The following is a 288,358-nucleotide window of genomic DNA, read 5'->3' on the forward strand; positions in this document are numbered from 1 at the left end:
TAGGGCATTATTAAAAAGGTAAAACTGAAAAGATCAATGTACAAGAAAATTCCAAAAACAGCATAATGATTTTGTCTTACCAGACACTACAGCAAGAGATAAAAAAAAAAAAAACATTCAGAAGAACAGAAGAGAACCCAAACAAAAAACAATTGCTAGTGAAGCCAAAACAAACAGCAAACAATTTTTTGAGTACTACTCTAGTAGAAAAATTATACCAAAGCATTGAAGAACCCATTGAGACACAAAGGGAGGGCCTATTGAAAATGAGAAGGAAATAGCAATTGAACAGAACAAATATTTCACCCAAAAATTTGTAAAAGAAGAAAGAAAAGGAATGCCCATGCAGAAGAAAAAAATCAAGCCTTGAATTTTTAAATTTTATAATGAAAGAAAGAATAATAAAATTACCAATTATATTGAAAAAATGGAGAACATCACCTATAAACCCTAATTAGGCATATTTGAGCAGTTACTTGATAAAGGAGAAGTACCCAAAGATGGGATAGTTGTTAATGAAGGTGCTTGGTAAATGAGACAGGAGCGACTTTGTGTGTTTGTTAGAGTATGTCCTGTGAGAAATGTCATCCTGAATTGGTTCCTGCATTGATGGAGTAGTTTCAGGTGTATCCAACTAGAGTTGCCATCACCCAGGAAATGCAGCTCTTTTAGATATAGTGCTAGAGTCAAATGTTACAGTCTCCCCTCCATCTGATTAAATTTAAAAAAGCCTATGGAGAGATATTTGTAAACTCTTCAATATACCAAAAGGAAACTCACCATGATGCCTTTCTTTGTCTGTTGACAGACTTCCTGAATGTATGCATTATTATTGACGTCTTTTGACTCATGTATCCCAGACCAAGCCAAATGGCAAATGACAACTAACATGAATACATTTTTCCTATTCGAAAAAGTATCCAGCTTCTCTTCTCATTTAAAGTGCCGCAGCTTTTTAGTAAATTTACTATATGTTTAATGACTATGTTCACAGACCAGAACAACACCTGAAAATTGTAACAGCTTCCATAAAATAGCTATTTTACACAGAAGAGCAATTTACTAAACATTGATTGCTACATTTGCGGTTATAATATCGGAATAACTAAAATATATTTGAATTTCTCACTTAAGTGTTTTGTGAGTGCAACAGAATGATTGGATAATGTACAAACTGTAATGAATCTTATATTTTAGAGTTAAAAACATAAATCAAAGCATAAGAACTACAAAGGTTGTAGATCAGGTACCTCCAAGTATCACCAAGTAAATATGAAAGATAATGTTTCAGACTGCAGTTGATTACTTCATGGACTTTACCTACAAGGGTCTTCAGCTATTTTTTATTCTACCAGGTTTTTAAAAGCCCCCTTTGCACTCTCTAACACTACCAGAAATAATCCTGCACCATATGGACATGAGGAGAACTGGCACCCTGCACAAATACACCATAAAGCAATAAATCAGAGAGCATTATAAAAACTAATCCTGTAATCACATCAAGCCAGCTTTTAATAAAACGATGTACAAAAATTAGCTTAGCAAACCAATTAACTAAACCATTAGGTAATTAAAGTAAATTGCTGTAAGCAATTAGTCAGTATTAAGAAGGCCACTAAGCAAAAACAATTTAGCTCTAAACCATAATAATTAAACCCTTTTAAGTTTCGATGCCAACCATTTCACAAACTGAAATGTGTCTACTTCTTGATTCTCCTGGGAAGGCAAGCAATGACACAAGTTCACAGTTAAGGAAAAGGTCTCATATTTATTATTAGAACCTTACTGCATATGTGTAGATACACACAGTAAGAAGATTAGGAACACTGTAGTGATAGTGGGGATGACCTCCTTTAAGTCTCAAAACAGTCTTGAATTATTTGTAGCATGGATTCCACAAGATGTTCGAAACATTCCATTGAGATTCTGGTCTATCTTGACATGATTGCATTACATAGTTTGTGCAGATTTGTCAGCTTCACTTTCATGCTGAGAATCTCCTGTTCTGCCTCATCCCAAAGGTGTCCTGTTGGATTCAGATCTGGTGACTGTGAAGGCCACAGAAGAACACTGCACTTATGGTCATTTTCATGAAACCAGTTTGAGACGTCTTTTGCTTTGTGACTTGGTTCACTATCAGGCTGGAAGTAGCTATTAGGAGACTGGTATGTTGTGGCCATGAAAATATACAAATGGTCAGCAGCAATACTCAAATAGACAACAGGATTCAAATGATGAGTGACTGATTGGTATTAACAAGCCCAAAGTGTATTAAGAAAACATTCCCCAGACCATTACACCACGACCACCAACCTGGACTGTTGACACAAGGCAGGTTGGCAGTATGGATTCCTGTTATTTGTGTCAATTTCTAATCCTGCTATCTGTGTGCCTCAGAAGAAAAAGTGCATCATAAAACCAGGCTACATTTTTCCAGTCTTCAGCTGTCCAGTTTTGGTGAGCCTCTGCCCACTCCAGCCTCAGTTTCTGTTCTTGGCTGACAGGAGTGGAACCCCATATGGTTTTCTGCTGTTGCAATCCATCTGCCTCAAGGTTTGATATTTTGCACATTCTGAGATACTTGTCTGCTCACCGCAGTTGTACAAAGTAGTTATCTGAGTTACCATAGCCTTTCTGTTGCTTGAACCAGTCCTCTCTGAGCAGTCATCAACAAGGCATTTCCTTCCACAGAACTGCTTCTTACTGGAGGTTTTGTTGTGTTTCACACGATTTTTAGTAAACTCTAGAGGCTGCTGTGTACGAAATCCCCAGGAGATCAGCAGTTACAGAAACACCCAAACCATCCAGATCACTAGGACTTCTGGTGCTTGATGTGAACATTGACTGAAGCACCTGACCTGTATCTGCATGATTTAATGCAATGCACTTTTGCCACATGATAATCTTATTAGATAATTCTATAGAGAAGCAGTTTTACAGGTGTTCCTAATAATCCCAATAATTACTAATATATTATATGTACACACTGATCAGCCATAACATTAAAACCACCACCTTATATTGTGTAGATCCTCCTTGTGTTGCTAAAACAACTCTGACTCATCAAAGCATGGCTTCCACAAGACCTCATGGTCCAGTTCTGATACTCACTATTGCAGGCACTTTCGGTGGTGGACAAGGGTCAGCATGGGCACTCTGACTAGTCTGCGGCTACACAGTCGCATTTGCAGCAATCCATTATGCATTCTGTGTTCTGCAAACTGTCTCTCATGGTCAGCTTTAAGTTTTTAAGCAATTTGTGCTAAAGTGGCTCTTCTGTGTGATTGGATGAGACAGGCTATTCCTTTCTCAACATGCACATCAGTAGGTCTTGGGTGCCCATGACCTTGTCACCAGTTTACCGTTTGTCCTTCCTTGGACCAATTTTGGTAGGTAGTAACCACTGAATACAGTGAACACCCCACAATACCTGCTGCCTTATAGATGTCACTTGTCCAGTCATCACAAACATGTGCCCTCTTTTCCTGCTTCCAACACATCACCTTCAAGAACTGACTGTTCACATATCCCACCCCCTGACAGATGCCATTGTAATGAGATAATCAATGGTATTTACTTTATTTGTCAGTGGTTTTAATGTTGTAGCTGACTGGTGTATATACAGTAAGCTGTTAATAGGTTTCACTTTATGGGCCTGATGCATGTTTGTATTTAAGTCGAAACCAGCTTGTCTGGATGTCAGTGTCTGCATAGCTCAAAATTCAAATAAAATTAGAATGATAGCTCCGTTAAAAAAGTGTATTGTAAGTGTGAGAGCTTTTAGACAGTAGAGAATATTAACCAGACTAATATCTGACATTAGGTATTGAGAACCACCAACACCCAACTCCATTTATTCATACAGCATATCAGGGCACTGGATCAGATGGGTGAAGGCTACCTTCACACTTATTCCTTGGACACAGGCATCTATTTGTCTTAATTTCTCCTACACTCTCAAAGTGTATTAAAGTCTTCCTGGGAAGAATATGAGTCTAGTAAATAAGGGTTATTACTAAATATTTGTCATCATAGTGTGCAGTAGGCTGCGATCACAGACTAGTGAATGCTCATCAAAAATGTGCAATACGTGTACTCTACAAACCAGGAGATGTATATATGAGAATATAATTTAATGATGGACAAGAGTGTGCATACATAAACAGAATAAATTAGATCAAATTGGGCTAGGTTAAATGAGGTAGGCATTGTGGTGTAATGATTAGCTATACTAATTCAAATCTCCAGGGAACTGGAAATGAACCCAGGGCTGATCACTGACTCTTCTACATGGATCATCCACTGACTAACAAATTTATCTCCCATCCATAAGAGGTATAACTGGCAAATCTAACTTTACCATATTCATTCAACAGGCATGTCTTTTTGGAATAGATGGAGTCCCTAGAGAAAAATGAAAAAAGATATGTGGAGAGCAATGAGTGACCTTAGCATCACTGGGTCTGTCCTCAGGTGGTTTGAGTCTTACCTCTTGAGCAGGTGTCCTGGTGTAGAGAGATATCAAAGGTGCACTGGGCAAGCACAAGGATGCTGGGCACTCTCCTCTTCTCCCTATAAACCTCCACACTAGTCCATCTTATCCAGTTTCTCTTAACAGTGCTATGCTGATGATATGCAGTTGTTCCTTACAGAGGATCACATGGTATCAGCTAGAATCTCTGCATGTTTCATTGATACTCTGATCTGGATGAAGAAACATAAACTCCATCTCATCCTGGGAAAGACAGACCATATTGTTATTCTAGCTCATCTATTCAGCACCCCATCACTGCTCAGCCTGGTTCATTATCACTAACATTCACCAAGTTGGTATGCAACTTTGGGGTGGTGATTGGCGACCAGTTCTCCTTTAGGAACCATGTTGCTATGGTCTCTCAGTCTTGCAGGTTTACACTGTACAATATCCAAAAGACCAGGCTATACAGTATATAACAGAGTAATGCTACAACTCCTGGTCCAAACTTTGGTCTTGTCACGTCTGAAGCACTACAGCTCTCTACTGGCATGTGTCACCAAGCCACTGCAGATGATTCACAGTGCAGCAACATGTCTAGTATTCAACCAGCCGAGGTGGGCACATGTCACTCCTCTTTTCAGATAACTACTTTAGCTTCCACTAGAGGCACATATTAAGTTCAAATCCTTGATACCTAACTACAGAGTACTCAATGGATCAGCACCTAAATATACTAAGACACTTGTGAGGTCCAATGATTCTTGCCGACCACTCTAGTCAGCTGATGAATAGTGTCTGGTGATGCGTGGTATCAAATCTCAGCCCAGACTCTTTTTTAATGTGTAGTTCCTAGCTGGGGAACAAGCTGCTCACCTCCGTTCACAATTCTGACTCCCTCAATGTGTTTTTAAAAGCATTTGGAGACTCCCTTGTTTGGTGAATTTCTGTCTAACAGTTTAGGCTTTTGGAACCTAGGAACTGTAACTTGCTTTTATTTTGTGCTGAACTCATCACTTGTGATGATCAATTCTGTAAGCTTGTCCTGTAACACTTGTCCTCAAACTGCCTGCCCAGACTGATGTTTAATCGATTATGTTGATCTGTTTTGTAAATTACTTTGAACAATAGATTTTGTTAAGCAAATAGATGTAAATGTATAACTACACAGCTTGAATTCAAACTGAGGACAGTGCTAACCACTGTGGTATCAATCTGCAGATAAAGCATGTAGAATTTCCTTTTCCTTTTTTATTGTTATAATTAATATTTGATAAATGTTGAAAGAAAATTTCTCTGAGACATTAATACTGTACATTCAGAAAGGAACAATAGAATTGTTAGGCTACTTCAAGGGATCGGTTTTAGTGTCACTGACATTTTGAGACACCCACTAAAGCCTGCCATTCTTTTCTTATGTGCATTGTGCTAGTTTTGTATTTCTTGTACCATAAAAATTCCCACCCATTTTATTTAATGATCCTGAAGTTGCAATTGCTGAGAATAATACATTTATCAACACTTGGATGAAAAACATTATGTGTACTGTACACAGTGGGGGGCTAATTTCAAGATAATAGGAGGAATTTTTTAACAATATACATAAATATGTTTTAGATCATTTTCCTAAAAAAATTTTAAAAGCCTCTTTTCTGCTGTTCATGTTTTAAAGATCTCCTGGGTGATGGAGAAAAAAATGCAGAAAACTACCCACTAATGAGAGTATGTGTGCTTTTCAGGCAATCAAATGAAGCTGCATTGCTGGCAACAAGTACTTTTTCTCTTGTATCCCAATTAGCAGATGCCAGCTTCTTCTTGCAGAATGTGTGCCAGCTGTATCATCCAGAATGAAGCTTTCTAAAAAGAACAACTGAATCCAGCTTGAAATGAAACAGCTGTATCAAACTGCAGATGAGCACGAACAGCTGGGCCTAATTTCTGCTAAATACAGGTGTTTTTGGCAGATGTATTTGCTTCTGTCAGAAGCAAAGCAAAATGTTTACATCTGCAATGCAAAAGTTTATTTTTTATCCAATTCAACATCAGGCCTGTTACTAAATGCTTAATGAAAATTGAACTTGTAAAATTTTTTCGTTGTAGGCAACAGAACAAATTTCCCTATCTCTTATAAAACCTTGCTAATGTATTTCATGCAAACTATAAGCCCATCTATCATTGAGTCTGCTTAAACTAAATAGTCATTTGACTTCTTAGAGGTTGACATCATTTTCTCACACAATAGTCAATATGTGGATCCCCAAGCAGGCCCAGGCCCAAAGGCTAATATTCCCTTAGGAAAATTAAACCAACTGACTCTTGACAGCTAAACCCAGTTGCAGTGGTGTTTTGTCTTGGTAGAGTAATATATTACTCTACTTTCCCCTTTTGTATTATTAATATGTAGCCTTTGTCAGAATGCCTCAAATCTCACAGACTTACCACTGTTTATAAGGTATTGTACCATATAACCTCTCCCCACCTGGCCTTCTACATTTATAACCTCAGGCAATTAGGTGTAGTAAAAGACAAGTAGGAGTTAAGTTACACTTTAAACAATGCATTATTGATAATATTCATAAATAATAACAATATGTAAAGTACATTTGAATATTGGCAACCATACAACCTGATAAATGGTGATGTGTAGTTTCAGATGGCACAAAGACTTGTAAGTTACGGTACTTACAATGTCTCTAGTTAAGTCCTCATTTTTGGTCAGCTTTCTTCAGAACAGGCCGCATATGGCCACCAACTTGTGCTCTTCATTGTGTTGTCCTTTTCAGTTCATGGTGTGACAGAGAGATGCTTCTTCATTGATATTTGTTAGAGTGACAGAGAGAGAGAGGGGTAAAGCAAGGACATTTAGATTTTCTGTCCAACCCTTACAGCCTATAGGGTGTCATGGTACTTAAAGGTTTCTGATACAAGCCAGTTCCAAACAGCCACACTTCAGACCAATGGGGGAATAGAACATCGTCACACCTGCCCCCAAAACCATTTGTTAAGATGAAGCTTGCCAGCTAGGCAGTCGGACTTTCCTGTGGGCGTTTTTCTGAGAGAGCCTTGCAGGGAAACATTTGCCAAACGTGCTTGAGACACTTCCCCCAACCCTGTCGTAAAATTCACTGTCCTGACTTAGTCCTAGCGGTTAAACATGAATGCTTCTCACTAATGTTACACTAATATTACATTGCTTTGCCTAAGTTACAAATAAAGACATACAAAATATTTATTAACTTGTATGCAAAATTTCACACCACAACAAGTGGTAAGAATTTTGGTCCACCTGAAATGTCAGTTTTTTGGTTATATGGATGTAATCTCCTATAATGTAATATTTTTTCTTTACTTGTGTTTCCTATTGAATTTAAACTTGGTGATAGTTGATGCCTTAAATTGGTAGGTTGAATTAGGATATACATTTACATCCATTTATATATATTTGCTTAGCAGACACTCTTATCCAAAATGACATATAAAAGAGTGAACATACTGTAATTGAGTAAACTTCAGTCTAGGGGACTATTTTGGAATAAATATTACAGGACAAGTTTACAGAATTGTTCATCACAAATGAAGACCTCAGAACAAAGTACATGCTAGTTACCCTTTCCTTAGTAACGATAAGTTAGGGCGGAGTGGTGGCTCTGAGGCTAAGGATCTGTGCTGGTATCCCAAAGGTTGCTGGTTCGAATCCCTGTCACTGTCAAAAGAGATCCTACTGTGCTGGGCCCTTGAGCAAGAGCCTTAACCTGTAATTGTTCCAGGGGTGCTGTACAATGGCTGACCCTGCTCTCTGAACCCAAGGGGTATGAGAAAACTAACAAATTCCTAATACAAGAAATTGTATATGAAAAAAAAACAAACAAAAACAAATAACCATATTAGACAGAAATGTCTTCAAATGCCTCTTAAAACATTATGAGTCAACAGTTCAAATGGAGGTGGGCAGTTCTTTCTACTAGTTAGGAGCTATGCATAAAAGAGTCTGAATTGGGATTAGATACACATAGAGATGGTATCACCAAACGCTGTTGATCGGCAGACCTGAGAGGACGAGAAGGCGCATAGAACAGCACATGTGTCTCCATATATATTGGTGCTGACTAAATGACTCTACTATACTATAAGGAGTCAATGTACTGATCTGAAAAGAGCAGTGACATGTGCCCCCCTCAGCAGATTGAACACCAGACACGGTCAGTGAAAGACAGCTGCTCATTGGTCACCACCCCAAGGTTGTGCACTGACTTGGCGATAGTTAGCTGAGCTGAACTGAGATGGGGAGATGAATAGATGGACAAGCTGTGATTACAAGGTGGACCGTCTTTTCCAGGTTGAGCTGAAGATCGTGCTCATTCATCCAGGTTACAATATTAGTTAGACATGCAGAAATTCTAGCTGATGCTGCGTGGTTCCCCGGAGGGAATGACTGGTACATCTGTGTATCATTGACATGGCAATGATATGATAAACCATGGAACTGGATAATGAGGCCCAGTGAGGAGGAGTATAGTGAGAAGATGAGACAACCCAGCACCAATCCTTAGGACACCTCTATGCTTACCTGGTGCACCTTTGACATCTCTTCTCGCCAAGGATCTGCAGAAGAAGTAGGACTCAAAACCACTTGAAGACAGTTACATTAATGCCAAGGTCAGAGATGGTAAGAAGGAGAATCTGATGGTTGACTGTTTCAAAGGCACACCAAATACCTAGATGGACGAAGAAAGATGACATAGTAGCTGTAGCCAGCCAATAATGTGTTGGCAGCCATCACAGTGGAATGGCCTCTCTTGAAGTCTGAGTTATTAGGATCAAGAAGTCCATTCTATAGAAGGAGGGCAGAGACCTGTTTAGAAAAAGCAAGTCCAAATGTTTTGGATAGGACAGGAGAGAGACTGGTCTGCAATTACCAACTTGAGATGGGCCAAGTGTGGACTTTTTGTGAAGAGGAGAGATAATGTTGATGCCTATAACGTTATTTTTTGTAGCTCCACAAAATACCAACTGGATGTTTAGCCTGTGAGCATCAACAGCCGAAGTGCTGTATGTTGTGCATAAATAAAGACCAACACCTTGCCTTTCTTCGGCTTTAGTGAGGGCAGTCTCAATTTGAATTAATTAGTGACTGTGATTTTCACGATTGCTTTTTGGAGAAATGACAAAGATGATGATCACAATATTTTCCAGTTTGAGTCGTGTTCTTTATTGAATACAAGGACTTGACCAATTTGCTGTTGGATATTATGTTTTTGCCCACTTGCCAGATGTTCATGCAAATTAACTAATGCAAAAGCAAATTAAATAAATGCAATAAATGCAAATAAACACTGGCATTTGCTTGAATAAAGTGCTTTTTATTTGACATGTCGGTAGGTTGTTCTGGTTAGCAACAGAAGCTAAGTGGGGGTGGGGTGGGTCAAATTTATTGTCAGACCCAGGATCTATCATTGCAGTGACCTTCTGTAATGCACTGCAAACTGGTATGAACTCACTGGGCCTAGGAGGGTAAGTCTTGCTCCAGTTCTACAACGATGGGTGGGCCATAGATTTCTTTGGAGGCGCTAGAGATTGAGTTTTAATGGTTAAATCATATTTTGACATTGACATTACCATAGTAAACTAAAGACATGATGTCAATGAATTTAAATGAATAAGCCCTCAAGTTTCAGTTGGCCTAGCATGGCTTTACGAAAATGTAAGAATATTTTCAAAAGGTCTTTAATGTTGCCACCCAGTAAGAATTAAGCAGAAAACACAAATCTGCACAATATTAACTGTCTGCTTTTTCAGAAAATTCATTGACAACATAATCCACTTCCTATGTGTAAGGTAAAATGACAAGATTCTTTTTTTTCATGCAACATAGATCATTGCAAAGTGTTCTTTATTTTGGTAGTAAGTAGAGGAGGGCTCATGTTACTTTCAAATTCTGATTTTAAATCCTGGTCTCCATCTATAATAAAATCCTGTGTAAAATACTCAACATGTGTTGCCTATGAACCTCATTTGTTGTGAGATGTTCAGATCCTTCTTGCCACAGGTTGACAAAATTATTGAGCTGGCAATAACAACCATTTGGTGTTTTGAAGAAGGTTCATCCGTTGATGTGTCAGCTCACTCATTGAGCAAGTCATTGTCACCCTCTCTTACGTTTTACAGTGCGTGAAAAGGTACATGTACTATGTCAGTTGCACTGGACTAATCAATATCCCTAAACTGAAGTATGACATTTGCTGGCTTCAAAATGCTCAGAAGACAGATCAGAAATCAGTCAACTTAAAAAGAATGTCATATAAATGTTGTATAACAATAGAATTGGATGTTTTCACATTTAATTGTTATACAACCTTAAATCACAGTGGATGAATTTTGGTCTTTTTGACAATAATCAACAGAAACAGAACTCTTTAATGTCAAAGTGAAAACAGATCTCTGCAAGGTAGTCTAAGTTAATTACAAATATATAATACAAAATAATTGATCACATAATATGATACACATTGGTCATCACTGGAGCATCCAATTGATTGTAGAAATCACAAAATTAGTTTAATGGAGCTCACCTCTCTGGGGTTTTAATTGATTGTAGTATAAAGGCCCCATATCTAGAAGGTGTCAATGTTGTGGTTTAACCTACATAATGAAGACAAAAGAACACTCCAAGCAAGCACAAGTCAGAAGAGACAAATATACAAATTACTGAATTTCCCTTGGATAAATCAATCATTGGTAAATTACTGATAAATCAATCATTAAGAAATGGAGAGTGTAAACACTAGAGGGCACTGTCACTCCTCTAACCCGACAGACAGAAACTGACAACATGAGTTAAAAGCACCAAGAAATTATTTCTTTCTTTCTTATTCTTCACATTGCTCTCCAGTCACCACAGCCACAGGTAAACAGGCAATAAAGCATCACAAACCATACAATTATTTCTTTTTCTCTCTCCTCTACTCCTCCCAGAAAGCTCTGTCCTCTGCCTCCCGACTTCAGCTCCTTCACTGGGTGCAAGGCCGTCCTTTTTATATTGGCAAACCCAGAAGTACTTCTGGGCTTCAGCTCACGTGTCCTGTCAGCACTTCCGGGTTGGGAGGGAATCTTGTCTCCCATTGTCCTTCCATAGCATCCCATGGCGGCACCCATGGCACCCAATAGGGCTAAGGTACCGAACTCCAAGTCCCATGGTGCCCTGTGGGAATCTGGGGCACCACTGCACTCCAGGGAAGCTGCCATCTAGAGTCTCGGGTAAAGGCAATGCCTTAAAGAAGCTGCCTTCCCCCATCCTTCCATATTTTGGGCATCCCGGCCAGGTTGGGTTGCCAGCTGTCTCTTACAAGAGTAAATTTGTCTAGAGCAGGCCATCCACAAAAACTGGGCGATTATGCAAGAAGAAGACTAATGAAGGAGGCCAACAAGAGGCCTATTTTTTTATAGGCACTGTAGTTTGCATCCTGGCACGCTAATTTCACGTTCTTCTGGCTCATCATTACATATAAAGCAGATAAACAGATTTTTAATGTTGTATTTATTTCAGTTGAATCAGCAGTGCCATATTTTTGTTTCATATCTCTTGGACCCACATAGGATAAAGTTTTAATAATTTTATTTGGATGTATTTTGCAATTTGACTGGGTATATGAAAAACTGTCAACAAGGTACTCTCCTTTATCTATCGTGTGTTTAAACAACTTAAAAAGCTCAGCAGCTAGACATCCCTCCTCAGGCTCACTGTTTACTGTTTTCTGATCACCGTGAACAGGAAGCCAATTAACTGCTAAAAATATGCCAATATCATCCAAAATGGTACTGTATTCTTTTGGATCTGTTCAGAGCTAGGCAGAGAAACCATGGTAAATTTCACCCCATGCAGTGGGAGCTTGCAAATGACATTGACTACAAATATACATCTGAAGTCCCAAAGCCACATACTAGAGCTGCTTTCCAGTTTCTAAGATCAGTAGAAATAAATTAGTGCTTTTCTGAGAAAGCACCATGCATCTTTCAGGGAAAACAAAAACATACATCTCAGCCAACAGAAACTGGTGCCAGGCGTTACTAAAGCTGTACCACTCATAAGTGCTCTAAAGATATGTTTTCAAAATCATCAGCTGAGGATTATCTTTATTTAAATCATATGGAACTCATGACATAGTCCTTCATTCATGTACATTTGACACTTTTGCTTGCCACAGATGAGGACGCTTGTGCGTTTTCATCATCCTCCTTCCTACAAGACATAGTGGATAGACTTCCGGTGGCAACAGCATGGCTGCTAGCAAGAATCTAATGAACACTACTGAATACTGCTGTCTTATTGCACCCTCCATTCCAGTCTTTGTCCTATACGCAACCCTCACTGGGTCCAGGTGGTCATCCAAAAAAGGATTCATATAGTCCAGCATCAGCCTCTGAAAGGTCTTCATAATGTAAAACACAAGTGCCACTGGTGTGTACTGATTAGTTGAACAGGAAAATGCAGGATGTTTTCTACTGCAGTGGACAGTCTAAACAGGTGACAGAGGAAGTCGATCAGCACAGGCCTGAAGAACTGAAAGACTGTCTCCATCTGGTCCTGTGGCTTTTCTTGTGTGCGGCCTCCTCACTTGGTCTTCAGTTATGGACAGCCCATACTGATGGTCAGAGGTGGACTCATTTACCTTTGGATTGATTTATTTGGCTGACACCTTTATCCAAGGTGACTCAAAAAATTTATGATGCAACTGGTTACATTTCTTTTGGTTTTCCAATTGGAGCACAGGCAGTTCAAGTGACTTGCTCATGATCACACAGTGTTAGTAGTGGGATTAGAACCCAAGGTTTGAAATACAAAAGCTTTAACTACTACATAGGCTCCTCACTGGCCATTCCAGCTGACATGGAAGGAGTTGCTGATGTAGTAGGCATGATGTGGTTGGATTAGTCTTTGGAAGAAGGTGGCAATGAGAAGGAAAATCTATTAAAAAACTTGTTCAGCATGTTAGCTTTATCTAGTCTCCTGCTAGCACCTGAGACCTGGATTTCTTGAGTCTACTAATTATGCTGAATCCATTCCAGACATCTTTCATAAAACTGTCCTCTTTTCTTCATTACTTTTTACTGCCTATTTTGTGTACAATTCTGGTTTGTACATTGGTACATCAGCCCTATCACCTGGAAAAAGAATATTACAGAAATAAATAACCGTCATTCATTTTATAATTTATGGGTAGATTATTTCAGTCATGATATCACATGGAGCCTATCATAAGCCGTTGAAAGTTGAGGAAATCTCATAGGATTGTGAACTGCACACTAACACATTAAATGCAGCAAACCGCCTTGTAAAAATATTGCTTAAATAATATAACCTAAAACTAGCTGGCCATTTCAACTTCCTGAATTTGTTGTTGACATTGTACATTACCACTTAAAATAAATCTGTAGGGAATTATAATGAAAATTAAACTGCTAATTAGCTACCAGGCACTGTTTGTGTTGGATGACAGCGTTTACCTTTCTGAAAATGTGTGAGTAGTTTAGCTTTGATTCTAGCAAATACAAATCCACATTAGACTTGCTGAATTGCTGTCAGATGAAGATTATTTTTGAGATTGTTTTTTTATTGCATATTGAAGAAAAAGGTTTTTAAAGCTCAGCTTTTACTAATTACCCATGTGTTTCCCAAATAAAGAACTTAAGACAGCATTGCTGACTGTGTTATATTTTTACCACTACAGGGAAATACATTGCACTAGTTTTAGAAGGGAAAACCAGGTGTCATCACTTTTTTCTATATTTCATATACTTTAATACATTTGGGATTCATTATCAGTGAGTTAAAATTACATTTTATTATATTAATTTAAAACAATTGTTATAGGTTAACTGGAAAAATAACATAAAAGTCGCAATTTATCATCACATCTTCTTGGATGGGGGTTGAATTGAATTTAGTTTTGTTAAGTTTGACTTGTTTGTATGGAATGTTACTTGCTTTTAATAAATTCAATAAAGAAAAAAAATCAGATCTTTGTGGTTACTCATTAACTGCATTTATCAGTCATATTAACAGCAACATAACTTGTTATTTACAAATTCTGGTATATTTCTAATTCTAATAATTTGGCATTAATTGGAAAAATTTACATCTGGAATTCTATTGTAAAGGAACCCCAGCAAAGACTGCAATTGCAACAATAGTACCAAAGAACAGGAAAGAAATTAGGTTGGAAGATGCCCAGGTGCTGCCAGGTACAACTGCAACACTATCAATACCAGGGGGGCAATATTGTATATGAAACCTCAAAGCGAGTGACACCAGAGGCAGTAATGTACATAAGTTCAGTACATTGGGGGGATGATGGAAAGCATGCATGGGGTCCCTCATGTTATTGGGACTCAATGTCATTTTTTAAATATATTTTGCTCTGCTCCTCAGTATGTTGGTCAAGTGTCCTGACTGACCTTTTACCAGAAGATGGAAATCCACAAGTGCAGAAACATTACAACACAACACTATGGTGGATTTCTGTCGGAATTAACTCCAGGAGTTCCCTAGTCCATTCCTTAGCTTGGAAGTCATAAATGGGCTTCCTTACTGCCCTGGAAAAACAAAATCTCAATTTTGTGACTGCAGTTATTTTACTTGGAAGTTCATGGTATATCACATTTTCTTGCTTCAAGTTTTTCTAAGACTATGGTTGCCAGATTAGAAAATTAGAAATACAGGACACTCTTAAAATCTTGCTCTATATTACTATATATATAAATGTATACATGCCCCCTACACACCCAGACCAATATGCATAAGTTAAAAACATAAAGCAAGGATTTTAATAGGTTATGAGGAAAACAAAAGTAAAATCATTTGAAAATTATTTACTGAGTGCAATTACATACAACACAATTTGCTTCAAAACAGCTTCTGCCTTGTTTGATAAATGTCCATTCACTGGAATATTCATCATGAAATTTACTCTTATGTTTTGGCATCTTGGGATGGTTGGATGGATTAGTTTTTAAGTTAGGAAAAAAGTAGGCCATGGCAAGTAGTAACAACACACTTTGTTGACCCTGTATGTTGCAATGCTGATACAGAACTGCACAGCAGCGTGGCTGGAGAGCAAAATGGTAACATTGTTGCTGTCCTCAGCCAACCATAACAGCTGAACAAGCTGCAAACAGGCAGCAAACACTAGTTTCCTCATTACATTTGGGTTATTTTCATCAAGAGAATCTGAGGAAAGAAAGTATAATTACTTATAAAATTACAACTAAGTACTGTAAGAAGGTAGTAAAAATATATTTTTATTATGAAATTTGAAAATGAACTAAATACAGGGACATTTGGGTGTCCCTGAAAAGTCAGTACGGGACAAGGGACAAAATTATCAAATATGGGACATGTCCTGTATATAAGAGATGTCTGGCAACACTAGGTAAGATGAACTGTAATTGAATTGGAATTTTACTCACAGATGTCCCATATGGAGATGCTCTGTGAGACCCTGTAAGCATTATAATGAGACTTTATGTTTTGAAACTTCTTTGTATCTGTCTAAGTCTAAATACATTTTCTTTTAGTTTCTCTCAGTGAAAAACACACATGATGGGTTTAGGTTCGAACGATCAGTCATTTTATGACTGAAAACACCAGGTGGAACATATCTATCCCAAAGGAACTGGACACAGCATAGGTAAACAATGCTGACAAGATAAGGTGCCTGCACATATTTTTATGATTAAAGATTTTGAGACATACTGTCCATCATCAGAGTAGTTTTCTAATAATGTGTAATATCAGAATGTCTAGAAGTTCACATGGTGTTTTTGTCATAAAGGACAGACCTCCTGAGGTTGAGAGAAAGAGAGAGAGACATCTACCTGGATACTGAAGATGCTGTCCATGCATCATCCTGAATTCTGAGTCAAGGTAAGCTTCCTGAAAGACAAGCTCCCTCTCTGTTCTTTTCTTGCTGCTTTGTCTGGGTATTTGTTTTTGAAGCTGTTCTTGAGCTTCTATATCTTTATCAAAAGTATTGTTAAAGCCTTTTGACTTTGAAACATGGGAGTATCTAGGGCTTTATATCCAGACTTTATTGTTAGTCATTACCCTTTGTTATAACATTTAATAGTAGTATTTATTTTTACTCCTGCTACTGTATTTTTTATTTGCTTTAAATCCTGAATAAATGTTGATTGAACTAGAGAGGCCAGAGATAAAAAGAAAAGGTAAGAGGTGTCATGTATAGAATTGAAGGTAGGTGTAGTTTATGTTTTAATATTGTTTTTGTTTATTTTGAGTTAATATTTTTAATGTCTTTATGTTATTTTTATTGGTTTAATATATGGTTACGTATTGGTGTACTGTCATTTTAAATGTGAGCATGTGTCATGTACTTTGTAGGTGGAGCCCCCAAGAGGCACAGCCACCTGTCAATCTCTGTTTGGGAACTGCCCCCAGCCCTATAAAGACAATGGAAAAAGGCAGTTCAAGTGGGAACCATTTCTATTGTTAAGCCTGTTCTGAATTGTGGGTATACTACTTATAATTATTATAAGTTTTTTTGATTATTTTGCTCAGTCTAAAGATTCTGTTTCTTGAATTGTGTTTTCGGGGATTGTTTGTAATGGATTGTCATTTTAGGCAAATCCTTTACACCTTTATTTGCTCTGTGGAACCTTTGGCTATATTTTGTTGGGAATTTTTCAAAAACATCTTTGAATTGGCCCATCTCTGCACAAACTGAGGTTTACGGTAACCCTCCTTTTGTGGGGCTTTAGGAATATTCAAGACAATAGAGGATATTTTGGGAATCACATCCTTTTTAGGCCTGAAAAACAGGAGGCAGGCCATTTATAGTAGGGATTGGCTCAGCAGGGTGAGGTTTATTCCAAGAAGGTAGTGGAGGACTGGCCTGGCCAGTGAAGCCTTTATAGAGCACTTATGAAGCCTCTTGCCCTTTTTGCCTTCATGGAGGCTTCAGTTCATAACAGGAGGAGTGAGCCATATGATCATTTAGACCTTTGTTTAGTTATGCCAAGAAGGCTGTAAAGTTATTATATTGTCCATGCTACAGTAGTTTAGTATAATTAACCCTTACACTCTGTATCATTCTGTTTACCATATTCTTCTTATAATAGGTCCTTTTAAATATACATATATTTGGCATCTTTAGCTTTAATTTGGATTGGCACACTTCATGTGCCACACCACTGATCCATTTTCTAAGTTTTTTGAATGATAGCTCTGGTACCATTCTCAAAGGCCTACTTGTATATTCGATATGTTAGTAATGCCCTTTAGTTGACTGAAGGCATAATGTACCTCGAAAACAGTCCACTTGACCAGGAAAATGGAAGGGACCAGTCTTATTCAGTAATTTTTACTGTTTAAATTCCACTGGTGTTCATTAAAATAAAAAAGCACTACAAACAAAAGTAGCACAGCTGTGTGCCACTGAACTCAAACTCACATTTGAACTTGATGAGACTGTACTGTACTGTACTGTGAACTGTACTGTACAATGTTACACATGCACCCACATTGAAAAATACACGATAACTACTTTTAATACTTTATACCCTGTGTTCTTTTGGTTAAAATGTTAAATGGGTCAATCTGTAAAACATTTTTCCAACTCTGAAGCCTTCAGGTGGACGACGAGTTTAACCTCCTTAGCTGCTGAATACAGTAAGTAACGCGTTAGCTACATTGTCTTTACATTCATCTAGAAAGTATGAATGCCACTTTCTCCTCTCTCAGGATAGTTACAACCATTCATTTCTGTAGTGTAATTATCAGTTGAGTATTGTGCAGCTATGTTTATCTCATTTTCTGCTCTTCTGTTTGAAGGTCAAACTGAGGGAGGACACATTTGATGCTTGTTTTGCCGAAGAATCTCTTTCTCTGCACTAATCAGAAATGATCTAGGAGTACAGTTTTCTTGAATGACGTATTCTGTTTTTCTCCATTGATATCATTTTTTTTTCAACTGACAATATTTTGGCAGACTTTTTGCAAACATGCTTTTTCCTGTATGCAGTGGAAACCTACAGATTATGAGTGTCAGTCCTCTCTGCATAGTGACATTTTAGATTTAGTAGTCATATAGAAGTACTGTGCAATCTTTTAATAGGGTTAGGCTTATGGTTAGGGTTAGTCCAAAGAGGAAAGTAGTGCAAGCATGACAAGTGGGGGAGCTGCAACCTTGTAAAAGAAATGCCAAAACTAAGTACAACTCCCCAACAATCTGATTTACCTTGACATGACATCTTACAGTGAGAGTTGACTATTCATAATTACTATTTTGATTTTTCAAAGAAGATACGATGCCCACCCTCGGAAAATGGAACAGAAATGAATTATATTGGAATTGGATGAGAAATCTTCTATTCAAAAACACTACTTCATGGACATTATCCCTGCAGACCAGTTTTACCATCATAAAAGCTAAGTTGGTCGCCATTAAAGAGAAGTGGGCCCAATATCTCACACCAATATCAATCCCAGAGGCCATACTGGTTAATCTAGATGAAGATCATTTCAACAATATATAAAAATGTTTCAAAGAATTTACTCTTCGAAGATCTTAGGAAATGGAACCTTTCAAGTCTGAACTTCATGAACTTTCACCATGCATAGAATACACTCAAGTTCTATATGCACCAAGCATTAAACAGTTCAAAGGTCTTTTCATTGATCACATTTATCTTGTTTAAAACTGTCCAAAATGTATTTAGGGCAAGACTCAGCCTGTGAATCCTGGAACGCAGCTCCAGCATCACTAGGCCATATGTTTTGGGAAGGAACTAAATGAGTATTACTTTGGAACAAAAAATTTTACATACTTCTCAGACATCTCTATTTAATTAAGAGTGCACTTATCATATCAAGGATCATAGGAATCTGAAACAAAGAAAAAAAAAATAGAACTTGTTTTAAAAAATTGAAAGCGCCTGTTATGATACGCATAGATTTGTTGAGCTGAGTATCCATCAGTTTGCAGTGAGGTTCCATACTGGAGTTGCTTCCAGTAGGACGATGTCTCCCATTTTGTATTTCATGCTCTTTTTGCCCACATGTAACACTTTGTTCTTTTCTGTATTAAAACTGCATTTTCCAACCTCATTTCTGAAGCTTGTCCAGATCTCTTTCAATTGCTTTTGCTGCTTCCTCAGTGTCTGCCATTCCTCCAATTATAGAATTATCTGCCAATGTTAGACGTTTACTAACTTGATAAAGTAATAGAGGAATACAAATTGCCATTTCTGTGCTAGGGCTCTTTATTTACAACAGCCATGATTCCTTACAATTTCATTTGTCTTTATAAAAAGGCATATATTTTGAAGATATTGTCACACATGCGCATCTGAGAATCACCCTCCAGGTTTCTCTAACGTATGCAATATCATCCCAGGGTGCTGTTGCTAATCATGACCTCTCCTACTCCCTCCACAGCACTGAGTAAATGCCCAGTGAGGACACCCGACTCTGCCCCGGAAGGAGGTTTCACTCTGTGAGCAGAGAACAGCACAGGGCGGAGCTCCTGCGTAACTGACCTCCATGAGTGGACCAAACCTCGAAGCCCGCATTTGGCTACCTTTTATTTTCTGTTTCTTTTCTCTGCCTCCACTTTATTGGATTTTTACTTTGAAGTAAACGGGGACAAAAGGGTCGGCACCCCAAAATTTATTGAACAGACTTGTGTTTTCTTGCTCGACCACAATATCCAAAGTTTATTTGGCTGCAGAAATCTCACACATCCCTGAGTACATTCTGTGGCGAAGTTCAGGGGGTTCTGACCTAATGCATCCGTCTGAAAATTCTCATCTCTACCTTATTACAATGAAATAATTAGATAGACTAAGCTTTTGCAGCTTTCACAAGTGCTGAACATTTTCAATGATGTTATTTTAATTTCTAACAGATTATTTGACTTCTTTATAAGGTGTTCCTACTTATTCAGGTATTATACAATGAACCAAAATATAACTGACTTTTTGATCTAAATGAACACTTACAGAATAGTAGTTATAGTAATCAGACTAGAGTTTACTGGGTTTTAGAAAGATTTCACAGTGTGTATGTCATAATAATGACCCTATAAACCTTATTAGAAAATGGTTTTCAGGAGCTCTGAGGATGTACAGAGGATATTTAATTTATGGAAAAACTGTGAAATCAGAGATAACCTTTGAGTAGACAGACAGTCATTAAAAATAAACTATGGCACTGACACACTCAACATAAGGAACTACCACCCCAAGCAAATAATATGAAATCAGCTACAGCATCAACTTAAATAAAAATTAGTACAAAAAAAATCTCATTTTACATTTAAAATACAAAGTGTAAATTAGATAAATCGCATAATAAAATTTGTAAATGCAAGATGTGGAATTAGAAGCTGCAGTTGAGGTCTGGGTGCTAGATGTGAGTTGTCAGAGTTTAATGACTTTCCTTTTTTCTTATTTCAAATTCTTATATTTTCTTTTTCACAGCCAAGAGAAGATTTAAAATTAGTCTTTTGAATGTTATTTCCAGAAGGCACAAAACTTCATTTTAAATCTGCATTGATACCATCTGCTGATCTCTGAGAGGTTATCATTTTTTTCAGCAGGATGTAATATAAAGAATACAAATGTGAATATACTCTGCTAAATTATAAAGATAAGATGTTCTTTTTCTATCTGAATAACAGTAACAGGGAGGTAGATAAAATCTTTTCCACAGGAGGCAGCTAAATAGAATGATAATAACTGCAAAAATAATGTGCATAAGTGTCTTTTTAAAGTCACACAAGGTTATTCATTTATATGTATATAAGGGAAAATAAAATAAAATTTCTACACGACTCATCCAAATGTGCTTTCCTTTTTTTTCTTTTTTGCAAACAGCTTCTTTTAATATAACAACAAAATGAACATTTATTAGCAATTCAGAAACACATTTGCCACTTTTATTTTTCTCTAATGTCTGATGGAAAATTAAGTCAATTTGTATCTTTATTTTCTTTATTAATCAGTATTTATGTATGGCAATCCTTCAGTGATAAAATACCAAAGAATCTGGTGAAGTAAGGGGGATTTGCTTCTACAGAGCACCCTGAAATGATGCAGTGGCCCCAAAAAATTATATTTTCCCTAAGCTATAAAAATATTTTTACACTTCTTTATATGCTCTAAACTTGTTTTATGTAGAATACTATTCAATTACTCTTCATTGAACTGAAAGGAATTAGACTAATACAATAATACAGAAAGAAAACAAAATTTGTCATGCAAACTCTTATTTACGATACAAATCCATGCAGAAAGTATGATTCTTCTTATTAATGGTTTACCATGTCTCAGTATTTTGTTTGCTTAAATCATTATTTAAAATTAAATAATACAGTACTGTATATAAAATTATGAGTGAACAAAGAATTTTTTTTTTTGTTTTGCACAGTAAACCATCATGTGTTCCAGTAGCCTTACAGTGTCTTGGGCCCAGGAAAATGGAATACTCAGAGAATTTGGCATGTGAAGTGGTCAGCGACTTGCCTCAAGGACATCAAGGACCCAGTTTCCCATCTTTAAATTGTGCAGCCAGTTGTTAAGCAATGAATGAATCTGAATGATTTGTTTTTTTTTAAATGACTCTTTTCTGTGAATCGTCATAACTGATTCATGAGCATAAATCGATTGATTCCTTGTAGATCTTAAGCAACATGCTAAAAACACATCTATGAGGCCGTCAGGCTCTTTTGTTTAGTTGTTTAAAGTATATGTGGAAGTACTGCACATCTGATTCAAGATTCTCATTAACTACACTTATTTATATTAGTTAGAACTTCATCGGTGAATGGGAATTCTGTCATTGGTCATGCTCTCATTTATCATATGAGTACAATACAATAACAACATATTTATATTACAATATTCAAACTGTTTGCTTTGTACCTTATACTAGAATGTTTTAAATGTTTGTTTTGCACAATTCAGAATTGAATTGCTTTGAACAGAGTACATAAACGTAATATTAAACTAAAACATTGCCACTGTGTAGAGCCAATAAATTAGTACTACTAAACTAAACCTTGTAAAAATATTCTAAATTCTAAGAATTGCTTTGTTTTGAACTTTACTTTAGTATATGCTTTTTACAGCTCATTGAATGCATTAAGCATGTATCATTTACAAATTTAAGTTTAAACTGAATCATTACCAGTGAATGAGTCACAAGTTTCTTGTTTATTTGATTTGCATATGAATCACACTATTCTCATTGATTTAATTCATGAAATGAATCCCTACATGAGAATCATTACCCAAGAATGAGTTACATGATTCTTGTTCATTTGATTTTCGAACTAAATGATTACTTGAGAACGAGTCACATGATTCTCATTCATTTGATTTGTGAATTGCTGAATCATTACCCAAGAGTGAGTTGCACAATTTTTGTTCACCTATGATTCTGTAATTTAGTGTTACTGTAATTATACATTTTTTCAATACTGTTATGCTTTGCGATTTCTAAGATGTTAATTTAATACGATATGAATTACCAGCATGTTTAATATAAAGTTTAATAAATACAAATTATACATTATAATTAAATAAAAAATAATTAGCAATTTATTCAAGGGGAGCCTTTTCCCCAAAAGACATAATCATCCTTAATTGGTTTGTTTGAAATGATCAAATCAGTTTAGTGAATCGAAATGTCAGTCACTACAGCTGTTGTCTGGGTAGACTTGCACATTTTCATTTTCTATCCAATGTTGTTTCTCACTGTGTATCAATTGTTGTTGGGATAGGATCTGGGCCCCCATGACCCTCAATTGGATAAAGTGGCCATGAGAATGTTTATAGTAATTATGCAGGAAATAACTAAAATAGATTCCCCCAAAGATATATCACCATCTGTGTTCCTCAGTTTAGATTAACATAAGTTCCTATACCAGAACATATGGGTATAAATGGAAAATTCATATATAATATTTAGAGTTTTTTATTTTAGACAACCAATATTTTGTCAGATGTGATTTCCCCCATGTGGAGAAAGTCATCAGAAGTGACTTTTATGTTGAGAGGCCTTTTAAGGGCTGAGTAAAAAGAGATGTCAGGAGTAACCCAAGGGGATATTAATTTTAGCTTTCAAGTTAAGACTCACCTCTTCACCTTTGCATTCTAATATAGACATTGAACAAACAATCATTTTATGAAATACTTTCACTTTTAGCAAAACCATATTATAATGAAGGAATAAAATAACATACTTTTTGTCAAAACTTATTATAGTGATGTTCTTTCTTAGCTTACATTTAACTGCTGAAAGTTAAGAGCAAAATGCTTATACCAAAGTTCAGTCATCCTCACAAACTGAAAAATTTGAATTCTTTTTAAGATGATCTGTTCAAAATTTCTTGAAAAATTTGTAAGAACTTAATACATTGCTAAAATAAGCATGTCAGTTTTTATCATATGTAAAGGGCTATTTTGGATGGGTTGCTCTTTTCGTTTTGATCGTAGTATTCACACTGGGGTGTGAATGCTCCATTCTTTTTTTTTAATTCATTTTTTAAAGTATAGTTTCCATGTATTTATCTTATTTGCCGTATTTTTCATTCCTTAAGACGCACCTGACCATAAGACACACATAGGTTTAGAGGAGGAAAACATGAAAAAAAATATTCTGAGCCAAATGATGTACTAATATATATGTGTTGGTAGTCGGATTCTAAAAGACTGCTGTTTTTCTATTATCCTTGATAGTTTAGCAAGGGCCTTCAGATCCCCCAATCCCAGCAAAACAGTAAGCTGCTAAAAGTGTACACCAACGTGCTCCACAGAATTTAGAGCCAGAAAAGAGGAATAAATATTTCATTGATGATTGAAAGAATAACTAAGACTGAGATGGTAGAGTTGGGATTTAATCAGTTCAGTAAAAAGTCGAAATTTTCTACTTGAGGATAAACCTGTGTCGATAGATCGTGGGTAGAGATCTGGGACCTCATGCATAACGGTGTGCATAGAATTCACACTAAAACATGGCATATGGACAAAAGCAGAAAGGTGCGTACATACAAAAAATACAGATGGATAAATCTGTGCAAACGCCAACTTCCACGTTCTTCCGCTCCATAAATGGCGGTCAGCGTAAAAAGTAACGCATGTGCACGTGCCTGCTGTTTTGCCTCGTCTCCTCCTAGAATTACACCTCTTTGAATATGCAAATCTATATAAATAGCCCTTAAGCTCAGTGTTCTGTGAAGATACAATGACAAAAGCACGGGAGAAAATAGAAGTATTTCAGTGAATACCCAGTGGGGGCAAGGAAAAACTTACTATTTGTTGTTTTAAACAGTGGTATAAACAACAAAAGTAAGTTGATCGAGTGACATAGAGTGTTGGAGAAACTCGAAAGCTGAAGTTCACAAAGTCACACAGTGACCGAAATAAAAAAGTTGTCAGATATCAAAGTCGCCATGAAAAGGTGACTTGCAGCCCACCGTCTGAGTGTCATATGAAAGCTTATTAGGGTACAGAGAAAAGAAAAAAATAGGGACACAGTGGGAAAAAAGCTTGAAATGTCAACTTTAATCTCGAAATTTCCACTTTAATCACGTAGTTTTTGTCATTAAAGTAGAACATTATAAATGTCATCTTTAAATCGTTTAATTTACTATTTTCTCAAATACCGTTGTAATTAAAGTAGCATGTTAAATGCTTTGTTTTGTATGTGTTCTTCTATGTGCTCTATGTGTGTGAATCACTACAGGCCTTCTCTTCCTCCAACAGGACACAGAATCCATTACATTTGTGATATTACAGCTCTCTGAATAATTAAAATACTGAGATTGTTCCTGCCTCCCGCAAGATGCTTGCTGCTCCATACATGACATCCGATGAAATAATTTATTGCTGCAGTACTGTCTCTTTCAAACGTACTAACCTCCAATTCATGTCCTTCCTTTTCTTTCTCCAAGTAATCGATTGCCACACAATCAGCTCTGTAATAGATGTTAAGCCATCTGTAAGCTTAGAACGCCGATTCTTCAAAATTTTTAAGGGACATTGAAATATCTTTGTAGTATTCAAAATTTTTAAGGGACATTGAAATATCTTTGTAGAAAATGTTTAATTATTTTATCCATCTATCCATCCAGTGCTGCGCCAGCCCCAGCAAGAGTACAGCGCGAGGCAGGAACAATCCATGAACTAGCTAGTGCTGCGACACTGTGTCCTCACATGTTTAATTATTAACAATATAGATTATTTAAATGATGTTAAAATTTTATCTGTATAATGTAATAAACATATTTTGCTGCATTTCATCTTAAAAATTATATCATCATCATATGTAAATACACGCTTTATAAAGTGGCTCAGGTTGTGCAATATTATAACTATCGTAAGTTTACAGTGAGGTAGTTGTACTAATAAGTTCAAACAGTTCTACATAGAGCACTTGTAGTGCGTTTATAGTTCTTGGGGTCCGTACAGGAAAGGCTTTGAAGCGTTTGTCAAATGAGAGCAATTCAAATAGCGAATAGCCGAAGCAGCGTGTGCTTGATGCTGTATACCGATAATTCTCTTTCCAATCAGCTGCTGTAGAGCTGTGATTCCACACTCAGATACAGTGGGATAAATACTCTGAGTGGTGCATTGAGAGGAACAACTCTAAAGCAGCTATGGTATTTTGAATAGTTTGGCCATTTCGTGGACCATTTTATTGTTACGGGTTAATTACAATCAGATGCCTTAAACTAATAAACAATATACGGTTAATTTCAGTGTATTTGATAAAGCCACGTCAGGGATGTGGATCTAAAAAAGAAAGGGAAACTACACTGGGCCAAAAGCACTGCTTTGATGCTGGGTGCCGTCAGTTTGCAAAACCGATCGGAGAACTTGTGTACGCCAAGCATTTTGCTGACATGAAAATGTGCATGGCTTTATGTCAAGTTTAGGTTTTATACTTCGTGATTTGAGCATGGAAGTGTGAGTTTCCAACATTTTTGTGCGTACGCACCATTTATACATGACACCCTTGGATGTTAGTAAGGACTCGGAAAAAAGCTATTTTAAGTTTAATAATTTGGGGATTTTTCTTTTTATCTGCAATATCAGTGGTGCACTTAAAAATTATAGCATCAATATGCACTAGATGATGATGGGATGTATAGAATGATTTTCTTCCATTGTTGAGATACAAATACCTCAGAAATAATTTGAAGAAACTGTACAAAACACCCTTAACAATGACCACTTTTGCCACTATTTCATTACCATTAGATTTGACTAATTCCCAGTATAAACATCATTAATATTACTCATAATTTTATTGAAATCAAATGTTAAAAAACAATAAGCGCATTAAAAAAATGAAAATTAATTTTTACTAAGTATGCCACTGAGACCATAACTTTGTTTCTTGCAATAACAGGAAGACTTCTGCAGGAAACAGAATGAGGGTCAAAAATTCCTAATTTATCTGATCACTGCCCTACAAAAGCTAAATGGCAGAACTCTGTGGAGCCCACAAGGACTTGCTGACACTGCCTAACTAGCAGCAAAATGAGCACTAACACCTCCCGCTGTGAATTTCAGCAGGTTTCACTACCTCTACGCAAACAAATCTCAATACGGTATGTTGTTCAAGAATGGTGCAATCCCACAGTAGAGAGTCCATGTTCATTTGATCTTGGCTTCAACTAGACTAACAGCAGAGCGGTGTGAGGTCTCACAAGCACAAAATACAGATTCTTCCTTGCCCTTAAATAGAGCAGGTCTTCAAGTTATGTGACACCACCAAATAAATGGTATAAAAATGTTCATTCAAAGTCCTTTGCAAACCGTGGATTCAGAAAGCATTCAGACCTGTTCACTTTTTTCACATTTTTATACATATGTTGCAGCTTTGTATTATAATCATTTAAATGAATTTTCCCTCACATCAAGCAACACTCCATAACCCAGATTGAAAAAATAGGATTCTAGAAATTTGTATATATTTATTATAAATAAAAAAAATGAAATGTCCCATTGACACAAGTATTCAGACCTATTACTCAGTACTTAGTTGAAGGACTTTTAGCGTCAATTCAAGCCTGGAGTCTTCTTAGATATGATGCAACCAGCTGCACACATCTGGATTTATGATTTTCTGCCATTCTTCTCTGCAGATCCTCTCAAGCTGTGTCAAGTTGGATGGAGACATTGCTAGAGAGCTTTTTTCAGATCTCTCCTGAAAAAATCAATTGAACACTTGTTGGAACCTTGAGCACATTCAGAGTTGTCCCTAAGCCACTCCTGTGTTATGTTTGCTTTGTGCCTCAGCACAGTCCTGTCTCAGTTCCTTTACTCACATGGCTTGTTTTTTGTTCTGAAATGGATTGTCAGCTGTGGGACCTTACATGGACAGGTGTGTGCCTTTCCTAACCAAGTCCAGTCAATCTAATTGACCACAGGTGGACTCCAAACACAGGGACTCTAAGGTTATTCTGATCATTACAACCACTCAAACAGATACTGAGTGTTACAGTCCAGAAACATCTCAGTGGTGATCAAGAGAGTAGGGTGCATCTGTGTTTCATAGTAAAGGGTCTGAAATCTTGTGTCAATGTGATATCTCACTTTTTATCTTTTAATTATTTAATACATATACAAAATATTTACAAACCTGTTTTTCACTTTGCCATTTTGGTGTATTGATTGTTGAATTTCAATGATTTTAGCACAAGGCTACAACATAGCAAAATGTGAAAAAAGTGAAGAGATCTATATACTTTCTGAATCCACTGTATATATATGTGTATGTATATTAGTGGAGCTTCAGCTTTTATATCATGTATAATTAACAGAAGTATTACTGAAGAAATAAAATCCATTGTCCCTCCTGGAGGCCTGGCTGGAGAAGTTCAGTCCATGGATGTACTTTACTACCCTTTTTTCATATTACTGAAACATGATAGGCACACTGAGGTACCTTTTTAGGTAGAATGCCCAGAGGGGACTGGGCGGTCTCATGGTCTGGAATCCCTACAGATTTTATTTTTTTCTCCAGCCGTCTGGAGTTTTGTTTTGTTTTTTCTGTCCCCCCTGGCCATTGGACCTTACTCTTATTCGATGTTAATTAATGTTGATTTATTTTGTTTTCTTATTGTGTCTTTTATTTTTCTATTCTTCATTATTTAAAGCACTTTGAGCTACTGTTTGTATGAAAATGTGCTATATAAATAAATGTTGTTGTTTTTACATTTTTGCAGGGTAAAAAAATGATGTATTGTGTGTATTAAATTTGTGTTTAAAAATAATATATAAGGAACAGAAATACTAAATCCATCCATTTTCCAACCCGCTGAATCCGAACACAGCGTCACGGGGGTCTGCTGGAGCCAATCTCAGCCAACACAGGGCACAAGGCACGAACCAATCCCGGGCAGGGTGCCAACCCACCGCAGAGAAATAGTAAATCTCATGCTTATTTTCATTTTACCTTTCAGATGTGTGCAGATCAGTTTATACTATTATATTAGTCATGTGAGTCACCAGGTTTAATGCTCTGTGCCTCTTTTTGCTTTTCATCATCTCTTTTCTTTGTTTTTCCCAGCTTATTGAAGAGTGTCACATACATGCACATTGAAGGCAGCTAAAAGGCTTGAAAGAAGGTAATTCCTGGTTGGACCAGGGGGTGGCAGAGTGCACTGACCCTTTCTCTTTTTTCCTGCAGACCAAATGTGGGAAATTCCACCTGGGCCCTTTAAGGTCATTTTCAGTTCCACCCCTGAAGACATCACTTCCTCCTTATGTCTTTAAAACCCACCGTGTTTGTACCACACCTCAGTTCTGTTTTGGACACTTGTCTGTAAAGACCACTATTTTGCAACCTTGTTCTTCAATTTTGCAGCCATTTCCAATTATACAGGAGGCTGCCCCAAAACACTTTTTGTGTCAAGGATTGTCACCTCAGAGTGGTGCACTCATTGGTCACATGGGCTTAAACCAAAGTTCCACCTCTGTAAAAGCTACCCTGAGCTTGTTCTTTTTGACAGTTCATTTTAATAAACTTATTGCCAACTTTTTGATATTTTTACCCATTCTTTCTTGAATGAAGCAAATTAGCAAATATGCAGCCTAATACCTGGGATCTCAGCTTTGCTTTAATTAATAAAAACACTATGAACTTAACTGAGAGCTACAACACATTAACTGAAAGTACTGTTTTATTAACAAATTAAATAGTGATTTACAAAAATAAGAGAATTAACACAACAAAAAACACAATTAACCTAATTAGTCAATGAAGGATCCCTAGGCTGGAACACTTTTTCTCATTAGTCAATTAAAATGGGGAATGGTGGAAATTAAGGAAAAAATGAGGATTTAACAGGAAAAATAAAACATTTACATTTTTTCAGAAATCCTAAATAAATGCTTGATAAAACCTAATTAAAAAATCAAACTTTAGGATCTGCACTGAGTAAAACAGGAAGAAGACCGAAACCCAAAACAGCACTTAAATAGCCTAGTGAAGTATAAACTACTTAAAGACATAAAGCACAAACAAAAAAAGTTACTACAGGAACAAGAAACTACTGTATAGGCACACAAGAGCAAATGCTTGGGCGGTGATGTTTTATCATGTTATCAGATTACCTGTGACATGCACCTAACGTGATACTGTATATACCAACTAACCTGTTAGATTCTTGTGTCAATGGGGGATAGGAAGAAATGTCAAAACAAGCTAAACAACTTTTCCTATAACCTCTTACCTATCTTGATGTTTGTATTGTATCCTATGTTTTCACCCAGAGGGACCTCTATGACTGCTTGTTGACTTACACTGTCTTTTATTTTAAATCCTTTATTTCAAACCAGTGTACCACCTATTGAGGACTTCACAAGATAATTTTGTGTGCCTAATGCTGCTAGACAAGGAATGGGTAATCTTTCTTCCTGGATATGCTGTAGCAATCAGACAGAGACACTTGGCTTTAAGCTTCATTTAAAAATAATGTTCATTTATTAGTAGCAAATATAAGCAATGCAAAGAATCATACAACTTGTGTGGGTCAAGCCTTCATTCAATCCTAGATGACTATTCCCAGGTGGCTTCTTTTCTTAGTTGCATATTATATGTACAGTATATTCTTAATTGAAAAAAGGAGAGAAAAGATTTTTTCCTGGAGATATATTCCTATTCCATGTGTCCAGCAGTGAAGACAAAGAGGTCCATTTAAGTGCTCATTTCAGTTTTCCAGCACACAGAGAGAGAAAGGCTCCATGCAAGTGTCCATTTCCACAACCGAGCTAAGCTCTAACGGTGTCAGAGAAAATGCAGCAACTGAAAACTCTTTTTGAAAAAATGGCAGCTTCTTTTCTACTCTTTTTTTGTGCACATAAAAACACTTGGCTTACTTGCTTTCATCTCCATCAGCAGAGTACAATGACATTTTTCAGTTACTCAAAACACAGAAAATGTTATTGTATTCTTACCACAACCTTAAGGCTATTTTCCCATGGAAGTCAAAAACTGCATTTCTAACTATGCAGCATACTCCGAATCCTGCTTTCCCATTAACTTTCCCAGAATACACTGGATTTTTTTTTCCAACTTGACAAGACTTTTAGGCTTAAGGTCTGTTACCTGCGATGTGTTAGCTAAAAAGTATCCGCTATACAAAATGGTACACCCTGCCTCCTAAGTAACTGACCTGTAATTACCCACCTGAGAAAAGCACAGATCAGGATCAGATTAAGAACCATTAAGCAACTTAACCTGAATCAGCCCAGTTATCAAAGAAGATAAAGCAATAATTGAATAGTAAAGATAAGGCAACAAAAAAAAGGACAAAGAATAAAAGATATGACTGCTATCAAACACATGCACATGGGAGGCAGTCTGTGGGCTTAACTAAAGGTAAAATGCCGGGTCAGGGGGTTGATGAAGTGCAGAACTCCAGAATATAAGACCAGCTAAAACCTAACCAGCTTCCACTTCCCTCTCTAGACCACACCCTCCTGCTGACCTCACTTCCGCCGGTGCCCTGTTGGACCCTCCTCTTCCTTCCCACTGCCTATAAAGCCAGTTACTTGCCTTCCCCAGTCAGTCCAATTCTGGACTGAGTCTTTTGAGACTACTCTATGGAGAGATCAACTAATATTAACAAAAATATATGGGGAAGAGCTCCAAGCCTTTTTCTTATCTCTGCGTTTTCTTTTAAACTGCAAATAATTTAATTACTTGTTTATATGCTCATGTCTTATACATTACTTCTTTATGCACAGAGTTGTGGGAATCTGGAACAAACTACCAAGACATGAAGTTGAAGCAGAAACCTTGATGACCTTTATGAAGTATCTGAATGAGATATTGGGGGAGCTTAGGTTTAAGCTAAACAAACAAGCCAGATGGACTGAATGGTCTCTTCTCTTTTATTATCCTATTTCTTATGTTCATTTTCTTTTTTCTCCTTAATTTGAGGCAGGTGCTTATGTCCGTTTATGTAATTTATTTAGTTAACCCTAATTTCTTCAAAAATAGTTCCATATTTTAGGATACTGTCAGGGCTTTTACATTACTTGTTAAGCTTTGTTCTATCCTGTACCATTGTTTAAACTTTGTGACTGAGCACCATGTTCTGTAGCAGTAATTATTTATTAATAAGTTGCATTAACCAAATCATGACAGTGCCATATTGCATTTCGTTAAGTTGAATGTGTCAGGTTTTTCAGCCGTTTCTCTTCATTTGTACTACTGATTGATGAATTTTTGTCACTTACTCTCTTTTACTTTTCCTATTGGTGATCCCCTTTTGTTTCCCAGAATTCAAAATGGACAGCATGTCATGGCGTTATAGGGGCATTGCCGCATTTTGCAGCAAGCATGTGGTGTATATGAGGCTCGCAGAGCATAATGACATAATCTTGGCAGCAATTTTGACAAACTGTACAAGTAGACATTGAAGCGTGATCTGAAGGTTTCATCCTTCCCAATCAGTGCCGGGCCATTTTCCTAACTCCCCCTTTAAATTTTGCTTTGGCAGCATATCTTTCACTCAAAAGAAAAAATTGTAGGTAGTATATTGGTCAGTTGGGAGAAATGCAATTCTGGAGCTAAAATCCAGCAGGCAGTATAACCAAACTTCACACTCACTCAGGTATCCACTGCTGGTCACCACTGCTGAGAAGACATTACAGATCACTGAAAACCACTTCTGCTACGTTTGGTAGTTTCTGACAAGCAGCGGCCACTCTGGTTTGGCCCCTCCATCCCATCAACCATGGTCTCCTTTATAAGGGCTGACGGCGCATGGAGCATATGTTAAATTATACAGGTTGTGATACTGGCTCATGTAATGTGGTTATAGTCGTGTGCTGCATTTTAGGTTACCATTGTTAAACGTAACGTAATAATTGTAAATGTTGCAGTTTTTATGCAAGTATTGTAACATGGCTGTAGCACACCTGCATAACAAATCATTTTTTATTTATTCATTAAATTAATTTAACTTCAATTTATTTTGACCATGGCACTTGAAGAGAGTATGCTGTAATGGTCTGTTCTGTGATCATTAAGATGAGACAAAGAAAATAAATTAGTCATGAAGTTAAAGTTGTTTTATATGCTGAGAAGGCAGAACATTAGCCTTGCTGATTTTTTTCCCAGACTAAAGAGAACAATGGGTACTTGTCTTATTGGCTGCTCCTTTAAAAAATGAACAAGATGGAGTTTTTATTGAGTAACCAGCTTATCTACCAAGTTATGCCTTTAATTGTGTGTGTGAATAAACCAGTTACTCGTGTATTAATAATGGCTGAACTGAAAGGGAAAAAAAAATACTACTGACACTCCAGATATTTAAAATTTTAATGGTAGATTACCAACTGTCGTACTATGCACAGAGTTTTAAGACAAACTCATTACTTCAAAGTTTTAATAAATAATTTTCAACAATAAACCTTATTTACACATCTGAGTACATGTGCTGCCTGTCTGTCACAAAAGATGTAGTATTTATGGCAGATATGGCAAACAACGAAGGACACATGCTCTTATCTTGAAATAAACAAATGGTCTGATTCCTTTGGAAGGTCAGTAAAACACATCAGTTAGCTTATGTTTTAATTTATAATATAGAAATGCATTAACAATACCAGTGCACTAACAGGCTTTCACATTACTTCTAGTCATATTTTTCCTGTGATGTCTTATTTGCAAAATAAATACCATCTACATCTACATGAATGCTGCATTTTGGAAACAGACTTCCAGGGTGTGTGTGATGAAATCTACAACCTGAATATTTCTTCTGCAAACTTTCTTCCATCAGGCTGTAAAGCACATCCTCTGCTTGCAGCTTTCCTTTTGGGCTGTATTAATTAGAGTAAGAAACACAATGCAAGTTTTGTACTCCAAGCAGAGACCCAATTTGAAGGCATCCAGTACACTGAGGAACCATTGTCTTCTTTCCTGTGGCAAGATAAAAGACACATTGAAGTTGAAGTCAGTTTTAGGAGTGCAATGCTGCCTGTTTATAATCAGCAAGGCTGACAGACACAAAGTTATGTCAATGTCCCATTTTTTTGTTATTTTTTTGCTGATTTTTCAGCTCATTAGCAAGGAAGAGGTTATGTTTCACTGAAAATTTCTTTCTACCCACTATCCATATTCTCTTTCATATAACCAGGGATTTAATACCATTTCCATAATGCAAATTCTTACTTGAAAAATAACCAGTTTATTTAAAATATCAGTCTGTACGGATCTTGCACAATGCCTTCAAATGTTTTACCATAACAAAAATAAAAAGCATAATTGAAACATGTTGTCTTTTTCCTGCTTGGAAAATTGGCTGAGAGCAGAAAGCCCAAAGGCTTCATTTGAAAGCGATGCTCATTCAGTGATGAAAATTGTAAACATTGTAAACCACCAGCTATTTAGCCTATGCAATATCTTTGCTATCAGTTTTGTTTATCTGAGAAAAACACGTTAATTTATGTACATTAATTATTGCTTTACTTCTCCAAATTCAACACATAATATAAACACTCCATGGTATTCCAGTAGTTAAGAATGAACACAACATGTGTGTCTATAGCATTAATTTGAGCACTAAAAAGGCTTCTTAACATGTGCTTAATTCAGACGTGGACATCTCCAAACCTCTGATTAGATGTCTCTAAATCATACTTTAAAGCAACACTCTACCCAAAAATGATATTTTTTTTGCTATGTTACTTGCTCCATGTAGTTTGTAGTGATGGCTGAGAAGAAATGTTAATCTAATGTTTTCATGAAGAACGTGACAAAAAGGTTTTATCATATAATAGAACCCAAAGGTGACCAATGCTGTACAATGGCAAACAATGGAAAAAAAGAAAAAAAAAAAACCCTGATGTTCTTTGTGTTGCATAATCCAGCTGTCAGTTCTCCAGTTGTATGCTCAAAATGTCCAAAACACATTTTTTTTTACTAAAATATTATTATTAGTTACTTCCAGAAAAATCGGGGAACATCAACAGGAAAGGTATCCCATAATACTTTGCTTTTGAATTGACAACAGGATTCTTGACCATTGAATGAGGGGGAAAGGCAGATCTTCAATTCAAGTAACATTTAAAAAAAATGTCGCTTTTGGGTGGAGTATTCCTTTAACAGTCTGCAGTAGGAATTGAATGCTTTTCCCAAGCATAAACCAACTCTAAAGACAATGGAATGCTCAAGAAATTGCACCCACAAATGTGACTGTGTGAATGTTACCATTTTTATATTGCCATTATTTATATTTATTTGAAATTATTTGCAAATTATCTTCATCTGCTTATAATGACAAATGATGTTTTCTGTTGTGCTGCTCTCCATAATCTATGAAGTGATGATACCAAATTGCATCCTAGGTAATGAATTTAACTTTTTATCTTGTGTGCCTTACTTGGGATAGATGAGACCTTGGAAGATCATAATGATTCTTGTATGTGACCATCAACAGCTCTTTTAAACGGTGGAGGAATGCATTGCCCAATTCCACCAATTTCTCCCTTCCTACATGTGAAGTAAACTGGCAGGTTGACTGTAGATATTGTGTTTTTAAGGTGAGAAGACTTTATTTGTTTTAGTTTGGTTTGACATTCTAACCAAACTTTAAGTAAGGTCATATTCAGCCATCTTATAGAATGAATAAAGATGAAAGACGCCTCACGCCTGGACAAACTTGTTAAGAAGGCAGGCTCCATTGTAGGATTAAGGTTGGACAGTTTAACATCTGTGGCAGAGCGACGGGCACTAAGCAAACTCCTGTCAATCATGAAGAATCCACTGCATCCACTTAACAGTGTCATCTCCAGACAGAGGAGTAGCTTCAGTGACAGACTTTTGTCACTGTCCTGTTCCACTGACAGACTAAAGAGATCGTTCCTCCCCCACACTATGCGACTCTTCAATTCCACCCTGGGGAGTAAATGCGAACATTAATTTTATTTTAATTATTTTCATTTTTATTACTATTTAATTTAATATTGTTTCTTTGTATCAGTATACTGCTGCTGGATTATGTGAATTTCCCCTTGGGATTAATAAAGTGTCTATCTATCAATCTATCTATCTAAAGAAAAAATAATATATAGTTGCCAGTTCATGACACTGTGGACATGGTTCAGATTGTCAGCTTTTCTTTTTCTTAAAAAAAAAAAGACTTTTTAATGTTCTTTTCTTTTACAGTTTATTTACTTTTGGATTTTTGTACATTTGGAACGTTTAATTTTCTCAGCATTGTTTTATTTAATTTGTGCTCCATAAGAACTAGTTGGTTTTGCAGGCACTGTATATGTAAAAGCAGGTAAACAAAGCAAACCTCTGTGGCTTGACCAAATCTTTAAAATGAATTATTTTCTCTTGGCTAGAAATATGGGCTGTTAAGGCTTTCATACCACCACATGGCATTTCTTTGTTTTGTCATCCTGTTACTCCCAAAATTCCTAAGTAACGCAACAGCAAATTTGTCTTTTCTGTTTTTTTTTATCTTGTGTACCATTTTAGTCTTCCAACAACAACTCTTGTTCTTATTTGCCTTTAGTTTTTGTTATTTCAAGGCCAGTCAATAAGATGTAATAATTCCATTTCTTATAAATAGTTTTGTACTTTCCTTTTTCCTGTGATACTACCATTCTGTTAGTATTTGGGGAATTCAGATTTTCACACTAAACACTGGCAAAGTTGTTCTTTCCAGACTGATTAAAAATATTCTTTCATGTAATGGATAGATGAAGAAATGCAAATGTAATCAATGCTTTTAAGATTGTCTATACTGCCATCTACAGTTGATTTTAAGATTAACATGAACAAATATTTCAAAATGAAAGTATATTATGTCAGTTATTTAACAGTACTGTACAGTTTGACTATTTTGCATAGGGAAAACATACAAAAATTATATTCTTTTATTAGCATGTTTTCATTCATGTTGATTTTATTAATCATTTTCTGAAAATTCACGGATGGGTGGATTAATTCCTACTCTGTTAGCTGAATGATGAATATTGAAAAGCAAGGTATTAGATATTCTGTGTTAAGTCTGTGTTTTTGGAAACACATCAAACACAGCATCTACAGATATCTATATCAGTATCTATTTCGAAACTGACTTAATTCAGTAAAGTGTATTTATGTTTTTTATTCTGTTCTTCAAAATAATATAATCTGTATGAAGTACATGAGAGAATTTAATAAATAGCAAATGAAATCAGGATTTTTTATATAACTGTGGACTGAAAGTTGAAGGTAACGAAAATCATTTGTTAACATTGTCCACTATAGTGCTGTACAAAAATGTTAAATGAAAACATAACAGACGAAAAATGAAGTATTTTATACATAACAAATTTTATTCTTTATTTTAATTTTAATGCTATTCCAAACATTGCTGAAAGTCAATTTGTTTTGTACTGCTGTTTTCAAAATAATAAATAAACTGCCAACAACCATTCAGGCTTCCAAGCTAATGTAACAATGTTCATGAAACATGACTATTAAAGACTTAATCCCAATAATCCACAAAAAATTATTGAACTCTGCCATTGCCTTTATATTAAAACCACACTCACTGCGCTGATTAAATTGAAGTGTTCTTTATCTGCAATGGTATCAGCCAGAAGATACTGGCAATCAACAATTCTAGTGATGGCTCTACTGGCTTATTTTTATCTTAAATGGTAACTAAAAGCAAGTACCTCACAACAAATATAACTATCACTACCGAGAGAGAAGTTCAAATATTTTTCTATAAGATTAAATCACCTCAAAACTGACTGCAAAAAGCTGGTAATATATAATGATGCATTTTACTGCATACAGTAACAAGTCCAATGCTTTTATATGGTAAAAGTGAACCCTTTGCATTGCCTTTTCATTTTTACATTATCTTTTGTGTTCTTTCTGTCTGCTTGTATGAAGTAAACAATGAGAGAAATAATCCTTCCTAGCATTTATACTACAAAACCAGCAATCCAGCTGGTACAAATTGTGATTTTTATAGGGTAATACTTTTACTAGGTATTAATTTTTAAAGAAAGTCAATTCAAAATAAGATGCTTTGTCAGTGCGGAGCAAATTTTAAATGTAATCAGGACTCTGTCTCAATCATATATGAGCACACGTTATGTTTTGGTATGAAAAAGTTCAGTTGCTTAACACAAGGAATACACACTGAAGAATTTTATCACCAATCCAGCCTGCTGCATTCCTCACATATGTGTGTTGATCTTCTTTCATTTAGAGTGCATATACAATTTCATTTAATTTAATTTCTTTAATGTTTTTTGGATATTCACTTTTAGGAGTTGACTATTTTACTATCTAAGTCCACAATTTGAGACTGGCCGTATCTATTCATTAATTACATACTGTTACGTAGTTACATACGTACGTACATTGATTTTTAAATCCAAGTCAGGGCTGCAGGAGGCTGGAGCCTATCCTAGCAAGATTGATCACAGAGTATGAACCGACCCTGGATAGAGAGCCAGTCCATCACAAGTGCCATCATTTAATTAATATGGGTTATGTAATATGGATTGTTAAAGCTTTTAATGTTGTTGCTTACTTTGAGCTTTAGACTCATAAGATGGAGTGTCTTTGGAACGATAAATGTACAGGTTAAGACTTGTGATTCACGGGTTTACGATTTGCGGATCTGCCTATTTGTGGGTGGGTACGTGAATTTTGTGACCTATTGCAGAAAACCACAGACAGTGTTCTACCCCATTACTTAAATGGGGTGCAAATCCCAGCAACCATAGGAGTATTGAAGTATTGGAGTCATTGGGCAGCTTTGGCAGTTGCCATGAGGGCAGCTAGATTAAAGATGAATGCGCTTAGTTTAAAGTAAGCCATGACAAGCTAGCAGGATCACAATTGGAGGTGTCGTTTTGTTTCAATTGGATTACAATTACACCCATCAGATTACAGATTTCTCTTAATTTATGTTCCTGTCCTGTGCCCACTTGTTGGTGTGATTTCACCTGGGTTATAAAATATCTTTGTCTGGGAGTTCTCCCAACTTCTCCAAATCTTCACACACATCAGCGTCATAGTAGGACAAAACTTTACATAACTTTCTGGAGACTTCACAGGGGAGTTTATTTCATAACTACGGCACCATCATCTGCATCTGCGAAACTGGACTGTGTTGTGATTGTACTTTCCTTAATTTAGTGAAGTTTCTAGTTGGCTATCAATTTATCCTTCTTATTACTAAGTTCCTACTTTGTAAGTATTGTAATGACATATTTCTTATTCATATACCATTTTGTGATTCCAATCGCTGTTATTAAAGATTTTTATTATATATCTAACAAATGGCTTTATGCAAGGCGACTTACAATATCTGAAAACATTACAACAGTTTTACAGATATTTTTATAATTTGTGTAACGGAAGTTACGTGATTTGGTCAGTGTCACACAATGAGACAGAGGGGAAAAATTAACAAGTATTTATTAAACTCTTATGATCTGATAAGAAACATTATTTTTTATATTTATATGGAAAATAGATTTAAAATCAAATAGTAAAAACAGCTAGAACAGTGTTTTAAAATTCCACTTTAGTCTTTGAACAAGCAAAAATGTAACTAAATCCTAAAAAGAACAAATCATTAAGGGGTAACAATCACATAAAGTGTAAGTCTTGAAGACAAAAGTTACAAATACACAGAGTCACTCTTTAATCAAACAGGCTTGGTTTATGGTCAGTGCATTTTAAATCACCTCAGTTGCCGCTGTCTGTTCAAATTGTTCTGATTTCAGCTGCGCTCACTTGCTATCCTGCCGTACCTTCGAACTGGTGGCCGCCTGTTGTTAAAAATCTTTGTTGTCCGCCTAGATAAACTTTTGTTTTCTGAAAGTCTCTGCAGCATTGAAACAAACAGAGCAGTTCATTTTCCTAATATTAGAGCCCACGGTTCTCTTACATTTGGAGAGCAACACATTTTGAAAGTGTTATATTGGTTTGTATTAATTTCACTGAACAATGTCCTCTTGGACAGATTTTATTTATTTATTCTTTTCCTCAACTTGCAGGTATGCAACATTAAGCAATACGGCCTGTTCCTGTACATTTCAGGATACATCTGGTTTCTTAATCATTGTTAACTGCATCCTACACATTGACTTTTTCCTGTTTCATAACTTAAAATAACAATTTTGTGAAGTAATGGTTTAGTTTCTGCTCTTGCTTTTTCAACTGTTTTTATTTTTTAACTGCAGACAGTGTGGTGTAGTGATTAAGGCTTTGGACCTCAAACCTTGAGGTTGTGGGTTCAAATCTCATTCCTGACACTGTGTGACCCTGATCAAGTCATTTAACCTGCCTGTGAGCCAATAGGAAAACCAAATTAAATCTAACCAAGTGTATCATAAATGTTGTAAGTCACCTTGGATAAAGGCATCAGTCAAATTCGTAAATGGAAACTCAAGACTTAGTGTGTATTTAACTTCATCACTTTTTCCATATTATTTCATAAAGCTTATAATGTTTTCTTTTACACTAAAGACTAAATTCTTAGTGTCTTTATTGTTGATTTAAATATTATTTGTCAGCACTTTGGCAATACATTTACTCTGTCTAGTCAAATACTTTTTGTGTTCTGTAGCACATTTTATCAAGCACACCATCATAAGCTGCCTTGCAAAAATCAAAATAATATGATTCAAAGTGAAGGAAAGAGAGAAAAATTTGATAATTCAAACAGAAGATGAATGCAAATATTAAAAAATGAATGTACACAGCAGTAGACTGACAGTTAAAGTTGATACAGAATATGGCATGGTAAGCGCCATTATGATGGACATATGATGAGGTTAGGAGCACAGACTGATACAGTGCATTGCCACACCCACCACATGACAAACCAACTCAGGATCCAGGTTCAGACCCGCGTGCAGCCATGCAACGGGTGATACCTCAGCACCACACTAGTTCAGATGGAATGGAACAGTGGGAGGTGTTTTATGGTGGCTGGAGTGCCAATTCTGCCACCAACCCCCAAGTTTTTCCCTGCAGGTTGGAGGGCCTACATGCAGGGCTGGATGCAGATTAACGTCATACCCAGGGTGAGCAATTGCAGGTGAAGAAGAGTCCGAAAATGTAATAAACACAGGAATGACAAGCAAAATGAAAGGTGGGCCTTCAGAAGTGATAACACAGACATGACCCGGTGAAGGAGTCCCAGAAATTGGAAACTGCAGAGCTAAATGTGTATTCACTACTATTTGATTGGCTACTGTTAAAAGATTTTAAATTGTTTCTATTTGGCTCATGACTTGTTTTTACAAAAAACATTTTGCATCCATTCTAATCTGTTAATTCTTTATGCTAGAAATCAAAATTGAAAACATAATTCAGAAAGAGAGGTGATGAAGTCTTGACAGAATATTTTACATCTGAGGGTTTGGTCAGAATCTTTAACTTTCTATTCGTGATTAAAATAAAAGAAATAAATAACTGAAGCTGAAATATGACATTCAAAACTCCAGATGCATTCACTCATACATTATGATAAACATATTTTGCTTTATAAAAGCATGGATGGGGATGGAAGATTTAATCAACCCAGGCCTCTACAACAAAGCGTTTTTATAACCTTTATATTAAAAAGAATGAATCAATTGAAACTTCTTAGTAAACTTTTTAAACAGCCTTTTATTATAAATCCATATTGCTTTGTGTAGGTTCCCCTAAAATATGCTGCATATATGTGTGTGTGTATATATATATATATATATATATATATATATATATATATATATATATATATATATATATATAGGTAGAAGAACAAAAGTGGGAGAAATATCTAAGAAAGTACAGGAAAGTATGTTAAAGTTGTACAAACATTTGTTGTGGAGAGATGATGGATATGTGGGCAAAAGTACAGGGAAAGAGAAAGCGAGGGAGGCCAGAGTGGAGGTGAATGAGTAAAGTAAAAGAAGATCTGCAGGAAAGGGCTTGACTAGCAAGGAGGTGCAGGACCAAGCTGTTTGGAGAAGGTTGATCAAGCTCATCAACTCCATATAGAAGTGGGAAAAGGTGAACAGGAAGAAGAACATATGTACAGTATATTGTAAGGTTTCTAAACTTGTTTGGGATTCTCCCCAGTGGGACAACACGCTGAAGAGCGTCCTGAAGCGTGATCGCCACGTCTGTGGAAGATAGTTTATCAGTTGCCGGGGCAACTGCAGGCTCCCAACACTGGAGTGGCTTGCAGCTAAAGCAGATCCGAGTCAATTGCGGATGCGCTATAAGCACTTGCCATCGATGGGTGATGCAAGGAACATTATAAACACAGGGAACAGGATTACTTGGCCACTAACCTGGCCACGACCCCGCCTGATTGCTGTGTCTGTGCATAGGAGAGTGGTAGATCCTGCAACATTAAATAACCGTGCTGTTCCAGTTTCAAGCTGAATAAAGTTGGTTTTGCTAAAATACTGAGACTCAGCCTCATGTTTTGGAGTGCAAGACAAGGACTAACACATGAATGTCTGTGAAGACAGTAACCATGCTAGAAGTGGACCTGCGTCCATAACACTGTAAAGCTGCAGGACACCGGCTGTGTGGAGTGGATTCACCTTGGAAAGTTGATGCCCATTTATTGACATTGATGTCCAGATGTGAACTGCTGTCTTAGTTAGTAGACAACTAGACCAGATGTTGAACAACATTGGTCCTAGAGGGCAAACGTGGTGTCAGGTTTTTGTATCAACCCAGTTGCATAATTATAAAACAATCTCTGCCAACAACCTATCTTTTTTAATTTAATGGTATGTTAGTGTTTTAACTCTGCAATGTGAAGTCATTCTTATATCGTAGATTTTTTTTCCTTTCTAAGGAAATCACCCAAATGATTTGAAGCCTAAAACAAATGAGTACTTTTCAGTCATTTTTTTTTTCTCTTCAGATTCCTTCTAAGTTTTTTTATTAAGCCAAATAGTTCACGATGAATACACCAAAGTGTAAATTGAAACAAGCTAGATGGAAATCTTCTGGTTTCTTTGTCATCTATGTCTTATTGCTAATAAGGAGCAATTAACAAGAGTGAATGCAGCTGTTTAAGACTAAGACATACAGTTAAGTTCAAAATCTTAACAAGCAGGACAAGTAAAGTGAAGCAGAAAAATGTCACTTGAGCCATAGGTGCTTTATCAGCAATAATTATTGTCTCATTAAGTAATCAAGTTGGAAAAAAACCTGCAGCCACTGCAGTCCCCCAAGGCTGACGTTGCTCAACGCTGAACTAGATAATAATAACTGAAAAAAGTCATATTTTTTCAGCTTTTTGTCTGTACTTTGCAAGCTTACTGCATACGGTTACTGGATTGTTAAAGCATGTGTTTGCCTTATTTTTAAAACAAAGCATCATTAAGAGATTCTTATTTTGATAATGCTCAATTTATTTTCAATTAGGACAACAGCCTATTTAAAGTGTAAGACACTTTAACATTAAAGAAAGAAACCCTGTGCAGCAAAGCAAACGTCATCACTGCCAAGAGAGTATTTCCAAAAGGACATAACACAGTTTCTCTGCCTTTATTGCATCACATCAATCATGTCTGATTTTTTTTGGACAGTACAAGCTTATTGTGACAGCAATTGAATAGAAAATGTGTGCGAAAGGGGACCTGTCTGTATGTTGTGCCTGTTCTGCTTCAGCGTTAAAGCAGTGTGTAGTATTTTGTTTTTTACTCTTACTGTAACCAAAAAAACCTGCATGAAGTGCACCGCCTGGCCTAAATCATATTGGTTAATCACACTACAACAGCACTGACTTTACTTCAAAGCACTTTAAGAATTTGTTTTTGCTTCTATCACAAAAGCAGATTTATTCTACTGTTAAGTCTGATAAGAGTATTCATGAATATGGATTAACTAGAAAGAGTAATATCCGGAGCTTTTTATTTATTTTTAATTGTGCTAGCAAAATGCATTGTTACTATCATTTCTTTTTAATGAAAACTGAATTTGCTCCATGTTTGCCTTTTGACCAAGTCTAAGAGATGCCAGTCCCATTGCTCAGTTTTGCATAGTGCTACTGGCATTGTGAGCCAAACCACAGTGTCGCAGATCCAAATCCACCCAAGGGCTGACTATGTGAGGTTGCTCTGTAATTATAAATACAGAATTATGAGTTTGAATACGCAGGCACAGAATGAAAGATGTGGGAAATATTTAAATCACATACAAGGTGTAGCTTGATGAATGTAAAATAAGTATTTGGGTTAAAAGACCTGTTTGGAAACAATGAAAAAAATAATATGCTATAACAACAATGGCCTTTACCTATGCATAACTATTATCAACATGTATCACAATACCTATCAAAGCAAGTGTTATGAATAGCACCTTGAATTAACTTTTTGGGATAAAATTTATTTTGGGTACCCAAGGAATTCAGAGGCTTCTCTGAAAAGTTTCTAGTTGCTTAGTTCATTTTGTTTTGGCATTGATGCCACCATTTATGGGATAGTATGCATAGTCATGATGCACCAGGGAAATATTTAGAATTATAAATGAGACAAAATTTAAAGCCATTTGTTAATTTACAGTTGGACAAGTTGTATGCAGGTCTCAACTGGAAAACACAATTAAAGCTCTTTTTATGTGTCATAGAACTCAATGAGCACCACATTCATTTATATGGAAAAAATTTAGAACCATCTGTCAAACTAGTACACATGTCTTTGTGATGTGAAAGGAAAACTGAACTGTGTCAGGAAAACCAATCCAGATATCGAGATAAACTTCATAAAGACCATTACCAAGCTGCAATTTAACTTAATCTCCTGAAATTGGGAATCAGAAGTTATAGTGCTGCCCACTACAGAAAAGTGCCATATATGTACTCTTCTATATAATAATACACTAACATCTGTATGTGATTTTCTGTCCATTCTGACTGAGCAGTCTCATTGGGCAAGAGACACACAAGAGAATACTAAGGAAAAGCATAGGAGGAACATTGAGAGTCTCCTTCAAACATGGATAGTATTTGTAATATAAATGATGTCTTATGTGGGTACTTGGGGCCCGTCTACCATTGGTGGTAGTCAAAAATGAGACAGGAGGTGAGCAGAACACTTTAAAATGACAGAGTCTTAGAAGCAGGCTTTACGGGAATGTGATTGAGGACGCGCTGGCCAAGGCAGGTTGAGACCCATGAAGATAACGTTGAAAGGCATAAGAAGAACATACAGTAGAGGGTACACATAAGGCAGAAGATATGAAATATTTCAAAATGTATTCTATTACCATTCTTTGAAACGCAATGTAGCTAGGACAAAATACAGGTTATGTTTTAAGTACATTTCTGTAGATTTGAGTAACTGACCCTTGTAAATTTTCTTAAGTTTATATTAGATTCACCAGGTAGGTAGAAGAATGAGAGATGGAATGGGCTGACTAGGGCATTTTTATTAATGCTGCCTTAGTATATACATGTCAAAACAAAAGGCTACTCTGTTCAATGAGGCTTAATTATTTTGGGTTTTATTGTCCGTGATTAACTAAATTCATTCAAACAAATTTGAGATCATATAACGTTTTGTCAGAGAAAAATAATAAATTGTTAAATTAGCTTGACATTTATTTTAGTAAAGTATTTAAAGTGCATTTTAAGTATGGTATGTCAGAAGTTATCATAGATCTGTCGTGAATAAGATGCAAGCTGCTTAACAGAAGGAAAATGCTTCAAAACTGGGAAAAAGCTGCCAAGTGAGTGGAAACCAAAATCAAGCTAAGTATGTTAACAACTGTTCAGTTCTGAGCCTCTGGAGATTCCTTTTGGAACGGAAACTAAATGTCTGTCTAACTAACACACATCTTACAGCTCATTACATTGAGTTTTTTTTTTTTTCTAATCTTTTTGTCGCAGTTATATTATTCTGGGTTTGCCTCATATTAGTACAAACTGAATTAGTTTTTGACATTCTTTATTAGTTCACTTATTAAAAGAAGAACAAGACACCTTTGGGTGACTTGCATGGACTTTATTCTTGTGAGACAGAAGAGGATAAAATAAAAATTGAACAAAGTATAATTATTTTACAAATGTAGTCCAGTACTTATGTTTCTGTTTCTGGCTGTCTAGCATCAAGTTTTCTAAATATACCTTCTATGAGTTACAGATCTGTGGAATTATGACATTAATCCTTTTTTTTATTAGAGTTTAAAGTTAGGAGAAAAGATAGCTGAGAACCCTTATTTTGTTGGAAAATTAGTCAAATTAAATTGTAACTGTATAAAAAGTATATTAATTCAATGATATGACTATAGATTGGAGGCAAACATAAATACAAATTGTGCAAAAATGTACAATTTAACATCACCAGAACTGCCATCATTAGAACCTAATTCAGTCTACTGGTTTTTATGCTTATAATCTTGTAGATTGGAACTTACACTTATATGTAAGGTAATGAACCAGAGGTTCATACCAATTCTGAAATATAAAATAATCACAAACAAATTAAGGGTCCAAAGCCCATGTCAACGACATCAAGCATAAAGCAGGAACAGGGTAACAGTCCAACACATGTACACGCCCGCAGTCACACTCAGAAATGAACCTAACATACACATCTTTGGGGATGTGTGAAGATAACCATGGAGAGAACATCCAAACTCCATTAAGAAAATGAGCAGGCACAACTGTATATGTGATTACTGTCAATTTAAGACCTTTTCAATTTAAGGTGCACCTCAACCTTTCGTTCATTGGACAGTAGCTCTCTCCTCAATTCATCACTTTGAATTCACTTGAATGACCTTGTCTTTCATGGACTACTTTCATTTTCTGGAAATATTTATTTAACAATATTATTGTGAAAATTCCATGTGTTTTTGGACATTGTTAGCATACGACTGGATAAGTGAAATGCACCACAAGTAATCTGAGATTTATTCATGGATGTTTTAACATTTTTGATTCTATTCAGCATTTGCCCATGATGGTTGCTGTAGAAGTCAATTGTATCACAAGGTTTGTTATCGCCATTCTCCATGAAAACATGAGGTTCAGTCTTTCTTCGTGGTAAATGATACAAACAACAGTAAGTAATAATAAAAAAAATAATTGTTGGGTAGAGTATTCCTGTAAGCAACAGGCTTTTTTGTCACACAGTCAGTTAAACACAGAAACTGAAGCAGCAACCTTGTGGTCTAAACCAAAATTTCCCAAATGCCAGTCCACTTACTGGTACTGGATTGTGGAATGTTGTTGCTGATCTATAAAAAAATCAGTTAATTCCCAGGCTAAGTGTTTTAACCAATGTGAAACCTTTTCAGACAACATTTCAAATAAAGAATTATGTTATGTTGTGTGTAGACACTCAAACTCCAAAGGGTAACACCACCCACCACTATCTTATCAAATCATCTGAACACATGAATTCCAAAGTGGAAAAAACCGTCCCCTCAATTTTCCAAACAAAAGTGAATAAATATTAATGTTCCAAACTCAAAGGAGGACCTGCGCCTCTGATCTAATGTTACAAGTCCAATGAGGTTATGCTTAAGCTTTATAATGCACTGGTGAGGCCCCATCTGGAGTACTGTGTGCAGTTTTGGTCATTGGGTTACAAAAAAGACATAAAAGTGACTAGGTTGGAACCAGAGTTACAGGGTCTGAATTATAAGGAAAGATTAAAAGAGTTGAGCATTTTCAGTTTTATCTAAAGACTAGCAAAATACCCGCGCTTCGCAGCGGAGAAGTAGTGTGTTAAAGAAGTTATGACAAAGAAAAGGAAACATTTTAAAAATAACATAACATGATTGTCAATGTAATTGTTTTGTCACTGTTATGAGTGCTGCTGACATCAAGGATTTGATTATCATTATTTCTTTCAATCAGGTTCATATTTGGAGGATGTGTTGTGTTCAAGTTATATTCCGTGTTTGTCAACCATTGTAAAGATAACAGGTTTCATTCATTGAAGTGTTCACTACCCAAATAGGTACTCGTGAATCTAAGATGTTTAACAGGCATTCCTGGTATTAAGTTGTGGATTTGCCTGTGAATATTTAGCGGTAGCGTGTCTATCAACTTAATTTAAACTTAAGCTTTACACCTTGCTTTCCTATTGGTATGTCTACAAAGGCTTGTTCAGATTCAGAGGGTTGTTCCTTTTTTACTGCATCAATAAACAGCTTGTCTTACTCTTTATCTTTATCACACACTGCATGCACGGGTTTACTTTTCCCAGTCAGTCTTTTTCCTGCAAAGTCAGTTCACGTGAGCTACTCGGAGTACATGCATCGAAGCTTCTCAGCTGTGCTTGTGCTATCTCGTGCGATCTCACGATGTCCACGGCTTTATTTAATGTTAGATCAGACCTGGCACTTAAAAGTGTCTCTCGCACTTTTGCTGAGTTTGTGCCAAACACTATTCTATCCCTGACTATCTCATCTTCGTTTGCATAAGCACAGTCCTTCACCAGCAATTTTAACTCCGTTACAAAGGGATGAAAAGTCTTGTTTATACCTTGCGTCCTCTCCTTAAACTTGTATCTCGCGAATATAGTATTCATCTTAGGCATGACAAACGCCAGCGGCAGCGTGTCTATGAACTTAATTTAAAGTTAAGCTTTACACCCTGCTTTCCTATTCGTTTGCATAAGCACAGTCCTTCACCAGCAATTTTAACTCCGTTACAGCAATTTTAACTCTGTTACAAAGTGATCAAAAGTCTCGTTTATACCCTGTGTCTTCTAATTAAACTTGTATCTCGTGAATATCATATTCGTCGTAGGCATGACAAACGCCAGCGGCAGCCTGTCTATAAACTTAATTCAAACTTTAGGTTTACACTGTGCTTTGTTTCTGCAGTAGCTGCACTTATGAATATGCTTGTATGCGTCACTCGCTTCATATTCTTTTGCTGCCTTCTCAATTGTGTAATGCGTTTTTTGAACAGGTTTCATTTATCGAAGTGATCACTACCCAAATCGGTACTTGTGAATCTAGGATGTTTAACAGGCATTCCCGGTATTAAGTTGTGGATTTGCCTGCGAATATTTAGCGGCAGCGTGTCTATGAACGTAATTTAAACTTAAGCTTTACACCTTGCTTTCCTATTGATATGTGTACAAAGGCTTGTTCAGCGTCAGAGGGTTGTTTGTTTCCTACTGCATCAATAAGCAGCTCATCTTCCTCTTTATCTGAGACATCACACACTGCATGCACAGGTTTACCTTTCCCAGGTCTGCAATGTCAGTTCAAGTGAGCCGCTCGGAGTACATGCACCGAAGGTTCTCAGCTGTGCTTGTGCTATGTCGTGTGATCTTGCGATGTACACGGCTTTATTTAATCTTAGCTAAGACCCGGCACTTAAAAGTTTCTCTTGCATTTTCGCAGAGTTTGTACCAAACACTAGTCTATCCCTGACCATCTCATCTTCGTTTGCATAAGCACAGTCCTTCACCTGTGAATATTTCGCGGCAGTGTGTCTATTGGATAGCTGCTGACAGATGGACTTATATGGGCAGGCACTCAATTACGTGGTAGGTGTGACGATGAGGGACGCAACTCCGGCTCACACGGCGACCGAGCTGCAGGCTATGTCCGTATATACAGTATGTACGTAAGTAGATTCCAGTTATGACCGTTATGCGTTGAATTTCGAAATGAAACCTGCCTAACTTTTGTAAGTAAGCTGTAAGGAATGAGCCTGCCAAATTTCAGCCTTCTACCTACACGGGAAGTTGGAGAATTAGTGATGAGTCAGTGAGTCAGTCAGTGAGGGCTTTGCCTTTTATTAGCATAGATTAAGAGGAGATATGATTGAAGTGTTTAAAATTATGAAGGGAAATAGTACAGTGGATCAAGGCTATTATTTTAAAAAGAGTTCCTCAAGAACATAGGGACACAGTTGGAAACCTGTTAAATTTTTCCCAAACATTAGAAAGTTTTTTCTTTACACAGAGAACCATAGACACTTGGAATAAGTTACCAAGTAGTGTGGAAGACAGTAAGACTTTAGGGACTTTCAAAACTAGACTGTTACTTTAGAACAGGGGTGCCTACACTTTTTCGGCTTGCGAGCTACTTTTAAAATGACCAGGTCAAAATGATCTACCTACATTAAAAATGATATACACACAGACACACACACACAAACACCACACACACACTTGAGTATCAGAGGTGGGTAGTAACGAGTTACATTTACTTTAGTAACTTTTAAAAAAAATTGTACTTCTAAGAGTAGTTTTACTGCACCAGACTTTTTACTTTTACTTGAGTACGTTTGTGAAGAAGAAACACTACTCTTACTCCGCTTCATTGGGCAACACTCAGATCATTACTTTTTTTCCATTAATTAAAGTTTGACAGACAATTTTCAATCTCCTCTGTGTAGCGTATGCTGTTGTGCACATGCCATCCATTGCGTCTATCGCTCTGACGCGAGGATTTGGATGTTCCCCAAATCAAGGCACTGCAGCTTTGAGGACAGATGTTGCATTTTTCGTTTGAAAGCATTAACTGAGCTAATCATATTGACCATGGTTTTCTTTTTTCCTTGCAGCAGTAAATTAAGCTCATTCAACATGTTGGTCAGATTGGAAAAAAAATGTCAAGTCTAGCAGCCATTGATCGTTGTTAAGTTGCTTGTATTCTGCATGTTTAATGACAAGGAGAAACTCCTTTTTCTCTGGCCAGGGGTCTTGAAATCTCAACAGGAATTTCTCCCTAGTTATCTGTCTCAACAAAGGCATCTTTTATCATCTCTTCATCTTGGAAGGACTTCTTAATTTTAATGATAAAGTGACTCACCCAGAACAATGCTTCGGTGTGTCTGCCTTTGCTTTTGAATTCAGCCAAGTGAAAAATGACAGCTGTCCGATTAACTGCGATTTTAGTTCCCTCTCCTTTCTCTTTCTCATTGCTTTTCGGAAGGAAGTCAGTTTCATAGTTTTTATGAACAGTTCGAAAGTGCCTTTCCACATTTTTCTTCTTTGGAATATCAATGATAGATTGACAGATCAGACAAACGCACTTCGATTGTGACATTGTGAGAAAAAAAAATCCTCTTCCAATTTCACATCCAGCCCATAACCAACAAATTCTTTTTAAATCCCTTTAGTCTGGCTGACTAGATCACTTAGATAGCTGGAGTTTTGCGGTAGCTCACGCGTTTGATCGTGCGTACGGGATGACCAGTGTGTTAGAAGAAAAGAGATCTCAGACTGGCCGTCCTGTCTGTCAATCAAGTGGCAAATGCCATAGGGAGGATATATGATAGACTAAAATTAAAAAAAAAAAACATTTTTGAATGCATCGTGATCTACCTGCACTACCTTTCCGATCTAATCGACATATTGGGCACTCCTGGTTTAGAGAAAAGTGGATAAGACTAGCAAGCTTTGATGGGCTAAATAGCCTATTCTTGTCTAGATTGTTTTAATTTTCTGATGTTCTAATGTTACAAATCTGGACAGCAAAATCCCCACATTGTTAAGAAATCAGACTTAACAAGAAAATACTGCCAATTATGAATGTCCACTTCTGGCACTTGATGGACAAAGTATGATAGAGAATAAATAAGTTTATTATATTTTACATCTACTCAGTCTGCCAATATTTTCTCAGTCTTCTGCTGGTCCACAAGTCAAAAGGGTTGAAAACTGCTGGTATAAAGTCTATTACCATAGCCACATCACAATTCTGACTGTTGTTTAGAGCAAATAAACAGCAAATAAACGGACTGACCGATTCACTAAACAGAAATGCGATTTCTAGCACCACATAGAAGAATAGTCAAATGTGATATAACCCTGGAAAAGTATATTTGTTGTATTTTGGGCTAGTATGAAACCTAAAGTCCAATTATTTATATGATGGGTAATATACAGTATATTGTATATTTAGATTGTAATAATAATGTTTTAAAACACAGGCCATTTTCTAGGTGCTGGGGTGGCATTTTTTTTTTAGTGGCTGCTATGACGATGGGCATCTGAAGATTTCCTCACGGGCTCATTCGAGGTATGTGATAACCCGCCAGAGCGGGAAGGAGCAATGTTGCTAACAGCTTCTTCTGTGTCTCTCCCCACAACAACGAGGAACCACCCAGTGAGGGCACTTAGCCCCACCCATTCTAATCTGCATAATATAAGAAGCCCGGCCACCCGGAAGGAGGCATCTTTTGCAAGCAGAGCAGACCGCCAGATGGAGCTCCCGTGATTGACCTTGACTTATGACGGCAAACAGTTATTTTGTTGTTCATTTTGCCCAAGCAAGCTGTTTATTGAAGACAAAAGGCATATTTTCTGTTGGACATCCTTATTAAATTGGACAACCCCTCATACCTGTACTCGGCCACACATTTTTTCTTCAATATTAAGGAGTTAAAACACAAAATTGTTATATAATTTTTTTTCATTTTCAAGTCTAAAGTCACACCAAGCTTATGCAATTGTTCCCAAAATATCAACCTCCTTTTTAATGCAGATAGAAATGGCTGATTTCATATGAGCTCAACACAGCTGTCAAATAGGTTAGAAAGTGGCAAGTTCTTGTAAATTGCAGTTAAATCGTTGGAGGGACCAGAGTGCCCTACTTTCTTGAGGAATTAATCACTAAAATATTATCCTTATGTTAATCTTCATTGAGGAAAGCACTTGGGGAAAATGAGGACTAAATTTATATTACATTTCAGAAATTAGAAAAGTTACCCTTCGCAATTTGCTCAAAGTAAAAAAGTAAGATATTAGCGTTTTATGATAATTAATCTACTCTTCATTGGAGATCAAAGTTTTGTAAAATAACTTTTCTAACTCATATCTGAGTCAAACTTTAACCTGATTGCCATTTTGCCTTTTTAGTCTTTATGCACCATTGTAGTGTATTCTGTCTTTTAACTATACTTTAAATGTGCATTTTAATTATTGGGTCACACAACTGTTTTGTCAGAAGTGCTGCTTTGCAGGTTTTAACTCCTGCCCTAGGCTTAGTTCACGTTTTACGCTGAAGTTCCAGTTAACATGGATTCCATTTGCTCATTTTGAACTAAACCATTGAATTATTAAGTGGATTTGACATGACTTTGGGGACATAGGATGACAGAGGAAATCACAGTAGCAGCTGTTCCAAAACAGGAATACACCTTGGATGAGATTCCAGCTCCCAAACTCAGTGAATTCAACACACCCATTGGATGCCTATCGGCTGCTGCTGCTAAAATTAAGTGCATGTAACAAATCTGGTACAAATTACCGAGATGGTGAAGCAGAAACCTTAAAAAACCTTTAAAAAGTATCTGGATGAGATATTGGGACAGCTTAATTATTAGCTAAACACACACACACCTGATGGACTGAATAGTCACCTCCCATTTGTCAAATTTCTTATGCTCTTATCTCTGCAATTACTGCCTGTGTCTGATTGTTTCCTTTTTTATAGAGACTCCAGTTTTTCTCCACGTCCCAAATACAGCAATGCAAGGTTAACTGGTGACTCAGTAGTGCCTCAGTATAGGACTGCTGAGTTTGCCCTAAGGTGCACGGACACTCCATGGCTGGCTTCTTCTTTGTACCCAGTGCTGCCTGGATAAGCTCTGATTCATGACATCCTGAAACTGATTAACACTCATGGGTGGTCCATCAGCTGACTCCTTCACCACTGACATCATAGCTCCAAAAAGCTGTGTCATACATCTGCTGTTCACCAAAGCAGGATGAGAAGCATGCTACTAAAATCACTATTAGACAGGTTAATGTCTCAGTAGGGGAAATGTCTAAATTGGCTATCAGCATAAAAAAATAAATGACAACCAAACCGAAACACAAAGAAGACCTTTTCACCATGTTCTTAATCTTTTTTTCTGTGGCTCAAATACAGTACATTGCCTTACATAGAAGATGGTATGTGAGACCTTTAAAATGTATCGTGTCATTACGATAGGGAATATGCGACACTTGAATATAAAAGAACCACAAATGCATTTGTATGTCGACATTTAGCTTCACTATATTGACCCATTCATCAAACATTGAAGCACGCACATTGATCCTGGAGGATCCTCGAAGAGTCTTTCTGTCACATGTAGACAGCAAACAGAGACTCTTACATCACATTCTGACTTTTATCGTGCTGTGCCCCCCGACTTTTTGCTGATACTACAATTCGAGCATGTGTCACGTTAATTTCTGAGGATGTGCTCAGTGGACATGTCAAATGAACTCTGGGAACGTGGAGTATAAACAAGGGATATTCCTAAGGCCAAGGTCATATACTTCTAACTTGTAGGTGAGATGATCCCAGAATGTATATACTGTACAGGGGTGAGCAACAGTAGGTTTACAGTTATTTGTGTGAGAGATGGCCAACAGCTTATCCTGGTCAATACATTCAGGCCGCTAGATGGAGTCCTTCCAGGCAGCATGGAGGTGCCCCGGATTCCTGCAGGGCATTATGGGAGATGGAGTGAGACTCCACAGCCCTGCTGGGTGCTGTGGGTGCCATCGGAGAACACTGCAGGGAGACACAGGAATTTCTATATTCCCTATAGCCCAGAAGTACTCCCAAGTCATGGTGACAGAAGGACAGAAGCACTTCTGGGTCGAGGACTATTTAAAGGACTGTGGAAAACCCAGCAAGCTGCGCCGGAGTTGGGAGGAAGGGTGAAGGAGCTGCTGGGTGGAGAGGAGGATTTATTGAATTGATTATTGTTATTATTGATTATTATTGTGTATTATGGAGGTGGAGATGCTTTGTGCACATTATAGAAGAAATTAAAATCATTTCTGATACTTTTACCTGGCGTCTGGACATGTTTTCTGCGGGTTTGGAGGAGAGACAGCACGCCCTACTGTCACATTGTATGGAAAAGGGCATGCAGGTTATAACTATTATAATAGCTATATTACCTCAATAGCTTTATTTACTTTATTAACTCAAAAGAATGTCACAATGGCACGGTGCACTTAACTACAATCTTATAAGTAATCAAATGGCCGGCCTTCATTATTTACACATTCTTGTAGTCTACTTGCTACACTCAAGCACACTTTGGCACAGAGTACATCAATAAAAAATACAAATAAATAATACAATAATTAATAAAAAACAAATACACAAATAAACTCTGTTTCACGTACTCACAACTGTAAACCTGCTTTGCATTGCATTTATTGTAAATTTTAAACGTGTGTAATTTTAAATTCTTATGTGATAGTCTGATTAGGTATTTAGATTTAGCATGAAAAATACTATATATATATTAATTCATATGACAAAAAAGTAACATTTTGTTGCCAAGTGTAATGTTTAACATCTTGGAACAAACGCATAGCTGCTTTTGTTTTTTTTTGTTTCATTTTTCCACATGAAATACCCTTACATTGCAAAAAAAAACAGTTTTGCACTGGCTTTTTAATTTGTGGTCATAAAAATATAATATAGTAAAGAATTTTTAATAATTTCTTTCTTCCTAAAGCCTCTGTGTTTATTGGCATTAAATGTAAAACAAGATTAAAAGAAATGAAAAGCATGTTTTTATTTTACATCCAAGAGAGATGTCATGCTGGGATTTTAATTCCAGTGCTAATGCTAACTATAAAAGTGCATGCAAGGTGATTAAAGCCAATGAGGTACATTTATCCAATTAATAGACGCTTTTAAATAAATGCCATATTCTGTGGAAACTTGTAAATAAAGCTCTTGCTCTTTTAGCTTCAGTGGCTGAATGAATTATTTTTAGCTGGAGGCAAATTGTTTTGATTGTGAAAAAATTTGTCATTGAGTTGAAAAGTGGAACCACTGCTGCTGTGGAATTTAGTGCTAATGTTAAAGTTTCACACCCAATTAGTAACAGTAATTAAAATGACATGTAATTTAGATTAGCTGGCATTTACTGCACTCTGTGAATTGTCTTCTATTTATAATTTGTTTTATTTAATTAGGTTTGTTTGACCAAAAACCTGAACTATATATCCAGGATATACTGTATACTACAAACATGGGTTAGCCGAAAAGTAAACAGCTCCTGTTCATTTGAGGTATTTATTAAATGGTATTCAAAGCACAATGCTGTCTTGTTCTTCAATTTTTGACACATTAGTCAAAGTCCCAGAGCACTGGCAGAAGCTGAAATATTAACAATATATTTAAAACGAGTTGTGAGTGATGTGTACAGTATTTCCATCCATCCATCCATCATCCAACCCGCTATATCCTAACTACAGGGTCAGAGGGGTTTGCTGGAGCAAAATCCTGCCAACACAGGGCACAAGTCAGGAAACAAACCTCAGGCAGGGCGCCAGCCCACCACAGGGCATGCACACACACACACTAGGGACAATTTAGGATTGCCATTGCACCTAACCTGCATATCTTTGGACTGTGGGAGGAAACCCCCAGGGAGAACATGCAAACTCCACTCAGGGAGGACCTGGGAAGCAAACCCGGGTCTCCTAACTGCGAGGCAGCAGCACTACCACTGCACCACCGTGCTGCCCTATACAGTATTTAAATAGATTCATTTTGAAACACACTCACTAGTTTACCCTGCAACCCTTGTGTGATTGCTGACGCCCCAGAGTTATGAACCACAAAATACTTTTATTCTTTTTAACTTGTTATAACTCTCTGAGCATTCTCAGTGGCAAATGGCAGTTGAGTGAGCACAAGTTCATACCGGCATTCTCTGTAGAGTTGGTTTGCTGTTCCATCATCTGTGGATTTTTCTATCCACTACAGTACAGGCCGGCCCTGATTCTGGTTACCACTGTTGTTTGTAATGCTGGCATGCAAGTGGTGGTAAGAGACTAGAAGAGCTGTCACAAATGCTTATCTGCCATGTTCAGGCCTTGCAGCTTGGCAAAAAGCAAATTAATAACTAGAGTGGGCAGTTCGCCATCTTGTCCCTTGTGTCATTTAGCATCTCCACCTCCTAATTCTGTTCTAAACCACCAAACTACCTGCCGTGAGCTATTCATTCTCTGCCACCAAACTCCAGCCTCTTGCATATTTTGTTAAGAAATATAAATTTGTAAGTTGCCCTAAAGAAAATTGACTATTTGATAATGTTGCTGTCAGAACGGTGGTGCAGTGGTAGTGCAGCTGCCTCGAAGTAAGGAGGCCAAAGGCATGGAAGTTACTTAATTCGGTGACGCTAAATTGGCCCTCGTGTTTTTGTGTGTGTATGTGTGTGTCTGTTAGCCCTGCAATGAACTGGCGCCCTGTCTAGGGTTTGTTCCTGTTCCTGCGCCCTATGCTCCCTGGGATAGGTTCCAGCCCACCCTGCGACACAGGTCTGGATTAAGCAGATTAGAAAAGTAAATTAAATAAAAAACAATATTGTTCCTTCTCGCTGACCACTCTCATGGGGTAAATCTACAATAAACTATTTTTATGTAGGAAATCATTCTGAATTTTAGAATTTAACATCTACAACCTATTTGGACTCACCGAGGGGAATATAACAATTGCTTGCTTTAAATTTGATGGGCTGATTTCCATTATTGTACGAAATTTCCTTGACTTAGTTACTGTAACTGTTTGCTCTTTTTCTCACAGCCCTCTCAGTCACATTTACATATTTTCTTTCTTCTCCACACTACATTATATTAATCTACACATGCACAAGTCTCCAACTAATGTTTTAAGTCTGTATTTTTAAAATTACTTGTATGTGATAGAGTACTGAATATTTAAACAGTGGCTGCTTTCCAGTTTTTTTCAGCAACTGGATATAAATTCTTCCTCTCTTGTGTGTCTTTTTAATCATCTTGTATCCTTTAGAACATTAGAATATTAGAATATTATTCTAATGTTCTAATTATGATGAGAACTTGCTTGTCCATCTAATTCACCTAGAGTGTCCTCTTTCACCTAGATTGTTCAAAATAACATCAAGTCAAGATTTAAAAGTCTATAAAGTCCCACTCTCCATCTCCATGGTTCTTTGCATTAAGAAAAACCTTCTAACATTTGTGCAAAATCTGCCTTTAGCAGGTGTCAATGAGTGAACGCTAGGGGTTCGCTGTTATCCCGTGAAACCTAATGGACAGATGCAGACACTGGTTTAAAAGCACCAAGAACTATTTTAATTTTTTCTTCAATATAGTGCCTCTAAAGCACCACATCCACCACAATACACAAATAATCAGTAATACAATTCAATCCGCTACAATAAATCAATCCTCCATTCCCAGCAGCTCCATCACACTCCCTCCCAACTCCGGCTCAGCTTGCTGGTCTGCACCAGTCCTTTAAATAGTCCTTGACCCGGAAGTGCTCCTGTCCTTCTGTCCATGTAATTCCATAGCACCTCCGGGTCAGATAAAGGCTTATATTTTTCTTCAGCCCGGAAGTACTTCTGTTTCTCCGTCCTTGTGACTTGGGAGTGCTTCCGGGCTACCGGGAAGATAAAAATCCCTGCGTCTCCCTGCAGCGTCCCACGATGGCACCCACAGCACCCAGCAGGGCTGTGAAGCTGAACTACATCTCCCATGGTGCCCTGCGGGAATCCGGGGCACCTCCATGCTGCAGGGAAGACGAGTCTAGTATGTGTCAGCTGGGATGAGCTGCCAGCCATCCATCACCCAGGTTTCTAACCATGTCCATGTGTTCTCGTTGAAAAATGTATGTTAAAGTAACAGCTAAGGAATTCTGTATAAATTCTGTTCCTAATTTTAAACACTTTGATTTTGTCACCTCTTAATCTCCATTTGCTAAAACTGAAAACATTCACCAAACTATTATCACACTTCATAACTCTTACTGTTGGAGTCAGTCTATTCGCTCTTCTCTGGACTGTTTCTAGCTCTGCTGTGTCTTTTTTGTAATTTGGAGACCACAAATATACAAAGTACTCCAGGTGAGACCTCACTAGTGCTCTATATAAATTAACCTCCTTTGATTTGTGCTCCACACATCGTGATATATAACCTAACATCCTGCAAGCAGACTTGATTGCTTCTGCAAAAAGTCAGGATGTAGATTGTGACCAATAGGTCTTCCTCATAAAGTGTACTTTCAAGTTTCAGACTGCCCTTGCCACAGTTAAGCACATAGAAATGTAGTCTGGTCTTAGTGTTAATGTTATCAAGAGTTGTATTAGTAGTTAAAAGAATAACAAATTTTATATTGTACTGGAAAAGCAATGTTGCTATTTTATTACTATTAAAGACTTTGATTAAAGAACGTTATTGACTGTTTGAAAGTGCAGAAAATCGTCTCTCTGGGCAGCAATATGAGGTTCCATGTGGTGTAAAACTTTGATAGGAACAGAGCTCAGCCTGTCTGTTGTGTTGTGAGGTCTACCTCCCATACGACCTCTAGGTTACAAATGAAAGGGTTCCTTGGTTTTGGTGCATTGCCCGCAAAACCAGTAGTCCCGGTTCACGTACAACTCGGTTCACGACCAAAAAGCTTGCCAAACTTTTGCCTTGGTTCACAACCACACACTCGGTATACGAACAAGCCAGTTTCCCTTGCCTGTCTGAGCTGAGCTGAGAGAGAAAGAGAGAGAGAGCAAGAGAGAGCAACAGCGAGCGAGCACGTGCCTGATGGGGGTTGGGGAGAGGAGATTGCTTCACGTGTTTGCTGAACAAGCCAGTTTCCCTTGCCTCCTGAGCTGAGAGAGAGAGAGCAAGAGTGAGCGAGCACGTGCCTGCTGGGGGAGGAGGATATTGCTGCACGTGTTTGCCTGCCTATCTGTAGGCTGTAGTGCAAGCGAATCACAAACCCCCACCACAGGCAGCCTGAGAGAGAAAGAGAGCTGCCATGCTTTTTCATTTAAGCAAAGCCGCTCCTTCTTCATTGTTTTCAATAAGACATGCACTCTCTTTGTGCTCTACAGTATTTTGTGTGCTTTTGCAGTTATCTATGGCTTCTAAGCAAGTGGAGAGTGGTCAGAAGTAAGTTTTGAAGAAAATTGAAATCGAAGTAAAGAAAGAAATTACAAGAGGTGGAAAAACTGTTTACCAGTTTACTCATTTACCAATCTGAGAACCCTCGTGCTTTCAAGCAGCATAATGTAAAGAAAGCCAGACTGCCAGTAATGTGGAGGGCAAACATGAAGGGTTGGGTCACAAGAACTTTCTTTTTGGAATGGCTGCATGAGGCTTTCACTCCCACCAGCTAAACAGCTAAAAGCACCAGAAACCCAAGAAATCACAAGAGAAAACACCTGAAAGAAAACACTTCATGCCAGAACTCGTTTCATGCAAGGTTAGTTTTCTTGGTGGTTTTTGTATTACCGATTTTTCAAAAGTTTGATTTTTTAGTTCATAATGCGATTTGTTGCAATGTTATTTTTCTCTTTTTTCAAATGTTCCCTTTTTTCCTTGTGCTTAAAACTCATGAAAGTGTTTACAGATGGAGATTTTCATAGCGCGATTAGGTGCGATATTAAATTTCTCTTTTTTCAAATGTTCGCTTTTTTCCTTGTGCTTAAAACTCATTAAAAAAATTGTTTACATGGAGGACTTCATCATGTGATTTGTTGCAACGTTACTTATTTGTTTGCTTGTGAGTTGGTTTTTGCAAGAGCTTCGGATTTGTTGTTCCTTTTTTTTTCCGCCTTGCTTAAAACTCATTTTAGAAACATTGTTTACAGCGATCAGGCTTTAGGTTTAATAGTGTGATCTCCTGCAATCTTACTTTTTTGTTTTCTTGTGAGTTGGTTTTTGCAAGCGCTTCGGATTTGTTGTTCCTTTTTTTTCTGCTGTGCTTAAAACTCATTTAAAAAAAAAATGCTGCGCGAGCAAGGGAGGTAGGGAGGGAGGGGCTTTGGTGGTGTGTGTGCTACAGAGAGAGAGAGAGAGCGCCAGCGAGCCAGCTCGTGTAGCTGATCAAGGAGCCTGGGTGTTTGGTGTCAGTGTTATTCAATGTTTTTACATTAGTTTACTATTGCACTGTGGATTCTATGGTGTAATTAACTATATTTGTGCTTAATCTTTACATATTTTTACATATTTACATACAGTTTGTACGGTCTGGAACGGATTAATTGTATTTACATACAATCCTATGGGGGAAACTGCTTCGGTTCACGACCAACTCGGTTTACGACCAAAGTTCTGGAACGAATTATGGTCGTGAACCGAGGTTCCACTGTATCTCATTTGTGAGTTTAAGCCATCACAATCGTTGCAGGCTGTTTTAATGAGTACAGTATGTCTTTTCTCCAGCAGGAGCAGGAGGAGGTTAGGAGCATGCACTGATATAATGAAAAGAAGAATTTGATGAAGATATGTTTTCTATTGTAACTTATGTCTGTTGATCTTGCCTCCATTCTTGCATCTTTTTGACAGTACCTTTACCCTCCTTTAGTTATTTATACTGAGTAGCATTTTGTTTTAGATGTATTTAAGGTCAATTCCATTGACAACTTTCATTTTTGGTGGTTCATATTTTTTTGGGACTCTAATATTTGTTCAATGTGTAGGTGGCACACAGGATGGATGGATGCATCCCGGCCAGAAACCAGAATGATTCCTTACCCAGAGGGTAGGTCCTAAGGAAACGTAAAGGCATCCCAACCAGAACCGATGGTTCCTTACCCATGTGGCAAGGCCCAAATAAATGGTCAGGCATCTGGACTGTAAATGGGCTTAATACCTTTTTCTGGCAATGTTAAAAGATGAGGACAGGGAAGGACTGTCTCTGGGTGATGTTTATTCCCCCCAGGCGCCTATTTGGGAGCCAGCAGGGAATGCCAGGAGTTGTAGTCAGGTAGCACAGCCCTGCTAGGGTCTGTGGGTGCCACAAGAAGGTGCTGCTGGGAGATGACCCAGTGGTATTGGCACCGGAAGTACTTCTGGGTCCTCACTAAAAGGTACCACATTCCCTTATCCAGGCAGGTCAGATCTGAGGGGAAGGAAGTCAACACTCAACTGGGTTTAGGGCAGTGCAGTGGTGAGAGGAGAGATGAGAGTATTGTGGAGAGAGAAAAGGAGAAAACCTGTGCTTTATGTTTTGTCAATTTTGGAGGTGTTGTGTAATAAAACCATCCATTATTTGAATCCTTGACTGTTTGTGTGATCGTGATTGGGGTTTAGGGCCCACTGACAGCCCAGTTCCATCACAAATGGAATAAAAATAATAACTTGTGCAGTGTTGCATAATACACTCATGTAGTTTTTTTTCAGGGTAGTGATCGCACACATTTACCCAGGCTACATTCTACAACATATAAACCCAATAAATCACTTCACCATACTCTTTGTACATATGTAACATCTTTTAAATTACTTTTGGAGATAGAGCTAAACAGCAGAAGGTTTTAAAAATGCTTTTCTTTGAATTGCTTCATCATTTTTATAATACCTTGCAAATGTTCACATTTGATGTTTTAAAGCATTTTGCTGTGAAAATGTTGTACATCTGCTGTAATAAAACACATTTGAAATGAAACACTTCCATTGGATGCACAGAAATGGCCTTTTAATGAAAAAGCCTGGCGTACTAGACAGCACACACCTTCACATTATTAGTTCTGGTGAAGGAGATGGAAATAATTATTGTGTCAGTCAGCCAAATCCCAAGCATGCCTCACATATTCGGTAATCCAGACCTGGTGGAAGATATTCTGCTGTGTATTAATACTACATCAAACAACACATCTTCTTTAAATCTATTATTATTAAGGGAAATAAAGAACTTAATCTGTAGGCAGTACTGTCTTTTTCTTGTCTTCCTCCCTCTACTATTAACACTATCCAGTGAATCAGACCCCATAATGGGTTATGAAAACAATAGAAATTGTGATGGTTGGAGTAGCCATGAACTAACTACAAGACCTTTGACATCCCCCTATCATCTTAATAACTTGGATATGTTTTTGTCGAGTGTTCAGTGGGTTTTGACACCATGTGTGACTGCTATATTTGTAGAAATCACTGATTGGTGAGCTCATTTTGATCTAGCTAGTTGTGTATACCTGCAATGTATTGTTCGTGGAAAATTTCTCATCCATGAGCTGAGAGTGTTTAGAAATCATTTCAGAATGACTGACCTCGGAAAAACTGGAGGTACTTTTATATATTCAGTATGAGATACCCTCGAGTAGGCAGTGTGTTGAACAATAATATCCAGCTTTCCTTAATTTCATTGTCTATTCCCATAAAATGCATTCAAACAATATTCAGATCCCTTCACTTATTTTACATTTTGTAATGTTGCAGTCTTGTATTAAAATCATTTAAATTATTTTTTCCTCCACATCAAGCAACATTCTGTACCCCAGAATGACAAAATGAAAATAGAAATTCAGGAATATTTACAAATTTATTAAAGCTTAAAAAACTGAAATATATTGTCACAAGTATTCAGACCCTTTGCTATGACACTTGACATTTGGCTTAGGTGAATTACATTCAATTGGTCATCATTGAGAAGTTTCAACACCTGCTGTGGAGTCCACCTGTGGGCAAATCAATGCATCAGTCATGATCAGGAAAGGCACACACCTGTCTATAGAAGGTTTCACAGCTGACAATGTCCATCAGAACAAAAACTAAGCCACAAGGCTGAAGAATTGCCTGTGCAGCTTAGAGACTGGATTGTGCTTGGGGCACAGATCTGAAGAAGGCTACAAAATAATTTCTGTAGTACTGAACGTTCCCAAGAGCACAGTGGTCTCTGTAATTTTGCATGGAAGAAGTTTAGAACAATCATGACTCTTCCTAGAGCTGGCCAAATCGAGCAATCATGGGGGAATGGCCTTGGCAAGAGAGGTGACCAAGAGCTCAATGGTCATTCTGGCTAAGCTCCAGAGAACCTGCATGGATATGAAATAAATTTCCAGAAGGGCAAGCATCACTGTAACACTCCACCGATCTGAGTTTTATGATAGGGTGGCCAGACAGAGGCCTCTCCTCAGTAAAAGACACACAAAACCCGCTAAAGGACTCTCAGACTGTGAGAAATGAGATTGCCTGGTCTAATGATACCAAAATTAGCATCATGTATGGAAGAAACCATGAACTACTCAGCACCTGTGCAATGCCATTCCTAACGTGAAGCATGGTGGTGGCAGCATAATGCTTTGGGGTTGTTATTCAGTTCCAGGAGCCAGGAGACTAGACAGAGTTGCAGGAAATATGAATGTGGAAAAGTACAGAGATATCTTTAATGAAAACCTGCTCCAACGAACTGTTGACCTCCGAGTGGGCTGAAGGTTTACTGCCAAACAGGATAATGACCGTAAGGAACAACTCTGTGAATGTCCGTGATTTGCCCAATCAAACATCTCTGGAAATACCTGAAAAGAGCCGTTGACTGACAGAGCTGGAGAGAATCTACCAGCAGAAGAATGGCAGAAAATCAAAACCATAAGAAACTTGCTGTATTGTACCCAGGAGGACGACAGGCTGGAATCTCTGCCAATAGTGTTTCACCTAAGTACTAAACAAAGGGTCTAAATACTTGCGTCAATTGGATATTTCAGTTTTTTAGTTTAAATAAATTGATAAAAATTTCTAAAATCCAGTTTTTGCCGTGTCATTCTTGGGTATTGTGTGTTACTTCATGAGGGAAAATTAAACGACTTTAGTACAACGCTGCAACATAGCAAGATGTGAAAAAAGTGAAGGGGACTGAATACTTTCTGAATCCACTGTAAATCAAAAGTTTAGTGACATCCATAGTGGCCACATTCTCACAGATGTGTATTTACGGTTTCATTAAAATGAAATAAAAACCAGGGCTATATAGAACAATTGCAAATGAAATTCATAAATGAGTGTGTGCAAGTGTGCCCCCAGATGAACTGGCCTCCCACTGTTCCCACTTCCTGCCAGTCTATATTGGAAATGAGTGGATGTATGAGAATATGCTTAACTGTTTTTTGTCTTAAAATTTGTGAAACTGACAAAAATGTATTTTTTTATAGTTTAGTTTTACTGTGTGCAGGTTTTAATTCAATTTAGGGAGGGAATCTTCAGTAATGTGTAATAAAAGATAAGTGTAAGATCCCACCTTATAATTTAAAATTGTAAACTTATTATCTTTCACACTTTGTTGTGGTAAAATTCTAAATGGCAGTACTTAAAATGGAAAAAGAATGGAAACACTCTTAAAGATGAATTATCTGGGCCCTTCACAGATATAATTTCTCACTTCAAATTATGTTTTCAGGTAGTAAACCACTTTATTTTTCTTTCTTCACTGTATATCCCTTTTTATTGTATATTTTGTAACTTTGACAGCTCAATTGTAATGATGATAAATAATTCATATTTTTTCAAGCTGTATGGCCCCCAGTCATAGCCGCATGCAACTTTCTTCTTTTTTATTTTCTCCCATGTGAGGTGCTGAACAAATTTCTACAGTAAAATTAAACCTTCAGTTTTATTGCAAGTGCTCAGTAATATTTCTGTTTACTAATGAGGAGCCACAAATGCTGAACAAGGGTCATATTTTTAGTTAAACAGTTTTCTTCTTGTTTAATTTTGTTAGTTTCATGCACTGTTTTTGTTGTGCCCTTCAACTTTCTCAGTTAATTTCAGTGAGTGGAAGTTTATAATGAGTGAAGAATGCTGGTCTTTGGAGTTTGTCATTGTTAAGTGTCAAATGTCTGAATCCTCGTGGCAAACAAAAGAAATTTATTTTTCAGTTATGTAGCACAGACAATATTCTTGTATGAAATGTACTTTATATTTTTCTCATTAAACTGGTTGTTTAATTTATTTTAAAATGAAAAACAATAGTCACATAAAATAAGTACTCTGTAATTTTCGTATTATTTTGCTAGATTCATTAAGCAGAAAATGAATACTTGCCCTCACAAATTCCTTTAAAGGTTACAGTAAATATCATTTCAAATTGTAATCTTAAATATCTAGAGGAAAAGGATGAAAGATGTCATTTCTTGATTTTTTTTCAAAGAAATTCCATTCATATTTTCAAAATATTTTTTTGGATTATGAAAAATATCATTATATTCCATCTTTATTAAAACATACCTTCCACTGTGAGATACTGTGGAATAAGTGAATGTGCTTCTTTGCTCGTGCTGGAAATCTTTTTGCTGATAAGAGCTCTGTATTAGAATGAACTGAACTGAAAAGTAAGGGGGGCAGTGGTGAAGAAATGATTTCACATCATATCGCGTGTGCTTCTTGATCACTGGCCAATGTCAGCTAATCTCTGTGCTTGTTGTTAAATAGTCAAAAATAGCAATCCTATTTTTTTTTCTGCAAAGCCCAGAAGGTCTACCTATTCTCTGCCCTCCAAAATAATTAAAAAAGATAAGTCAGCCTGTGAGATTACTGAGTGGCACAAGTCTATAGAAAATAAGCTGTATCAACTGAGCTGATAACTCTGTAAAAAAATAAGTTATTTGACACTATGGTCCAGTAAAAAACAGAAAAACTAACCAGATTGTTTAAAGGAAATAAAACTTAAATAGTCTGCCTTAGATATTAAAGTTCAAAAGTAAAACTACACATACCACAAATGTGTGTGTGTTGGGGGGGCTTTGGTGTTGACTTTTCAATATAACCAAACATAGAAGATGCTTATTTTTAAAATGATGTAGTTCATGGGTTGGTGCTTCATCTAGTTTAAAAATCTGGAGTGGGCTCCCTTAGACTTTCATGTAAATCAGATATGGGGATGGATATTTGAGGAGTAAACCACAAGGCAATTTTTATATTTTTATATTATGTACATTTATTATGTACAACAAATCAAATTAATAATATATTGAACTATTATTATAAAAGCATTGTTGAATAAATCAGACTCTGCAGCTGCATGAATAAAAGGTAAAGTACCAGTTCTGGTTAGCGGAAATAGCCCAAAAGTTGCTAGAAATCTATGTTTTGTATCTAATACTTGTATTCGAAACTTGGTTGACCTAAGTGAAAGCGTACTCAGGTTATCTTGTTTACATACACACACATAAACAAACAAAATGGTATTTTCAGACTAGGGAGGTCTAAAATGTTGAGATTCATCAAAATCTCGAAATGGAATTTTTGGAGGATTCCTATACTTTCCCTTATTAATAATAATAATACATTTTATTTATATAGTGCCTTTCCCATGCTGAAGGCACTTCACAGAGTCTTAGAAAAGAACAGCAGGGTATATGTAACATTGGATACAAATGTTTTTCTGATTAGAACAATGAAGCAGACTGCAAAGCATTAAATAGAGTAAAGGACAATAAACCAAAGTAAAATGCTAAATTCAATACTAAAAGAAAAACCTAACAAATAACCTAATTTGTGATATAACAGACACACAAATTATCCTCAGTACCTGGACAGAGAGGTAAACTGAAAGAAAGGACAGAATGTTAAGTGAAAAGCCTTCCTAAATAGATGAGTTTTAAGTTGTTTTTTAAAAGAATGAGTGGAGTCAGCAGATCTAATTAATTTCGGGATGTCATTCCAAAGTCTGGGTGCTATGGAGCTGAAGGCCCAGTCACCCATAGAGTGCAGGTTAGTGTGAGGCACAACAAGATTACCAGAATCAGAGGACATTAGTGGGTGAACAGGAGTATAGTGATTTAGAAGGTCACTGATGTAGTCCGGTGCAATGCCATTTAAAGCTTTGTAGGACATTAGCAGAATTTTATATTCGATTCTATAAGACACAGGGAGCCAGTGAAGGTGGAGCAGGATGGGTGTGATGTGCTCACTGTTGCTGGTTCGAGTAAGGACTCTTGCAGCCGAGTTTTGAATAAGCTGGAGCTGTGATATAAGATTAGAAGGGGCACCTGCCAGCAGTGAGTTACAATAATCGATGTGGGATGTGATAAAAGCACGGACAAGTTTCTCAGCATTGAAAAAGGAGAGGAAGGAACGAACACATGATATGTTACAGAGGTGAAAGTAAGAAAGTTTCTTAATGTGGTTTATGTGGGCGGAATAAGAAAGGGAGGAATCAAAAATGACACCAAGATTCCTTGCATCAGTAGAAGGTCTGATGAGATCAATGTCAACAGTGACTGAGAAGCTCATTTTCTTAAGTTGTGCTTTAGTCCAAATTTGCAGGAGTTCAGTTTTGTTGCAATTTAATTTTAAAGAGTTCTGCTCCATCCAGGTTTTAATTTCACTGAGGCAAGTTTACTCATTTACGAGAGAGTCAGGGAGGTCTAAAATATCAAGATTCATCAAAATCTCGACATTGAATCTTTTGACTTTACAATACTTTCCCTATACTTCATATACGAGAAAGTAATAAAGGACAGTGTATTTCTTCTTCCAACATTAAGTGATTTATAAAACCTAATTTGTTAGAAAATTCCTTGTGTTTTGTTTTCAACCATAAAGGACTCCCAGTAGTCATTTGAAGGATGAACTTAACATCTGACTTGGAATTTTCTTAGTTGGCACCTTTCTCTCTCAGTGGTTGCTTGATAGAAGAATGATGCTATTAAGATGAGACCTTGGAGTCCAACCCAAACCTTGACCTATGGACAATGGAGGCAGCAGATTCATTTTGGACATGGTTTTCACAAATCTGGCTTCTCTTCCTACTCCTTCCGCTCTGCTGCATTTTGTCTCAAAGTGAAGTGCTGCTTGATGAATCATGCATTTCTATAAGGATCATTCCTTGCCTAGGGTCTTTCAGCTGGTGATGTTGACCTGTTTTTAAAGGTAGATCATAAAAAATGTCCTTTAAACACTTCTTTTGACCAACTCAAATTTTCTGATCTTGGCTCATTTGATAGTCCAGGACTTCTCTGGAATGACAGGAGTGCTGTTTTACAGGGGCCTATCTAATGGAGTTGGTTCTGAAGCATCCAGACCACAATTCTGACATTCTTAGTCTTGGTAAGGGTGCTGGAACTGTTGTAAAGATAGTCCCAGTTTGCACGGTAAAGGCAGAACTAATGCAGTTTTTTTGGTGGGAATGATATGAGTTCCAGGTCAAACCTCTCTTCAGATGTGGCATGTAGTTAAAGGTTTTTAGGCCAACAAATTCTGCTTTTCATCGAACTCCTGGCAAAATGGCGAGTCTGAGGCTAGGGATCTGTGCTGGCAATCAGAAGGTTGCCGGTTTGATTCCCGTAAATGCTGAAACGATCCCACTCTGTTGTGCCCTTGAGCAAGGCCCTTAACTTGCAATTGCTTTGCCCAGGGTATGATGTTAACCTGAAAGCAGGTCCTCCAAGTTGCAGGGAAAACTTGGGGGTTGGTGGTATGACTGGCACTCCAGCCACTGTAAAAACCTCACGCTGTCCCACTCCATTCGAACTAGTGTGGTGTCACCTGTTACGCAGCTGCTCTCGAGTCCTAATTTGGGATGCTGAGGTGGTTCATCATGTGGGGAGTGCAGCAACATGCTGCATCAGTGCATGCTGCCAACCTCTCTCTTAATTAGGCAGTCTTCTTTTTTCCAGTATCTATGATTTAGTGTCAATCCAAAACTTCCAAAAAACGTGTTTGCTACATTTTAATTGGTCTTTAGCAATCATGCATATACAGTACAGTATGTTACATTGGACTAATTACCGTAAGTGTTTTATCCTGAATTTAAAGATTTTCAACATCATGGTTTCAGTTCCATGTTTCCGTGGATGTTTAAGCCGTTATTTATTACTGACATCACTGATGGGTCTGACACTGAAGTAACTTCAGCTTTTCTGCATTCACTGATGTTTACCCTGGTGTTTACTCCACTGAGTTTACTTCTTGTTAATTGCCATTACATTAAGGGAGCAAATCCACAGCAAAAACGTAAATTAGTAAAAAAACAACAAGAGAGTGTTAAGCAATTAAAGTGACAGCAAAAATATAAACATTTCTACAACGTAAATAAATGTAAATTTGACCCTACTGTGATTTTTTTAAATGTACAATAAGAAAAGAAGAAGAAAAGAAGACCAGCAAATGAAGCAATGAGATCAGTTACAATTAAAAGAGCTCACTGTCTGGAATAAAACCTGCAGCCACAGGGGGCCTCGGGACTTAACTTGAGAAGTACTGCTGTACAGAATTGTAGTGATACAAATGGCCCTTTGGTTTCCTTCATGAAGTTACTATTCTTAGTGCAGTTTCCTGAAGCAAAATCTGGCACCACTAATGAGATGTTGAACTTCCTGTTCATTGAATGCCTTTTGGGATACTTGGCGGCTGAGGTATGGGAAGTAGTGAACAGCATCCAGAATTTCTCCAGTGATGGTGATTTCCAGAGTAATACAATTTTACAGAATTTCACTGACTGCACATATTTCAGAAAAGTTTAAATAAAATAAACATTAAATGTAAATAACATTTCAATCCCCCAATCACATGGAAATTAAATCATATTATTACACATATTATATAAGGTTTTGTCAAGCATTTGTGTCAACCACTCTTTGGGGTCACCTGAGTTATGTACTACTGCTCTGGGTCAAGAGGGGGCGCTAATGCTAACACATTCCTCTCTGGTTCCCTTTGCAGCACCAAGATGACCCCCAGTGAGGGCAACTGATCCCATCCCTTCCAGTCCCTGACCTATAAATCCCACTGCTGCTGGAAGGAGGTGTTCAGTCATCCACAAAAACCTAACGTAGGATGCAGTTCCTTCCTCACAGTACTTCATTTAAGTAGCTTTACGACAATCTGAATTTTGGAACGTTTCCTTGCTATTGGCACACATAGTGGTCCTAATTTTTGTTGGAATTAAATGTGGATGACCTGGTTGGTGCCCCAACATTTTTTCAGCATTGACATGCAGATCCTTTTTCATCCTCAGTTTGCTATTTTTTTTTTATACTTGTTATCTTGCAAAATATTAATGCAAAGATAGAACAGTAATACTGCATGGGACAATTCAAAGTTGCTTGCCAGCTTCCTTCTAATTTTATTTTTTAAGTCAAATCAAAATAATTAGTGAAGTTATGAATTTTATCACATACTCTTTCACACAAGCTTCCTCAGAAGGTCACAAGCTGCTGTACATACCTGGACATTTCAGCATCTACTGAAAAGCTGCCCTAATGAGTCGGTCACTGAGTGGCTGGGTTGGTCTGAAGTTGTCACCTAACATCCCATCACTTCCTTCAGGCAGTTCAGCACCTTTTATGTGAGACCTGAGCCGTCGAAATTCTTCAATCTATAAAAAGAAGTGCAAAATAGCTGATGCCTATTACCTTTAACTTCAAAAGAACTCATGTGTAGTTGACAGTAGTGGTGCAGAACAAAGCAGAGATATTCTAACTACCAAACAAGAAGTGTATAACTATGTGAAAATACAATAAATAGATAATAATAACAGCAATAATCAAAAAACATAATGATGTATATCATCCGTGAAAACCAATTCAAATCTTAGTAGTCACAGCCCCAAGATGTAACACATGACAGGGAGTCTAGTACTACTTTTTCTTCTTTTGTATGAAAAGCTGCATATTTCACTGTCCAGCATTTATCGTTAAATTCTAAGCCCATATATGAACGTTCATGAAAAACTTCCAAATTTGACAATTTTCTTGTGTTTCATAAATATAATTGGCCCTTTATGGGCTGTGAGTAAATAACATCCATCCCCTTTTAACACCTCTGACCTGAATTAATTGGATGATCAAAATTAAACTGGCACTTTATTAATAGGTTTCTGCTTGGCCCCACAAAGGAGGTGCTTCTTGCCTTATACCCATAAGGCAACTGAATAATAACAATGCAGGGTATTTTTACTTCAATAAAGAAAGAATTGTGTTGAGTTACTTGTTACTTTAAGAAGTATTTGGACTATATAATGCACATTCATTTTAACGCGTTACTGCTTCAAAGATTGTGCTGCTGAGCTTAGCATTTTATGTTTAGCTCATCAATGTAGATTTTGTGAATTATGAAATACTGAGACAGATTATTTCAGGAATGAGAAGATATAATGCAATCAACTGAGTATTTACCTTTGTGGACACTTGCACTGTTTTCTACCTGTGGATGCTGGAAGCAAGTGCGATGCTAACAAATGAATAGTCTAAATAGACAGCAACAGACATGCGCAGACTATGAAATCCTTAACTTTAACCCGGTTAAGGGTTTACATGGCTACATTAGGGAGTTACTCATGCAGAAATCTACATCTCTTAATCTAGTTATTTCAGAGGCTAATAAACCAGCTTCTCTAACTGGAATAAGGGTTTATAGGGTTAGCATTTTAGAAACCAGGTTTCTATGAATAACTGGGATATTATAGCACATATAAATGCACTGGATAATATTCCTTTTCATGTATGCTGTAAAATTTGTCAGTTTCTTTCTGAGGTCTGCCACTACTGCTTTGTCTGTTTGCATTTATGTTTCCTGTCTGATTTTATCATACCTATTTACGTCTACATTTATGAAGGTGTCTGCTTTTAATATGGTTCTAAAAAGATTGATTGATTAGTTGATTAAGCAACATGCCTTTAAACATAAATAGTCAGTTTTAATGCAACCTCTTTGTAAATAGATTGATGCATGCAATGTTAAAAGCATCTGCAATTTACAGCAATTAGGGTAACCTTGAAAAACTTTATGAAATTAGCTCAATTCCTATAATAAGCACATTTAAGTAATGTTTTAAAATAAAAGGGAAAGTACCAGCAGTCAAATATACAGACAGATAGCTTTTGTGAATTCTCTCTCTATACCCCCACCACAGATCTTCACCTACTGAGCCAAGTATGATCATTATATGTCAGTTTCTTTAAGATTTATATTTAGCACTTATTATCTTATTTGCAATACAAAACTTTGTTTGGCTTGTTTAAGTTAACATATAGCAAACCTGCCAGCAGCTGGAAACAGTTATGCTTCTCATTAAATGTATCTCCTGATTCAGTATTGCAGTTCTTAATAATATATATTTCAAAGAGAATGATTTGATATTTTTGGCATAGCAGTCACTTGCATTTCAAGCAGATGGCTTAGCAGCTGTTAAAGAAGTAATAACTAGCAAGTAAGGTTAGCTGTTACAAAGAAAAAGAAACCATCTAGTGTTAAAATTCTTGATGTTGCTTATCTTTTGCTCCCTTGATGTTATCACACATGTCTACCTGTCACCATGTATTGCTATCATGTGATACTTGATTGGAATTTCAAATAATTCCTCCTTTAAGAAACAAATTTCCTTCCCTTTTTCATAGAATAGGAGGTTTAAATCTTTAAATGCAAAATGCAGTATGATTGAACTACATAATATACTATACTATACTATACTGTACAGTATATATACACTACCGGTCAAAGGTTTTAGAACACCGCAATTGTTGCAGTTTGGATGGAAATTCAAGCAGTTTAATGTCTTAGTGTTTCAAGAAATCGAGGCATAGAACAAATAAACAATAGCAAATAAAAAATAAGTCAAGGAATCATTAAGTTTACAAAATTTTATTGAAATTTTTGATTCATCAAAGTAGTCATCTTATGCTGATATAATAGCCAATCTGTGGTAACCCATTTAATTCGGAATGCCAGTCACTCTGTGCAAATGACCAACTCTAACTCCAGTAAAAGAACTCCAGGCCATCACACTTCCTCCTCCATGTTTGACAGTTGCTGTCACACACTGAGGAACCATCCTTTCACCAACTCAACGGCATATAAACACGATGTGTGATGAACTGAAAATTTCAAATTTTGATTCATCGGTCCATAAGACTTTCTCCCAGTCTGCTGTAGTCCACAACCAGCATTTCAAATTCCTATTTTGTTCTTTAAGGAATGGCTTTCTTACTCCTACTTGCCATGTCAAACCAGCAGCACAAAGTCTCCTCTTCACAATAGAAAGTGAGACTTGCTTTTCTCGACCACTGTTACACTGTGTCTGAAGCTGTCTTGCTGTGAGGCGCCTATTGTGCAGGCCGGTGACCCTCAAACGTGTCTTCTGATTGAGTTGAGACTTTGGGTCTGCCAGATCTTATCAGAGTTTCTTCATGTTTCCAATTGCCTTTGGATTGTGAAGGACAACTTTGATTTTTCTTATAATTTCTGTAAATGAAATGCCTATACATCTAAGGGTAATCATGTTCTGTCTCATTTTATTTGTTAATTGCTGTTTTCTTGTCATTATCACTGGAATATTGTCCAAGTAGTACTTCATGGGGTGCAGTAACACAGTTTGTTCCAACTCTGCTTTAAGACTGACAGAGGATTTTTAAGTAATTAACAGAAGTTGGGACACCAGTGCAAGTTGTTTGCTTCAATATACTTTAATTGTTGCAAAACATTATATATACAGTTAAGTATATAATATATTTAATATATACGTTTTTAGTTAGTATAGTACATAGTATTTATACAGTATATATGTATCTATACACTTGACATTCACACCTCCATGAGCTTGTTGGACATCCCATTCCAAAACCGATTCCATTAATATGGCTTTTCCACCTATCCACCTTGCAGTTGTAACAGCCTCCACTCTTCTGGGAAGACTTTCAACAAGATTTTGGAGTGTGTCTGTGGGTAATAGAACTCCTTCAACCAAAAGAGCATTTGTGAGGTCATGTACTGATGTTGGTTTGTAATTGGTGTTCTGTGTCTTCCCAAAGGTGTTCAGTAGAGTTGAGGTTATGGCTGTGAAGAGGTCACTCAAGTTCCTCCACACCAGACTCTTCAAATCATGTCTTTATGGACCTGGCTTTGGGTACAGGAGCACAATCGTGCTAGAACAAAAAAGGGCATTCCTAAAATTTTGGATACAAAGTTATAAATGCAAAATTGTCTAAAATGTGTTTGTATGCTGAAGCATTAACCGTACCGTTCGATAGAACCAAGGGGCCTGGCCCAAACTCTAAAGCAGCCCTCAAGTACATTAATTTAAGTAGTATGCATATGAGTGGTGTATCCTCTATGGTTTGTTCTTTCCTTCTGCTCAGGCCTACCAGGACAAACTGCAGCTCCAGTGCATTCTGTAGTAGACTAAGCTGGTTCATAAAAATAAAGGACAGATAGAGAGTATAAAGTTGAAGCTGCCTGGCAGTACAGTGGGTCACAATGCTGCCTCAGATATCAAGGACATGGATTTTATTTCCCAAACTATCAGTGTACATTGTTCAAGTATCCATGTAATTTTCATTGGGTAGTCTGTTTATCACACAAATGCACATAAACAACCTGTCAGAGTAATTGTTAGGCTCTGCACTGAACTGCCTCCATGCGGAGGACTAGTTTGTACCTTGTGCTCTCATCCAGAGACATGCAACTCTGCAGTGGAATAAGATAATGGATGAAAAGACAGTATGACATTAAAGGGTGCTTTCCTTTTATGAATAAAAAATTTCATGTTGGCTCCCTGTTATTTATTGAACTTATTATCCTTCCAAGAGCTGAAAAAGAATTTTGCACACAGTGAAGAAAACTAGTAATTGATATCCAGATTTAAGTGACTACTTTGTGTTCAATATTGTAAAAAGAGAATGATTTAACGTTGATGGCATATTAGAAGAGTATTCACTGCTGATTCTTTGCAGCTGTACAATGTTGAGTTTGTGATATATATATATATAATGAATGGACGGGCAACCTGACTGGAATGAAGAGTGGACACTTACTCAGCCAGGAGGCCATTATGGCAGAACAATCATGACCATGATGATACCTTTCCCCTTTCCCAGAATGGAGAAGATGTAATGTATGGACCGTGGAACACGGCTTACCAAGAACAGTTGTTTCCCTGGTATGGTAGGTGGCAGTGCTCCTCTGGTCTAGCTTCCAGTTTTGACACCTGCAGGGCAGCTTTGGACTTGTATTTTGGGAAGACAGCCCTGTTGGGTCCCTCAGGGTCTACCAAATAGGGCCGCCATGAGAACAGAAAAAAATTAAAGGAACACTTTGAAAACTCATCAGATCTCAATGGGAAAAAGAAATCCTGCTGGATATCTATACAGACATGGACTGGGTAATGTGTTAGGAATGAAAGGATGCCACATCATTTGATGGAAATGAAAATTATCAAGCTACAGAGCCCTGAATTCAAAGACGCCCCAAAAATCAGAGTGAAAAAATGATCTGACAGGCTAGTCCATTTTGCAGCAACTCAGCACCCTGTGCTTGTATGCATTCCTGATAACGTTGGGGCAAACTCCTAATGAGACGAAAGATGGTTTCCTGGGGGATCTCCTCCCAGATCTGGACCAGGGAATCAGTGAGCTCCTGGACAGTCTGAGGTGCAGCCTGGATGCGTTGGTTGGACCAAAACATAACATCCCAGAGGTGTTCTACTGAATTTATGTCAGGTGAGCGTGGGGGCCAATCAATGGTATCAATTCCTTCATCCTCCAGGAACTGCCTGCATACTCTCACCACGAGGGCGGGCATTATCATGTACTAGGAGTAGCCCAGGACCCACTGGACCGACATAGGGTCTGACAATGGATCCAAGGATTTCATCCCAATACCTAATGGCAGTCAAGGTGCTGTTGTCTAGCCTGTAGAGGTCTGTGCATCCCTCCATGGATATGCCTCACGAGACCATCACTGACCCACCATCAAACTGGTCATGCTGAACAGGCAGCATAATGTTCTCCATGGCTTCTCCAGACCCTTTCACGGGTGTTACATGTGCTCAGAGTGAACCTGCTCTCATCTGTGAAAAACGCAGGGTGCCAGTGGTGGACCTGCCAATTCTGGTATTCTATGGCAAATGCCAATGCAATTGGTGCCGGGCAGTGTGCTTAGGGCCCACTAGAGGATGTCGGGTGCTCAGGCCACCCTCATGAAGTCTGTTCCTGATTGTTTGGTCAGAGACTTTCACACCAGTGACCTGCCAGAGGTCATTCTGTAGGGCTCTGGCAGTGCTTACCCTGTTCCTCCTTGCCCAAAGGAGCAGATACCGGTCCTGCTGATGGGTTAAGGATCTTCTATGGCCCTGTCCAGCTCTCCTAGAGTAACTGCCTGTCACTTGGTATCTCCTCCATGCCCTTGAGACTGTGCTGGGAGACACAGCAAACCTTCTGGTAATGGCACATATTGATGTGCCATCCTGGAGAAGTTGGACTACCTGTGCAACCTCTGTAGGGTCCAGGTATCGCATCATGCTACCAGTAGTGACACTGACTGTAGCCAAATGCAAAACTAGTGAAGAAACAGTCAGAAAAGATGAGGAGGGAAAAATATCAGTGGTCTCCACCTGTTAAACCATTCCTGTTTTGGGGGTCATCTCATTGTTGCCCCTCTAGTGCACCTGTTTTTAATTTCATTAACACCAAAGCAGCTGAAACTGATTAACAACCCCCTCTGCTACTTAATTGACCAGATTCATAGTCCAGATGTTTCATTGACTCAATGCTATACTCTGATTCAAAAGTGTTCACTTAATTTTTTTTGAGCAGTATATTAAAGCAGCACAAGCTTCAAAGGCCTCCATGAGGAATCTTTTTCAAATGTGAGTGCATGCAAAGCAGACTGAATTATGCTAACATGACACGGCAGCACGCATGCTCTAACCTTTTATTATGTTGTAGATTGACTATAAGAGTGGAATTTGTACAGGGATGGGGGTTAATTTGTTTTGAATCTTTTTTGTAAAACTTGAGTTATTTGTATGGAATGTTATTTGATTTTAATAAAATCAATAAAATAAAATCATATCATACCTATAGCTGAAAGCTACAGAATTTAGATTTTTAAGACTTACTATGAGTAAAGATGCTATATGTACATTGTTTTAGCATTTCTAGAAAAGCAGGCCCTCTGTACTCACACATCCTGTTTGAAACAATATCCTGTTGGCAACAAAGACAATTTACAAATTTTTTAAACATTGCGACTTCCAGTGGTAAAGCCCTTCAGTAGTGTTTCCTGGCTTCAATAATGACTACATAAATCATTTATCCTGTTTCAAAGCACTCAGGTCACTGGGACTCATCGGTGTATTAGAATGACATGTTTTCTTTTCATTTTTTCCCTTTCATTTCTCATGTAGTTTCATTCCACTGCTAATCAAAGAGCAGTGACATTTGACCACCTCAGTAATAACAACGCACAATACTTCTGTGTAACGCTTTCTCTTTTTTATCTTTTTAAATTGAACATATCCCTTGGCTACTTAAATGATTGGTTTTAAAATATACATGCTACTAGATAGCTGTCACCCATTTCATCTCTGACCTATGTTCTTAAAAAAAAATTACAGTGTGGAAAAACTCAAAGGGTTATAACCTTTACTTAAAAGGAATTCACTTCTCTGAAGTATTTTAAAGGAATGTCTCATTAAACCAGAAATAGAACTGGGACATGCACCAAGCCTTGAATTACAAAGACAGAACGTGATAGACACCAGAAGAGGCTATGTGTTTACCTGCATCTGAGATATAGTCAAAGGATAGCGGTACAAAATCCATGTGGCATTTTCACTGCAAGGAGGCATGGTGAGGGAGCCTTCATACACCCAGTAATCCCGAAGGAGAGGATCTAAAATTAGAACAATACATAATGTAAAGGTTACACTCTACTCTATTATTGTCATGCTTATTTGAATTCTGTTTACTGCACCTTAGTACAGACATGAATATGAGCACGCAGCCATCAGAAATACAGTGAGGAGTTACAGGACATTCATTTGGGTAAACGAAACAAGTACAGCAAAATACCCTTCTTGATATCAGTGGGTTCTAGGTTCCCATGACCCTGTATTTAAAACCTTGAAGAATCATGGGCCTGGTGGGAGAGTGCATAACCTCCTAATACAGGGGTATCCAACTCCGGTCCTTTGTCATGTTTAGTTATTGAGTGTAGATTGATGGCCAAAGATAGCAAAAGTATTCATTTCAAATAAAATCAGCAACACAATAAAGTGTGCAGAAAGTGATGAGTCTGAATATTGTCTAAGTCTACTGTAATGTTAATATGAGTCTGATCACAGTAAGTCCTGAAACAACTGATGTAATGGGGTATCTGTCTCCAGAAACTCTTAACGCAAAAGACTTTAAAATCCATAAATAAAGCACAATAAAGCCATATAAAAATAAATAAAGGACATAGTAATCAATCAGCATTAAGCAGATTCAATAATATAGTCACAGAAACCTATGTCTGCCATATTTGTTATATTTAACAAAGAGAAATATTTGAATATTTTAAAGTGCATAATCCATGAAGAAGAATACCGTATATACTCATGTATAAGCTGGGTCTTGAAATCTGAAAAATCGATCATAAAATCAGACCCCAACTTATACGCCTATTCAAAAATACGACACTTAATTTTTTTTTATATCTTCCTGCCTCCTCCAATCTCGTATCAGTTTCGCAGACACATCGAATTTTGTTGCAGTAGCACAGCTACCAGTTTCTTTCGCCACTTCAACGACATTGAAATTAAAACCAACTTCATATTTTCTTCTGATCAAACGCTCCATCGTAGATAAAGGATGCTCTTATGATAAAGGTGTATGAGGGTGTGAGATACAAAAAACACAAATCATTGCAAACGTTGCTTCAGAATAGTTTGGGTATTAACGTATGGTCACATAGGCACAATAGAGAGAGAAAGAGGTTAGGGGGACATGCTGATACAGCGCATTGCCTCACCCACATAAAAAAGGCAGTGTGCTCAGTGGTTACTCTCTCTGGTGAGCATTTGCATATCATAATCCCTTGTATCAATAGTGTGAGTTTTCCACATTCGACTTATACGACCGACATTATTAAATACGAGAAATTATACTCTAAAATCAAGCCCCGACTTATCTGCGGGAGAACTTATCCGCGAGTATATACGGTTCATACAGCACAGGCTGTTTAAAATAAATGGGATTTTTTTTCACTAGATATATGTTCAGTTCCACCTGGGGGAGTATATGCTAACATTATTCAATGTTATTGTCTGTTTTTACATGCATTTTTATTACTCTTTAATTTAATATTGTTTTTGTATCAGTATACTGTTGCTGGATTATGTGAATTTCCCCTTGGGATTAATAAAGTATCTATCTATCTATGTATGTTTACAACAATTAAATAAAGGGGACTGGGCAGTCTAATGGTCTGGAATCGCTACAGATTTTATTTTTTTCTCCAGCCGTCTGGAGTTTTTTTTTTGTTTTTTCTGTCCACCCTGGCCATTGGACCTTACTCTTATTCTATTATTTTATTTTCTTATTGTGTCTTTTATTTTTCTATTCTTTATTATGTAAAGCACTTTGAGCTACTGTTTGTATGAAAATGTGCTATATAAATAAATGTTGTTGTCGTTGTAAATAAACTGTCAGACACAAAACTTATAATGCTTTATCTTGATTGGCCTTTCTAAAGGTGCCGTGGTACTGCAGCAATTTGCACTGCCATTTTACAGATCCATTACCCAGTTATGCCAGTAGAATTTTCACATCCTTCCCATGTCTGTATGAGTTTGTATTTCCTCTCAGTACATCCATCCATTTTCACACACCCAGAAGTCATTCGTATTAGATTAATTGGCAAATCTAAATCTGTCATGTGAGCATGGCACTGACCCAGCTGGGGTTGGTTCCTTCTTTTTGCCCAATGTCAGCAGAATAGGCTCTGTCTCCTTGCTACCAGGAATTGGATTAAGCAGGTTAGATAGTTATTATGATTAATTATTTTAGCCATGTTAATAAGAATGTATAACTGATTTTAATGCCCTCATGTACACTCAAAAAGATAGATCCAGATTGTTAATTATAATCTGCCTTAAAATTGCTAGCTTTCTGTAATATTTGTTTAACCTATTGTTTTACTGTTGTTGGTGTGTGACTCTGAGGTTAGGGATTAGCACTGGCAATTGGAAGGTTGTTGATACAAATCCCGTAAATGCCAGAAGTGACTCTACTTCGCTGGCCCCTTGAGCAAGGCCCTTAACCTGCAATTGCTTCATCCTGGGCATGACATTAATCTGCATTCAACCCTGTAAGCAGGTCCTGAAATTTGCAGGGAAACTTGGGGATTGGTGGCAGGATTGGCACTCCAGCCACCGCACATAAACTTCACACTGTTCCAGTGTGGTGCTGAAGTGTCACCCATTGCACGGCTGCACTCGGGTCCCAGTTTTTATATTCCTCCCCTGGCTGGCATTCAAATTCTTGTCTTATGTCTTTTTTTATTAATTTTTGAGAGTTTGATTTATGTTAATATTACTTTTGTTTATAATTTGCTGTATCCCCTGAGCCTGTGTTATGTTCTTTGTGTTTTGTGTAGGGTTCGCCAAGAGGCAGGGCCACCTGCTTATCAGAGCAAGGGACTGTTTTAAGCCTGTGGGGGCAACCCATAGATTTACATGTGATTGGGAGACTGGGTAATTTCTTAGTTTTATGATTTTTCTTGTGCTTTGTTATTAACTGGATTTTTGAATTCTGTATTTCAAGTATCCTTTGGATTTCATAGTGGCACTTTGTTCACCCTGTTTTGCATTTGTTGGCAATTCTTTTTTGCCTCTGTGTTCATCAAAGCAGAATTCTGTGCTACAGACCATGTCATATTAATAAATCTTTGAGTTTATAAAGAGTCTTTTTGTCACACTGTGTTTCTCTAGTGGGTATTTTTGGAACTGTTTCGAATTTTCATGTTTGGAAACTCTATAGTGCATAACAATAGGGACAAGTCCAGTATACACTAACTCCTAATTCTTTTCATAAAGGGTACTTTCAAGTTTCAGACCCCCAATGTGTACTCATATCTAACATTATTTCTTCCAATGTGTAGTATTTTACATGTACTTAATATAAAGTACAATCCAAGGTAAACAAGTCCTAACATGAAATCCACAAGCAAAATCCAATAACAAAAGCAAAAATCCAGACCAGTGACTTTCAAAAGAAAACAATACATCGAGAACTCTCAATGATGCACTGACTGGGTCTCTTCTTTAAGCCTCCAGATAAAGGCAGGAGGGAGGACCCAGCAGCAGTGACATCAGGGTGGCCCCGCCTCCTGGGGCTCCACCCACAAAGTGCATGGAATTGAGTCACATTTAAACACTCAGAGCACCTAAACATCAAATACAACATGATAAAAGAAGTTATATAAAAGGTATGTAAAAATACAAATTTTAAAACAATAAAACAGAACAAATATCCTGACTGTGATACAAAAGTGCCTATGAAAAACATTTTTTTTTTTTTCAATTTTTGTTTTTATCATTTATTAAATTTTTATTCTAATGTTCATTTTATATGTTTATCCTAAAATGTTATAGGTTAGATCCTGCCAGGTTTAAAAAATGTTTTGAACAGATCCTCAATTTTTCCAATTTCAAATAATGTATAACATCAGACTTAATGACTGCCTTCAGCATAAAATAAAACTTTAATGTAAATTCTCAATAATTTCAAACTCCTAAAAAGATACAAAAAAACCATGAAATAAATGGCAAATGAATTCTTGAAATATTAAGGAAACAACAGAAACAGTAACAGTTAATTACTTTACATATTTCTCCAGTGGTGGGTTAAGTGACAATGAGTAAGTATGAGTGGACTAATCTGGTACCCTTGTTTTGTGTCATATTGGGCCTTAGTGATGGTCTGATGCTTTCAAGCAAACATCTCTTTACATTTCTTACATAACTTTACAAACTCCATAGAAATAAAATCAAATTTCATTATAATGTTAGCAACAAGTCATTGTACTCACCAGGCAGCAGTGTGTTAGGATTAAAGCATGGAATGAGTTTGGTCTTCCCCTAGTAAAATGAAACAGAGACAACAGGTTAGCAATGGTATCTTGCCAAGTCCAAGCAGACATACATACATGTTTTGATATTGATATTACAAAAAACATATTTAGTGTCAAAAATCATATGTGATGCTTTAACAACTATATCAGAGTTAAAAAATTATTTAATGTAACAATAACAAATCTTTTCTGACTTACAATAATTGACCTAGTATGAGTGTGTGTGAGAGTGCATTATGTGCATGTGTATGTGACCTCTCATTGTAGACCAGCATTCCATTCAAGATTGGCTTTTACTTCCCACAGAGTGCTGCTGGGATAGACTTGAACACACTACAACCTTGTAATGAAATAAGTGGGCTCCAAATATGTGTCTTGTTTAAATGAAATGTTAAAAAGGGAAAAGAATATTAGTTAAATAAGACAAACTCCTTTTTGTTCTCCCATTGTCATGGACACCAAGCATAGGCTGGCTTTCTGGCCAGGATGGTTCAATGGTTCTTACCTGGAAGGGAGACAAGTATAATGGAAGGACAGGAAGAGAGCACCTGCATGGACTTTTTGCTCCCCCAGTACAATAGATGGCAGTCTTTCTGGGCTACGGTGCCTGCATGGACACCCGCAGAGCAGGCTGGGAAGTGTAATCCTGTGAGACAGCCCAGCTGGGTTCCATAGGTGCGCTTCAGAGACAGACCAACCTTATTTAAAGGAAAACCTGCCTGACCCAGAAGTGCTTCTAACATGTAGTGCTATAACATCAGAGGTACTCCTGGGTCTGGAATAAAATGGCTCTGATGCCTCACCTCAGGGATTCAGATTAGGGAGGCGGCAGACAAAGCTCATCTGGAGGAGCGTATGGAGAAGAATGTGTTGGTGTCGGTGTGTTTGAGGGTTTGAAACTCAGTGGCGCTCCTATAGGTCACTTAATGTAAAGACAAAATCATAGACACCATCTATGTCAGAAATATAAATTTCTCTCCCTTCCTTTTATAGAATACAGTATTGTACAATTTACTGTAAATTCACGTTACATGCATTATTATTTGGCTTTAGCCATTATCTAAGACAACGTACAACATTTGAGATATTATTGGTTCCAATTCTTTTGTTTTTCTAATTGGAGTACAGACATTAGAAGTGACTTGCTCATGGACACACAGTGTGAGTGGCAGGATTTGAACCCACAACTTCAGGGTCTGAAGTTCAAAGCCTTAACTAGTATGTCACACTGCATGCTAAAATTAATATTAAATGTCACACCCAATGTATTGCTATCCACACTAGGATACTGGTGAGCTAATCTTATTCTTCTAGTATACCCAGCACTTTTCATTCTCATCTGTTACATTTTCCACCCTTTTATTTATTTTTTTGTTTTTCAGCTTGCACATTTCAAAATATAATTTTTTAGAATACTCTTTTCAGGATATGACATTTTCAGTAATGCCCTTAATTAGATTGTTTTTTTTTTTCTAGTTCTCTGTGGTGCTCTGCATCTGATTGTCATGCAACATGTCCTTATTGAAAAATATACAAGTATTACCTTTGGAATTATCACTTGATGATCTATAATGGAAGTTAGACAACATTACTGAATGATTTTAGATGAAACATTTAAGTCAATTAATTTTACTCTATTAAATGGCCATGAGGATGTTTTGTTTCGTTTAAATCTTTTGTTTGTATTTTCTTAGTTTTTCTCTATATTTAACACAATGGGCAATTTATCAGCAGTTTGTAAATATTTGGGTGATTTTTTTGGTCCTAAACCGCTGGTCTGTGAATGATGAAACTTAATTATAATGAAGTTGCCTACAGATGAAATGTGGTCGCATACCCATGCATTGAAGAACTTCAAAACACAATGAGCCTTATGATTTACTGCTACATTACCTGCTTATTAATGATTTCTTGCTGTGTTCAGTTAACTTGTACAAAGATGAAATGAGATGATATTGTAACGTGTCTTGCCACTGCATGGGCTGTAGGGAGTGGAAGCAGTGTTGGGGTGAAGTCTTGGGGGAACACTTTTTTGTAAGGGCTTGGGGCACCTCCCGAGAGAGAGAGCTGAGTGACAGGGATCAGGGTTAATTAACGGTTCATGGAGAAAAGGGGAGGTGGTGGTCGGAAATGGTAGTTGTTGCTGGAGCGAAAGGAAGAGAGCATCAGGTTGAGAAGGGAGCGAACAGTTAAAGAGTAGGCAAGAGGTATATAGGACGAAAGCGGGTTATTTTTGTTATTTTGAAGGTGTCCCCATGACCCAGACAATGGGCGGCGGCAACGCACCATTTATATCGCGGCATATTCAGCAAAATGCCAGTCGCCATTTGGAAGACTCCCTCGGACAAGCGGCTCCTGAGTGTGTTTTATTTGACGGGATGTCACAATATCCCCTAAATATCCAATTTTTATAAATCTCTGCCTAAGAAATTGTGGTCAAGTATGGCTTGAGAGTTGCTGAAAAGAAAATACAGAAAAAACAAACAAATAGCATGCAAGATATAGAGATTTTTGAAATATATTTTGCCCTCCAAACTTAAGAAATGAACTTAAACAAATAACAAATTGGAAGACAGCCTGAACACGCAGCAGTGAATAACTTAATAGTTTGGTTTAGTAACTAATTTATCACGTCATAAGGGCTTGATTGTTGCTTATTTTTTAGACACTACTATTGGCTTATTGCTATGTCTAAGGTGACATAATACATTTGGCCAAGAAAACAAAAATGTTTTTGTCGTTAAATATTCACTTGTCATACTAAGAGCTGAAAAGTATTCTATTTATCCACTACCTTTTTATATTTAATATTCTGTATGTTATGTGAATGTGCTTTGATGACAATGAGTGCACTCTGTTACTCTGATGCTGTTTGTGATACAACTGTAAATATACTGATTAAAACATTTAATAAACCCTAAATGTATTTTATATTACCCCCATGACCTTGTGTTGGAATAAGGTTTCAACCCATCTTTTGTGTCAAGAAAGAAATGTGGCTGTAAAAATGAATGCTCAAGTACGCCAAGACTTGAGGCCAACCGGATAACCAAAGTAAACATAGAATATTGAATGTTGTAAAATATCAATTGCAAATCTGTTTTATAAAATGCTGAGTGCAAGGCAGGAGACACTCATTCACAGACACACCATTACTGATACCTGGCAAATTTAGAATCCCCAGTTCACCATTGGGGGTGTGGGAGGAAAATCAGGGCACACAGAGAGAAAACCCACTGAAAGATAGCGAGGAAACACAAACTCCATTTGTCTCCTAGTGTGCTACCACAGAGAAATATAAAATGTTGATAGATTGAATGAATTGCCTTTTGAAATGTTATATCAGAGACACAACACTTATTTAGTGTGCTTTTAAATAGGTTTTAGATAAATATTGTACCAGTTAATCAGCAAGAAACATTTACCTATGCCTAGAAAAACTAATTATGAACATCATTAAGATCCATCTTCAGGCAGATTGTACCTGAGTGTCAAATTTGCTGCACATGGTTGAGCGTACACATTCAGAGCTTTACATATTTCTGTGGGTGTATGCTGTGTGTCTTTGTTCATGGGTCATGTTCTGCATTATCTGGTAATGTACCTGACTGTGAAGTGATAAATGCAAATGTTTGCTAATAAACAGAGCATTAAATTAGCAGCGGTATGGAATACATTTTTCAAAAGAGGAATATACTTCATAATATACTGAAATGTACTGAGATTAGGCGCTTACTGTAAAGAGATGAACAGAAATGGTCCCCTGCCACAGTTCAAGTTCACATTATGAAGCAGTTGTTGGTATCTCTTTTTACACATTACATCGTGATACATTGTGAACCCGCTTTAGGATCTGCACATGGTGGTGGAAACTGGAGATCCCTGCTGCATAATTTGCAAGTATTATTTAATTAAATTGTACCGAAAAAGAATCCAGGTTTCAAGGCAAGTTCCACGTTTAGGTCATAACACTTGTAGATCATGGAGTAAGAGAGTGGAAAAATGTACAGTATGTCATTCAAGCTACAATTTCACAATACTCTGAACTGTTAAAACTGAAATATTTTTACATCTGAAAGGATTATGGGAGTTTAAATGAGGGGAACATATTGAAGCCAAATGCATGCACATCCCTTCTAAGCATGTCTTTCTAAGGAAGACTGAACTTTTGTTTATACAGTCATATGCCAAAAAACATCCATCCATCCATCCATTATCCAACCGCTATGTCCTAACTACAGGGTCACAGGGGTCTGCTGGAGCCAATCCCAGCCAACACAGGGCACAAGGCAGAAAACAAACCCCAGGCAGGGCGTCAGCCCACCGCAGGACACACACACACAACACACACAGACAGACAGACACCCACACACCAAGCACATACTAGGGACAATTTACAATCGCCAATGCACCTAACCTGCATGTCTTTGGTCTGTGGGAGGAAACTGGAGTACCCGGAGGAAACCCACACAGACACGGGGAGAACATGCAAACTCCATGCAGGGAGGACCCGGAAAGCGAACCCGGGCATCCTTACTGCGAGGCCTGCCAAAAAAAATATTTTAGCTAAAGAGCTCACTTTTTGTGTTTTTTATTGAATACATTAAAAACATGTAACATTCCATACAATTAAGTCAAAACTTAACAGAACTAAATTCATATCAACCCCCACCTGTGAGAAAGAGTGAAGGCCAACAGCCACAGTAAAATAATTGTGAATAGTAAAGAGAGAAAGGAGTCTATCATGTAGTGTACTGTTTATCAAAAACCCTGGGATTGCTTGTATGGAGACCTCAATTTTCCCTCATTGTCCAGAAGACATTCATGATATTTAGTTGAATAAATTACGTGGTTTGAGTGTCTGCACAATAATGAATACATAGCTTGACTAATTAATCAGTGCAGAAAAATGATTAGGAGATCTAGTTATCAAGTTAGTGGCTATGTTATTATCCAGTGCCCAAAACGAGATGTAGATATTAGATACATTTAAATAAAATATGGTTTTAAATTGACTTTACATGGTCTGCTAAAACACATAGAGTAGGTAATGAATGTTACCGTAAAAAAGTACGGTTGGCAATAGAAAGGTTCTAACAACTTAATTCGATAAAAATAGCCTTGTCAATACTGAGTTTTCATGGCATAAATTTCAAGAAGTGTTAAACGTAGAGTGAGGAATGGTTTTGGATTCTCATTATTGATTTTGTAGCTGCAGCAGTACTAGAAAATTTTGCTGTTAAATTTTCTGTGTGTGTGGAAACACTGATGTCGGTGTGAGTTTTAATACAAATGGATGTTCTTCTAACAATTTTTCCTGTGCTACTGTGTAACCAGAGCAGGATAAGGTGCAAAATTAGTATTCTCAGTGCTCAAAGGACACTGGAGAAACTCTAGCTGTTTCACTTGAAGTTTGCATATCTCTCTATTATAAAAGAAAATCCTGAGACAAGATTATTGCCAAGAGAATTTTTCAAGTCCCACCCTCCTCTCAACCATTTTTCAACCACGCCTGGTCCTCTCACCTCTCATTTGTGTGAATGCTTTTGTCAGACACAGTTCCTGCACTCTCAACTCTTATAATTTTTTATGTTTTCCCCACTTTAAGTTCCCAATAAAAGATAAAATTATGTCCAAATCTTACTGAAGAATTTCATCACGATGGGTTATCAACAGAAGAAATGAGTACACGGGCAATCCTAGCACCGAGAAATGATGCCAAAAATATCGCTCGGTTACATGGCAAATTGGTTAAATGTTTATCAATAGACTATGCTGAAACAGCTGTTGGTGATGGTGTGGAAGATGAAAATATCAACTTACAATATCCCGTAGAATATATACAACCGTTAACACCACCCAGTCTTCCACTGGCCGAATTACTGTAGAAAGAAGGATGTATCATAATGTTATTGCGTAATTTATGTCTGAGTGGTGGGCTATGCAATAGGTCAAGTTTAGTTGTATTTAAAATTGGTCGAAAAATTCTGACATGTAAAATTTTAACAGGCGACAAGAAAGGTAATGTAGTACATCTTCGGCGGATAACATGATACACCAAAGGAGATCTTGATATGCCATTCATATTAAAATGTTTACAGTTTCCCATTAGAATAGCTTTTGCTGTGGACAAACATTTACTAGAGAGAAAGAAATGATATTCACTCATGGGCAGTTATACGTTGCGTTGCGTTATATGATGTAAGTCCAAACACGGAATCAAAATTCAATGCGATATTGATGAAAGGTTAATTCAAAAAATTATTTTTACTTAAGTTTTACAGTAAAAGTTTAAGTTTAAAAAGTATTTGCATGTTAATTTCAAAGCCAAACAGAATGAAAATATATAATGCAACGAATACCTCTAACACAACATGAAACATAATTTTCTTTCAATTGTCGCAGTGGGGAGCAGTATCGCTCCCTTGAACCCTCAGGTACCACGCCAAACACCTGGTAAAAGTGCCACAATTATTCTTTTTATTATAATAATAACGTGGACCAAGCACCCTCCACTCCACACTATTCATAAATACACAATAAACACAATCAATAATCCAATCCTCCAGCTCCCAGACGCGTTGCCCTCCTACCACCCAGCTCGGCTCAACGCTCTTGTGTTTCATTGTCCTTTATATAATCCACAACCCGGAAGTGCTCCTTGACCTGCAGTCCATGTGACATCCTAGCACTTCCGGGTCAAACTAAAACTCTTTTTTCTTTGTCAGCCCGGAAGCACAAGTACTTCCGGGCTGTAGGAAAAGCCAATGTCTCTGTGTCTCCCTGCAGCATCCCCTGGCGGCCCCGACGTTATCCAGCAGGGCTGTGCACTAAAACTCCAAAGTCCATGATGCCCTGCTGGAATTCGGGGCATCTCCACATTGCAGGGATGGCTCCATCTGGCGGTTTGGGGGACTTGGCCAGGATAAACTACCGGGCATAGTCCACACAATTTATTATGTTCTACTAATTTTTACTATGGTTAATTACTCACTGTAATGTAAAATAGTTAGTTCTATTATGCATATGTAACAATTCCCATGAAAATAACAATCTGTTTAAATTGTACATCTGCTTTCCCATACGCAAGCGTCATATCTACAAAGAGGCTAGCACTTAGTGCAGGCACGGGGGTTGGTTAGCGAAGCAAGCAGGAGGCGGAGCCCCCTAGTTTATTAAAAAAATCAAAATCAGAAATCTCTTATTCATATAAGCAATCAAACCCGCTACTGTGGCACTCCAAATTGCTGTCAGGTCCATCCTGATTCCTTTAATTATCCCTGAGATGTGTGGAACTTGATTTGAGTTCACCTGTGGCAAACTGAATTGATTGGACTTCATTTAGAAAGGCACACACATGTGTTCGTAAAGTCCCACAACTCACACTGAATGTCAGAAAAAAAACCAAAGCCATTAAGTTCAGGGAACTCTCTGTAGAGTTCTGTGATCAAATGTTAGTGAACCATCTATCAGGCAAGAGCTTAAAACCATTACTAAAGCTTTGAGTGTTCGTAGGAAAACAGTGCCATCAATATTTGTGAACCGGAAGAAATTTGGGACCACCAGGACTCTTCCTAAACTGAGTAAATGGGCAAGAAGGACTGTGGTCATGGAGGTGACCAAGAACCCAATGGTCATTCTAACAGAGCATCATAATTCTTATGCTGACATGGGAGAACCTATCGGAAGGACAACCATCTCAGCAGCACTTCACCAATTAGGCATTTATGGTAGAGTTGCTAGACAGAAGTCACTCTTCAAAAAAAGGCATAATGACAGCATGCTTAGGGTTTTCCAAATGTCATTTAAAGGACACTAAGAACATAAGAAAAAAATTCTGATCTGGTCTGATGAGAAAAAAATTAACTCTTTGGGCAGAACTCCAAGCACCATGTCTGGCAAAGACCAAGCACTGCTCATCACCTGCCTAATACCATCCCTACAGTGAAGCATGGTGGTTGTCAGATAGATGGATGGGGTGCTTCTCAGTGGCAGGGACAGTGAAACTAGTCAGAATTTAGGGAAAGATGAATGCAGCCAAATACAGAGAGGTCCTTGAAGTAAACCTGTGTCTGAGTGCATGCTACCTCAGTTTAGGTGATTGTTCAGATTTTAACACGATAATGACCCAAAGCATACAACCAAGGCAAAGCTGATATTGCTTTGGGTCAAGTCTCTGAGTGTCCTTGAGTGACCCAGCCAAAGCCCAGAGTTAAACCCTATAGAACAAAAGAGGGCAATTTATGGATGTTTCTCATTCAATCTAACTGAGCTTGAGAGGATTTGTCAGGAAGAATATGAGAAACTGTCTACATCCAGGGTGCAAAGCTTGTAGAGACTTAACCAAGAAGATGTGAAGCTGTAATTGCCGCCAAAGAGGCTTTTACAAAATACTGAATTAAGGCGTTTGAATACTTACAGTATGTGAATGAAAAATTTCAGTCTTTGAGTTTTATTAAATTTGCAAACCTTTCTGAAAGCATGTTTTCAGTTTGTCATTATGTGTTATTTAGTGTAGGTTGATGGGCAAGAATGGCAAAGGTATCTATTTAAATCTACAACATATCGAAGTGTGCAGAAATTAAAGAGGTCTGAATACATTCTGGATCAACTGTATGTGGATTCCTGCCCTGTGCCCGAATATGTCTGCAATCCAGCAACCCTGACCTGAATTAGGGGGTTTTTAAGGATATTTTGCAGCCACATATTCATTTATTTCTTAGACCTGCTTGTTCTATTTCAGGAGCTAAGGAGTTTTAGTCTGTCTGAGCAGCACTGAGTGCGAGGCTGAAAACCACATACTGTGTTTTGCAGAGTGACAGTCTATGCAATATATGTGGCTAATGTTTTTATTTTTATTCTATTTCCCTCAGTTTTTCCATAAATAATTAAAAAATAATTCTATATTTTTAAAAGTCTGTCCAAAGACATGCCGGTTATGTGCATTGGCAATCCTAAATTCTCCCTAGTTTGTGCTTGGTATGTGGATGTACCCTGAAATGGACTGGCACCCTGCCTGGGATTTGTTTCCTGCCTTGCTCCCTGTGCTGGCTGGGATTGGCTCCAGCAGACCCCCGTGATGCTGTGTTAGGATATAGCAGGTTGGAAAATGGATGGATGGATGTTCTATTATTTGCTTTCAAAAAAGTTTGGCCATTGTCTATTGATAGTAATTTTGGTCTTCAAATATAATACATTCATTTTGTTAGAGTAGTTTGTCATTTTAGTAATGTAATTGTATTATTCTCAACTGATATAAATTGTGTAGCTTTATTTGGTAAAAAATATGTTTTAGTGTAGGTATTACCTCTAAGTAAATACTCATATTATGAACACAAAATGTGTTTTTTAATCATGGGGAATCTAAAGTAACCTTATGTTCAGTCTTGTTCAGTTAAAATGAAAAATAAAAGCTGCTTCCCTGAATATAATTGCATGCACCATAAAATTGTACCGTATCCGCGCCGATATCTGAATATGAATTAGGTTTCTATAATAGTGGCTTCAGACACAGAGCTGACTGGCTCAGGCTTAACTATCACAGCCGCACGATCAGACAGCTTCAGCAGTTTAAATCTGTCCCATTTACCTTTGAGAATGTGTGTAGTTTTATCCAAATGGATGATACTGGTAAGCTTAATTAAACATGGCATTGCTTTATGTGTTTGTTCATATTCTTTATTACTCTATCTTATCACTGTTCTGCTTGTCTTTGCATTATGTGCATTTCCTTACTCTGTCATCGAGCACAAACATCTGAAGTGGAGTAGCCATGGTTACCTGTGTTTTTTTAATCTAGGTTACAGCATTTCCATTTCAGATTTTATTTGCTTAAACTCAAAGGACAAAGCCAGAACAAAAGCTTACCTTATACTGGATATCCTGAAGGATTTCTGTTACTGCCTTTAGTCCCTGATGTTCTTTACCAATCTGCATTTCAAAAAACAGCAAATTAGGAGATGATGACAAATGGACAGTTAAGGGTCTGATTATAAATAAGTCAAGGGAGAAGGGACCCCAAATAATTTAGGCCTTTATAAAACTGCTGATCAATTGCATTCTTAAGGCTGTTAACACTACACCAACTTTACCACTGTCTTGTGGTCCCAAATCTGAAATGTCATTTCAATACCCAAAGACAATTATAGATCAAAATATGTCAGATTTACTGGAGCTTTTCTGTACTGGTAGACTGCAGTGAGCGGTGCTGCACTTTGCCTTTGTGTGAAATTTGATTAAAATACAGCGTTTGTTCCTAAATCTTTATTTAGGTTCACCACAAAGAGATCATGTAGATCTTTTATCCAGCTTTGTTCCCTTTAGAAGTGTTTTTGCTGTTTTTCTAACTAACCAGGGTCAAGACAAGTGCAAAAGTGTTTGAGGTGTTTGCGTCTCGGCAACACACACAGGCGACAAAGTGCAGTGTAATGTCACCTCTCTCACTTTGTCTCCCAACTGTCCAGCCTGAGCTGACCCTCTAATGTACTTGTTTCTAATCCCATTCATCCTCGTCATAGTAGAATAAATAATACATTATAAATTATTTGAATTAATGCTAGGAGCATTAAGAATAAAATAAATTAGATGGAATTATATGTAGCTGTACATCACTTTGATATAACAGAAATAAAAAAACTTGACTAATTAATGGATATGGTCAGGAGTGTAACATAGATAGGTACACAAGGAGACAGACATAACAGAATAGGCGGAGGAGTCGCATTTACAGTACGTAAAACATAATTTAAATACAGGGCTTCTTCATTTAGATGCTGATCAAGAGCATAGTGAGGATATTAGAGAGTAGTAGAGATCAGGTCCTCCTAATACAAACAATAGTTTAATTTTACTTTTTTATATTAAAAAGGCAAGTTTAGAGCGAGATATTCTAGTCATGTAGAATTTTAAATACACAAATGTTAAGTGAGCTAGCCTTTCAAATAGCGGAGCTCAAGAACGGGAGTTTTTAGACATACTGTAATAAAGGACTGTTTTTAACACTGTATATTGAAGCTCCAACGAGGGTGGAAGCCTATCTAGATTTATTATTCTGTAACAATCAGAATAGAAATGAAGGGGTAAAGGCAATGCCAATGCTAGGTTATTTTGTGCCCCAGTCCAAACTTATTAGTGCGCCAACAGACTGTTCGGCAGCAAATCCATGTGGCTAGAACCCCATTATGATCTGATTGGCAAATGCCTAATTTAACTTAATGGCGGTGCTGGCCCTGGGTAAAGGTGATTGAACTATTACGATCTAGTGACCATAATATAATACATTTCAAAGTATTTTGGCAAAGTGCATATTCTAAAACAAAAGCAGTTAAAATTTAATTTAATTGGACATACATTGAACAGATGCTGAAAGCTTAATTAAGAAAAAGTAGGATACGCTTTTAGTACAGAGACAGTTGTGGAGATTGGAGCACTGCAAGACAAATTATTTAAAAAATCTAGAAGCTGTAAGAATTACAAAAAACTCTGAGGTGGATATATAAGGAGCTAAAAAGGAAAAAAAACAGCTGCATATAAGACTAGAAACTGTAGTGCTAATCATATGACATATAAGAGTAATGCATTAAAATGGATATTAGGAAGGCTAAAAGACAGTTGGAGAGAAATATTCCAGAAAAGGCAAAAGATGCTCAAGTGAGAGTTTAAATAGTTTAATAGTAAATGAATAGTCAAATAGGAGGTAAAGAGTGTGAGGTTTGATTAGGTTGAGCTACGTTAAACAGACAATGAAATAGCAAATGCTTATTGACATGTTAAGAAGTCAATAACCTACCAAAAGTAACAGGGTCTACTAAGGAGATACTCAGTGACTTGAACATTGTGGGAAAACTGCTGCTTAGATTAAATAGGCTGAAATTTAATTTAAATCATTAGGACCCAATAACATTTATCCTCAAGTGCTTAAGGAAGTTAGTAAATACATATATAAACCTTGACTCTTTTTTTTTAATGACTAGAAGCTAAAAAATGGTATGTTGTTGTATAAAAAGGGTAATTTGGCTGATCCAAGTAAATATAAACCAGTAAACTTAACACATATCACAGGTAAATTAATTGGAAGAATTCTTAAGGAAAAGAAGAGTGTCAGCAAATACTCAGTATGTATTCAGATGAGGAAGGTTAGGTTTCACTAGTATGATGGAATTCTAAGAGGAACAGAAGCATACAATAAGAGGTGAACATGATATAATGTATCCTAATTTTCAGAAGACTTTTGGTAAGGTGCCCCGTGAAATGTTAGTAATCAAACTAAAAGAAGTGGGAATACAGGGTATGGTATGTAGAAGGGTACAAAATTGACTCAAACATAGGAAGCAAAGTGTTATGGTGAGGACAGCCTTTTCAGAGTTGATGGTAAAAGTGATGTACTTTGAGGATTGGTGTTGTGACTGCTACTGTGTTTAATGTATTTAGACAATCTGGACAAGAATATAATTAATAAGCTGGTTAAGTTTGCAGATGATGCCAAAAAAAGGTGCAAGAGCAGATTATATAGAATCCACTAGACTGTTAGAGGGATTTGGACAGTGTATATTAGTGGCAGATGAAATCTAATTAAATGCAAGGTATTACATGTAATAAGTAAAATGTTAGATGTGAATACACAATGGGAGATCTGAAACTTCAAAATACACTTTATGAGAAGATCCTGGGGGTTATAGTGGACTTGTCGGTATCTATATCTAGATGGTGTTCAGAAGCTATCAAGAAAGCTAATAGGATGTTAGGTTATATACAGGATCACAAGGTGCTAGAGAAAAGTCCAAGAGAAGAGCAACTAGGCTGATTCCAGGACCAAGAGGTATGAAGTACTGTATGAGGAGAGATTTAAGGAGCTGAACTTTTAAGTTAAAGCAAACAGACATTAAGAAGGGACAGGATAGAAGTGTTTAAATCTACAGTATGAAGGGAAGTAGTAGAGTAGATGTTAGTGGGAAACTTGTTAAGTGTGGGTTTCTTACAAATGTTAGAACGTTTGTCTTCTTGCAAAGAACGATTTACTGTACACATTGAATAAATTGCCAAGTAAGGTGGTAGACAGTAGGACTTTAGGGACCTTCAAATATGACTTAAAGTTATTTTAGAGAATCTCGGTGAATAGGATAGATGCACTTGTTGAGCTAAATAGCTGCTCTCGTAGCAATACTAATATTCTAATGTTCTAATGTAAAAGGAGATGCTTCCACTCAAAATCCCCCCACCCAATACAAATTTCCAACATTGACCTCTTCTTCTTTATGATCATAAGTCATGAAGGAATGTAAACATTAGCAGTGCATTAATTCTTCTGAAAAACAGTGATGTACAAAGAGAAGAGTGACATTCGTCCTTCTCAACAGAAGAGATGCTGCTGCTTTTTGAATCCTTTCCAGCAGCCTGGTAGCACGTGCAGGGACTCCTGACAGTAGATACTTACAGTAGTCAAGGGGTGACCCACTGATCAGTTTAATAAGGTAAGAAACTTAAAAATAAACCTGAACACAAAACTATACCTATGTTTTTTACAAGTTACTAATCAAATGAGCAAAGCTGAAAACAATTCCCACTCTCACAACAGGCGCCTAACTGGAAACTGACAACAGCCATTTAAATCCCCTTACTAGGTGCTGCTCATACAATTTAAAGTCCCCAATAAACATAACACATAAGGCTTTAGGATGTGGAAAGAAAGTCATGCAGATAAGAAGCTCAAACAGGTCAGGATTTGAACCCAGTATCCTGGAGCTGCACGGCAGGAATGCTGGCCACTGAGCTGCCCAAGAATAAGACATTTACATTTATTAACACAACCAATTTATGACAAGATATCCTGTAAATAAACAAACAGCTTGTACTTCATTTAGTGCCTTTTATATGGCGAACATATGCCAAATGCACTACTGCTATAAGAAAACAGTTTTTTAAAGCTTTGAAAAATGTTCATTAAGTGACTTTATCAGGGTCACATTGGGAACCAGACAGTAGCAATGTGGACTGCAGCCATTTAGTTTAAAATACTGTACAATGCTTTATTCACTAGGACACACTGCCACTGCTCAGAAGCTTTATGCAAGGGAAAAGAACTACACTGTCACTATGTCTACTTAGCAGACACACACAACAGGGGAATATGTAATTACTCCTTGGGCCTGGGGCTTTTGCTAGTTCTTATTTTACCAATTAATGTATGCAGAGTTCCTGCACTTTCGGGGCTTTAAGTTGACATCAGATAATATGCAATAACAATGGAGCAAAACTAGTAAAATATTGACAAGATTAAAGATGACATTGCTTTTGGGCAGCTTGAAGTGCAATCTCACTTTATCTTCTGCAGGATCTGACAGCATGCACAATCATATTGGGTTTTCATGATAAATGGCATGCCATATGTTTCTGTGTAGCGGCTCTAGAGATGAGACCTGTTGTAATCAGTCGTCGCGGAGATATTCTTTTAGATTTTAAAAGCTATGAGAAAATATGAATACTCCATATCACCCAAATAAGGTAAAGTGCTCTTTTGCTGGACCCTTTTGTTAACCTTCTAAATAGAAAGGCTCTCTGAGAAATTGCAGCACCAATTAGTTTATGATTCTGCTTTAGTTAGGCATTTTTACAAAGAGAGAGAAGTCTTCACTGTACGAAGATAGTGCTTTTTTATTACATAAAAGAATGCATCAGTAGCTAAAATAACATTTTCAAATCCATTTCGTCCCATTCATGGTCACAGGGGGCATCAATGTATTCTGGTAACCCAGGGCACAAGCAGGAAACAGCCCTGGACAGGGCTTAAAGTCATTACATAGTCCACTCACACCCGTATGGGTTAAGTGAGAAGTGCAGTCAACCTTACTAGTGCTTAGGGATGAGGGATGAATATCAGAGTAACCTTTGGAAAACCCACTCAAACACTGGGAGAATGTGCAAATTGCAGATGGATAATGGCTGGACATGGGAATTAAAATGAGGATTCGAGATACATGAAAGAGCAGCGCCAACCACTGCTCCACCATTCTGCCCTCTCGCAGAAAGTATCTACATTACTAATATGATACACAGTGTGTTCATAAAGTATGCAGACCCATTTATTTTCTGCACATTTTACTGTGTTGTAGATTTTATTTTTAAAAGGATCTGCCATTGTTGTCCACACTCAATAACCCATAATGACAAAGTGAAAACATATTTTCAGATAGGTTTGCAAATTTAAGAAAAATCAAAAACTGCTATCTCATGTAAGTATTTAGGCCCTTTGCTGTGGCATTCCATATTGTGGTCAGGTACACCCTGTTTGCTTTAGTTATCCTTAGCTTGTGTCTAGAACTTTATTGGAGACTACCTGTGGTAATTGATTGGACATTGTTTAGAAAGGCACACATGTACCTGTGTATATAAGGTCTGACACTTCACAAAGGACTAAAACAAAGCCATGAAGACCAATAAACTCTCTGTACACCTCTGTGATTAACTTGCCGTGTGGCATAGCTTAGGGAAAGGGGATATAAACATTTATAAAGCTTTGAGTGTTATCAGGAGCACATTGGCATCAACAATTGTGAAATGGAAGAAGTTTGGAACCCCCAGGACTTTTTTTAGAGTTGGTTGCCTGGTCAAACTAACTAACTGGGAAAGAAAGGTCTTGGTCATGGAAGTGGCCAAGAACCCAATGGTCACTCTAACAGCGCTTCAAAAGGCTGAATTGGGAGAACCTGTCAGAAGGGCAACCATCTTATCAGCACTCAATCAATCAGGTGTTTACGGTAGAGTGGCTAGAAGGAAGTGAAAGACATAATGACAACCTGCCCGGATTTTGTCAAACGGCATGGACTCTGAGAGCATAAGGAAAATGATTCTCTAGTCTGATGAGACACAAATTAAATTCCTTTGGCAGAACTTCAAGGACTATGTCAGGCAAAGACCACCTGCCTAATACAATCCCTACAGTGACGCATGGTGGTGACAGCATCCTGCTATGGGGGTGCTTCTCAGCAGTAGGGACAGGGAGACAGGTCAGAGTTAAGGGAAGAATGAATGCAGCCAAATATAGAGGTCCTTGAAGATAACCTGCTCCAGAGTGCATGTAACCTCAGACTGTGGTGACAGTTCACCTTCAGCGTGACAATGACCTGAAACATACAGCTAAGACAATGCTGGAGTGTCTACAGAACAAGTCTCTGAATGTTCTAGAAGATCAATGCCAAAATGCAGAAATAAATCCCACAGAACATCTGTGGAGAAACCTGAATATGGCAGTTTACAGACGCTTCCCATCCAATCTAATGTTGTGTGAGAGAATCTGCCAGGAAGAATGGGACAAACTGGCTAAATCCAGGTGTGCAAAGCTTGTAAAAACTTACCCAAGAAGACTCAAAGCTATTATTACTGCTAAAGGCGCTTCTACAAAATACAGAATTAAGGGTCTGAATACTTATATGAAAGACAGATGTAAGTTTTTGATTTTTCATAAATTTGCAGTCCTTTCACTGTGTCATTATGGGTTAGTGAGTGTAGACTGAGGGACAAAAATGACAGATTAAATCAACAACACAATAAACTGGGGAGAAAGTGAAGAGGTCTGAATAATTCCTGAGTCCACTGTATACATTGTTCATACCATTCCTAAAAAGCTTTCAAAATGTGGGTTTGTACTTCAACTTTAAAAACAAGATTTATAGAAAGAAATATAGTTACGCACACTCCTTATTTTAATTTCTTTAATGAGGCACACATCTGGCAAGTCTAGTTACACTTACCACACCGTGTAAAAATTGAAAGAGTTATTTCTGTGTTCGACTACTGCTTTAGTGTCGCAATCACTTGTTTCCTTTGAATTAGCAGAATAGTCAAAAGAGCAGCCAAAAACCATTGACTTGGTAAAGTCAAAGTCAAATTACACAAATTCTAGTTGAAGGGGATGTCAAACCTAACGACAGCAGCTGCTGATTTTGTTGCACGAGTTGCTGTCTTGCATCCCGAAACACGAGGCTGAGTCTCAGTACTTTAGCAAAACCAACTTTATTCAGCTTGAAACAGGAACAGCATGGTTATTTATTGTAATGGGATCTACCACTCTCCTATACACAGACACAGCAATCAGGCAGGGTCATGGTCATGTTAGTGGCCAAGTAATCCTGTTCCTTGCATTTACAATGTTCCTTGCATCACTCATCGACGGCAGGTGCTCATAGCGTGACTGCGATCTTTTCGGATTTGTTTTCACAGTGAACTGCTCCAGTCGTGGGAGCCCGCAGTTGCCCCGGTAACCAATAGGCTATCTTCCATAGGCGCGGCGATCGCACTTTGGGTCACTATTTGGCATGTTGTCCCATTGTGGGGAGTCCCAAAAGAGTTTAGAAACCTTACACAGTTTATACAACTAGAAATCGCTGGGAATGTCAAATTATGTGAATGTGTTATGACTTTCAAGCACAGTTCTTAATAAACACCACCTTAATAAAAAGATAAATGTCTGTGTGTCTCTCTGTGTGTCTGTCTGGTTGTAATGTCTTTATCATTCTAAAAGATGCTGTACCATAAACATTTGTAATAATAAAATGCATTTCATTTATCATTCAAATAGGTAGTGCATCACAAATATTAACATTGCTTTTACTAATCTCGTATCAATATGGATTGCCTGCTGCACTGCATATGTTAATGCTGAGGTCTGCATTGATCACTTATTATCTTAGTATTTCGGTGTGAGAATTATTTATTTATGTCTCAAACAACTTAAACTTTGTCCTGATCTTTTGTGTAACTGCTTGATGATGTCTTCTTTATATTGCTTTATATAAATAGATATTTTTACTGTTGCCTGTACTTCCTAGATACCTCTTGCTTTCTTGCTACAGTGTTGTAGGTTTTTGGCACATTATTGTTAGTCTTTTTATTATTAAATTTACTTTATTTGGATTTGTTTTGTTTTTTATATGCATTATTATCTATCTATCTATTAAAATTCACTGCTAATGAATTTATTAGGACAGTTTTGATGAGAACATCACCCTGCAAAACCTGTCAGTGCTGTTCACCACATTTCTTCAAAAAGTAACCAAATCAACATACTGCTGCCTACCACACTACTTTGTAAGTTATTCAATATGCCTGTTTTCTGTGTGAAGAAAACCTTGTGACGTGTGTGAAATATGGCCATCTATGGCCCTGCACTCTTGTTAAAGAACTCATTTTACTGTAGCACTTTGGATCCCCTGGACTTATTTCCTTTATAATTTTTAACTTGTTACTCATGTCCCCTCTTAATTTCTGTTTATTTAAACTGTAAAGATTCAATTCCTTCAATCTCTCCTCATAGCTCATAGCGCTTAGTCCTGAAATCAGCCTAGTTGCTCTTCTCTGGACTTTATCAGTAATGCTATGTCTTTTTTGTAATATGAAGACCAAAAGGTCATACAAATAAAAAAATATAATCCAACATTCTGTTAGCCTTCAATCACCTCTGTACACTCCCTGCATGTAGGAAGGGAAAATCCACTACAACTCATAAGTCCTTCTCTTATAGAGTACTTTTAAATTTCGAACCTCAAATTTTGTATTCAAATCTTACAATGCACAAGTTAATTTGTAATGATTCTAATTTATCTTATGTTCCACCTTCCAGACAGTGTTCAAAAGCCATTGAGAAGGCTAACAGAATGTTAGGTTATATAGCACCCTGATGTGTGAATTACAAGTCCAAGGAGGTTCTGCTCAACCTTTATGACACACTGGAGAGGCCTCATCTGGAGTTCTGTGTGCAGTTTTGGTCTCCAGAATACAAAAAGGACATAGCAGTGCTAGAAAAGGTCCAGAGAAGAGCAACTAGGCTGATTCCAGGGCTACAGGGGTTGAATTATGAGGAAAGATTTAAAAAGCTGAGCCTTTTCAGTTTGAGCAAAAGAAGATTACGAGGAGACATGACTGAAATGTTTAAAATTATGAAGAGAAATAGTACAGTAGAACGAGACTGTTATTATAAGATCAAGGGTACACAGTTGGAAACTCGTTAAGGGAAAATTTCACACAAACATTAGGACGTTTTTTCTTTACACAGAGAACCATAGACACTTGGAATAAGCTGTGAAGTATTGTGGTAGACAGTAGGACTTTAGGGACTTGATGTTTTTTAGAAGAATTAAATGGATAGGACTGGCGAGCTTTGTTGGGCTGCATGGCCTGTTCTCGTCTAGAGTATTCTAATGTTCTAATGTTCTAGTTTAGTATCATCTGCAGACTTAACCAGCTTGTAATTTTTATTCTTGTCAAGGTTATTTAGGTATATATGCTATATGTCTCAAAGTATGTGGTGACCTCTCTAAATTATTAAGTTTAGGTGATTCAGCCGTACCCTAACTGGTATACTGTATAAAATCAAGCCATGTAATCCCAATTCACAAACGTTGGCAGTAGTTGGGTCATAAGAAAAAACTTGGTGATTTTAACATTGGCAGCATCATAGTGTGCCACAAGGCAGCATATGCAATTTGTCCTCTGTTAGATCTGCTCCAGTCACTACTGAAATATGGAAGCGTCTAGAAGACAACAGCTCTGCCATGAAGTGGTACACTCACAGAGCAGGGTTGCCAATTGCTGAAGCACATAAATTATTGCCTATCCTTTGTTGAATCACTCACAATGGAGTTCCAAACTGCCTCAATATCAGCACAAAAACTGTGCATTGGGTGCTTCACTAAATGGGTTTCCATGGCTAAGCAGTTGCGTACAAGTCTAAGATTATTATTTTAGAGGATTGTGCACGTCCAACTTTGTGACCATAGTTTGGGGAAGACTCTTTTCTGTTCTGTTCACAAAGTCAGGTCCATAAAGACATGAAGAAGCTTGAGTGGCCTGCTTGTTGAAGGTTGAACACTTCTGGGATGAATTGAAAAGCCAGGTTTTGGCATGGCTCTACCTAATTTTCAATGTTATTACTGGGCAGCAAACAATCTATAAAACCTGGACATTGACACAAATACATGCACACAGACTAGCATGGTCTGCAATAGAAATGAAATCCTGCAGTGCCTCTTTATATTCCTTGCTTTGTACACAGGTAAATACAAGGTATCGTCAATACACTGACAACCCAGTTGTCCTTCATTCCCACAGAATATGGGACCAATGTAGGAAGCACTTCAAGTTAGAGAATATTTTATCTGTGGCTCCTCTACATGATAACCACCTTTGTCTACCCTCTCGAACTTACATAGTTTTTAATGTTTGGAAAACTAATGGAATTAAATAATTCAGAGATTTGTATATAAATAACGTCTTTGCATCCTGTGACCAAATACACTCCAAATTTAGTCTCCCATCAACACAATTTTTCCACTATCTCCAAATTAGGAACTTTGCTAAAACAAATCTGCCCAATTTTCCTCACCTCCCTCCTATTTCTATTTCAGAAGAGATATTGATCAGTCTTGGCGACTGAGACAGCATTTTTATAATATATATAAACATTTTAAAGTCCCTTCCTTTTAAGTACAGTGGGAAAAGGATCTCTTACTCAACATTTCAGAAACAGAGTGGAAGGTGGCCAAGCACAGAATTCATTCTAGCTCCAAATGTGTAAAACATTTAATTATTCAACTCAAAATCTTTTAGCGAGCACATCTATCTCACTTAAAACTGTCCAAAATATTTCTAGGGCAAGATCCAACCTGCAAACATTGCAATCTAGCTCAAGCTTAACTAGGCCACAGGTTTTGCCATATACCAAATTAACATCTTTCTGGAACAAAATATTTAAATACCTGTCAGACAGCCTTGGTGTCACAATCCCTCACAACCCATTAACACCTGTGCTTGGTGGACGTCCAGATGGGCTTGAAGCGGAGAAGGACAAACAAACTGTGATTGCCTTTACTACACTATTGGCACACAGACTTCTTATTCTTTCAGAATCTTAACTCTCCTCTTTTAAGGCAGTGGGTAATTGATGTTTTACACTATTTGAAATTGGAAAAAATCTAATTCTCACTTAGAGGATCTGTTCAAAACTTTTATAAAACCTGGCTGGTTCTAATCAATAACATTTTAGCATAAGCCTTTATATTGGGGGAAAAGACTTCTTTCTCTCTTTACTAATCTCAATTGTTTTACTATGGCTGTTGGCCTTCCTCTCTTTTTCATAGTTGATTTGAATTTAGTTTTGTTAAATTTTGATTTGATTGTATGAAATGTTATATGTTTTTAATAAATTCAATAGAAGATCAAAAAAAAATGAAAAGCCAGGTTTTCTCATGCATCATCAGTATCTGACCTCATAAATGTTCTTTTGGCTGCATGGGCCACAAATTCCCACAGACACATTCCAAAATTTTGGGGTAAGTCTTCCAAGACAACTGCAGCCCGTTTACACTTGCTAAAAAGGGTTCAACTCCAAATGAATGCCCTTGATTTTGTAATGGAATACCCAAAAACCTCATATAGGCATGATGGTCAGATGTCCACAAACTTTTGGTCAAGAAGTGTATTTGTAGCATTTTGTGAAAAATTTATAATAGATAAACTGTATTTTGCCAAAAAAAAGAAAATCTGAAAAATTACAACCCTGCTCAAGATAAAATGCGTTTAGAGAATGGATGGATATGTATGTTTGAAAAGTGAATGTTTCAAGATTAATTTAACAAACTTGTAAAACTTTATATCATCACTATTTTCTAGTTCACTTTATCGCAAGATAAAAGGTATTTTTTGTCATCTTAGCTGAAATAAAATGTCACTTTGTGAAGAAAATCTTCATTTAAGGTGTAATTAAGAACACAGGTCTCTGATTTTCAATTGTGGGCTGTATACTACACCAAATTTCATTTTCAGGTCAGGTAGGGAAGTCTGCAGGGACCTGTGGTCTCCAGGCTCATGATAAGGCTGTTCTTCTGGCCTTGCAAAAGCAATCTTTGCTTCCATTTGGGAGACAGCATCATTCCAACCGACTAGAAAACGGAACTTGTCATCCTTATCTGGAAAAGGGAGTGTGATTATCTGGATTGCGGCAACTACAGGGGGATAACACTGCTCTTGGTGCTGGATAAGGTCCTTGCTAAGGTCATCCTCAATTGGATCCACAACACGAATATCAGCAGAGTTTCTTTGAAGCTTATGTCAATTTTCGTAAAGCTTTCGAGTTGATTGAGCTGCCCTGTGGGACATCTTGAGACTTTGCAAGATCCCCCCGAAGTTGCTGGATCTCATGGCCGGCCTATACACTGGTACTGTGAGTGCCGTGTAGAGTGAAGGCAGACCCTCTGCATTTTTCCCAGTTGATTCTGGGGTTCATCAGGGGTGTGTTGTTGCTCCAGCCCTGTTCGATACTTGCATGCACTGGGAGATGGGCAGGGTCATGGGGTCCAGCAACTGTGGTGCATCTGTTGGTGAAGAAAGATTCACTGGTCTTCACTTTGCCAAAGATGCTTTTATCTTTGTGGAGTCAATGGAGGCTCTGATTGGAGTTCTTGAGAGACTGAGTAAGGAGTCTGAGTGTCTGGGCTTGTGAGGGCCCGGATAAAAACCAGGACTTTGTGTCAAACAAGCTGTTGCTCACAGAGTCTCGAATGGAGCACGTTATCTGCATTTTGAGGAAGTGTCAGTTACGGTGCTACAGCGATGTGACGCAATTCCCTAAGGATGATCCGGCTCATGAGATCCTCATTGTTGAGGACCTGGGCAGCTGGACCAGGCCAAGGGGACACCCACGTAACACCTGGCTGCATCAGATAGTTGGTTATTTCAGGAAGGTGGGACTGGAATGTTCATATACCTGGGGTGTTGCCAACCAGGATCCCAAGCTGCTTTGTCATGTGGTGGGTGCGGCAACATGCTGTAACAGAACATGCTTCTCAACCTGGCCTGACCTGACCTGACCTGTTTCATCTTTGGCCTTATAATAAAAATAAAAAAATAGGAAAACCTAGGCAAATTACAGTATTCTACATTACAAGTGTCTTTTAAAGAAAATGACCTATTATATTCTTATAATAGTTGTAATGTTTCTTTGTATCCTTTACTTCTAATCTTATGGAGCAATTTGCAGGCCTGTCTTAGCTGACAGTTTTTAGGTGTGTTGTGCTGTAGGTGTGAGCTATTAAGCCTGTAGAACTAGAAATACCTGCTTTAAAAATTCACAATGATGATGTAGTCTGCATTATTTCAGCATACAGATCTGAATCCATGGACTCTTTCTGTATGAAGGGCAATACATGAGACGAGTGGGCCACTTTCTGACAATATTCTCAATTTGCTTGCACATCCCAGGCTTAAAAATGTCACAAGCACTAAGAAGACTAGTTCTGGACCTGCCTCTGAAATAATTAAGTTTTTCATCCTTTTCAAAACTGAATCATGATGAACTTTCCAGTTGAACTTAATTGAATCATTTCGTAGCTGCGGCAAAGAAGCAATGTCCATGGGACAGAACTCCATAACCCATAATGATAAAGCAAAAGCATGTTTTTTTTTTTTTAAAGGTTTGCAAATTTATTAGAAATCAAAGACTGACATCTCTCATTCATCTAAATATTCCTACCCTTAATTCAGTACTGTGTAGATGCCCCTCATCATTCAAGTGCAGTAGACTCCTTAGCATTAGACACGAGTGTTACTTTGGCTGTGAAAACTATGCTAAAAGCGTTGTCCTGAGTGTCACTCGGGCAACTGTACAGATGTCTCTTGTATAAGCATTAGAACTAAGAATCACTTGGGCTGTAAAAATGCTGTCAGTGCTGCCATTCTTTGGAGAAATTATGTCTGGGTGTATGCTTTCACTAATTATGAAATATCTGCACTTTGCCAACAATGAAGACTTTGATGAGAATATCCATCCAGCACCCAAAATGAAAACAATTTGGGAGATATACCATGCGATTGTAGTAAAACCTTGGAGCGTTTACATTCTGGACCATTATTTCAGCATTATAAGGGCTTATAAGGGCAGACTGTCATGGATATAGTACATTGCTTCAAAAAGAGCAAGATTTGGCATAAAGCGTTGTGAACTTTGTGAATCTAAATCGGGATACATTTGGAATTCGTTTCTGTACACAGGGAAAGAGAATGTTTGATCCGAAATACAATCAGTACGGTGTTGCTATGTCATTGCTGCCAACTCTTATATATGCTCTGCTGGATCAAGGTTACTGTGTAACTATGGAAAATTTTTATACTTCACCAGAGCTATTTGACATCTTGCAGCAAAGACTGACGAATATGGAAAAGTGCGTCTCAACCGTCGTAGCATGCCTGAAGACTTTGGCAGAGTTAAATTACAGTGAGGTGCGCTAGTAGCTTGGCAAAAGAGTAAGTGCTTGTGCTGAAATGGATGGACAAGAAAGATGTTTGTCTTCTTAGCCCTGCACATAATGCAGCTACAGTCACTGTACTGTACAGGCAAATGGCAACAAGCAGGTTATTGTGCTGTGGTCGACTACAATAGCATGATGGGCAGCGTAAATTGTGTGGATCAAGAATTGACTTTCTATCCCTTAATGTGGAGGCAACAAAAGAAATACTGCAAAAAGATATTTCATCATCTGGAGGAACAGTGCATTTGGAATGCATTCATCTTGTACAAACAAAATGCTGGTGAAACCGTATCTCATGCAAACCTTACATGACAGCTTATAGAACAAATCATTGCTGTACATCCACACTCCAAACTACCGCTAAAGTAGCGACCCAGCACATCGCAGATCAATCCTAAGCGTCTTATTAGTAGACATTTAATTGATTATATACCTCCAACAGTAAAAAACTCATACCTGTGCAGTGTGCTGTTCAAAAACTTGAAAGAAAACTTGAAAAGAAACATTATATTATTGTCCCAACTGTGACGCTGGATTGTGTCTTTCACCGATCTTTAAGATTTACCGCACAAAGGACTCATTTTGAGAATATATACTGTTTTGGCATCAGTAGTAGTATTATTATTACTGTTATTATTTTTATTCATCATTATGCTTGTTATTTGTATTATTATTATACTTCTGAGATTTAATAAATATGTCATTTATCATGCCAAAAAAATGCAACATTTTTTACATTTTCTTTTAAATAAAATACAACACTAAGGAGGTTAAACAGATAGGACTCCTCTCATAGTTTGTACTATATATACAGTATATATATATATACACAGTGTACAAGAGGAGGCAAAGGTTAAAGTTTGCATATTTGTAGCTGGAAATCGACAAAGGGAGCAAATGATTCACGTATCTTAAAATAGTTTTTTATTCTTAAGCTTTCGATTACAACCAGGAATCATCATCAGAGGAACTTACAGGAACAAAGGCAATATATATCAAATAAAGAGGGCAGGAAAGGTGGATTTAGTATATAAAATTATATAGTGACATATTTTTGTGTTCAGCTTTTTATGTAATTAAACGCTGCTTTTTTATTATTATATTTGTAAGAATTTTGTGTTTGTAATTTGAACTGACAATGAACATATCAAAATCTAGCAGCTATGGGCTGACATGATATGGTGAAAAAAAGATAAAGGGCAGCAAGCCATCCATCCATCCATCCATCCATTCTCTTCCGCTTATCCGAGGTCGGGTCGCGGGGCAGCAGCTAGCAGAGGCCCAGACTTCCCTCTCCCGGCCACTTCTTCCAGCTCTTCGGGAGAATCCCAAAGGCGTTCCCAGGCCAGCCGGAGACATAGTCCCTCCAGCGTGTCCTGGGTCTTCCCGGGGCCTCCTCTCGTTTAGAGAATGGATGGATATGTATGTTTGAAAAGTGAATGTTTCAAGATTAATTTAACAAACTTGTAAAACTTTATATCATCACTATTTTCTAGTTCACTTTATCGCAAGATAAAAGGTATTTTTTGTCATCTTAGCTGAAATAAAATGTCACTTTGTGAAGAAAATCTTCATTTAAGGTGTAATTAAGAACACAGGTCTCTGATTTTCAATTGTGGGCTGTATACTACACCAAATTTCATTTTCAGGTCAGGTAGGGAAGTCTGCAGGGACCTGTGGTCTCCAGGCTCATGATAAGGCTGTTCTTCTGGCCTTGCAAAAGCAATCTTTGCTTCCATTTGGGAGACAGCATCATTCCAACCGACTAGAAAACAGAACTTGTCATCCTTATCTGGAAAAGGGAGTGTGATTATCTGGATTGTGGCAACTACAGGGGATAACACTGCTCTTGGTGCTGGTAAGGTCCTTGCTAAGGTCATCCTCCATTGGATCCATAACACGAATATCAGCAGAGTTTCTTTGAAGCTTATGTCAATTTTAAGTAAAGCTTTCGAGTTGATTGAGCTGCCCTGTGGGACATCTTGAGACTTTGCAAGATCCCCCCGAAGTTGCTGGATCTCATGGCCGGCCTATACACTGGTACTGTGAGTGCCGTGTAGAGTGAAGGCAGACCCTCTGCATTTTTCCCAGTTGATTCTGGGGTTCATCAGGGGTGTGTTGTTGCTCCAGCCCTGTTCGATACTTGCATGCACTGGGAGATGGGCAGGGTCATGGGGTCCAGCAACTGTGGGGCATCTGTTGGTGAAGAAAGATTCACTGGTCTTCACTTTGCCGAAGATGCTGTGATCTTTGTGGAGTCAATGGAGGCTCTGATTGGAGTTCTTGAGAGACTGAGTAAGGAGTCTGAGTGTCTGGGCTTGTGAGGGCCCGGATAAAAACCAGGACTTTGTGTCAAACAAGCTGTTGCTCACAGAGTCTCGAATGGAGCACATTATCTGCATTTTGAGGAAGTGTCAGTTACGGTGCTACAGCGATGTGACGCAATTAATTCCCTAAGGATGATCCGCTCATGAGATCCTCATTGTTGAGGACCTGGGCAGCTGGACCAGGCCGAGGGGACACCCATGTAATACCTGGCTGCATCAGATAGATGGTTATTTCAGGAAGGTGGGACTGGAATGTTCATATACCTGGGGTGTTGCCAACCAGGATCCCAAGCTGCTTTGTCATGTGGTGGGTGCGGCAACATGCTGTACCAGAACATGCTTCTCAACCTGGCCTGACCTGACCTGACCTGTTTCATCTTTGGCCTTATAATAAAAATAAAAAAATAGGAAAACCTAGGCAAATTACAGTATTCTACATTACAAGTGTCTTTTAAAGAAAATGACCTATTATATTCTTATAATAGTTGTAATGTTTCTTTGTATCCTTTACTTCTAATCTTATGGAGCAATTTGCAGGCCTGTCTTAGCTGACAGTTTTTAGGTGTGTTGTGCTGTAGGTGTGAGCTATTAAGCCTGTAGAACTAGAAATACCTGCTTTAAAAATTCACAATGATGATGTAGTCTGCATTATTTCAGCATACAGATCTGAATCCATGGACTCTTTCTGTATGAAGGGCAATACATGAGACGAGTGGGCCACTTTCTGACAATATTCTCAATTTGCTTGCACATCCCAGGCTTAAAAATGTCACAAGCACTAAGAAGACTAGTTCTGGACCTGCCTCTGAAATAATTAAGTTTTTCATCCTTTTCAAAACTGAATCATGATGAACTTTCCAGTTGAACTTAATTGAATCATTTCGTAGCTGCGGCAAAGAAGCAATGTCCATGGGACAGAACTCCATAACCCATAATGATAAAGCAAAAGCATGTTTTTTTTTTTAAAGGTTTGCAAATTTATTAGAAATCAAAGACTGACATCTCTCATTCATCTAAATATTCCTACCCTTAATTCAGTACTGTGTAGATGCCCCTCATCATTCAAGTGCAGTAGACTCCTTAGCATTAGACACGAGTGTTACTTTGGCTGTGAAAACTATGCTAAAAGCGTTGTCCTGAGTGTCACTCGGGCAACTGTACAGATGTCTCTTGTATAAGCATTAGAACTAAGAATCACTTGGGCTGTAAAAATGCTGTCAGTGCTGCCATTCTTTGGAGAAATTATGTCTGGGTGTATGCTTTCACTAATTATGAAATATCTGCACTTTGCCAACAATGAAGACTTTGATGAGAATATCCATCCAGCACCCAAAATGAAAACAATTTGGGAGATATACCATGCGATTGTAGTAAAACCTTGGAGCGTTTACATTCTGGACCATTATTTCAGCATTATAAGGGCTTATAAGGGCAGACTGTCATGGATATAGTACATTGCTTCAAAAGAGCAAGATTTGGCATAAAGCGTTGTGAACTTTGTGAATCTAAATCGGGATACATTTGGAATTCGTTTCTGTACACAGGGAAAGAGAATGTTTGATCCGAAATACAATCAGTACGGTGTTGCTATGTCATTGCTGCCAACTCTTATATATGCTCTGCTGGATCAAGGTTACTGTGTAACTATGGAAAATTTTTATACTTCACCAGAGCTATTTGACATCTTGCAGCAAAGACTGACGAATATGGAAAAGTGCGTCTCAACCGTCGTAGCATGCCTGAAGACTTTGGCAGAGTTAAATTACAGTGAGGTGCGCTAGTAGCTTGGCAAAAGAGTAAGTGCTTGTGCTGAAATGGATGGACAAAGAAAGATGTTTGTCTTCTTAGCCCTGCACATAATGCAGCTACAGTCACTGTACTGTACAGGCAAATGGCAACAAGCAGGTTATTGTGCTGTGGTCGACTACAATAGCATGATGGGCAGCGTAAATTGTGTGGATCAAAATTGACTTTCTATCCCTTAATGTGGAGGCAACAAAAGAAATACTGCAAAAAGATATTTCATCATCTGGAGGAACAGTGCATTTGGAATGCATTCATCTTGTACAAACAAAATGCTGGTGAAACCGTATCTCATGCAAACCTTACATGACAGCTTATAGAACAAATCATTGCTGTACATCCACACTCCAAACTACCGCTAAAGTAGCGACCCAGCACATCGCAGATCAATCCTGAGCGTCTTATTAGTAGACATTTAATTGATTATATACCTCCAACAGTAAAAAACTCATACCTGTGCAGTGTGCTGTTCAAAAACTTGAAAGAAAACTTGAAAAGAAACATTATATTATTGTCCCAACTGTGACGCTGGATTGTGTCTTTCACCGATCTTTAAGATTTACCGCACAAAGGACTCATTTTGAGAATATATACTGTTTTGGCATCAGTAGTAGTATTATTATTACTGTTATTATTTTTATTCATCATTATGCTTGTTATTTGTATTATTATTATACTTCTGAGATTTAATAAATATGTCATTTATCATGCCAAAAAAATGCAACATTTTTTACATTTTCTTTTAAATAAAATACAACACTAAGGAGGTTAAACAGATAGGACTCCTCTCATAGTTTGTACTATATATACAGTATATATATATATACACAGTGTACAAGGGGAGGCAAAGGTTAAAGTTTGCATATTTGTAGCTGGAAATCGACAAAGGGAGCAAATGATTCACGTATCTTAAAATAGTTTTTTATTCTTAAGCTTTCGATTACAACCAGGAATCATCATCAGAGGAACTTACAGGAACAAAGGCAATATATATCAAATAAAGAGGGCAGGAAAGGTGGATTTAGTATATAAAATTATATAGTGACATATTTTTGTGTTCAGCTTTTTATGTAATTAAACGCTGCTTTTTTATTATTATATTTGTAAGAATTTTGTGTTTGTAATTTGAACTGACAATGAATATATCAAAATCTAGCAGCTATGGGCTGACATGATATGGTGAAAAAAATATAAAGGGCAGCAAGCCAAACTTGCAAAAAACAATTTCAAAGGTGTGGGCTAAAATGTATTAAAAATTCAAGCATGTAGGTCAAAGACTCAATTAAGGAAATTCAGGCAAATTCAAAAGGCAGTTAAATGGGGCAAGTATTAAATATACACAGTATACTGTAACACAAAGCTTCATGTCCAATACTACGCACTACCAGGATGGGTTCTGGTTCCTTGTGAAACGCTCTGCCTGTGGCACCACTGCACTGTAGCTCCAATACTAGGAACTTCCATTGGCAATGAACAAGGCATGTAGCTTAAGGATTACGTAATGGCAACAAAAAATATTCATGCTGCAGGCTGCCATATCACACACTTGGAAAACACCCGTGTTTGCATCATGCCACTGTTCTTTATCATTGATAACTAATAGCACTTATTCAGCTGTCACTTCTGGCTTGCTTATCTTTATTGGGCCTCCTTATTTCAGCAGACCCTTAGCACTCACTTACTGCTAATTTATTGAGCTCTTTATACTTCTGTCTATCCATGTTCCAAAGACTCCTTTATCCAAGGTGACTTACAACATCTAAGATAAATTTGGTTGCTTTTCTTTTGTTTTTCCAATTGGAATACCTGCAGGTAACATGTCTTGCTCATGGTCACACATGTCAATAGCAGGATTTGAACCCTCAACCTGAGTTTGAAATCCATAGTCTTAACCATTAAGCCACACTGAATTTACTTATATTACGGTATATACATCTGGGAGTCTGGCATCATACCTATGCAATCCATAGGGTGATTAAAGTTAAAGGGCACCTGCAGTGCTTTGAAAAGTATTTGGTCTTCCCTATTTTTCACTCATATTGCAAAGATTTGATACTAAATATTATGTTTTCAAACAAAATCTAGTATTAAAGAACATGTGAGTGAAGAAATTACACAGTTTTCATTTATCATCTACTAGTTGTGCTACCTGTCTAAAACAGGTTGAAATCTAAGTAATCAACATAGACCTCAGGATTAATGTTTGCAGTGCAGTGTCCATCCTGTCACCGTGTCTCTGTTACATTCCATTTGGCACAGAATTACTCATAAAAGCATTGCTAATGTTTATGTTTGTGATGTGGCCATCTGTTGGATAGCAAAGACTTAGAAACGGGATGAACACACAGACAGACACCCAAACAGTTGTCCTTTTAGTAAGGTGGATTCTATGAACACCTGCCCCCAAACATTTAATGTTTGCTCCATGTTTTATTCTGCTACAGGATGGAAATGACAGGCCACATGTGTGATCAGTGAACCAAGTGAGGGTCAATACTAAAAAGTCTGATGAACCGTTGAATAAGCCAAAAAATACAACCAAAAACTCAAAGTCAGGAGGAGTACATTTTTTATATCTACACCCATCGTAATTTCCAGGAATTGTCATCCTAGCAATAAATGATCGCATCCTAGTAAGAAAACTAAAAAATATCGGCACCCACGTAAAATAATATGGTGTTGTGGAACAACAAAAAGTATAACATTAAATAAAAATGAAATTACTAAAAGAAAATGTAAACCACCAAATAAGGTAATAGTAATGTCTTTAAAGCTTCAGTGAATTTAAAAAAAATAACTTGAAGGAAAAGAATTATTCATACACAAAGAAAAAAAATGCAAAGCAAGCTAGAAATCATAGCTGCAGTGACTGCAACCAAATGCTTCCAATAATTCACTAAGCGTCTTCACACTTTTTACCCAGTCTTCAATGCAAAACTATTGTATTTCAAGCATGAACTTATTGTTTCAGGTAGGAAGGTTCTCTAGGAAGTCTGGAGATTCATTAGAACAGTACAAAACTTTCATTTTGATATCTTTCAGTTATAACAATGTGGAACTAGTGTTTTGCTTACCATCATGGTGTTGCTGAAAGACCCAACTATACTTAAGTTTCTGCTCACAAACAGCCGAGTGGATATCCTCCTTGAGAATTATCTGATACAGAGAAGAATTGATGGTTTCTTCCATTAATGATGTGTGGGTTGCCTTGGCATTTCCTTATACGTGGGCCATCGATATTTACGGCAGTGTTTCCCAAATTCGGTCCAGTGGACCCCCTGTGGCTGCAGGTTTTTGTTCCAACCAGCTTCTGTTTTTAATTGGACTCCTGGGCTATTTAAGTGATGTGTTATTTCCCAGGTTCTGTGTTTTGGGAACAATATAGAAATTAGAAAGCTAAGTTTGGTAAAAAAAAATATATATATATTTTTTTTTTATATATATGGGAATAATGTATTTTTTTCTTTTTAACAATATTTTCATCTTGATTTTCATTCTACTTTTTTAGGTGTTCTAATTGTTTAATTAATCCATTATTTACTAATTACTGGGTTTTACGCTAAAGTAGTTACAGCCTTTGATTATTCAGTGTTGTTTGCCAGCGTGTCTGCTCTGCTCATTTTTAATTGTCACTAGGCTGACCCGCCTTTTAAGGCGACCGACTTTTAAGTTGACCTCTTCTTAAGGCAATTCAATATGTAGATCAATTTGATATTTTATACAAGCTCACTAATTTGGTTATATTGCATTTGAGCGGTATTACTTTAATACTCGTAGTTTCTGTTATTTTTTTGATGAAATTTAAACTTTTTTTTCTATATTGAGGTGCCCTTTTGAACCCCCCTGATATTTACTACGCGGTGAGGCATTTGTACTCCATCAACATTAATTATTTCCAGAGACATAATTTTGTCTATTTTTCCAGCGCATCGCACAAAACAAGGGAATGATGGGAGCACCAGAACTCTGCTCACATCATGTAAACCGTACCTCAAGCTGCAAGTAGTAAGTCTGTGATAAGCGGAATACCGCTTCGCTTTCCACTCAGGACGGAAGGACAATCCCGACCGCTTTTATATAGTAAGAAAGAAGAAGAAGATATCGCACAGTCTGGAGTAGAAAATCATCTTTTAGCTGGAAAAACGAAACTACAAATCCCATTGTGCATTGCAAAATGGATGGGGCGTGTGTGAAACTCCGCACCTGCGTAGCACTCACGGGACGGAAGGACAATCCCGACCGCTTTTATATAGAAGGATTAATAAGACCCAACGAAGGGGAAAAACTGCACAGAGAAAGGGCAAAATAGAATGAAATCAACAAAAGAGAGTTAAGCATTTAAATCGATAGCAAAAGCAGAAATATTTATAAATATCTTATAAATGTAAAAATCATGCTGCTGTGCTTTTCTGAATGTCGAATAAAAGAAAAATAATCCCAGCTAATTAAATGAGATCAATGCTATCAGGTGTTGTCACTGATTAGGAATCTGATTGGAACAAAAACCCGCAGCCACAGTGGGCCCCCGGGACAAAGTTTGGGAAACACTGAATTACGTGACAGAGTTCCTCCATATTAACATTTAACAAGATTCTACAATGCCAGCTTAACTCAAACAACACTCTCCTTGATGATCTAAGACAACAATGGGATTGGAGTGTTTTAATTAGAATCTCAAGTAATTATTGGAATATTTCTGTCACACGATATACTGTACGTCTTCAGTTTGTGCAAAGCATAATGTACTTTAACTAAAAGCAGTACCCTAGATGCACCCATCACAACTAAAATTATCCAAAACATATCTGAGATAAGACCTGAAACGTGCCTGCTTTGCCAGGATGTATACTTTGGGAATGCCCTACATACAGAACATTTTGGGAAAAGTGATTGTTTATTTCATAAGGAGTCCAGTATTTACAATTACTCCAAATACACTAACACCAGAGTAACACCAGATGCCAAGTCTACTGGGATATTGTGCATTACACCACTCGCTTGTTTTGTTATCTTTCTCAATTCACAGAACTCCATTCCATCCTTTCTAATCAGAAAAATTTAAATTTAAATTCTCTCTACAAGGAATGGTTCAAAGTTTATCAGAAATTGACAAGAATAAAATAAACAAGCAGGGCCTCAGTTCAGCTTTTTGATGTCTCAGCATATAAGACGGATGGCTGCATGTTGGGCTTTTCATTCACTGACTTGGATGAAGAAGGAGAGCTGATATGGATTTCATTTGATATGGAGCATACACAAAAATGTATGACAAGTAACCTGACAGAATTCTCATTCTTGGTAATGTGATTAATAAAATCAATAAAACTGGAAAAAACAACTAGCATAACTGATCTTGAATTATCTTTACCTCGTTTTGAGAAACTGAACTGAAAATGTACTGAATAAGTCAAACTGGGTAAGTATCAAAGCTCAGTAAGATGAAGAATCCCTAACAATTCATTTTAAAGCAAAATGAATGAATGCAAGAGCCAGGGATAGCATCTACAGTATGGGTGAGGGTCCCTTTGGGGTTTGGTGTTTACTGGAGGCTTTTTGCAGCTCAGCATTACAATACTGTATATCAGCGGTTCTCAAACTGTGGGGTGTGCTGAAGCTGTACAAAGGGAGCGTCAAATAAATAAACAAGGCATCAAAATTTATGTTTTACATTTTTATTTCAAATTTAAATTTGCAAGCATATAATCACAACGAATGCATTATAACTAAAATTAAAAAAAAAACATTTCTAAGGCATAGATCTAATGACTAATATGGGCCTGCTTTAAAGTACACAGCCTGTCCAGGTTTGGTTTGATATTCGAGATATCGAGACACTCTGAGCTCCTTTTCTATTTGAAGTTTGTTTCTATGACAAGCGGCGCCGCTGCTGCTGCTGCTTTTATAGTCACGTATTTTCAATCCAGAAAGTTCAGGACGTATCGGTATCTGTCGCGAACATTCGGGTAACAGTAGATCAGGTGATAATGCGGCGCGACTGCACCACATTGGCAGCGTAGCCAATATTGCCAAATTGAGTTAAATAATTTACTGCGTATTGGGTTATTTTCATGATACAACTAACAGCGGTATAATATTTGTCAGACGAAAATATGTTTGACTCATGCAGATTGACTTCATCGGTCTCCTCGTTTACGAGATTTTTAAGAATTAAAACATATTTAATCGTTTCTTTACTTAAAAATATAATTAAATAAAAATAAATAATTTATTCTTTGTTTTTGGGATTAGAATTACTCCCAAAAACCACACAAGGCATTTTAACAGTTTTTAAAGCACTTTTAAAAAAAATTGCAAATATTTCATCGAAGTTAGCTGAACACTTGCAAATCTTTTCGAAGTAAAAATGATAGGATACAGCGACACCGCACGAGTATCATACCTTTGTTAGTTGTATCATGGGTTATTCTCATCTATCTTATATTATGCAGGGGGCGCAGAATTATTCCAGGTAGAAAAAGGAGGGCGTGAAATACGAAAGTTTGAGAACCACTGCAGTATATAGATTCTTTTCATATATTTCTGGCTGTAGTGTATCTGTATATAGGAACATTCGAGTATAGAATTTTTCTAGAATGAATTCATTTTGTAGTTATATACAGTACATGGCTGCGGTGGGTTGGCACCCTGCCCAGGACTGGTTCCTGCCTTGTGCCCTGTGTTGGCTGGGATTGGCTCCAGCAGACCCCCGTGACCCTGTGTTCGGATTCAGCGGGTTGGATGATGGATGGATGAATACAGTACATGGACAGAAATATAAAGACTGTCTAGGGGCCTATAGTGGGAGAAACCTTTGCCCAGCTTTTGAGTAACCTATTAGAAGTGTTGAGCCCTGCTATGCAGGATCTTTGTTTTATTTGGGATATCAAAATGAGTGGAGTGGTTGGGCTGGTTTTAGGCTGGAATGGGATGACTGCAGAGGCCCACTATTAGTTTATTTAACTTTACTTGCATTGTTAATGTAAATGACTTTGTGGAACTTATTCTAATTCACATTATTTTATTAGTTTTTCATTCATAATAAGTGCTCCTTTTTACAATGTTCTGTTTTCTTTTCTGCTTAAAAAATCATTCAGTGCTTACTTTCTCCAATTATTAGTCCTGAGCAGAACAGAATCTTACTTATGCACGGAATCAAAGGCTCTGTTATTGCAAAAGACATAATAATCCCATGTGCCACCAGGAAATATGACTCCTGGAAATAAAACACCAGATTCCTGTGCCTGCTTAAATCAGTTTCATTAGCTGAGATGTCAAGGGTCTAAACCGTGCAGTGAAAAGAAAAAAAAAGAAAAAGAGTTATCTTAGTTCTACAAAGGCAGGCATTCTATTTTTTACAGGAAACGCATCTGAATATTAAAGAAAAACGAGAGTTAAGAGTGGATGGATTGGACAGTTAATCTACTGAAAGCATGAGAATAAAACTAGAGGAGTCAGAATACTCAAACAGGAATGCATTGCCTTATCCTTTCTGAACTGATCTCTTATGCTGCCATCTAATTGTTCATTAAGAAATCAAATGAATTTAGGTTGAAGCTGCTTAATGTACTTACACACAGCTGAGACAACAGTAAATTTATCTCTCACGTCCTCTATTTCTTAATGTGGGTAGCCATAAATTTCTATTGGCAGAAAATTTTATATGTTTTCAGCCCTGCTATTTTTATAGATTGAACCTGCTAACAGCACTTTTATAATTCTACATAGATTTGTTTTAAATAAAAATACAATATTTCTTTTTTTTTGTCTCCCATACACCACTGCCTGTTTTGGAATAACAGCAGATGGAACACCGGAGTTAAGGATCAGTCTGTCATTAGAATGTGCACTACACTACTTCTTCTTATATTCTGTTCAACTCAAAGGATCAAATCTTAACTACTGTAGCGTAATGAAATATGATGTGCCGTACTACATAAAATTAGAGACTATCAAATTTACTTTAAGTGGAACAATTCAAAAATAGTTTAATATATAACAGTCACACTCAGCTAGCACACCTTATAGCAATTATTGAATAAACTCAACAATTGCAAGCTCTTACAGACTTTATCTTTTACCTTCTTTTACTTACTCTCTCTCGTTTAGTGGGAAGGGGGGATTTCAACATGACTGTTAGATGAAGTACTTTAGTGAATTGCAACTTGATAACTGTATTTATATGTTAAAATTATTCTATTTTATTACAGAATGTTATATAATTTAGAGGTACTCTCTGACAGGGTTGATCTTAAACTTTAGAATCAATTCAAGGAAATGCTGTTCAGAATGTAGCCATAGGCCACAATGTACAGGGTGGTTCAGATCTAACTATGCAGATCCAGATCGTCTGGATGACTTTGATTTATGTGGGGACGATTCCAGTTCGACGCAAAGACGATTCTTCATGTCGTCAGTTCGCACACTTCTTGATGGTCTGGGATCTTTCGGGTGATTTTCTATGTAATAAACATAATAAGTTATAGTGTAATGAAAATTGCATAATTAGATCTGGACCATCCTATAGATATCAGGAGGTTTTCATTTTTTGTCTTGGTGTTTCTTTAATTTGTTTACTGTCTTTATCATGCTCATTCAGAATTTTAGTTCTGCATGTACCTTAAGCCATTTTACTTGAGGGCTAGTGTTTCTAACTCTTCTTAACCTGTAACTAATAAATAATTTGTCCCATTATCTTTAGTATACTAAAGCTACATTTGAAACATGTTATGTTCAAAGGCAAATAGAGAAATCTGAAGCCTGCTGCGCATACAGTATATACTGCATATCTTATCTTTTTCTGTGTTGTTTTACTGCATGTAGACTTGGTTTAATTTACGTGAGCAAACAGAGCTGTGTGATTTTATTTTAAATAGAGCTGAGCTCAAATTATTAGATAAGTTGTATTGTTAAGTGTAGAAGGCTTTCAAAATGTATTTTTCCATTTGCGCCATAATGATGAGATCTAACAACTAAAGATAACTTCTTTTCCCATAAGCCTATACTTGGATGGCAATTTTCCAGGCTAAAATTTGAATGATATCTAGATATCCACACTTTTTTTCAAGGAAAAAAAAAATTAACAGTAATAGTGTTAGCCTTTATAAAAAGTGGGTCAAAGGCAAGACAGAGAGAGTTGTCTTCCTCCTCTTATGATGGTCATCGCCATTAAAGCATCCTTAAGACCTCTGGTATCATACACACAGAATATGTTTATATATTCAGTTTCTGCTTTATATAGTGTCTTTTATATTATCACCATTATACGTTCTTTACATAGCTATTAACACTTCATTAACACAATAAATGATTAGGTTAGCAGAATCCGCTCTCATCCAATTTAAGGTTGAAAGGGTTTGGGGTATGTCCAGCATACACACAGGGCACACACACTTGTTTGGAGTCAGCAACTCATGTCTTTAGGAGGAAATACAGAGTACCAATGAAAATCTATTGTAGAAATGGACAGAAAATGCAAACTCCACACTAGTGTTGATCACCAAAATTTGCCAAAAGCATGCCGCTCAGTGAACACATTGTTTTTGCTGTATGTCATTTACCAAATAGGTTTGCTATACAGCTCACTTAGATCAGCTTTTTTCCCAGCACCCCATGATGCTGTAGCAGGTAGTGTAGGATGGGGCTCCCACCCACGGCCAAGTATATAATAATAACTTAATAGTAGGCTAAAAATGAATGGAAAACTTTCAGACACATCCAAACACAAAACATGCATACAGAAGGAAACTGGAAATGTGATAGTGTATTTTTGTATGGACTTGTGTGTAACATATGTGCCTACCCCTTTAATATTATTACCCATAATGCTTTTCAGTTGATAAAAACAGGAAAGAGTGAAGAATACTCATGCATGTTATGCATGTAATAGCAGTGGCAGTAAACAACCAGAAGCATCAGGTAAAGACCAACAAACTGTGAGAGAGGTGAGTACCTGCTATCGAATGTGCGGGGGCAAGCTTGAGTGAATTCATCTATACTAATAAAAGGCAAAGCCCTCACTCACTCACTCACTGACTCACTCACTCACTCACTAACTCATCACTAATTCTCCAACTTCCCGTGTAGGTAGAAGGCTGAAATTTGGCAGGCTCATTCCTTACAGCTTACTTACAAAAGTTGGGCAGGTTTCATTTCGAAATTCTACGCCTAATGGTCATAACTGGAAGGTATTTTTCTCCATTAACTGTAATGGAGTTGAGCTGGAATGACGTGGGGGGGCGGAGTTTCGTGTGACATCATCACGCCTCACACGTAATCACGTGAACTGATTGTCAATGCAGTGCGTAGAAAACCAGGAAGACCTCCAAAAGCGCTTAAGAAAACATGCATTATATAATTGAGAAGGCAGCGAAAAACAATAAGAAGCGAGCGAGTGACATATACTACCATATTCATGAGTGTTGCTGCCTCGGAAAGAAAGAAAGGTGTAAACCTAAACTTTAAATTAAGTTCATAGACAGGCTACGCTGGTGTTTCACATGCCCACAGGTAATGCGGGATACAAGTTTAATGAGAGGGGCGCGGGATATAAGCGAGTTTTGATCACTTTGTAACTAAGTTAAAATTGTAGGTGAAGGGGTGTGCTTATGCAAATTCGAGACTGTGTTTGTGGGGATTGACAGTTAAAGGCGGGTGGGGAGTCACGTCATCATCTCCCTCCCATTCATCTAATTTCGGTCTGAGCTGAGCTTCGCGGCTAATGCTGTCTTTCGAAGCAACTTCGTCAGACTGCCACCAAATACTCACAGAAAAATCCACAAGTTAATACACATGCTATCTCTCGAGTTTCTCCACACTGAATCCTCCAGGCACTACTTACAAAAGGTCACATTGACAATCGTGTTACGTTATTTTTAAAATCTTTCCTTTTCTTAGCACAAGCACAGCTGAGAAGCTTCGATGCATGTGCTCCATAACGTTAAAAATAATGCATTTAATCACACTTTGCATTACAAGCAAAGGGAGCTTTTGTCAATGCATGATTTCCTGGTACACGATTACATTGATCAGCGCATCCCGATTCATTTTACCCTCGCACCACCTTAGTTTGAGAAGAAGTCTGAAAAAATATGAGGTTAACACAGAAAAACATCACCAATTCAAGCTTTATGAATAATCGATTCGCCATCAATAATTGTTTTGGTAAAGCCATCCTCCTTCCATTTTATAATTTTTCCGCCAATAGCCATGATTAAATGAGCGGTAAATAAAGTAAGAGCAAAGCGAGGGTGACTTATTTAGGCAGGCATATATATGACAGCAACACTCATGACAATGTCAATCATGTTACGTTATTATTAAAATGTTTCCTTTTCTTTTTCATTACTTCTTTAACACACTACTTCTCCGCTGCGGCGGGATTTTGCTATATATATAATATATGAATGACCTCCAAAGCTGAGACTTTTGATATCATGAGCGTGTCTGCAAAACTGTGGTCTCCTGCCCAGCAAAAGTCGAGCAGCCAGCGCATAGCTGTGCCGGCCTTTGAGGCGCTGACTGCGCTTCTGCCTTAAGTCAAAGTGAGCACTTTTAATTTTTTCATCCTCCCCTGCGCTATAGCCCAGACAAGTGCAAACACCGGACCCCTTTTCTACACCACGGAAAAATAATATTAAGGCGATTCACACTTTCTTTTGCACGTATACAATTATGAGGTCATCACCTCGGATTATGAAGACACGCACATGAGTGGACGACTGACAGTGCCATCACAGCTGATTAATGGCAGGGACGTCTCACCAGTCTACACAAGACCCACGCGACTGTCCCCAAAAGCGATCATAACGTCAGCGAACACATCTCTCTATACTATATAAAAGAAAAGGCAACTTTCCTTTCTTTACACCTTTTATCCCAAACCAAAGCCTTTCTCTCTTAACAGTGCAGAGGACACTAAACTAATTTTCTTTAAATGCCGGTAAGGCACATTACCAGAGGCACAAATTTGAGCGTTCACATAGAAAATGTAATTTCTATACCACAGCCGTCGTGTAGCGCCTTTCAAAAGGGATCTACTACCGAGAGATGATCCATATATATTTTAGCTGCTGTTAGTTACTTACCTGTTGTGTTACACAGTCTTTAAAATGTAGTTTACCCACAACCTCTCCAGTAGGGCTCAATGTACCTGTACTTCTTAAAACGTTAATGTTTTACTGTTTAATAACTTATAGACTATATTTTATTATTTTTCCCTTGCACTCAGTGACCAAAGCTATACACACACATATAGACACATACAAACATACACACAAGTATATATATGTGTATATATATGTATGTATGTGTATATATATATATACACACACACACCCTATCTACATTATATATATATACATACATACATACATACACACATATATAATTTGTGTGTGTGTATGTATGTATGTGTGTGTATATATGATGTAGATAGGTATGTATATATATATGTGTATATGTAGATATGTATATATAGATATGTAGATATGAAGATATGTATGTGTATATATATATGTGTATATATATATATATATATGTATGTATGTGTGTGTGTGTGTGTGTGTGTGTGTATATATATGACAGCAGCAATCCAAGCTTTGAGAAAACAGTAAAAGGAGGCGTGTCAGGCGTGTGGTACATTTTCTGATGCAGCTACGCAGCAATCAAAACAATTACATTGACAATCATGTTACGTTATTTTCAAGCTTGGGAAACCACTGAGAAAACAGTAAAAGGCAGCGGTCAGTGGGCGTCCATCTTGGCGCCATACCTAAAGGGACCAGCTGCGGGCCTAGGTTCCCTCGCCCAGCAGGTCGGGGACACGCCTATCAAACATGTCGGGCCTCCTCGGCGTCCTGGAGCGTCAGTTGGCGGTCCTCCGACTTGGGGGTCAGTCAGTCGAATCGGGAGTGGTGTTGCGGTGGCTTTGTTTGATTCCGGCAGCAACATTACCATTGTTGCTCGCCGTTTCGTCTTACCGCAACAGTGGTTAAAGCAGCATTTGTTGGTTACCTGTGTACATGGGGGACTAGGTCATATCGTTCGCTCACTGCTATCTTACCTGGAAGGGGAACCAATCAAATGGCGGTCGCTGTGGGGGAAAAGGCAACCCTCCCGCGGCCTCCACGCCGTGCACAAGGGCAGGCCCTATGGGCTGGTGTCTCGGGGACCTTTCGTGGCTACGGACCTTGACCCGGAAGATTCCGCGGAGAAGGGACTAGCCAGGAACTCTCCCGGGCCCAGGCCCCAAGACCCTCTCGGCGCCTGGACCATCAATTTCGGTCCACGCCGGCCTCCTTTAAGAGGAGCAGTGGAATGATGACTCCCTGCGCTTTGCCGGAACGCGATTGTTCTGCCTAACAGCTCGACAGCGGGCGGATCCACACCGGGAACCCTTCTTTGTCCTTGAAATGATCTGTTGTACCGGTGGCTACCCATGAGGGCGAGGTCGGAAGTTGTTGCTAATTCAGCGTACCTTCCGGCGGAGATATGCGAGTTGGCACATGCTCACCTCCTAAGCCCCACCTCGGGGCGAAAAACACTGGAGAGGATTAAGCTCCTTTTACTGGCCTGGGATCAATGAGGAGGTCCGGCGGTTCTGTCAATCCTGTCGGTGCCAGACCCGCCAGATTCCTAGGAGGGACCGTGCTCCTCTAGTCCCTATTCCCCTCGTGGACATCCCCTTTGAAAGGATAGGGGTCGATTTGGTGGGACCCCTGGAGCCCTCAACCCGTGGCCACAAGTACATTTTCTGATGCAGCTACCTCTACGGGCTTCTCCCCTTTTGAAACTATACACAACCCGGGGAATCCTCGACATCCTAAAGAGGCTGGGAGGCGAGGCTCTTCCCTCCTCTAATATTTTGAGTGCGTGAGCGCAACGCGACCGACTCACAAAGATCAGGCCCCTCCTAAAAGCTGACTCGTGCGCAAGCAGCGCAGGCCGGTGTTACAACCGCAACTCCGTCCTCAGGGAGTTCGCCCGGGGACGAGTTATGGTGCTCGTCCCGACCTCCCACTTTCGAAGCTGCTCGCTCACTGGCAAGGGCCTTACGAGGTTAAGGAGAGAAAGGACTCGTCGACTATTTGGTAAACCAAATACACAAAACAATTACTTTGACAATCATGTTACATTATATTTAAAATGTTTCCTTTTCTTTGGTCCAGCCCTCATAACTCCTGGAGGTTCTGTAATGAAGGCGTCTGAATCAGATCTCCACATACCCCATGCCCGCATTGGCGACCTCCTTGGCGGCTGGGTGCGGCTCGATATCTGACTACCCTTGACATGACAAAAGGGTATTGGCAAATTCCTTTAACGGCATCCGCAAAGGAGAAAACGGCCTTTAGCACCCCTAGCGGGCACTGGCAGTACAAGGTCCTCCCATTTGGGCTGCACGGGGCCCGGCGACCTTCCAGCGTCTGGTAGATAGAGTGCTGGCGCCCACCAGTCCTATAGCGCCGCCTACCTGGATGGCGTTGTCATCTATTCCGGCACCTGGGAGGAGCATCTACTGCAGGTGCAGCTGTCCTCCGAACACTGGCTAAAGCCGGCCTCCGCATAAACCCCGGAAGTGTTTTTGGATTATATATATATATATAGAATATATATTTCTTGGGGCTTGCGGTTACTACCGCCGGTTTGTTCCCGTTTCTCGAAGAGCAGCACCCTTGACTGACCTGACAAAAGAGCTCCCCTATACGTGGTGTGGACCGACAAAGCAGAACAGCGTTCAGTGACCTAAAGAAGGCCCTAGCGTCGGCACCTGTGTTACATTTTGGGCTCCCGTTTATAACAGTGACAAAACAATTACATTGACAATCATGTGGGCAGTGACCCACCTCCGTACTATTTTCAAAATGTTTGCACAAAGAGTTCCGCGGGTCACCAGGTGGTTCTTTACAGCCGTATAAGTTCACTGTCTTTAAGGCCAATGCCGATGCTACTCTCTTAGGTCCGCCCGACCTGCGGTCCTGGGCTAAGGGGGATGGTGTCGCGCCTAGTATATATATATATAACTTTCTCCCTCTGCTTCCTCATAGGAAAAGACCGTACCATAGATATATACTTCCGCCCTTCCTCCGCCATCTTGCCCTGGCGTCATCCTTCCCATCCTCCCTTGCGGTCCTTCCCGACATTCCTCCACTTCGAATAAAATGGCCGCGGCGCCAGATGAACTAGTTTATGATATATATATTCATACTGTCTCTCTCGTCCTTTACAACATATATATAGATATGTAGATAGATATATATATATATATATATATATATATATAGATAGATAGATATGAGAACAACACTCATATCAGTGACAAAACAATTACATTAACAATCATGTTACGTTATTTTTAAAATTTTTCCTTTTCTTTTTCGCTACCTTCTTTAACACACTACTTCTCCGCTGCGAAGCGCGGGTATTCTGCTAGTTGATAGATACATGAACAAGTACCATCAGAAAAAAATTGTAATAACAGAATGATAATCACTATTTATCAAATGAGGGCATCATAACAACAGTGGTTCTATGTACTAAGTGAAATACTAGCCTAAACATAACCTCTGTAAAACTGGTTTGCCCTGTTGTTTGTGCAGCAACGCACTGTAATCAGCGCATGCTCCCAATCTCTCCTCTCCTCTCCTCTCCCTATACCCTGATACATTTTCTGTGAGGACAACCATTCCGTTGTGATTCCCAAAAATATGAAGGCTTGTTTGTTTAGAGACTGTTAGTTCACCTATTGCTGTAAGTAGTAAAACTCGTAATGATGTATGAATGAGGATACTCCATGAAGATTCTAGTTTTATTTGTTTGAGTCTGCCAGTAAAAAATTCAGGTCTGTTTCAGTAATTGGATTCATTTAACAAATTAGCACATGAAAAAAAAAATCAATACATTAAATTGAGTAAATGAAGTACAGAAGGCATGGAACTGTTGTGGTAATGATTGCTTCTTGAACAATACATTATGGACGTCTCTTCCACCATCCATATTCTTGGAGCCCTGGTTTCTTCTTAAAATCTAAAAGTACATTTATGATCTACCACAAGAGCTTCTAAAACTCTCAGCAAAAGACTTCATCAACACACTACATCGATACAGTAATTTTAGAACAGACTACACCATACCGATGCTTCCATTTTGTAAAATACTTTGGCACACTATGGAACAGCCGCTTGTTTCCTTTTTAAAAATGGAATAATTATGCCACACCCGTGATTAACTCTCTTATGCTGTTAATTGTTTTATTAGAAGTAAAAAGTCACATGGGTTTTTTTTGTTAATGCTTTTCTTTCTTCTTTTTCTCTTTCTTTTGGATGGGGGTTAAATCTTGTTAGTTTTTGTTCTTCTGAATTTTATTTTTCCTTTGATTTCTGTTTATAAAATTGATTTTCTAGTTTTATTATTATTATTTATAGTTTTATCATTTGTGAATAGTATGCTGTTATAATGTTCTGCTTTTCAAACATAAAAAATAAAAAATGCAGATGTGAATTTTGCTACTATATCAACATTACCATGAAATTGTACACTGTAATGTAAGGTTTCTTAAACTATGGGCTGTGACCCTAAATGGGTTGTGGGTTGCAGCTGTTAGGTCGCTAGTCACTACTGTATTTAATGATAATTGGGTTGCAGATGGTTTACGAAGTGGGGTGTTGCGAGTTGATTAAGCAATCGACATTGCATCGACAATTGTCCTCGATTATCAACCAATCAACCCACTCACCCTGCCCTGACGATCATCCACAATTCCCCGATTTATGAAGACATTCTAAAACAAATTTGATGCAGCATGATTAAACTCTCTGAAGCCAAGTTAGATTTTAAGTTTTTCTACATGAATGTGCCACCTGTGCCAGTTACTTTAACTACTATAAACATGCTTAAATGTGCAAAACTCACCTTTAAGTCAACAGTTGCCTCTCTGTGTTTAAAGATGTGATGACAAATGTGTTGTAATGCAATTTAACCATGTATAACCATTTGCTAGACGTCATGTTTCATCATTTAATGTGCTGAATGTACAAATTTGTGCTATGTTTAACAAATAATGTTATGACTTGAACTGAATGATTTGTCTTAGTGGTTACTACTTAATCAAATGCCTACTAGATTATAAAATTTAAACATTTCTCTTTTCATTACATGGAAAGTTTAACAGCCTAAATCATTGTAAACCTTTCAATTAAAAACCGTCTACTGTGATCATCACCCTGTGTGAAAAATATGCAATAAGTAGCCATAATTAAGTAGTAAAGTTCAAGACTGTAAATTTTGTTAGGATAGTGTGATAGTAAAATGTAAATCCAAATGTGTCTGGATTGGCAGCAGAAATCACCATTATTTTATACCAGTAACGGTGTACTGCACGATAATGTGCAGTGAATGCACTTGACTTCAGCATTCCTAGTTTTCATCCTCTTTCTCTGTCTCTTTTTAGCATTTGTTTGCTCAGAGGTTGATGCGCTGCGCTGGCACTTAAGTCTTCAATCTGCCTCAAGAATGATTAGCGAAGGTGGTAGGGAATGAGAACGGCGTCCGTATGCATGCGCTGTGCGGCCGCCCTGCTGCGCGCTGCTGAGAGTTGATTCTATAATAAAATAAAATACAAATAAAAAGAGTAATAAAAATCATCACCCTGAAAACAGATAGTAGACGTCACGTAGTATATGTGTACCAAATTTCAAGTCTATAGGTGAAACGGTTTGCGAGCTACAGGTGATTTAAAATCCTGGACAAACAAACAAACAGCCATGGTAGCTTATTATATAAGAAGATAAGGCCTTCCTATACTTTACAATTACAGAACCACAGTAAAATTGCAGAAGTTGTTCAGCCTACCGGAAAGGTCACCAGCAAAAGTGTGTAAATTTGTGGTCTTTGGCAGATAATATGGCATTGGACTTTAAGCCACCAGGTTATCAGTTCATCCGGTGCAGAATTAAGAGTTGGGAGAATTTATGAAATATAATATATACTACCAGTCAAAAGTTTTAGAACACCTAAATTTTTCCAGTTTTTCTTAAAATTGAATCTGGTTGAAATGCAATGATTATGCTAAAATGGTGATAAGGTAATCAATAAACTGCCTGAGGTTTAAATTGAGTGTTTAGGTTAGCAAAAACTGAAAAAGGGAAATATCAGAATATTACAAATGGGCCTTCTTCAGGGAACACCTTGAAGCAAATAATTTGCACAGATGATTCAACTTCTGTTGGTAACTAAAAACCCTCTGTCTTAAAACAGAGTTGGTCCAATATAAATGGATCAAAAAAGCAAAATACAATTTAGACAAAAAGCAAGCCGTACAAAAAGCCCAAGATACAAAAATACTATGATGAAAAAACAGCAAAGGCCAAACAATACAAACAAGTTAAAGAAAAACGAAAACACTAAGAAATACTGAAGACCAAACTAAAGTTCAAATAATTTAAGCCAAATGCAACGACAAAGAGAATAAACTGAAAGCCCCTTAGCCTGGGACATGCTAAACCTTTAAATGGGAATTCAGATGACAGCTGTTAGGTGCGCCCCGCCATAATTGGGATGTCTTGCCACAAAAGGCTCAACATAAGGAGGTAAGGCAAGAAACAAATAGAGATTAGAAAAATGAAGAATCCAAAGGAAGAAAAGTACAAAACAATAAGCAGAAAACGAGATACTTAATGAGAAATATTAAAAATGAAAGGTAAGTGGGTGAGCCGGCACCCTGCCTGGGGTTTGTTTCCTGCCTTGCTCCCTGTGTTGGCTGGGATTGGCTCCAGCAGATCCCCAAGACCCTGCAGTTAGGATATAGCAGGTTGGGTAATGGATGGGTAAGTGACTCACATATAAAAAGTTCATTAACAAAACAAATAAAACAAATTTAGAAGAAAAAGAACACAAATTAGTAACACTAAATAAAACGGAAACCCTGGCAAAACTAAGAAAGTGATTTTATTTAACTAGCTGCTGCACCTTTCTTTCCTGATCCTCAAGTCCGCCCGTTCCTTTTTTGTGCTTTTCATCTCCAGATCATTTCTTCATTTCTCCTCGCACAATCTTCAGCCAATGAAACACTGCTGTCTTCTCTGCTTGTTTCTAGGGTTCTGCCATTTTGTGTGTGTGACTGCTATGATGGGTCATATTTACTAGACATGTGACATTGTGGCGGCCATAATAAGATGCTTGCTCACATTGAACAGCATCCAAATTCTAAGCAATTAAAGGAAAGAGTTTTTGAGAGAATATTGTATTTGGTTTGAATTTGACTTTGCTTTTGTCCTTAACATTTTAGTGAGCAATCAAACCATTTTTGTGTTCTGACACTTGAAAATATAGACAACCAAGCTTTTGTTCTGCACTTAAATAAAACCCACCTTTGGTCTCTGCCACTCTTTATCAACATCAGTCTGTTAGGACATGGCAAATGTCCTATTCAAGGTTTATAATACTTTTGATACTTTTAATTTTATTGTGTCTGATAATGAGTGAAACCAGTAACATTTACCTCTAGATTTTCACTCAATACATTTTCATCTGTTTACTATGATTTATCAGTTTTTCAGACTCCAAATCAACAAGAATTCAGTTGTAATGTAATGAACATTAATTTCCCATTCATCCACCTTTCTTATTTGTCTATTTTTATTTAACCACTGTCACTGATTAAATATTATCTTCAGTTAAAGTAAAATGAAAAATAATTTACCTGTACAAACAAAGCAATGATAAGAATGCCATTTCTCTTCCCCAATGCCTCTTCAATGTTGCTGAACAGTTTTGTATTCCAGTGAATCAGATGAAGCTGAAAAACATATTTTACATATTCTTATTAAAATTTAAATTGCCAAAACTGACTTTAATCCAGGTGGGCCATTAGAATGCTAAGGCCAACACAAAACGAAGCTCTCAAGTGTAGTTAAACATCATGGATGAGGCCCCAGCATAGTCAGCCTTTTTCATTGTTCTTATAAAACTCATCCTCCCTTAGCAAGTTAGACCATATACTCTTCAAATATGCACAATGAATCTTGTAATAATAAATACATAGAAAGCCCCAATATTAAACTGAAAGGAAGTTGACAATTTGTAGGTAGTCGTCCTCAAATGAAAAAGGAGGACCTACAGAAAAAAAGGGATTGTATCCCTAGACCTGATTGCTGATGTTTTCACATTCACGCCATAATTTTTACGCATCCATCAATCCATTCTCAACCTGCGTAATCCAGTTTACATCACAGGGTATGGAGCCTAACTTCAGTACATCACGCTCAATGCAAGGGATGGGATGGTAACAACTTAGAGTGGCTAATTAATGGCAAACACATATATTTGGGATGTGAGAGGAGAATAGCAGAATACTCAGAGGGACATGGGCAGATCATGCAAATTCCACACAGGCAGTCCTCAGGCTAGAAATTGAACCCAGGACTTGGTAGCCATGACAGAGTAGCCCTAACCACTGCACCACCATCTCACCTAGAAACTGTTTATTGTGCTAGGTGAAGAAACAAAATGTACAGTGTCTCTCAAAAATATTCATTCCCTTGGAAGTTTTTGTATTTTATTATAATGCAACATTAAATCAGAGTCAATTTCAATTTGATCAACAGAGCAAGACTTCAATTTTAAAGTGAAAAAAGACGTCTACAAACTGGTGTAAATTAAGTCTAAAACACAAATAACTGACTGCATATTTAGTCAGAACTTAGTAGATGCAACTTTGGCAGCCATGACAGCCTCACGACTTTGTGTACAGGTCTCTATCAGCTTTACACATTTAGACACAGTCATTTTTCCATTCTTACTTGCAAAACTGCTCACACTCCATCAGGTTGAATGGAGATCGTGAGTGAACAGCCTTTTTCCAAGTCCTGCCACAAATCTTTCATTGGATTGAGGTCTGGACTCTGACTAAGCCACTCCAAGACTTAACATTATTGTTTTTAAAGGTCTTTCCTGCATAACATTAGCTTAATGCCTTAGGTCGTTGTCTTGCTGGAAAACAAATATTCTCCAAAGCTGCAGGTTTCTTGCAGACTACGTTAGGTTTTCATTCTAGGATTTCCCTGTATTTTGTTGCATTCATTTTACTTTCTACCCCTACAAGCCTGATAAAGCTGGCAGAAGAGAAGCATCTCCAAAGCCTGATGCTGCCACCACCATGCTTCACAGTGGTGTTTTGATCATGTGCAGTGTTTGGCTTATGCCACATTTAGTATTTACACTGATGGCCAAAAAGCTCAATTTTGGCCACATCAGACCATAGAACCTTCTTCCAGCTGACTTCAGACTTTCCTATGTGTCTTCTGGAAAACTCCAGCTGAGATGTCAAGTGCACTTTCTAACAGTGACTTTCTCATTGCCATTCTCCCTTAAAGCTGTGACTGGGCCTCTCTAATCTCAGCCTCCGTAGCTTGTAACTCCTCATAGATAGATAGATAGATAGATAGATAGATAGATAGATAGATAGATAGATAGATAGATAGATAGATAGATAGATAGATAGATAGATAATTTATTAATCCCAAGGGGAAATTCACATAATCCAGCAGCAGTATACTGATACAAAGAAACAATATTAAATTAAATAGTAATAAAAATGAAAAGAATTAAAATAAAATTAATGTTCGCATTTACTCCCCCGGGTGGAATTGAAGAGTCGCATAGTGTAGGGTTGGAACGATCTCCTCAGTCTGTCAGTGGAGCAGGACGGTGACAAAAGTCTGTCACTGAAGCTACTCCTCTGCCTGGAGATGATCCTGTTCAGTGGATGCAGTGGATTCTTCATGATTGACAGGAGTTTGCTCATAGGTTTCTTGGTGGCCTTCCTTACTTGTCTTTCTCATGCATGATCACTCAGTTCTTGTGAAAGGCCTGCTCTATGCAGGTTTACAGATCTGCCATATTCTTTCCATTTCTTAATCTTTAATTTACCTGGACTATAAGGGCTATTTAGTCACTTGGATATTTTCTTGTCTTCATCTACTTGACTTGCCCTTTTCCTTGCTTGGAGTGTTCTTTTTGTCTTAATTGTGTAAGTTACACAATGATAATGACCCGCCACAAGTTGAACCTTCCACATAAGGTGCATTTACACTGCAGTCAATTGAAGTCTTTTGACTACAGACATGTGGTCTCCATTGATCTAATTCTGTGACTTCTTAAATCATCTGCCTGCACCAATGATGATGTAGGTGTGCTACATTAAAGGGGTGACTAGTTATGTAATCAATTATTTCTTGTTTTGGATTTGTAATTAATTTGGACCACTTTGCAGAGGTATTTTCACTTTCACATTTAAGATACTTTTTCTGTTTATCAGTGTTAAAACAAACAAAACAAATTACATCCAAGGTGATTCAATGTTTTATAACAATAAAAATGTAAAAACTTCCAAAGGGGTGAAATACTTTTTGGCACTATATTTGTATTCTTGAAGCGACTCTGCACCCGGGGTCAAGCTATGTGCAAACTGTTGCATAATCATAACAGCCGAAGGAATTTATAATTTTTTTTTTTCTTAATAAAATACCAGAATCTTGCAGTGTCATAAACGCTCAGTGCTTTGGTCAGTCTTGCCTCTTAAAGGAAAGGTACAAGTGATTGGAAAAGAAAATTCACAAATAACTATCAAAGTAAAAAAAGGCTCCATAGCTTTGGAGACAAAAGGTAATGCCATTACCACATGTCAGTATCTCATTTCTTTCACAGCCCTTCTCAGAGCCAGTCATTCCATTAGGCGACATAGGAAGCCCCTTAGGGTACTGTCATCTGAGGGGCGCCATTAAGTTAAGGGGCATATGCTCTTGAACCATATCGTAGAAGTCTGCAGTGTTTGCACAAAGGGGTGCTGTTTCTGCTATTGAAGGGTCATGCACTCTGGGCACCAAGGGGAAGGTCGTCTAAGTCTAATAATAACAATAATATAGACTACCCGCTATGAACAGCGAGGGGTGACGTCCATCAACCATGCCTATGGCTCCAAATGGGTTTTGACTGGCACTGAACCTCTTTCTGTATAGAGTCATTCACTGCTTCTCATTTGATTTTAAAATGGCGTATCACCAACAGCCAATTTTAACCAGGTACTTAGGAAGGGTGTGTTTGAGATAGCTTATCACAGAATATGAGCTTTCTTTAAGACTGGCTATTCGCGGGAGATGTCCAAAATCATTAGGTTAACCAGTTGATTGACAAATTTTTTAGATAAAAATAATATCTCAGGGTAAACTGATACATAAACAGTGTATACAAGTTTTTATTGTCAAAGACACTACATACCTTACACATAATAAAAAGAAGAATGCTCCAAGTAGAGTAAGGTCACGTTATGGTGGGTCTGACTGACTTCTGATCCTACCGAATATCCTTTTCAACTTAATCATCAGTACCATGCCTATGAGCAGCCTCAACTTCGCCTCACCCACACAGTCAGCATCATATGTTACTCTTCTCCCCAAATACATCAAAGAGTCTACCTGCTCAACGTTCCTCCATCTATCATGATCTCAGTGCTAGTCATTAATAGATAGATAGATAGATAGATAGATACTTTATTAATCCCAAGGGGAAATTCACAATGTTCTTATAAGAGTGAATAATTTAGAAATATAGGCATAATGCTGGTCAGAATTTTTATAAAACAAATATACAAACATGCACAATTATTTTACACATAATAACATTTATGTACAGTATGTCAGACAACTTTTAATTAATTTGTTCTTATTTCAATAGTAATGACTTCATCTTCAGCAAGGTTACATCACCTTATTAAATCCCATTACTGTGCCCCATATTGGCGCAGCCAGGTGTTCACACTAAATCACAAAATCAGGATTTCATTAAAGAAACAACCAAGAAGACAATTAACAGATGGAAAGACCGTAAAAATCAAGAAATATCAATTTGCTGTGCATGGACCTTAATGAATAAGGTTTCATGTTCATTTCTTCCAGGAAGCTTCTTCACTTGCCAGACTTTCTACACTGCAAACAGCTGCTCTTTCTCCCACCAGAGATCTCTTACATCCATCTCCCAATTAAAGTTTGCCTAACCGTGGCAGAAAGCAATCATTTATACCTTCTGTGTGGCCCCTAGAGAAGTCCTCAAATAAACTATTTCAGAGTTTACAGTCTCCTGTGCTACTACTGTCCAGCCTTGAGCTATACACAGTGCTCTGTAAATGCCATGTACTGGACTATTACACATTTTGTTAGCGAGAGTGTAATTTCTCAATATGTTTGTAGGTCCACAGAACAAAACACTTTTAACCAGTACCAGGCAGTACATCCATTAACAACCTATTTTTCAAATAACTGTAATTTCCATTGTGGTGAAACATTGTGTCAATGAGTTTTAATAACCCATAGCACTACTGTATTTCCATTATTTTTATACTTGCTTTTGTAGAATTAAGATTTTATGAAGTTGAATCTAATAGCTTTTGTTTTTATAATTGGTTTTGCAAAAGTATATATAAGGTCAATTATTACTTCTTCAGTAGGTAACACATTACTTTTAGCTGACTTATTTCAAGGCAGACACCTGCAGTCTGATTCACTTGTCACCAGTCTTGTGTCCAGCACAGCTCTTTATCAGCTGGCATTTGATAAAACATGAAAGCAGCCTTAATTTAATACATGTTGAAAGACAGCTATGAACGATTTTTTAGCTGCACCAAGAATTTATTATTTTTTTCTCTTTTCTCAAGGTGCACCAGTGTCATGATTTTTAAAACTGAAGAAAAATGCAAAAATGTAAAAAACTAAATCTGAAGAGGGTAGCTTGGTGTCACAGTGTTTATGGCTGCAACCTGATATATCCAGTGATCTCGCTATAAAACCCATGTCCAGTTGCTGACATTTTTAGAGTCTGGTATCCTCCAGAGATCAACATTTGTTATTTCTCTCAAGTCCTATAGTTTTTACCCCTAAAATGCTGTTAAGGTTATTCTAAATTGAATAGTTAATTCCTTGTTGAAAATACGTTATTCATTTGTTATTTTTATTATTTTATTGTCTGCTGATATGCACTTTTATTTTTTATCATTTTCTCTGCTAATAGGTTTGTGCACTTAGTAAGCTCGCATCATGAGTTTGGGGTGAGGTTGATTTAGATGGGTGAGGCCTACAGTTTCTGATTTGAGGCCTACAACCATTTTGTGTTTTGGGGAACAGACAGAGAAGTGTAACACCTATATAATGCAAAATTATTCATTCCTATGCAATCCCCACACTGTTATTTCTTATAAAGGATAGCTTTACAAGTCTCTAATGATCTGTGTTAGATTGTAAAGAACAATGGAACCTAAAGCATCAACAATACTTATATTAAAAATATATATCCCTTTTGTTTTCATCGCAATTTTGTTTAATTTATTTTGAGTTATCTCAACATTTTGATTGTTTTCTGGTCCTTTTTTAGGATTATTCATATGGCGAATTGTAATTTCATTAACAGATATTTCTGAAATTGTCTCACATCATATGGGAGGCCATATTGTTTTTAATATGGAAGTCACCACTTTGTGACTGTAATCTGTGTATTACATCATGCATTGTAAGGATGCTCAAAGTTTGGTACAAAATTAGAGAAATGCTTGTTGTGAGATACCCAAATCATTATTATTGCAAAAAAAATTCCAAAAAAGGTAACGTGACCATCGCTTTCATTTTGTCTGCCAGTACGTTGTGTCTTTGCGTAGATGGAGTGATCATGTGACATACAAGATTTGCTATGATTATTATTTAATCTCTGTCAAATCAGTATATTTTTATAAATTCATTGTTGTCCAGCATTTCCAGAGCATTACATTTACTTATTTGGCTAACGCCTTTATCCAAGGTGACTTTCAATAGTTTATGATACAATTGTATTACGCTTCTTTTGCTTTTCCAGTTGAAGCACAAGCAGCTCTAGTGACTTGTTATGGTCACACAGTGTCAGTTAGCAGGATCTGAACCCACAACCTCAAGTCCAAAGCCTTAACCAATACATAATACTGCCTGCATTACCCCAGTCCTGAAATATGTGTGTCAATCTCTACCTGAAAGTCATATTCTGGCAGCTCCTAGTGAGTTAGAACAGCTCACAAGTCTTTTCTACATCCTGCTGAAGTATGGGGTAGTTTTCTAAATTAGGAAAATGGATAAAATGCTTTTACTCCTTCTCCTAAGAGTAGGACACAATTTATATTACTCTGCGATTTTTTTTTTTTTTTATCAAGTTAGGTCTATTATTGTACTCTGAGACACTTCACAAATATGAGCGCTATGCTGAATTTACCTTCAATTGAGTTTTTACAAAATTCCTTGCAAAGTATTGCTAAAATTATTGCTATTTCAAACAAAGGTCTTGTCACCCTGCACACATTTTCTTTTATAATAAAGAAAAGCAAGGGGTCAGATAACACATTGGATGTGGGCATGATCTGGAGAAAGGGAACAAGTTGAAGTTTAATCTGACACAAATTACTGGATTCAGAAATTATTTGACTAATTTGTGGTATTTTATATGTGATTAGACTACAGTTAAAGAGCATCAGAAACTTTCTACTTGATAATTCCCAGTGCCAATACTTACCTCCATTGGAAAAGCTTTAAAGTTCACAGTATGCTCAGAGCCACGCTGATTCTCCCTGCCCCAGTGAAATCGTACTTCATGTAATTCAAACTCATGGTCTCTGCATAGTGGCCCACCTGTTACAACTGAAATGGAACAGCATTAAAAAGTGGTCAGCATTAATGGTTAATCAATGTCCTTCTGGGACACATTTTAACTTAACAAAACTTTACATCTTATATCAGCGGAGTCTGTTTTTCTACTTCAGCTAAGCCTTCCATTTCTTCTTTCAGTATTGTCTCTCTCGTCATAGTTTACATCATCCAGAATGTCGCATAATACTGTATAACACATTATGAAAGTCACACTCTAGCAAGTTTACCATTTTTGAAAGTGAAATAATAGCACTATTTGAAACATAATGTAAATCTTAATTAGGCACTTTTACTTTTTTCATAACACTCTGCTAACAAGTGACATGATACTTGTTGATAGGCTGACACTTTCTTTATGAAATGAGTGGCAGTGCAATTTAAAGGAAGTAATACAGTACCTCACTTTCAGCCTTAGGCAATTGTGGAAAAAGCAGTGGTCAGGGCAGATTATTTTTCCATTATAAAGCTCTAAAATATTCAAAAGTAACAGCAGTACTTGTATAGTGAAAAAATATGATGTCTGCCTAGCAACTAATTAAGACAGCAGGTACACGGCACATGCAGAGAACATTTTGATTTGAATAGTTTCTCCATAAAACGAGCATTCAAAACTGGGAATTCAGAGCAGACACAGTTACAGTCATTTTAAAGTGCCGTGATTGATTATCGGTGACTGCACATTGCAGTTGTAAGAAGCTAATTAGTAGTGATGAGCGAACCCCACTGAATTTGCTTCGTCGAACACACAGAAATGCTCAGTGAAATGCTCTGAAGTCATTAGAGAAGGAGAAACTTGAGTGGATTAAAATGTTGTTATGGTCTTTTAAGTGACCCTGAGGACTAGTGAAGCATTTGCCATTTATGCTAAAATGATTATTGTGGCAAAAATGTGATCTGAGCTGTGATCAGCAGTACTAACCACTATGCTAGTGTATCTCCCTGAAATTAAATTATACTCCGAATCCTTTATCTCGCTCTGCATCTCCCGAGATCCTATCACTATGACTAACATCCCCAGAGCCTGTGATGCAAGGGATCAGCATTATATACTCAGGGGGGCTGTCCCTGTCACTAATCAATCTGTGCTGGATAGTGAGGAACATAACATACTTAATCCAGCAGTGAAGACACAACATACAATGAACCTATGAAGCTTTTTCTTAATGCTTTCAGTATGATTAGCTAATGTATCCCTCAAATGAAAATTCTGCAATTTTTGTTTTGTTGTTTTTTTTTTTTTTTTTAAAGCATACATGGTGCAAATCCAGCTAAAGTACCAATCTCATAGTGACATCATACATTTGTTTATACACTGTGATTTATTCATGCATACGTGAAGCAGATCGGGCAGTGCTGTACAGCTTTGAGATGGAGTACGCTCAAAGTACGCATATGTGAGTGTGCTGGGTATGCGTGACACAAATCGGGCAGGTAGCGCAGATTGGGGAGGAACATCCCCATCCATCATTGGCCACTACACCTCTGTGAAGTCATGCTGACCTCACAAAGTATCATGGGCAGCAGGGAATAAAAGATCGCTTAAGTCGGCAGTGTGGCAAGTTTTCAGGGAAAAATTTGGCGAACCCAGCAAATTACTACTCATTAGTAAGAACTGCAAAGTCATGTCATTTAAAATCTTTTCAGTCATTGAGGGCTAACTACCAGTGATCAGGTGTTGGGTTGTGTAAAACTGTTGTCAGAAATAGTAGTTGTCTACAAATTTAAGTTAAATGCAAGGATTTCTTACCATTACTACTGATATTCCACATCCCTGAACTGGATTTAGCAGGTTTGAAAATACATGGACCGAGGGATGAACGCATACTACACAATGCACATCTTAAACACTGCCGTGTTGTGAAGAGTCAGCTAGTCATCCTCTAGACACACAGTATGCTTAAAGAATTGCATGTTAAATCTCAAGGGTGCTAGAATTAATCTTTGTCTCCAACACATGGTGTGGCTCTGAGCGTCTTATTTAACCTGCTGGTGCTACAATTATAAGACAAGGATCCAAACAATTGTACTACTGATATATAACGCTACACTGCTTTGGCATGATATCTGCTATAAAAAAGTATTACTGTTTATAAGATAAAAGTGGTTTGTTTGTGTCAAGGTTCGAAGAGAAGTACTCTTGAACAGATAGCATAACAAGTGGTATAGGTCAGTTGAGGACTTTCTTCAAGAGCTTTTTAGAAAAGTAATCAGGGCCGCCAGCAAAGCTCAGCATAGACATTGTTAGTTTGTTCATCAAAGTTGAAGAGGCTATGCTAAGGTTAAAGTCAACAACAAAACTAAACTGAAACCAAAGTCAGTTCCTAACTAGGTTATTTGTTCAGGCACTGGTCTTAGCGTTTAGTCATTTAATTTTCTTTTATAACGTGACCATGTACTCAAAACAACAATCTATGAAAAACAGCCACACAAATGACATAATTAATAAAAACTTTAGTAAATTTAAACAAATGTTATTAACAAATCAGTAGCAATTTCCTGATAGCTCTGCTCTACAAATTTTTTCTTTCACACCCATTAAAAATGTTAGGCATTCTTTAAAGACTTACTGGGTGCTATATCCAAATCTGGCGACAGAATAGCTCTGTCACACCCAGTTTTTGAGTGGTGAATGTTTGAAATAAAAAAGCTCAATATTAGAAACAAATTAATATATTTTTAAAACTTAGGAGTCCAAATTATATCCTGATCGCCAACCCTACAACCGAAAAAAAGATGGTAGGCTTTTTTGACAAGTGGTGTAAATAACTTTCACTTGGCCACCTGGATGAATTTCCCACAAATGTACAACTTCCCTGTCAGACAGCTGAGGCGCTGCTAAACCTGTGGAGTGGCAGGCATGGTTTAGTTCGCTAGTGGGATTCACCTCCACTTCCTTTTATATACTCTCAAAAAATTGTAAAACCAGTAGCTTTTATTGTCTCAATGAAGGAAGGCTGTGTATCCTTTTAATGTTTGCTTATCCATTGCCTGATTAAGACAAAAACACATTTCGGCAATATTAGTTTCATTAAAATGGCTGCCTGTGTGTTTTGGAATTGATTTTAAAATTCAGAAACCTTGCACTTCCCTATATTACCGAATGGCTGTTCCTGCACATTGCTTACTGAAATCATGAATCTTCAACCTCTGGGTTACTCAATGTTCTTTTTGCGAAGTGTAAAAACATGGGTGAGACGGCCTTTTGCTTATACACACCAAAAATCTGGAACATGCTATCAATAGAACTATGTCTTGGTAATACAGTCGAACATTATAAAAAAGTATTAAAATATGCTATTTAAATCCGGCCTACCCTAATATATAATATGTATTCTGTTAATGATTAGAATGAATGCTGATTAATGATATATTTTAAGTTTTACCCTTGTTCTAAGCAGTGTTTTCATAAAATACAACTGTTGCTAATCCTTTTTATTCATATTTAAATTCACCATGGACTGTTCTCTTCTTTTAACTTTGGTTTTCTATTTCCAGTGTCGTGCTTTGGCGCTCTGCGCCACGTTCTGTGTGCCCAGTACTACAGCATTGTTTCTTAAGATGGGGTCATGACCCAAATTGGGTTGCAGATATTTTTTTAATGGGTTGGCACATGAACCTGTGGTAAAATTAACCATGTTGGTTCAAGCATGAATTCTGTGGCGAGTGATATACCACCCCCTATATTTAGTATTCTTCTTATATGCAATCCAAAACATATCTTATAAACAACATTGTTGATGCATCACAAAGAGGTTTCATTTCTAGGATATGAAAATATTGTAAATATTCCCCATGGCACCACCATACCTCTTCAACTTATGAAACAATCAAACTGAGATGACTGGCATGTATAAGAGGAGGGGATGACTCAGACAAGCTTGTGAAGTGAAGAGAAGTTTGAAATGAAAATAACCAGTATGGCACAAGGATGTGAGGGATTTCAGGATGTTGTGGGGAACGAGTCAATAGGAGGTGGATATGTATAGGGCTGTAGTGGTGTAATGACCATGGGGAGCTAGTCGGTGCCTCATCACATGATTTCCATTATGATATACATTGAATCCAAATCTGTAACAGAGGTACAAAGAGGATTTTGTATTCGGTTTAAAGTGCCTTGGTAAGAATTCATTTCTTCCTGTAATTGTGACACTACTTTAAAGTGGTTTGATAAATTTCAACCTGCTGGTAGTGTGGAGGACCTGTTTGTTGGACCACTGAGAACTATAACAGCACCAGAGAGAGGGTGGTGGAGTGGAGTCCTCAACATCCAGCTTGACGACAGACGGTAGAATTAAACATTTCAAACTGGATTGTTTCAAACTTCATTATAAAGAATTGATTTACTAAAGCTTACACTTAGCATTTACACTGGCAGCGATGTACCTCAGGAATCTAGTAGTAAAAATGCTGTGCATGTCTGAGCACTAGCGGCTACTGTCACCTTTGAAGTAATCTTTTTCCACAGCTACGTATTCAGTCAGATGACATTGCTGGACACATACAATTCCAGCAAATCCGTTTCTTGAATTTCCTTGAGTTCCTTTGTCACATTATGCTGAATGTCAGAAATGTGTGAAAATGTTCATCCTTTCATGACAATTTTTATTTTTTGGGAAGAGATGGAAATCACAAGGGGCTAAAAGAGGTGAATAGGATGGACAATCCAATTTGGCAATTTTTTTCTTAGCCAGAAAGTCTCAAAACACCGAACACATCATGGCATGGGGCATTGTCACGATGGATGATCCACTTCTGGCATCGACATTCACATCTTCTTATGTCACTCAGACTTTTTCATAGTATTCTCGCCATATGCCACTTTCAACAGGTCTAATATTTCTGTAGCACTTTGTAACCCAGTCGACACTACACAGCTGTACTGGGAATTAAATAGACACACCTTATATGCTTGCTTTCCAATTTTCTCTTTTAGTCATGTGACTAATATTCCTGCTTAGAAATGCAAACATGTATGACATATCTATTGTTATTTCTACACATATACAGTAGCTCTGCTGTCATTAGCATAAGAATTCTCTTCTTGGGTCCCAGTATGGTATTCACTTTCTTATTTGACTCCTCAGAATAAAAAGTTCAAGAAGCCCTGATCTTGAGGTTTATTCTCTCCTGTATCAATGCTAGCTGAAGTTTTTATTTTCCTCTTCCATCTGGCTATTTGACTATTGTATACTGTTTATAATTCTAGGCAATGTTTAAAATGTTTCGTTATTTTAGTTTTGTATGAAAAGCCCAGTGAGCAACATAATGTTGACAAGGAATACAAACTACAGAACGGAATTGATCTTTTTATTCTGAATTATATTATAAATTTGCACTCTTGGCAATATTTTTGCCGGCTCAGGGCTCCGAACATTCCAGTCACTAAAAGTCTCACTGTGTTTTGGTGTCTTCTTTACTCTTTCATCCTTTGCTTTCCTTTATTCAGTTTCTGTCTCCTAAAACAAAGCCTGTCTCTATATTACATACAACGTTGTGGAAAGCTACCTGCCTGTTAATTTGTTTTGGGAATGTGGACGTCCCTCTCTTACTATTCCTGACTGGAATATAATTTTTAAGAACATTACCTTAGCATCTAAGAACCCCAATTACCAACATACTCAATTCAGATTTGAACATCATTTGTATCTAATGCTTCACAGATGCTTTGCTTTGGGTTAATCTCTCTCTTATAGAATTCCTTTATTGCTTCAATTATTTCTTCTTAACTTTTCTGCTGTCTGTCTTTCTTCTTTCCATCAAAGGTTATTCTCTCAAGGCACAATTACTGCAAAATTAGCCTTAGCCTCTTGCTGTAAATCTCCTAGTTTATTATGCTTTGGTTTATGGAAAACCCCTTTTTTTAATCTTATTTTGCTTGAATTATCTGCAGCCCGGATTAATGGTTCATCTAGCACCTGTATTTTAATCTGGCAGTCAGTCCTAACTTATATAGAGGGAAACTGCATGCCAAAATGAACTTAGGTTATTTAATTATTTATTTAGTTATCCTTTTTTCCCCTTGTTGTGCCTCCCAATCCAAGTCTATCTTTGTTCATATAAGGCGGGTGGGGTCTTGGGTGAGGGGTCTTTTGCTATGGTGTGGGTGTTTTATTGCTATATAATGTACCTTTCTGTGAGCTGTTGCAATTGTTTACAATTTTTACTTTGTTAATAAAAATTTGATCAAAAAAAAAAAATGTTACTAAATTTGTTCAGAGAGTGGTTATCACAAATTCATTTTGAGTTGCGTTTGTTAAGGTAACCAAATCATAACGTATAACCCTTGTACTGTACTATGTGCAGCCTGTTGTACATGATGTAACACACAAGGGTGTGCCCAATCATTACACCTTAGTTTACATTATGATGCAAAAAATCTCATGGGAATAAGTCATATTACATAATAAATATGTAGTACATTGCCGTATTATTATATTGTAACGGAGATAAGGAGTGAACCTGACTGGTTTAGTTATGTTACCACACTGGAATGAAGAAAAGTGCCCATGTTTGGATATGTCAACCTTCAGTAAGTGTATAGATGACGTGACTGCAGGATTCATCTTAAGGCCAGCAAGAACAGACACATCCAATCAAGTGACCACTCGGTATAATAACACTGGACAGGACGTGTTGGAAGTGGGACATTTTACCATTTATAGTTTTGATGGAACGTCCGGTGGGCAATGAGTTGTCATGAAGGAAAGGCTGAAGCAGAATAGGGAAAAGGTCCAGAAGTAAAAGGGAAACTTGCTTTTTAGCTTGCAGGAAATTACCATGTTTGAGGAGATAACTGAACTGTAGAATGATCCTCCTCCTTTCCTCAAAATTGAGGAACAGTGGCTGCAGAGATGCAGTTTGGAGCTGAAGAAGCGAACATGAACATGAACTTGAAGAAAACAGTTTTAATGTATTCTTACACAGTGAGGTGGAGCCTCTTCAGGGTACAAACAATAACAAGGCAGGATGCTCCTTGAGAATGGAGTGTGTGGCAGAAGGCACAAGCGAATTCACATGATGGACCAGCTTTGTGGAAGTTTAGAAGTGCCAGCCTTCTTTGGTTATTAAAGGAATGAGGTGTATAGATATAGCTGAGTTTTAATTAACCGGATTTGCCATTTCTGTGCACATTTATTCTAAAGGATAATTTTTGTTTGCATATACATGACATGCCTAAGGCATTGGCAAAGTAGCTAATTAAATTGATTTTTTAACTATAATGTAACCTACTTGACGATACAAATGCACTTTAATGGCAAAAATAAAAATGAATATAAATGCTTCTATTTATTGTAAATTATTGGAGGTGTGCAGTAATAACTTTAAATTTGAACATTCAGAACAGTCTAGATGAGATCAGACCATTCAGCCCAACAAATCTAGTCCTATCCACTTAATTCTTTCAAGATAATATTAAGCCTTGTTTTGAAAGTCCCTAAAGTCCTACTGTCTACCACATTGTTTGGTAGCTATGGACGCACATTATTTTACTTGTCCTGTTTCTAAATGCTTCCTTGGCCTGCAGCCCAGCATCTTACAAAATAAGCACAGTTTTGGTGCATGGAATGGCTTCTCCGGCTGTTTACATAGCATGCTAATATGATGACTAGAAGGGGACCTTACAGATGAGTCTGTGAACAACAAGTACTTTATTGTATCATTCAAAGCACTGGGAAATTTTAAACTCTGCCTTATTTGTATTAATTGCTTAAGGGATTTATTCAATATTTCCAACCTGTTTGATGATAAATGAATGTTGGAGAATGGCTGTACTTCTGGAGATTCATAATGTGGCACACCTTTGTCCCACCATAAGACATTACACACATCAGTTTGTATTGAATATTTCTGTAAGTGTGACGATACAATAGAGCTGGCACATTACAGTAAGCAGTAGCTGTTCCGTTCGCACCCCACAAGTGGCTCACACGTGGACACCCTCTACAATTCTTTACATCCAGTCCTTATTTGAGCCCCTTTATATTGACTAATAGTAGCATAGTGACAGCTCTAGTTAGCTCAGTTGCTTCCTCAAACGTCTTTAACGGCTGCTGCAGACATGATGGGCACTTCTTGTGTGGCGTTTGTCCATGTCTGTGATTCCCTCACTTTCTTTCCCAATTTCGACTGGCATCTATCCAGGATTTTTTGTCTGGATGGATGGATAGATCCTGACTTTGCTGTGAGATTCCATTACTCCTCTCTTTTATAAAAAAAAATATAGATCCAAAATCTCTTTTACTCTAGCCTTACACACTCACTGAGCAGATTATTAAGAACACCTCTATGCCTGCTTCTCCAAGAAGTTATCCAAACAGTCACTCATGTGGCACGATGAACCTCAGTTTTTGCTGAGACACACAGGTGCGGTCAGACTTTGGCAACAACACCATGAAGCCATTCACCCAATCAGCTTGTGTCAACAGTCCAGGCTGGTGGTGGCAGTCGAATGGTGTGGCAAATGTTTTCTTGGCACATATTTTCGCCAGTCAATAGGTGCTTAAATACCATGGCCTATTAGATTACTATTGCTGTCTTGTCTATCATTTCATGACCACGGATTACCCATCTTCTAATGGCTACTTCCAGAACATCACAAAACGAAAGTCATCTCAAACTGGTTTCATGAACATTGCAATGAGTTCAGTGTTCTTCAGTGGTCACCCAAGTCACCAGATCTGAATCCAATAGAACACTTTTGGGATGTGGTAGAGTGGGAGATTCACAGCATGAATGCCCAGCTGAAGAATCTGCAGAAACTGCATTTTGAAATCATGTCAACATGGACCAGAATCTCAAAGGAATGTTTCGAACATCTTGTGAAATACATGCCACAAATAATTGAGCCTGTTTTGAGAGAAAAATGAGGCCCTACCCAGTATTAGTATAGTGCTCCTAATAATTTGCTCAGTGAGTGTTGCTCTTTAATCACTGGTGCAAACATCAACTGAGGCACTATAATGTCTAATAAAAGGAGCTTCAGTTTTCAGCTTGGTTACATGCACATATACTGTGACACCTCCTTACCTTTTTAGTAAATTCACACATGTTTTTGGTGTTACTCAGTAAGTCAAAGGGTGCAACCTTGACTCATACTCTTCCTGTCTCCTATAAGGTTCTCTTACTAACTTGTTTTACTATCAAGATCCAAATATATATTTTGTGACATTAATTAGCAACTCAGAATTTCAGCTGGTATTGATGTGCTTAGTATTACATAACTGGATGGCCACGAGGTGTTGGGCAGAATGAGAATTTGAGTCATTATTCCTTGAGCAAGTATGGCATAATGGTTGGTACTGTTGCCTAGTGACCGCACATTTGCGCGATAGACATATGAACGGCAACAAAATAGCAGCGATTAAAACGCGGCGTCAAAATCGCGCAGACAAAATCGTGAAAGTTTTGTTAAATATGAATTACTAGTTTAAAGCATATATAATAATGTTTATTTTAGAAGTCAATATTGTGAGACACGGCAAACAGATAGTCCTTAAGATCACGCCCTGCATATGTAGGAAGAATTGCAGCAAGACGTCTTGATAGTTGAGCGTATTTAGACTTGCTGGCTGCCTGACTGCTGGTAATTCCGCTTTATATACGATGCGTTATGCCAACCCTCGACTGAGTTATTTGTTCGTGGCATGCCATCAGCAGTTATAACAGTTTTAACGTAGCACATAATGTGTACATAATGCGCACGTACGCGTCCCACTCTTTTGGCCTCTCTCACGATTTTGTCGGCACGCATTTGTCGAAAACCAGTTAGTGAGTTTGTCGGCGCTCATTTGTCTGTTGAGGTTTTGTCGGCGCTCATATGTCTATCGCGCTTTTGTCGGTGAACCCTGTTGCCTTACAGGACTAGAGATATAGGTTCAATTCCAGCTCTTCCACTGTTTGTTTGGAGCTTTCAAGGCCAAGTTTGTTTTCCCTTAGTAGTCCAGTTTCTTCCCACATCCTAAAGATATGCATGATGAGTTAACTGATGGCTCTGTAATAGCCTGGCATGAGTGAGAGTGGGTATGTGAATGAGTGTGCCCTGTTTTTAACTGGTCTCCAATCTACAGCAGGCTCCCGCTTTGAATGCAAGTTCAGAAACTGGAAGGATGGCTCTGGGCAACATAGTCAGGCTATGGCCATGTTACAATTTGGGTTACTTTGTTAAATGTTTTCTCTTTGTGTAATTTGTTCTGCTGCTTTCTTGTTGGTTTTTGGAATGTATAAATTGTGAGTTATTTGTATTTATAATGTAATTATGTACCAGTGGAAATTCTTTTAGCATTTAATTTAAGGGTGTCATGTCACCATTTCTCAGCTTCTGCATTTTTTGACTGCGACCCTGTGTTAGGATATAGCAGGTTGAATAATGGATGGATGGATGGATTGCTGGTTGTCAACTTTTGACAATTCTCATTTCGGTACTGATCACAGTTTTTCAGTTTGGATTTAGTTAGTTTTATAATTCAAACCTCATAGTGTGTACTCACACTGATATTGAAGGTACTTTGGTTTTTAATTCATTTGCAGTTTTGCGTCTTGTTCTGGAGAGAGCATGTCTCTTGATTTTTGACTTGTGTAGGTCCACCTTCCAACTTCATTGTCAGTTTCATGATGGTATGCCTTTTGTAACTGACTTCTCGCTGATAACCTTGTCTCTATGTCCGTGTTTTTGCCCTTTGGTTTTGATAATGTTTTCTCTATTTTCCCAAATAAACGTGTATCTCCAAGTCCAGCTAGCTTGCCTTTGCTGATGACGACTTTCCCTTTTGCCAGAAACACAACTAAGATGTGCCACCTGGTACTAAAAAAGTTACCTATGCTGAGATCCACCATACCAACCTGAATAAAGGAATGGCACAACACACTGCATCTCAAAGCTGCAGTTGATCTGCTTCGTTTCTGTGTTATGTTTATTTATACATCTGAATTTTCTCAAGGTTTTCTCAAAGATTTACTTATTAATTTAGTTAAGAACACTGAATTAGCCACTGTGGGTTTGGGAGTCAGTGTGTGCTGTGATAGACTGTCCAGGAATGGGGCCTGCTTGCACCCAGTTCTGAAAGATAGTGAGTGCGTGTGTGTGTGCACTCGTACGCGTTGTAATGAGACAGACTCACAAGATAGATAATGCGGACACAGAAAATGGATATCAGAACGGTGTTGACATAAAGTTATCAGTTTTAAATGTTCTGATACAACTGGAGGATTTTACTCTTTTGCTGTGAAGACAAGGTTGTATAACAGGCTGCTTCAACACCTAAAATGCTTAGGTAAGTGTTTTTCGCACTTCTAAAAATAGCTCTCATCATTTTCTCACAGTGTTGTCTTGTAGCACCGTAATGAACTTGAATGCCCCGGCAGTCTCTGCATGAGAATCTGCTTTTATCTGCATGTTCAGGGTTGTGTGGAGCTAAATATAGATGTTTTCATTTCTACTGTTTATCTTTTAAGTCTTTTCACTGTTTACAGTGTGTGTATTGGAGTGTGTGAGGTGTCATGTCAAGCCTACAGTACCTACCTGATTTGGACTTCAACAGTATCCTCACAGTATGGCCATCATTAATTACTTCACAGTCACGGCACACTACATAATTTGGGGACAGGCGTAGTTCTAGTAAGGAAGGGTCATACTTGGCTTCTCTTGAGTTGAGGTTTATGGGAGACTGGTATTCACCATTTGCTTCTGGAAATAGTAGACCCCATTCCACACCTGAAAAATAAGATAAAAATCATGTTAATAATTTAGATTTTTTTTTTTCTCCAAGTTAAATATTGACAGATTTTGCAACTGTGTAGTAACAAATGGCTACCATGTGGAGTGGATCACACTACATCCTGACAGCTCCATACTGGTCACTGTGTGTGTGGCATTTGTACGTTCTCTCCATGTATTTGTGTTTTTTTTTCCAAAGACACGTGTGTTAGAGAGTCAGAGGCAGTCACTACACACTACCATGAAATCAGTCGTGCAGTTTGACATTCCCAGTGACTCAATCTGAATGTTCTGCATCTCATCCCAATGATTTTGTCTTAAGCCAAAGCGTTGTGGTCTGTGTGTGTGAGAGCCAATGACAAAATGAGAGCTTAGATGGACAATGCATGCAACGAAAGAAGAAATGCACGTGTTATGGAGCATATTAACAGAAAAGAGACTTGCCTGTCATGTGTCGTGTTTGTCGCATTACAACAAACTGGAAAAAGAGAAAAAAAGTTGGGCCAAGACTAAAAAAAGATTTGTATCGTCACTAGTGCTCTCAGGCAGCACGTCAATTGGCTGTCTTTCGATAAATTGGGAATTTCAAATTATGCTGAGAAGTCTTGAGGCAACTGTGCAGTCTGTCATTCCTATGAGCCACAGCCATGTAATCTGACATCCTCAAGGCAACAAGATCCAGCGACTATGGTCATTAAGTCTGACATTCTCCCTAGAAATAACATAAAATGCAGCCGGCCACAGGTTAACTGGCAACTCCAGATTAGGTCAGTGTGGGTTTGTGGGAGTGCCCTAAACTGTCTGGTGCTCCGTTTTTGAATGGTTCCTGCCTTCTGTCTAATGAAGTTGATATAGGTGGCAGCTTTCCATGACACCTGAACCAGATTAAGTAGGTTCAATAATGGGTAGATAATTATAAATGATGTTGTTTGGAATATTTAATTTGTTTGCTAAGAATTAAAATAATTGAGCAGATTACATTGTGAAAATTCAAATTATTTAGCAAAATAAAATCTCACTCAATGTTTCCATCATGTATGGATGCAGGATTCCATAGAGCTCTACCATAAGCTGATAGAACGGACAAAATATTTTTATAATGCATAAAAAATGTTTCTCTTTAGAACACAATTTTATGTGGGCAATTAATGTATACCATGATTGTCAAGAAATAACTTCAATTTGAAAAATACTGAATGTATCCTTTAAGAGTGCATCCTGCTGGACCAACCTCCAATTGCAGAATTGGGTAGAGCTTGGTGTCCAGTGCAGCTGGGGGGCAGCCTTCAGCAGCCCATTATACTGTACTGTGTGATAGAGACTCAGACGGTCAATCAATGGAGTGGATTTAACAGTACAAATTAAATCATATATTTATTATTAAAACTATTTCAACGATTTCTTAATTTTTTAAATTCTTCTTATTCCAATACAGAATCACAAGAGGCTTGCCTTGGCAGTGTTTGGTCCAATCAACCCTGGACAGGGTACTGAGCCATCAGAAGACACATTCACACTCACTCATTCTGGGACAATTTAGAGTTACCAATTCAAAACTAATTGACTATTTATAAACTATAAGTCAGATTCTCCTAATGGAAGATACCTTTGAAGAGCTGAGAATCCTGCTTAGAACCAGAGGCTGTCCAAGGTCAAGTAAAAGGCACAAAGAATACTTTAACAGTTGTTCACTTTCAAATTCAGTCATGTCTTGAAGCACTCTATCAAGGAGACAGATTGTACATATTTCATTTTTGTTGCATGCCTAATTGACATTGTAAAATGCATAATTCACATTTTTTTACCAAGGCATCACAATGGAATTGTATACCGCACTCTGATAAGACCATTAGTGTTCACGGGAGGATTGGCATCCAACTACAGTAGCTTTCTATTCAAGCCTTGTTTTAATACTACACATCATTAACCTCCATGACGGTAATACCTCTAGCTATATAATTAAGGTGACATATCGTTGGTGACAGAGCTGATGGCTAAGAGGCTGGAGGCTTTGGAAATCAGTACATGGTGCTGTCACATTTTTAATAAATTACTAAAGTCCTACGTTTATTTATGGATGCTTCAACTTTAAGAATGATTCTGACAACAGGTCTTAAATGAATTTTGTAACACAGGCAGATTTTAAAGCAAGTATTTAATATATTTATTAATAAAAATATAATAAGCAGTATTAGGATCAAAGCAAGCCTTTAATGCTTAATATAATACATCCATTAATATAAATCTACCAATTGTGGAAAAACAATAGATGTGCCTTTTGATGTACTAGTGCCACAATGAGCTCATAGCTGGTGACTCTGGGATATAGAACACTATACTGTAATCAGCCAAAAGAAAAATGAATGGATAACCATGCAAAAGACTTTAATTTTTTTATCTTTCCAAATCATGTTTCAAAAATAAATGCTTCAATTTTCTCATATTCTTGAAAGAACGTAAGAATATAAGAAGTCTGACAAATGAGAAGACAAGCTTGTTTTTTAGCTAATACCTAAGTTCTTCCAATATCTCATCCAGTTATAAAGGTTTCTGCTTCAACTGTATGTCTCAGTAGTTTTTTTTTTTTCCAGATTCCCACGGCTCTTTGCATAAAGAAGTGTTTCCTGATTTCAGTCCTAAATGCATTCCCCCTTAGTTTCCAATGCTGTGTAAAAGTATGTGATGTAATCTGCTGGATCTGCCTCATCAATGCCTTTGAGAATTTTGATGACCTGGATTACGTTTCCCACAGAATCTCCTCTGCCCGAGACTAAGCAGGATTATTTCTCTGCGTCTTTCAGAGTAGGACATGTCCTGAAGTTCTGAGATGCACTTGATTACTCTCCTCTGCATGACACAGTACTCCAGATCCAGTCTCACTATTGCATAATATACTGTAATGTCCCTTAGGTTATATTCAATGGTTTTGACAACATAACTAGGGCTACAACTACTAGTCATCACAATCAGTAATAATTGATTATTAAAAACTTTGGCAACAATCACTTTCATCGATTAGTTGTTTAAATCATTAGGCTTCGTACTTTGTGGTTTGCAACTGCATCACTACTTCAGTCAGAAAAATGGCAGACTGTAAGAAAGTGACAGAAAAGATGGCACTTCCAGAGTTTGAGAGTACTTTGCTCTAAATGCAGAAAAAACAGTTCTGAGTTTCACAATGTGTAGGTCTGACCTCGTAAGGAACAAAAGCACAACGGTGATGCACGAATATTTGAAAAGGAAATACATCATTACAGGCTTTGTAGAGGTTTAAGACTCGCCATCATCCCAGTAAGTTGAATGTTATGTGGTACAAACACATGAAAACAATGTTTGCTTGACTAGGCATAATAAAATGACTTTCAGCTTGAACACCTCTACAATGCAACCAAAACATTTCCATGATAGGCGACTAAAATATATCCTAATAAATGTTCAGATCTTAACTTGCCATATTTGACTTTTTTTTTTTAACGCGTTCACTCTAAATTATAGTGCTGCATTAGGGCCAGTTTATACGTCACGCCCAGAAAGCTTACATGCACGTTTTATGACTGACATACATTCCCAGCATTCTTTTGACATGTCCTCTGAGTAGATTGTCAGAAATTAACACAACACATGCGCAAGTTCCATTACCAGCAACAATCTGAGTGGGGTGTGTGTTCAAGTTTTGGTGCGCGACGTCAGCATCATTGTTTACTGTCAACATGTGACGGCAAGCTTGCAGCTCCAACATGATCAATGTTTGTGCTTCAATATTTGATGAATGGTTCGATACGATGAAGCAAATCATCAGATTTACATGCTGACATGCAAATATACTCATGGTGCTTTCCTTCATTCATTTCTCGCATAGGCAATACCAACATCCCATATTCCCTATCGTAACGATGATGACAGAATACATTTAAAGGTCTCACATACCATCTTCTGTGTTGCTGTTGCCATTTTTTTTTTGTACCTTTGTAATAACATCAGAATGCAAAGAATTTTTATTTTTACCATCTTTATCCGCTTCAACTCATAACACAGCAAACCAGGTGTTGTTTTCTCACCATTATGATTCCTCCATATTTACTTAAAGTACACGTACAAGTATAGTCAGTACACTGCTTGTGTAGCAGCAGCATCCTCAAACTCATATTCTGCGTAGCGTAGAATTAAGTATATCCCTGGGCTTACACGCTTGTATAAACATGTAAAGATAGTGTGTGTATCTAAAACATGGATGCAAAGAAACACCAAAATGAGTCTTGTGTGCAAAGAAAATTAAAGACTCCAGTACCATACAGATGGAAAAAAGCAGAAAGCACAGCAATGAATCCTGCAGCACATCAACCGCGACTGAAAGACATAATGCTCATTCACAGTCAAAAGGTAGGAGTAGGGTGAGAAAGTGAACGTTTCAGACTAGCTGGCTATTGGGCTTCAACAATTGGCTTTTATACAATTTGGACGAAGGTGCAATGAGTTATAAGTACTGCTGCAGCAAACCTAGTTTATCCGGTAAAAGAGATTTTGTGGGAGGATCACACAGTTTCAGACGCTAAAATCTAACAGCACTTTCCCAACTGGAAATGAAATGCAGTATGCCATGATAATTTGTTGGCTGCAAACAGATGTGCCAAAGAATCTGCACTGGCAAAAGGTTTCCAGACACAAAGAAATAAGATTGATGATGCAAAAAGAACTTTCAACTAAAATGAAATCCGCAAAGGAAGAACTGAGTCTTACACAAATGAAAGCACTTGTTTTGCTGAAAGTCTGGACGCTTCCCCAGTATATGACAATAATGTTCATTGTGTGTAGCTAACTTCAAATATTGCTGAAGCCCTAAAAGTTGAAGAAACTAATAAAGTCATGATGGTACAACAGACTGTCCTGTGGTGGAATATTCTGGTGGTCAGATATTTTCATAATGCTTTGCTAATAATCTGTTCCTTTCACAGAAAATGAAAACAAAATTATAACTTAAACTACATGTTTAATTTTAACAGTTTTAATGTGAATATAAATGCATAAGCCACTTTGTGAATTTAATTTAATTTATTGAAAACTTTTATGTTTTTAAGGAAATTGTGTGTGTGCGCATTCATTGCACAAGTACCAGAGATGCTACTAAGTGTTTTATTTATCACTATTCATTTTCAATTTATTGTATAAATCTCAATATATATATATATATATATATATATATATATAAAATCCAACATCTGTCTGTCTGTCTGTCTGCTTTTCACAAGAGAACTATTTAACAGATTTAGACTGTTTTTTTCTATAATTTGCTTGAACATTCTGGTTGATTTTGCAACTTCTCTCATTGCGCTAAGTATCATAGTTTGCTTGTGGTACCGATTTATTTGCAAAAATCCGTGAGACATGCAGTGGGCCAAGGGGAGGAGAGTGGGGTCCTTCTCACTCACGCACCAGCTTCACGGCTTGTACCTTACCTCCATTTAGCTAGCGAATGAGAGAACTACACTTAACAGATTTAGATCAGGTTTTTTTTCTATAATTTGCTTGAATATTCCAGTTGATTTTGTGACTTCACGCTAAGAATCATAGTTCGCTTACAGGAGTGATGTATTGGTGCTAATCCGAGACAGAGACTGCGGGCTGAGGGGAAGAGGAAGCGTGACATCAGGAGTAGGGAGCCAGGCGGGGTCCTCCTCACCGTCCTCCTTCACTACTACATGGGCAGAGCCACGGGGGAGTGTTTTATAAAAATCAGCAGTTTACTTAAAATATATGCAAGTAATTAATTTTCTAAAAATACTTTTCTGAAAATTTTATACAAACCAATTTTTTGGTGAAAAGTTCACTTTCATGCACTTTAAGAGCTTAATTTCAAATAAAAAGAATAAATCCTTTAATTTTTTTACAATCCACAGAATTGATTAATTGACAAAAACCTTGTCCGATTGATTGATTATCAAAATAATCATTAGTTGCAGCCCTAAATATAACCTAACATTTTGTTTTCCTTTTAAATTGCTTCTGTGCATTACTTAGATGATAACAATGTTGTGTCAACATAAACACCCAAATGCTTTTCAGAGGTTGCTTCCTGTAGGACCATTTCTCCCATCTTGAAATTGACATTCCGTTTGCCCATGTGAAGCATTTGGTGCTTTTCTTCATTAGACTACATTTTCCAAGTGTTTGTCCAGTTCTAAACCTTGTCCAGGTCTTTTTGAATTGTTTTTGCTGCCTCCTCTGTCTGTCTGCCATTCCTCGAGTTTTATTATTAATTTCACTAACTACATTGAAATCTTTGTCATTAATATAAATCAGAGAAAGTAACAGCCTAAGGACAGACCATTGAAGAACGTCACTGATGGCCTCACTCCACGTGGAGCATTCACCTCTTATCTTTATTTTTTGTCTCCTGTCATTTAACCAAAGTTTGCCAATTCTATCCATCTAAATTCTCCAAAATAACATCAAGAATATTTTTTGAAGGTTCCTAAAGTACTTCTGTCAACTACATTGCTTGGCTTTTTTACCCATGTGTCAATGGCTCTGTTTGTGGTGAAAAACTTTCAAACATCTGTGCAAAATATACCATTAACAAGTTTCCAACTGTGTTCCCTTGTTCCCGTAGACCTAATTTTAAACTAACAACCTGAATCCACTATACTATTTCCTTTCAGAAATTTAAACACATATACAGTCATGTCACCTCTTAAGCTCCATTTGCTTAAAATGATTAGGTTCAACTCCCATCTCCTAACTAATAACCTGCAGTCTTGAAATCACCCTAGAATAATAATTGGTTCATATTATGTTTCTGTCAACTCCAAATCATAAATGCTGTTTATTTAAATTGGTTTTATAAAAACAATTTTTGATCTTCTGTATATGAAAGGCGAGATACTAGAAGTTTAGAATGTCAACTTCGATGACAGAATTTTAGAATGTCAAGCTTCACTTATTGTTCATTTCTGATCTTGGCATCAAAGCTGGTATTAAAACCCCCTGTAGTTCTTGGGAGATGCATTGATTGGCATTAATGCCACTTTTCTATTTATAGCCCTTTTCGCCCAGTGTCGCTCAGCATTTCTTAGAGCAGCCAAGCGCTGTTATAATGGTGTGAATTTCCAAGAACATGAAATGTACATGAATGATCTGAAAGAGCAGGGCAGGGACATCCCTAACAAGGAGCCCTGCCTGAAGCAGAATGAATGATCAGAATTTATCATGGCTATGGTACTGCCAAGTGCTTTTCATCACCTCTCTTAACTCATGCAGCACTAATTATTAAACTTTAAAAGATGTAAAAAGGGTCAGTGTATTTATGTGTGTCAACATTTAATAATTGTTTTAAAATGTAATCAGTAATAATGCATTACTTCTCTGTTTCATTCAAAAAGTAAATCAGTACTATAGCTGTTGTTTGTGTCACATTAATTGCATTGAGTCTGATGTTAAAGGTTAACACTACTTAATTATAAATCAATATTCCAAATGAATCATGCAACTGGATTTCTTTCAGAAGATGCAATGCTTCCTTTTGAATGGTGCAGAGACTGTTGTCATGTTGTAGAGCAGACTGGTATTATCCAAACTGTTATGCTTTGGCATCCAAGAGCAAATTGCCAGACACAGTTAATTCCAGTATGAGTGTCAGTGTTCTCTTTACTGTGCCTCTTCAGAATGCAGTTTGTGGGCCTTATCTGATAAAGCAGATCAATCACAGACAAAGTGACACCCAGGGACATCTCTGTGATGCCACATCTAAACACTTGCTCAAGGACAAAGAACTATAACTTAACGATATACAACCAAAAGACTGGACTGATATGCACCACTGAAAACCCAAAGAAACAAAATGTCTACTCCTTCCTTTGAAAACATTTGCAAGCACTGGATTTGTGCTTTCTCTGTATTCCCAACGTGGCCATAACTTCTGTTGTCTTTGGCAGGTACCCTGTTGCCTAGGGATAGGCTGTAGCAAAGACTGGAGCAATCCCTTTTACTCCAAAGGGCAATCTGGTGCTGGGCTTGAAGAGTGCAAGACTTGTCTGTACTGGAGTTGTGGGAGGGGACCACAAGTGCAAACCTTGCTAAGTAGTATCAGGCGCACAAGCAAGAGACTGACCTAAGTAAAAGCCATGCTTTCATCCTGCTAAATATGAGGTTTAACTGATCATCAACTGCCCATCAGACGTAAACATAATGCTGACACTTGGAGGACACTGTGTAAAACTTTGAAGAGAAAACCGCAGTACTGCCCAAACCAGAAGGTGTGATCAAAGCAAAGAACTTTCCCAATGAAGAGAAAAACAACCATAAAAGGAACAAACCATCGCCTACACTAAACCATAAGTGCACTTACTCTGATTCAGAGAACTGTTAATTGTAACTTAGTAGGAATAAAATCAGCTAAATATATGATGTAATTGGTATCACTGTAACTGAAAAGTAAGGATAAATGTATATGATTCTCTTTCTAAATCCAACAGGAAGATTAGAACAGCATCTTACACGCACACAAACAGGATTTGGTTAAATCAGTGCAGACTAACTGTTAGCAAATCAGTGCTTCACATTGGAGCGCTAGGAACTAAAGATCTTATTCATCTTGATCAAATGAATTTAAAGATCAAAATTCATAAGTTATGTTCCATTTTGTGTAGGGGAGGAAAAGTTCAATTAAACTATTATAATTTTATGTTTTGTTTTGTTTATTATTGTCCTTCATCTATATATCTTGTGGCACCCGGCTGGGGGTGGTACCCAGCTGGGACACCCAGAAGGACCGGAGGAGGGCTTGTGCCTCCTCCAGACCACGAGGGGGTGACCACCCTGGTTGTGTTGGGGGCCACAGGTAGAGGGCTTGGAAGCCCAACCCTGTAGGGGCCCGTGGTCATCGTTAGGGGGCGCCCCAATGCCTTGGGAGCCCTGGACCTCAGCACTTCCGCCACACCAGGAAGTGCTGGGGGGAAGAGGATCAGGGACACCCGGAGGGCTTCCGGCTACACAGCTGGTGCTTCCGCCACTCGGGGGTGTGTTGGCGGAGGCTCCTTAGGAAGCACCTGGAGCCCATCCGGGGGTGCATAAAAGGGGCTGCCTCCCTCCATTCAATGGCGAGAGTTGGGTGGAAGTGGACGGAGTTCGTAAGAGAGGAGTGGAGGCGGTCTGAAGACTGAAAGGCATTGTTGTGCGGCCAGGACTTAAAGGGGTGATTGGTTCTGAGGCACTGGGTTCGTGCACTAACTTGTAAATAAGACTGAAAATAAACGTGTGTGTGGTGAAACCAGCATGTCTACCTGTCTATATCTAAATGTTATAACCGGGGTGGGCACTAAATCATCCAAATCACAGACACAGTAATACCTAACAATTCCAGATTCAAATAAAAGTTTTTTATTTGTTTTCAATATCTTCCTTATACAAAATACCATCCACAATACACAAATACCAATTTTCTCCTTCCACCTTCCATAGTGTGTTGCCCGCTGCCTCCCGACTCTAACTCAGTTAAGTGAGGCTGCAGGCTCTCTTTTCAGTTTGACCTGTGAACCACTTCTGCTATCACTTCCAGGTTGTCTGCATCCGGGTCGTGCAGAAACCAGGACTGTCCTCCCCCAGCAGTGTCCTGAACCCAACAACCCAGACTGAACTACATTTCTGGACTCCAACTCCAATGCCACCTTGCAGGTGTCCTAATCTGGTTCAGACCCTGAGGAACACTGCCACCTGTCTTTCCAAGGAAGTTCAAATCATGGCTTTATCAACAAAGATTGTTACCTAGAATTATGTTGCTCCTGACAGTATACAAATCCTCAATTACATTGGTAGAAGGACTGGAGAAGAAGATCAACATACACTTTTGCTGGTGTTTTGCAATTCCTCCAAGCTTCACATACATTGGGCTATACATAAGGTCAAGTCAGCTACATCTCTCCCTGTTGTAAATCAGTCAGTATGTCAAAGTGGCAAAATGCAAGTTAGTCATGAACTATAGGTATTCTGGGGATGGAAGAGTTTGATAAACTGGTGTTAAGACAAGATCGGGGTGCAACTGGGCTGCTGGTTCAGCTGTAGCCCAGTTTGAGTTTTTTCTTAAACTCAGGAACATTTTTGGCAATATATGCACTGGAAGACGGGGATTTGGGATCAACACACTTTCAAAAGTTGGGGACATCCAGCACCAGGGAAAGGAGTGTAATGATCCAAAATGAGATGAGAAATATTGAGGAAGAGAGAAGGAGAGCAACATCTGCCGAGTTAGGACTGCAAGGAGCCTGAACAAGGTGCCCCATTCCCATGTGTTTAGGCAAAAAAAAAAAACATGAATTCCGATCTGACTATTCTCATTCATGTTGGATGGCCTTAAATCAGATAAATATCCGATCTAGGACCACATATGAAAGTGAGACAAGTCTGATTTCAAAAGATCAGGCTTCTGTGTCCACACAGCCTTGAAAACATCAGATGTGTGTCACATTGAAGCAAAAAAATCAGAGTCACATGAGCCTGGAAAAGTGAACATAGCCAAAATCATCTTTTGAAACAGACTGCACTAACTGCACTGATGATCTCCACTGTGTTTGAAATGTTTCTGAGGTGCCCCTTCATTTATTGCTGACAGGATAACCTGTTATGTGTTTCTCTCTTTGCAAGTATCAAAGTTTGGCACTGAACATTGACGATAAAGAAAAGTAATTCAGATAGAGGAATCATTTGGAGAGACCTGCATATATTGTTTCTGCTTTATATTCTAAATCCATTACTCTACTGTTGTGCTTAGGGAACCAAGGTCATACTTTATATATAGGAATTTATGTTGACATAATCTTACACTAATAATGATAATCCATAATCTTCCTAAAACCCTTAAGAGGCCACACTGAATGACATCAAAACCATCAATACAGAGAAGCTTCTTAAAATAGGATTACCATAAACTGATATTATTTTTTGTTTTACTTTCTTGATTTTTTTCTCTGAAGAATTGTAAACAGTGAAAGAACTTATAGTAACTATTGGAACTGCAAAACTGCTTTTTTTAAAGGCTGATGCACACATTATAGTACAAGTAGTCCCCAGGTTATGGAAATCTGACCTATGACTGACGAACGAGGCCACAGCTGCGATGCATGCACCTCAGTAACTGCCACTCCATCATCTTCGGCCTGGGGATGCTGCAAGCGGTGGCTGGAGGGCGGCGATTTGCTGCTCTCGCAGTGTAGTGTCCCTTGGGCGGCTCCCGGCGGCAAGCAGTGACCCGTGGTCCATAGTCACCGGGGCCACAGCTATCGCTCATGTGCAGGGCGATGGTTCGCTGCCCACCCACTACGCCACCACAGCTATTGCTCCTGACTGGACACAGGCTGGATGAAGTGTAGGGGGGGGCGTTTCACTGCCCGCCCAGCACATATGGCTGGTAATGGTGCAAGCGGTGACCTGGTTGTGGCTGAACGGAGGCCATTGAGGGTGAATGGGGCGGGGGTAGCATTGTAGTGTGCCTCGGATGGCTGCTTGTTGAATTGGGGTTGGCCGCACCGTTTTCGTTCTTGGTGGGTGGATGCTGCAGGCAGCATACTGTAGTGGAGGTGACTGTGTGGTGGGCGAGTGATGAACCCCCCCCTCGCCAACCCCAGTCATTCTCAATAGCAGGCCTGCTTGTACTGTTACGCACATAGCAGGAAGTTGTCTCTTGTCAGTACATCAGACGTGTTGACGACAGGTGCCTCCTGCTGTGATAATGTGTAAAGCGCTGCGCAGAAGAGCTCATCTTAACCTTTTGTCTTCACCCTTTAAGAATGTCTCTGAAACACAAATCTGGTGCAAGTGCCAGTGATACAGTAAAGAAGAGAAAAGCCATCACCATTGAAAATAAAGTAGAAATACTAAAACAGGTCAGAGAGAGTGGAAACTCCATCATTCATTGGCAGAGCACTCGGTTACAGTCGGTCAACAATAGCATTTATTAAAATAATGTACCTGTTCCGACTTACACACAAATTCAACTTAAGTACAAACCTACAGTCCCTATTTCATACGTAACCCGGGGACTGCCTGTATATACTATATTTGTATCTATTGTGAGAGACTTCCATTATCCTTACCCGACTAGGAACCCTTCATAGTGGAAAGACCAGGGGAGTGTGCACAGGGCATTATCTCCTCTGGATCATTAAATGGCAGACACTCCCTGGGTTGCAGTGGTGCCTCGGATTCCCACAGGGCACACTGGGAGTTAGAGTTTACAGACTCAGCCCTATTGGGTTTCATGGGTGCAGCCAGGGGGTGCTGCGAGGAGCGCAGAGCCCTACTTATTTGGGCTTCCTCCTCACCCAGAAATGCTTTTGGACCATTCTAACGGGCCATTAGAAATACTCCTGGATGCAACATAAAAGAAGCCTGTTAACTTCATTCAGAGAGCCAGAGTAAGAAGCATTTATTGGAAGAGCTGGAGGCAAATTATATAACTTCTTGCTGGATGAGATGTCAAACTTGACCACTAGGGTGTGCATACTGGTGTTCATAAACTAAAGGAAGGCAACAGAACTCAACTAAAAGTTAGCGAAAATACTGATCGGCAGAAGTTGTCTCAAAATGTTAGATTTACATGATGATAAATTACAGGGCATAACAGATTCCATGACTCCATGACAACTTTCCAGTACAGTGTCATATTTCCAAAATATCATGAGTTTGTTCCATTTTCTGACAGTCAATAACATGCTGCCTGAAAGGCAATGCTGTATGAATACTTTGTAGGTACAACAAGTTCACCCATTATCTCCACCCTTTTTTCCCTTTATTTCCATTTTTACTGAGTTACATAAATCACAAGGCATCAGATAGATTAGTCTGTCTTCTGTTAGTCAGGACTGAAACATCTGCATTCTTTATTCCTCGTTGCTGCATTCAATTTACTTCAGGCTGAATGCTCATTGATTTTCAATTCATGCACACACAAGACCACCTCTACGAATTAAGACAAAATCAATCCTGTTTGGTGTTTTTTGGGGCAAGTCACAGACTGGTTGGACTGAGTCGCTGGGTATGTAAGATGACTGAAAGTCATAGGACTGCACCGCAAATGCATTCCTCATGCTCAGATTATGTAAATGAAATCTAAGACAGAAAATGACTGGAAAAGCTGTGTAAATGTGAAATGGCCTTTAAAGGACCATTGGGTGCATTTACAGTTGAAGCTGCTGTTTCCCTCTTCAGCTGCACTACACCACTTTGATTTCCTGTGGCTCCACACATTCCCAGCTGTCTTTCCTCAACTGCACATACACACCGCTGGCTCTGCCTTATACCACTCACCTGGGGTCAGTTGCAACACCATCAGCCACACAATATGCAGCTTAATGAGCCGCCAGGATGCTACCGATGACTCACTGACAGCTATGCACCCACACCAATGGGCTGTAGCAGTGGAGAAGCCATCTTCTGTTGGTGCTTTTCTTAAATACACAATTACACTCACGCTTTTAGGAGCTGTTTTTATGGCTAGCTTCTCCAGGTCGCCCTGCCACTTCTGATAGTCCTCAGCTGCCTGAGAAATGTGTCCCTCTCCGGCCAAGACCAAAGACATTACAATACAGTGATCTCTCACTATATCGCGCTTCGACTTTCACAGCTTCACTCCATTGCGGATTTTAAATGTAAGCATATCTAACTGTATATCACGGATTTTTCGCTGGTTCGCGGAAAATGGGTCTTTTAATTTATAGTACATGCTTCCTCAGTTTGTTTGCCCAGTTGATTTCATACAAGGGACGCTATTGGCAGATGGCTTAGAAGCTACCCAATCAGAGCATGTATTACGTATTAACTAAAACTCCTCGATATACGATATGCTTCCCGTGCAGTGCTTGATTGTTTGCTTTTCTCGTTCTCTCTCACTCTCTCTGACATTCTCTGCGCCTGACGGAGGGGGTGTGAGCAGAGGGGCTGTTTGCACAGAGGATACGGACGCTCCTCTACAAAATGCCGCTTTTTCGCGGTGCTTTGGCATACTTAAAAGCCCAAAAGCACGTATTGATTTTTTGATTGTTTGCTTTTCTCTCACTCTCTCTCTCTGACATTCTCTGCTCCTGACACGCATTCCTTTGAAGAGAAGATATGTTTGCATTCTTTTAATTGTGAGAAAGAACTGTCATCTCTGTCTTGTCATGGAGCACAGTTTAAACTTTTGACTAAAGGGTGTTATTTCATGTCTAGAGGGCTCTAATAATGTTAACAGTGTGGACGAGTTTATAAGGGCTTAAAATATCTAAAAATAACCATACAAACATATGGTTTCTACTTCGCGGATTTTCATCTATTGCGGGGGGTCTGGAACGCAACCCCTGTGATCGAGGAGGGATTACTGTATATCACATTTTTATTACTACTTTGATGAGAAAGCTCCTACCTTGTGCATATCACTAACAGAAGTGGCTTTAGCAACCTGAAGTCCTTTTCTGAATAATGAAAGCTCCCAAGAAGTTCTCACTTTCTAAATAAATGAAGCTCACTGATGAGGTGAATCCAAGACTCAGTGGATCAAAACAAACAACTTCAGCTTACTCTAGACTGTAGTAACATTATAGGCCAAATGGAAAGGAATTCATGAGAAGTTTCTCAGTGGTACATCTTATTTCCCTTATGCAGCATCCCATAATGCAAGAACACAGTAAAGTCACCACTCATACTTGTAGTCATTTCTCTGACTCCTCCAAAATGACATCAAGCAGAGGTCTGGTATCTTTCATGGCAAACATCACTTAAAACGCTTTTTAGTTAAAAATACAGAAAACCATAATCTATTCAAGAGGTCCTATTGAGAACCTCATGCGTTGCCTTTCTGCTTTTGTATTCTTACTCAGCAGGAGGTTTTAATTCATTTTTTTAATTCATTCATTTTACAAACCATATTATTTCATTTGTAGAGAGCCAGATCTATCACAGCAGCTATATGCACCATCCATCTATGGGACTCTAGTCTGTCACAGAGCAGAGGGTGGTATGTTCATTTAATTAAATACTAACATCTTTATATTCAGTTTGTGAAAAGCAGTGTAATATGGGTAATACATTACAATTACTGTATTGTCACACATATGCAACTGGGAGACAACTTCAGGGCTCAGCTAAGGGTAATTATACTCCCAACCAGGGTTGGTGCTGTTGCCTAATACCTTCTCTCTATCTTCCTTTGCAGAAGCAGTGACTGATAGTCACATCCCTAATGACATCACTTCCAGTCTCTAACCGCCTGAACCCACCGCCTCCTGTCTTCTAGAATGAAAAATGGCTCTGCCCCAAACTTGAGATCAGTCAATCAAAGACTTTTCTTGTTTTCTGGTTTACATTTGAGACAGCCAAATATACAGGGATCACTACCTTGTCCCAACTCTTTATCTGCTCTCTTTGTCATTTATTTCAGTGTATCATTAGAAGAACATTACAGCATTATCATCAATATTATATGACAGTTTTACTTTTTGAGATATTAGTTTTGGCAGGTCATTTCTCCCTTAACCCTTTAAACCCAAATAAATTAGGCATTAAGAAGCAGAGAGTAGAATAAAAACATATTTATTAATATGTATGAAAAGTATGAAAAGAACAGCTTTGTCCAAGAAAGCTGACATATTTTGTGAAACAGCTGTACTGATCCCATTGAGTAGCTTTTTTTTTCTAATTTAGTTTAATAAAGTAAACATAAGCTACAGCTAAAAAAAAATTTATTCAGAGTTGTGAAGGCAAAAATAAACTCTTCATCTTGGGGTTGCTTTTGAAAATGAGGGTTTGTGACTACTGACATGATCTGGAGATGACTGACAGACTGAGGAGATCGTTCCTCCCCCACACTATGCAACTCTTCAATTACACCCGGGGGACTAAATGCTAACATTAATTTTATTTTAATTTTTTTCATTTTTATTACTATTTAATTTAATATTGTTTCTTTGTATCAGTATACTGCTGCTGGATTATGTGAATTTCCCCTTGGGATTAATAAAGTATCTATCTATCTACCTATCTATCTATCTATTTAATAGACACACCTCACATAGGAGACAACTTTGGAAACTGTGGGATATTACAGTGGTCTCTAAGTCTCTAAGTTGGAAGAGATAAAATAAATATTCATTTTCTATTTGTTAGTTTCTAAAGGTCTTGGCCCGATACACATGACAAAAGCTAAATGATGGATATTTTGGTGAAGAGAAACACTAGATTTGAATTTAACTGTTTAATTAAAGGTAAATACAATGAATCAAAATGGCAGTTAAAAAAAGAATTTAATTACACTGGTTTGCAAAAAACTTTTTTTTCACCCCCAATCAATAATAGTAGGTGTTCTTTATACATTTGTAGGTGCTGAATTCAAACCTGGAAACAGGATTGCTCTGTCACATCCAGTGTTTTTGAAAGATAAAGGTTTAGAAAATAAAAAAGAATACAGTAATCCCTCCTTGATCGCGGGCGTTGTGTTCCAAAACCCCCCGCGATAGATGAAAATCCACGAAGTAGAAATCATATGTTTGTATGGTTATTTTTAGATATTTTAAGCCCTTATAAACTCTCCCACACTGTTAACATTATTAGAGCCATCTTGACATGAAATAACACCCTTTAGTCAAAAGTTTAAACTGTCCTCCATGACAAGACAGAGATGACAGTTCTTTCTCACAATTAAAAGAATGCAAACATATCTTCCTTTTCAAAGAATGCATGTCAGGAGCAATGTCAGAGAGAGAGCGAGAGAAAAGCAAACAATCAAAAAATCAATACGTGCTTTTAAGTATGCAGAAGCACCGCAATAAAGCGCCATTTTGTCGAGGAGCGTCCGTATCCTCTAGACAAACAGCCCCTCTTCTCACACCCCCTCCGTCAGGCAGAGATAGTGAGATAGAGAGAAGCAAACAATCAAGCACTGCGCGGGAAGCACATCGTATATCGAGGAGTTTTATTTAATATGTAATACATGCTCTGATTGGGTAGCTTCTAAGCCATCCACCAATAGCGTCCCTTGTATGAAATCAACTGGGCAAACAAACTGAGGAAGCATGTACCATAAATTAAAAGACCCATTGTCCGCAGAAATCTGCGAACCAGCAAAAAATCTGTGATATATACTGTATTTAGATATGCTTACATTTAAAATCTGCAATGGAGTGAAGCCGCGAAAGTCGAAGCGCGATATAGTGAGGGATCACTGTATTATTTTAGAGAAAAAGACACAATATATTTTCAAAATGAATTATTTAGACTTAGAAACTAAATTCTAAATTACACACATTTGTTTTAAATATACAGTAGCTGTTACTTACATAATGTAGCCATTTGTTTTTGTTTTTTTTTTTAATGAAAGGCATCAATATTGCCAATTATGGCACGCCGAATTAACCACTTCTTTTTATATTCTATCTTTTCCTGTTAAATATTTGTAAAACCAGTGACTACAATGGTCTCAGTAAAGGATGGCTTGGAATTTTTGTGCTGTTTCCTTATCTGTTATCTGGTCAAGACAATCGATGAATCAATTAGACCTTGCATTTTTCCGTAAAATTTTATTTTTTAAAACATCATTCACTTTTCTGAAAAATAAAATGGTAAGTTTCTAACCTTCTAAATATGAATACCCAGCTATTTTGAAGAATAAGACAAGAGAAATAATACTAATTGATAGCAAAAATGTGTTTAGCAAATACTTGATATTGGGCTGTTTCCACTTCATCTAGCAATATAAATGAGGAAGACTGCCATTTTTTAGCTCAAAATATAATAATGTTAATACTCTGAGCATAGAAAAATACTTATGCCATAAAATAAACATAACAATTTAAAAAATACAAAACAAACTCCAAAGCCAAACATGTAATCCAAAAATCAAAGTCAAAATAATCTTTATTATGTCCTATTTTCCTTAGTCCTAATGCAAACAATACTTGAATAAAAAAGGTTTTATCTTGAGTCCAATATTCAGATACCCAGGAACTCCATGCCACCTTCTTTTATGGTATCTATCAACAGGCATAGTGACTATAAACTACATGGCTGTAGCCATTCATAAAAAGGCACAAAATAGTGGTGACCTCCAAACAAATAGCACACAAAATGGTGTCATCAGAACAATAACAAAGCAGTATATATATAATTACATAAGCAACATAAACAAGTACGTAAAGTCAAAAAAAGTTTCCAAAGCCATGATTATAATGGATATAATCCATCCATACAGGGGCACTGTTGAAATTTTGATAAGGATGCAACCATCTTTTGAGCTGCACTATGAACATAATGAGTTATTTGTGTTTTCTTGAGTTGCATGGACACTGTTCTCATTTTCTGGCAATTTCATAGTCAGATGTCTCATTTCTATTGGTAGTTGCTAATTTTGAATATAATATATAATGTGTGCATATATATATATACAGTATATACAGTATACTGTATATACAATATAGGGCGGCACGGTGGCACAATGGTAGCGGGTCCTCCCTGCGTGGAATTTGCATTTTCTCCACGTGTGTGCGTGAGTTTCCTCCGGGCGCTCTGGTTTCCTCCCACAATCCAAAGACATGCAGGTTAGGTGGATTGGCGATTCTAAATTGGCCCTAGTGTTTGGTTGGTGTGTGGGTGTGTTTGTGTGTGTCCTGCGGTGGGCTGGCATCCTGCCCAGGATTGGTTCCTGCCTTGTGCCCTGGGATTGGCTCCAGCAGACCCCTGTGACCCTGTATTCGGATTCAGCGGGTCATAAGATGGATGGATGGATGGATGGTATATATACAATATAGAAGCAAAGGTCTGTGATACAGTTGGCATATTTATAGCTAGAAATCCACAAAGGGAGAAAATTAATCACTTATCTTAAAAAAAGTCTTTTATTCCTGACCCTCGACACATATCAGGTATCATCATCAGAAGAACATGATTTGACATACAGGCTTAAAAAGAAGAGCACCTAAATAACAAATAAGACTTTTTGAACAACAACCTCTAATGCCCACCTTATTTATCCTCCCTTTTGCACCACACTCCCTAATTTGCTACATATTGACTTTGATTCCTGTATGTTGTCACACACGTGCGCATGGGAGGCAGCTAAAGGGCTTGAATGAGGGTAATTCCAAGCCAGACCGGCACGTGGCAGAGTGTGCTGACTCTTTTTCTCGCTTTTCTGCAGACCGTTCATGGGAAATTCTGCCTGGCCCTGTTGATTTCACTTCTGAGTCCGAACCTATAGATGAAGACCCTTCTGGTTCCAGCCTCTCTGATGTCACTTTTGGGCCCAAGCCTATGGATGAAGACCTTTCCGATCCTGGCCTCTTTGACATCACTTCCTATACTGGCCTTTAAAAGCTTCCACCTTTCTCCTATCCCCTTAGTTTTGTTTTGGACTTCGATTTCTGCACATCAGTTCTATCACTTATTTCAATTTTGCAGCCAGGAAATAATACGGGGGTGGCTGCTCCAAACCTTGCTATTGCTCTTTGTCAAGTTTGTGACGATGTCTTATGATTTTCCTCTGATGATGACACCTTGTGGGTTGTCAAAAGCGTAGGAATAAAAAACTATTTTACATACACTGCACAGGAAAAATTATGTGAATATGTCCTATGCACTATGTAATCCTAATTTGATAATAGATCCTTCTAAAGGTGGTTACACTAGCAACAATAACAACAGTAATATATTTTTTGTGTAAGGAATAGCTCAATAAGCCTTAACAGGCCCTGTTTTTATCACAGCCCCCCTCCCCAGCCCCCTGAGCAGACAAAAGCTATGCGTAATTTAACTGTCCTGTTATAAACATGTTGTTACCAGCTATCCATAATTAGAACAATTTCCTCCTTCCATTATACACCCTCCTGCATGCTGCATTTTAAATGCAAAGACAAATTCACATAGAGATGGTCACACACGTGCGAATGGGAGACAGCTAAAGGGCTTGAGTAAGGCCAATTCCGAGTCATACCGGGATGTGGCAGAGTGCACTGACTCTTTTTCTCCCTTTCCTGTAGACCATTCACAGAAGATCCCACCTGGCCCTCTTGACGTCACTTCCGGGACCGAGCCTATGGAAGGAGGCCTTGCCGGCTCTGGCCCCTGTGATGTCATGTCCGGGTTCAAATCTATGGCTGAAGACCTTCATGAGCCCGACCCCTTTGACCTCACTTCCTGTCTTACCCTTTAAAAGGCCCCACTTTTCCTTATCCCCTCAGTTCTGTTTTGGACTCAGTTTTGTGCACATCAGTGCTGTATTCATTTGATCGACTTTGCAGCCAGAAAATCAATTATACGGGTGGCTGCCCCAAACCTTTCTGTGACTCTGAGTCGAGTTTCTTACAAGATGATTAAACTAAAGTATCAGTCATTGAAATGGCGACATAAATTTCAAAATATGAGCATCTGAGGATAGATTCAGGATTTCAGTGACTTCTCTAGGTTAAATTGTCAAACATATGTTCCTTATGTCCATATTAAAGACTCACCTCTTCTTAAGTGCATTCTAAAGCTGACAATCTTTAAGCAAATGCCAAAATTCTTCGTTTGGTGTACAGTATTGTAATTTAGGTTTAACTCTCTATTTCTACTGTGATTAACCTGCAGTTAATTGTTGGATTAATCTTATTTAAACAATGTTCACCAATCTACAGACTCATGGGCTAGCTGTTTCTATCATATAAAGAAAGTCTACAATTAACTTGTCTATTAACATTGTTTATTATCGTCACCATAATAGTTATGTTATTACTAGTTCTTTCATTCTGTATATTTATCTGAACCAAAAACTGCAGAATTGAGGCAGTTGTGTTATTAATACAGTGATCCCTCACTATATCGCGCTTTGACTTTCGCGGTTTCACTCCATCGCAGATTTTAAATGTAAGCATATCTAAATATATATCACGGATTTTTCGCTGGTTCGCGGATTTCTGCGGACACAGGGTCTTTTAATTTATGGTAAATTCTTCCTTTGTTTGTTTGCCCAGTTGATTTCATACAAGTGGCGCTATTGGCGGATGGCTTACAAGCTACCCAATCAGAGCATGTATTACGTATTAACTAAAACTCCTCAATGATATACGATATGCTTCCCGCGTGGTGCTTGATTGTTTGCTTTTCTCTTTCTCTCTTACTTTCTCTGCCTGACGGAGGGGGTGTGAGCAGAGGGGCTGTTTGCACAGAAGCTGTTTGCCTAGAGGATACGGATGCTCCTCTAAAAAATACTGCTTTATCGCGGTGCTTCGGCATACTTAAAAGCCCAAAAGCTCGTATTGATTTTTTGATTGTTTGCTTTTCTCTCTCTCTCTCTCTCTGACATTCTCTGCTCCTGACACGCATTCCTTTGAAGAGAAGATATGTTTGCATTCTTTTATTTGTGAGAAAGAACTGTCATCTCTGTCTTGTCATGGAGCACAGTTTAAACTTTTGACTAAAGGGTGTTATTTCATGTCTAGAGGACTCTGATAATGTTAACAGTGTGGGAGAGTTTATAAGGGCTTAAAATATCAAAAAATAACCATACAAACAGATGGTTTCTACTTTGCGGATTTTCACCTATCACTGGAGGTTCTGGAACGCAACCTCCGCGATCGAGGAGGGATTACTGTAGTAGTAGTCTATATGGTTGTGATCACTATATTAGTTTAACAGTACACTTTCCTTGCTCTACTGCTTAGCAACATGTCACTTTTAATGTCTTGATAGGCAATTTAAGGAATCACTCAGGAGACATCGATTACTCTTGAAGCTGTCTTATGTGTTTAGATTTTTGGTGTTCTTTTTAATTACTAGTACTGCCTGCATGCAAGCCCCAAATGAAATTCTTCATTTCTGCACTCACCGTTTTATTGTATGCTTATCTGATACTGTATCAGGTAATGTTTCCTATTCTGACCAGGTTTTTGGCTGTTGCGATAATAATTTCCAACAGGATAGGAACTAAGATTATTTTGATAAACTGAACACAAGGTTGTAAGTCTAAGGAGCAAAGGTATTGCTAAGGCAGAAGACAGCATATCACTTCCTCCCAGTTATAAAATTTATTGTGAATGGTAGCTTTTCTGTATACTCATTCCAGAGAAATATTGTCAACCATAGTGATTTAATTATGGTGAGGTAAGACCTGTTCTCTTAAGAGCAGGTGTTTAAGCAGGATGAATCACCTAACATTACTGTAACAAATGGCCTTTGCTCTTTTAAGCCCTCAAGCAAAGTAAGAAATTCATTAACTACAAAGGTGTTTGGGTATGTCAGGTAAAACTGCACTTTTTCTCCGAAGGAAGATAGAGAAGATTCAGCAAGTTACCCACCAGTACGCCTGGGGATTGCATTGTAGCAGCCATCCTTAGAATTAAAAAAATAATTCCAGAAATGTACTGACTACTATACATCTTTTATAGACTTTTCTGACACACATAGATATAAATATGTCATGGTCAACTACATTTTGTCACACTACTTAAACCAGATTTTTTTTTTACTCTTAGCAACTTCCAGGAGATGGAGAATATGGGTATGTGTTATAAAAGTTTACTCATGTGGAATGGTCCTGCATCCCTTTGCTTCACTTTCTTCAATAGTACATATGCTTTGATCCATTTTTCCTATTCAGTAACATCAATTTAGAATTGGGCAGAATAGTAGGCATTATATATCGAAGAGTTAGACCAGGGAAGAGGAGGCAAGATTAATGGCAGTGGCTAGTGTCACACGTCTGAGAAGTTTTATAGTGTGTGTCAGTGTGAACCCTTTAAGCTCTAAAAGAACTTACAACTACAAGTGTTCAGCAAAATGTTCAAGACAAGGCACAAATTTAACATTCAACAAAAAAGGCAGCAGAGCCCCCGAGAGCAAATTCAAATCACAAACGGGTCTTACCAAATAATGTTTGTACTTTTAAAAATATCTGAAATTTAAATATGTAAAAGGCAATCTTTAGTTATTATACACTGGCATTTTAAAATGAGGTCATTTTTCTGTAAAGTATTTGTATATTAATATTTATTTTACATATAACATTTTACAGGAATTATATGTCTTAAAACAGCTTAGGCTTAGGTAGACTTTATTATGCCAGAGGGACATTTGTTTGCAGCAGAGCACACATAAAACATTGTTCCGCAGACAAGAGGCAAGAAATATTATGCATAAAAATAGACACCTCTGATTTCTAGCGATAGGATATATTAAATTCTAACCTCACAATGTAATAATTCAGAGTACATCACAGCCATACACTACTAAAATTCTGCTTTCTTGAAGGCACTGGGTATCAAAGAGTTCTGACTGAATTTTTAACTTTCAACCAAAAATATAAAAATATTCACAATAGTTTTTGGTTGCATTACTTGAATATTTGCTACATAGTTTTCAGCTATATACATTTTATACAGCAATGAGCTTTATTCCTATAAAAATGACTGAAACAGTTGAAATCTTTATTTAAGATAACTTTATTAGACCTTTTCATTTTTAAAAAACAAAAAGTAATCCTAACAGCAAAGAAATAAATCCATCTTAACTATATTTGAAATATCATTGCAAAATTTGGAAACATAACATTATGAACACATTTATCTTTGTAAATGATAATGTTGTTCAAATCAAAATAAGTAAGGTATAATAGTTCTGTTCAAATAATCACACATTATTTTTATTAAATATATTCACTGGACCAAAAGGGCTATTAGAAAGATACTTTTGATATTTTTAAAACCCTTCATTGCGTGTGTGTGTGTTTTTTTTTTTTATAGAAAGTAAGGAATTAAGAAAAACTGGCAAGAAAATGGCCATTCGGCCCAGCCTACTTCACCAACAACTATTCACCCAGCATTCTCAAAATATTATTAAGTCAGGATTGAGAGGTCCCCAACATACAAGAGACAACTGGTAACTTGTTCCTCATATCAATGTTTCTATGTGTGAGAAAATATGTTCTAATGTTTATGCAGATTGTACCCATAAGCAGTTTGTGTCTCTGCATTTGTGAACTTAATGAAGATCTCATGTTAAAGTAACAGCTGACATCTACCCTACTGGCCTCCTTGATAATATTAAAATGCTTTTATCATGTCACTTTTTAATGCCAGCCTGCATTTAATGCCAGTGTAAAAAGTCTTCTCACAGCTTTCTTCATAGCTAGGAAGTAAAGTCCAATTAAAGAGGATTTTTTCCACCAAATTTTCATTAAACAATAAGCCCGGTATTCTTCAAGTCAAAGGTATTTTATCACAATCAAGGCATGTAGTAATTTACCACATCAAATTTTGTTCTAAAGTGAACCATATTTTAAACATTTTAATAAATAATTAGCCCACTTGCATTTTATAATGGAAGTTATGGGCACTGCAGTCCTATCCTGAAAAACCTTAAAACTTACCAAATATGTCCACTGTGAAGTAACAAAAGTTTTAATTTAAGAAAGAGTCTTGTGCATTTCTGAGTCATACAACAAAAGTAACCTAAAATAAAAAAAATTCATCCCGAATTCTTGATACTATTTCTTTCTCACATGTCTACTCGCGGCAGCAATTTGATTGCAAGCTATGCACTTGCTTAATATTTCCTCTCACGGAAGTACACATGTGCATCATTATTGGCGATCATCAGGCAAAGTCTCTGCAAAATAATGAAATACGCTTCAGTGTAGTGAAAGAATGGAGGTGATCCAAGTCTGACTTTTTTCAGTTATTGTTGGCTACAGAACAGAGACAGCAATTCGGAACTGAACCTCCACATTCAGCGTCAATAATGCACTCGGCAGTGAGAAGACTCCATGCCCCTGGCCCTGAAGGTTGCCGCAGATGAACACAAGCAATGGAGTGAAGTGCACACCTGGTCTTCTTTTAAAATGGCTGAACCTCATAAAAATGTTTTGCTTTTTTACTTCTTATAATGATATGGATATGCTGCTTTGTAATATGTGTGTCATATGAAGACAAAGATCAATATTTGATGACATTTTTGGTTTAGAAAATGGACATATTTGGTCAGCTTTAAGGCTTTTTTTCACAATGAGACTCCATAAGCTCAATTATAAAATGGCAGAATGGACTATTTATTTTTTTTAATTTACAAAATATGCATCACTTTAGAATAAAATTTCACAAGGCCAGTTAATGTATACCATGATTGTGAAGAAATAACTTTGACTTCAAAGATACCATGCTTATCCACTAAGGGTTTAATACACGGAGGGTCATAAGATCTATCACCAAAACATATGCTAAGCAGAATCAAAAGACAAAGTGAAGCAGGGAATTAGAAACCAGAAAGAATTATCTACAAGTTATTGTATTTCTTTTTACTGCCCAAACACTAAGTCTGTTATTAGTCATTGAACGGTCTCTAAAAGAAACATCATGACGTGCTATAACACATTAAGAAGCATTCAAAGCAAATGACCATCAATAAATGTGGATATTATAATCAGTATTGTGGCGCCCATGGAAAAATCACAAAAACGATTATGTTTTTCAAAGAAGAAAATTAAAATTTGTAGCTTTAAAGAAAATAAAACTAAATAGATTGGACTGATGTCCAGCAAATTTCTACTATCAGCTGTAGAACTCTTCTCTGGATTTCTCTAATGATGTTAATCCTCATATTACAAATAGACTAAAACTGAACCCGGTATTCTAAAGGTTTCCTCCAAGTGCTTTTTACTGCTTAAGCATAACTTTTCTTGAGTATTTTGACTCTCTAAAGTGTGCTATGTAACCTTCTATCCTTTTAACTTTCTTAATCTGTTGTGTACATTGGTGCATCGACAGTCATCCATCGAGTAGAAACTCCTCCATCTTTTCTGGGTATTTTCAACTTGCAGGTCCCACCAAATAATATGCATATACTTCCAACGTTGAAAGTGTTCAATTTATGTGCAGTAAATTTCATCTACTACACCTCTAACTGTGTGTGATTTTCTGCCAAAGTATGTTTGTAATGATTTTGCTGACCCTAGAGTAAGAACCGGCGTGCAAATTTTATAATTTGCCAATTACATTTTTATCTGAATAATTTGCCTAAATTACCGATGACCACAACACTGATGTCTGAGGGGCTCCACTTTTAACATAATTTTATTATAGGTTATGTCATCATAACCTGCTGTTTTCTGAACTTACCCAAATTTTCCACCCATTTGCACATTACTCCCTAAAACCTTGTTCTTGCTATTTATTGTCTAGCCTTTCGTTAAGTAATTCATCAAAAGCTTTTTCAACATAATATAGATAATATGTTATATGAATTCTTGCGTTCCTATATCATGTGATTCAAGAACATCAGTGCCGCAGATCCCTCGGATGTGAACCTAATTCCACTGTTCACACATTGATGCACAGTACTTGATGTAAGCTGCTCAGTGTTGTCTATACAAAAGGACGAAAGTCCAAGTCTTTAGAGTCCTGGTGCTTCCTGTCTTCATGTATGGTTGTGACATGGACGCTATCCAGTGACCTGAGACGAAGACTGGACTCCTTTGGTAGTCTGTCTCTCCGGAAAATCCTTGGGTACCGTTGGTTTGACTTTGTGTCGAATGAGCGGTTGCTCGTGGAGTCCCAGATGAGGCACATTACCTGCATTGTGAGGGAGCGTCAGTTATGGCACTATGGCCATGTGGCGTGTTTCCCCGAGGGTGATCCAGCTCGTAAGATCCTCATTGTTGGGGACCCAAGTGGCAGGACCAGGCCAAGGGGTCACCTACATAACACCTGGCTGCAGCAGATAGAGGGTCATTTCCGGAGGGTGGGACTGGACCGCATGTCTTCCCGGGGGGTTTCCAACCAGGATCCTGAGTTGTTTCGTCGTGTAGTTTGCTTGTGGCAACACGCTGTACCAGTGCATGCTCCCCAATTTGACTTGACTTGACTCAAGTTAACTGATAGAGAGAATATAACCTGCTATGCATGATGTGATGATGTTTACAAGTTTTCATTCATTAGAAAGTTTCTTAATAATAATATAATTCTTTACATTTATATACTGCTTTTTTCATTACTCAACGTGTTCTCCATGCAGGAAGGATCCAGGAAGCAAACCCACAATCTCCTTATATCAAAGCATCAGCGCTGTGACTAAGCCACCTGCATGGCTAGGATGTAAACATTTCAGAAAAATTAATTGTAATTGTATAGACAGAACTATAATCACTTTCTGTTCACAACATACTGCCTATAAAATGTGCTACCTTACAAAGACAACCTGTATTATTAGCAACATCAGCCATCCTGCAGAGTGAGTTTTCTCCCTGCTCCATCCTGACGAATAGTACAGGGTCATTACCTCTTGCACAACCATATTCAGAGATAGTTTTTATTCTCGGGTCATAGGCCAACTCAACAACCACTTTTAAAGTATGTGTCTACCTGATGAGTGTTTCTTACATTATGCAGTATATTAACTGATGTTGCGTGTAATGTGCAGTGTTATATTCATTTCATATGACTTGTATGAAAAAGCTTTTACTAGTCTTTGAGAGAAACGCAAGTAGCCATCTCAAAGCAGTGTATACAGGTACCTGATAATAAACTTTGTTTTCAACTTCAAACAGTTATCTCTCTACATTCTCCAGAACATTTATTATTTCTTAAATAACTCTTTTGGCTATAAAAGGCCTCCAATTTCTTCACAGGAGAAAACAATAGAAACATATTTTCTGTTTTTTCTAATTCATTTTCTGTTTCTATTATTTGACCTGTGCAGTTCTTAATGTACTTCACCCTCTTCTTGGCTGTCTTCTTACTGCTAAAATACTAACCTTGAATACCCTTAGTCATATGAATTTAAATTAAGATGAGTTCATGAACAATTTCACCTGCTGCTGGGCTGAAGCCTTCTGACGTTCCAGTAGTTCTTCTTGCATAGGTCATCATACACAGAACAGTTGGTGTGTTTGCTTACAGTCATACATAAATATTTTAAATAAACTTTGCTGTTGTACAAATAAAAAAAATATTTGGAGCAAATATTAAGATAAAAATAAAAACTTGTAAAACAAGATTCAGAGCATGCCATTCATGCTCTAATAAGACAAAGGCATCAGCTTATAGTGCAGCAAAGCAAATGTTTCTCTTGTGTTCACTACTCTCTAAATTATTTTTAGATATTTATTGAAGAAAAGGCACACATACTGTATAACATTTATAATAAAAACTGTAATAGCTGTGTTAATTATGAGGCTTACTGAAGTAAAGGCACACCTACAGTATAACATTTTAGCAAAAATAATTGTTAATTGTAATTGTGGTTGTTAATATCTATTTACAATAAATATTTATTATATCTTTTTAACTCTTTACAGGGTGTTGTTTTGATCTTATAGTTTTTTTCACTTCCATGTGAATCACTCACTCTTTTTTGATAATGTAACAAAAATAAATCATAAATAACAAAGGGCACCAGTAAAATATTAAAAAAAAAAAGTTAAATATATTAACATTCTGAAACCTGCTTAATAAAGTTATGTGTTGGGGGGCTGAGGAGGGCAAGATTGAAAGCTTTTTCTGTGTTCATTTCCTATGCTATAGGCAAAGAAATTGTGCACAGTTATTGAACTGTATTAAAACATCAATAAAAAAGATTTTCAGTTATTTTTAATATGAACAACTCTATATAAGAGATAGTATCTGGACTTCATTTAGCACAGAGAAACCTTAAAAAGATACAATGTCTGTTGATAAGGAAGAATCTTCATAGAAGATGATCAGAAAAGGCGATTTTCGGTGTTACTTGCCGGTGTTGCATTACTTGTAGGTACACAGTTGCTAGCCCTCTTACTTATTGGCTGCTATCTTTTTTCAAGATACCACTAATCTTCAGGCCACATCAGAGCTGTTTCATTATGTTATGAGAGTAAAAATCAGTCAACCCTATAAGCTAAAAGAATGATACAAAAATGAAAATTATAAACATTATAAATAACATCTCAGGTCTGTGTCGTGTAAAGGTACTGTGCCATAAAATAAAGCTGGAAGTTTACATCCTAATAAGTAATTTTAATTGCCTTTAATGTTTTTCTTTAAAAAAAAGCACAAATCAATGCTGAATTAGTCTTTGAACATTTGCCACTGATTTGGAAAGTAATGCATTGATTAATCTGCTCTATATATATAAAATCCCAAGCCTTAAATTGCAACGATTTTATGTCACGTTTTTTGTCACGCTTTAAATATGGCTTATTTTAAAACCTACATATAGATGTTTGGTATCATTCATTTCATAGTTTATCTAAATTTAATGTAATGTTGTTAGATTTTCAGATTCTTATTCCGTTTTTAAATTCTAAACTAAAAATATCATGAACTCATGTCCCGCGAGATGAGACTTTGTGCCAAAAGATTTAACCACGGCCAATGCCGGAAATAAAAGACAAAGAGTAGGACAGCTGCTGTACAGGCTTTTAAATGTTAGAAGCGCTGCGTGAGATGCAGATCACACAGCACGGTAGCAGCAGCAGCAGCAGCTGATCAAGCAAAGAGGAGGTAAAAAAAGACTGTTCTCCATTGTGTCACCGTTTAAAAGGGGGTTTTGGAGGAGCGACTGCATCTCCTTGGGGTGCGTTCAGCCCCCTCTTCACAACACGTGTGGCAGAGACGTGAAGTGGCTGGTGCGTAGCACAGGCTAGTGATTCTATAAAATTAACAATAAGTAAAATTCCATTATATTGTTTTATACACTAACCACTCCTGATGACCTTAACCCCAAATTGTGTATGCCCAAAGCTCTCTATGAAACTTTACAATTATTGTTTTTGAGGGATATGATTGACACCATTATAGGATCCTCGTCTTTGGATCATGCCAGGTCAGAAACCCCTTACACTTCACTCTCTGGTATTCCCTGCTCTTCTCACAAGGACCTACTTTACATAAATACTACATATAATAACTTACTTTGGCCCCATTCACATTATATACATTTTAAAAAGTGTCAGTAAGCAAAAATAATTAACTCCAAAAATATGTCACTAAAGAAGTCTGAGCTGAGTTATTGTTGGTGGGGAAAGAAGAAAAGACATAAGGACCAATTATATCCATTAAAGGGCTTGAGATCATCTGGGAATTCAGGAGGAGGAAATGGAGGAATCAGCTAGAGATAGGGTGTTGGAAAAAAATAATGATGATAATATAGTGCAGATATTGTACTATAATTATAGCCACTGTGACTGTGAACACAAACAAAAAGCATGTTTAGTAAGGGCTTTATTGACAAAGACGGCATAACTTGCAAAGATTCCAATTGGGTTGGTGTTTAAGCTTATGTCCCCATGCATCTCAAGGTGTGGCAGACTTTTTCAGCAAAGGCAGACCTGTGGTCCTTATGGTGCAATTCTGTAACAATTAGCAGATAAGTAACTCTAAACCAATTGATTAAAATTTTCAGTCTGGGTAGAAGAGAGCTGTTCAATCAAAAGAGGTCTGTCAAAATATCTAAAAGCAGGATTCCATAATCACATTACAGTGGACGTATCGCTCGTGGCATTGTAAGTACAAAAAAACATTGGGGCAAAGAGCACATGCAATGAACTGCAGAGTAGTTGAGAGACAGGATATGGTCAGCTCAACAGCCCTTCACCCTGTACTCCACCATCAGACTAGTGAAAGTTTTGAACACGCCAAAGTAGTCTAACAGTGTTTGATTCTAGAGGTGAAAGTTTCTGGTAGTACTGAGTTTCTGTCATGGTTTTGTTCACAGTGCAAACTACTTGGAAATTTCCTGCTTACTGCTTTAAAGTAACAGTTAATCCCATGTAGCAACATTTCTTTTTGCCAAGAGGAGTGATATCCATGATCAGAATCAGAATTCACTTTATAGGCCAGGTACACTAATGTATACTAGGAATTTGTCTTGATAGTATGGGTGCAACATACAAAGACAATACAGAATACAAATGACAAATATAAAAAGATATAATATAAAATAAGAATGATGCATCATTGAGGAGCAATACAAAAAATAAATATAGTAGGATTAAAATGTCCAGGCAGTCTAGTATGCAGATATACATAGGCAATGAGTAGAAGCTCAGACAGTTCCCATGTGCTCATTCAGACCTAAAACAAGCATAATGTTACCCATATCTCACACTTTTCAAGCACACTAACAGAAATGCAAGTTTAATAAAGACGACACCTGGGCTGACAATTGAACTGTAGACGTTTGAGCAGTGAATAACATTAATCACGGTTACATCATGTACCCCGGGAAATTAGAAGTTAGCCTTTTAGCATTTCAGGCAGATACTGGAGCAATGTCTTTGATGGGATTCTCTTAATTCTGATTTTCCCAGAGTGTGTACGCCCACTTGTTATCTTTCTGACAGATCCTAAGGCTACAAGACTTGAGTATTGGCTGCCACTCACACCGGAGCAACTAATGGATGGTGCAATATACTGTAGATGACATATTGAAAAAATGGCTGTAGAACCTCATTAGGTGCTCAGAAAATATAAAAGGAATAACACAGTTAAATTAGACAGTATTAAAAATGTAAAGGAGAAAAATAGCAATATGCAGGAAGATTCAATTAATTTATTTAATTATTTTTTTTATTAGACTGCAGACAATGGTTATTATATGATTGTTAGCAAATACAAAATATACTTTGTTTCACTTTAGTTTATTAAAGTTACACATGCTGAACTGAGAAACTGATGGCAGAGTGTTCAGTGGTGTTGCTACAGTTCCAGGTACCTGGGTCCAGAAAATTTTTTATCTTAGAAAAGAATGAACACAAAATATATTTCGTAGTTGTTATATTGCATCACTCTGATAAATTTCACGAAGGAGGCCCATAACGTGAGGGTGGTGTAACACAAAAATCCTGCTTGGCTACAAATGAAACAGGATGTTGTACAGAAATGTACTTAAAAAAAGCACAGTTTACTGCACCTTTGCATTGGGAAAACATTGTTAGGAGTAACACCTACAAATTCAACATACTCATTGTGAAATAATTTCAAGGAAATTAGGAAGCCAAAAAGTAACCAGGAACTTTATGGGCTAAAGCAAACCCTGTAGGCAAGAAAGCATACATGGAGTGGAAAAGCTTTGCAGATTTGACTTCAGTTATTATACGTACATTCAACCATTCAGTCAACCGATGGTTTTGCTTCTAGATTTTTTTTTTTTTGTTTGTTTGAAGAGTAGATAGAAGGGTGTCACAGTGGTGTAGAGGTTAATGCTGCTGAGTTACACCCCTGGTTTGGGTTTAAATGGTCACTGCATGTGTGGCTTTTCCATGACTGTGTTGTGTTATCGGGCAGCTTTACACTGTCGAGTGTGACTTGGCCTTGTTCAGGACTGTTGACTCGTCTAGTGTTGGTTCCTGCCTGTGGCCTGATGTTACTGTGATAGACTTCCTTCCCCCCGTGACCCTGAATTGGAATACATACTTTTGTAAATGGAGATGGAGAAATAAATACACACAATAAAAATGTTCCACAAGGAAAGCTGTAAAAAAGCATTAATAGAACGTGTAATGGCCCAAACATCGATAGAAGCATATTACAATTACTGAATTACATGTATTTAAGTACATTTCTAAAAAAAATGATACTTTTCACAGTAAAGTACATTTGTTAACAAAAAGCATATTTTTACTCCTTTTCTGCCAGCATTGTAACCATTACATTTGAATTTTGCCTATTTAATATTTTAACTTCCTCAAGTCTCTTCTACTGCATAGAACTACCAATAATTCCTCTGCAGTGTTGATCGGTGTAATTTGCCAGTGGTTTTTTTTCCAGTGAATAAGGTGTGTTTACCATTGACCATGTTTGCTGAATATTTTCCTAGAAAATATGTCATGTGGCTGGCTTAATAATAATAATAATAATAATACATTTTATTTATATAGCGCATTTCCCATGCTCGAGGCACTTCACAGAGTCTTAGAAAAAAACAATACAAATACAAATGATACAAATGTTTTCCTGAATAGAACAATGAAACAGATAACAAAGCATTGTCACACACACATGTTTAGGAGACAACTAAAGGGCTTGAGTACATGTACTTCCATGCTGGACCAGGGGGTGGTGAAGTGCACTAATTCTCCCTCTTGATCTTTTGCAGATTCTAGGGAAATCCTGCCCGGCTCTGGGACAGCCAACGATATCACTTCCGGTCCTGATGACATCACTTGCTCTACTGGCCTTTAAAGCTGCCATCTTGTGTATAATGAATCAGTTCAGTTTTGGACTCTGTTGTGTGAACATGTCTGTTCTTTGGACTCAATTTTGCAGCTGGGAAAAATTATACAGGTGGCTGCCCGAAAACGTCTCAGCATCTTATGGTCATTTTTGTGACAGCATTAAATAAAGGACAATAAACCAGAGTAAAATACTAAATTCAATACTAATCTAAAAGAAAAACCTAACAAATGACCTAATTTGTGATATAACAGACACACAAATTATCCTGAGCACCTGGACAGAGAGGTAAACTGAAAGAAAGGACAGAATGTTAAGTTAAGTGAAAAGCCTTCCTAAATAGATGAGTTTTAAGTTGTTTTTTAAAAGAATTAGTGGAGTCAGCAGATCTAATTAATTTCGGGATGTCATTCCAAAGTCTGGGTGCTATGGAGCTGAAGGCCCAGTCACCCATAGAGTGCAGGTTAGTGTGAGGCACAACAAGATAACCAGAATCAGAGGACATTGGTAGGTGAACAGGCGCATAGTGATTTAGAAGGTCACTGATATGCCATTTAAAGCTTTGTAGGTTATTAATAGAATTTTATATTCAATCCTGTAAGACACAGGGAGCCAGTGAAGGTGAAGCAGGATGGGTGTGATGTGCTCACTGTTGCTGGTTCGAGTAAGGACTCTTGGAGCAGAGTTTTGAATCAACTGGAGCTGTGATATAAGATTAGAAGGGGCACTTGCCAGCAGTGAGTTACAATAGAAGAACTTTTTTGTCCTAGTGCCCCATGATGCTTTGCAAGAGCAGCAAATGTTGGACCATTGTCCATGTCCTCCAGAATCCCACTCTCTGGGGAAAGGTGGAACATTCTTGTTTAACCCAAGCCACCTAGAAGCACTTCTGGGTCAGGTGGAACCTATCCCTATGACAGGGGAGCCTGCCCCAAGGGGCTCAGCCTAGTGGCATCCGAGGACCCCAACAGGTCTTCCTAACAAAACTACATGTCCCATATAACACATGGCCCTGGAAGGCAATCTCCCTCTGTCATTTTGTTTTAATGGCCTCCTCACCAGAAATAGTACCACCAACCAACCCGATCAGGCTGTCTGTCCACCCATATCTTTTGTTTATAAAGACCTCCTGGCCAGGTAAGAAACTATCCATCCTGCCTGGGATGTTAGCCAATCCATGTTGCCTTGTCTTTGACTAGGAGAGACAGAGTTCTTACTGGAAAACTTGACAGGCAGCAGTTTTTTCTTAGAACACCGGAGAAGGACATTTCCCTTTGTAATTATGTCATCACAAAAAATGATATTTTCCGGGCCTAGTTTTGAAAGGTTTATGGTAATTTAGCTGCAGTGCTTTTTTATGCAAGGTATTATGGTAGTTGAACCAGCGCTTGTCCTTTTTCTTTCTTTTGCAGCAAACTTCCCGCAGTGTAAAGTGGAAGCTTGTTTTATCAGTGAATGAGAGGTGATTGGAATATTAGCCTTCACGTTAAAGAAAGTGGAGCAATAAACTGAGAAAAAGGAATCGGAGGAACCATCTAATTAGACAAGTAAAGCTATTTTAAGGAATTCAGACCTTTGTTTTCTCTTTTAAATTGAAACGGACACCGCTTGATTTTGGACAGTGTGCTCGACTAAAGTTCAGCAGCTTACAGTTTTAATTGGAAAAAGAAAAATAAAGACAAATTTGCAATTGTTGCTTAGTCAACCATAGGCTTTTTTTAAAGATTTGTACCATGTTTGTTATTTGTTGCTATGTGTCATACAGCATGTTTTTTTATAAACAATACTACATAATTAAAATGGTAATCTATATATTATAATTACACCTCAAGAAATCCAAATGTCTAGTTGATACACTGAAGAAAAAAATAAACATGTATAAATATAGTAAATGTTCATTTTAACAACAAAAAGCTGTAGTGCAATTAATGTTTTAAAATGATTAAAATGAAAAAATGCATGTATATTTACATTTAAGCAGCATTTAATTGCCAATAGCAATTAATTGATTGTGTGATTATATATATATATATATATATATATATATATATATATATATATATATATATATATATATATATATATATATATATATGAGGTGAGATACAAAAATAACCGGACTGGACTTGGGGCTTTCCTGGAAAACCGTCTGGAGGTCAGCTGAATGTGAATCAGAGAACTATATCCCCTCCTACATGCCCTCTCAAACCACTGACCTATTAGGTATATCCTGTGAATAGCCCAGTCAGTATTTGCACAACAATCGCTACATGAGTTGCTGTGACATTGTCTGGTGAAAAAAGCGAACAGCAAGACAAGACAATGCTCCCCGCACAATGCATTTTCCGTAAATCATCCTCCCTTCTCGCCTGATTTAGTGCCCTGTGATTTTATACTTGTTCCTGAAAATCTAAAGTGACCTGAAGGGAACACATTTTTCTTCAATGGATGAAGTGAAGACAGAAATGGCAAGCCTGTTGAAGAGCCTCAAGCAAGAAGACTTCCAGCAGTGTTTCAATCAATGGAAGATACGTATGGAGTGGTGTAGAGATCAGGAGAGGGAGTATATAGAAGGTGACAATGTTTAGAATGCTGTAATTCATCAATAAATATTTTTTTTTACCAATTTGGTTATTTTTGGGTCTGACCTCATGTGTATATATATATATATATATATATATATATATATATATATATATATATATATATATATATATATATATATATATATATATGTTTATGTTTATGTTGTTATTAGATAAAACTTTTTTTTTTAATTAAGCCTTGTATCAAGTAGGTATACTACAGAAAAAAATAAACATTATGACAATTTATAGTTATGAAAATCATTTTTATCCTTTTATGTCATATGTATTATTGATTCACATTTTTTTACATATTTAATTAAAGTATGTATTTTAAGGAAATTTTATTTATTTTCATATTTTATGGTCACTGAACAATAAGCCTACAGAATTTCATTATGTTAATCAAAAATGAATAACACCTGTGTTCTATAGTTTAGTTATAAAAGTACACTTTAATATAAGATGCAAGACTTCTATTTTTCTGGTTATGAGATGATGTGTTTTAGATTAAACAGGCTAGACAGTGACTGACTCACTCACTACTGTATATACACATGAATAAACTTAGCTTGACGATTTCAATTTGTGCCATGAAGGAGCTGATAAGTAGCTCCCGTGAAAATCTCATTTATCAAATTAGAGTTTGACTGAAAATAAAAACACATGTAATACTTACATCATATGTTGTAATCTTTATATGGTAAAGAGGGTATAAATGTCATCATACCCAAACTCCACCTCCAGTTTACAATACACATAGCATGATTACAAGCGGTTGCTTTTCTTTTGTTGTTTAGCTACTGTACCTTGACATCTCGTTCTCTAGACAAATAGTAAGCTAAATGGAAAGCTAGCCACCCAAGCTTGTTTTTTTGCAATAGTAATTCAATAATAATTTTAGCCATAGAATATCAGTAATTCAGTACCTACTGTATGTTAGACAACATTGTTACTTGTAATAAAATTAAAAGCATGCAGTTTTCAAGTTAGCTACTACCTCACTGTGACCGCGCCAATGATGATGTCACTTACGGTCCAGAAGGTGTCACTTCCGGTTTGAGTCCCAATGACGTCACTTTTGGTTCCGGACTTTAAAGCTGCCATCTTTTCCTGTTATATTCATTTCTGTTGTGAACTTGAACCGGTGATCATTTCGATCAATTTAAAACCCATTTGCAGCCAGGGCACAATATACGGGTGGCTGCCCCAAACCTTTTTATGTCTGTGGTCTGCTTTTGTGACACTACGTTTAAACAGAATGAAAACTTAACACCACACAACTATCTACTTCATAAAACCATATACACAAACAAACAAAACAACATTATGAGATAGTTATTCATGTACATTGCAACATCAAAAGAAAACAATACAGAGGCAGAGGACCAACAGGCTTTTTCAGAACAGCACTCATAAATTCTAGCCAAATTTGTTGAAATAGTACTGTAAAATATTGACTTCTCATTGATTTATCGAGGGTGGATTTAGATTTGTTCCCCTATGCAAGATAAATTGACGCATGATCAATGTAGTATTGGTGATCAAACAAGATTCAGCTTGGTGCAGTCTTATCCCATCTGGTGTTATTCCAAATAATTCATTTACAGTATCAGAAATAACTGTGAGTCCAACACTATCTGACAAATAAGCCAATGTTGCCAAAATTCTGTTACTTTGGGACATTCTCAAAAAATATGATATAATGAAGCCGATATGAGATGAGATTGTTTGTGGTTAGGATTTAATCTTGAGAGATCGGCATAATACACAATTTTAAAATGATTTACACTGTATTGTGCAGATTTTATAAAAGTGTATGCTATGGTGTGAAGCTGGTTGATCAAGTCTGAAAATCTGATCAATATATTTCTCATTATTAGATACAATATATCCAAGAGAATATTGATGTAAGGTCTCCAGACATTTATGGTGTTTGTCATTTTACTTTTGTGAGAATCATATGAATAATCCAAATACTACAGTAATAGTACCAAAGATCACCATATGTGCTTCTTTTTCCATGAACAATATTCTTTCATAAAGTAATAAAGCCTCATTTAATGCATTGTTTTAAAAAATTCTAAACTTTAAATTTTACATATCACATGGGTTGCAAGGGTGGCACAGTGGTAACGCTGCTGCCTCACAGTAAGGAGATCAGGATTCTTGTCCCGTGTCCTCCCTGCTAGGTGTTTGCATGGTTTTCCTCCCACAGTCCAAAGACATGTTAGGTTTGATGGATTGGCAATGTTAAATTGGCCCTAGTGTGTGGTTGGTGTGTGTGTGTTCACCCTGCAATGCACTGGTGCCCTGTCCAGGGTTAGTTCCTGCCTTATGCCCTGTGCTACCTGGGATAAGCTCTGGCATCCCCCGTGACCCTAGCATGTGTTAAGCAGGTTAGGAAATGACATGACATGCATTTAAATGTCTACATTAGTGCTTTCACTGAATAATTTTAACTTAAACAGTTTTCTCCCTTAAAAACAAAGTCAAACACACAAGCAGGTGGCCCTTATATTTCCAGATGTTAGATGATGTTTTTCCCCATGCTTCATTTTAAAAGGATGCTTGGTTTCATACCAAGATGCTGCGGATATTTGTCTTGGCTCCCAATGGGCCAGCTTTGGTAAAAAAAAAAAATCACAAAAAGAATGGAGGAATGATTCTTGTAAATCTTAAAGCTGTCAGTTCCTGTAGATTTTTTTTAATAAAATCTATAGATGGGCTTGGGCAGCCTTTCCATGCAGACATCTGCCTCTGTTATTTTCATTATCTCCGACATGATTGGTTGTACACTTTATATACTTTTTATGTTTTAATTGAGGGCATTGAGTCTGAAATTACTGCAATTGTGCTTGTGTATCTTTGTCTTTAATTGCATTCATTAGTGCTTTATAAGGTTCTGCCTGATGGTGTGCTCTAGGAAAAGCCCTGCCGATGTACATATTTATTAACTTTATTTATTATTTTGAAATATAACAAATAGAGTGCTAGATAAAAAAGGCTGTGAACAAAGTGTGATATTACTGTATGCATACGGATTGGAGTATAGCAAGCTGACATATTGGCTATAGAGTGAATTCAGAAAGTATTCACAACCCTTCACTTTCCGCAAACTTAATAGGATAAATTTGACATTTTTGCCCATCAGTCTACACTTTGTAACCTTTCATGACAAATATTTTAGGAAAGGTTTGCGCATTTTTTAAAAATCACCAACTGAAACCTGTCATTTATATAAATATCCATCCATTATCCAACCCGCTATCCCTACTACAGGGTCACGGGGGTCTGCCGGAGCCAATCCCAGCCAACACAGGGCGCAAGGCAGGAAACAAACCCTGGGCAGGGTGCCAGCCCACCACAGTTATATAAGTATTCAAACTCTTAATCCAATACTTTGAGTCTTCTTGATTAAGTTTCTATAAGCTATGCACACCTGGAGTTTGGACAGTTTATCCCATTCTTCCTGGCAGGTTCTTACTAGCTCTGTTAGTTTGGTCGAGGAGCACCTGTAAACTGCCATCTTCAGGTCTCTCCACATGTTCTACAGGATTAAAGTCTGGGCTTTGGATGGGCCACTCAGGGACAGACAAAGACTTGTCCTGAAGCCAGTCCACATTTGTGTTGACTGTATGCTTCGGGTCATTGGCACACTGAAAGGTGAACTGTTGCCCCAGTCTAATGTTATTTTCAAATTTGGAACAGATCCCCTCTGTATTTGGTTTCAAGAATCTCTCTTTGACTGCATTGAACCTTCCCTCAATTCTGACCAGTTTCCCAGTCCCTGCCAATGAGAAGCATATCATGATGCTGCCACCACAAGGCTTCATCATAGGGATGATATCAGGTGGGTGACGAGCAGTGCCTGGTCTTCACCGGACATAGTGCTTGGAGTTCTGCCCAGACACTTCAATTTATGTCTCATCAGACCAGAGAACCTTTTTTTCTTTAGGGTGTCAGAATTCTTTCAAATCTCATAGATCCTTTACTCAAAAGTTGTTTCCATCTAGCCACTCTACCCTTAGTGCCTGATTGATGGAGTGCTGCTGAGAAAGTCATCTATCTGACAGGTTTTCTCATTTGGGCAGAGGACTTCTGAAATGCTTTTAGAGTGGTGGCCATCTCTAGGAAGACTTCTGGTGGTTCCAAACATCTTCCATTTCACAATTCTTTAACACCACTGTGCTCCTGGGAACACTCAAAGCTTTAGGGATGGTTTTATACACTTGCACTGATCTATGCCTCAATGCAGTTTTATTTCGGAGAACTACAAAGATTTCAGTGCACTTCATGGCTTGATTTTTTCCCTGACTCGCAGTGTGAATTGTGGTGCCCTACAATAGTCACCTTTTTTAAAAGGTGTCCAATCAATTCAGTTTGCTACAAGTGGCCTCCAGTCAAATTCCAGACACATCTCAAAGAGAATCAAAGTAAACTGGATGTACCTGACCACAATTTGAAGTGCTATAGCAAATGTTGCGAACCTTATGAATGAGAAGATTACAATTTTTGATTTTAAATAAACTAGGAGGCTTTGCACCCTGCTTGCTTTGCTAAAGAGAGCACGCCACGCCACGCACCAGCTGCTTCTCATCTCTGCCTCTCACGTTGTGAAGAAGGCGGCTGAATGCACGATAACAAGATGCAATCACTCCTTCGAAACCGCCTCTTAAATGGTGATACAATGAGAAACGAATGCATTTTTTTACCTCCTCTATGCTCGATCAGCTGGTTTGTTGCTGCTGCTGCTTGTGCTGTGCCGCATGATCTGCATGTCACGTGTCACTTCGAACATTTAAAAGCCTGTACAGCAGCTGTCCTTTTGTCTCACTGCCTTGTCTGGTGGGAGGTTAAAGTGTCTCGGAGAAAACTCTCTACCCAAGATTGTTTTTTATAATAGTGAGATTTGCAAACGTTTCTGAAAAAATGTTTTCACTTTGTCATTATGGGTTATTGAGTATATACATTGATGGGCAAAAGTGGCATATTTATCCATTAAGAATAAAACCTACAACGCAATAAAGTGTGCAGAAACTGAAGGGGCCTGAATGCTTTCAGAATCCACTGTATATCTACCTTTTCATTTGAGCTAGCACCGAGAAGTAAAGCAGTGTGTCCCAACTTTTCTGGTGACCTGTACTGACTCCCTCCATGAGTTTAGTGCGATTGTTTGATTGGGGTAGTCTCCTTCTGTGAATCAAGCACGATCACCAAAGCTTGGGTCCTGTTTATTCACCAAAATGTCAGAGCGTTACATGAATCAGTTGTGGTTGGCAATTCTTTTCATCCTTGTTGAATCGAGCACAACCTTCTGAGCAGGGGTTGAAGAGATTATCCACCTGTGATACTATTGCTGTGACTCAAACATGATCACCAGAGCAGTGGGTTTCCTCCAGAGTTGGCCACAGCCTGCACATTGGGAAACGCTGAAGTAGAGAATACACACTCACACACAACCAGGGCTAATTTACAGCTTTTCTATGATTTTCTATGATGTAGGAGAGAACTGAAGTACCCACAGAAATAACAAGGATAGTATGCATAATATGTCACCCATAATACTATCCATCCATCCATCCATTTTCCAACCCGCTGAATCCGAACACAGGGTCACGGGGGTCTGCTGGAGCCAATCCCAGCCAACACAGGGCACAAGGCAGGAACCAATCCTGGGAAGGGTGCCAACCCACTGCACCATAATACTATATACTGACTATAAAAATAATATCTCACATTAAAAACCATTAATATTCTCTGACCAATTGAATGCAATCCACGATTTGATGTGGCTGATGCCAACCCTGAATGGCATGCCAGTCTATTGCTGGGCCCACTCACACAATATATACCCAAGTTTAGAATTGAACATTAACCCAACACAAATGCCTTCAGGAAGTTGAAAAGGGTAATGAAGACACTCAGGATACATGAAAACTCTATTTATATATCAAATGCACACAGGATCCAGGAGGTACAGTACTTGTACCATGTCGCCAGATTATAATTTAGACACTGAAAAAAATACCGATATGAAAATGATATTTTAGCAAAGATAACTTATTAAGCAAAATATATGAAAGAAAATAAAATACAATCTTTTTCATCTGTTAAGATGCCTATTCATTAAATGTCATTTCAATTATTTAATATGTAAATTTTAATCTATCTATCTATTACACCAACCTGAAATTTAAATACCATATCTTTTTCTTTTTAACTTATATTTTAATTGTTTTTATATGCCATGATCTGAAATAAACAACCTGTGCTAAACTCACTAAAACATTTTTAAAAACAGATATCCATTTTATTTCTAAAGTAAGGCAACCTATTTTAGGAATAAGAGGTCAGGTGGAAATAAATAAGAAACTCTGAAAGTGCTGGAAGAAGATGCTGAAAGAACAGAAGAACAATATAAAGATGTAGCAGCGATATCAAAAGGGGGCAAACAGAAATGAGATGAACTGTAGGTGCAGAAGGAGAAAAGCAGGCAATTAGTTCAGGGAACAGACTACAGGGATAAGGCAGGGCTGAGACAATGAGCATAGTTAAGTCAGATAAAAGGGAATTGACTTGAAGACTAAACAGAATATCTGACTGTCCTGCTTTAATTTTTTAATGGTGTAAGTCTAAAGATAACTAAACCTTTATTGTATATCCTGCATGGCAAGCGCTGGCATATACTTAGGTGTCATTGAGGCACACTGTTTCAAAATATATTATGAATTCATAATCTTGCTCATAATTCTTAGCTGCAAATAATTAATATACGTACTGTGGCAGCAAATGTGTTAAAGGCTGCTCATTAAATATTTCCCAGCAAATACACTGATGAAACTCCTTATCCCACAAGACTGTTTCTCAGCAAGGCATCCCAGTGGGGGAAGATCATTAAGCCAGAGTGACGATGTTCTTATTTTACTACTTGCACATCAAACACAGGTTTCAGTAGGAATGGGAGAGCATTATGGCAAAATGCCATATTTATTATGTAACATTTATAAGAAACAGCTTTGCGAATACCTGTAATAATCATCCACATTAAATCTTTAAGAGTTACAGTACCATCATTTCAAAAATCTACCACGACAAAGGTGACCTCAGAGCAGACAGCCCTATACCTTTCATTCAAATCAGTCATTGCCACAGTGGTGCCCCCTTGTGGGAGCAATTATTATGATTTATAGCATGTGCTTAATACAAAGGCACAACTCAAAAGGCTCCATTATGCAATAAAATATATTATTTTTTCAAATGCGCTGAATACAACTCAGAACCATGAGGGGAGCTGGAATGCAGACTAAGAAATAGCCATTCCTGCCTCCAACTACTTTAGAATCACCAATTAACCTAACATCCACATTTTTAGGATTTAGGAGGAAAATCACAATGCCAGGAGAAAATGGCACTCAGGCAAAACACAGATAACATCCTGCACACTGGCTCTGAGAGGCAGCAGCACTAATCGCTGCACTACCATGACATTGTGCTGTTGTAATGTACAAAGATAATATTATTTCCCAACTCTATTTTTTGATTTTCTTTTTTATTTTAAGTCAGGCTGATATACAGCAAGTATTATATAAGTAATGTGTATACTGCAGTCAGATAATTACAAAATGTGCCAGATGTATTCTGTGTATATTTTGCTTTGATGTAACTTTTAGGATTTTATTCATTGGTATTCCTTGATAAATTCTATAATTTTGATGTAATTATATTATTCATTCATTTTTCATCCATTATCCAGGACCAGGTCATGTGGGCAACGGTTTTAGCCATGAGGCCCATATGTCCCCTTTCCCCAGCCACACTTGGCAACTCATAACTGTGGAATCCCAAGGTGTTCCCAGGCCATGTGGGAGATATAATCTTCCCAGCAAGTCTTCTCTGGGGTCTCCTCCCAGCTTGTTTTTCCTGTAAAACCTCCACAGGGAGACATCTGGGAGGCATCAACATAATTTACCTGAACCACCTCTATTGGCTCAACAGCTCAACTCTGAGCCTTTCTTGGATGTTTGCACTTCTCACCCTTGAAAGCCCAGCCGCTACACTGTGAAAGCTCATGTCAGCCAATTGTACCTGCAATCTCATTGTTTCAGTCATTATACAAAGACCATGGTTCAAGGTAAAGACATAGATCGAGTGGTAAATTGAGAGCTTTGCCTTCTGTCTGAGCTTCATCTTTACCACTACAGAGCGATACACCAATTGCATAACTGCGCTTGCTGCCCTAACCCATCTGTCGACCTCACCATTCCTTTCCCCCTTACTCATGAACAAGACCTTGAGATACTTAAACTTCTCGACTTGAGACAGTAATTCTTTTCCCAGTCGGACATTTAGAAGTGCTGATCCTCATCCCTGTTGCTTCACACTCAGTTGTAAGCCTTCCCAATGTGTGCTGGAGTTCACAATGAAGCTCACAGAACCATGTCACCTTCAAAAAGCAGTGACACAGTTCTAAGGCCACTGAACAGCTGCACCCTGATATTCTGTCGATGTAAATCACAAGCAGGATAGGAGGCAAAGCACAGCAGTGTAATTATATTAAGAAATGTAAATACTGTATATCCTTAAAAATTTGTTTCTGAAACCATTTTTTGTTCGGCTAAACTATTCAGCATTATAATTTTGACTTGCTCCCACTTAAGTTTGTTTTGCATTTTGCCCCAAGTGCTGTATATGAACTTTTTTTTGCAGAATTTCCTTAAAATGTAAATGGTTGCACACCAAAATTATATATTTTTTTTAAAAAAGTGAAGAAAAATTTAGGACTTCTTTACTGAATTCCTTATTCCATCCTGTTCCCTGATTCTGGTAGTTACATGAACAGCTACAATCCTCCTCAGAATATTACTTCATTATTTTATAGAGGACTAGCCATTGTACCCGTCAAAGACAGGTACTAGAATAATTTAAAAAAATATTTGCTCTCTCTTGCCCTGAATGTACCTTTCCTCCACATTTTGGTGCGTGTGAACATCTCTTCACTGGTGCACCATATCTTGAGCACATTCTCGTAAAGCCTGCTTCTCAGACTGTCATTATTTTCAAGACACTTATCTTGCCTTCTATATGGTTTCATAATTGCCGTCTGTGAAGGCGACTTTCTCAGCAAGCCTCTTACGTCTTTACATCTCCTTGTCCATCTCACATTAGCACTTCTTCTTTGATTGCATTACTTAAGCTAAACTGACTAATCAGATTGCTCTAAGGGACTGAACACACAGACCTTAGTGTTTTAGTATATAGTCGATACTACAGAGTGATTCTATGGTTTTATGTTTGAAATTTATGATAAGACAGTCTTCACTTGGCTTATTTAGTAAAATTTGAACGTACAGTATTACTTTATGGCTTAAAGTCTGTTGTCATCCCCATCAAAATACGTTGCCATCGTGACTCCTGAAATTTCACTTCCATGATTGATTGGGATGTTAATCTTTATAAACTACAGATACAACACAGTTGTAAGATTCATCAAAATCTGCATCTAAAAGAGGCCAGGGTTATTTTATGGTTAGCCTACGGTTGAAATGCTGAATCAATTATTAAATTTTATAGTTAATCTCAAAGTTCTTCAACGTTAAAATTAAGCAACAATTTACAAGTTTATAATTGCAAATACTGAAAGTAAAATCAGATTTATAAAACTTGTGCAAGCACAAAAAGAGGTACCAAATGTGCATCTGCAGCTTTCCACCCTATAAAAGAAAAGATTTCTAAAACAAAATGACATAGAAACCTGTGTATGTTTACAGCAACCCATCTGTAAGCAACATGTCAGAGAAACTGGGAAATTATGACACCCTTGGTCAAGTAGGGAAATGCAATCAAACCAGCTGCATGATGACTCACATACACAAAAATTCATGTCACTAACTTATGTACGTTGACATGGCAAATATATTAAACCTCAAAAGTGATGAATATGATGTATGGACTCTATTTTATTTGCCTTTTAAGAGGGCCAATGCTGTGTATTTGCACTGAAAAACTTACTTCAGTTTTCCTCAGTTTATATAGGCTACTTTTTGACCCTTCACTGGATTTTCTATTGTATAAATGCAATCCCTTGTTACCAATAATTGCATTAATTAAAAACAAAAATGTGATTCAATCCCCACATTCAGAAAGCTATAAATATCATGCGCGACAGTCTATTCATAGCGTAATGTTTTGGCTTGTTTGGTGCTACTTTTGCTGTGCTGGAAGCCATAAACGACTGACGAGGTGTGATATTTAGTTTGTGTATGGTGCAGGTGTAAAGTCCAACTTAAAAAGATAAAAAGACAATTTGCAGCAATGTCCAAGTTTCCTAACTTAATCAGAGCAATTCACTACACTCATACTACAATAAGGGTACTTAGTGAGAATGACTCAGCTTTTGTTAACATAAGCAGTTACATTTCATTAGCATATAAGTCATCTGTGATGCCAAGATGAGAATGAAAACTCAGATGGTGGTGTCAGAATGTGTCAGGTGAGACGCCACTCTACCAGCCAACGGAGGTCTGCAGCATTGTGATTGCATACAGTCTGGATGATGTTGATTAGCAAAAATCATCTATGGTTGTTTCAGGGTGGTAGCCATGTGGGACTAAAGGCTGTAAGATATGGCCGGCCATGTACCCCGGCCAATACCCCCAAGCCGCCAGGTAAAGCCCTCCTTGCAGCATGGAGGTCCCCAGAAGACCAGCAGGGCATCATGGACAATGGAATTTTTATGCACCGCCCTGCTGGATGCCATGGGGGCCACTTCGTGCCCTATGACCCGGAAGTTCGTCATAGGAAGAGCGACGGGCTTCCGGGGTGAGAAAAAGTATTGTTTACCCTGACCCGGAAGGAATAAGGACTTGTGGACTGTTGGATTGGGAACACTTCCGGGTCGGGGAATATAAAAGGACTGTGGGAGCTCCCAGATGGCGAGCTGAGTTGGGAGGCAGGGTGGCTAAGCGTCTGGGAGTGGAGGATTGGTTTATTGGTTATTTGTGTATTTGTGATTAGTATTAGTGATTTATATGAGTATTGTGGAGGAGAGTGTGCTTTGTACACTGTGGAAACAAAATAAAGTCGATTTGAGGACTTTTACCTGGTGTCTGGAGTCATGGACAGGGGTTCAAGGGAGCGAGAGCGCCCCCTATCGTTCACAGTGGCGTATCCGACAGGATACTCTAGCGTCTATTGCAGAGGACCTGAATAAAATATTTCTGTGGGTAACGAACCCCGAGAAGACTACGGAATCAGGAATCACCACAGCATCGCCAGAACCCGCAAATTCCGAGTCCAAAATGGGGAAGAAGAAGGGCAAGCAGAGCAATATCGCCAGCGGGAGTGACCTGTGTGTAATGGCCGACGCTCGGGAGGAGTTAAGGAGCGGCCTTTCAAGTCCGGAGAAACCTCCAGGAAGCAACGATCACTCTAAGGTACGTGCCGGGAACGACATTACAAATCCTTTTATTGTTACTCACTTTGTCCCGTGCATGTATCTTGGAGATGATCACCTGGAGCCTCCGAGGGAAAAAGGAGACTACCCCGGAAACAACGGCCCGCTCCTGTCGGAACCTGAGCACAGGGGAAAAGACTTCCGCATGATGGCAGCTGACGAGGGACACGGTAGTGAACCCGGTGCATTCTGGGAAGGAAGAGCACCACGTCCCGCTGTTTGCACCTTCGAGCCCGAAGGAACGGACTTGGTCTTTCCGAAGGGGAAGGGGGAGGCGAGCGAGGCATCGCTCAACCCACAACAAGGTAAGGAGGGTTGGGAAGTAGCTGATCGGGATGTCGCAAAAATATTAAAGACAGACCGCAGTTCGCCGAAGAAGGCAACTCGACCCTCTGAGAACTCCAAGTCCCAGAAGCCTTCGTGAGACCCGTCAGAGCACGTGCCTGAAGCGGGCCTGCTCATTAGCTCCCGGCCGGCAGAGAAGACAAACAAGGAAGTAAGTCTTATGCCGGTCGAAATAAATAATGACTTGCGGGAACTCGAACGCTTAATCGAGCCCGTAGCAAGTTTCTTACAGGTCCTGACGACCATTGAAAAGATCGTCGGGAGTTGGGAGCTGCAGCCAGAGAGCCGTTGGAGAAGGTGAGGGCCTACGTGCGGCGATTTGGTGGGGAGCCTCCCGTAATGAATAATGCGGCGATACAGGTAGGCGAGACCCGTATTGTACATAATAGAGGGACGCGGTGTGATCCGGGCCCGCGTTTATTAAGTAGCGGGTGCCAATACACGGCGTGCCCTACAAGAGAGGCCGGTACGTTAACCGAGTGGTCAGCGGAAGGGCTAATCGATCCGGGGCAGCTAGATAGTGCTGATTCCCGGAGCAAAACAGCTCTAAAGATGCCGCCACCGGTAATTTATAAATCAAAGGGCGTGCAGACAGTAAAAGGGCTCTCTTTCACTAATAGAGAGACCCAAACTGTGGACAAGCCCCAGAGTAAACCGGAGATCCCAAGAATAAAGAGGGGGTCTCCTGACAAAGTTGAGCAGCGAGCTGAGAGCTCAGGTGCGGCCGTGGAACCCTCCTCAGTGGACAAAGGGGCGGAGCGAAAGTTTCCAGACTGTTTCCAGACTCGCAGAGGGATACACACTGGAGGAAGGCGGCTGTGCTATGAATGCCGCCGACCGGGACATGGATGGCGAAGTTGTCCTGGGAGGACGTGGAATACAAATCCTTTTTTATTTAATATTCCCCCAAGGTTCTCCCGGAAATTTTCTGGACTTCACCAGGACCCGAACAACAACTCCTCCTGGAGGAAGACATCCCTCGCGGGGCTGGCCGCTCCGAATCATGATTCGTCACTGGGGAGTACTGTAAGATATGACCGGCCCTGTACCCTGGCCAATACCCCCAAGCCGCCAGGTGGAGCCCTCCTTGCAGCATGGAGGTTCCCAGAAGACCAGCAGGGCATCATGGACAATGGAATTTTTATGCACTGCCCTGCTGGATGCCATGGGGGCCACGAGAGGGAACTGCAGGGAGGACCGAAGAGTTCTTCGTGCCCTATGACCCGGAAGTTCGTCATAAGAAGAGCAACGGGCTTTCGGGGTGAGAAAAAGTATTGTTTACCCTGACCCGGAAGGAATAAGGACTTGTGGACTGTTGGATTGGGAACACTTCCGGGTCGGGGAATATAAAAGGACTGTGGGAGCTCCCAGACGGCGAGCTGAGTTGGTAGGCAGGGTGGCTAAGCGTCTGGGAGTGGAGGATTGGTTTATTGGTTATTTGTGATTATTATTGGAGAATTGTGGAGAGGAGCGTGATTTGTGCACATAATTATTATAATAAATAATTATTTGGACTTTTATCTGGTGTCTGATGTGTGGTCTGAGGGTACAAGGGTGCGAGAAAAACCCGTAATCTGTCATATATGCACATTTACAAAATGATTGTCATTTATAAAGAGTAAATTGTGTACAAATATGGGTCGGCCAGGTTTTACTTTCAAGCTCAAAACCATGCAAACTTTAAAAAAACTTAGGAGACGAGACGAGAAGAAAAGTAAGCATTAGAATGCATGTAACATTTTCTGCAGATGCAGAATTTTTGGTTCAGAGTAAATAAAGAAAGAAAACAAAAGTATTTTAGGACTTGTGTAGTCTTTTTAGTATATATTGTGAACTCACCAAGTCCTATTTGTACATACAGTCATTGCCATTTCCACAGTTTATTACTTTCCTGCTTAACCCGGTTGAAACATTGCTGCTTAGATATCAGATTTCACATATTTCTATTCTGATGTAAATTGACAGTTTGTTTTGTCTCATATCTTGTTTTATTTATTTTTCTTGTTGGCATGGGAAGGCATCATACGGATGATGCCACTATGATGACAATATATAAACACAACTATCCCAGCTTTCATTATTCCTCAGTGGATACAAAACTTTTAACATCTCTCTGTAGTGTAGTTAGGCCCTAGTGCAAGGTTTGCATTTTTGGTATTCACATCCTATGGTTTCTGACTTACACCTGTTTTGACCCCTTTTGATTTTGGTATGATGTCACAGCTTTGACTCTTAGCCTTGTCTGACCACTCCTCTCTTTGTGGTAATCATCTATTGGTAAAGTGAATATCTTACAACAATCCACTTGCTAGTTCGGCACATCAACACTTACTGAGGGAAAATAAGCAAATCCCAATATGATAATTTAATCATAACTCCACCTACTCTGAGAGGAGCAGGAGGTTGATCCAGATAAAATGAAAAAAAATGTTGTCAATTTGCATCATAATAAAAATAAAAATGAACCCATAAAAAATTCATCCATCCATTCATTTTTAAATCCACCAACCCATCACATGGTGAATACATTCACACACTAGATGAAATACAGAGGGGAAAATTTAAAATGCACAAAATTATGCACATAAACATGTGCTACTATGACAGCATCTTCTTCATTTTGGTCAGTTATATTATTTTTGTGCCCACTGAGAACATGATGGTCAGAATTTAATCCCAGTCAGGGGATGATAACAGCAGAGGAGAGGGGTAGTGGTGAACTCGTTCCCGGTTATAATATATCGTTTATCTATACATTTTGAAAGTCTTATGTCTGAGTTCAGGATTATGCACTAGGTATAAAGAAGGAACCAACCTTTAACAGGGGGAGAATCGCTTACACCTTGATGCTCCTTCATAACAAGTCTATCTAGAGTCACCAACAAGCAAGATGCAGGAGGAAAACCATTGCAACATCTCAGAGGACGTGCAAGCTCCACACAGGCAGTGACAACAACAACAATATGTATTTATATAGCATATTTTCATGCAAACAATGTAGCTCAAAGTGCTTCACAAGAGTCAAAGAGAAAGTTACATGAATAAAGCAATTAAGATAAGGCAATAATATTAAAGAATAAGTAACAAACAAAACATAAGGTCAGATGTCAGTGAGGACGGCAAAAACAACAACAAAAATAAACTCCAGTTAGGGTGGAAAAAAACAAAATCTGCAGGGGTTCCAAGGCCAAAAGACCACCTAGCCCCCACTGTGCAGGCCAAGATTCAAATGCAAAAGTGTTAGCCGTGGGCAAAAGGAACATCAATTATAAATACAAGATGGAAGACACTGTCATATAGGAAGAAACCTCTGAAAAGAATTTAGGGCTTTATGTTGACACAACATTTTCATCGACTAATCAAAGCACAGAAAGAATTAAAAAGGCAAATGAAATATTAGGTTATACCATCAAAACTGCTGAATTTAAGTCAAGGGATGTTATGCTCAAACTATGCAATACACTCTAAAGAACGCGTCTGGTGAACTGTGTGAAGTTGTGGTCACTATGGTACAAGAAAAACATAGCAGCACTTGAAGCTGTGCAGAAGAGAACAACCAAGTGCATCCCAGGACTTAAGGACATGTCCTATTCTGACAGACTCAGAGAATTAAACCTGTTTGGTCTCAAGTAGGACCTAATCCAAGTATTTAAAATCCTCAAAGGCATTGCTAAAGTTGATCCAGCAACATTCTTTCATCTTAAGGTAAATCACATACTCAAAGACATCAGTGGAAATTAAGGGGAAGTGCATTTAGGCCTGAAGCCAGGAAGCACTTCATTACTGAAAGAGTTGTGGGACTCTGGAACAAACTACCAAGTCACGTAGTTGAAGCAGAAACCTTGACACCTCTTTACTAGATTCTGGATGAGAAATTGGTAACTTAGCTATTAGCTAAACAAACGGGCTTGATGGACTAAATGGCCTCCTCTCGTTTGTCAAATTTCTTAGTTTTCTTATATTTCTAACCATAGAGCTGGCCTGAAATAAGTTAGTCATTCATTTTTACTTTACCTGATGCCCTTCAAAGAGGACCCCATCATGTTACCATGTAAGCCAGTTGACGTAGATGTGCCCTTATTACACTGTCTTGTATGAACCCTACAAACTTATTATTATAATTATTTTTAGACAATACATAAAGTGAAGGGAGTATAAATTTGTTTGTTTTGCTTGACATACCTCTTTTTATCCGAGTTCTTTCTGTACTTCTATGCATGTTTGCAAGTCTTTTGTTATACAGTTTTCTGTCCCTGAAACTAGGCTATATGCATTAACGTGCTTTTATACTCTACATATAACATCTTCCTCTGTATATGATGCCTTTAGTAATATTCTCACAATGTGCTTTACAAAGTAGATATTTATAATACACTTCAACAAGAATGCAAGCACACATTAACATTCAAGAGATGAGGCTACAGAAGTGGTGGCATAAAGCCAAAGGAACAGTAGATTAAGTGGGATAGGACAGATAGGTGTGGACAACAAGGAGAACCAGAAAATGAGGTGTCATCACTAAGGAATGAGAACATCGAATATGACCGAGAAGAGGTGAGGCTTATTGTCTACATTTCTACATATTGTTCAATTAAAATTGCACATTAAACACAACCTGAACACACAGTCTATAGGCCTTCTATTTATCAGTAAGGGAAAAGTGCTCAGCAGTGTGGTAGTCACTATATTGATTCATGTCTCTTAAATTGCTACTGAAGAAAGTGAATATCACTCAGAACACCCAAAGGGCAAATCCGCAGTGTAAGTGCTAACTCTAACCAATTACTCTTTAAAAAGAGCGCAGTTCATCAAATCATTCTGACAACCATGCCAGAGTAATTTTTACTGAATGGCTTCAACAAAGTGAAATTGGCATCAACAATGAAACAGAGTCGCTTTGCTGTTCTTTTTGCTTTATGGCAATATTGTATTCTGTCAAACAATGAGAAAGGCTGGACATTAATAAAACATACTACCATTTCTATCTCGGCAGCTCCCTGTATTTGTACCTGAAGAATGGTATCTGAAAATAAGGGGGAGAACGAGATGTTCTGATTGAAATGTTCAGAAGTTTTGCCAGCTCGTTCACATTAGCCTGATAGCCGTCATGTTTAAAGCACCTTATCTGAAGCATTTAGTCGATACTGAGAAAAATGAACAAGATTAGAGAACAAAATTTTATGTACTGTGTTAAAAAAGCAAGATTAGATTTACAGGAGGAGAGTGATAGCCAAGCCGCTGTTAACATCTATAACTGACTAAAAAAGGACAGCTCATAAAATGCTTCATGCATTACTTTGCTTTTTTTCTTTTTATAGGGCATCTTGTTTAGTGCTCACGGCAAAGGTGTATTATATTGAGATTTCGTTAGGATGTTTCCTCCTTTTCTTCAAAGCGTCTTGAAATTGTATCCCTAAGAATCTTCCTGGCACAAAAGATTCTGTCAGTGCTTCCTTGATCAAACCTTTCCACTAAAGCTCATAGTACGCCCACCATTAACATTACTGGAGAGAAAGACAGAGGCTCAACTTTTTAAAGCATGTTTAAGAACCAATTTGAAAAAAAATCCCTTTTAATTCTATTGAAAGAAAAAAAGAAAGAAAGAAAGAAAGGCTTCATTTATTAAAAGTAAAGTCAATGATTTAAAAAAGGAAGGATAAAAGATAAACTTCAAGAACATCACAAACTCAGTTATTTTCTAGTCTGCTTAGTCCTGAACAGGGTTATTGGGGGTGCTGGAGATAATGCCAGCTGGTATAGGGCACAAGGCAGGAACAAATCCTGGACAGGATGCCAATCCATCGCAGGGCAAGCTCACACACACACTGAGGAAACCCACAGAGTCACAGAGAGAACATGCAAACTCCATGCAGGGAGGACCCGAGATGCAAACCCTGGTCTCCTTATTGTCAGGCAGCAGTGCTTTCACTGTGTCACTGTGATGCCCAAAATCACAAAGTTAGAGAAAGTTTTATTTTTTGGTCTAATTAAACAAAGGTATGGAAAAATAAGAGAAGGAAAAAAAAGTTTTTTAAATTGTTGAAGGTTTAATTAATTTGCTTCATCAAATAAAACAAGTGAGCAATAAAAAGAATTTAAAGGATTTAATTACAAAAAATAAAGTCAAAGTCGGTGATTTCAATAAAGAAAGAATGAAAGATAGTGTAAATCATGACAATCACAGTCTTTCAGTGAAGCTTTCATTTTTTGACATTATTAAACAAAATACAGTATAAAGGGTAAGAAGAAATATTTATTTCAAGAAAGAAAGAAAAACTTCTGGCTTTTGTGCTTTAGCTGGCAAGATCAGTGGGTGTAACTGCACTTGTCGCTAGAAGTTTTTTTCTGACGATCAGCATTAAAAGCAGCACAATGAATTCCAGAACAACTAGCACTGAAAGCCTCAAGAGGAAAAAAAAAAGTAAAGGCACATAAAGACAGACACAAACTACCAGGCAGAATATCAAAAGACGCTGCTCAAATGCAGAAATCATTTCCCTACACCTTGGCACAACTTGAGGTCAGGTTCAATCCCAGTGTACACATATACTCATTCCTCCATGAACTTAACTTTTCTTGTTTGCCTTCTTAAATGATTGTGTTGCATCTCTTTTATTTACCTTTTCCTTTTAGTTAGTAGGCCTGGAAAGGGGGAAGCCATTAGAATGGCCTTGAAACCACTGATGCTTATTTCTGTATTTTATTTATTTTAATGATTACGTTTTTTTTTTTATCTGCATTTTCTATGACTTTTTATTCAGTAATGTGTTTATTTGAAAAGCTTCAGTGAAGACTGTTATACTAAATATAAACTGAAAGGAATACACTTACCCTCTTCATATCCCCACTCCAAATCTTCTTTATGTGGATAATAATCAGAATCTTCAATACTGTTGTCAGCCATTAAGGTCTGAATGTGCTTTCTTTTTTTTTAGGATTCTTTTAAGTGCTTGGAGTTTATTTCCAAAGAAAAAAAAAAGTTAGCCTTTTTTTAGTCACTTGAAATAGCAGAAAAAGTACAGCAAACTCTCCAGGCAGTGAGGGTTAAAGCTTCAGTCCAGCTTTGCAGTGATATGAAAAGTGCAGGGTTGCTCAGATCACAAAATTTAGGAATGAATGAGATCTGGTGTCAGCAGCAGGACACTGTGGATCAAGTGTGTACAGTAATGAGAAGAGCAGTCTCACAGCGTGGCTCTCTCTCTCTCTCTCTCTCAATTGCTGCGTTTTTTCTTTCCTTCCTGACGCTCAAGCAAGCAGCTTGCATTCACTCACCCAGAGTCAAATCTGGAGCACTCTGAGGCACTCAGAAAAGGAACAGCAGCAATCCCAACCCAGCTGAGGTAGACTGAAGTCTGACACCAGGGGCTGTGCAAATGAAGAAGTCTAGCTGCGTGCTGATTGGCCGCCCCAGACCTGATACACGGGTGACTCAGAAGAGCTTTGTTAGACTTTAGCCTCTGAGCCCACTTGCAAAGTGCTGCTGCCTGATAACAAGAAGTTGGGTGCAATTAATCAGACCCAGTTTTCATAGCAGAGGAAAAGGAGGTGTTATTTTGTGAAAGCAGTCTTTTGAGAGTCAAAGCCCTTTGAGACAACCTTGAGAAGTGCAAGGCCGCTGCTCCTAGGACTTTGAGTTGTTTGTTTTCTGTCCTAGTCAGCAGGGATTCTGATAATGGTTTGACAGGCACTAACAAATACCTCTTGGGGATGTAGGGGGTGTTTAGTTTAAGTCTTAGTAAATCCTAAATATCCTAAGCAATCGGTCATTACTACATTGGCAGACTTTGTGACCACCAGTATATAATGATAAAATAAGAAATGTTTTCTTTAAACAGAGTAAGCAATGAAGTCAGAATACCTGTCAACAATTCAGCAGATTACATAAAAAGTCAAGGGAGCTGTCGCTAAGCAAGCAAAATTCATTTTGTGTAATTTATAGATGTGATGAGTGTTAGGAATTTTAGGAAGTGCCGAAGAAAAGATAAACTGAATAACTCCCACTTTTAGAAAATTCTATTTTAACACTTGACGACCTAGTGATTGACTCAAAGACCACATTATGTTTCTTTCCCAGCACAGGTACTGACTGTTTAGATTTTGCATGTTCTCCCTCTGACTGGATGATTTATTTATTTGTCAGGGTCATTTATTTTTCTCCACATCCAACAGACGTGAATGTGAAGTGGATTAGTGGCGATGTGTGAAAGAGTGTGAGCTACGACAGACTGGTGTCTTCTCCCTTGCACTCATCCACTACAACGAGTATCACAATTTTTTTTAATGCATGAAGCCATTGAATCCTAAGACCAAAGGCTGCTAGACTCAAATTAAACTGCAACCTGCGTATGCAGGATGTTTTCTTTAAGTGAAACTTTCTTCTAATTGTTTTTGAATTCTTTTCATTTTCAAAAAATACTTTGAAATAAATAAAAGTATAATTCTAGGAGTCATATGTCAGGTTGTAATGTTGTAATGCATTAATTGACTGTTTATTGTATTTATAAAGTGAATTGCTTGGTTTATACATTACAATCCGTACAATCAGATCATGCAAGATACCAGTCAGCCCCTAGCACACATACAGTAAAGGCCATGCCACATTTGATCACTTTTCCAGTGATTTTCAGTTGTAGTCTTCATTTACATAATCATAGCAAGTTGGAGAAAGTCAGTGGTGTGATCCTGTGAATGTCAGTCTCATAGTCTGACATACCCAGCAACTAGTCTGCAGCTCATCCTGACAAATCAAACACGTTTGGTTTTGTCTGTAGTCATAGAGCTGAGCTTTTTGTGCATGAAAGCTGACAATCAATGAATGCTCGCCCAGGAGTACAATGCATGTAATGTGGCGATGAAGAATAAAGATGTGGTGGTTTTGGACCTCACACACTGAACAAAAACTCGTCTCTCTGATGCCTTGTATTTTACATTTCATGACAAATTGGAAAAAAGAAAAAAAAAAAATGGACCAAGATTGTGGTTGACATCTCTGTACCTGTTAACCCTTCGTACAGCAGCGGCTCCATCAGGCAGCATGCTATTGGATGACACAAAAAAAAAAGGCAAGCAGGACTATGTTGTGCTAAATTTGATGTAAATAGACATGGTTCAGTGACAAGATCTGAAACCGCAGTCAGCAATTTTAACATGCTGTACATTCAACTTAAAGCATGATGATTCTAAACGCATCAGGGAATTCCAAAATATAGCCCAGAATGGGGGACATGGACACAAATAGAGAAAGTGTTTTAATGTGGAAAAATTATTACTTCTTTGAGAATTTATTGTGATAATTTTATAACTGCTGACTACTGATTGACAATTGTGAGTTGTTCTCATTGCTGGCAGCAGCTAAGTTGATTAAATGCAAATGATCTTTTACTTCAGTGTAGAATGCATTCACTTGTACAGAGCTTGCTCTACATGAATACAAGATGCAACATAAGTAAAGCACACCAAGCAGCAGTAAGCTTGCTTGTAGTATGCATTGACATGCATAAACTCTTTTTAAGGGTCTTGGAAAAGGGAAATGAAAAGGGAACAGCTACCATTGATGCACAGCCACTAACGTAGTTTCCATTTGAGCCTTTAGAAAGGAGTAGAAGCACCCAGAAGACATTTGACATGATTTGCGTTTCGAGCCTCAAGCCCTGGTCTTTTTACGTGGCATAATCAGCCACCATTGTCCATCATTTAGAAGCCGGCTTTTAATGAAGATGGAGTTCTACCACAGGAAACACAGATTATCAGGAGGCATTTAAAAATGGACACTCAATGGTGCTGTAAATGTGCCATTTCTAGGCAGTATTTCTTTTCTGTTTTCTTATTTTATTTTCATCCTGGACATTAAACAAGGTGTCCCTTCAAGCCTCAACCCTCTTGTAGTATTCAACTGATACAGAGGTAACAGATATACAGTGTCCTCAGAAAGTATTCAGACCCCTTCACTTTTAACACATTTTGATATGTTGCAGCCTTATGCTGAAATCATTTAAATTATTTTTACCCTGATCAAACAATATTAAATACCCCAGAATGACACAGCAAAAGCAAGATTTTAGAAATTTTTAGAAATTTATTAAAAAAAAGTGAAATAAATCGACACAAGAATTTTGATGCTTTACTCAGTACTTCTTTGAAGCACCTTTGGCAGCAATTACACCCTGGAGTTTTCTTGGGTATCACGTGATATATATTATATTGATGACCTTCAGCTCGATCCCGAGCCATGGTGGCTTGATGGATGAACGATCTGTAGGAATATGGATCATGTGCAAGTCTAGATAGGTCCACCATCGTCTTCTCCACCGTTATTGTGATTGTGTCGAGCCATCGAGTTGCAGGTCTTCCTCTTCGCCTTGTTCCTTCTCTTCTTCCAACCATGATATCCTTCTCCAGTGATCACTCTCTTCATATGATATGTCCAAAGTAGGCAAGTCATAACTTGGTAATCCTTGATATGAGTGGCACCACATTTTGAAGGTGTTAATTCTTCTTCTATCTTGTTTCTTTATCAACCAGGTTTCGCATCCATATGTTACCACAGAAAAGACCAAACTATGTACGAGCCTTGTCTTTGTCAATTGTGAAATGTTCCTTGAGAAGGAACATTTCTCAAGGAACATCACATGATAAGCTTCAGAAAACTAGATATGGGAATTTTCTGCCATTCTTCTCTGTAGATCCTCTCAAGATCTGTCAGGTTCCATGGAGACTGCCAAACAGCTGTTTTTGGGTCTGTCCAGAAATGTTTGATTGGGTTCAAGTCCAGGGTCTGGATGGGCAACTGAAGAACATTCACAGAGTTGACTCAAATGTCTTTATTTTGTGCATAGGATACTGAGGGTCATTGTCCAATTGGAAGGTGAATGTTTGCACAGTCTGAGGTCCACTGTGCTCTGGAGCAGGTTTTTATTAATATCTCAGTTTTTTGTTCTGTTCAGCCTTCTGTCATTCTTGACTAGCCTCCCAATCCCTGCCACTGAAAACCAATCCCATAGCATGATGATACCACCATCATGCTTCACTGCTGGAATGGTTATGTGCAGGTGAAGAGTGGTGCCTGGTTTCTTACAGACATCACATGTGGAGCTCAGATAGAATGACCACTAGGTTCTTGGTCACATCTCTTACAAAGGCCCTTCTTCCAGGTTGGTCAGTTTGGATGGGAAGCCAACTCTAGTTATGTTTGTTCCAAACTTATTCCACTTAAGAATTATCATGGCAACGTTGCTCTTGGAAACCTTCAATGTTAAAGGATTTTTTTGTAGCCTTCCCCAGATATGTGCATTAATTTGATCCTATCTCCAAGCTCTGCAGGAGGCCCCTTCTACCTCATGGCTTGGTTTTTGCTCTGATACACATGGTCAATTATGGGACCTTTATAGACAAGTGTGTGCCTTTCCTAATCATGTCTAATCGATTGAACTGACCAAATTGTGGACTCCAAACAAGGTATAGAAACAGCTCGGGATGCACCTGATGCAGATTACATGTGTGATAACAAAGGGCCTGAGCTTTTGTGTCAATGAGACATTATAGTTTTTTATGTTTAATAAATTTGTGTAAAATTCCTAAAGTCTTGTTTTTGCTTTGTCATTTTGGTTTATTAAGTGTTCTTTGATGAGGTAAAAAATACTTAAGTGATTTTAGCACAAAGCCGTAAAGGAATAGATAATGGCAGCAGAAACCAAAACTATTTGAGCTGAATGGGTACCTCCTGTGTGAAACTTTATATTGAAGTGTGAATCATTAAACTGCTTTGAAGCACATTCTATCCTTTTCCTGAAACATTTTACTCCACTATAGGATCATGCAGAGCTGGAGGCTATCCTGGCAGCTTAGGGTTAATGTAGAAACTAACCCTGAGCAGAAAGCAGTTTATCCAGAAAACTTTCAACTAAACATCCTCCCTCACTCATTCCATCCAAGATGAGAGATGGAAATTAACTTAGAACTTATATAAAAAGGGTGACAGGGCAGATCCAAGCAACTATAGGCAAGTAAGCTTAACATTCATCACAGGAAAATTAATGGAAGGAATTATTAAGGATAAGATTGAGCAACACATGGGAAGGACAGGAGGTTCAGAAGAGGGAGGTTGTGTTTCACTAACATGCTGAAATCCTATGAGGAGGTAACAAAAGGATACAATCAAAGTGGAGCATATGATATTACTTATCTGGACTTTTAGAAAACATTTGATAAGGTGCCACATGAGAGGTTGGGCATCAAATTAAAAGAAGTAGGAGTTCAGGGTGATGTTTTTAGGTGGGTGCAGAATTGGCTCAGACACAGGAAGCAGAGGGTGATGGTGCGAGGAACTTCATCAGAACTGTTCAGTGTTAAGAGTGGTGTTCCACAGGAGTCAGTGCTAGGGCCTTTGCTATTTTTAATATATATAAATGATTTAGATAGGAATATAAGTAAAAAGCTGGTTAAGTTTGCAGACGATACCAAGATAGGTGGATTAGCAGATAATTTTTAATCCGTTATATTATTACAGAAGAACTTGCAGGTTTGGGCAGATTTATGGCAGATGAAATTTAATGTCAGTAAATGTAAAGTATTGCAAATAGGAAGTAAAAATATTAGGTTTGAATACACAATGGGCGGTCGAAAAATCGAGAGTACACCTTATGAGAAGGATTTAGGAGTCATAGTGGACTCTAAGCTATCGATTTCATGACACTGTTCAGAAGCCATTAAGAAGGCTAACAGAATGTTTGGTTATATAGCACGATGTGTGGAGTACAAGTCCAAGGAGGTTATGCTCAACCTTTATAATGCACTAGTGAGGCCTCATCTGAAGTATTGTGTGCAGTTTAGGTCTCCAAGCTACAAAAAGGACATAGCAGCACTAGAAAAGGTCCAGAGAAGAGCGACTAGGCTGATTCTAGGAATACAGGGGTTGAATTATGAGGAAAAATTAAAAGAGCTGAGCCTTTACAGTTTAAGCAAAAGAAGATTAAGAGGTGACATGATTGAAGTGTTTAAAATTATGAAGGGAATTAGTACAGTGGACCGAGACTTGTATTTTAAAATGAGTTCATCAAGAACACGGGGACACAGTTGGAAACTTGTTTAAGGGTAAATTTCACACAAACATTAGGAAGTTTTTCTTTACACAAAGATCGATAGACATTTGGAATAAACTACCAAGTAGTGTGGTAGACAGAAAGATGTTAGGGACTTTCAAAACTCGACTTGATGTTTTTTTGGAAGAAATAAGTGGATAGGACTGGCGAGCTTTGTTGGGCTGAATGGCCTGTTCTTGTCTAGAGTGTTCTAATGTTCATATATTTTTGGTGTTGTGAGAGGAAAGCTGGAGCTACTCCTGATAATCCACACAAACACAGGATGAATTAGTAAAATTCATGTAGTTACCAAGCTAGGAGACAAATCCAGTCTCCTGGAGCTGTGTGGCAGTAGCTATTGGGCTGCCATCATAATCCACTCATCCATCTATTTCCTAACCTGCTCATCTACATCAGGGTCACACATACCTGTGGATAGAAGGCAAGAAATAGACCATGCATGAGATGCCAATTAATCACAATCAATGTGACCAATTTACAGTCTGTCTTAATAAATAAGTACTACCTTTTATTACCTTTTAGTACTTTATTTTGTTATTTGTCTTTTCGTTCCAAGATAGTGGTTATCAGTCACATAGTGTAAGGAATCAGCATGGCTTTGTACCTTTTACAGAACTCTCTGTTCATGGTGTCCTAAATAATACATGTAACTTATGTAATTAGATAATATGATTGATATGTACTCAATGTAAGTCTAAATAAAAATAAAGTACTTGCTGTGAAATAAATAGTATTGTGTAAAATATGATAACATCAAGAACAAATGGATTTGAATATGAGAATAAGATACTGTATTAAGAAGATATGCACAACACAGCTTTATGCACAATAACCTGATGGATGGCTTGCTTTGTCTATCGCCTGTTGAGAACATTCAACATTTGGTTAAGGGTAAAGAGCCCATGATTCTGTTAACACATTCATATTTGAATATGATAACAGATACAACATATTAACCCACAGGCAATGCACAAATGCATTTACCTCACTCACCTATGTCTCCCGGCTGGCCTGGGAACGCCTTGGGATTCTCCCAGAAGAGCTGGAAGAAGTGGCCGGGGAGAGGGAAGTCTGGGCCTCTCTGCTTAAGCTGCTACCCCCGCGACCCGATCTCGGATAAGCGGAAGAGAATGGATGGATGGACCTGTGTATGATCCTACAGGATGTTAGAAACAGAAACTATTTTATTGCAATGCAATTGATAGACCAAAAATCAAAAGAGAAGTTCAGCATTTTTCAGTCCTAAGTTATTTCTTCACAAACATGGTATATATGCATTTGCCATGTGAAATTGTGTTCCAAAGTTAAGCGCTTTCTATGCATTTAAAAAAATACACAGCTAGTTCTAGTGTTTTTTAATGTAAACTTTCTTTTCCAAGAAAATTTTCAAAAGCAATGGAGCAAAAAGCAGCACCCAACTAGGTAGACAATTGTGCAGTCAGTAGTAGAAAGTGAGTCTGAAAGTGAGTGTCTTACAGCCATTCAGCAATACTCCCTATCAAGTAAGCCATTTTGGAACTTTACTGGAAACGCTTGACAATGAACTCAGCGCTAAATATAAGCTCCATCTGTGCTTTTTTCCTGTCAAGAAACCAAGTCAAAACTAAAAGAAGCAAACAATCTGACAAACAAAATGCGAGGGCAAAATAGAAATCAGTAATCGCCTACTTGTTAGAAAGCTAGATATTGCTAAAAAGAGTTCAGAGATTTTATTCTACTGTAGGATATAAAGTGCAACAGAACTACCACCATATTTATACTGTCATATCCCGTCATGTAATTGAAGTGACAATTATGGTAATGTTATGCATACTACCACACCATGTAAATAAATGTAAAAGGCGCTATATAGCGCCCGACCCGGCACAGACCACGCAGAGGCAACATGTACAAAACACACAGGCTTTTATTTTTCTTCAGCTGTGTGACACGTCTTCCCCGTGCCACACAGCCCAAACAAAGTCCCAAAGCACCAAACAAAACACAACACAAACCACAATTCTCCACCACTCCTCCCAGGCAAGCTTCGTCTCCTTCCTCCCAACTCTGGTTCTTCGAGTGGTGGAGGCTGGGCCCTTTTATAGCCCACCCGGAAGCGTTCCAGGTGATTAACCACCTGGTCCTAATTACACTGCCGGGTGGGGCTGAAAGCTCGTCCAGCCGGGCTGTGGGAAGCAGGCAGCTCCCCCTAGCGGCCACGCCGGGCCCCAACCAAGCTGTGGAGGACTCCATCTCCCATGGAGCCCTGCGGGCGGTTGATGAGTCACCGTCGGCCAGGGAGGCTGCCACCAAGCGTCCCGGGGGAGGTATTGTACTTCCCATGGCGGCTCCCCTGGAACATAAGCAGCAGAGGCGTCCCTGCCGGGCATGGGACCCGGCTGTCCTTCACATAAAGAATGGGATGGGAATAAAAATAAAATTCTCAAATAAATCAAAATGATTTTAAAAACTCCAAAACAGAATACATACATTAAAAAGCATTAAATAATTCAGAATTTGAATATCTTCTTATATAATACGCTACCGTGGCTGTTCATTTGTCTGTCCAGGATTTTAAATCACCTGTAGCTCACAAACCGTTTGACCGATTGACCTGAGATTTGGTACACATATGCCATGTGACGTCGACTATCCGCTTTTGGGGTAATGATTGACCTCCAAGACTATTCCTCTTTTAATTTTTATTTTATTTTATTGTAGAATCAACTCTCGGCAGTGGCCAGCAGGGTAGCCATGCGGCACATGCATACGGGTGCTGTTCTCATTCTCTACCACCTTCGTTGTCACTTCCCCTACCTCTTTGTATTTTAAATCATTCTCGAGGCAGATTGAAAACTTAACTGCCAGCTTAAGTGAAAAATTAAGGAAAACATACTAAGTAATTGCAACACAAACACTGACTTAATCAGTTTTAACGCGAAAGATGCAGATGAAGGAAGAGAAGAAGCGGGCCGCTAGTATGGAGAAAAGAAGAGCTGCTCAGGAAGCAGCAAGCACATCAACTTCTGAGCAAACGAATGTTAAGTGTACAGAGTATGAAAACTATGAATGCTCAAGTCAAGTGTGTTCACTACACATTATTGTGCAGTGCGCCTACCTAAAGTAAAGTCATCACTGATGGAGGATTGCAGGAATCATCGGGTAGAGGGGTCCTTTCATCCGATTGGCTGTCTCAGCTGTGGAATGGCCAATTGGGGGAGGCAGCTTGATGGCTGAGGTCTCCAAGGTTTCTTCCATTTTTTCCCTCCAAGGGTTTTTTGGGAGTTTTTCCTTGTCTTCTTAGAGAGTCAAGGCTGGGGGTCTGTCAAGATGTAGGGCCTGTTAAAGCCCATTGCAGCACTTTTTGTGTGATTTCGGGCTATACAAAAATAAATTGTATTGTACTGGTATATACATAGTACAAAGTTGACTAACTCGCTCACTCACTCACTCATCAACAAAAACAGTACTGTTCAGTCAAAAAGCTGACATTTGGCAGAATGGGGTAATTTGGGGTACTAGGTATCCACTAAGAATATATATCAATATTTAGGGGTAACCCACCCCCTTATATTAGAAAAAACGAATACCCCACAATATCAAAAATGCCTTGAAGGATTTGATTGAAATTTGGCTACATTACAGAAAAAAGAAAATTAGCTGACATGTCTTTTTTAGTTTGTCGTTATTTCTTAATATTCTGCTAACTTACTGTACATGGTCTGTGTTGAGTTCAGAACATGCTTTATGCAAATGAAGGAAGCAGCAGAAGCAACAGATGAGCCAGAGAGCAGTACTAGTCTATGAGGCAGACGAATGATTGAAGAAGAGGCAGTATCCTAGACAGTGAAAAAGAGACAAGATCACTGTTAGCATCTAGAGTCAGGTATGAAATGAAAGGAAACAGTTCAGGGAAGATGTGAAGATCAATTTTAGCAAGCACATTAAACCTCAAGTGATGGTGCCAGGCACTGTGGTTGTAAGCAGGTGTTGCTATGCTAGAAGCTAAAAGGAAATGGGATCCTCCAATTCAGGACCAGCCAGGAATGATTCAGTGATGTCAGGAAGGGGTAGGGGATTCAGTGGCTTAAGTACCTGTCCATCTATTGAATCCAGCTCCTGATCTTTTTCTCGATTATAAATATCACCATAGCATTAAACCCTTGATTTTTATATCCATCATATACAATTTAGTCCCTTATCAATGTCGAATGAGATCAAAACTGATCTTTTTGGCCATCAAACTAAATGCCACATTTGATGTATGCCAAATACTGTCCGTGATCAAAAACATATCATCCCCATCGTGAAACATGGTGGTGGCAGCATCAGGTGGTGGGAATGCATCTTTGTAGCAGGCCTTAAAAGGCTTGTGAGGATATAAGATAAAATGAATGCAGCAAAATACAGGGAGGAAAAAACTGATGTAGTCTGCAAGAAACCTGTACGATTTGTTTCCCGGCAAGACAGGAGCCATAAACATAAAGTCAAAGCACAGCAATGGCTTGAAACAGCAATGCTGAAGTCCTGGAGTGGCTAAGTCTGAGTCCAAGATCTCAGACAAACTGAGAATTTGTGGCTGGACTTGAAAAAGGCTGTTCATTCACAATCCCCTAGGCAACCAGACAGAGCTTGAGCGGTTTTACAAAGAAAAATGGGGAATTTCTCCAGGTATGCAAACTTGATAGAAATAGAGAGGCCTATGTACACAGACTTAAGGCTGCAAAAGTGCATCTACTAAATACTGACTTGAAGGGGATGAAGAGAGAGAGGTAAGGAGCACACACTGATACAGCACATTGCCGCACCCACCACATGACAAACCAACTCAGGATTGCAGATTAGGACCCGAGTGCAGCCAAGCAACAGGTGACACCTCAGCACCGCACAAGTTCAGATGGAATGGAACCAGTGTGAGGTTTTTTATGGTGGCTGGAGTGCCAATTCTGCCACCAACCCCCAGGTTTTTCCTGCAGGTTGGACGGCCTACATGCAGGGCTGGATGCAGATTAACGTCATACCCAGGATGGAGCAATTGCAGGTTAAGGGCCTTGCTCAGGGGCCTAACGTGGGCAGAGTCACTTCGAGCGTTTACAGGATTCGAACCGGCAACCTTCTGATTATCAGTGTAGAACCCTAGCCTCAGGGCCACCACTCCGCCCAAGGGGTTGAAGACTTATCAATTATTCTGTGTTTTATATTTGTAATTATTTTAGGCCACTTTGAAGAGACCTGGTTTCACTTTGACATTAAAGAGTCTTTTTTCAGTTGTCCAGTGTCAAAAAAGCCAAATTCAATCCACTGTAATAAAATGTTGCATAATAATAAAATGCGAAAAGGGATGAATATGTTTTATGAGTACTACCTGCAGTATTGTTAGAATCATTTTATTTTAATTGGTCTGAAATTGCTTTGTCTTACTGCGTGCTGAAAATAATCTGTATTTTATATTTGTGCATTATGTCATTTGTAAAGCCTGTAATTGTTTTTACCTTTAAACATGTAACAGCGCTGTGAGCCTACAATCAGTGAAGAGTGCAGAATGAAAATAAACTGAATTGTATTGCGGTAAGGTCATCATCAGGTTCGTGGAACTGAGACCATTTCTAGATTTTGTTAGCCTTTTGGTGTGGATCATTAGCCCACTCGCAAACAGGTCCACTACTCACAATGGCAACAGATAACCTGTGGTATTCAAATATTGAGCTATTCATATGAAGACACTCAAAGTATGTCACAAAAAGAGAATATTACAGGGTTGAATTCATGAGGGTTCTGCTCAGTCCTAGGCCATGAGCAGCCACACCACACTTGTGACAATGTATGATAAGTTGTGATCTATGATTGTACTCTTTCAGCAAAACTGTTGTTCTCCCTGTTGCTTGACTGATTGTAGCCCTTTCATTATTCTATACAAATGTTATCCTCTGTTAGTGTTTAGATTTATTTCTGACCACTGCTCTGCTGTTGGGGTGGCGTAGTGTGAAGCCCTGCTGCCTTGCAGTAAGGAGACCTGGATTCTCTTCCTGGGTCCTCCCTGCGTGGAGTTTGCATGTTCTCCCTGTGTCTGAGTGGGTTTCCTCCCACAGTCCAAAGACAGGAAGGTTAGGTGCATTAGCGATCCTAAATTATGCTTGGTGTGTGCGTGCCCTGCAGTGGGCTGGCGCCCTGCCTGGGGTTTGTTTCCTGCCCTGTGCCCTGTGTTGGCTGGGATTGGCTCCAGCAGACCCCCGTAACCCTGTAGTTAGGATATAGCGGGTTGGATAATGGATGGATGGTCTGCTGTTTGTTGGATACTTTTTGGGTGATGGCCTATATTCGATGCGCAGATGCATTAAAAGCCCAGCTCTAGAGCTGTTGTTCTGGATATGGCCATTCTTCAATCTAGCATCTCCTCCACTGACAGCTTCTGAACATACACCTCTCTCTGCAATGTGCACACACATAGTATCCATTAGTAACTGTCTGCTTTTTTATAAAACTGTCATCAACAATTCTCCAGAAAAGACCCAAATTCTGTCATGAACGCTGGCCCTCCAACTGCTAGAATTCCTTCAGAAAACATTTTTGGAATAATAAAATCAATGAATGTTAAAGCAGTAAATGTATTTTTTTTTGTTTGACCTATACAACAAGCTCAGTACTACAAAGAGAAACTGTATTATAGTGTATAAAAAAATGTATGAAAAAATAAAAACTGAGCCCAACCACAAAATCAACATGTGTTCTAACAAAAGTAATAAGCATATTGGAATTACTAAGAAATGCCTGAGAGTGAAATGCCTGTATTGCAACTTGTAGTTCTATTTCTCATCTTGCACCTGCAATTTCAATATTGTCAGTCTTTTTTTTTTTGTAATTTCAAAATAATCTTTACTTTTAGCAGAACCTCCATATGTATGATCACCTACAGCAAAAATGATAGCTTTGAGGCTTCTGAGTCTGAATTGCTTTACTTGTCATATGTCATAAGGCATTCATAATTTGAACTTGCCTCAGTAAAGCAAGTAAAGACTTGACGCATTGTAATGGACGGTAATACATACATGTCACAGTACAACATAAATGATTTAATACAGTAGTGCATATAGTTTCAGGATTTTGACTTGATGATTGCATCTGAATGTGTATGCTCTGTCAAAGTGGAAATAATTCTGGTTTCAGGGCGCATTGGCTGTCTCAAGGACATTCAACGTCCAACTGACTGTGATACCAGTCTGTTGTCTTTTTTGCAGTCTGAAAGAAAACAGGTTTTTCTGCATGTACCATACTTTGGCTCCATTTGCTTAGCTTCTCTGATTATCTGATCGTTAGTCCAGTCCCTGTTTCTGCCTCCTGCCCTCCTAATGTTTTGTGATAGGAATATTCTTAAATTAAGGACTATCAAATTCTGCCCTTTAAGTCGAGCCTATAGTTTACCTTTATCCTTCTCTTCTTCACTCCTTCTGTTAACCTCTTGATTGGCATCTAACACATATGAGCTTGGAGGTTTCAGCCAAGTATGAAGTTTACTATAAACTGGTCAGTCAAATTGCTATAGGGTGAGTTAACAGAATAAGAATGACCGCCTGCGGATACAAATAACTTGAGTACATGTAAGAAATTAACGGGAAAGTTTTTTTTTAATAAATTTAATTTAGTAATTTACTTCGGCCTTCAGGGCCATGATGGGAGACGAATAGCAGATCTGGACTTTGTGGTCAATATTGTTGTACTTGGCCCCACCTAAAAATCCCTCCGCAATCTCACTGAACTACTACAACGTGAGGCAGCAAAAATCAGGCTCCGAATTAGTGAGGCCAGGAGCAAGGTCATGCGCATCAGCTATGCCCATGCAAACATCTCGGTCTCCATCGGCCAACAACAGCTTTAGGAAATCGACCGCTTCACCTACCTTCAGCACCATGGCGCCTGATGGGGGTACAGACATCGACATAGCCTGCCGTATTGGGAAAGCGTCATCAGTAATGCGACAACTGGGACCAATATGGCGATCCAACACCATTACACTGCCAACGAAGATATGACTGCTAAATATGATCTTCATCCCTATATATGCGGGCGAAACTTGGAAGTCATCTTCAGCGATCATGAGACGCCTGAACGTCTTTCAGCAACGCTGTCTACAGCAAATACTGAAGGCCCCCTACCATGACCACATCAGTAATGATGAAATCCATCAACGAACAGCTACTCAACCTCTAGAGAGCACTGTTGCAGAATGCCGCTTTCGATTTGCTGGCCACATCCTCCAGCAACTGATACATTGCCTTCCAAAGATCGCTATGAGCTGGACGACCGCCCGTGGTACACAAAAGCGTGGCCGCCCAAAACAAACATGGCGACATTCTTTCAGCAAAGACCTATGCGCTATAGACATATCACACTGACCAAATTCATTGGCAATCTCTTGGCGCCCAATGCACCACCCAGCGTGGGAGGAACTAAGTCTAAGTCTATGTTGTGATAAAGGTGCTATATATGCGCCCGACCTGACACAGACTGACAACGGAGGCACGTTAAAATAAACCAAAAGGAATTTTATTTTCTTTTTCACCTGGGGTCCACGTCTTCCCCATGTCCCTCAGGTATAACACAGTCCCAAAAACACCAACAACAGAACACCAAAACACTCTTCCTTTCCTCCACTGCTCTCTGCAGCTTTGTCTCACTCCTCCCAACTCTCGTTCCGGAGTGGTGGCTGCTGGCTCCATTTATAAGGCACCCGGAAGTGCTCCAGGTGCTTGATGGCTGAGTTCTGGTTGCACTTCCAGGTGTGGTGAAAACACTGCCCATAAGGGCTCAGGAGTCCCACCTGCAGCACCCCCTGGTGGCGCCTGCAGGACCCAACAGGCCTGCACCAAACTCCAACTCCCATGGAGCCCTGCAGGAGTCCGAGGCATCACTCCAACCCATGGGGGTTGCCATCTAGCATCCAGGGGGAGGTATTGAATAGCCCATGGTTGCTCCCCCTAAACTTATACTGAAGGAGCATCCTGGCCAGGCATGGGCCCCGGCTGTCCGCCACAATGTATTGTCTACTTCTTTCATCCCCAGTTGTTTGCTTTGGTTGTGATGCAGAAGATTTTAGAAACATGTCAGCCAGCCTGTTCAAGTGGATAGCCATTCAATACTGGACATTACACTCCCAATTCTGGGAGGTTGTGTTTCGTTTTGGCTTTTGCATCCTGGAGAATCTAATGTGTTCATTTTGGTGATTTTTCAGAATTGTATATTCTTATATATAGAGTGACCTGTGTTTTGTCATATTTTTTGTTGAGTGATAAACTTATTTAATTATTATAAATTATATGAGATAGAATAGTTGTGTGAAATAACAATCTGCTTCCGAAAACATTTTTTAGGTTAATTTAAGTTAAACTAATCATGTTAACTGATATTATGTAGCTGTTTCTAGTTATATCGACATAAATCTCATAGATGTCACATTAACACAATTAATTAATGTTGAAATAAGACCATCAGATTATTTTCTTTTAAAAGAGGCATAATCTGCCTTGGGAACCTTTGTCATTACTTTTTATTTTATGTTAATTTAGCTCATAATGAACACTTCTTTACACTCAAAACATGATATTCCCATTTTCCCTAAACACACTTGTATTAAATTAATTTAGCTTAAATGAGTTTTATGTACATGATTATACTACTTTTGCATAAAGCATGATATTTTCCATAAAGAGCTGCCTCTTTTGATAACAACTTGTCACCACGTGTTCACTTTGTGCAGTTGGAAAGAAAGTTAAAGACTTTCAGCAAATTGTTTTTTTTCTGAATGTGGTTGTAGAACCTGATACTTTTTTTGAAACACTTGTAAATGTGTTGCCCACAATACATCTCAAAAGTAACATTTTCTGCTTTTTCAGTATAACACAGCAGCTAATGCTAAGATTGCATGAAAAAGCCAATAAGCCAAAATAAAACATATTTCTTTTACACTGTAATGTGTAAAGCACTACATATTTTTTTTGATGTACTATATTCATCTCCGTGTGGAAATTGTGTTTTCACATGACTTTTGGGGTTCAGTCCTTGTACAACACCCTGGAGCAACTTTCAGGTTAAAGGCCTGGCACAAGTGCCCAATGGAGTAGAATCTCTTCTGGCAGTAACAGGACTTGAACTGGCAACCTTCCAGATACCAGTGCAGATCCTTACCCTCAGGGCCACCACGCCATGACAATCCACCTTAATAAAAGGATAAGTGTCCGCTTTTGTGTCTGTCCACTTGCTAAATCTCAGTCATTCCAACAGATGGCACATTACAACCCATCTGAGACAGGGAGCACAACTAGCATTGAAATAAAAGTATAGGGCAGGGGTCAGCAACCTTTCAGTGGTGTGGTGCCGATGTTACAATGTCGTTCCGCTTGTTGACATAATTCTACCAATTTTGGTATAAATAGTATCAAAATTGGTCTGGTTATAATGGGCATACTTTTGAAGCCCATTATAACCAGATCTTATATTATTGGTCATTCAGTATTTTAAAATACATAGGATCATATGTGAAAAGAATGTTTTGTCAAATATTAATTTTCAACACATTTATTAAAAATTGTATTACAAATCATAATTTGCAAGTTTTTTCAATACAAAATTCATAGTTGGAATGAGAAACTATCAAGAATTCTAATATGATTAATCAATTAATGTGAAGCAATTATATAATTACATTCGGTGGCTTTATTTTTGGTTATTTGACTAAAATAAGTAGTTTGTTTCTTAAAGCCAGAAACATCCCTTTTATAGCTTCACTTTTCTCTTTAGAGGTTTGAAATACGGACTGATGTTTAGTTTGATAATGTCTTTGTACTCTTGATGTACGACACACAACACTTTCACAGCATAACACATAGACAGCATGATCCTTTTGTTATCCATCCATTATCCAACCCGCTATATCCTAACTACAGGGTCACGGGGGTGTGCTGGAGCCAATCCCAGCCAACACAGGGCGCAAGGCAGGAAACAAACCCCGGGCAGGGCGCCAGCCCACCGCAGCCTTTTGTTATACAAATCCATATTCATTCGTCCAAGAGTGAACATCAAGTTTATGCCTTTTATGAGTCATTTTAGGGCAGTATATTAATTAAAAATAACAAGAGGTTTATTTTAACATATCACAGCCTGCACTGAACACATGGTTTCCCTTTACATTTGAGTCGCATGCATAACACGCAGGTGGGGGAGACACGGATTGTGAACACATCCGCTGTGATTAAAATATAATAACAAGGTTTGTTTTAACGTACCACGGCCTGCACTGAACACATGGTTTCCATTTACATGTGAGTCGCATGCACAAAACATAGGTGACGGCGCAAACGCGTGCGCTGTAATTAAAATATCATTTTTTACTGTATTTCAATTCAATCAGAGTGCCTTTGAAAAACTTTCCACGTGAAACGCTTACCACGTGTGCCATAGGTTGCCAACCCCTGGTATAGGACATTTTTCATTCTTTGTGTTGATACAACATAACTAGCTATTTAAATATTAATTATACCCCGGTGTACCTGGCTGACTTTGAAATAAACTCAATTCATTATTTTAAAGATACCATTTTTTTCATTGGAATTGTTAAATTAATTTAAACAAGTGTGGAGGATGGCCGGCTGTTTATCCCGGCCAATACCCCCAAGCCGCCAGGTGGAGCCCTCCTTGCAGCATGGAGGTCCCCAGAAGACCAGCAGGGCATCATGGACAATGGAGTTTTATGCACCGCCCTGCTGGATGCCATGGGGCCACGAGAGGAGCTGCAGGGAGGACCGAAGAGTTCTTCGTGCCCTATGACCCGGAAGTTCGTCATAGGAAGAGCGACGGGCTTCCGGGGTGAGAAAAAGCATTGTTTACCCTGACCCAGAAGGAATAAGGACTTGTGGACTGTTGTGCAGGAACACCTCCGGGTCAGGGAGTATAAAAGGACTGTGGGAGCTCCCAGACAATGAGCTGAGCTGGGTGGTAGGAGGGCAACGCGTCTGGGATTGGAGGATTGTGATTATTATTGTATTATTGGAGTATTTGGGAGTGGGGAGTGCTTTGTGCACAATTATTATTATAATAAATAATTATTGGATTTTTACCTGGTGTCTGACGTGGTGTCTGATGGTGCAAGGGTGCAAGCAAACCCTAATCTGTCACACAAGTTAAAATGAAACAACATATTACTTTAATTTGGATTTACTTAATTGGTTTAGGTAGATAAACTACACATAAAATATTTAGTAAATCCAAGGATTTATTTTTTGACTCATATGGTTACAGCTACTATATCAAACTTTTCAGAGCAGGACCAATTTGAGAAAACAGGCCATTAAGTCAAACATGAGGTAAAGAAAACAAAGTAAAAATAGAGAAGGAAATAACAAGCCATAAATCAAACCCATTTTCCAAACATCATCCGGCACAGCAGGAAGCATATCTTTTTTGGGAAGGGCACACACAGTTACACACACCTGCACACATTTACACAAAGCTAATTTAAGACAGAAATCACTCTAAAACGCACCAGTGGCCCCCACACGAAAGCTATGCAAACACAAAGAGATCGTGACAACTCCCCACAGATAGTGCCAAGTCTTACTCTCACACCAGGTTCGAGGAGTTGCTGGGCAGGAGTGTTAACCACCATGCTGCCCTCTAGCAAACTAAATGTCTGTTTACTAACGGTGATATTGAAAGTGCTCCTGGGGATTTACAGCACTCTTAATATGATCACAGTCCTACAGATTTTACACCTATATATTTCATTTTCTGCTCTCACGTGAACTGGACCCAACCAGTGGCATAGCCCAATAATTAACAATGACAACAATAACAACATGAAACTCTATAGCACATTTTCATACAAGTTATTACATAAACTTCAAAATTCAGCTGCTCGTATAATTACTAAAGCACCCTACTCTGATCACATTACACCTGTTATTCAGCAGCTTCATTGGCTGCCAATAAAGTTTAGATAGATAGATAGATAGATAGATAGATAGATAGATAGATAGATAGATAGATAGATAGATAGATAGATAGATAGATAGATAGATAGATAGATAGATACTTTATAGGGTCAACTAAAAAATTTTAGTCCTTACATATAAGGCCATTCATAATCTTGCCCCCACATATCTCTCTGAGCTCCTACAAGTCACTAAACCCTCTCGCATGCTCAGATCCTCTTCTTCCATCAACTTAAATAATCCACCAGCACGTCTTGTCAAGATGGGATACCAAGCATTTAGCAGATCAGCACCATCCTTATGGAGCTCATTACCTGCTTACCTTAGGAACATGACTACCCTTCACCAATTTCAGGCTAATCTCAAAACTCATTTGTTCAAAATTGCTTATTTACTGTAACTGTTATTGGTGTTTTATCTGATGTTTTATTTGGGTTTTAAATTTTCTAGTCATTGAATGTTTTTATTTTTTTAACCTGATTGTACAGTGACCTTGAGTTTTTTGAAAGGCGCTCTAAATAAACTGTATTATTATTATTATTATTATTAAGATATGTAGCCCAAAATGTTTATAAGAAGTTAAGAAAAAATTACAAAGGATAAATAATTAAACAAAATGAAATTCAAACAAATAAAATAAGTTTAATAAAATTAATGTGTCTGGGCATCACTCAAGAATGGCTCAGCCAATTTACATGAAATTTGTTATGTACAGTATATTTGTCTTGATCCCACTCAGAGTATACGCGGGTTCTTGCTATATGACACATGATACTTTTTACATTTTAAGTCCCAAATCAAGGATGCATACAAAAAGGTTGTCATGAAACTTTTGGAATAAATTAAAGGTAGATCCAGTTAATAAGCAGTTCATACATCACCTCGGTACTGCCAACCAAGGGCCAATTTGTCGACTTTGAAAGTTAAACTTTTTTTCTGAGGGGACAACCTATCAGATCTAGCCATTCATGTTCTGGGGAATAAAGTTAGTCTGTTTTGCAACTTCCATTTTCCTTTTTTATTCATTTTCAAATAATATGCCTAGGAAGAAAACCAATTTAAAGGTCTGCTGATGCCAGAAGAAAACATCTGATGCAGGAATCTAAGAGCCAAGAACAACAACACAACCATTTAGCTGCACTCCGACTGTTCAAGAAAGTGAGGTAGAGAGCCAAGATCAATTTAATTCTAAGGTTTACATAAATGTAATATCAATGTGCATTATAAAGTGGATTACGTATTTATTTATCCAAGAAATTAACTATTTGCTCATCTGCAACTTTAAAGTTGTCATCTACCCATCATAAACAGGCAACTCAGCTAATAAAATAAATACAAAACTATATAATGAACAACTACAAATAAAAGAAATAGCAGACACATCATATATCTAATGGCGTGGTTGTTTTTTAGGTGCTATACCCTCAATAACTGTTGGCACTTTTGTGTCGAATAAAGCAAAGACACCATTTCTAGTGTGAAAAGACTAATTTCTCAGGTAATTTCTTTTCCAAGTTTTGACGTTAAGTTTTGTTGCTGACTCTGAGCACGTTCTGCTGAGTAATAGAAATCTAGCATAGTACCAGAGTGCTTTGAACCCTGTTACATTTAGGCTATATCTTGAAATAATGATATTCAAAAATAATTTTCACAACATAAGGAAAAATTTAAAATGTGATGCCTTAAGACAATTACTTTACTATGATAAAATAGCAGTTTAGCTACTTACTTAATAACTTAATAGCTACTTACACAGTAAGAGTTTTGGTTGCGATCTCACTGAAGGAACACTTTTCACTCCCCCTGTTCCAGTTTATTTTCTTGGCAACATTATTGGCATAAATTTGTGTAAGAGTGATCCAGGCGATGCACTGGGTTCGTTGTCCTCCAATTGAAGTTGGCATAGAAATGTACAAGGACAGGAGATAATAGACATTTACAATAAATATACTACAATAATATACACAGAAACTGATACACTTTAAAAAAAAAATGAAAATTCATTCTTAGAATTAACTATAATGTTAATATTGTTTGCTACTGTAGTTAACTCAGTAGACACCAACACTGTATGAATAATGTATACTGAAGAAATGCAATGAACATGATGTCTAAAAAGCTCTAATAATGTCAGTTATTTTTGCAACTGTTCTTATTAACAAAGACATTTTAATGTAACTGTAGGATACTGTTAAGCAAGTCTCTTTGTTGTCTTAATGAGGTCAGTCCCTACAGCAAACTTCCTACAACAGCATTAGTGTAAATCTGGGCTGTAAACACTTGAGCTGTATGCCACAATGGTGTAAGTATTGTTTCTACAAATAACAAATAACAGTAAATCTAAGGAATACCTACCACTTACAACACAACCTAGCCAAGCACACACAATGGTACATATATACAAACATTGTGTATTAAATATATACATCCTTGAGAAAACCAATTACTGCGAGCAAAACAACAAAACACAAGCTTAATTTGGCTTTTCACGCCCATGTTACCCCATCGCATTAAACTACAGTTGACTCATGAAAAATGGAACGTCATCCAATGAGAAGCATCTTGGATTTGTTGTAGATGACTGACATTTAATATGTAGACTCATCTAGTTATGTACATAGAACAGTAATTATTTAACAATAGTAAAGTAAAATCTAAATGGTTATTTTATGTTAGATTGAGCTGGAAAGAGCAGAACGCTAAGATTCATACCATGTTGTTCATCTTCTTTGAGATACTGGCTGGCTGTTGCAGGCAATCTTCAGATTCATTCTCCTCTTCGGGCATATCAGCTGAGCATTCATTGTTAACTACAACAACATTTATTTCTACAGCACATTTTCATAAAAATAAAATAAAGTAGCTCAAAGTGTTCCACAAGAAAGAAACAAAACAAGTTACAGAGAAAAAAGAATAAAAATGAATAAATCACAATCCACAATAGTAGATAAGAGATAATCAGTACCCACTAACATAATGCCAATATACTAGTAACTATAAAAGTGGAGTCCTTTATAAATTTGTTGTCATGTCTCTAATTATAAGCCCATTACTAAGGTCAAAAGGCCAGGAAGGACAGAAAGCAATCTTGATCTTAGAAGATTTGATGCAGTGGCTCTCGTCGACAGTTGGAATATCTGCTTTTATTCCAACATTACTGGCAGCTGCACAGGACTTTGATCAGGTGGTGGTGGCACAAAACACCACAGGAAAACCAAAAAGAAAGCAGAGAAAAATAGAGGTTTATTAATGATTGCAAATGAATGAAGAATCTATTTATATGCATATAAGATCTGCTAGAACTCAAATTTATCTGTGAAAAAGCCAAATTAAAAAGTAGATTTTTAGATGGTGGTATGGTGGCACAGTAGGTAGCGCTGCTGCCTCACAGTTAGGAGACCTGGGTTCACTTCCCGGGTCCTTCATATGTGGAGTTTGCATGTTCTCCCCGTGTCTGTGTGGGTGTACAGTCCAAATACTTGCAGGTTAGGTGCATTGGTGATCCTAAATTGTCCCGTGTGTGTGTGCCCTGTGGTGGGCTGGCACCCTGCCTGGGGTTTGTTTCCGGCCTTGCGTCCTGGATTGGCTCCAGTAGACCCCCATGACCCTGTAGTTAGGTTATAGTGGGTTGGATAATGGATGGATTTTTAAAATATTCCCCTGTGTTAACCTGGTGCATATCTACCAGTAATATATTCCAGATTTATTGGTGTATAACAGCAAAAGGTGCAATTTAACTTCTTTTATACTTAGCTCTTGGAATAGTAAGCAGACCACTAAAATAAGATCTAAGTTAACAACACTTCAAAATATAGGAAGGAGTAAGACTATTTAGAACTTTATATACCATTAATAGTGTTTTAAGATCATTTCTATAGGACACAGTTAACTGATGTAACAATGCTAAGACTGGAGAGATGTGCTCAAATTTTCTTTTTCTGGGTAAGATTATTGCTGCTGCACTCTGAGCTAATTGCAACCAATTGGTGTCTTTTCAGGTAATCCCGTTAGGAGCGCAAGACACTAATCTAGTTGATTTAAAACAACTTTGAATGAATTTCTCAACATCTTACATTAGTCAGATTGTGAATTGATCATGACAGCCAGTTGTGACAGCTGGTGTTTCAAGTAATGTGAGGATATGAAGGTATGCAGCTGAAAAATAAATACTAACAGCAAAATTCATTATAATACTTTGCCCTTTTGTAATTTACTTCAATGGGAAAGGTCCGGGAACCTGTTCCCACACTTCAGAGTAAAGGCAACATTCTTTTGAAACAAAGATGTGAAATTAGATGTATTTAAAACCATAAACATTCAAAATCAAGACACTGTAAACATTTGGGTGAACATGCAAATGAGGTAACACAGCTAATAAGTAGTTGACTTCTTGTTTGCTGATGTATCATACCATTTTCTAAGTCTGCTTAGATGTAAACAGAGTTGTGGGGAGCTGGATCCCATCTCAGCAAACAAAGGGCACAAGGCCAGAACAATCCCCTGGGTAGGGCACCATCCATCGCAGGGGACTACCACAGTCACTTGGGCCAATCTAGTGTTACCGATCCACCTGATCTATGTGTCTTTGGACTGTGGGACAAATCAGGAGAACCTAGACACAGGGAGAACAAGCAAACCTTACACAGGGAGGATCCAGGATGAGAACCAAGGTCCCCTTACCTCTGCACCACCATGTTTGCTGATATACTTAACAGAATGTTGAATTTGTTTAAAGCAAGCATAATCAGTAGAGTCTGAAAATAAGAATTTATCAGTGCAAGGTATTGGTTCTGTTTCACATTGACTAAAGAATTGAAATGGATATGTTCTCAGAAGGTTCTTGGATGTACACTGAGATGAAGGTTTATAAAGCAACAGTGACTGGTGAGATGCTGATGGCTGCTTAAGAGGTGGCAGCTTAAATAATGATTGTGATTGTGAGTGAGATGATGGCACAGGTGGTAAACACCGTGGTGGTGACTTGTTATGTGAGGCATCTGAATATGATGAGTTGACTGTTGAGATTTGATAGTCTTGTCAATCAAACTTTTTTTATCAGCATTTTTGTGGCTTCATCTTTACTTTTATAGTTAATGTCACCATACTAGTGGCTATTTACACTACTGTAGATTAAATGGGCATATATTATGCAAAATTAAAGCTACATTCAACAAATCACTTCTTTTCATGACAAATTATTTTCTGTAATTATGGACCAATTGTTTATGATTTCAATGTGTTGCTACTTGAAAACAACCAGAAGTGTGAAACATAAATATCAACGTTATGCATTTCTGGTTGTCCAAAACTGTGGATATGAAATATCAAAGCTTGTTTGCGTGTTTTCTATTTTGGTTTCTAGTATTTTTTATTCTTTTGCTGTAGATTTTTAAAGTATGATTTGTATTTGTGCTTTTAGCTCATTCATTGACAATATTTAAATTCTCAGTGCCTTATTCACTTGTCTACCATAAAATCACTCTCAGGCAGAAGAATGATTATTTCTGAAGTTTCCTAAATCACTCCTACTTTGGCTCAGTTTACAACTAAGTAATTTGCCTTACCCATGATTGGATTGGTAAAAGCAAAAATGCATGAGAAAACCAACAAGCTTAAGCTGTGCAGCAATAGTGTGGGTGAGGAATTTAACTCTTTCAGGGCTAATTATTTTTTTATTTTGTCCCAGATCTGAATATTTTTCCCAAAAACTCTGTTTTCTAAAAAGTATGCAAAGCAAACACTATATGCATTTAAAAATTAAAGATCAGCTTTCTAAGATTGGCTGTCACACTGCTTACATACTCACTACATACTTGTTTCTCTAACCATTTATATTCTGTACGGCACTGTCTGGAAAAGAAACAGCTACTTGCCTTTCATTTTTGATTTCCAGATCACTTGCATGAAAATCGGAGTTTGGTAAATCACTCTCTGATTCAGCAATAATATGCAAAAAGCAAAAAAATTAATAATGCCCACAGAGTATTTTGTTTTGCATATTCGCTTTGCTCTTTTGCTCGATGTCAATGCCATTCTAGCTCTGTTTACTCTACGCTCCTCATACACACACAAAGGGATTCGATGTCAAGTCAATGAGTCTACCAGTCCTCCTAGCAAAGAGGGTCTACTCGTAACGTGATGGTGAGATTTGTCGACCTCTCCAGCTGATTATTACCCTCTGCCCCTGGATGTCAACTAAAGTCAACATCCAACCTCAACCCCAGCTGTTGACAAAAGTCGACATCAGCCCTAAAAGAGTTAAAATGACTTAAAAGGGAGATATTGTAGTACAGAGATTGCAGTACAGGTGACCCTAAAGTCTCCCAGGCTTGCATCAGACTTAGGATGGGATAGAAGTGGAGGGTAGTAGAGGCGGGTGAGCTGACTGAGTCTCAGCTGTGGCATCAGGGACTGGTCTGAGGCATAGTCACATCCTCTGGGTCAGGTGGAAGAGTAACGTGCCGAGACTGAACGTACTGAGGCTGTTAAAGGATTCATCTGTGTAACACCCCACTTGATAGCACTTGTCAAGCTTGGGTCACAGAGTTGACCCAGAGACAGGAAGGTGAGTCCAATAAAGTACATTTATTGTTGAAAAGGCAGGAACAGTCTCAAGGCTTTATTCAAAATACGACTTCATCTTCAGCACACAAGCACACTGCACACAAGAAGCATCATGGCCATCCTACTTTAGCTCCCTTCTTCAGGTTGAACAAACACAAAACCTTCCTCATCAAGCAGGTCCTTGGCTGGGAACCATTGGCTGGGTCAGACGCAGTCTGAAGAGAACAGAATAGGAAAGCCGTAAGTGAACTGTAAGTGAAGGCTCAGTTTTAAATGTTCGAAATATCGTGCGGCAAGCACATTTTACGGTAAGGGTGCAGCTGATCCTGCACATATATATATATATATATATATATATATATATATATATATATATATATATATATATATATATATATATATATATATATATATATATATAGGCTCCAGCAGATCCCCGTGAACCTGTAGTTAGGATATAGCGGGTTGGATAATGGATGGATGGTTATATATACAGTATATATATATATATAAATACCTTAACTCTCTATTATAAAAAAAAATCCTGGGGATTGAATGACTAGGAGACGATACATGATCTTCACGATAAGATCATGAAAGAAAAAAAAAAGAAATGCGAGACGAAAGAGAATGGGCAAAAAAAAAATCAGTAGTGTAAAAGGAACCAGCACACACAGATACAGATGTCTCAGTGCATATAAAAGCGACCAATAAAAGATTAGCACAAAACAAGGAAATTAATCATCAGGACCAGGTGTAATTGAAAAAAATAGCAGGTCAGAAATAAAAGGTAAAGAGCAGAAAACAAAGTCTTTTCGCATTCGCATCATTCAATGCACAAAATGTAGATTTACACAATAATGGAACAGACGCTATGAGAATCTTTGGTCCCGCAATAGTTAAAGCAACAACAAGTTTAATTTCAAAGAAAACACAATTTGGCCAGGTGTATATTTATGATCACGGAGAAGCGATCACAACGCGAGCAGCAGAGACACAAAGTAGCAGAAAGGACAGCGGCTGTACAGGCTTTAAAAAGATCGAAGGGCAGTGCAACAGCAACACCCCCACCAACACCCCCCAACAATGCGTGCAGCGTTATACATCCTGCACGAAGAAATTTAACAACACTCGGGGCCGGAAATAAAGGACAAGTATTGTTTTTATAACATTATGCAAGACCAGGCAGTGAGCCATCATTTAAAACAAGTCCACAGACATCTAACCTGGCAATTGTTGGATTGCTTTTGGCAGAGAAGTATCATGTGCTCCCAGCTTTTAAAACAACATGCGACAAGCACAAGAGGCGGCTCACAAGCAGCAAAAAGACAGCAAATGATCCAAAGGCATATTTTTAGCGTTCGTTTATACGCCCCCCTCCCCATCCCCCTACAACCTACCCCCCCCATTCACAACACAAGCAGCATTATACGTCTGGGAAGAAAGAGATGTAACCACAGACAGGGCCGGAAATAAAGGACAAGTCTTGTTTTTACAAAAGTTTTTAAAGTAAAAGTGAAAATAATGCATTTGTAACAATTCCCAAGAAAATAACAATCTCTTTAAATTGTATATTGCCTGCCTAAGGTAAAGTCATCCCTGATGGAGGATCACAGGAATCATGGGAAAGAGGGGTCCTTTCATCGGATTAGCACTATTTCAGATGTGGAATGGCAAAATGGGGGAGGTAGCTTGACGAATGAGGCCTCCAAGACTTAAAACAAATCCAAATCATATTATGTTATATCATCTCATGTGAAATTCTACTCTGTACTTCTAGAATTTTTATTTTTATACTGTATTGAGGATTTATTTTGTTATATGTATTGTACTGTATTGTATTGTATTGACCCCCTTCTTTTTGACACCCACTGCACGCCCAACCTACCTGGAAAGGGGTCTCTCTTTGAACTGCCTTTCCCAAGGTTTCTTAGATTTTTTCCCTACAAGGGTTTTTTTTTTGGAGAGTTTTTTCTGGTCTTTTTAGAGGGGCAAGGCTAGGGGGCTGTCAGGAGGCAGGGCCTGTTAAAGCCTTTTGCGCCACTTCTTGTGTGATTTTGAGCTATACAAAAAATAAATTGTATTGTATTGTATATCCGGTAAACCAAACACAGGGGGTGGGCAAGCGAAGCGAGAAGGGGAAGGAGCCCCCTAGTATATCAATATAAATATAACAATATCCTAACTTATCATTGCAATTATTTGTGTGTTGGTAACTCTGCATACAAACTCCTTACTGGCTGCCAGAAATATAGTATATAAAGAAAATACAATATATTTAAAAAAAAAATGTCTCCAGTTAGTACTGTATATTTCTATATAGAAAATATTGAAAAATGCAATAAAACTACTGCCAATAATGTAAAATCAAAACAAAAACTGCCATGATCTATTGTAAATGAAGCAAAGCCAATTAGTACAGAGCATCATTGCATTGCTTAAATAAAACAGACTTACAAATACCTCTACTTAACAGCTTCTTAAATGTCTAAAAAGAATAGACAGCAGCCACCAGAAATGAAAAAGGAGAACAAATTACTGGCAGCAAAGTAACTCTGCATCACTAAATTGTGATATGACTTGATTATATTGCAAGTCACTTTGGACAAATACATCTGCTAAGTGAATGAAAATGAATGTAAATATGACAAAAATGGTATCATGTAGGGCTATCCAAGTACTAAGGGAAGGTGCACATTGGAAAATCCTTTAGGGCAGTGTTCTTATTTATTTATTTTTTCACGATCCTTTTTTCTTGCTCTTTTTAGTGTCTTCAAGACCCTAAATCCAAAATTACTCCCTACAGTCATCCCCATGTATTTCCCATTGGAGATTCTCTGCCGACAGTCATACTGTGGGTTGGGGACCTCCTTGGAGATTCACCACAGAAAGTCATAGTGATAGCAAGAAATGTCAGATGCTTAAACTGCCTGCAGGAAACATATCATGAGACTCTTTGAAAACTGCACAAGACCCTTTCCATTGAATACAATGGTGAATCACGACTCTGCATGACCCAAAAGCCAGCAACCTGCAAACCAAAATGGATCAAGACTCACTGTTTAAGAAACAATGCTTTAGGGAAAAGAGGTCAACTCAGTTGAAACTGAAAAACTCAATAGGGAAGGTTCATTATTTATAGTTAAAGTTACTTTTTGGAAGCCAGTGATTAACAAACATCTATTTTTAAAAAATATGTAGCAGTCTTACTGAGATCTGAATTACATCTTGACAGACAAAAACACTTGTAACTCTACTTATACAGTAAGTGATACAGATTATGCTTATGCAATGTTGTTAGTTACACATTTCCTCATCAACGTTTTGCTGAAATGCATTAAAAAATCTTAATACATCTGTATCTATATTTTAGCCATTGTGTGTATTATTTCATCAAACAAATAAAAATCACAGTTTATTAACAATGTAATTATGTTTGAATTTTTTCATACATCATGACTGGTTTATTGGAAATGAATTACTTAACAAAAAGATGCAATGAGCCATGCCATTTTTCATCTGTGTTTATTCATACAGACCCATCATAATAGCCACCAAGGGCATTACTCCACAAATCTACAGAGAGCGCAATGCAGACACTCAACAATAATTAAGTAAGCACCATTAGCCAACATCTGGAGTATTATTGGTACGGTTCAATCCCCTACAATCACTAGTCCTAAAGTGAGATGGAGTCTTTACAGGACTCAGTGGCCACAGTCAACAGGCATAAATAGTCACAAGTTAGTGGGAGCTCACAATCCAATAACTTAAAACTAATAATAATCTGCTGAATTGACAAATCCACTAATCTGCCTGCTGTGTTGAATTGCACTTATGCAGTAAGACCGACTGTGTCAGGATTTGTCTGCTCATAAGGAGTCAGTTAATTTGGAATTCTCTACTGGTATTTCTGTGATGGCCACAGAGCAGAGTTAGCTTGTGGGAATTTGTTGCTCTGTGGTGTCACAAGATGGGCTAAACCGTATCACTTTGTAAGTTATACAAGGATACATAGATATTGAGTATTCATTTCTAGGAGCAGATTTTAATTTTTATTGATAACTCATACACAAAAGTAGGAATGGAGAGGGAAACACAGATATAACTGAAAATCCTAAACTCACTTCTTTCTAAATGGGTGCCTGGTGCCCTTAATATTAATGTCGATGCGCCTTTCTTCCGGTCATTGTTGTAATTCCAGTGAAACTGAACAGTAAGAAAGAGAAAGAAGACACAGGTCCTGGAAATGAAATGTCAGACAACGGAAACAAGTTGAAACCGAAAGACAGCCCTAAGCTGAAATGCCAGAACCAGAGAGTAAAATAAGAATCATAGTCAAAAAAGGGAAGCAATAATTCAAGATCAGGTAACAGAGCAGAGAGGTTTTTGGTTTTGTCGTTCTAAATCATGAATAGACAGTGATGGGATAAGTTGGTATTTGACCAAGCACAGAGATGATGTTCATAACTGCAATGAACAGAACCACTCCACCCACCCAGCAACTTTCAATTGTATCTAAGCAAAGGAGCCCACAAGATGGTGGCATACATGAAACGTAACAATAAATAAAAATAATAAAATGCATTAACTCACCAGTGCATTGAATAAATAGGTCCTATTAATCCTTAAACAAATGTCTCCAAACTCAAACCCTAAGGAAGACTATTCAAAATTAAAAAAATCTTTAGGGTCAACCTGCTAGGGGTTGTCAAGCAGGACCAGAGATTCTAATGAGTGAGAAACAAAGCAGCAGGTTTAGAGGTATCAAAAAGTGTTAGTTTATTCATCACAAAAACAAGTGTCACTGTGCAAATTAAGCAGTCTTGAAGAAATAAAGTCTCCAGGACTTTAATAAATATTCATAAGTAGAAAAAAAAATAACTATAAAACATGTTTAAGCAAATAGGAGAAACCGTTGTACGCAGTCCATTCACTGACAAACAATCCATCCCGCAATATCCCAAGCACTCAGCCCATAAAAGGAGCCGTGTCACTGCCATTAATGCTTACCAAATGAATAAAAACAATTGACTCTATTCGCTCTACTCATTCCATCATAACTCCATAATGTGTCCGCAGTTCCACTCCAGAAACCTCACATCTCCTCTACTGTAACAGTCCCTAATCTCATGTTTACTTGATTATGTTGACCGCTTTGGATAAACGAGTCCGCTATGTAAATGGGAATCAATGTGAATCATTGAGGTTCAGCTGACCTAAATAAGAAGTCTGTGTAGGGATTGTGTCTATGAACATTCCACATACAGTGGATTCAAAATGTATTCAGACCCCTCAACTTCTGCCCATTGTAGATTTATTAATTAAATATTTGCCATTTTTGCCTATCAACCTACACTCAATAACTCTTACTGACAACGGGAAAACATGTTTTCAGAGAGGTGTGCAATTTTATTAAAAATCAAATACTGTAATCTCTCAAATATATACGTATTCAGATCTTTTGTGGTGGAACTCCATAGTGTGGTCCGGTGCATCCTGCCAACTGTAATTAATGTGTCTAGAACTTAACTGAAGTCCACTTATGACATATTGAATTATGTATTGTGACAGATAGGGGGCGCTATCGCTCCCTTGAACCCTTGTCCAAGACGCCAGACACCAGGTAAAAGTCCAATAATCTTCTTTATTTATTAACAACAGTGTACAAAGCACACTCCTCTCCACAATACTCAATTAATACCAATAACCATACACAATCCTCCTCTCCCAGACGTGTTGCCACCCTTCCACCCAGCTCAGCTCGCCATGTGGGAGCTCCCACAATCCTTTTATACTCCCTGACCCGGAAGTGTTCCAATCCCCAGTCCATGTGATCTCCTATCACTTCCGGGTCAGATCAAAAGTCCTTTTCTTCACCCCGGAAGCACGTCATTCCCCTTGTCCATGTGACTCGGATGTACTTCCAGGGCGTATGGCAAATAAACATCGTTCCTCCCTGCAGCGTCTCCTAGTGGCCCCCATGGTATCCAGCAGGGCTGTGCATAAAGACTCCAATGTCCATGATGCCCTGCTGGTCTTCGGAGCAATTCCATACTGCAGGGAGGGCTCCACCTGGCGGCTTGGGGGTATTGGCCAGGATGAACAGCCGGCCATGGCCATACACCACAGTATATACTTTCATTCTTTATTTTTGCATGTACATTTATGACTTTGTTTTAACTTTGCATGCACAGCATTGCTGAAAGCTGATTTCTCAGTTGTTCTGCTTCATGTAGTTCTATCACTACTACTAATGCATTTTTGTTCAGTTTGTCTCAGAAGTAATGCCTGCTTTTGATGACTGCAGAGTAATCTGATTAACTTTTTCATGGGAGTTAATGTGCATCTTTGTACCTTTCTCATGAGTCTTTCATGTCCGATTAAGCATTTGGGTAATTATTCTATCAGCCCGAACGATAGAAATTGATGATTTTAAAAAGAACACCACATAACAGTGGAGTATTAAATGAAAGGACATACATAAAATCCCAAAGCAATATGTTTCAGATAAAAGCAAACAAAAAAAGCAATTAAGAACAGCAAGTTTTCTCCACCCTAATCTCTGCTACTTAATTCCTAATGTAAATCTACCCACTACAATGCCCACCTTTGCCTAGACTTTAATCACTCTCCAAACATGTGGCATTAAGGTGTTGACATATGTCTTCCCAGGGGGATCTGTCTGCTGTGAATATTAAGGCCATGACTCAAGAAGCATTTTGCACTCCTCTGGTCTCAACTGCTGGCATATGTAGTAGTAGAAGTTAAAATTTGCTGGTAAAATGTCATTAGTTATTAACATACTTGTATATAGAGATAATTGTATGTAAAAACCATATACTGTACAATCTATTACAGGGACCTGCAAAGTAAAACTCATAAAAAACTGTTTTGATTTTGAATAGTTATTTTTATTTGCATAGAGGATGACAATAAAAAAATGTAATCAGAATGTTTCAATCATGTTACATTTAAGTACAAAATTGAAAAGAAATTGAATCAAAATGTAACAAATTGTACAGTTTGTTCATGATTCAATATTGTTTTACATCAATTGAACATGAACATATTTAGTCAATCTAACAGTTTTTTGATTATTTATGTAAAGAAAACAACAATAAATATTCATTGACTTACCTATAACTTCTGTAGCTTTTGTCACGTCTTTTCCTTGATGAAAACTATGTGTGGTGGGCCGTCGTGAGTACACTTTTTCTAGTCCACCGTCAGACTGACATCCCAATGTCCTTCGTACCTTCTTTCCATGTCCTTGATATTCTGATGGAATATTTCACCCTGCTCTTCTGTCACTACTACAAGAATTTCAGAGAAATATTCCTAATGATAATGCAAAAAGGTTAACTTTAAGATTTGCTACCAAACTACTTAAACTTAACTAATAAATGTTTCACAATTTGTTTATAATTTGGACCTTTATTGTTACATAAATCTCTCTATTATATAAAAAAAGATCCCTAGACTGTGTAAAGAGGTGTCAGACTGAGACCAGAACTGCAAGGCATAGGGATCTCCTGTCCATGATGTATTGTGGTAGCCATACCACCTGACAGTTATCCTGCCCTTTAAGTGTGTGCCGAGGCTCAGGAGTGTATGGACATCTTGGGTTGGTAGAGGCAGTTCTAGGTAAATGACTTCAGGACTTCCAGAGGGCAATCCTGACTCCATCCTACCATGGATATTTAATTTTGTGTCAAATAAACAGTTCTTAACAGAATGCTTTGCGATACTAGAGTTCAGGGATGGCTTAAGAGTGCCCCTTTGTCTTTCACAACAGATTGTTTCCTGATTAAGACAAGGCATAAATAGGTCAATCATAATAAAAAGAAAGCTGTTGTAAATTTTTAACATGTGAATAATGGTTGAGCATGTCGTAAGGTGGCTTCTCTATAGGCTCAGTTGTGCTATACAGTAATCCCTCGCTATATCGCGCTTTGACTTTCGCGGTTTCACTCTATCGCGGATTTTAAATGTAAGCACATCTAAACATATATCACAGATTTTTCACTGGTTCGCCGCTTTCTGCGGACAGTGGGTCTTTTAATTTAGGTTACATGCTTCCTCAGTTTGATTGCCCAGTTGATTTCATACAAGGGACGCTATTGGCGGATGGCTTAGAAGCTACCCAATCAGAGCATGTATTACATATTAACTAAAACTCCTCAATGCTATAAGATATGCTTCCCGCGCTGTGCTTGTTTGCTTCTCTCTATCTTTCTCACTGTCTCTGCCTGACGGAGGGGGTGTGAGCAGAGGGGCTGTTTGCACAGAGGACACGGACGCTCCTCTACAAAATGCCGCTTTATCGCGGTGCTTCTGTATACTTAAAAGCATGTATTGATTTTTTGATTGTTTGCTTTTCTTTGCGAGCGCTCTCTCTGACATTCTCTGCTCCTGACGCGCTCCTTTATGGATAAGATATGTTTGCTTTCTTTTAATTGTGAGATAGAACTGTCATCTCTGTCTTGTCATGGAGCACAGTTTAAACGTTTGACTAAAGGGTGTTATTTCATGTCTAGAGGGCTCTAATAATGTTAACAGGGTGGGAGAGTTTATAAGGGCTTAAAATATATAAAAATAACCACACAAACATATGGTTTCTACTTCGCGGATTTTCACCTATCGCGGGGGGGTCTGGAACGCAACCCCCGCGATCGAGGAGGGATTACTGTATACAGTGGGATGCAAAAGTTTGGGCAACCTTGTTAATAGTCATTATTTTCCTGTATAAATCGTTGGTTGTTACGATAAAAAAATGTCAGTTAAATATATCATATAGGAGACACACACAGTGATATTTGAGAAGTGAAAGGAAGTTTATTGGATTTACAGAAAGTGTGCAATAATTGTTCAAACAAAATCAGGCAGGTGCATAAATTTGGGCACCACAAAAAAGAAATGAAATCAATATTTAGTAGATCCGCCTTTTGCAGAAATTACAGCCTCTAAACGCTTCCTGTAGGTTCCAATGAGAGTCTGGATTGTGGTTGAAGGTATTTTGGACCATTCCTCTTTACAAAACATCTCTAGTTCATTCAGGTTTGATGGTTTCCGAGCATGGACAGCTCTCTTTAACTCACACCACAGATTTTCAATTATATTCAGGTCTGGGGACTGAGATGGCCATTCCAGAACGTTGTACTTGTTCCTCTGCATGAATGCCTTAGTGGATTTTGAGCAGTGTTTCGGGTCGTTGTTTTGTTGAAAGATCCAGCCCCGGCGCAGCTTCAGCTTTGTCACTAATTCCTGGACATTGGTCTCCAGAATCTGCTGATATTGAGTAGAATCCATGCGTCCCTCAACTTTGACAAGATTCCCAGTCCCTGCACTGGCCACACTGCCCCACTGCATGATGGAACCACCACCATATTTTACTGTAGGTAGCAGGTGTTTTTCTTGGAATGCTGTGTTCTTTTTCCTCCATGCATAACGCCCCTTGTTATGCCCAAATAACTCCATTTTAGTTTCATCAGTCCACAGCACCTTATTCCAAAATGAAGCTGGCTTGTCCAAATGTGCTTGAGCAGACCTCAAGCGGCTCTGTTTGTGCTGTGGGAGGAGAAAAGGCTTCCTCTGCATCACTCTCATACAGCATCTCCTTGTGTAAAGTGCTCCGAATGGTTGAACGATGCACAGTGACTCCATCTGCTGCAAGATAATGTTGTAGGTCTTTGGTGCTGGTCTGTGGGTTGACTCTGACTGTTCTCACCATTTGTCGCTTCTGACTATTCGAAATCTTTCTTGGTCTGCCACTTAGAGCCTTAACTTGAACTGACCCTGTGGTCTTCCATTTCCTTAATATGTTCCTAACTGTGGAAACAGACAGCTTAAATCTCTGGGACAGCTTTCTGTATCCTTCCCCTAAACCATGATGGTGAACAATCTTTGTCTTCAGGTCATTTGAGAGTTGTTTTGTGACCCCCATGTTGCTACTCTTCAGAGAAAATTAAAGGAGGAGGGAAACTTACAATTGACCCCCTTAAATACTCTTTCTCATTATAGGATTCACCTGTGTATGTAGGTCAGGGGTCACTGAGCTTACCAAGCCAATTTGAGTTCCAATAATTAGTTCTAAAAGTTTTGGAATCAATAAAATGACAATGGTGCCCAAATTTATGCACCTGCCTGATTTTGTTTGAACAATTATTGCACACTTTCTGTAAATCAAATAAACTTCATTTCACTTCTCAAATATCACTGTGTGTGTCTCCTATATGATATATTTAACTGACATTTTTTATCGTAACAACCAACGATTTATACAGGAAAATAATGACTATTAACAAGGTTGCCCAAACTTTTGCATCCCACTGTATGTGCTGAACAGAAGTGTGCCAGTAATATTCTGATATTACTCTGTAGTGCTTTACAGTAGTGAGCTGAATAGCTGACATACCAGGCTGTTACAGGAGGGATTCCATTGCACACCTATAGAAGTTGGAATGCATAGACAGAGATATCCAGACTTCCTTCATGCATCTGAGGAGCTAAAGGCATTGGTGAGATATATTCAGTCATTTGGATATGTTCTTGTCTCCATCCCCTGCTTCTCAGTCACCTTTTCACAGTTGCTTAGAGTGTTCTTTTGTCTTAATTGTGTAGATTAGGCCACCATACTGATGCTCCACAAGTTGGACATTCCAGATAGATGCCTTTATACTACAATCAGTTGAAGCCCCTTGACTCAATTGAACTAATTCTGTGACTTCTAAAACCAATTGGCTGCACCAATGATGACTGAGATGTACCATATTAAAGAGGTTGAATACTTATGTGATCAATATTTTGTGTTTCATATTTAGAATTAATTTTGAACAGTGTTTCTCAATCACTGGATCACGTAATGTTGCCTGTGGGTTGTGGGTTGCTGTCATGGGGAGCGCATCGACTGTACTTTGCAATATTTAGCCCCATATTTACCTACAACTAAGTATACATGCTCAATTCACCAATGGGGACCCCTTCCCCCTCACTCTGATATTGGTGCTCGTTTCACCAAGTGGGATCCACCTCTTGCATGTTGCTAATAAACTTAAAAAGGAAAAACTGGATCGAGTGAGCATAAAGGTTGAGCAACACTGATTTAGCCCACTTTGCAGAGACCTGTTTTCATTTTGATATTAAAGAGTCTTTTATTACTGATCAATGTCTAAAAATGCCACATTAAATCCACTGTGATTCAATATTGTGCGGGAATAAAATGTGAAAACTTCCAAGAGGGTGAATACTTTGTATATGCAGTTGTATTATTCAGGTGTGCCAAGATGGTATGAAGAGCAAGGGTTATGGCATCCTGTGTCGACCAGGTGTGGTTAGTAATCACACTGCAGGTGATCCATACAGTTGATACAGGTGATCCATACAGTTCAGTGAATGCTGTGGATTCTCCATGACTGACAGGAGCCTGCTCAGTGCCCGTCACTCTGCCACAGATGTCAAACTGTCTAGCTCCATGCCTATAATCGAGCCTGCCTTCCTCACCAGTTTGTCCAAACGTGAGGAGTCCTTCTTCTTTATGCTGCCTCCACAGCACACCACTGCGTAGAAAAGCATAGAACATCTGCAGCATCTTATTGCAGATGTTGAAGGATGCCAGTCTTCTAATGAAGTATAGTCAGCTCTGTCCTCTCTTGCACAGAGCATCAGTGTTGGCAGTCCAGTCCAATTTATCATCCAGCTGCACTCCCAGGTATTAATAGATCTGCACCCTCTGTACACAGTCACCTCTGATGATCACGGGGTCCAGAAGGGGCCTGGGTCTCCTAAAATCCACCACCAGCTCCTTGGTTTTGCTGGTGTTCAGGTGTAAGTGGTTTGAGTCGCACCATTTTTTATAAGTATGCTACTTTCTCCCTTTGCTGGTTGAACATTCCTGTGTTTACTAACATGGAAACTGTTGTAACTATTGCATGCTACATGCAGCAATTTTGCAGTTGTCCAGTAGTTACTGACTATATAAAGCCTCAGACTGGGGAATTGTACAATTGGACCAGACAATTTCAGAGATTGTTGTGAAATGGAGATACAAACCTGGGAAAATGGGGTTTAAGGCCTTCAAATTGACCATAAAGCAGGCCAGGAACCTTCATTGGCCAGCTCAGAAGATACTTGATTTAGAGCAGTTTGGTCCAGAAACCTACCTGCTGACATCTGGCCTCGCAGTCTAAAAAGACTGTAAATGTCTCAGAAAATACAAAAATGCCTTTCTGGAGAGAGAAACAGTGAAAACTGTGACTAGTAGAGACAGGTCCCGCAAAGAATATTTGTTCATGCCTCCAGATAAAAGCAGAGGGAGGAGCCATAGACAGTGTTATCAGGGTGGCTCCGCCCACAAAGTTCACAGATTCACATTTAAAGACACAGTACATAAATACGAACATAACAGCATCAAGTCCTTCCAAGAGAACCCTAAATACAAAGAGGACTGTTTCATTTATGTTAGGTAGAATGCCCAGAGTGGGCTGGGCGGTCTCGTGGCCTGGAATCCCTGCAAATTTTATTTTTTCTCTTCAACCTTCTGGAGTTTTTTTTTTTTTTTTCTGTCCTACCTGGCCATCAGACCTTACTTTTATGTTAATTAGTGTTGTCTTATTCTAATTCTTACTTTGTCTTTTATTTCTCTTTTCTTCATCAAGTAAAGCACTTTGAGCTACATTATTTGTATGAAAATGTGCTATATAAATAAATGTTGTTGTTGTTGATAACAGAAAAAACATAAAATTATAAAAAATCATAATTAAAAAATGACAATTGTATTTCAGCCAGGGTATTTAATGTCTTCCCTGCTCATTTTTGAGTGCTTTGTTTATGTGAATATTGTTAACTATTTAGTTTCTATGTGTTTTATATCTTGTGTTATGTACCAGATGTTTTGTGGGTACATAACCCATCACCGGAAGGAACTACTCTCTGCCTTAAATAAGCTCTTGTGGTTCATCTGAATGCGCTTGTGGTGTGGTGAGGTTTCTTGTGTTTATTCTTGTGATTCTTTAGATTTGTGATTTGGACTTGTTTGTGTTGAATTGCTTTTTCCTTTTCAGGTAATTCCTTATTTCTTTTGTGCTCCACAGACATTACTTGTGTTGAAGAATACATCTTTTTACTCATAATGATTCTAAGTGGCCCTTTTCATTAATATCCAGGATTTTGACATTTCCTCCTCGATTGGGCATTTTGAGAATCTTTGGGACTTTCTGTGCTTGAAAATCGAGCTCATTACAATAATAAACCTACAATCTACTCTCTCTCTATATATATATATAAACACCTAAGCCTAAAAGTGCAACGATTTAGTGCACCAATTTTATGTGACTTTTTTCACGCTTTACATCAGGCTTATTTTACTTATTTTAAAACCTACATACAGTATATATGTTTGGTATCATTCTTTTCAGAATTTATCGAACTTTAATGTGATGTTGTTAGATTTTCAGATTCTTTTTCTGTTTTTAAATTATAAACTAAAATATCAAGAACTCACGTCCCGCAAGACGAGACTTTGTGCCAACAGATTTAATCACGCCCTGGGCCAGAAATAAAAGACAAAGTTTAAATGACAAAAACAGCCACTGTACAGGCTTTTAAATGTTTGAAGCACTGTGCGAGATACAGATCACACGGCACGGCAGCAGCAACAGCAATCCAGCAGCTGATCGAGCAAAGAGGAGGTAAAAACAAAACTGTATTTGTTTCCCATTGTATCACCATTTAAGAGCAGGTTTCGGAGGAGCGACTCCATCTCCTTGGGGTGCATTCAGCCCCCCTCTAAATAACACGAGACGCCAAGTGGCTGGTGCGTAGCGCAGGCCATGGCGGTTGGCGAGTGAAGCCAGCAGGCGGGTAAGCCCCGTAGTAAACACATAAATTAAGATTGTTACATAAAAGAGATAGCCAGCATGGTAGACATGAGGTAAACAAATTCATATGTTTCTTAGTGTTGTTTAATTTATTCAAAATTAGCGCTTACACTACTAGCAACAATTGATAGTCTAGACAACACCCAGCATAATTTCCTCAGCTAAATTAAAATGATTTGAATTCCAAATGGAAATAAAGAATTATTTTTGTCATTAAGGATTCCGCAATTTAGGATAGACAAGTGGATTTCTAGAAAGACTTAAATTAGTTAAGAGTCAACAAAAAAACACATGCAAAGCATACTGTTTGATCTTTTTCATATTTTTGTTTTGTAATTAATTTTTAATTAATTTGTTTTGTTACCAATCATCCTTTTCATGAGGTGGCACTCAAATATAATAGAAATATTTTCATTAAACCAGACATTTAATTGAATCACTGAACAACAGATTTTTGAATGAATCAATACATTTAGAAAATATCTCTTCACTTTCTGCATAAATGGTTTCATTTTAAATGGACAAATTTTCCATTTTTGCTTATCCATCTGCACTCAATAACCCATAATGACAAAGTGAAAATATGCTTTCAGACAGGTTTGTAAATTTAATAAAAATCTAAAACTTAAATCTCTCATTATTATTATTCCAAGCCCAGACTTACTTAAACCCATAGAATATCTGCAAATGGCAGTTACAAACGTTTCACGTCCAAACTAATGGAGCTTGAGAAGATCTGCCCAAATCCATATATTTAAAGTTTGTAGAAACGCACCCAAGGTAGACTTAAAGATGTAATTGCTGGTCTAAACTTAAGGGTCGAAATACTTTTATGAATGAGAGATTTTGGTTTTTGATTTTTTAATACATTTGCAAAGCTTTCTGATAACATGTTTTCACATTGCAATTATTGGTTAATGAATGTAGACTGATGGGCACATATGGCAATTGTATCCATTTCAAATCAAAATTACAGCACAATAAATAAAGGGAAATAAAAAATGTCCCCATCAATCTTCTGAGTAGTATTGTTATCTTATGACAAACAATACACCCATATTTATTTGTTGTGTGTAAATTAAACAAAACAAGAAAGTGCCTTGTCTGCTCTTTAATGGTAATCTGAGTTGCTTGTAAGATCCTTGAAAGTCAGATTGCTGCCTGCCATTCTTAGCGTGTTATCTTTAAAATTGAACATGAAAACAGATTAAAGAGCTTGGTCTCTGCTGACATTTTTAATTAGGTCACATTGTTCTGTACATGATGTTCACTAAAATAGGAGCAATATTAAGACAATTGGTGTAAAGATGGCACAACCTATTAATTAGACCACGAGGATTCTTTCTTTCTAAATCTCGTATTTTTTGAGAGTCTGCCTGTTTTTTCTCTTTGCACATTACTACAGATCACATGCCAGAACATATACACCAAGGGATTTCATTTCATTGCCCCCACACTCTTACATCACAGATTTTTTTTCCTGGCCCCCACCAATCCCTTTTCTGTGCAGACCTTTTCTTTCCTCATGTCTGGCTTTAGTTAATGGTTTCAGTATAGGCATCTGGCCGTTGTTTTCAGTCTAGGACATGGGGAGCCAGAGTACAAACCACCAGTCATGGCCATCTCAACAAGACGAGAAAGATGTTTAAATCAATGTGTGAAGGACTTTTTGAAAATGCCTAGTTTAACATTAGTGGGTATTCTTCATTCAACAACAATTTTCCACACAACCTAAACAGATATTTGTATTTAATTTGTTCAATAACAGCCTATCATTTTGACTGCACATGACACTACAAGGTGGTCTCAGTGTACAAGAAACTCTTGCACCTCAGAGATCATACTGACTGTCTTCCCAACACTCACTCACACTGCCTTCTGGCAACAACAACAACAACAATGTATTTCTTGTACAGCCAGAAATCAGAAGAAATGCCGCAATGGGCTTTAACAGGCCCTGTTTTTTGATAGCATCCTAGTCTTAACTCTCTCTAAGAAGACAAGAAAAAAAACATTCTAGGTGTAAAAAAATAGCAGAAATATTGTGAAAGGCAATTCAGAGAAAGACCCCCTTCCAAGTACTTTGGGCACGCAATGGGTGGCAAAGGCTGCGCTAAATACAACACACAGAACAGAACATAAGTACTCGTCTTCACAGAGCTAGATGGCCAATCTATCATTGCCACCATAGAATACAATACAATAGTAGAAGCTACTCTGTTCCTCCACACCGCAGACTGCTGTGACAAATCTCAAGGCAAAATGCAAGACTAGATTTCACCGCTCACTAAATATAAAACTATCACCAATAAGGATACAGAAATGTTCAAATAAATCAATACATCAAAAACAAAACAGAAACCAATTAACATACGGTAAATTAAAAGTAACAGTATCTGTCCACAATTTCTTGGTAGTTGTCTGCTTTATGATTTATGGTGAAGAAAATTCTTGGGAATACCCTCAAAGGATTGTGAGGCAGCTTTTTTCAATTTGGTTCAGCTGGTCATTGAAATTCCCTCCTTGAATCAAATCCCTAATCTGAGGTCCTACAAAAATTCTTTTTTTTGATCTTGACATCACTTATTCTAGGAAATTGCTTTCTTACAAGTTGTGAATCCAAGTCTATTTTAATAAATTGCCTTAACAAAGTTCTTCGTTAGTCTGAGCTTAAGGTGGCTAAAAGTTATAAGAAATCCTCATAGCTGTTTCATCTTGATTGTCTATGCAGCAGTCCATCTTTCAACAATCGACAGCTTCCCAGTGCCTATTTGTCTATGGAACTGTTCCACCTATCTTTACCTATAGTTCTTAATTAGTCTGAGCTTCAGGTGGCTTGAAGTTATAAGATGTTCACAAACAGAAATAATAACATTTCAATTTCAGAACTTAACTTTAAGAAAACCTGTTCACCTTAACAAGGTTTATAGGCTAAATATACAGCATAAAAAACTTAATTCAAAAATCTATGGGTGATAGGTAAATTCTGGGTACATTTCTGAAATCAGCTTCAAAAACAACGCTGTTGTTCCGTGACACAATCTTTCTTGGCCAATGTAATTATAGGAGCATTTCTGGCAGATATGTACTTTTTTGAGAAAATTAGTATGAATTTTAAATATTGTGAGCTTTCTGAACTCTTTTAGGACACAATTTAATTGTAGAACCACTGCCAGATTGTAGAAAAGGAGTCAGAGATACAGTCACAGTCCTGGAGACCTCGGCCAATTAGCTGCCTCGCCCATATTGGCCATGATACAGTTAAGTCAGTGCTGGGTCGGCAAGTCTGACAAAAGGAGCCTTCTATCCGATGATTCCACAGATGACTTTTCCATAGGCAGGCAAACAACTTGGCAGTAGAGCAGTGGCACCAAGTACGACATGAGGGTACCAAGAAGAGAAACAGAACAGTGGAGGATTAGAAACAGTTTATAAATATTGCATTACTTATATTTTAGTACTAATGACTAACACCAAAGATGCAGTATGCAGAGCTAACAGCAACTCTACTAAGGGTATGCAAAACTGAAGTACTACGTTTCCAGCCTGAATTTAATTTGGAGAACTTTCCATATTTCAGTGGAGGAAAGACCACTACCCATTCCTTTACAAGTGCCTGAGACTGTCAGTAACTCCACATGGAGGATAGAATCAGGGTTCCTATTTGCATGAGTGTTGCACCTTCGTGAACTCCATAACTGGCCATGTCACTATAGGCAGCAAAAATAACTGCAGTCAAACTTTCCATTGAATGCTATTACACACTTCTATGGAGGAATATTGGTTCACTCCTGTACTAAAAGGTAGTTTGTGTTCTTGGGCATACTTTAAAAGGTTTCTTATTTCTAAATCAATTATTAGTAAACACTTTTCTTCATTCAATTACCTAAATCTAATTTTAGGCCCATGGTGGGTTGCGACCTGAGTAAAGTAAAAAACAATTTTATCCTAAGTGCTAACTACGGACTCAGCATCCAACAAAAGCAGCAAACATAATTCTCCAAAATGATTTAAAAATATGCTGCTTTTCAATTTAATAATGTTTATTTTTATTATTTTTTAAAATGTTATTAACATTTTTTGGTTCAGTCTTTCCAGTCTCCAATAATAATAATAACAAAAAATGTAGTGCGTCTTTTCTACTAATATTTCAAGAATCCTTCTGTTGCTGTTCATTTTCCAAAAGAGGCTCTTTAATAATCTCATTTATAAAATGAAATGGTAGGACCTCTCCGTGTACTGGATAAGCAGTGTTGCTTTGCAGTCTCACAGGAATCTTGTAAGACAGCTCTTCACCTTCATTCAAGGACAGAATATAGAGCACCAAACAAAGAATTTAAATTTGCAAAGCAGGATGTATATTTGTTCTATTTCTTTTAAAAATGCTAACGCAACTGAATGAATATACAGTAAAATCTAATGACAGTTACATCTTATCCTTGTTTTCATAATAAAGGTGTCTTTAGAAAATATTCACCATTCCATCATCTCTAAACAACTGCAGATAGTATTGCTAGTTACCTGCATTTTCATGTATTAAAATGTTTTGAAAAAACTGCTATCAATAATGCTCTGTAGCATTTTTTTTCTTTTTGTCACATGAAACAATATAGGTCACTCTTATAGTCTTGAGTTCAAACAGCCAATCAGCCTTTCTCTATAATGTAGGGATTTTAAGTGACACACAATTAAAATTTACTATAAACGTTTATTTACAATTTGTTTACATGCTGAAAACATCTCAACTAAAAGGAAGAAATTTACAATATGCTGCTGCACCTGGCCTCAGGAATTACACTCTTAAAGGTTCTAGCAGTAGTCAGTATGCATCCTGGGACTCCATTTACCTTGGTATCACTTGTTCATTTCAGAAATGTCCTGATGAAGCAGCTTGTCATGATTGTTGCCGTTCGCTCTGAGATTTCCAAGGAAAAAGTCCAGATGAGAATCTAAGAAAATAATTTTCAAAGACATGTTATATTTTATGGCTTTATATGATGTCAAAGCCTTCAAAACCTCAAAACATCACCCACTGTTTCTTGGTAGTTGTCTGCTTTATGATTCCCAAGAAGTTTCTTCAAATACCCTTAAAGGACTGAGATGCAGCTTTTTCCACTTTGTTCAGCCAGTCATCAAAATTCCCACCCTGAATCAAGTCCCTAATCTGAGGTCCTACAAAAATCTTTTTTTGAACTTGACATCACTTATTCTAGGAAATTTCTTTCTTACAAGATGTGAATCCAAGTCTATTTTAATAAATTGCCTTAACAAAGTTCTTCATTAGTCTGAGCTTAAGGTGGCTAAAAGTTATAAGTGCCCAGAGGGGACTGGGCGGTCTCATGGTCTGGAATCCCTACAGATTTTATTTTTTCTCCAGCCGTCTGGAGTTTTTTTGTTTTTTCTGTCCCCCCTGGCCATTGAACCTTACTCTTATTCGATTTTAATGTTGATTTATTTTGTTTTATAATTGTGTCTTTCATTTTTCTATTCTTTAATATGTAAAGCACTTTGAGCTACTGTTTGTATGAAAATGTGCTATATAAATAAATGTTGTTGTTGTTGTTGTTGATAAGAAATCCTCATAGCTGTTTCATCCTGATTGTCTATGCAGCAGTCCATCTTTCAACAATCGACAGCTTCCCAGCGCCTATTTGTCTATGGGACTGTTCCACCTATCTTTATCTATAGTAGCTCCTATTATAACATTAATGCACCACAGTGCCGAAACATGAAAAAGGCAACCATTGTAAAGTAAACCAAAAAGGACACGAGAAAGCAAAATGTGCTCAGAATATCTAAACAAATTCTGTAAAAGCAAGGACAGAGATGGAAAAAATTCATTAAGAGTCTGGCGATTTAAGGATCCAAAATTTCATTAGTGGACTTTTGTAGAAATCATCCTTAGACAACCTCAGATATCAGTATTTCTCAATTTTTAATGTCGTTCACAGACCTGCTCTGCCTTTCACTTGTGTCCTTGAGTGGGACATGAAGCACTTTGCTCTAAACCTTGTAATTCTCACTTTGACAATCTTTACAAGGAGTTATGGACATTTTATAAATTACATACAAAATGTTTTAATTCCATTTTCATAATAAAATTTGCACAATGTTGTTCAAAATAATTGCAATTACAAACATACACATCAAATGATACAAAAGATTGTAAATCAGTGAAATTTTGTTTTAAAATGTGCTTGCTGATTTACATGTGTGTAAACCCCAACACATACTAAAAATGTGAAATGGTGGTAATGAAATTAAGATTAATAAGCAAAATATATAAAAAAACATTTGAGGGAATTTACATTAAGTAGGTTAGTAGGAGGAATTGTCCATCCAAAAATGATTAGCACATTCCATCTGTGTTTATGAGAGATTTTCCCATTAATGGTTTGTTTGGCAAATTTAGTAAAAATAAAGTGTTTTTGGGATGTTGTGAGTATACAGCTGGATGACTTGACATGTGAATTATGTGACGTGAGTGATATTGTTTTCTGTTGTCAAGCATTGGTCACCATAGATCCTATTATATCAGAAATTTTGTTATGTCTGTTCTGTATGAAAATGTATGGTTTAAAATGTTTCTTGGTCATCACTACAAACAAGGGGGTCAGTAATGTATAAAAAAATATCACTTTTGAGTGTTGTATTCTTTTAAATCTCTAGTCATCAAGGAAACTACAATCAGAGAAAATTGATGAACATAATTGAAAAGCTAAAAAATGTATTTATATTCCAGAGCAGAATGAAGTAGTAGGGGGGTGGCATGGTGGCGCTGTGGGTAGCGCTGCTGCCTCACAGTTAGGAGACCTGTGTTCACTTCCTGGGTCCTCCCTAAGTGGAGTTTGCATGTTCTCCCCGTGTCTGTGTGGGTTTCCTTCCGCAGTCCAAAAACATGGAGGTTAGGTGCATTGGCGATTCTAAATTGTCCCTAGTGTGTGTGTGTGTGTGTGTGTGCTGGCGCCCTGCCCAGGGTTTGTTTCCTGCCTTGTGCCATGTGTTGGCTGGGATTGGCTCCAGCCAACCCCCGTGACCCTGTTAGGATATAGTGGGTGGATAATGGTTGGATAGATGAAGTACTAGGGTGTTGTTTTACTGATCACTCCTATCACTTTCTTTTATGTGGATACACTGTTTTACCTGCATTTCTATCACTCTTTGATTTAATATTGTTTTTTATCAGTATGCTGCAGCTGGAGTATGTGAATTTCCACTTGGGATAAATAAAGTATCTATCTATCTATCTATCTATCTATCTATCTATCTATCTATCTATCTACCATGTTAGCCATTATGAATGTAGTGACAAGTCAAGTAAAATGACACATTTTATTGGCTAACTAAAAAAGCTTTCAATATGCAAGCTTTGGAGGCAATACAGTAATTAAAATGATTTTTAAAATCTATTTTCTATAACAGCAGGGTGATGTTAGAGATAACTGAATATGTAATTAACAAAAAAAACATTCTAACTTTAGAAAAGGTCACTTCTGTTAAACTAATATAGAGCAATGGAGAAGATAATATCATAAAACTTATATGATATAATTTAATTGGTGGTTCACACAGGCATCAAATACAATTCCATTTGAGAGACCTCCAGACAAACCAGCATCCTTTGAAAATGTAGGCAAACCAACCAGCCATAGTAATAGAAATCACTATGTGATTCCATCCATCTTCTGATTTGCTTTATTGTGGTCAGAGTTCCAGGGAGGAAGACTCTACAACAAATACTATATTGTAAAATTTGTTGAACGTCAGGAAAACTGATAGAAAAAAATGTGTGACTTAAAAATATATATTTGCTGCCATGGAGAGTTGTCATATGTGTCATATGAAGTATGAAACAAAGAGATGATCATAAAGAGTACACTGTATTCAACTTACGAGTAATGGGCTCAAAGGTAGGCACAGTATTTTCTATATAGAGATATGTGTCAAATCAAACAAGATGCTGTCCTATTAAGAGTTCTCTTAGGCTCACTAGTAATTGCCCCATTAGGTGGAATATTTATTCCTTGCAGTGAACCTTAGTATGTTTATTGCCATAGGACATCACACCAGTACAAACCCTTTTCTGCACTTGCCCTCAGTAAAGCAAACACACATATAATATATGGTGGATACAGAAAGTATTCAGACCCCTACACTTTACACACACTTTATTGCGCTGTAGTCTTAATGATAAGTGGATAAATTAGCCATTTTTCCCCATCAATTTACATTCAGTAACCCATAATGACAAAGTGATTGCATGTTTTCAGAAAGCTTTGTAAATTTATAAAAAAATCAGAAACTGAAATCTCTCATCGAGGAGTGGAGCAATGGCTCTCGTATGATAGCTCAGTCCTTGAAGGTAATTTAACCAGGAAAGTCCAAAAGCAGTCAGTCCTCAAGGAAATGAATATCATTACATTGTTCATAATTATGAAGGACAGATTACCCATTTGTCATGTGTCAAAGGAACGGGACCAATCGGGTGTTACCTGTATAAGGCGTACCAGCATCCCAAACGTGTTCAAAGAAAAATACTGTATTATTATTATTATTATTATAAAACAAAAATATCTGTTTAATAGATTTTTATCACCTGGTAAATCACAATTCCTTTTATTTGTTTTCACCTCCACTGTCCTCCAAGCAAGTCTTGTTCACCTTCTCCTGACTCTGATCAGCCCAAACCCTACCTCTACCTGGAAGCACTTCTGTGTCCTGCAGAACCTCTCTGTTACAGGGGAGCCTGCTTCCAGCATCTCCCCCTAGTGGCATCCACAGACCCCCAACAGGACCACTCAGCAAAACAACAACTCCTGTGCAGCCCTGTGGGTGTCCAAACAGGAGGCATACTAGAAGGGTACCTCCACCCAGTGTACTGGGGCAAAATATAGCATCAGAGGGCAGTCTCTCTCTCCCCTTTCCTTATAATGGCCAGGAGAAGCAGTTAAGTAGAGCCAGACAACCACTGTAGCTGGAGCAGTACTTGCAAAAACACATATTGTATGATGTCATTTTTGCTGAGATGTTTCAGGGTAATTTGCTGTTACAACACTTTGTTTACAGCCATTATGTTGATATTGTCATGAAGTAAATCAACTTCAAACCTGAGTTTACTTCCACATGTAACTCCTAATGTGTTTATCTTTTGGCATCATAGTAGTGCAGTGAAGTGCCGTACGCAGTGACTTTTCTAAGTCTAAAATATAGCACGTATGAAAAGCCCAGTTTTACATTCACGTGGAGTTCACATATTTTTGTCATTAGAATAACACACTACAAGTCACAGTAAAGCTTTAGAGTCAGTGCAGGACTTTTGGGTACTACTGAAGCTGTATGGTCTGGGTTCCTAACACCTAACTATGGGCCATTGCTCCAATATATATATATATTTTTTTAACTTTTAACAAATGAAATCATTATTACAAATGAATCTGGTTACTTTTCTTGTGTCTCTTAATAGCAATTGTCCCGATAGTAATAGCTTAGCATTGTCATCCATGCCATATCTCAGCATTTTTACTGACGCACAATATGATCTGTTAGGCCAGGGTGGCAGGTGAAGCTTTAATTTAAGGTGCTACAGTACCTGCCATTTTCTTTGCTTGTGAATTTAAACTTCTGAACTTTTGTATTTCACACAAATCCCTCTGCTTATTCATTTTTCTGTAATCTGTAAGCTGAGGTTCATATGTAATTGAGAAGCGTATTTTTTAAGAGTTTATAATTTTCATGTCTGGCACAAATTATGGCTGTTTATGTTAAGCACTTTTAATCATGGAAAATGTGATAATAGAAAAAGGACATGAACTTGAATGGTACTTCGCATGAACCAGTCTGATTGCTGTTATTTAAATGTTTCGAGTGACTGGTATGCATTCCAGAGTGCCTCTTCACAAGCCAAACACGCTCATTAATGAGCAGTCAGCCAAGCTGTTGTGAAAGTCATGAGAGAGACGTCAGATGCAAACCTGAAACAAAGGCTGTTAATTTTATATGTGAAAATTACATACTTGTTTCAATTCTTTCATTCGATATTCAAGAAAACTTTTTTTTTTGGTGCTACAGTGTTATTTAGAAGAAAGCAGATTTTGAAATACGGTAATTGTGTAATATGAGATATGAATGAAATGCCAAACATTTATTTTCTGTTATGTTTATTTTACTGTTGATTTGTGTCATTTTTATTCATCTTACAGTAGAAACGTGTGCACTGTGAATATCAAAAAATCTGTATAACCTTATTAAAACTGTAGCTTTTGTTGATGTAACTGCTGAAGTCAAGTTAAAGAACATCCGACCTTTTCCACTTTCAATAAGAATTTGTAACCGACAGTACTTAAGTGAAGAAGAACTAGATAATATTTAAAAACAATTGCCAAAATGTAAAAAAAAAAAAAAGAATCCCCAATACTCTGGTTGTATAAATGTGCATATCATTTAACTAATATTTGGAGGAAGCACATTTTGCTTTGATTACATTGGTAAGGCTGTTTAGAGAAGTCACTATAAAGCTAGACCACCTGCATTTACCAATGTTATGCCGCCCTTTTATGTAGAAGATTTCAAACTCAGTGAAATGGTAAGAAGATCTCCCGTGCACAGCCTGTTAAGTTCGGAGATAGACTGCATATGACACCAGTTCAGTTCAATAAGAGCGTATCTCTCAGCCCGCAAATTACTAAAAGTGGGGCCTGGATCACATTCATACTAGTTCCTTTCACACAAGCATGCATTTAAGAGAACAAAGTTGGATAAAGAATCCAGGGAAAGTTGACAACAAATTCCCACTTCGAGACTAAGTATAATTGCCAAGATTTTGTTTTGTTCTGCATGTGTGGATCAACACAGAAGATTACTTGCTAAAATGCGCAAAGCAACAAAGCAGCCTTGTGTACTTACACCGACTTCTATGCAAGTTAACCGATCTTAAAACCACTGTTCAATCATTTTGTCACATAATCACATAAATTAATTATACTAAGAGTCAAATGTTCAGCAGGGAAAAAAAAACTCCTGTGGAGAAAGAAATAACTGTTTTTTTGTGACCAAAAACTCGTTCAGGCCCCGCTGGGCATTCTATTGCATATCTAAGATACAAAAAAAAAGTAAAAAAGAGATACAACCAGCACAGAGGTCATCAAAGACCAAATGTCAGTGTTCTTCTTCCTTCTAACAGCTTTTATCAATTTCATCCAGATGGTGGAGGTACAGGGCCACTACCACATACTGAGAAGAGAAAACAAAAGACAGGCAATGTGATTAGTCACAAATGTAACAAAAAGCCAGATTAAAATGGTAAATTTAAAGATGTGATTAAAAAATTCTACCATGCCAACCAGACGTTCTCTGAATAGGAAGATTATTCCATATTTTTGGAGCACAGAAACAAAAATCAGTCTCGCCACTTCTTTTATGTATTACTTTCAAAATAGCACACAAAACAGAATTTGAGAATCTAAGGTTACGATTGGGAGTGTAAGGTGTGGACGGGTGGAAGGAGCACAGAAAGATTCTATAAAGTGTTGGGGTGCCAGCCAGGTAACCCCTTTTAATTGTAGCGGCAAACAGTAAACAAAATAGACATTCATAGAAATGCATTTTCCGGCATTTTAAAAAGTGGCTTGTATGAGCGTCTCACAGCTCCATCCGGGTCCAAATGAGACAAAGACACTCAGGGGCATCACGTTCTTATAGCTCTCAGGCTGGAAGGGGCAGGGTTAGTTACCCTCAAGGGGTGTCTTGACACTGTTAGCAGCAACCTCCTCTGCAATACCCCACATTGCACACCTTGTATGAGCCCTGAAGGTGCCCCTCTGACATGCAGGCATGATAAAGTATACAGAGATACAAGATTATTTGATTCCTTATCAACAATTAGCAGTATGTTGAAATTCTTTCTGAAAGACACAGGCAGCTGGTGTAAAGACGTTAATATTGTGGTCAGATTTCTTCTTTTTATTTAGGATTTTTACACCTGCAACTGTAATTGTTGTTTTTTTTTTCTTTTTGGAAGTCCTGTTAGGAGTACAATGCACTAATGTAATTGACTAAAGACATAGGCACATATTAGCTTTTCTGCATCCTGTTAAGACATTGTGGAAGACCTGCCCGAACACCAACAGACAGACACCAACTGTTCCAAAACACACACGTTTAGTTATACTATTTACACAGAATACAGTCCCACACACAACCCAGCATCCTCCACCTATCACCTTCAAGTCCTGGTCTTTCAATGCACCTTTCTTCACTGCCTGTACTCCTCTCCTCTGAGCTTCGTCCTCTTCCTCCCGACTCCGGCGGTCCCTTTTATTTCCACCCGGAAGTGCTCCAGGTGTCCCCTGATGTCCCCCCTGGTGTGGCGGAAGTGCCGCATGAGCACCCTGGGTTTCCCTGGTATTTCTTCTGCCAGCACCTCCGGGTGTGGCGAAAATGCAGACGTCCAGGGTTCCTCACTCGTCCGGGTGCCCCCTGGCAGTGGCCACGGGCCCCTATAGGGTTGAGCTTCCATGCTCCATTCCCGTGGCCTCCACACCACCACAGGCATCGCGGCTAGGCACAGCTCCCAGCAGACTACCACAACATAAAGAACTAAACATTCGCTACTTATCTTACTTGTGAAATAACTAATATGAGATTTAAAAATAAGTTCTGAATTTAAATAACTCCAATTTTTGTTACTTGAGATTTTCTGTTTATTTCTAGTTTTTCCAATTTTTTGAAATGACTACACTTTTTTATTGTAGCCAACAACAGTAATCTCTTTATTTAATTAAAGAAAAGTACAACATAGTCACTAGATAATGCTACTTAGGCAATCTATCAGACATTCTAGTGCCTTTGGGTAACGTGAGGCTTTGGAAAAATAAAGCTGAGCATTTTCTGCATAGCTGCTTTGTACATAAAAGTATTGTAATGTGGACAAGTTTTCTTCTAAAGTCTTACATTTTTGATGGATTTACATATTTTAGGTAAGTCTGACCATTTCCAGTGATGTTCTTACTGTAAATCTGAAACAACAGGTTCACAGAAACTTCCATTTTACTATATGATATAAATATGATTTCCTTTTTTGCCAGAAAACACTCCTAAGAGTTCCAAAAAAATATATATTTTACAAAAGATAAAAATGTTTAAGAACTTGTTCTAATCATTTGTTTCTTGTCTTTCATCATTTTATTCTTATTGTAAAGATTTTTTTAATGTTTCAAATGATATGGTATGAAGTTGAGCATAAATGTGATTAGAGTCTGGAGAAACTGAATGACTCCTTGAGCTTGATGTTCAAAATGCAGGGTCTGATACATTAAGGCAGGAATTCCTTATCTCAAATAAAAGCAGTGAACTAACATCAAGTAGCATTTTTCTGTTTTTTTTTATTTTGGAATATTAGGTACTGGCCAAGTGTAAAATAGTTTATAATGTAATTGGATATTACTTGCATATTATCTTGGAGAAGTGATACAAGGAGAGATGTGTTGTTTTGTGAGAAGGCAATTGTTGATAATTAATTTGTCAGAGGTCTGCATAAGGTGTATGCAACTATGCAGTTTTTCAAACAGCCACCTTAATTAGAGGGTTTTATAGTATGACACTCTCAACAAAGTGATTTATAATGATCATAAGCAGAGACTTTAATTATCTGCATTGTAACTTGAAGAAGGTATGTCATAGTGGAACATATTAAATGGAATTGATGAATAAAGGATATTTTTAACTGAGTTTATTAGTAAAATTACCATAAATGTGTGCCTTGACCTATTTATCTCTAACAATGAGGGCAGAATTCACAGTAGATTGTAGGATGAAACGTTTGGGATCATAATAAGGTTCTTTCTTAAAAGCATCTTGTTGTAAGATTTGAGTATATAAAAAAATAAATATCACAGCAACATATTTTTTAAGTAGAAGAGGCCAGTGGTTCACAGAGTAAATTGAAGATAGGCGCTCTGTTCAAGAATTGATGAAGATATTTCCTATAGATTAAAAAATGATGTTATTAATCCATCTATTTACTTAATATGTTTCATCCGATTATATATGATTTTCTTTTATGTGCAAAGCAGGGACCAGCCCTGGAATGGGCTTCAGTTCTTCTTAGAGAACGCTTGTGCATGCACAATCACTCCCTTACAAATGGCTAATTTGGAATCACCAATCAACATAGGTGAAGAACTTTCTTTCTTGCTGCAAGGACAATTGTCTGCAAATCAACATCAGCAAAACCAATGACTTGGATATTGACTTTCATCAGAGCAAATAGCAGTGAATAATTACATTCTTTGGGTATGATTTCACTTTCTGTTATAACCAAATTTCTCACAAATTGTGTTACTAACTCCAAATTGTGGCATTAACTTTGGAACACTGTGGTCTTAACGTGCCACTGCCCACCAAGTAGCGTAAATATTTGGCGTTGTTCAATCCAGCTTCTCCAAGTGTATGAACTGTTCTAGGAGTTTCTTCCATGTGTTGGAATGGATGACAACACTATCCAAGTAGGCAACACTATAAGAGTTGTGAGGACATAGCACTTATCCACCAGACACTGGAAGATGGCTGGAGCCCGGTGCAACCCAAATGGTAGAACATGATTTGTTAGCATCCACTAGGGGTGCTAAACGCCGTCTTGAAATCTGTGAAATCTTTTTTCATGTCCAGGGTGGTCAAATGATTTGCTTTACCTAACCAATCGAGAAGGGCATCCACATGAGTCATAGGATAAGCGTCAAATTGGGAGACTTGATTAAGCCGACAGAAGTCTTTGCAGAACCACCAACTCCCATCAGGCCTGGGAATGAAAACGATAGGACTGGATCAGGGACTATAACCCTCCTCTATCACACCTGTTTCTGACATTTGCTTGATTTCAAGCTCCACTTCTGCCTTTTTTGCCTCTGGGAGTTAATAGGGGCATTCCCTGTTGATTACCCCAGGTTCAGTGATAATGCCATGCGCAATCAGGGAGGTCCAGCCAGGTTTCTCGTTAACCACCTCTGGATGAACAGGATCATTTGATTGAATTTCCTGGTTTTGATTGGGCATCAAATTAGGGCTGAAGTTAAGTTCTGATTTATAAGTGAAAAGGGAATGAGACTGGTTGGAGTAAGGGTCTTTTTTTTTTCCCCGGCTTCAGCAACTTAATGTGGTAGACCTCTCACTCGGCTGATGATTAGGTTGCTTAACTAAATAATTGACAAGCCCCTTCTGCTCATAAACTTTGTAGGGGCGTTGCCAATGAGCCAATAATTTGGAATGGCAGGTGGGAACGAGGACCATGACACAGTCTCCAGATCAGAATTCCCAAAGAGACGTACCACAGTTATAACAGAGGACCTGAGCTGTTGGCGACATTTCCATATTTTCTTTTGGAATGGGTTGAACTTTTGCAACTCTGTCATGTACTTGTGTCATATATTCTAGAATAGGATGTCCAGTATTCCAGTTCATATATTACTCAAAGGGGGAAATCCCACAGGGGCTTAAGGAACCTCCCAACAGGCAAGAAATACGAAAGGGAGTAGCTAATTACACATTCTCTCATCCCTGCTGACCATCTTGTGCAGCATCAGTTTGAGGTTTGATTGAACTGCTCGACAAGACCGTCAGTTTGAGGATGATTACTGCGGCCTTTAAGCGCTTGATTTTGAGTAATGTGGCAACTTCTCTGAACATCTCCAAGGTGAAAGACATCCCCTGGTATGTTAAGACTTTCTTGGGGATGCTGACACATGCAAAGATCCCTCAATTCCTGTACAATATTTTCAAAAGTGGCTGTTCTTGATGGGACAGCGTCTGGGTAAAGAGCAGCATAGTCTATGAGGACTAAGATATATTTATGTCTTTGTGCCAAGGGATCTAGTGGTCCCACATGGTCTAACCCTATGCGTTAAAAGGGAAAATCAACAAGGGGATTGGGAATCAACAGAGCACAATCTGTCCTTTGAATATGACGCAACTGACACTCTGGGCATGAAGTACAGAAGCGGCGGACCTCCTCATTGATTCCTAGCCAATAGATACAGAGCTTTAGGCGCTCTAGAATTTTGTTAGTTCTCTAGTGGGTGCCTTGGAGATGGGCATTTGCTAGTTCTCAGACCTGTCGCCAGAAAGTCTGCAGGACTAACAACAGGGGCCTCACCTCCCCCCTTGTGCTCAGCTATTCTACCGTATATAACAGGTTTATGTTAATAACAAAGTGGGGTCCAGATGGCATAGAAATATGCATGTGTTGGCCATTACTGCGTTTTTGGCAAACTTTAGGGAATTGTCATTCCACTATTCCCTTTTAAAGGAAGCTAGGGTTTGCCTAAATTGAAAATGTAATGAAGAGAGATGATCTGTTTTGACCTCTATGGGCAAGGTTTCAACAGCTCAGTGACAGTCAATTACTTCTCCGACTGAACCATCTCTGTCTCCACCACATCACGTTGGGTCACCATATGATTCCTCATAACCGGTTGTATGCATGGCGTGGAGACAGCTTGGGGCATCTCATTTCTGTCTATAACAAGGCCCAAAGACTTCACCAGAGTGGATTATGGATTAGCTGCATCCTAGTATTACCAGGTAAGGTGTGTTTTGGAGGACCAACACTCTCATAGATAGATAGATGATAGATAGATAGATACTTTATTAATCCCAAGGGCAAATTCACATAATCCAGCAGTAGTATACTGATACAAAGAAACAATATTAAATTAAATAGTAATAAAAATGAAAAAAATGAAAAAAATAAAAATAAAGTCGCATAGTGTTGGGGAGGAACGATCTCCTCAGTCTGTCAGTGGAGCAGGACGGTGACAAAAGTCTGTCACTGAAGCTACTCCTCTGCCTGGAGATGACACTGTTCAGTGGATGCAGTGGATTATTCATGATTGACAGGAGTTTGCTTAATGCCCATCGTTCTGCCACAGATGTTAAACTGTCCAACTTTACTCCTACAATACAGCCTGCCTTCTTAACAAGTTTGTCCAGGCGTGAGGCGTCTTTCATCTTTATGCTGCCACCCCAGCACACCACTGCGTAGAAGAGGGCAATCGCCACAATTCTCAATCTCATTGCTGTTAAGGTATTGCCGTAGCTGATGACGCAGCTGATGAAGTTTCCATGATTACAGGTCAGACTTGTCTTTTCTTTAAGCCACTGTTGTGTTAACACGTAACAGTGAGCAACAATACAAATATCGCTGCCAGAATCTATAAGTGCAGTAACATTTTACCCATTCACCAACACCACTCTTGTACAAGGGTAAGATGGGGGTTAGCAACCGCACAATACCTTCCCACTTTTGCCCAGCTGCAGTCTATCGGCTCATTAATCTGCGGACTGTTCGGAGTGTTGTGGTCAACCTTGTCACACTTGAAACAACGCAGGATTGGGCTGTGCTTCTCCTTTTTTTGGCCGCTGGCTCCATGTTGTGGCAGCTGGGCTCTCGGTGGGCAACACGTCCAGTACAGGCTTGATGAGTGAACCGTTCAGCTCACTCAGAATGGGAGGCTTCACGGTGTCACTCCAGTGTTTTGACTTAGGCGTCCACGTTTTTATATGCCTGTTGTTGGACCTGCTGGGTAAAGAAGTCAGGGAGGGCACTCAATAACAGGTTGCAAGTCACCTGCTGTACAACCTGTTTGGACTCATTAATATCCAGCCTCAGGCAGCACCTGGCCTTACCCCAAATGTCATATGTTTGAGGATGAGATGGCCATTCTGGGTCAAATCTCCATTCTCTACACAACCTTGCCTGCTGGTCCGCCGAAACATCATAGGGTTTAAGGACTTCCGCCTTTAATGTGTCATAATTCACTGTGGTCTCTTATCTGAGGTCATAGTAAGTCCCCTGCACCTTACCTTTCAGGAATGGCGCCAGCGTGTTGGTAAATTCCATACACTCCCAGTGATGCTGGGTAGCTGTGCATTCAAAGCTGAGAAAGTAAGATTCAATTTCATTGTTTTTTTGCAATGACAACAGTAGCAGGGATGGGGCCTGTGATTGGTGTTGCTGGAGGCCTCTGTAAGTTGGGTCTGGGTCAATCTCATCTGTACTTGGAGCCTCTGTAGCTCTGTGGCCATGTTGCTAAGGACAGTGATCAAGTTCTGTTCTTTACACATCTTCAAGAACAAAAATCCTGCCGACTACGCCCCTGTAAAATACATAGACAATAAAAGCATGAAGAATTAGAGATGCCACCCAGTATACTTGGAAATCAGGCACAATAGCTGAACAGAACTGAGGTGACATAGAAAAGATGGCTGTTATATATTTGCCAGGCAGGAAGAGTAGAAGTCATGGGGACCGGAACCAGAAGTGATGATTTATGAGGCGTGTTCTTCTTGTGGTCTGCACAGGAAAAACGAAGAAAGTGTTAGAATACAGCTCCAACCCCTGGTCCAGCTGCGAAACACATTAATTTGAGCTTGTAAACTGTCTTCCCTGCACATGTGTGAGACAAGGTACAGTGCCTATAAAAAGTATCCACCTTCATGAACATTTTTCACATTTTACTGTTAGACAACATTGAATCACGGTGAATTTCATTTGGCTTTTTTCACACTTTAATGTCAAAGACAAAACAGGTCTCCTCAAAGTGGTCTAAATAACTTACAAATATAAAAGTAAGTATTCACTCCCTTCATATATTTTGTATTTAGCAGGTAGCAGTATCAGTCTTAGTTCTCCATAAGCTTTGCATATGTGGACACTGTAATGTTTTCCCCATTCTTCTTTGAAAAGTATGCATTGGGATTGAACATGAACAGCCTTTATTAAGTCCAGCCAAAATTCTCAATTGAAATGAGATGAAGGCTCTGACTTGGCCAATCCAGGAAATAAATATTGTGTCTTCAATCCATTCCTGTGTAGCTTTGACTTTATCCTTGGTATTATTGTCTTGCTGGTAAGTAAATCTTTTCCAAAGGAGCAGGTTTCTTGCAGAATGCATCTGGTTTTCCTCCAAGATTTCCCTGCATTTTGCTGCATTCATTTTAGACTCTACCTTCACAAGCTCTTCAGGGCCTATTGCAGAGAATCTCCAGATTAGAATGCTGCTACCACCATGTTTCACAGTAGGGATGGTATGTTTTTGGTAGTGTGCAATATTAATCTGCACCAGATATGCATTATGTCTGGTGGCAAAAAAGTACAATTTTGATCTCATTTGACTCAGGAATGCTCCTCCAGCTGACTTTCGAGTTTCACATGTGCCTTTTGGCAAACTCTAGCTGAGATGTAATGTGCATTTCTTTAACAGTGGCTCTCTCTTTGCCATTTCCCTATAATGCCGTGACTTGTGAAGTACCTGAACAACATTTGTTATCTGCAGTTTCTCCCATTTTATCTACTATAGCTTGTAACTTCTTCAGAATTCTCATAGTTGTATTGATGGCCTCCTTCACTAGTTTTCTTCTTATAGATCACTCCATTTTTGTAGACAGCCAGCACCAGGCAGATTTAAAGCTGCACCATACTCTTTCCATTTCTTAATGATTGATTTAACTGAACTCCATGGGATATTCAGTGACTGGCATATTTCCTTGTAGTCATCTCCCGACCTCTGTATTTGAATCACCTTTTCTTTGTTAAAGTGAAAAACAATCTTTGAAAAGTGGGCAAAATTAATTACATATACATAATACAAAATAATTAATCACATAAGTATTTGTGCCATTTAACATAACACACCTAAACCATCTGTACTGCAGGCAGTTGTTTTTATTGGTCACACAATTTGCTTAATGGAGATCACCTGTCTGTATCCAAAGGGTTTCAATTGATTATCATATAACTGCACCTTATCTGGAAGGTCCAACTTGTGATGAGTCAGTATGGTGGCCTAAAATTCATGATGAAGACAAAAGAACATTCCTAAATCACTTTACAAAAATCCGTAATTACTTTGAAATTAAAGTCTTTTCTTTTTTGACCAGTGTAAAAAAAAATCAAGTTAAATCCACTGTGATTCAGTGTTGATTACAATAAAATGTGAAGGAGCATGAATGCTTTTTATGGACACTGTGCTCTATAAATAATAAAAATAAAATTATGATCAGATTAATTTCTAATTTGTCATGGTTTCCTTGATCCTGGCCTGGAAGAGATCACAAGATGTTTTGTAGTATGCCAGCCTCTGAAAATGTTGGAAATGTGAGACAAAAGACATTACATTCTCTATAAAATATAAACACAATATCTGTTGGAGGACATAGATGAGGTCACTTCTGCAACTTGTAGGGTAAACTGAAACTAAACTGAGACTGCACTTGATATTGTCCAATGCATAACTATGAAACATACTGTAATGTTGTACTGGGCATCTTCTAATCAAAGAATTACTGTTAGAGCCTGTGATATTATTTGTGCGTTAGTGAAAGTACTTTATCTTGTCCTAGACAGCCACAGATTCTCAGTATTCCATTTCATAACCACTGCAGCTTGAATGCAGGGAGCTCAAGGGCAATTTGCATAGTTATACCCTATTTTGTATTGCTTTGTCTAAAATAAAATGGCTTGAGTCAAGTACAATTTCCCTGATACTTTATCTGTGTTGATTGCTTAAGCCACACTGAGGTAACTCAGCATCAGTCTGCACGAGCAAAGTAAGCTTCCACCACATGTTGATAAAGCTGTAAGTGGTGAAGTTGCAATGGTTCAGGTTGCTCATCCCTTATAGCCTGAGCAGCAGTAGACATCCTGCACTCCCTTTGGGATACCTTGGATGTTACAATAAGAAAGAAAGAAAGAAAGAAAGAAAGAAAGAAAGAAAGAAAGAAAGAAAGAAAGAAAGATTTGAGTTTTTGTTTTGAAAGCAACATTATTACTCACTTATAATCTTTAACAAACCAGATACAGTCAGGTTCATAAGTATTTGGACAGTGATACAATTTTCCTAATTTCAGCTGTGTACACGGCCATAGTGGATTTGAAACAAAGCAATCAAGACATGATTTAATTATATAGACTTTCAGCTTCAATTCAAGAGGTTTAACAAAAATAGCTGTTGTCACACACATGCGCTTAGGAGGCAGTCAACAAGCCTGGAGGCGAGAGATATAATGTCCGACAGGGGGTTGAATTGTGGTACTAATGCCTCTCTCTATACCTTTACAGAACCAAAGAGGACAAATAATAACACACAATCACCGTCAACAATAACAATACTCGAAAAAGGCTCCGCAACAACAACTCCTTCAGATTCATTATCACTTCCGTCTCCCGCCGATGACGACACTTCCGGTCCCTCAACGATGATGTCACTTCCAGCCAATACCGATGATGTAACTTCCAGTCCCTCAACGATGCTGTCACTTCCGGTCTCAGCTAACTTCCTGCCACATCATTTCCTGTAGTCATTTTGCCCTTGTATAAGTATGAGCCTCACACTATGGTTGAGGTCGAATGTTTGATGTATTTTTTCAGTACAATTTGACCAATTTGAATAACCGAGATTGTACAGGGCTAAACCCCAAACCTTTGCAGCGTGTTGTGAACATTATTTATCACACTGTTTAGAAAAGACAGACATTTTTATACATGGTCCCCCTGTTTTCAGGGGCTCAAAAGTATTTGGACAAGCTAACATAATCTTAAATATAATGATTATTTTCAATATTTGGTTGGAAATCCTTTACAATCAATGACTGTCTGAAGTCCATTACCCACGACCATCTCCTGTGCTGAGTTCCATTCTAGTGATACTTTGCAAGGCCTTTACCGCAGGTGTCTTTAGGTACTACTTGTTCGTTGGCCTTTCTGCCATCAGTTTTGTCTTCAGCAAGTGAAATGCATGTCCAAGTGAAAAGCACTTTCATAGTATATTTTGGCTCATTGTGCATCAGTACTGTAAAGCGTTGCCCTATGAGTTCTGCAGCATTTGGCTGAATCTGAGCAGATAGTATAGCCTTGTACACTTCATAATACAACCTGCTACTTCCGCGAACAGTCATATCATCAATAAACACTAGTGACTAACTTCCATTCACAGCCATGTATGGTCAATGCCATAAAACTGCCTCTACCATGTTTCACAGACGATGTGGTATTCATTGGATAATGAGCTGTTTCTTCTCTTATCCATAATCTTCTCTTTCCAGCATTCTGATATACTGTATATCAATTGTTCCAGAACTGGACAGGCTTTTAAAAAATGTTTTTCTGGCAAAGTCTAATCTGTTCTTCTTATGCTTTAGGTGGTTTGCACCTTCTGGTAAACCTTCTTTATTTACTTTCATTAAGTCTTCTCTTGATTGTAGACTTTGGCAATGATAGGTCCACCTCCCAGAGAGTGTTCTTGGTTTGGCTAAATGTTCTTCTTCACCAAGGACAGAATACTGCAGTCATTTAGCACAGTTGTCTTTTGTGGTTTACCAGACCTTCTGGTGTTGCTGAGTTCACCAGTGTGTTCCTTCTTTTTAAGAATGTACCACATGGTTGATTGGTCCACTCCTGGGGCTTCATGTATAAACGGTGCACACACACAAAGATGTTGCATTCTCCTGTTTCCACGCTCAAATTGCGATGTATAAAACTTAGACTTGGTGTAAAGCCACACATATTTTTACGTCAGCTAAATGCTTGGCGTACGCAAGTTCTCCACTCGGTTTTGCAAACTCCCGGTGCCCAATGTCAAAGCAGTGCTTTTGTTCCAGTGTGGTTTCCCTTTCTTTTTTAGATCCACATCCCTGACACGGTTTTATCAAATACACTGAAATTAACTGCTGTTTATTAGTGTAAGGCATCTGATTGTAATTAACCCGTAACAATATAATGGCCCACGAAATTGCCAAACTATTCCAAATACCATAGCTGCTTTAGCGTTGTTACTCTCACTGCACCTTCTTCTTCTTCTTTCAGCTGCTCCCATTAGGGGTTGCCACAGTGAATCATCTTTTTCCATATTACTCTCACTACACCACTCAGAGTATTCATATCACTGTATCTGAGTGTGGAATCACAGCTCTACAGCAGCTGATCGGAAAGAGAATTATCAGTATACAGCATCAAGCACACACTGCCTCAGCCATGCTGTCTATTGAACTGCTCTCATACGACAAACACTTCAAAGCCTTTCCTGTACTGACCTCCCATTTCAGAAACAGTTTCATCCTAAGAACTATAAACACATTCAGTAAGTCCATCAAGTGCTCCTTGTAGAACTATTTGTACTTATTAGTACAATTACCTCACTATAAACTTGCGATACAGTCATAATATTGCACAACCTGAACCACTTTATAAAGCACATATGATGACGATATAATTTTTAAGATGAAATGCAGCAAAATATGTTTATTACATTATACAGATAACAATAACAACAACATTTATTTATATAGCACATTTTCATACAAAAAATGTAGCTCAAAGTGCTTTACATAATAAAGAATAGGAAAATAAAAGACACAGTAAGAAAGTAAAATACATTAACATTAATTAAAATAGAATAAGAGTAACGTCCGATGGCCAGGGAGGACATAAAAAACAAAACAAAAAACTTCAGAGGGCTGGAGAAAAAAATAAAATCTGCAGGGATTCCAGACCATGAGACTGCCCAGTCCCCTCTGGGCATTCTACCTAACATAAATGAAACAGTCCTCTTTGTAGTTAGGGTTCTGACGGAATGACTTGATAATGATGGTCATGTAGACTTCTGGCTTTTAGTCCATCAATGTTGGAGCATCATGATGCTTTGAGTAGGTGAAAAAGAAAACAAACCGGAAAAAGAAACAGAAGAGAGAGTAGGGGTCAGTACGGATTTTAGAGCCACCATGAATAGTTATAATGAATTGAACATGCAGAGTATCAGGATTAAATTAAAGTGAAGTTATGAGAAGGCCTTGTTAAAGTAATGTGTTTTCAGCAGTGTTTTAAACTGCTCTACTGTATCAGTCTGGCGAATTCCTATTGGCAGGCTAGTCCAGATTTTAGGTACATAACAGCAGAAGGCCGCCTCAACACTTTTTTTAAGTTTTGCTTTTAAAACTCTAAGGAGACACTCATTTGAGGATCTAAGGTTATGATTTGGAATATAGGGTGTCAGACATTCCGATATATAAGATGGAGCGAGATTATTTAAGGCTTTATAAACCATAAGCAGAATTTTAGTCAATTCTGAAAGACACAGGAAACCAGTGTAGTGACATCAAAACTGGAGAAATGTGTTCGGATTTTCTTTTCCTAGTTAGGATTCTAGCAGCTGCATTCTGCACTTGTTGCAAACGATTTATGTCTTTTTTGGGTAGTCCTGAGAGGAGTGGGTTACAGTAATCTAGTCGACTAAAAACAAAAGTGTGAATTAATTTTTAAGCATCTTTCAATGATATAAGAGGTCTAACTTTTTCTATGTTTCTTAAGTGAAAAAATGCTGTCCTAGTGGTCTGATGAATATGCGATTTAAAATTCAGATTACAGTCAACAGTTACCCCTAAGTTTTTTACCTCCATCTTGACTTTTAATCCTAATGCATCAAGTTTATTTCTGATAACCTCATTGAATCCATTATTGCCAATCACTAAAATTTCAGTTTTCTCTTTATTTAGTTTGAGAAAATTACTATTCATCCATTCAGAAATACCAGTAAGATATTGTGTTAGTGAATCGAGAGAGTCAGAGTCATCAGGTGCTATTGATAAGTACAGCTGTGTGTCATCAGCATAGCTGTGGTAGCTCACGTTGTGCCCTGAGATAATCTGACCTAATGGAAGCATGTAGATTGAGAAGAGCAGCGGACCCAGGATAGAGCCTTGTGGAACACCATATCGGATATCATGTGTCTTCAAGTTGTAATTACCACAACTAACAAAAAAATTTCTCCCTGCCATGTAGGATTCAAACCAATTTAAGACCCTGCCGGAAAGGCCCACCCATTGACTAAGGCGATTTCTAAGAATATTGTGATCAATGCTGTCAAATGCGGCACTCGGATCGAGGAGGATGAGAACAGATAAATGGCCTCTGTCTGCATTTACCCGCAAGTCATTTACTACTTTAACGAGTGCAGTTTCTGTGCTGTGATTTGTTCTGAAACCTGACTAAAATTTATCAAGAATAGCATGTTTATAGAGGTGATCATTTAAATGCATAATGACTGCCTTCTCTAGAATTTTACTTAAGAAAGGCCAGTTAGAGATGGGTCTAAAATTTTCAAAAGCAGAGGGGTCAAGATTATTTTTCTTGAGTAGGGGTTTAACTACAGCAGTCTTAAGACAGTCTGAGGAGACCCCCATATTTAATGACGAATTTACTATGTCAAGAATATTATCAATTAGCATGCCTGATACTTCTTTGAAAAAACTTGTTGGTATTGGGTCAAGGACGCAGGTGGAGGGTCTCAGTTAAGAAATTATTTTATGTAAATCAGGTAAATCTATCCTGGTGAAAGAATTTAATTTGTTTATAATGGAGTACTGGGGCTTAGGAGGATCCGCAGTGTTGGGGGGATGTACTATGTTATTTCTAATATCATTAATTTTTTGATTGAAAAATACAGCAATAGCCTCACAGGTTTCACTGGAAGTATTTTGGAGGTATTCCTTTGTGTTACCTGGGTTTAACAGACGATCAATCGTAGAAAATACGACTCTGGAATTACAAGCATTTATAATCTTAGAGAAATAGCAGCGCCTATCAAGACGGACTGTGTTATTGTATTCTGTTATTTTAACCTTCAATATCTCAGTGGATAATCAGTTTAGTTTTCCTCCATTTACGCTCAGCTCTACGACATGTTCTTTTTAAATCAGACACTCTTTGGGTCTTCCATAGTATAACAATGCTAGAAGATAAAATATTAACATCATTTAAATAATCTATATTGTTAATAATTAAACATGTGAGGACACGGTGTCGCAACGCTAGCAAATTCAGGGATTGTTCCTTTCTCGCGATGTATTGTTGCTGGGGCTGGCGTCACACTGGAAGGATAGATGGATAGAATAATTAAGCATGTACTACGAAGGTATTTCAGTGTTCTTTAAAAGGTTTGAAGAAGCTTACAGATGGCTAAATATCTATTACATTGCTGATTGTGTGGCAATTTGTTACTTGGAGAAAAGAAAAGGAAGGATAGGAGTTGGGGGTTAGTACATTTGAAAGAGACAGTACTGCTGCAATAAATAATTTCATTGAAGGTCACCCACGGCGCAGCAAGCATCTTACGGGGGGACAGGAACAATCTCTCGACAGGACTCCAGCTCATAACTATCACTGCGCCACCGTGTTCCCATGTTTAATAACATGCTTTAACTCCTATCATCATAAAAATGATATCAAGTATACATCTCAGTATTTAAAATATTCAGAGAGCTGTAATATCAAAACAATAAGCATTTAATACAAAACAAAGCATTTAACGTGCTACTTTAGTTATGATGGTATTTGAGGAACTAGTAAATTAAATGATTTAAAGGTGAAGTTTATGATGTTCTACTTTAATGACAAAATAAACTACGTGATTAAAGTGGAAATTTCAAGATTAAAGTTGACATTTCAAGCTTTTTTCTCATTGTGACCCTATTTTTTTTTCTTTTCTCTGTACCCTAATAAGCTTTCATATGACACTCGGACAGTGGGCTACGACTCGCCTTTTCACGGCGACTTTGATATCTGACAACTTCTTTCTTATTTTGGGCACTGTGCGACTTTCTGAACTTGAGCTTTTGATTTCTCCAACACTCTACTGTATGTTACTCAATCAACTTCCTTTTGTTGTTTATACCACTGTTTAAACTAACAAATAGTATGTTTGTCCCTGCCTCCAATTGGTATTCGTTGAAATTCTTCTATTTTTCCCCCATGCTTTTGCCATTGGCTTTTCACAGAACGCTGAGCTTAAGGGCTATTTATATTGATTTGCATATTCATAGAGGTATACTTCTGGGAGGAGTTGGGGTGGGGCAGCAGGTGCGTGCACGTGCGTTACTTTTCACACTGAATGGGATTAATGGAGCGGAAGAACGTGGAAGTTGGCGTTCGTACAGATTTATGCATCTGGACTTTTTTGTGCATATGCATATTTCTGCTTTTGTCCATACGCCATGTTTTAGTGTTAATTCTATACACGCCGTTATGCATGAGGCCCCTGGTGTTTCAACCAACTCTCTAAAGGGTTTATTTTGTTTTCTCAGCCTAATGATGGACTGTTTTTACTTGTATGGACAGCTTTTTGGAACTCATATTGAGAGTTCACCAGGACAGCTTCCAAATGCAAATTCCACACTTGGGATCAATTCTAGACCTTTTACGTGCTTAATGGTTAATGGAGTAATTAAGGACCTGCTCCCAACTGGCTGTGGAACAGCTTGTCAGTGAAATGTCCAAATACTATTGAACTCCTGTAAATGGAAGGGCTATGCAGAAAAATGTCTGTCATTTCTAAATAGCTCATACGATATTTTTGGTAAACTCCCTAAATTAAAGCTGAAAATCTACACATCAATCACATTTTGATTGCTTTATTTCAAATCCATTGTGAAAATCTTGTCACTGTCCAAATACTGACCTGACTATACCTATAAACACCTTACAAAGTTTTCAAATGCACCACAAAATATCAAAAATATAAAAAAAAATAACTGAAAAACGTGAGTTCCCCATGTCTGATTGTTCAAAATGGTTTATTTGAACAGTGCTGCCTAAAGTTTAGAATCAAGGCGGACTCTTGCTTTCTCCAAAGCAATAAACACTTCAACTAACCAAAGTCTCTTTGCTTCTGAATCCTTTCCTTTCTGGCAGACATTCCCCTAGCCCTCGGGGGCACCTAAAAGACCACTACCCCATTTTAATCCAGGCAAAACTAGTTCAGTTCCTCCTTTCCAATTGAGTTTAATTCATCTTGCCAAGTTCAGAGAGGTTCACAAACATTTACGCGATTCTGCTGAACTCAAGGCGAAGCAAATTCAGCAGGGTTTGCTCATTACTATTAATAAATTGACGAAGATGTACACAAATCAGACTTCACTTTCTCTATGGTTCAGATATAGGAAGATACTATTTTTCAGCAAATAACCCAAACATGCTTGGTGTAATGAACAAAATGATACAATTTATTCATAACATAATAATAATAGAAGATGGATATATGCAAGTATACATAGACTCTGGGCAATAAATACACAACACAAAAAACAAATCTAAGTTATAGTAGCTTGATTTTATCTGCCCTTCTTGTATAGAGGAAAGCAAAGATTTATAATATGTTATTCTTTAGTTTTTGTCTTACAGATTACATGAGAAGACATTATTAATTCAAGTCTGGCTTTCACCTGCTTTCAAAACAGGTTGTCTCTTTACTAGTTAGATGGTTCAGTCCTTGGCTGTAGCTTGCAGTTGCTGGCTGTACTGTCATGTATTTAGAGCAAGTCTTCATTTTCTCAGTCTACCATGTCCAGATCTCTTCCGCCCTTTACAAGTCCTCCTACTGGCATCACACTTTACTTCCATTCTTGTTTTTGCAAGATGTTCTGCCTGACTTCTTAGGGTTGCATCAACTACACCTGTGTCTCTAGGAGGAGGTCCTAATGTGCCAGTTTCGGCAAGACTTAAACTGATTTATTAAGAACCATCATAGTTCTTAACATGGGGGTCTAATGTTATGGACTGATTATTGTCTGCCCCCTCCACTTTGAAAAAGCTACCATGGATATCCCTACCAGAAACAAAAGATTCCTAGTCACATAGCTTTAAGAGTCAGAGAGTTACACAAGCCCCCCCGTTCAGCAGACTATGGTTATAGTCCTATGTGGATGGAAACGTATTTATGATGTATACTGTATATATTTTAGATAATTCAAATTCAAATTATTCTGTTCCTGCACAAAGAATCAACTGAAAAAAAAGATGCAGCCTCTCCAGTGTTGAGATTGGACACCACTGCTCTTATGAAGTGAAACAAGAAATTTTCTTTCTATTTTGTCAGGTATTAATTTCATGCAAGATTTAAAATATGACATTTTTTACTGTAATTATATAACTTTTATTACGAGCAGTGTTTGAAAAAAAAAACATTTTTATTCAAACCAACAATTAAGGGCATATAATCCTGTCATCCACAGAAACTGAATTATGAAGTAAAGAATGTTTCTTTGAATTCTCTTTTAAATGATGAAACCAAAGTGTGCTTCAAGTGCTAAGTAGTGGAAACTAGATTTTTTCCTCTCTAATTGCTGTGCTAAAATGCTAATTAGGTTCTAAATCTGGCCAAAAACTAAAAAAAAAAAAATTAAAAAATGAGAAATCATTTTAAAAATAGCCTCTGTGAAGCGTGAAATGGAAGCTTTGCACTAATGACTTTGTCAATCAGTTATTGGCTAAATTAAAAATAACAATTGAATTAAAACCTCATTAGAATTTAGATTACTACAAAATCCATGGCATGTAACATTCTAACAGCATATTTACCACATGAACATATATACCAAGTTTATTTTGCAATTGTTCATATTTTTAAGCTGAAAACATACATTTTGAATATCCTGGAAAACAAGTTAGCAAACCTGTGAAAACAGGAAGAGATTTGCATTTAAAGACAGAATTGTTTAATTTATAGTCTCTTGCCTGATAAGATGGTTCTAAATTTTTGGCCCAACAATTCACTTTTGCTCACATTTAGTCACGACTGACCTTTAAAAAAAAATGTTAATATGCTTACAATCTGCACTATTGATTAGATTAGATTATATTCAACTTTATTGTCATTGTACAGCTACAACAAAATGCAGTTTAGCATCTAACCAGAAAGTGCAAATAGTAGAGTAGGATGCAATAGACAGTGGGTGCAAATAGTACATTAAAGAGCAATAAGGCAGCACACAAATGAGAATATACATCTATATGATATTTGAATTTACGGGTAGTAGTATATACAAGAAAGAACCCAGCTACAGGGGATGCAGAAACCAGTGTGTTTCCTCGTGCCAGTCCCAAGCCCGGATAAATGGGGAGGGTTACATCAGGAAGGGCATCCGGTGTAAACTTTTGCCAAATCAATATGCAGACAACAATTTTGGACGGTCCACTGTGGCAACCCCTAACGGGAGCAGCCGAAAGAAGAAGAAGAAGAAGAGTATATACAAGAAAGAGTAACTAGATATGAGTAGTACAGATACATGGTATGAATAAATATAGATATATGAAATATTTTTATATATGGAATAGATATATGTAAACAGGTGAAATGTATATAGAGTACAGTCAGAATTTATTGATATTTAGGAGGGTCAGCTGTTGAGTGGTAAGGGTTGAGAGTTCAGAATGGTGATGGTGTTATTAAAGAAACTATTCGTGAGCCTGCTGGTGTGGCTCCTGCAGGACCCCCCGATGATGCTGCAAGCCCGTCACAGACATTGTGAATACTGCAGGTCAGCAATAGTCAGCAGCGGGATGCCGATGATGTGTTGGGCAGTTTTCACCACCTGTTGCAGGGCCTTCCTGTCAGCTACAGAGTAGTTGCCATACCACAACGTAGTGCAGTTTGTCAATACGCTTTCAACAGGGCAGCGGTAAAGGTTCAACAGAATTTGAGGAGACAGGCAGGGTTTCTTTAGTCTCCACAGAAAGTAAAGTGGAAGTGTTTATTGTCCAAGAAAAGTCCTCAGAGAAATCTGATGAACTCTAATAAAAGTCATTATTTTTATTGAGGAGTTTTGTGATTCGGTGTCAGAAAGTGCATACTGTAAATGCTTTCTAGATTTTTGTAGAAATTAACCAGGTAAATGAAAATTATCGTATTCTCAATTGAGAGCCAATCAGAAACAGATATTTTTGATTATATTCTTACATGCATATAAACAATGGGGTTTTGTTCATTTTTTTCTGCTTCTGCTCAAAATATTTATAGTAGATATGACTAGGTGTAATATTGGAGTAAAGGGGAGAGAAATACATATAGTGAGACCAGGAGAAACTGAAAAACTGCATTATACTGTAAGTGATTTTAATTAGAAAGTGGGCACTTCGTGTTGAATGTGGACTCCAGCTCTGCCAGTGATTAGGCCCTGGTTGGCATCCAGGTTATTTTATGTTAATCACACACTTTCTTTTTTCTTCATCTCAGAACAATATGCATTCACGTGTAGAGCAGTTTAATAATAAGAAAAATACATTTTATTTTATATAACACACAATACAGGCCATGTCAACACTACAACAATAACAACAACAACAACATTTATTTATATAGCACATTTTCATACAAATAATGTAGTTCAAAGTGCTTTACATGATGAAGAAATAGAAAAAAAGACAAAAAAAGAATTAAAATAAGAATTAGAATTAAAACTCCAGACTATCACTAGGTGATATACATTAATATAGTATGTTTTATTCTCCTCTATTGATTGTTTGCTAAACCCAGGTCACTCAATGGAAAGCCTCCAAAAACCTGCCAATGAAACTTGTGTGGCTTTTGCTATATTTTTAAACACAAAATTAATGATGTTACAAATAATATAGCAATCCCCCTGAAGTTGGTCCTATTAAAACCCGGCATTCCATTTTAAGCAAATTAAATTCTTTCACCAGGATAGATTTACCTGCTCTATGTAGAATAATTTCTCACCTGCATCCTTGACCCAATACCAATAAGCTTTTTAGAAGAAATATCCGATGTGCTAATTGATAGCGTGCTTCACATAGTAAATTCATCATTAGATATGGGGGTCTTCCCAGACTGTCTCAAGACTAGTCAAGAAAAATAATCTCGACTCTTCTGATTCTGACAATTTTAGGCCTATTTCTAACCCGCCTTTCTTAAATAAAATCCTAGAAAAGGCAGTCATTACACAGCTACATGACCACTGAATAAACATGCTGTTCTGGACAAGTTTCAGTCAGGTTTTAGAACAAATCACAGTACAGAAACTGCACTGGTTAAAGTAGTAAATGACTTGCTGGTTAATGCAGACAGAGGCAGTTCATCTGTTCTCATCCTCTTAGATCTGAGGGCCACATTTGATACCAAATATTGATCACAATATTCTTATAAATAGCCTTAGTCACTGGGTGGGCCTCTCTGGCAGTGTCTAAAATTGGTTTGAGTCTTACTTGACAGGTAGAAAATTCTTTGTTAGTTGTAGTAATTATACTTCAAAGACACATGATATTCTAGATGGTGTTCCACAAGGATCTATCCTGGGTCCAGTGCTCTTTTAGATCTATATGCTTCCAGTAGGTCAGATTATCTCGGCATAGTGTGAGTTACCACAGCTATGATGATGATACGTAACTGTATTTATCAATAGCGCCTGATGACCCTGTTTCTCTTGATTCACTGACACAATGTCTTGTGTTTATGAGCGGATGAGTAGTAATTTTCTCAAACTAAATAAGGAAAAAAACAGAAATCTTAGTGATTGGCAAAAATGGATATAATGAGGGTATTAGAAATAAACCTGATCCATTATACTTAAAAGTCAAGAATTTAAGGGTAATTATTGACTCTAATCTAAATTTTAAATCACATATTAAACAGATTACCAGCACAGCATTTTTTCACTTAAGTAATTTAGCAAAAGTTAGATCCGTGCTGAACTTTGCTGAAAAATTAGTCCAGGCTTTTGTTTTTAGTCAGCTAGATTACTGTAATGACCTCCTCTCAGGACTACCCAAAAAAGACATCAATCAGTTGCAACTCATGCAGAATGTAGCTGCTAGAATTTTAACTGGAAAAGAAAATCCGAGCACATCTCTCCAGTTTTGATGTCACTACACTGGTTACCCGTGTCATTTAGAATTGACTTTAAAATACTGCTTATGGTTTACAAAGCTTTACATAATGTCACTCCATCCTATATTTTGGAACACCTTTCACTTTACACTCCAAATTATAACCTTAGATCTTCAAATGAGTGTCTGCTTATTATTCCAAGAGCTAAACTTAAAGGAAGTGGTGAGGCGGCCTTCTGCTGTTTTGCACCTAAAATTTGGAATAGCATACAGATAGAAATTCGCCAGGCTAATATGGTGGAGCACTGGTAAACTGGTAAAAACTCGTTATTTTAACATGGCTTTCTCGTAACTTCATTTTAGTGTATCCCTGTTAAGCTATATGTTCTTTGAATTCTAATTTTAATCAAGACTCTGCTTTCCGTTCTAATCCCTATTATTCTCTGCTGTTCTTTTTCCATTTTTTCTGTGGTGGCATTCTGCACCACCAGCATCATCTGATCAAAGCACCATGCCATCCCTACATTGATGAATTGAAGGCAGTAGCCCAGATATCCACGAGACCATCATTATCAAATTCTTTAGTGTGAAGCTTGAAAACCATGAGGACTGATTGAGATCATTGATGTTAGGTAGAATGCCCTGTGGGGGCTGGGTGGTCTCTTGGCCTTGGAACCCCTGCAGATTTTGTTTTTTTCTTCAGCCCATCTGGAGTTTTTTTTTGTTGTTTTCTGTCCTGTTGGCCATCGAACCTTTATTCTTTATTACTTAGTATTGCCTAATCTTATTTTTCTTTCTTCATCTTGTAAAGCACAAAAGCGACACCATTTGTATGAAAATGTGCTATATAAATAAATGTTGTTATTGTTATATTTTACGCCTGTCACTCTTATTAGAATAATGTTTTAGTCTTATTTACATTTTTTCTTGTGGAAATGACACTTTTTCTATAAAGTTCCTTTGGGTGGAAGTCCAGCGGGTACTTATAAACTCTGGGAAAACAGTTACTTTATTTATCACTAGCTGATGCCCGCCATAGCATACAGCAGAGTAAGAATACGAACAGAAAATGGTGAGAAAGGAATTCAGAAATCAAGAAGAAAGAAATACTTCTTGAAAGACGTAGTTGTGAAATGGTGTTTGGTAGTCCAAAGGAGGAATAGGACTCGAGAAAAGCGGCGTGGGGGTGTATGGGAGGCCGCAGGCAGAGTGGGGAAGGGTTTGGAAGAGGACGAATAGGCTGCATGTGGGTGGGACCGGGTTTGAAGAGTAAGCAGGCTGAACCAGAAGAGAAATATGTACTGCATAAGAGATTATGTACCTTATTTATAGCATTACTATTTTTCTTTTAAATACACATTGCCAATGCCAATTAAATTTTATGAATTGGCTGTCAAGACGCTAGCTGTGGTTGCCAGGGGTATGTATTTACATGATGCGATGGGTGATGTCATTAGTGCCACATGATATATACCGGCATGATATGTATTTCATTATCTGTGTTTGGGATAAAAAAAAACAACTTTTTGATGTGCCATGCAACTAAGTTCTGATTTTCTATTTTTTGATTTTCTCGTGGGCCCTTTTTTACTGCAATGTTGCTTAATGGCCCGTTTTCATCTCCTGGTCTCAGACCTCTCTGCATTTCTTTTGTTTGGCTCAGCAATAAAAAAAAAACTAAAATATACACATAATAATAAGAATTCTATGTTAAAGCTTACAAAATACATAAATAACCATTATAAATTATTAAAACCACTGTTGCATGCAATAATAATGGGGACTGTCTACAGGGCTGTGGTAAGGCAAACACACAAACCCAAACAACTGAGGGATCGCAGTTGGTAACACTTTCTTCTTTGTCACCTGGAGGTCCCACCTCTTCCATCCTGGGGGCTGCTTAAGGAGCAGCAGTGTTGGAAGTCATTGTTTGATTGAGAATCTACATTCAAAGACCACAGAGCTCCACAGAGGAAACCTGAAGTAGAGATAGTCCCAAAAAAACCCTTCACAATCCCTTTCCCATTTCTTATCTTGCAACACATTAAAAGAAATAGGTGTCCAGTCTAGGTTTAGAAACAGCCAGTGATGATGAAGCCAGAACAGACAGTGGTAGTTTGTTCCATAGACACGGGCCAATGGAGCAAAAAGGCTTTTTCACAAAGGGGACAGAATACAAATAACACATGATAACTAAAGCTACCAGAAATAAAACATAAAAAGTAATAACTCAAAATTCACCAAAATAACATAAAATACACATGAATTCAAACTGATATGTAGCAAATGACAGCCTTTGCAGTGTGAGTGCCATATGGGATGGACAGGCATCTCTACCCAAATATGATTATGGTTCCCTGCCAGCAAGGGAGGCTGTAAGGGAAGGACAGAGATGGACTGAAATCATGCCTGGTTTGGGGTCTAGTACCTTTCCTAGAAGGGATGTCTGGTTGAAGGGACAAAATGTATCTGCTGACTGGGGTTACATATCCACCTGGATCACAAGGTGGCAGCGTTTCACTGGTGGAACTCCCATACAGATACCTGCAGGACAGGCTAGGAATTGCTGTCACAGCCCTGTCGGGGTTCCTGGGTGCTGAAGGGGAGCATTGTACCTTCTTTGAGGAGTTTCCACCTCCTTCCAAAGGGCAATGCTGTGACACTGGAAGCACTCTTGGGTCCAGCATGGAAGATGCAGCTTCTCCTGGATGATTATTCAGAGAAGGGAGACTTTGTGGTAGGTGTGAAAGGAGAAGGAAAACATGGTACTTTGATGTGTAGCCTGAAACGAGGAAACTGGAACCCTGTGAAGGTATTGTATGGATTAAATACCTTGTATTTGAACCCAGGACTGTGTTGTGTAGTTGTGTCTGGGAGTTTGGGGTGCTGCTACACCCCCTGGTAGTCACAGCTGGTTGTGTGGGTATTGCTTGTGGCATTAATACTAACAAGCAAAACTTTTGAATTATATTATATTATATTATATTATATTATATTATATTATATTATATTATATTATATTATATTATATTATATGTTCAGTTACACCATTGTTGAATTTTCCCAGAAACCTTCGTAACATGTTATCAGCCTGAAGGTCCTCCTTGATTTCACAACAGATACTGTCTTAGATAAGGTAAAATATTAATATAGAATACCCAGGATGGGCTATGAAACCATTTGGGCAAGATAAACCAGACTTTGTTTTCTTGATTACTAAAGTCCATAGTTCCCCCAGAAGCTCACTTTTCCCAGGATCTTTTATATTGGCATTTTTATTTTCCTCCCCCAAATGTCACACCTATTGTAAAATAATAAATTAATGATATGAATACATCAGCATTTACTGTATAGGTTAAATAGGAAATGGTTAAGGAGGACCACAGAGTGAAGAAGAAGGTATGTTCTGAATAGTCCTTTGTCCAAAGTGCAAAATATACTGTTAAAGATGTTCAAGAAATGTTATAACAAAAATTATCCACACAACCTCCTAAACACACCCAAAAAATACAAAAAACACTTGTGATTTGGCTAAAGATAAGCGAGCACTAATAAGACATTAAAGGCATATTGCTGAAGGTATAAGGGAGCTCTAATTGTGTTTCTTAACAAACATCTATTGTTGGCTAAAAGTAGTCAATGATAGTGTGTCAGAGAGATGATGTGCAGCCCCTTTCCACAATTACCTAAGATCGTCTAGGAATGCACATTTGGAAATTAATTCATAGACTCTGGAAATACTACCAATATCTTATTAAAGCACAGAAACTGGTGGAAGATTTGAGAAGTTAACCAGGAAAAGCATGTCATGATCTCCTACACCACGTTGTGCATTAACTTACAGTAGAATCCTAACCCCCCCTATCCCCATAATGATGCCTTTCATTACTGAAAACCAGAAAAGACATTTTTTACTTATGAGGAAAGGTGCAACGCTTCTTTAGAATTTGGCAAGAATACATTACAGTTGTTCTAAAATTACCTGCTGTTCCTCTGCTTCTTTTCATTTTCTTTTTTGATGGCTTAAAGTACATGAAGAAATGAGCTTTCTGTTCACATAATGCTTGCTGAATCCAGTGAGGTTTGGAGTGTTGATTATTATTTAATATATTGTAATTTTAAACATTAATGTTCCTGGAACATTGTACCGATTGTATTCTTGACTAATCTGTGCTGTACATATTGCATTGAGATATATACGTTCAATAACACGTAATAAAAACAAAAAAAAAAAGCAGACCTGTATAATTTATCCTCTTGCTGCTGGAAAATGTTCTGCCGTATCTAGAGGTCGGACAGGGCATACAGCTGGAATGGACTCAGTACTGGAGGCTGCTGTGAGGAGCTGTTGCCAAAACATGGTGTGTGCCTGTCATTAGCACAAGCCTAGAACTCATCAGCGGGCACAAGCAGGATGGAAATTTGTCATTTTAAATCTATGGTGATCAATCAACTCTAAATCTACAAGTTTCTCAGAGTTAGTGTCTTAAATGTTTTGTTGTATTGTTTTATTATTTTCCCTTCGGAAATGTAGCACTTTTATTTTTTGCAGAGTCAGTGTACCAAAATACATTAACTTTTGTATTATTTAAATATGATCCTACTGGTTCCATAGTGTTTATATTCTGGATTCTTTTTACCTTCACTATTTTAGAATACTAGCTGTGTAAGCCTTTGCTGTAAAAAGCCTGGGGTCCTAGAAACTATTGAAATCATCAGAAAAAAATTGAAATGTAGAGATGTCAGGTAATTGAAAGGAACTACTCTGGACGCACAGCTTGGACTCTGGAACCAATCTCCTTGAGAGGGGCTGGACTCTCTACCACTCTGGAGTTGCCCCCGGTGAGAGGCGCCGAGCAGGTGTGGGCATACTTATTGCCCCCACTGGAGCCTGTGCATTGGGGTTTACCCGGTGGGCGAGAGGTGGCCTCCCTCCCCTTCGGGTGGGGAAGGGTCCTGACTGTTGTTTGTGCGTATGCCAACAGCAGTTTGGAGTATCCACCCTTTTGGAGTCTCTGGAGGGTTGCTAGAGGGCATACCTTCTGGGATTCCCTCATTTTGCTGGGAGACTTCAATGCTCACGTGGGCAATGACAGTGAGACCTGGAAGGGCGTGATTGGGAGGAATGGCCCCGATCTGAACCCGAGCGGTGTTTTGTTATTGGACTTCTGTGCTCGTCACGGATTGTCCATAACGAACACCATGTTCAAGCATAAGGATGTTCATATGTGCACTTGGCACCAGGACACCCTAGGCCTCAGGTCGATGATCGACTTTGTGGTGGTCGTCGGACTTGCGCCATATGTCTTGGACACTTTCGGGTGAAGAGAGGGGCGGAGCTGTCAACTGATCACCACCTGGTGGTGAGTTGGCTTCGATGGTGGGGAAGATGCGGTCAGACCTGGTAGGCCCAAGCGTGTTGTGAGGGTCTGCTGGGAGCGGCTGGCAGAGTCCCCTGTCAGAAGTAGCTTCAACTCCCACCTCCGGCAGAACTTCAACCCGCCCCGAGGGAGGTGGGGACATTGAGTCGAATGGGCCATGTTCCGTGCCTCTATTGTTGAGGCGGCTGACGGAGCTGTGGCGCAAGGTGGTGGTGCCTGTCGTGGCGGCAATCCCGAACCCGTTGGTGGACACCGCGTGAGGGATGCCGTCAAGCTGAAGAAGGAGTCCTATAGGACTTTTTGTCCTGTGGGTCTCTGGAGGCAGCTGATAGGTACCGGCAGGCCAAGCGAACGCGGCTTCGTTGTTGCTGAGGCAAAACTTCGGGCATGGGAGGAGTTTGGAGAGGCCATGGAGAGCGACTTTGGACGGCTTCGAGGAGATTCTGGTCCACCGTCCGGCGTCTCAGGAGGGAAGCAGTGCAGTGTCAACACCGTATATGGTGGGGATGGTGCGCTGCTGACCTCGACTTCGGGCGTTAGGGTGGTGGGAGGAGTACTTCGAAGACCTCCTCAATCCCACTAACATGCCTTCCAATGAGGAAGCAGAGCCTGGGGACTCTGAGGTGGGCTCTCCCATCTCTGGGACTGAAGTCACCGAGGTGGTCAAAAAACTCCTTGGTGGCAGGGCCCCGGGTGGATGAGATACCGAGTTCCTTAAGGCTCTGGATGTTGTAGGACTGTCTTGGTTGACACGCCTCTGCAACATCGCATGGACATCGGGACAGTGCCTCTGGATTGGCAGACCGGGGTGGTGGTCCCCTCTTTAAAAGGGGACGGAGGGTGTGTTCCAACTATAGAGGGATCACACTCCTCAGCCTTCGTGGAAAAGTCTATTCGGGGGTTCTGGAGAGGAGGGTCCGTCGGATAGTCGAACCTCGGATTCAGGAGGAACAGTGTGGTTTTTGTCCTGGTCGCGGAACAGTGGACCAGCTCTTCACCCTTAGCAGAGTCCTGGAGGGTGCATGGGAGTTTGCCCGACCGGTCTACATGTGTTTTGTGGACTTGGAAAAGGCATTCGACCGTGTCCCTCTGGGAATCCTGTGGGGGGTGCTCCGGGAGTATGGGGTACGGACCCCCTGATAAGAGCTGTTCGGTCTCTGTACAACCGGTGTCAGAGCTTGGTCCGCATTGCCGGCAGTAAGTCGAGCCCGTTTCCAGTGAGAGTTGGACTCCGCCAGGGCTGCCCTTTGTCACCGATTCTGTTCATAACTTTTATGGACAGAATTTCTAGGCGCAGCCAGGGTGTTGAAGGGGTCGGTTTGGTGGACTCAGGATTGGGTCACTGCTTTTGCAGATGATGTTGTCCTGTTTGCTTCATCAGGCCGTGATCTTCAGCTCTCTCTGGATCGGTTCGCAGCTGAGTGTGAAGCGGCTGGGATGAGAATCAGCACCTCCAAATCCGAGAGCATGGTCCTCAGCCAGAAAAGGGTGGAGTGCCCTCTCAGGGTTGGGGAAGAGATCCTGCCCCAAGTGGAGGAGTTCAAGTATCTCGGGGTCTTGTTCACGAGTGAGGGAAGAATGGAGCGTGAGATCGACAGGCGGATCGGTGCGGCATCCGCAGTGATGCAGGTTCTGCATCGGTCTGTCGTGGTGAAAAGGAGCTGAGCCGTAAGGCAGAGCTCTCAATTTACCAATCGATCTACGCTCCTACCCTCACCTATGGTCATGAGCTATGGGTAGTGACCGAAAGAACGAGATCGCGAATACAAGCGGCTGAAATGAGTTTCCTCCGCAGGGTGTCTGGGCTTTCCCTTAAAGATAGGGTGAGAAGCTCAGTCATCCGGGAGGGGCTCAGAGTAGAGCCGCTGCTCCTCCGCATCGAGAGGAGTCAGATGAGGTGGCTCGGGCATCTGATCAGGATGCCTCCTGGGCGCCTCCCTGGTGAGGTGTTCCGGGCATGTCCAACCGGGAGGAGGCCCGGGGAAGACCCAGGACACGCTGGAGGGACTATGTCTCCAGGCTGGCCTGGGAACGCCTTGGGATTCTCCCGGAAGAGCTGGAAGAAGTGGCCGGGGAGAGGGAAGTCTGGGCCTCTCTGCTTAAGCTGCTGCCCCCGCGACCGACCTCGGATAAGCGGAAGAGGATGGATGGATGGAAAATGCAATTATTATAAAAAACCTGTCTAAGCTTTCTTTTTTTTCTTGTGAAGCAAACTAGTATCAAGTAGATGTTACCTGTTGAAGACAAGCAGTATAGTGAATTTTAAAATATTTGATATCTCTTGCCCTATGTGTGCCATCAGCATCTTTTCTCAGTATCCTTGTGCATCTGATCCTGTCTTGCCCAGCACTCCTTTCCTCAAGTGTGTTTCCATTATGTTTGCTTCTTAGACTCTGTTGTTTTGAGGTGCTTTGCTCAGCTCTTGTCTGCTTTTATACTTCCTCTTCATTGAAGGTGACTCTCAGCATGCCTTCTATGCCTTTACTCCTCCGTGTCTGTGTAACCTGTCTTGCCCAGTACTTCCTCTTTTAATCACGTCACCAAATCTAAACTGACCAAATTATTTAATATGACCGGACACACACAGATGTGTTAGTGTTTTAATATATAGTAGATGACTGCTGTCTTTTTAGGGTGTATTGTAAGTCTAGCTGTTGTTTTCTTGTATTCTAGCCCAATACCCGAATTAATTGTGGTTCATTTCCCAGCTGAAGTTGTCGTATATTGAAATTGTCAGTCAGGTATATGACGGGTATTATGTAATAATCACTTTATGTTAGAGTTGGGTTCATTGTTAAGTATGTAATTTTCTGTTTGAGTTGTATTATTTTGTGAAAATTGTTTAGCTCTTTAATTTTGCATTTAATTTTTAAATTTATATGTATTTTGATTGAGATATTTTTATTATTATTTTTCCATGTTAATGATTGTTAATTTATTGCCTGTCGTATTTTCTGTATACACAGTAAAATGTCCATTGTTACAGTAACTCATAGTGTTAATTTAATCCCTAAAAGTATATATACAGTTAGGTCCATAAGTATTTGGACAATGACACAATTTTCATAATTTTGGCTCTGAACGCCACCACAAAGGATTTGTAATAAAGCAATCATTAGGTGATTAAAGTGTAGGCTTTCAGCTTTAATTTAAGGGTTTTGCTAAAAATATCATATGAGCCATTTAGGAATGACAGCCATTTTTATAGACGGTCTCCCTCTTTTCAGGGACTCAAAAGTATTTCGACATTTGACTGACAAGCTGTTCCACAGCCAGGTGGGAGCAGTTCCCTCATTATTTCATTAACTATTAGGCAGGTAAAAGTTCTGGAATTGATTTGTAGGGCAGAATGTGTATTTGAAACTGTCACTGTGAACTCTCAATATGAGGTCCACCAATACATTCAAGTGTTATTTTGATACTGGCAATTTTGCTGTGTAATTAACTATTATTGTTCTCAAGTTCATGTAATTTGTGTAACAAATGTGTTTAATTTGTAGCTAAATGCTATTCTGATATACTGTATATATATAACAGAACCATTGCAGTAAACATTCTTGAAGATGTGTGAATCATTAATTGACCACAGACTTGCTATATATAGGCTGTATGTGGAGGAGTGATGTTTCATTTGAGGCTGTTTCACTGAGTTTATAAAAGTTACATGCATAGTTAGATTCCTGACACAGACATTTTATATTCAGACAGATGACAGATCTACTGATAAAGTTATTTTTTCATAATTGTACATCTTGGAAGTGCAGTACATAAGTAAACTTTCAAATACACGTACTATTTTTAGCTTGATGATTTTTCAGAATCAGACACAAAAGACAGATATTTTGGTTTTGTCTTTAATAATTAAAATTCTGTTCAGTTGCTGTTACTATATCTTACATACACAGCCATCTATCAATTATCCCTAGACATGACAGCTGAATTTTGAGTTTGATTAGCATGGTTTATGTAATATTCTTAATATGTAAATTTTACAAGCTGTCACTCATCTGTTAGGAGGAATATTTGTAGTAATTTGAACTGTGCTTTTGATTTTCATGCTCTTTTTCTGTTAAAAAGATTATGTTCTAAGTTTGAAAGTTGTACACTGCATAATTCTGGTTCAGTGAAAAACACATGAAATATATAACTGTAACTATCTGTAAATGAAACATATTTCATATTTTTTTAGATATTACTCAAAAGTAAATGGTAACTGAACAATAAGGAAAATGATAGTCGGTTCCCTAAAATACACGTAAATGTGTTCTTTTCATAAATAACAGGAAAAAATTGAATTACATAAAACATGTACCATATTTAAAAATACTGTATATATATATATTTTATACTATGTTAAAAATCAAACAATGTACATGATTAACTGTTATACAGTTTATTTCATTTACATAGTGTGGTGGAGAGTAGGACTTTAGGGATCTTCAAATCTTGACTTGATTTTATTTTGGATAATCTAGGTGAACAAGATGGACGAGCTTGTTGGGCTAAATGGCATGTTTTCTTGCCTCAATTGTTCTAATACATAATATAATGAAATAACAACAATACAAATAGAATATTGGTTGTTACAGAGGAACAGTAAGCATGCCAATCTGACATATGAGAGCTGGTTATCATCACCATGGAAAGACACTCACACCTCTTCTTTTACTTAGGATTAAGTGTTTGAAGTTTATTCATTGTCTACTACTGACAAGCTATGAAATTGGTTTTTCTTTTTTTTAGTTTATAGTTTATTTTATTTTCGAAAAACCTGAATATTTCAATATAAAACAATAATAATACAGTGGCGTAGCTAGGAGTAGGTGGACGGGGCAGTCAGCCCCGGTCGGCACATTTTTGGAAGTGGTATTTTTGGCCAAAAGGCTCAGTACAATTTGTGGGGAAGCAGCAGGGTTCCGAAAAATGTCACTCATGAATGAAAAAAGTAAAATTCTCTGATTTTTATCCACAAACACATCAAAAATTATTTTCAGACTGTCCTTCTGTGATGGCATCAGACACAGCAGTTTAAATTTATGAGGCAATAACAACAACAACATTTCTTTATATTGCACATTTTCATACAAAAAAGTAGCTAAAAGTGCTTTACATAATGAAGAAAAATAAAAGACAAAATAAGAAATTAAAATAAGACAACATTAGTTAACATAGAAAAAGAGTAAGGCCCAATGGCCAGAGTGGACAGAAAAAAACAACAAAAAAAAACTCCAGACGGCTGGAGAAAAAAAATAAAATCTGCAGGGGTTCCAAGCCACAAGACCGCCCAGTCCCCTCTGGGCATTCTACCTAACATGAATGAAACAGTCCTCTTTGTATTTAGGGTTCTCACAGACGGACTTGATGATGATGGTCAAGCAGACTTCTGGCTTTTAATCCATCACTGTTGGAACATCACGGTAGAGTAGAAGGACACCGGAAAAAGAAACAGAAGAGAGAGTAGGGGTTAGTACAGATTTTAGAGCCACCATGAATAGTTATTATAAGGAATTGGATATACAGAGTATCAGGATTAAATTACAGTGAAGTTATGAGAAGGCCATGTTAAAATAATGTGTTTTCAGCAGTTTTTTGAAGTGCTCCACTGTATTAGCCTGACGAATTCCTATTAGAATAACAAAAATAAACATAAACATCACACTGATAATAATTTCTAGGAAGATAAACAACTAATTTACAATTTATCATTTTGTTTCGTTATCAATCCGAATGCGTTCTTGCTCTATGCCGAAAACATCCCCACCTATCACTTGTACACTACAGTGGTTCTGGTTTTCACAGCGTAATTATATTAAACTAATAATCAGAACACGGCTTATCAGAGCATCTATACTATATTCTTGTCTAGTTGATGCTTATAAATAATTATATGTGAAAAAGTATTGTTGTTTCTCTATATATAATTAAATCTATGCAAAATGTATCTTAATTTTTCTCTGCACATCATTTTACTTTACTATTTAAATAGGTTAACATATTCAGATATGTTGGAGGGTGGCAAATTGAAGCACCGCCCCGCCCCGAGTGGCTATGCCACTGTAATAATAGCATAGCAAATACAACCATTTACTTCAAAATCAATACAGAAGAAACTAAGGAAAAAAAGGAATTAAAAAAAACAGGATTCAACCTCCAGTCATGAATTGCTTATTCTGAAATTAAATGGGCCGTCCTATAAGGAATATTCATCCAGTGCATCAAAACCTGTATTAAAAATATATCAAATACAAATTCACTTCTAAATATTTGAATGATCCCTGACTTTGGGGTTCTTCAGCATAGCCAGTTACTGTTTAATATAGATAGTAAGAGAATAAATACTGGTAGATAAAATTCTACAAAAGCACAGAAGAGCATTACTTTCCTTACATATTACATAATAATAACAGATATTTTCAACATTAATGAATGTAGTACATCTCATAAGGTTATAAGGTGAAGAGTAATGAGTACAGTACATAATGTAGTATGTTGTGAAAGGACAGCACCCTCCTGATGTGCCTGCTCACCTGGAATAATTCAAAGGATTCCCAGATACTGTACATCAAAAGAAGTGTGCATATTATCTGAAAAAAGTCCATGAGAGTGGGAACTCAAGGTAATAAAAAACCTTTCTGCCTTTCTTAGCCTGCTTTTCACAGACAGCTGCTCTGTCCTTCTGGTAGGGGGACCCACCTGCCCTTCTTCGGCCCCCACCCATTTTTTTCATCCCTTTGTGACTTTCATTCAGTGCTCTTCTTGACTCTTCTGTAGACTCAATACAACTGTGGCCTAAGGGCTCTTTAATAGAGCACTTTATTCAGTTTGAAAGCTCTAAAACATGGCTAAACGTAAGTGCACAGTCTACTTGGTGCTTGGTGAGTAATGACTGAAGATGTGTTTCATTTGAAGGTCAATTGACCTTCTTTCATTTTATTGTGAAAA

General features: G+C 38.1%; 1 protein-coding gene across 1 annotated transcript; it reads right to left on the bottom strand.

Annotated features, from left to right (window-relative positions):
- Positions 1 to 33,315: 33,315 nt before the first annotated feature.
- ca8 (carbonic anhydrase VIII) lies at positions 33,316 to 204,205 on the bottom strand. Its single transcript, XM_039754564.1, has 9 exons — positions 203,711 to 204,205; positions 149,175 to 149,366; positions 137,523 to 137,647; positions 130,645 to 130,740; positions 92,396 to 92,458; positions 82,487 to 82,535; positions 78,195 to 78,307; positions 70,865 to 71,015; positions 33,316 to 33,932 (listed from the first exon to the last, which is right to left on the bottom strand). Exons 1-8 carry the CDS (start codon positions 203,781 to 203,783, stop codon positions 70,881 to 70,883), a joined length of 846 nt encoding a protein of 281 aa, XP_039610498.1. The 5' UTR covers positions 203,784 to 204,205; the 3' UTR covers positions 33,316 to 33,932; positions 70,865 to 70,880.
- Between the last annotated feature and the right edge of the window lie 84,153 nt (positions 204,206 to 288,358).

This window comes from Polypterus senegalus, chromosome 5 (assembly GCF_016835505.1).
Source record: "Polypterus senegalus isolate Bchr_013 chromosome 5, ASM1683550v1, whole genome shotgun sequence".
Taxonomy (NCBI): Eukaryota; Metazoa; Chordata; class Cladistia; order Polypteriformes; family Polypteridae; genus Polypterus; species Polypterus senegalus.

What these genes read in the sequence shown, in the direction of transcription:
- ca8 (XM_039754564.1), bottom strand. Translation starts at nt 203,783, where the DNA reads ATGGCTGACAACAGTATTGAAGATTCTGATTATTATCCACATAAAGAA. An exon ending in ACTGTTGAAGTCCAAATCAG is followed by an intron (nt 137,648 to 149,174) that starts GTAGGTACTGTA and finishes GTTCCATTTCAG; the next exon opens with TTGTAACAGGTGGGCCACTA. An exon ending in TGACTATATCTCAGATGCAG is followed by an intron (nt 71,016 to 78,194) that starts GTAAACACATAG and finishes TTCTTTTTATAG; the next exon opens with ATTGAAGAATTTCGACGGCT.